The 271,657-nt window shown below is 40.1% G+C and overlaps 11 protein-coding genes and 2 non-coding genes across 19 annotated transcripts; 9 read left to right on the forward strand and 4 right to left on the reverse strand.

Annotated features, from left to right (window-relative positions):
- Window positions 1-11,140: 11,140 nt before the first annotated feature.
- On the reverse strand, window positions 11,141-18,411 carry clec3a (C-type lectin domain family 3, member A). The gene is made up of 3 exons (XM_030758547.1): window positions 18,258-18,411; window positions 18,075-18,155; window positions 11,141-11,561 (listed from the first exon to the last, which is right to left on the reverse strand). The coding sequence occupies exons 1-3, from the start codon at window positions 18,367-18,369 to the stop codon at window positions 11,164-11,166; spliced, it is 591 nt and encodes a 196-aa protein (XP_030614407.1). The 5' UTR covers window positions 18,370-18,411; the 3' UTR covers window positions 11,141-11,163.
- Window positions 18,412-20,876: 2,465 nt separating this feature from the next.
- Window positions 20,877-36,117, reverse strand: vat1l (vesicle amine transport 1-like). Its single transcript, XM_030726477.1, has 9 exons — window positions 35,400-36,117; window positions 34,720-34,849; window positions 34,260-34,475; window positions 33,911-34,053; window positions 31,610-31,713; window positions 30,842-30,897; window positions 30,513-30,707; window positions 26,359-26,442; window positions 20,877-22,841 (listed from the first exon to the last, which is right to left on the reverse strand). The coding sequence occupies exons 1-9, from the start codon at window positions 35,612-35,614 to the stop codon at window positions 22,743-22,745; spliced, it is 1,242 nt and encodes a 413-aa protein (XP_030582337.1). The 5' UTR covers window positions 35,615-36,117; the 3' UTR covers window positions 20,877-22,742.
- Window positions 36,118-37,447: 1,330 nt separating this feature from the next.
- Window positions 37,448-41,556, reverse strand: bola3 (bolA family member 3). Its single transcript, XM_030724250.1, has 4 exons — window positions 41,404-41,556; window positions 41,145-41,268; window positions 39,388-39,476; window positions 37,448-38,125 (listed from the first exon to the last, which is right to left on the reverse strand). Exons 1-4 carry the CDS (start codon window positions 41,470-41,472, stop codon window positions 38,060-38,062), a joined length of 348 nt encoding a protein of 115 aa, XP_030580110.1. The 5' UTR covers window positions 41,473-41,556; the 3' UTR covers window positions 37,448-38,059.
- A 1,936-nt stretch (window positions 41,557-43,492) lies between these two features.
- pkd1l2a (polycystic kidney disease 1 like 2a) lies at window positions 43,493-66,173 on the forward strand. The gene is made up of 41 exons (XM_030726268.1): window positions 43,493-43,850; window positions 44,414-44,572; window positions 44,664-44,852; window positions 46,043-46,153; window positions 47,501-47,648; window positions 47,734-47,963; window positions 48,056-48,466; window positions 48,560-48,687; window positions 48,847-48,994; window positions 49,372-49,573; window positions 49,823-49,934; window positions 50,012-50,153; window positions 50,274-50,501; window positions 50,930-51,072; window positions 51,176-51,355; window positions 51,495-51,632; window positions 52,003-52,149; window positions 52,241-52,365; window positions 52,441-52,561; window positions 52,715-52,843; window positions 52,923-53,148; window positions 54,131-54,321; window positions 54,428-54,658; window positions 54,858-54,959; window positions 55,097-55,275; window positions 55,367-55,513; window positions 55,604-55,803; window positions 56,091-56,317; window positions 56,405-56,621; window positions 56,715-57,187; window positions 57,936-58,032; window positions 58,138-58,278; window positions 58,368-58,553; window positions 58,837-59,167; window positions 60,144-60,277; window positions 60,369-60,496; window positions 60,587-60,747; window positions 64,933-65,143; window positions 65,273-65,374; window positions 65,461-65,592; window positions 65,745-66,173. The coding sequence occupies exons 1-41, from the start codon at window positions 43,493-43,495 to the stop codon at window positions 65,913-65,915; spliced, it is 7,536 nt and encodes a 2,511-aa protein (XP_030582128.1). The 3' UTR covers window positions 65,916-66,173.
- Window positions 66,174-67,973: 1,800 nt separating this feature from the next.
- nfat5b (nuclear factor of activated T cells 5b) lies at window positions 67,974-118,084 on the forward strand. 5 transcript variants are annotated; one of them, XM_030720912.1, is made up of 13 exons: window positions 67,974-68,270; window positions 92,546-92,671; window positions 98,426-99,029; window positions 101,187-101,373; window positions 104,347-104,537; window positions 104,692-104,864; window positions 107,310-107,444; window positions 107,533-107,585; window positions 109,169-109,301; window positions 109,950-110,024; window positions 110,166-110,269; window positions 110,493-112,236; window positions 112,949-118,084. In XM_030720912.1, the coding sequence occupies exons 1-13, from the start codon at window positions 68,198-68,200 to the stop codon at window positions 113,185-113,187; spliced, it is 3,837 nt and encodes a 1,278-aa protein (XP_030576772.1). In that variant the 5' UTR covers window positions 67,974-68,197; the 3' UTR covers window positions 113,188-118,084. The 5 variants fall into 5 exon arrangements, with proteins under 5 accessions (XP_030576772.1, XP_030576782.1, XP_030576791.1 ...); XM_030720922.1 differs by having other exon boundaries at window positions 110,496-112,236; XM_030720935.1 differs by lacking the exon at window positions 67,974-68,270 and adding an exon at window positions 89,193-89,281.
- Window positions 118,085-126,933: 8,849 nt separating this feature from the next.
- kars1 (lysyl-tRNA synthetase 1) lies at window positions 126,934-136,670 on the forward strand. 3 transcript variants are annotated; one of them, XM_030721872.1, is made up of 15 exons: window positions 126,954-127,027; window positions 127,731-127,898; window positions 128,168-128,306; window positions 128,417-128,582; window positions 128,676-128,769; window positions 129,224-129,410; window positions 131,622-131,747; window positions 131,955-132,074; window positions 133,699-133,861; window positions 134,294-134,467; window positions 134,619-134,704; window positions 134,781-134,866; window positions 134,950-135,076; window positions 135,199-135,342; window positions 136,156-136,230. In XM_030721872.1, exons 2-15 carry the CDS (start codon window positions 127,759-127,761, stop codon window positions 136,228-136,230), a joined length of 1,827 nt encoding a protein of 608 aa, XP_030577732.1. In that variant the 5' UTR covers window positions 126,954-127,027; window positions 127,731-127,758. The 3 variants fall into 3 exon arrangements, with proteins under 3 accessions (XP_030577738.1, XP_030577732.1, XP_030577724.1); XM_030721878.1 differs by lacking the exon at window positions 127,731-127,898 and having other exon boundaries at window positions 126,934-127,027; XM_030721864.1 differs by lacking the exon at window positions 126,954-127,027 and having other exon boundaries at window positions 127,759-127,898; window positions 136,156-136,670.
- A 4,615-nt stretch (window positions 136,671-141,285) lies between these two features.
- Window positions 141,286-145,558, forward strand: gcshb (glycine cleavage system protein H (aminomethyl carrier), b). The gene is made up of 5 exons (XM_030725922.1): window positions 141,286-141,509; window positions 142,383-142,462; window positions 144,650-144,713; window positions 144,803-144,934; window positions 145,124-145,558. The coding sequence occupies exons 1-5, from the start codon at window positions 141,368-141,370 to the stop codon at window positions 145,216-145,218; spliced, it is 513 nt and encodes a 170-aa protein (XP_030581782.1). The 5' UTR covers window positions 141,286-141,367; the 3' UTR covers window positions 145,219-145,558.
- Window positions 145,559-150,170: 4,612 nt separating this feature from the next.
- Window positions 150,171-155,323, forward strand: rpl13 (ribosomal protein L13). The gene is made up of 6 exons (XM_030726446.1): window positions 150,171-150,214; window positions 150,647-150,764; window positions 152,499-152,640; window positions 153,657-153,830; window positions 154,617-154,673; window positions 155,121-155,323. Exons 2-6 carry the CDS (start codon window positions 150,661-150,663, stop codon window positions 155,277-155,279), a joined length of 636 nt encoding a protein of 211 aa, XP_030582306.1. The 5' UTR covers window positions 150,171-150,214; window positions 150,647-150,660; the 3' UTR covers window positions 155,280-155,323.
- LOC115778418 (small nucleolar RNA MBII-202) lies at window positions 153,463-153,541 on the forward strand. Its single transcript, XR_004019791.1, has one exon. It is a non-coding gene; the product is annotated as a small nucleolar RNA MBII-202 (small nucleolar RNA).
- LOC115778417 (small nucleolar RNA MBII-202) lies at window positions 154,906-154,986 on the forward strand. Its single transcript, XR_004019790.1, has one exon. It is a non-coding gene; the product is annotated as a small nucleolar RNA MBII-202 (small nucleolar RNA).
- A 4,844-nt stretch (window positions 155,324-160,167) lies between the features above and the next one.
- On the forward strand, window positions 160,168-193,657 carry cpne7 (copine VII). The gene is made up of 16 exons (XM_030721268.1): window positions 160,168-160,291; window positions 161,384-161,623; window positions 166,536-166,718; window positions 166,993-167,067; window positions 171,908-171,982; window positions 176,779-176,862; window positions 176,957-177,046; window positions 177,223-177,321; window positions 177,540-177,626; window positions 177,955-178,014; window positions 178,675-178,808; window positions 185,017-185,071; window positions 188,077-188,128; window positions 188,488-188,621; window positions 189,472-189,708; window positions 190,885-193,657. Exons 2-16 carry the CDS (start codon window positions 161,450-161,452, stop codon window positions 191,035-191,037), a joined length of 1,692 nt encoding a protein of 563 aa, XP_030577128.1. The 5' UTR covers window positions 160,168-160,291; window positions 161,384-161,449; the 3' UTR covers window positions 191,038-193,657.
- A 47,418-nt stretch (window positions 193,658-241,075) lies between these two features.
- LOC115778061 (adenosine receptor A2b) lies at window positions 241,076-251,140 on the forward strand. The gene is made up of 2 exons (XM_030726077.1): window positions 241,076-241,889; window positions 250,604-251,140. Exons 1-2 carry the CDS (start codon window positions 241,094-241,096, stop codon window positions 250,897-250,899), a joined length of 1,092 nt encoding a protein of 363 aa, XP_030581937.1. The 5' UTR covers window positions 241,076-241,093; the 3' UTR covers window positions 250,900-251,140.
- Window positions 251,141-263,658: 12,518 nt separating this feature from the next.
- On the reverse strand, window positions 263,659-270,850 carry cyb5b (cytochrome b5 type B). Its single transcript, XM_030726437.1, has 5 exons — window positions 270,371-270,850; window positions 268,077-268,205; window positions 265,282-265,308; window positions 265,135-265,166; window positions 263,659-264,999 (listed from the first exon to the last, which is right to left on the reverse strand). The coding sequence occupies exons 1-5, from the start codon at window positions 270,569-270,571 to the stop codon at window positions 264,909-264,911; spliced, it is 480 nt and encodes a 159-aa protein (XP_030582297.1). The 5' UTR covers window positions 270,572-270,850; the 3' UTR covers window positions 263,659-264,908.
- Between the last annotated feature and the right edge of the window lie 807 nt (window positions 270,851-271,657).

The raw sequence follows: 271,657 nt of genomic DNA on the forward strand, positions 1-271,657 counted from the left end.
TCATGAAACTTTGCACATGCGTCACACCTGGTGAAAATTTAAGTATTTTAATGGGCTCGGGCAAGGGCGCGCCCAAATGGCTCGCTAGCGCCCCCTAAACTGGAGCCCCACCGCTGTGTTTCACGTACATGAATGAAACTTCATACACATGTATATCATGTCCAGGCGCACAAAAAATCCTCTTGGAGCCATGCCCTAAACCCAACAGGAAGTCCGCCATTTTGAATTAATTATGCAAATTTGGCGATTTGCAGCCCTCACACTTTTTCTAATAACTCAGAGGTTTTAGACGTTATCATCTTCATATTTGGTTTGTCTAACCTACACCCCCAGGGGAATCTAAATCTCGAAAATGGTGAGTTTTTGCCAAGGGGGAGGGGTCCTTATGCCCCTTTGAACTTTGATCATTCGCCATGAAATTTGATTGCCTCTCATTCATACCTACATGATCCAATGTGCATCAAACTTCTCCAGTAGGATGAGGGTGCCCCCCTGAACACATACATATGACAATATTTAATATCAGTCGCAGCGCCACCTAGTGGGAACAGGAAATGTCATATTTTACACTTGGAGGTCCAGCTCCAAGGTGGTTTAGCAGAACCATCTCAAATTTCACCTGGAAAGCCTTAAGAAGTTGGACTTACTGTGTTTTCAAAACTGTGACTTTTTGACAAAAGGGCGTGACCCTTATGGGACGGCAAAGTTCGATGATTCGCCATGAACACAAAAATGGCTGTAACTCAAAGCCAACTTGCCCAATCTGGCTCAAACTTCAGTGGTATGATAAGCATGCTGCCCTGAACACACTCATATGCATAAAGTCCATAAACGTTAGAGCGCCGCCTAGTGGCAGCTCGGAATATCTTAAAATAGCATGTTTTTTGAGTAGCCCCGGAGCTACGTTTTATCTACATGTATGAAAATGTACAGGCTCATGTAACATCCTAAGACGTACAAAAAAGTCTCTTGGACCCATACCCCAAACCCTACAGGAAGTCGGCCATCTTCAATTGAAGGTGTCAATTTTTGCGATTTCCACGCCTGCTATTTGAACGAACTCGTCCTAGGGCATTTCACCCCCTGACACCAAATTGGCTCCAGATCATCTACACAAGTAGCCCATCAAATATTGTGGAAATCTTTACAAAATATTAAACGGCCTTGTCACACCAGGCCATTAAATTTGGCCTTTGTTTTTCTCCCTCACCACCAAAATTGTTTGTGCACTTGTTCGCACATGCTTTGTCTGATCAGGCTGAAAATTTAATCACTCATGTACACACCCAGGCTGAATCCATAACTACAGATTCAAGACTGTAGGCGCAATAGCGCCCCCTACAGAAGCAAATGAAAATTTGTATGACCGTCCACAGAATTAGTTTTGCTCTGAAATACATGAAATATCTTTCACCATTCCTTACAAAATCCTCATCTATTTGATAAGCCTCCTGCCCTGAACACATTGATATGCATAAAGTCCATAAACGTTAGAGCGCCCCCTACTGGCAGCTTTAAATATCATAATATACCATGTTTTTTAGCTAGCCCCTGAGTTACATTTTATCTACAGCTCTGAAATTTTGCACACTCATGTAACATCCTAAGACATACAAAAAAGTCTCTTGGAGCCATACTCCAAACCCTACAGGAAGTCCAGCATCTTCAATTGAACGTGTCAATTTTTGCCATTTTCAGGCCTGCTATTTGAATGAACTCCTCCTAGGGCATTTCACCCAGTGAGACCAAATTGGCTCCACATCATCTAGACAAACAGCCCATCAAAAAAGTCAATCAGACCCATGCCCTATTTTGCATGCTGGAGCCGTGACCACACCCCCAAATATTCCATTGCGTCTATGCCGAGAGCAAAAGATACCTTTTCCTATAAAAGAATTCAACTTTCTAGAGACCCATCACGATCACAAAACCTCCGAGTGCGGCACGGGTCGACGAGCGCCACAGGTCGACGCGCGCGGAGTGCGAGGGCCCGATATCACCGCTTGCGGTTTTAATTATTATTATTATTATTATTATTATTCAGGCAAATGAATTGGCTTTTTGGGGGCTTTATCATATTCAAAAACTCATGAAACTTTGCACATGCGTCACACCTGGTGAAAATTTAAGTATTTTAATGGGCTCGGGCAAGGGCGCGCCCAAATGGCTCGCTAGCGCCCCCTAAACTGGAGCCCCACCGCTGTGTTTCACGTACATGAATGAAACTTCATACACATGTATATCATGTCCAGGCGCACAAAAAATCCTCTTGGAGCCATGCCCTAAACCCAACAGGAAGTCCGCCATTTTGAATTAATTATGCAAATTTGGCGATTTGCAGCCCTCACACTTTTTCTAATAACTCAGAGGTTTTAGACGTTATCATCTTCATATTTGGTTTGTCTAACCTACACCCCCAGGGGAATCTAAATCTCGAAAATGGTGAGTTTTTGCCAAGGGGGAGGGGTCCTTATGCCCCTTTGAACTTTGATCATTCGCCATGAAATTTTGATTGCCTCTCATTCATACCTACATGATCCAATGTGCATCAAACTTCTCCAGTAGGATGAGGGTGCCCCCCTGAACACATACATATGACAATATTTAATATCAGTCGCAGCGCCACCTAGTGGGAACAGGAAATGTCATATTTTACACTTGGAGGTCCAGCTCCAAGGTGGTTTAGCAGAACCATCTCAAATTTCACCTGGAAAGCCTTAAGAAGTTGGACTTACTGTGTTTTCAAAACTGTGACTTTTTGACAAAAGGGCGTGACCCTTATGGGACGGCAAAGTTCGATGATTCGCCATGAACACAAAAATGGCTGTAACTCAAAGCCAACTTGCCCAATCTGGCTCAAACTTCAGTGGTGTGATAAGCATGCTGCCCTGAACACACTCATATGCATAAAGTCCATAAACGTTAGAGCGCCGCCTAGTGGCAGCTCGGAATATCTTAAAATAGCATGTTTTTTGAGTAGCCCCGGAGCTACGTTTTATCTACATGTATGAAAATGTACAGGCTCATGTAACATCCTAAGACGTACAAAAAAGTCTCTTGGACCCATACCCCAAACCCTACAGGAAGTCGGCCATCTTCAATTGAAGGTGTCAATTTTTGCGATTTCCACGCCTGCTATTTGAACGAACTCGTCCTAGGGCATTTCACCCACTGACACCAAATTGGCTCCAGATCATCTACACAAGTAGCCCATCAAATATTGTGGAAATCTTTACAAAATATTAAACGGCCTTGTCACACCAGGCCATTAAATTTGGCCTTTGTTTTTCTCCCTCACCACCAAAATTGTTTGTGCACTTGTTCGCACATGCTTTGTCTGATCAGGCTGAAAATTTAATCACTCATGTACACACCCAGGCTGAATCCATAACTACAGATTCAAGACTGTAGGCGCAATAGCGCCCCCTACAGAAGCAAATGAAAATTTGTATGACCGTCCACAGAATTAGTTTTGCTCTGAAATACATGAAATATCTTTCACCATTCCTTACAAAATCCTCATCTATTTGATAAGCCTCCTGCCCTGAACACATTGATATGCATAAAGTCCATAAACGTTAGAGCGCCCCCTACTGGCAGCTTTAAATATCATAATATACCATGTTTTTTAGCTAGCCCCTGAGTTACATTTTATCTACAGCTCTGAAATTTTGCACACTCATGTAACATCCTAAGACATACAAAAAAGTCTCTTGGAGCCATACTCCAAACCCTACAGGAAGTCCAGCATCTTCAATTGAAAGTGTCAATTTTTGCCATTTTCAGGCCTGCTATTTGAATGAACTCCTCCTAGGGCATTTCACCCAGTGAGACCAAATTGGCTCCACATCATCTAGACAAACAGCCCATCAAAAAAGTCAATCAGACCCATGCCCTATTTTGCATGCTGGAGCCGTGACCACACCCCCAAATATTCCATTGCGTCTATGCCGAGAGCAAAAGATACCTTTTCCTATAAAAGAATTCAACTTTCTAGAGACCCATCACGATCACAAAACCTCCGAGTGCGGCACGGGTCGACGAGCGCCACAGGTCGACGCGCGCGGAGTGCGAGGGCCCGATATCACCGCTTGCGGTTTTAATTAGGGCCCGAGCACGAACTGTGCGAAGGCCCTATTGTAATTGCTTCGTTTATTATTATTATTATTATTTTTTTTTTTATTATTATTCAGGCAAATGAATTGGCTTTTTGGGGGCTTTATCATATTCAAAAACTCATGAAACTTTGCACATGCGTCACACCTGGTGAAAATTTAAGTATTTTAATGGGCTCGGGCAAGGGCGCGCCCAAATGGCTCGCTAGCGCCCCCTAAACTGGAGCCCCACCGCTGTGTTTCACGTACATGAATGAAACTTCATACACATGTATATCATGTCCAGGCGCACAAAAAATCCTCTTGGAGCCATGCCCTAAACCCAACAGGAAGTCCGCCATTTTGAATTAATTATGCAAATTTGGCGATTTGCAGCCCTCACACTTTTTCTAATAACTCAGAGGTTTTAGACGTTATCATCTTCATATTTGGTTTGTCTAACCTACACCCCCAGGGGAATCTAAATCTCGAAAATGGTGAGTTTTTGCCAAGGGGGAGGGGTCCTTATGCCCCTTTGAACTTTGATCATTCGCCATGAAATTTTGATTGCCTCTCATTCATACCTACATGATCCAATGTGCATCAAACTTCTCCAGTAGGATGAGGGTGCCCCCCTGAACACATACATATGACAATATTTAATATCAGTCGCAGCGCCACCTAGTGGGAACAGGAAATGTCATATTTTACACTTGGAGGTCCAGCTCCAAGGTGGTTTAGCAGAACCATCTCAAATTTCACCTGGAAAGCCTTAAGAAGTTGGACTTACTGTGTTTTCAAAACTGTGACTTTTTGACAAAAGGGCGTGACCCTTATGGGACGGCAAAGTTCGATGATTCGCCATGAACACAAAAATGGCTGTAACTCAAAGCCAACTTGCCCAATCTGGCTCAAACTTCAGTGGTGTGATAAGCATGCTGCCCTGAACACACTGATATGCATAAAGTCCATAAACGTTAGAGCGCCGCCTAGTGGCAGCTCGGAATATCTTAAAATAGCAAGTTTTTTGAGTAGCCCCGGAGCTACGTTTTATCTACATGTATGAAAATGTACATGCTCAGTGTAACATACTAAGACGTACAAAAAAGTCTCTTGGACCCATACCCTAAACCCTACAGGAAGTCGGCCATCTTCAATTGAAGGTGTCAATTTTTGCGATTTCCACGCCTGCTATTTGAACGAACTTGTCCTAGGGCATTTCACCCACTGACACCAAATTGGCTCCAGATCATCTACACAAGTAGCCCATCAAAAGTTATTCAGGGTTTTGTAGAATATTGAACGGTGTTGCCATGGCAACCCTCTGAATTTGGACTTTTTTCAATTTCAAATTCACAGAGATTCTAAACATCAGCCCCTGGGCTGTGCTTTCTCTATGTACCTGAAAATGTGCCTGCTGATGTAAGATGCTAACATCTACAAAAAACTCTCTTGGACCGATAGCCCAAACCCAACAGGAAGTCAGCCACGTTTACTTTAAAGTGTCATTTTTGCAGCATTTTTCGCCTTTTTCAGGCCTTTTTGCCTCAACTCCTCCTACGGCATTTGACCCAGTGAGACCAAAATGGCTCCAGATCATCCACACAAGTAGCCCATCAAAAGATATTCATGGTTTTGTAGAATATTGAACGGTGTTGCCGTAGCAACCCTCTGAATTTGGACTTTCTTTCCATTTCAGGCCCAGATAGGTTCTAAACATCAGCCCCAGGGCAGTGCTTGGTCTGTGTACCTGAAATCGTGCATGCTCAAGTAAGATCCTAAGATCTACAAAAAAGTCTCTTGGACCGATAGCCGAAATCCAACAGGAAGCCTGACATGTTCTAATTAAGGTGTCATTTTTGCAGCATTTTTCACATTTTTCAGGCCTGCTATTTGAATCATCTTCTACTACAGCTTTTCATCCAGTCACACCAAAATGGCTCCAGATCATCTACACAAGTAGCCCATCAAAAGATATTCATGGTTTTGTAGAATATTGAACGGTGTTGCCGTAGCAACCCTCTAAATGTGGGATTTTACTCATATACCACAGTGCACCAAATTGTTACATCTCTGACATACATTGTCCGATCTGCCTCAAACTTCACAGGCTTAATGGGAGGGTAAGGGAGACTGGACACACCCCTCTCTCAGCTTTGTTTCACACTCATAACGCCACCTAGTGGCAACAGGAAATCAGTAGGACACTGATACTCATCATCCTATGGTCATTACAGTTTCATTGATGGCTGCAGGCATTACATAGAGCATTGTGACATATTAATTAGTGGGCACTCACCGACGCCACCTAGTGGAAGCGGGAGACGATCGACGCGAAGTACGGCTAGCCTGCTGAGCTGTCAGCAGCCGGGTGAGCCAGCTACTCTCTCGTCTGCGAGAACCTCCGAGCGCGGTTCGGCTGGAGCGTGCCACGGGTCGACGCGCGGCTTGGCTGGAGCGCGCCAGGGGTCGACGCGCGCCGGGTGCGAGGGCCCGCTCATCGCCGCTTGCGGCTTTAATTATTATTATTATTATTATTCAGGCAAATGAATTGGCTTTTTGGGGGCTTTATCATATTCAAAAACTCATGAAACTTTGCACATGCGTCACACCTGGTGAAAATTTAAGTATTTTAATGGGCTCGGGCAAGGGCGCGCCCAAATGGCTCGCTAGCGCCCCCTAAACTGGAGCCCCACCGCTGTGTTTCACGTACATGAATGAAACTTCATACACATGTATATCATGTCCAGGCGCACAAAAAATCCTCTTGGAGCCATGCCCTAAACCCAACAGGAAGTCCGCCATTTTGAATTAATTATGCAAATTTGGCGATTTGCAGCCCTCACACTTTTTCTAATAACTCAGAGGTTTTAGACGTTATCATCTTCATATTTGGTTTGTCTAACCTACACCCCCAGGGGAATCTAAATCTCGAAAATGGTGAGTTTTTGCCAAGGGGGAGGGGTCCTTATGCCCCTTTGAACTTTGATCATTCGCCATGAAAATTTGATTGCCTCTCATTCATACCTACATGATCCAATGTGCATCAAACTTCTCCAGTAGGATGAGGGTGCCCCCCTGAACACATACATATGACAATATTTAATATCAGTCGCAGCGCCACCTAGTGGGAACAGGAAATGTCATATTTTACACTTGGAGGTCCAGCTCCAAGGTGGTTTAGCAGAACCATCTCAAATTTCACCTGGAAAGCCTTAAGAACTTGGACTTACTGTGTTTTTAAAACTGTGACTTTTTGACAAAAGGGCGTGACCCTTATGGGACGGCAAAGTTCGATGATTCGCCATGAACACAAAAATGGCTGTAACTCAAAGCCAACTTGCTCAATCTGGCTCAAACTTCAGTGGTGTGATAAGCATGCTGCCCTGAACACATTCATATGCATAAAGTCCATAAACGTTAGAGCGCCGCCTAGTGGCAGCTCGGAATATCTTAAAATAGCATGTTTTTTGAGTAGCCCCGGAGCTACGTTTTATCTACATGTATGAAAATGTACAGGCTCATGTAACATCCTAAGACGTACAAAAAAGTCTCTTGGACCCCTACCCCAAACCCTACAGGAAGTCGGCCATCTTCAATTGAAGGTGTCAATTTTTGCGATTTCCACGCCTGCTATTTGAACGAACTCGTCCTAGGGCATTTCACCCACTGACACCAAATTGGCTCCAGATCATCTACACAAGTAGCCCATCAATTATTGTGGAAATCTTTAAAAAATATTAAACGGCCTTGTCACACCAGCCCATTAAATTTGGCCTTCGTTTTTCTCCCTCACCACCAAAATTTTTTGTGCACTTGTTCGCACATGCTTTGTCTGATCAGGCTGAAAATTTAATCACTCATGTACACACCCAGGCTGAATCCATAACTACAGATTCAAGACTGTAGGCGCAATAGCGCCCCCTACAGAAGCAAATGAAAATTTGTATGACCGTCCACAGAATTAGTTTTGCTCTGAAATACATGAAATATCTTTCACCATTCCTTACAAAATCCTCATCTATTTGATAAGCCTCCTGCCCTGAACACATTGACATGCATAAAGTCCATAAACGTTAGAGCGCCCCCTACTGGCAGCTTTAAATATCATAATATACCATGTTTTTTAGCTAGCCCCTGAGTTACATTTTATCTACAGCTCTGAAATTTTGCACACTCATGTAACATCCTAAGACATACAAAAAAGTCTCTTGGAGCCATACTCCAAACCCTACAGGAAGTCCAGCATCTTCAATTGAAAGTGTCAATTTTTGCCATTTTCAGGCCTGCTATTTGAATGAACTCCTCCTAGGGCATTTCACCCAGTGAGACCAAATTGGCTCCACATCATCTAGACAAACAGCCCATCAAAAAAGTCAATCAGACCCATGCCCTATTTTGCATGCTGGAGCCGTGACCACACCCCCAAATATTCCATTGCGTCTATGCCGAGAGCAAAAGATACCTTTTCCTATAAAAGAATTCAACTTTCTAGAGACCCATCACGATCACAAAACCTCCGAGTGCAGCACGGGTCGACGAGCGCCACAGGTCGACGCGCGCGGAGTGCGAGGGCCCGATATCACCGCTTGCGGTTTTAATTTTTCGGTTTGTTTTTTGTTTGTGGGCAGAGAGGACAGATACACAGAAGCATACAGTTTGTATGTGAGAGAGATGTGTGAATATAATATGATTAGCAGTGGTTGGTTTAAATCCACCGGGCGGCTGGGGCCTTTCTGTGTGGTATTTGCATGTTCTGCATGGGTTCTCACCGGGTACTCCGGTTTCGTCAAACAGTCCAAAAACCTGCAGGGTTAGGCTATTCTAAACTGCCCATAGGTGAGAGTGTGGGCGTGAATGACTGTCTCTCTGTGTTGGCACTGTGATAGACTGGCGACTTGCGCAGGGTGTACCCCGCCTTTCACCCTAAGACAGCTGGGATAGGCTCCAGACTGAGATAAAAATTAATACTGAGCAGAACTGAGTTCAGCTTATTGGTGCGGCCCCTTCACAATAGTCCCTGTTTCTCGTGTGGCCCCTTGGGAAAATTAATTACCCATCCCTGCTGTAACTCAAACAAAAATCATATGAAGTACAAGTTTAGTATATCAGTCTACTTTTTTACCTGATCTACTATTTCTATAGACTTTTTTCATTCATGGTGATGTACTGGGCATATATGAATGTTTAATTAAGTTGTCAGCCTTTCACTTTATGATAGCTTGATAAAAAGTTAAGGAAAGGGACGTATGCCTGGATGGATGGATGAATGGATGGATCACCACATACCAGTCTGTGGTCATCACAGGATTGCTGCACTCAAAGCAGGGAGAAAGGGAGGAACAGGTGTTTAATGGGGTCCCAGCTGCTCATTTTTGCCAGGGGCTCTCTTTTGTAGTGTAATACAGCTGTGTCCATATACTGCAGATGTTAATTCATCATTTTTTTAAAAGCTATTTTGGGGAGGGCTGTAGGTGTTTATTACAGATTGAAGAGTTAGCAAGAAAAGAGGGAGTGAAACCTAAACGTCCTTGGCCAGACTGGTGGTTTGTGGTCACCATCTTAACCCCACTGCAGGGATGCACATCTGATATGTATTTTAAATTCCTTTCTGTTTATAAATTAGTTAATTATTCCATTAATGGATCTGCCACATGTTTGGGATGTCAGCTGGCTGTGATTCAAGAGCAGGTGTAGTGCACAATGACACAGTGGTGTAGGTTGTTAAACTGGTGATTTGTATTTACATGACCAATAACATTTGCCCCAAAACTGGACATCTGCACTCTGTACTGCAGTGTGGCAGAAGCAAATTAGAGCAGACAGGGGTGAATATTTCACATTGTCACCTCAAAGCAAGAAGGTTCAAGGTTTGATAACAGTTCTATTCTGTGTGTCTGCATGTTCGTGCTTGTTTGAGTTTATTTTTCATGATCCAGATTTCCTCCCACGTTCCAAAGAAAGGTCAGGTGGGAAAAATCTGTATTTTAGTGTGAATTCTGCAGCTGAGTCTGGAGACACAGATGTAGTTTCGGGGATAGACTGGTGTTTACTGCATCAAACTAGATCCCTATATATAAAAAAAGTCATTCAGAAAAAAAAAAAATCTTATAATAGAAATAGTGGACATCGGTGCCTGCATTAGCTAGGATTAGAAGAATGATACCAGGGATCATGTGATGATCTGGAGTCATATAACTGGCACCTGCGTGCCTTCATTTAATCTGCCAACAAGTTCAAGAGATACTAGCAAGTCTTTCACAATTATATTGTATCACAATACTCCATTACAATCACGTAGTGACAGTGAAAATATTAGATGTCTTAGATACAAGAAAAATCAGAAAAATTGAGCACAATTGAGCCTACATCTTCAGTTTTATCAGAGACCTACTTTACTGCTCAGCCCTCTTTGTTAGATTGTAGCCAGGTAATGTTTAAAGATTACTCAGCATTCAGGACTGCATGTGCTACGTTTTTAAGGTCAATAAATTTGATAACTGTTATGCAATGAGGGTCCCTCATACATACTGTATTTCTTCACAAAGCAAAATGTTAGCATTTTGTGGGTTTTGTTGTAGTTTCCTACTGATGCTCCGCTGGGCAACACAATTAAAAATACTTCATGCTGTGGTGTGAACTGAGGCTCTCACTTGCATTCATGTATACAGTTGTATGAATGTAAAGTGTAAAATTAAGAAATTAGTAGGCTAATACAGAAAGATAATAGTGAAATGAAAAAGTTGTAATAAAATAACACAAGTTTACATTTTTGTTTTATTTCTATGAAATTTCACTCATAATTTTCTTATCATTTGTTCTGTTCGGTCATTGCCTGAGCATTTGAGATTTGCTTAATGTGAACATAAAGTTCTTATATCACAGAGAAATCATTTAATGCCACCTAGTTACTATTTTGAATATTAAAACAGTTTTGGAACCTGATTAATAATAACCACACTCTAATGAAAAAAGTTTACTACCATAGACAACACCTTTTTGTATAGTTTAGTCAAATAAACCTGTTTAACTGATCATCAAATTGTTAACCTTTTTTCTTTTTCAGGCTTCAGGGAATTACATATTCGCATATGTACTTTTTCAGGCTGCGGCAGACCTCATCATACCACTTTCCTCGTGCAGCTACTGAAAGCGCAACACAGCTCTCCCTCTTTGTTCCTGTGGGCTCTTTCTTGGAGCCATCCCAATTAAAGAAATTGACTGGCTGGCTGTTGACATCAACATACTGGCCTTCTTTCACTATGTCTGCCACACCGATCCAGAAGTCCTTGGACCCCGAAGCACTCCTCTTTGCATAGTCTCTCAGTTCATTGTTTTCCATCATGTCTCGTGGTGTTGCAAGAGTTCCTCCTTGTGCAATGCAGTCTTCGTTTGCCTCATGGTAATGTTTGGGTTCCTCAATTGTAAGATAACACTTCCTGTGAGTTTTGATGCCGCGGAGACACACTGAAAACACAAAGTACTTTATAAGTGAAGTGCATGGTAAAGTAACATTATGGAATTGAAAGAGCTCAAAGCTATTGCAGTGTCATTATCATGCAGTGTGTGTATAAACCTGTTACTTTACATTCACTGGGTCCTCTGAGTGTTGCTGCCCTCTACTGATGAGTTAGCACCATAAAGTTCATTCTTGTCCACAGGCTGTATTTATCAGTTTTATTAAATATTCACTTCAAGCAATGATTGGTTTTATATTGAAGCACATTTCTTTTTAATTAGTACAAAAAAGTCAACAGGTTCCATCATTTATTTGGCAGAAAAAGCATACACTATACAAGAATTCTTATTTTTAATTTGTATTTTTTTTTGTGCTTTTTAGACCTATTGTCATATTTTATGTTTACATTGAGGGTTTTGATTAAAAAACATTCACTATTATCATTATTAGTGATCATAATTATCATTATTTTACAGAAATTACATGTTAAAGTATGAAAAAGAGCAGTTACATAGTAATTACAAAAGCATGTGTGTCATGCCCTGTGAGGGCGGTCCCTCCATGGAGCTGCTCCACACCTGTTCTCCATTGAGGCAATCAGCACCGCCTTCTTAAGATGACAGCAGACCTCGACTCATTGCTGGATCATTGACAGAGTTACAGTCAGTGTCGGCTCAGTATCAGGCTTATGACTTACCTGTTCCAATTGTCTTCTCTAACTCCTCGTCTCTCACCTCAGGTCAGCTGTGGATTCCTGCCCGCGCTCCATCGCCGCCACCGTCTTGCCCCCCCGCTCCTGCGGACCCTTGGGACCACCGTCACTCGTATTCCTCGTCGGAGGCAGCCTCTCCTCTCCCTCAACAACTCTCGCCCCCTGCTCACTTCCCTTCGCACATTCTATTGTAATAAACCTGTTAACGCTCACCCTCCTTGTGTCTTTTCGTTCTGTGGACGTGACAGAATGATCCAGCCACAAACTGACGCGTCGACCGCCAGCCCCCTGGATCGGGCCATGGCTCTACAGGAGGAGACTCTCCAGCGGCATGAGCACATGCTGCGGCTGGTTTCCAGCCAGCTGGGCGCCACCACGCAGCAGCTCGCGGAGCTGAAAGGTATGCTGGAGGCCACCGCATCACGAACGCCCTCCGCTCCCCTCTTTTCGGCTCCACCACAGCCCCAGCTGCCGCCGGGAGATCTCCCGGGACCAGCCGGACCGATCGAAAGAGCCCTTCCGACTCCGGAGCCTTTCCATGGGGACCTGGGAAAATGTGGGGGTTTTCTCACCCAATGCCTGTTTATTTTCCAACAGCAGCGGACCGCATTTGCCTCAGACGGCACCAAGATCGGCTTCATTCTCGGATTACTACGGGGACGGGCGCTGGACTGGGGACACGCGGTGCTGCAGAGGGACCCTGGAATTACCTACCGTGAGTTCCTATCTCAGTTCAAAGAGGTGTTTGATAAGGGCTCCTGCCCGGAGGCGGCCGCGCAAAAACTCATAAATGCACGCCAAGGAAAAAGAAGCGTTGCAGACTTTTCAGTGGACTTCCGGATCCTCGCGGCGGAGGCGGGCTGGGAAGAAAAATCGCTCAGAGGTATATTTCTTAACAGCCTAAATGAGGAAATCAAATATGAACTCGCCACCCGAGACCTGCCGCCATCCCTGGGGGCTGTGATCTCCCTTTGTATTCGCCTGGATGATCGCCTGAGCACCCGGCGCGGGCTGCGAAACTACAGTTCCCATCAGGCCTCTCGTCGCACGGCCCCGGCTGATCGGGATGACACCCCGGAAGAAGGACCAGAGGTTGCGGGGACACCTGTTGGCCTGGTGGAGCAGCCCATGCAGCTCGGTCACTCTCGGCTGTCAGCAGCGGAGCGCCGCCGGAGGATGGCGAGCGGGGAGTGTCTTTATTGTGGACTAAAAGGACATTTCGTTAATTCCTGCCCGACTCGGCCAAAAGGGGCCGCCCGTCGGTAATGGTGGGGATACTGACGGGCGCGGTCAATGCTAGTCCCTCCCAACCCAGGTTAACCATCCAGGCAAAAATTAACCTTCCTCCCGAGAGTCATCCGGCGCTCGCCTTAGTGGACTCAGGGGCTGAGCAAAATCTTTTGGACCGTGCTCTCGCTCACCAGTATGGTATTCCCTTCGTCCCGCTTCCTCAGCCGCTTCAGGTGGTTGGCCTAGATGGCGCCAAACTTTCCACAATTACCCACCGGACTGACCCCATCTCGCTCACTCTCTCAGGTAACCACTCTGAACTAATCTCATTTTACCTTTTCGAGTCTCCCCAGACACCCATCGTTCTTGGCTTTCCTTGGCTTCAACGACACAATCCACACATAAATTGGACCACTCGGAGCATCTCTGGATGGAGCGAGCAGTGTCACCTGCGATGCCTTAAGGCCGCTACTCCCTCCGTCCCGCCCGCAGCATCTCCCAAGGACAACACGCCACCCGACCTCTCCGGAGTGCCCGAGATATACCACGACCTCGCTGAAGTGTTCAGCAGAGATCACGCTGTCTCCTTGCCGCCTCATCGCCCCTACGACTGCGCCATTGACATCCGCCCGGGAGCTCCCTATCCCTCCAGCCGCCTGTACAGCCTTTCCAAACCGGAACGAGACGCTATGGAAAAGTACGTCACTGAGGCCAGGGCAGCTGGTCTCATCCGGCCCTCCACGTCTCCCTTGGGGGCCGGATTCTTTTTCGTTGCCAAGAGGGATAAGTCTCTCCGCCCATGCATCGACTACCGGGGCCTCAACGCCATCACCATCCGGAACAAGTACCCACTTCCTTTACTCACCTCCGCGTTCGAGCTACTACAAGGAGCCACCATCTTTTCGAAACTGGACCTCCGCAACGCTTACCACCTCGTTAGAATCCGCAAGGGAGACGAATGGAAAACAGCGTTTAATACACACCTCGGTCATTTTGAGTATCTGGTCATGCCATTCGGACTGACCAACGCCCCCGCAGTGTTCCAGGCCCTCATTAATGACGTACTCAGGGATTTCATTAATCATTTTGTCTTTGTGTACCTCGATGACATCCTCATATTCTCCTCCTCGTTACAGGAACATCAGACACATGTGCGGCAGGTGCTGCAGCGGTTGTTGGAGAACCGCCTGTTCGTGAAGGGGGAGAAGTGTGAGTTCCATGTTGACACCACCTCTTTCCTGGGCTATGTCATTGAGAAGGGGCGGGTGAGGGCGGATCCTGTCAAAATCAAGGCCGTGTTGGAATGGCCAACACCCGCTGATCGCAAACAGCTGCAACGTTTCCTGGGTTTTGCCAACTTTTACAGACGCTTCATCAGGGATTACAGTCGGATCACCCTGCCATTAACCTCTCTTACCTCTCCGAAAACCCCTTTCAGGTGGACGTCTGCCGCGGCTGAGGCCTTCCAGCTCCTGAAGGACCGTTTTACCACCGCCCCAGTCTTGCTCCAACCCGACCTGTCACAACCCTTCATCGTGGAGGTGGACGCCTCCGATGTGGGAGTAGGGGCCGTCCTCTCTCAACAGGCAGCAGGTAACCTTCAGCCGTGCGCCTTTTTCTCTCGTCGACTCTCCCCCGCCGAGAGCAACTATGACGTCGGGGACCGCGAGCTGTTGGCCATCAAGCTGGCACTCGAGGAGTGGAGACACTGGTTGGAGGGCGCTACACATCCATTTCTGGTGTGGACGGACCACAAAAATCTGGTTTATCTCCGATCGGCCAAGCGACTCAACCCCCGGCAAGCCAGGTGGGCCCTGTTCTTTACCCGATTCAATTTCACCATCTCTTACAGACCCGGGTCCCGGAACGTGAAACCAGACGCCCTCTCTCGTCAGTATGCCTCCCCGGACCACTTCTCCCAGACGGAGTACATACTCCCACCTTCCTGTGTCATAGGCTCTATCACCTGGGAGATCGAGTCGGCAATCCAGACGGCCCTCCGGACGGAACCGGACCCCGGTACCGGCCCTCCTAACCGCCTCTACGTGCCCTCCCAGGTTCGGGCCCAGGTTCTACAGTGGGGCCACACCGCTAGGTTTACCTGTCACCCAGGGGCTCACCGAACCGTCACCTTCCTCCAACGGTATTTCTGGTGGCCCTCGCTGATTAAGGATGTCCGGGAGTATGTGGCTGCTTGCAGTACCTGCGCTCAAAATAAGCCATCGACCTCCTCACCCGCTGGTCTCCTCCGGCCCCTGCCGACCCCCAAGCGGCCCTGGTCACATATTGCTCTGGACTTCATCACCGGCCTTCCTCCCTCTGAGGGTAAGACTGTCATCCTTACCATTGTGGACCGTTTTTCTAAAGCTGCTCATTTCATTGCACTCTCCAAGCTCCCCTCAGCCCTGGAAACATCCCAACTGCTTACTGATCATGTCTTCCGCCTGCACGGCATTCCTGAAGACATCGTATCCGATCGAGGGCCCCAATTCACGTCTCGAGTATGGAGGGAGTTTTGCAAGTCGCTCGGAGCCCAGGTGAGCCTGTCTTCAGGTTATCATCCTCAGACTAATGGTCAGACAGAGCGTACCAACCAAGAACTCGAGGCAGCGCTACGCTGTGTGGCCTCCACCCACCAGGCCACCTGGAGCTCCCATTTGGCGTGGATCGAATACGCCCACAACTCCCTCTCGTCCAGCGCCACCGGCATGTCACCTTTCGAGGCCTCCTTGGGTTTCCAACCTCCCCTCTTGCCCACCATCGAAAGGGATCTCCAGGTTCCTTCCGTCCGACACCACCTCCGCCGCTGTCGCCGTGTGTGGCGGGCGGCCCGGTTGGCCTTACAGCGCACCAAGGACCAAAACAAGCGAGTGGCAGACCGACATCGGACCCCGGCGCCAGCCTATCAACCTGGCCAGAAGGTATGGCTCTCAACCAGACACGTGCCTATTCGGGCTGAATCTAAGAAACTCGCCCCTACATTCATTGGTCCATTTGAAATACACTCCCTTGTCAATCCTGTCTCGGTCCGGCTTAACCTCCCTCGCAACATGCGTATTCATAACGTCTTTCATGTGTCCCAAGTGAAACCTGTCTCTACCAGCCCTCTGTGCCCGCCGGCAGCCTCTCCTCCTCCGGTGCGCATCATCGACGGCCATCCGGCCTACACCATCAACCGCATCCTGGATGCGCGCCGCCGCGGCCGTGGTTATCAGTATTTGGTGGACTGGGAGGGCTATGGGCCGGAGGAGCGCTCCTGGGTGTCCCAAACGAACATGCTGGACAAACGCCTAGTGCAGGAGTACCGCCGGCGGCATCCAGACAAGTTCAGGTCGCCAGGAGGCTCCCGTTGAGGAGGGGGTACTGTCATGCCCTGTGAGGGCGGTCCCTCCATGGAGCTGCTCCACACCTGTTCTCCATTGAGGCAATCAGCACCGCCTTCTTAAGATGACAGCAGACCTCGACTCATTGCTGGATCATTGACAGAGTTACAGTCAGTGTCGGCTCAGTATCAGGCTTATGACTTACCTGTTCCAATTGTCTTCTCTAACTCCTCGTCTCTCACCTCAGGTCAGCTGTGGATTCCTGCCCGCGCTCCATCGCCGCCACCGTCTTGCCCCCCCGCTCCTGCGGACCCTTGGGACCACCGTCACTCGTATTCCTCGTCGGAGGCAGCCTCTCCTCTCCCTCAACAACTCTCGCCCCCTGCTCACTTCCCTTCGCACATTCTATTGTAATAAACCTGTTAACGCTCACCCTCCTTGTGTCTTTTCGTTCTGTGGACGTGACAATGTGCTTCACATGAGACATTTAAAAGGGATTAATGTAACTGATCTAAACAATTACAGTCTAACTGGATTTCACTGTCTGATTAATGGAGCATTTGCTCTTCAGAAATATTCCTATCAGCAAAGCAGTGATTTCATAAAGTGTGGCTCATTTTGATATGATTCAGGGGTTTGAAAAGGTGGGATCCTGCTGACATTTGTGTAATGTGATCCATAACAATTAAGGTTGGAAAGCTGCAAAATGTTGGCCTGCAATAAGAGAGGGATGTCTCAAACAGGGATGTTGAATTACCCTAAATTCAATGTAATGGCGATTTATGTTCAAAAAACAGTGCTCATCCTTAATGACAGAGCACAGAAAACACAATATTGTGAAAACCACAGTAAGGCAGAAACCCTCAAACCGCTGGTGAAGAGGCTCAAGAACCTTCAAACATGTTTGTCACGTTTTCTATGACACCATCTTTGTCTGTAGCACAGTTGAAAAAATAATTAATTCAAATATTTCATAAATCATCAGTGCTTAAGCTCAGCAATGAATGGATTTTGCACACTATTGAGGTATCTTGTGGAAACATCTTGACTATTTAGCAAAAAAGAGCCTTGATTTTTTTTTTTTTTTTTTTTAACTTTTTGGTTGATATGAAATGTGCCTCTAATTATAGAATCACTTGTAAGTTTAAAATCTGGCTGTCAGGTTAATCTCTCAGCTGTGTTTCGATTCTTGCTCGTTTCATTTAAGTAAATTTTATATTGCTTTATCAAGAGTGTGGAAAAGCTCTCATTAATACCTGTCTGCAATGCCTGCATCTCTTTCAGTAAATTCACCTCCTGCCACAACCGCTCGAGCTGGGATTTCAGATCATCTTCCTCTGTAGCGGCACAAGGAGACAAAAAATAAAAAACAAACAAAACAGGTCACATAAACATACAGTATACATTTTTCATGAGCTATATAGGATGTATACAGTTACCTCCAGCCTGACGAGGTGAAACAGCCTTCCTGGTGCGAGATGGATGGCTGTAGCAGATGTGGAGCAAGGAGAAGCCGAGGACGAGGAAGACAGGGAGGGCCAGGCGTGCCATGTCTGAGGCCAGCAGATCCTACAGTACAGGACACAGTGGGCCACGTTGTTCTGCTCTGAAAGGAACCAAAAATTCTGCGGGCTGCTCAATATATACTGGACCTCTGTATGCCTTTCTGGGTTGTCTCCCTGTATTGGCTCTAAATGTGTTTGTTTTTGGCCAAACATCAGGAGGAGGAGGCGAGGGAGGTGAAAGGGTGGAGGCCAATAATGATTTCGTTGTGTTGAGTTATTTTTAGACAAATATTTACTTGGGACAAGGTGCACTAAGCAGCATTCCCTTTCATTTCACAAACAAACCAGAAATCCATTGACTGCTTCAATACTGCACTGTGTTCTTCCTCTCGTCACAGGTCAAGTTTGGACATCATCTACTTGAGACTACAAAAAGTACACCATCTATTAACTGTCAAATGATATAGCCTAGCAATACAGTGAGTTATAGTATTCATATAAACCTATCATACGTGTATTGTACAAGTTTACCCAACAGGTTCAGCAAATGAAAATAACGTTTTTTTTCTGCTCTAACAGTACAGCAAAGCACTAGGTCTGTTTTTAATGTTTCAGTCACAGAGACACTTATGTAATATCTGAACATAATGCTGAAGTACAGTGTACAGTTTACAGCTTTAATGCAGGCGAGTTATTTTTAGAGTGCAGTGTTGTATACATTTGGGAGTGGGAGCTAAATAAGAAAAACAAAAAAACAAAAACAAAAACATGGGCATATGGACTCAATATAGCCACCCAACTCTCAAAACCATTTCAAGCACATTTTCCCATTTTAGACTCCTCAAACTGTTTTTTTTAACCTAATACATCTACCCTACTGAGCAAAATACTCTCAAAAATAATGTATTCAAACCAGACACTGATCTTTTTAAAGAAACACTTTGCAGTAAGCTGCAGTATGCACACGTGTATTCTGAACGTGATGTTCTGAACATGTGACAAAAAAGTAACCTCACAAAATAAGTTTTTATAGACTTGTTGCTTAGTATTCAGTCCAAGTTCTGGCGTGAAAAAAAAAGTTGTGTAAGCACATTATTTGTATGATGTTCTAGTGCAACCTGTCAATACAGGAAAACACTTTCCCTGTCTTGAGGCATGTTTAAGATGCAGATCAAACACCAAAGTAGGCAAACAGCTACTTTAACCATTTCTGGTTTAACTAATAATTACTCAAGACTAAACATATGTGGAGCTTCAAATAACACAAAGTTTGCGGCAGTTTTGCCGAGAGTATACTCCTGATTCTGACCACACAACCTCGGAGCATCGCAGCAAAAGTCAGCGCTAAACTCAGCAATGTTAGACCCCTTTCCTTATCAGACACCAGCATATTTCCATTGTCCTCCTCTGAGATGCATATGTGGTTTTGTGACAAAGATGTGTTTCGGGTCTCTGTTTAAATAGAAATCCCTTACTTTGTTGCCATCTGGTGCCACACTGAAGACTTACAAGAATTTGCATTCACTAGTATGTCATGGTGTAGGGTTTTGTGTTTTGGATTCCTAGTTAATATATTTTAATTTTAGGTTTTGGTTGGGATTTTATTTATTTTTTTGCATATTTTTTCTGTTTTGATTAATTTATTATTTTGGTATATTATGAGTTTTAGTATTTTGAGTGTAGTTCCTACTTATATTTCACTGTCATCCCCTCATGTGTTTCTCTGTTTCCCTCTCTGCCTTGTTCCAGGATCAGTCTTTGCCCTCCTGCATTCCTTTTTCATGACTTCTTGTTTAGTGTAAGTTTTCTTGTCTCTGTTACTTTCTGTTTCTGTTTTTCTCTCCTTACTCCCACCCACCTGGATGACTCTGTGTTGCCAGGTTGTGTGTATGTGCCTTTGTTTGTTAGCCTGTTCATTCCTTTCCATCAGCCAGTAAAGGCTCACTTTTATTTCCTGTACTTCCTATTTTGTTCTTTTATCTGTGTTTGGGTCCTCATGACGTAGTATTGGGTGGCTTAGTGGTGAAGCTGGCAACCACATCCATAGGTTGTAGTGCGGGCGGTGCGGGTTTGAGTCCCAACCTGTCGCCAATTTGCCTGCGTGTTTTCCCCTGTATCTTTTCCCCATTTCCTGTCTCCCTCCACTGATGATAAAAGCTGCTGTGGCCAAAAATGCAAAAAAAAAAAAAAAATTCAAAAATTCCCACAGACCGTTACACCACTAAAACAAGTTGGATCAGTGCTTTCATGTTCTTGCCAAATTCTGACCCTACCATCTGAATGTCACAGCAGAAATCAAGACTCATCAGATCAGGCAATGTTTTTCCAATCTTCTACTGTTCAATTTTTTCTGTCTGACACCAACACCAAGTCACTTAAATCACCTTTTGTCTCCATTCTGATTCTCAGTTTGAACTTCAGCAGGTCCTCTTGACTATGTCTACATGCCTAAATGCACTGAGTTGCTGCCATGTGATTGGCTGATTAGATATTTGCGTTAACAAGCAGTTAAACAGGTGTACCTTATTAAGTCACGAGGAATGCTTTGCAGATAAATTTATTCAAGTAAACAGAGCTGTACTCAAAGAAGGTACACAACAAAAATGTGGCAAAAATATATCACAGGTAAACCATAGTTTGAGGAATTTTGTGAACATACTACAATGCTGAACAACAAATTACACTTTTTTTCACAAGGCAATATGAATACACATACTCAAAAAATCTCTCTCACACACAGACACTAACAGACACTAAAGGCATTGAAATTTAGATGTTTTTCTTCCCCTAAATTGTCTAAACATCCTAATTTTCAAGTCTAGAAATTAAATTATCTTATCACTTTAGTAAACCCATTAAACATCTCTCCACTGTTTATCACTCACATTCAAAGCATGCAGTACTCTTAGCTTTTAAGTTACACATTTACTGATTTATACTTTTTCAATGACAAAACACTAACTTCTCATATTGTTTTTGTAGATGAGCCCAAAGTGATAAAGAATTCAGACAACTAGCCAGTACAAACACACTGAATAAGCAAGGTGGTGTAATTAGAGAACTTTAAATATTCTGCAAATTTGTTCTGCTTTGAAAAATAAAAACAGATCTGTTATCAGAGTAGGTGGGTGTATTTGATGTGGAGTAAAAGCAGAGATTGCTATACTTAACTAAATTAATACACAGTGTTCCTCAAAACTAAATCAGCCTTATACACCAGCTCACTGTAAAAAATACTTCATCATTTATGTTTTATGGCACTTTTGTTGTGAGGCACCAGCAAGTAAACAACTTTGGTCAGACAAGCAAAGCAGAAACACTAAAAACCTTAGACTGTAGTCTGAGTCTGACTAACTTCTTAATGCTCAAGAAAAAAAACAAACAGGATTTTGACGCAGATATAAATTTAAATTTGTCCTGTTCTATTTGAGTGTTTACAAAACTGTCCCAAGCTATTTCTGATTGGAAACAATAAAGTTGCAGTGTTACACATGTAACATGTATGTAAGTTCTGAATATACAGTTCTGTGGGAAAAATAAGTCCAAATCCCTCTTGTTACGCAATCCAACGAGGAAGTTTTTATTTTTTTAATTACACTTCATTTTCCACTTAAAAATACCTTTTTTTTTTGTTCAATGTGAACTGCACATAAGGAATATATTTCAAGTATTTAACACTCATTTGTAGCTCAAAGGCACTAGTGATCCCATAATATAAGGTTGGCACATTAGCATAAAATGTCATGCAAATATCTACACTCAGACTTTTCTGCCTCTCCTGGCTTACATATTACTTAACACGAGAAAGGGATGCACTCTCTTGGTCAGAGCCTATTAAAACACTGGGGTCACTTTCTGAAACCTACTTCAGCTGTTTACTCGTAATTGTCACAGCTGGACACAAAAAAAGGCTTTTCGTCCTGTGTTGTGAAATATTTAGATGTGTTAGCTTGTTACTATTTGATACTTATGCGCTTTACTTAATCTACTTCATGGGCGCTAATCATAAAATGACAATAACAGGTCAGCAGGTTTAAATGCTTCTACAGTTTGCTGTTAATTTAATAAACCACTGGCAGATGCATTAAATATAAAGTGAACACAAACCTATTCATACTATTGGCTAGCATGTAATTACTTCATAGTACAGCATATAATATAGCACTGTATTCAAATGGCTCTTGCATTTGTGGCCTGGGTGAAAAACAGGTTGTTTTTCTTTATTTATCCGTTGCTTCAACTAATCAACTGACACATAATAGGAAACAGACAAGAGGCACAAAAGTATACTGCACATACATACATTCATGCATACAGCACATGCACACAAACACACACAAGTGAGGTTGTGTTCCTCTGGTGAAATTGTGCTGCCTCTCCAGTGTCTTTAGGTGTTTTGCAGTGGGTTTTTTGTTGGGTCTAATGGATAAAAGGCATCCGCTCCTTGCTGTCGTTGTCTCCCTCGGGCTCCTCTTCTTCCTCTCCTGCTTCACTGGTCTCCGTGCTGTCGCTGGCCATCTAGAGATAAAATATTTTTTACTGCCATCATTAACTTTAGTGAAAACAGAGGGGAAAATGAATGTGAGCTGACATCAAATGATACAGTGAAATCTGCTAACGGGCAGTGGATGGGTTGAGATAACTATGGAAATGAAGAGGACAAGAAGAAATCCTACTCACTGCTTTCTTATAATCCTGACAAGAGCTAAAAATGTCATCAACAAATTAAAGTGAATATATAAATATTAATTTACTACAAATACCACTTTGCAAGTCAGCAAGTAAATGCACTGTGAGAAGAGTGTCTTTTGCGTTTCTAAAAATCAATTTTATTCTAGAATTTCTCAAAAATGTGCACTTGAAATCCATATTCATCATATCTGCATCCAGGTAATCCTACATAAACTGCAGCAAGCTTGAAGCTTTAACTATAAAATCATTAACCATTAAAAAAAGGATCATCACTTTATCGTGGTGGAGGGGTTTGTGTGTCCCAGTGATCCCAGGAGCTATGTTGTCCAGGGGCTTTGCCCCCGATAGGTTCTTCCATGGCAAATTGGTCCTGGGTGAGGGGCCAGACAAAGAGCAATTCCAATGACCCCAATGGAAGATACATCAGGGGAACTGTTTACCCTGCCGGAACAGGGTTACCAGGGCCCCACCCTGGAGCCAGGACCGGGGAGGGAGCTCAAGGGAGAATGTTTGGTGGCCAGGCATTAGCCCGTGGTGCCCAGACGGGTGCAGCACAAAGAGGAGATATGCCCCCCCCCCCTCCCCCCTCCCCCCTCCTGTAGGCCCACCACCCACAGGAGGCATCATAGGGGTCAGGTGCAGTGCATGTCGGGTGGTGGCCAAGGACAGAGGCCCTGGTGGACTGATCCCTGGCCATCGAGACTGGCTATTGGGACATGGAATGTCACCTCTCTGGTGGGGAAGGACCCTGAGCTAGTGCGTGAGGTTGGGAGTAACTGGCTAGATATAGCTCACCTCAATACATGGCCTGGGCTCTGGAACCAGTCTCCTGGAGAGGGGCTGGACTCTGTTTCAGTCTGGCGTTGCCCTCGGTGAGAGGCAGTGAGCTGGGGTTGGTATTGTTGTATCCCCTCGGTTTGTTGCCTGTACATTGGAGGTTTCACCAGTGGATGAGAGGGTTGCTTCCCTGTGCCTTTGAGCTGGGGAACAGGTCCAGACTGTTGTTTGCTCTTATGTGCCAAAAGACTGTTCAGAGTATCCACCCTTCTTGGAGTCACTGGGTGGGGTGCTCGAGGGTATTCCATCCGGCGACTGCATTATCCTACTGGGAGATTTCAACGCTCACGTGGGCAATGGCAAAGAGACCTGGATGGGCGTGATTGGGAGGAACGGCCTGCCTGATCTAAACTCGAATGGTGTTTTGTTATTGGACTTGTGTGCAAACCACAGTTTGTCCATAACGAACACCATGTTCGAACATAAGGACGTCCATAAGTGCACATGGCACCAGGACATCCTAGGTGGCAGATTGATGATTGATTTTGTAATTGTATCATCAGATCTGCAACACTCGGGTGAAGAGAGGTGTGCTGTCAACTGATCACCACCTGGTGGTAAGTTGGATCAGGTTGCAGGGGAGTATGCTGGACAGACCTCGTGCTGACTTTCCAACGGCCTCGAAGTGATTCTGGCAAACTGTCAGGCAACTCAGGAGGGGAAAGCAGTGCTCTACCCACACAATTTATAGAGCGGGTGGGGCACTGCTGACTTCAACTCAGGCTATAGTCAGGCGGTGGAAGGAATACTTTGCCGACCTCCTTAACCCCACTGACATGCCTTCTGTAGTGGAAGCAGAGTCTGGAGATGAGGGGGATAACTTGCCTATCACTGGAGTTGAGGTCACTAAGGTGGTTAAGCTGGTTAAACAACTCCTTGGTGGCAGGGCCCCTGGGGTGGATGAGATTCACCCTGAGGGCCCAGAAGCTCTGGATGTTGTACAGTAGGGCTGTCTTAGTTGACATGCCTCTGCAATGTTGCATCGACATCTGGGGCGGTGCCACTGGAATGGCAGACTGGGGTGGTGGTTCCCATCTTTAACTCTTTATTTACCATGGGCCCACTGGCCTGTGAACTTCAAAAGTGACACCATTTGCGGACTTCCGGTAACAATTACCATAATAACCCTATGTTGGTTGTGAAGCACAATTTCTCAGCTTTCAGAAACCTTTTGAATTTTTCTGATAGGACACATGTTCACATAATTACAGTAATTCAAACTGCATTTGATCAGTGGTGAAACACGTTAACCAGCTGTTTACGGCAAGTAAGGGCAGGTAACAGGTGTATAGGCAGTGCGTGCCCGCTGTTTAAGGGTTAAGAAGCGGGACCGAAGGGTGTGCTCCAAATATTTGGGGATAACACCCCTCAGCCTCCCAGGTAAGGTCTATGCCTGGATGTTGGAAAGGAGGGTCCGTCTATTAGTCGAACCTCAGGAAGTTTGGGGTGTCTGGCCCGTTGTTGCAGGCCATTCAGTCCCTGTACAACCGCAGTGAGAGCTTGGTTCGTATTGCCATAAATCGGAATTGTTTCCTATGGGTGTTGGACTCCATCAGGGCTGCCCTTTATCACCGATTCTGTTCATAATTTTTTTTGACAGAATTTCTAGATATAGCCAAGTGGTGGAAGGCTTCTGCCTCTGAGTCTCATCTCTACTTTTTGCAGTAGAGATGGTCCTGTTGGCTTCATCAGGTGATGGCCTCCAGCTCGCAGTGGAACAGTTCGCAGTCGAGTGTGAAGCAGTTGGCCTGAGAATTAGCACCTCTAAGTCTTAGGGCCATGGTCCTCAGCCGGAAAAGGGTGGAGTGCCCACTCTGGCTCAGGGATGCATTGCTACCCCAAGTGGAGGAATTTAAGTATCCCAGGGTCTTGTTCACGAGTGACAGGAGCAGGAGATTAACAGACGGCTTGGGGCTGTGTGGTGTTGATGTGGACGCTGCACTGGTCTGTGGTGGTGAAGAGGGAGCTGAAAGCAAAGCTGTTGATTTACCGGTCAATCTACATCCCTACCCTCACCTATGGCCACGAGCTTGGGTAGTGGCCAAAAGAACGAGATTCCGGATACAAGCGGCAGAAATGAACTTCCTCCGAAAGGTGGCTGGCCTCTCCCTTAGAGATCGGGCAAGAAGTGCAGTCATTCGGGAGGGGCTCAGACTAGAGCTGCTGCTCCTCCACATTGAAAGGAGCTAGCTGAGGTGGCTCGGGCATCTGACTAGGATGCCTCCTGGGTACCTCTTGAGTGAAGTGTTCCAAGGAGGCCCCGGGGTATACCCCCCCCCCCCCTTGGGGTCCCCCCCCGGATGAGCTGGAGGAGGTGGCTGGGGAGAGGGAGGTCTGGGCTTCTCTGCTTAGGCTGCTGCTACAGCGACCTGGCCCGGATAAGCGGAAGAAAATGAATGGATGGATGGACAGCACTGCCTGTTTATGTATGTGTCCTGACACCTTTTTAGCAGAGAAGATGTCCATGGTTATATGGCCATTTTGGCTATAGAAAAACCCTTCTTACCAGAGGGGTGGGAGACTTCTCAACATCCAAAATGAGTTTTCCTATGTTGCCTCTGTCATGAATTCTCTGCATTGCCTCTTTTACCTGAGAATAAAACACAACATTAGCTTCTTTTAAAAAAGTTGCACTGTGTTTATCTTCAACATGTAAAAGCTGGCTTAACAGTAAAAGCTGTCCAACAGAGAGACTGCTCTAACATTTTATTAAAAAAAAAAAAACACCTGCTGATACAATTTCAAAACCACAGAAAGAGGTTCAATGATTTCCTGGAGATTGTAAATGTGGTACCCATTTTTTAGAACAGCTATATTACAGGGTTCCCATGCAGGGAAAGTTAATAGCCTTGATGTTGACAAAATTATGCTGACTCACTCTGCTGGCCGATTTTTGACATCACACTGAGCACTTCATTGATGCAAGAAGATCTATAGCAGGCGTTTCAGAGATTGGATTGAAAATCTGGCAGGGTGGAGTGGGCTCTAATAACAGCTACATTAAGAATAACCATTCATTGTCATACTGATGTAAAATCTTAGTCACATCAAAATAAACTGTTTCTTTAAAAAATCATTCCTACAAAATAAAGTCCCCAGTCAATTCCCACCTCTTAATCACCATCCTCACTTTATTATTCAATAGCTACAGCAGATACAGTCAAAAATGCTAGCCAAACCATCTAGAAATTGAACCAGGGAATCAGTACTGATGGCATTTGCACCCATGAGATGCAAACTCAATTAGGCAGCAATGTCTACAGCAGACATTATGTTGCCTTCAGAAATAAAATATGAATCTGTGAACTACACTGCAGATTAAATCATAGGTGACCCATTATGTCTGTTCTACTGATAGAGGATACTAAAAATTAGCATGATAGGGCTCTTAAATTGTCTTTATATGAAGGTCAGACTTCTGCCATTAGGCTGTCTAGGTGAACAAAAAAGTGTTAGACAGTAAGTCATAATCTTATAAGTCTATGAGATTTTTACTGCCAGCTAAAGAAAATCAGAGATAAGGTTCATATTGTCAGCTAACTGTAGAGTGGGACAAGCAGGCTGGCGCAAAGAAGTCACTGTGCACACCATGGCATTCACTCAGTGACCGTAAACAAACTCCTAGCACACTCAGAATCACATAGCGGCAAACTTGATGGCTTGCATTAGCATTGAAATAATGAATATCTAATCGTGATGCAGCAGCTGAGGCAACAGTTTGCTGTACACTGACAAGGCTTGTACAACTGCTCACTGGCTGCTCCAAATGGCCTTCCTTAAAAAAAAACACACTCTTCATATGTTATCATAAAACATCACGCTCGTTTTCACCAACACAGCCCAGGAGTAATGAGAGCCGAAACATGTACCAATGAGCCAAGCTTTGGTTGTCACGTTTTTTGTATTTTTGAGATTTCATAAGGCAAACAACAGACCACTAGCAGCTGACCACTGGATGCAATTTCGTGTCTCTGTGTCACCATCTAGCAGGCAAAAGGACAGCAGAAGCAAAGTTTATGAAAAGCTGCTGGACCATCCAAGAATGTGCACATTTAGACATGGTGCTACTGATAAAAGGCTGTTTGGCTGATGTAGACAAAAGTAAAATCAGACCCACCACAAAAGATTGCCATACCATATCTTGCTTTCTCATTACAATTTATACAGACACAGTTGCCTTTGTCTGGAATCCATTGTGTCACAGGCATTCAACTGTTAAACAAATAGCAGACATCAAGTTAAAAAAAAAAACTGGGTCAGAAACTTGTCCAACACTTTTAGGTCTAACCCTGTTAGGTAGCAACGTTCCAGAAGAGCTCGAGGGGGAATAAATTCCACTTTCATTTTGGGTGAATTAGGTCTCTGTGTCTAATGACCAGTAATCACATGGGATATTACATGGGTTCAGTTTTGTTTTTCAGAATCCTTAATTCACTGCAGAAGCTCTACAATATTTTCCTTACTAAAACTACACGTGGTCAGAAAAACTCCCATTATTCTGTCCCAGTCATGCATATTGTCCAATTTCTCATTCCAGAAAGAAAGGTTGCTATGGTCAGCATGTAAACTAACCTCTCTTTCCAAGCATATAAACAACTGAGGCAAGCTGTGCCCCTGACACTACATCCCACGCTATCCTCCCCTCTAATGAGATTCTTCATGGGCAATGGTTCCAGTGAATGGCCTGAGCAATCTGCCAAAGTAATGACAACAGTACATGGAAAGTTTCCCATGAGAAATCATTTCATAAAAATATCTCTATCTGGCTATAGATAGAGTCTAGAATAATCTGCAGTAAGCTTTTTTGTGATTATTACTTCCACTACCTCTGTTTTCATCTGAATTTCTGAAGTATTTTTCAGTGTGAAACAAAGTCTGAGCATAAATGTTCTTCTTCTTCCCATGTACAGTAACTGGAATATTAGCGACACAGTCTCAAGTCCCTGGACACCCATGCAACTTCTTTATTTATTCTGACCAATCTGACCTGTGTTTGGTCTGAATTTGTGCAGTGATAAGTTTGTCAGAGTTGCAAGGCATCGGCAAATTCATTAACCTGCAAGAATATTGAAAGCAGCTTCTCCTCCCAACAGGTGCACCAAAATGCATAAATCAACCACCGTCTGTACAACCCACACAGTCCTTGTTTGCAAATGGTTTAATTAAGCAAATAAGAGAAAACAGCTGTGTAGCTGGCCCACGGCTGTGCTCTCTTTGTCTAATATTTAGGATACCAAAAAACACGGAACTGTTTATGAACTACTCTGGTCCCATTTCTACTAAAACATCTAAAACGAGAGGTTAAAGTGAAGCTGTTCTCACAAATGAACCCAACACTGGTCAAATGCACACTGACTAAACCTGCATCATAAGCCAGGGCTTTTCTGGCTAAAAATGGGTATTAAGAGGATGAATATTCACATAAGCATGATCGCCCCGCGTACAATAAAGGCAGCGAGTCTGTGTTACCTTGTTTGAAACAAGTCAGTGCATTTTTCTGTTATTTCTGACCACTTGATTAAAAATATATATTATGCCTGAGAGAATGAATCAACCAATTAACAAAACTTGCTTCTAGAAAATGTGTTTTATTACATTACTGGTGATTTTCCTTTGGCTTGGGTTTAAACGTGTTTGAGGGTGCCAAAGGCCGGAAAAACCCTCTAAGTGCTGCAGGTAGGCTGTATTAACGTAGTACTTTTCCATTAGGCCTATGTACCACCGGGGATGTGAGCCACAAATGACCTAGTAAAAATACAAGCAGTGAATGCAAAGTAAAAAGAGGAAATCAAGTATAACTGTGCTGACATTGTCAGTGTGATGGAAACAGTCCGGCCTTCAATGCTTCCATATGTCTGACACACAACCAATTCTAATGGAGTATTTATGAGTCTCTTCCTCGTTATGAAGGAAAGTTCTGGGTCTACTAGTAGTCCGCAAACAAATCTAGGTGAAAGCTGCTCTAAACAAAATATCTTATTGACCATCTCCCTATGATGGTATCTGCTTGATGGTTTAATGATTTTGTGTGATGACTCTGATGTTTCGATGATTTATTGTGTAATTGATTGATTGATGTTTTTAATGCTTTTAATGATTTTACTGCACATTTGTTTGATGTTCTTATGATGTAAAGCACTTTGAACTGCCTTGCCGCTGAAATGTGCTATACAAATAAATTTTTTACTTACTTACATTTACAAGTGATGCTCATCTGAACACAAATCCCTGGTAAAGATTACACAGTGCAGACAGATGTTTTTTCTCCAAATGTAACTATCAGATTATTAGACGAGGTGTGCAGCTACTGTACGAAGGTTCCCCAGAAATGGAGTAACCACTGTTACAGGGAGACTTAAAGAGTAGAAATCAAGTGATTGGTGTATGGCCTGTTGGGAATTGTGTGGGTGTGAAATAATAGTTGAACAGGAAGAGTCAACCTACCCACCATCTGTGGAAGAATGTCCAAGGACAGCTGACAATGTCCCACAGATGCAGCAGTGACAAACAACAGATTATATTCTGTCCAGGGTGTTTACATGAATTCTTCTTAAATCTTTTCTGGCATCTCAGACTGTGTCGCCAGTGCGACAGGTCATTTTTAATTTGATCATTATCGATCTCAGTGTCTTAAACCCTCTGATTACTTCAGGTTCTTACCTCCTCCAGTGCCCAGAGGGAGTCGACGACAGGCTTGATCTTCTTTTGTTCATACAGACACAAGAGCTTGTCCATCACTGATTTCACGAGGCCACATCTCCCTTGTTTGAAGAGGAGGTTGAGGAGCGAAAACCCAGCTATGACTTTGTTCTCTTCGTATAGCTTAATAGGGTTCACCTTCTCCACTTGCCACCACTGGGAAAAAAACAAACAAACAAAGATGACTGATGGGTGTGTTTCATTTGCTATGACATGTAACTGACTGGGTAGTTACAGGTAGTTACAGTTTCCTTTCAAATATTGAAGATAAGACTGCATCTCTGACTCACAGATTTTGCAAAGCTGAAGAAACTCTTTGTTTCCCCAGTTACCATGTTTGACGCGCCTGAAAAAACAAAAATAAAAGGATTCCTGTATACTGGACAGAAGTGACTAGGCAATAATTGGCAGGCATGAAGCATGAAGGGAGAGTGGGGGAGGATCAGCTGGCACCTTTAGAACCTCAGATCTGTGCAAGTATGCCTTTGCATATGACTTGAATATGACTACAAATAATGAACTAATCTCTCCCTAATTATGTTACTTGATTCATGAGGCTTGACAGAAGCTAAAGTAATTAACAGAGACCAGATAAGACTGGTTGCTCTGAAGGACCATACATTTAATTTGCAGGCTTTGGAGTAGATCTTATTCAAATGAAACTCACTATTTTGCAACTAGATTGGTACCACTGTTATGGCAGTCTGTTAAAATTGAAGCTGCAGCCAGAAGACAGATAGATTAGAATAAGGAATGCAAAACACCTACTCAGGCTCTCTGCATAAGTAGCAAAATCCATCTAAAAGCACCTCCAAAGCTGCTTTAATCCACACGCAAACTAGTTTAAAAAATCTCTGCGTGTTATGTGCCAGACTATTTTTTTGGGCCAGGAAATGTGACTTGAGAGTGATATTGTATTTCCCAAAATATGAAGTAAGATTAAAAACAAAAACAATTAAATATATGAAAATGCATTTAAAATGTAGTTATTTTGACTTTGAAAACAATAACTAGAGGATACATTAACACACAAGTGAAAGTGTATGTGTGAGCCCCACCATAGAGGATGTAAGTTCCCAGAGGCTTCAGCAGACTCAGGCCTTTGCCTGTGTTCTCCCCACACAGGCAGTCAAGCACAATGTCTACTCCCTCTGGAGTAATCCTGAAACACCAAGAGCAAAGGAAAAGTTTAGAGGTGGAAAGACTATTCATCTCAACTAATGAACATGCAAAAGTGTTCACCTTACTTAGTTCATTCAACTAATGACTATTCTCAGTATGAATTAATTGGTACATTTTTAATGAATTATTTGGTCTATCAGTTGTTTAAAAAAATCCTAAAACTCATGCCCGACAGTTATCCAGAGGTCTGCTCGATGTCTCCAAATGTCATGTTTCACTGAGCCAATTAAAACCAAAAATAATGGTTTTAACAGATTTTCTTTTTAACACTGTACATTTGAACCAGCAAATTATTTGATTTTTGCCTCATAGATGAACCAGTGATTGTAACAGTTTTGACCTGAAACATTTAGTTGTGATTGGAAGAGTAACAGAAAAATGTTTTGGACACATTTTTGACAAGTTTGAATCAATTTTAAGGTAAAAACAGGCAGAAGCCCTTCTTCCAGATTGCCTTTTTAATGCAGTATTTCACTTTTGACTGTGCAAACAAGTGATTTAAGGAATGGCCCGGTATTTATACACAGCATTTCTACTCTTACTAAGCACTCAAGCCACATTCACACAGCGCTATATTTTATCTGTTGCCTACACAGTTTGGGGTTAAGCATCTCAACGCCTTGACAGGCAGACTGGAGGAGCCGAGGATCAAACTACCCACCTTTCGATCAGTAGATGACCCACTCTACCCCCTGAGCCACAGGCGCTAAGCTTTAGAAAGCTTCAAAAAGCTGACATGAGTATTTTTATAGACACATTTCTGACACTTTAAAGGTCAAAAATAACCAGGAGATGAACCTGAAATTAAAATAACATGCAAAATAGCTGCAGATTGATTTACCTCTAATCAGTTAAGTGACTAATTGTTTCAGCTTTACTGAAAAGCTGAGATAAAGTCTAGCTGAAGGCCATGGTCTTACATTTGCAGAGATAGGACTGCACTGGCTTGTTTATGTCTGCAAGCACTAAATGTATAAGTGCAAAACGTAGTCTGTGAGTCCATATGTGAGTGTGTGGTTGTGTGTATGTGTTTGTGTGTGCGCATATATATTCAGCCTGTGATTCATCTTCTGGAGCAGCTTCAGGTTTTGTCTAATCATGGATTCATATTACTCTGAGATAAAGTCGCAGCCCACGTTTTCTTATATAGGCATTATCGATGTTTTGCAGTGCCCACATAGCTCCTCATTGGTAACACATTTTACACTGTGTTACAAAAAGTTTCTTTTTCTTTCATTGCACACAGAATCAGCCAGCGAACAAAAGTTGGCCATAAGGAGACTTATTAGTGGATGATACATAAAAGAATGAAAGGCATGTTATTATCAAGGGGACATAAGTCCTTACTTTCTGCCTGGTGGCCCCAAAAACCTGCTCGGCTGAACAGCTTGGTGGTCTTGTGATTCCCATGGTTTTTGCCTTTTGTAAAAAAGGCTAATTTAATTGTACTTGGTACTTGATCCTGGGAAGAATGTGAGGGCCAGAGAGATGAAAGGCATATTAATCCATGACCACTGCCGATGTGTAGGTGGAAAGCACGAAACATCAATTCCTAATGAAGCCATTTCTGTACGTATCAATCTCACAAATACATACAGTTGTGCATCACACTACTGTGCATTCACCCTGTTTATATTTTAGCCACAAATGATTACTGCTGGAGCTCTGTGAAGCAGAGAAGGCTGTTTGGTGATGAAATAATAAAAAGCTTTGCAACACCTTTAGAATAATATTAAAACTTTACAAATTAATTGCAGCAAACCCGTGGCACACTGCATCCAATCCCACGAATGTTTGCAACAAGCGGTTTCTTTGTACCGTGAACTGGCTGACGGCGTGCTCTGAAGTCACTGTGATATGTAAGATTTCACTCCTCCGGCCTAATTGGCTCAGCTGTTGCACATTGCCGCTACAGACCTCCACCCTACACAATGCTGCTGCTCTCTGAGATGAGCTGTGAGTTGCCATGGTGACCACAGCCACACATGACCAATAAGACAAGCGGTAACATCTGCATCCTCCCGCAGGCCTCTACCCTCTGCTAAGTCCACGTTGCCACATTAGCTTACACGTGTAACCGGCAACGTCACACTCACCCGATGAGCTGTTCAGCTGAATGAGTGAATGTTGCCAAAATGCATCACAGGGAACTAAAATCACTTACACGACACACTTACTTTTTGACTTCCTGGATGTAGTCAACATTTCTGTCAAAGAGGTGAGCCACGGAGTCTCTAATGGCTGCGTGTTTGAAACACGAGGAGATCCCAAACACAGTGACATTAGGCACAGTGGAGCACAGTTGAGCCACAGCCTGACCCTGAAAATAATTACAGTTATAAGAATGTATCAGTGGCTGAAAGCACCAAGGATAAGGAAAGCAGAAGATCCAGCATAACATACATCATAGCATGGCATAAATACCAGTATTAAGTAATAGCAGGGGTTAAACAACATATTCCATATGTGTGCATCTGTTGAACCTGTTTAGAGGTTGTGCAATAGGAATATGAGAATTGGACTCACCACGCCACCTCCTGCTGAGTGGACCAACACCGACATCCCCTCTCGCAGATTGGCAACCTCAAAGAGCATCATGTAGGCAGCCACAAAGTTCAGGGAGAACGCTGCTGCCTCAGCAAACGTCATTTCATCTGGCATCTTGTAGACGAAATCCACGGGTGCACAAACCACCTCCGCCCAGGCGTTGTAATTCACAAAAGCCATAACTCTGTCGCCTATCTGAAAGATAGGCATTAGGGTAGCAGGACAACAAGCAGCAGATACTAATGTGAGCCAGTCATGTGGCAGTACATGTCAGCAGATTAGGTATTAACTGTAGTGTAATTCTCATTTCTCATTGTTACACTTACAGCACATGTTTCAGTCTGCATCCTCTCTAGTTTTTTATTGGTGCAGATTCTGTGGTTCTGCTCCAGCAGCATTTATTCATAGAACTACATCAACAAGCTGTAATGACACTAACCTCAAATCCCTTTGTGTTTTCACCCACTGACTCTACTATTCCAGAGCATTCAAATCCGGGGACAAGAGGGGGTTTGGGAGGATTATCAATAGTCCCCTGACGTACCATCAGATCCAGGAAATTCAGGCCACTGCAACAAAGAATAATTATTGTTTGTTGACACTGGAATCTGATTCGATAGTCGGATGACGGCCATGCCTCTGAACTGCCTCTGACGGCTTTTTAATATCAAATATTTAGTATGAGGTGTTAAGAGATGTAGGGATTACCCAGCATTGTTTATTGCATTATTATGAGCAGTGAGTCACAGGTTTTTTCCTCTGTGGGCACACAGTACACTTTGCTTTGATTTTCCTAATGTCACACTGCTAACACTGGCAAAAGCTCAGCTGCAACCTGGGGGAAAACGACTTGGTCAACATCTTGTAAACAGAAAATAGAAACTGTGACATAAAATGACTGGAAATGCTGGTATCAGATATGCTTGTTACGAACGGGCTTCAGCCACCCAACCTCCTGTACCAGAAAAGACCTGTGGATTCATGACTGCCAATTTCTATGTAAGCCTTGTTGATCAGCGTTTAGACTTCTCAAAAGCACCACGTACCGTGGGAGTAAAAGGCCAGATCATACTGCAATTCGCAAGTACATATAAAACATAGTGATATCCTCATATTTACCATGTTTTGACGCGGATCTTCACTTCACCATCCTGAGGTTCGGGCATTGCCTTCTTGGTCACCCTGAGTTTGTTAAGACCTCCGAAACCTGCCAACATCACCGCTCGCATTTCTTTGGCATTGCCAGACGTCTCCACGTTGTCTATTTCTTTCTTAACATTTTTGTCTATCATGTACTCGGTTTCCTCTGTCATGTCTGCTCCTTCTTTAGCCATGTCGAAGACCAGCTGCTGCTCTGCCTCGCCGTTCCTAGTGGAGAGTGATCTGGGCGTGCAGCCGGTGCAGCCTGCACACAGGCAGGGGCTGCACGGACGGCCATCCGCAGCACGGGCTGAATCCTCACCGTCTACAAGCGATATTCACTCACGCAAGTTCCGCTGTTTTAATCAGAAACGTCTCAGAGATGGTGATTAATTGAACACAAAGTTTGCCATTTTCATATCAGGAAAATATTTCATTCTTGTGAATTATCCTTGCAGCGTTATAGATTATAAAGTGCACCATCTGGCGGTGAAGTCCCCGCGAAGTCGGATAATTAAACTTCTACACATATTCTTCACGATGCAGAAATGTGTGTGCAGAAAAAAAACGATCTACGTGACGCCTTCAGTGCGGTACAACCTAGTAGGATATAAATAAGTAAATAAATAAATAAGCCCTTATCTCATAATAAGGTAGAGAAAGGAGCATATCATAAAGATTATAGGTTTTATAGTTTGGTTGTTTTCTTCTCCCTCTTTCAAGGGTTTAAAAATATTTTTTGTGTCCGAGTGCATCATTTCTGTTTAAAATAATGTATCCATCTAGCCTATAAAACTTTTTTTTTTTTTTTTTTAGCTTGAATACATTTTCCGTGTATTTAAATAATTATAATTTTATATTTCTAAACCCCACAAATCTCTGTAATAATAAACTAACAAAACTGTTAAAGAATATTGAAAACATTCAAAATAAAACACCTTCGAATTATTATTATTAATTGAAACTGTTCAAATAAATCTAATTTTATAAATAGCAACAGTTTGAAAGCCTTGTGTATGGAAGCTTGTTTCTGCCAATGGGGAAAAATATTGCACCTGGAAGTCAAAATTTTAGATATCTCAAAATTCTGGATTGAACATTTTTTGCCATCTGCAAGTCAAAATTTTGAGATCCCCAACTTGTAATTTTGAGATAATAATCCAAAATTTTGCCTGGCTTTTTTTTTTTCTCCTGAAAAAAAACAAAAACTTTTTTTTTTTTTGCCATCTGTAGCTCAGTAGGTAGAGCAGGTCACCTACTGATCGGAAGGTCAGCGGTTCGATTCCTGGCTACTCCAGGCTACATGCCAATGTATCCTTGGGCAAGATACTTAACCCCAAGTTGCTCTCTGGCCATCCTGTCGGAGTATGAATGTGTGTGAATGTTAGTTAATTAAAAAAGCACTTAGTAGAAACATGGAAGTGCTTGTATGAATGTGAGTGCATGAGTAAATGTAAAAAAAACGTGTTGTGTAAGCGCTTTGAGTGCTCTGACTGAGTAGAAAAGCGCTATATAAGAGCTAGTCCATTTACCATATAAGTCAAAATTTAATGTTCAGTTGAAATTTTGAGATACCTAACTTAAATTTTTGATATAATATCCCAAAATTCAAATAGTGAAAAGAATATTTCACCATACAGGTATTTATGGCTGGCTGAAATGTTAGCATTTCATCAGAGGGTAAATTAAGGTGCAATCAGTAATATTTATGAGGGCTCTGTTTAGATGGCTGTTGCATCTCAACTGCCACACAACAGAGCAGGAGCTTAATTTAATGATAAACACCTATACTACTCCTGAAAAAAGAAAAAAAAAAAGAGGCTCCTGTGAAAAGGACCTTTACCCCTGCATGCATGTTGAGGATCATTTGACCCAGGGTCTAAGATCAGCACCGATATTGAATTTTAGAGCGTTGTCAAATTTTTAATTCACTTTTTTGTTCAGTAATAGTGAGTAGATTTTAATATAAATGCATTTTTTAACTTAAAAAAAACAACAACAAAAAGTAGTCAGCTAATGTAGCTTCCTTTTATTGCAAGGTACATTATAAATTCATAGGTAGCATAAACACAGGAGCAAAGTACAATCCAATGCCAGGAACTAATTTAGAAATCAATCATCTTAAGCTACACAGTAACAGAGTGTGGTCAGTGTTAATGACATTGCAAAGTAATGCTCCATAAACAGATCCATCCCCACTTCAAAATAGAGTCTGTAGCTATTCTTCACCATTAGTGATTCATATTTTTATAACTTATTGGACTTCTTACTATTACGCCAGCATCACCATCAACCCTGAGGACATCCCACACTGGGAAGAGCCTACATGACTTGACACTTTGCTAACATGTTACCAAGCCATTTTGTGCGTATCACAGCTTTCATTGGTTTAATATATTATCTGAGAGTACATGATAACTCACTTGTGATAAAGACAGAGTAATCATACATGTATTACACATTTCACACTGTCAGTGTGTAATTGGCACAGATATGGTACTGTGCGTTTCTGCCACTGCTGCATTAACATCTGTCACAGAATTCATTTATTACTTAATATCCTTTATACAGGTGTACATTCATACCAGATAGAGTGAACAAAGGAGAAGTGTGTGGGTCAGAAATGCAAGGTCTTTTCTCTAATGTTTTGGGACATCCGTGAATATTCGCAGCCCGTGCATATTTTGAATCTCGTCTTTGAGTGCCTGTAGAGGATAAAACAGACCCAGTACTAGTGATTCAAATTCAAATGCGACTAATATAAACATCTACAAGTTTTTGTTAAATTAAGTCAACAGGACAGTCTTTAAAATCAACAAGCACGTGCAGGCTTCAGTACCATTACTAAATATAACATATAATTATACATATATTTTTTATACAACCCTAAATCCAAAAAAAGTTGGACACAAAATATATCAAATATTTAAAATGAGAAAATTTACCATTTTATAAAAAAAGAAAAACAAAGGGTAATTTTTATTTTGATGGTAGCAATGCGTCTTTTAATTCCATAGGCACTAATGCACCCCATACCAGACTATTGACTGAATGCTTATTAACAGCCAGATGGTCCCACGCCTCTTTAGTCTTGAGGATGCGACATCCACGCTTTCCTAAAAGAATGTCCCATTTTAACTTGCGTGATCGCAGATCAGTTTTCCACTTTGCCTCTGTCCATTTTAAATGAACTTTGGCTCAGAGAAAATGGCAGTTTTTCTGGATCGTGTCCACATGGCTTCTTCTTTGCACGATAGAGCTGCATTTATGGATGCCAAGCTGAATTGTGTTCACAGACAATGACTTCTGCAATTGTTCTGGAGCCTATGCAGTAATTTCCATGAGAGAATCATTCCTGATTTTAATTCAGGGCCATCTGAGATCCCAAAGATCACAGGCATTCAGAACCCATTTTTAGCCTTGTCCACAGCACACAGAGATTTCTCCACATTCTCTCAATCTTTTAATATTATCTACAGTAGATGATGAGGTATTTAAAGTCTTCACAATTTTACATTTTACACTGATTTATTCTGAAATTGTTCCACAATTTGTAGAGTTTATTTTTTGCAGACAGATGAACCTCTGCTTATCTTTAATTCTGAGAAACTCTGCTTCTCTAAGATGCTCCAGTCTTGTTACTGATCTGTTGCCAGTTAGCCTAATTAGCTGTGAAATGTTCCTCCAGCTGTTTCTTTAGTAACACTTGCTTTTCCAGCCTTTTGTCGCCCTATCCCTTTTTGAGATGTGTTGCCAATTCAAAATGAGCTAGTATTTTTCTTAAAATGGTAAATTTTCTGTTTAAACATTTGGTATGTGTTCTTTGTTCAATCACGAATAAAACATGAATTTACAAGATTTGCAAGTCCTTGCTTTATGTTTTTATTTACGTTATACACAGTGTCCCAACTGTTTTACAATTGGGGTTGTGCCATCACAGGTGATATAGTGGGCTAGGGGGGTTTACCTGATTGACTAACTGGTGTTGCTGAACAGTCCTTTTTCCTTTGAACTCACTGGATTCTATGTGGATCTCATACATGGCCCCACAGCCACCTAATAACAGCACAGGAACACAGAAACAGAGTATCTTATGACCATCTGCTTTGTTTATGATGAACTGGATTACATCCACAGGAATAAACACAAAGGCTGCTTTGGGACTTCTTTGCATTAGCAGAATTTGTAAACCTAAAACTCCCATTTATCATGAAGGTACTCAGTTAACCCAATTTCATAACTAAGTCACTAACTAAGAAATTTCTACCTCGGGATCTGTGCACACACACACACACATAAAAGGTGGTGTTTGATGTGCCATTTGAGTCTTTCAGTTAGACACTGTCAGAGGAATGGATGAGAAAGATATCTACTGTAACATAAAAAAATAAAATTAAAAAAAACTGCAAAAGGCAACACTATTGCTGCAAAAAACAGAGTAATAACACAGAAAGTTAATGTATTTTTTTACCAATGGCTAAAGTTATAAAACTTTAAAACTGATCCATATACAGTACAGCATTACCCTCATATTAAAATAACAGCCTATGTAATTTTTTTCTGAAAAGATGAAAAATTGAACCAAACATTGAAAATATGATGACTGGATGGGAAACTGCACCAAGCAGGACTTCATGGCCCTAAAAAGGGTGGTTCGTTCAGCTGAACGGACCATCAGAACCACCCTCCCCAACCTGCAGGACATTTACACCAATCAGTGCAGGCTGAGGGCCATGAAGATCCTAAAACAGCCCAGCCACCCCGGACACTCTCTCTTCTCCCTGCTCCCATCAGGCCGGCGTTACCGCTGCCTGAGGGCTAAGACTGAAAGGTTGAAGAAGAGTTTTTACCCACAAGCCATCCGTCTGCTCAACTCTGAGCCCTAACTGGACCATTATTGCACAATGTAAATATTATAATTTAAAAAGTGTGTATAGTGTATAGTATATAGAGTATAGTGTATAGTGTGAATTACTTTTTTTAATTTTTATTCTTCTTATTTATATGTGTGTGTATATATGGTTGCAGGTACAAAATACATTTCACTGTGCATTGTACTGTGTATAACTGTGCATGTGACAAATAAACACTATCTTATCTTATCTTATCTTATCTTGACTTAAGCTATTTTAAGAGGGTGATGACATTAAAGAGTAATCAGTGCAGCCAACTCAGGCATTGTCTCATAGCCTAATGAGGGAGGAGATACCAGCGTGCAGCCAAATCAAAGTGAAATTCATTTGATTGATTGAATATTAATGGTAATAGATGGGCCACAAATCCTCTAATCTTTGTTCTGTCAGTTACAATTCTGTCATTCCATCACAGACTTGGCATGAGGTTAGGACTAAGCAAACAAACAAAAAACAAAACACCACCTTTAAGACTGAAAACTGGTTAATCCATTAAGCTTGCCATGGAGTACATCCCCAGCTGGCTCGACATGCTTAAAATTAGAGAGGAGCAGGTCATGGAGAGCTGATCCTTACTTCTAGCAAAAAGAAACAAAGGTGCTGCAAAAGGGGGCAAGAGAGGGGTCCTAGAGGAAAACTATTAATCTTGTAAACTTGTGCGATATGGGTTTTTTTTAGCGCTGTCAGTGACTGCCATGAATTTTTTTATGTGGTAGCTACACAGTGGATCAAATTTGAAACATTAAACATGTTTCTCAAGAAGTGCATTCATGATCACTTCAGCGCATTTAATGACACCATCAGCGTTTACCTGAAATATCCACAACTTTGAGCGACGAGGCAGAAGGGAACTTCTCCCTCAGTATCTTTACGATGCGGACCTCTCCGTCAGTTTGCGTAGACAGAGGTCTCTGCAGCTGTCCTGAGCCAGCAGCCTGAGGAGGTAGAGAAGAGGAACGGTGATGAAGTTTAGGTTCAGCAGCCAGCATGGCTTCTGCAAACGAGCCGCTAGCATTAAGCTAAAGATCGACCCCCTGAAATGCAGCACAGGGACAGGTTTTGTTTTTTACCTGGTTACTGCGCACAACACGGAGCGCAGACGCCACAGTGCTGGTCAAACTGCGATTACAAGCCAACATTGTGAAAACGGAGTCGCAGTTTGATTTGGCGGAGTTTAGGAAACCTACACCGGTCACTGAACACTCATGACCCTAAACAGCGCAGTCCCTGAAATATGACGTCACACATCCGGGTCACAAAACACTTCTTTAAAAACACGTTTGAGTTCTGTTTATGTTTTTAATTGTGCTAATTTGTAAAAGTACTATTGTATGAATAAAATCATTTTATACAAAAGGAAAGAGACAACAGTAAAATCATAAGTATTTTCCCCCCCTAGAGTTATAATTTATTTGCCATTTTCACCACTAATTGCTAGAATTCTCTTTTGCACAATATCTATCTATCTATCTATCTATCTATCTATCTATCTATCTATCTATCTATCTATCTATCTATCTATCTATCTATCTATCTATCTATCGTTACATTTCCTTAAAAAACAGAAAACTATGAAACTAGGGTTGTTTGAAAACTTACATTTGTGCCTCCAATATAAGGATTATCATTAGATTAAAAAAAATAAATAAATAATGCAGCAGTATCTTTGTCACGTGCATTAAAGTATTTTAATATTATTACAGTAAAAAGTTAGAAAAATAACCCCACCCTTTAACCAAATTGTCACCTGTTGCCTGACTTCTGCCTTTACATAAATACAGGCATTTCTAGACCATACATCTGGCCAGAGTGACCCAGAACAGCGTTCCTGAAATGAGCATTTCTACCTGACAGGCAGGTTAATGCATATTACTATGGAATTCATTTTTTTTTTTATCGTGTGATACAGCCTGGTGTTGTTCCTAGTGAAAAGATGGAGATACTTTCTCAATAATAAGAAAACAACGACATCAAACGACATTGAATTGAATTGAATTTAACACATTTTTTTCTTCTATTGTACTTCAGCATTTAGCTAGCTCCAAGAGGAGAGCGGGTAAATCTTTTTTTTTTTTTTGTAATGTAATTTCAGATGCAACTTTTCAAGTAGTCAAAATTTAAATATTGTTATTAGCAATAAATTTAAAATAAGTCATTGATTCTCATCGTTACTGTACACTGTATACTCAGTATACACTGTATACTCAGTATACAGTGTGATCTAAAGGTGCTAAAACTATGTTATAGAACTTATATTATTCTATCAAGCCTTTTTTCTAATTGCTAAGTAGAGCTGTTACTAAAAACATTAATTATGGCTCTGTTTCTTTGATATTTTTTCCCTCTGGAGGTCCTGACACATACTACCTATACATAGGATGCTCACAAAAAAAAAATATTATTCACTCCTGTTATTTCCAGTGTGATAGAATTTGAGCTGAAAATGTTTATAACAAGTTCAACAACAACAGTGTTTATTGACCCATAATTCATAGTTATACTATTCTTATTCACCCTTGAATTCAAAATTGCGATTATACTGAAGCAAAAATCTAAGTGTTACTTAATTTGGTGATGATTTTTCTGGTGGAAATTAAATAAAAAGTAAAAGATAAATAAGACCTGTGAGCCATTACACTGAGCATGCACAATGAACACGAAGCATTTTTCCACAGAAATACATTTTTCCATGTCACAGCAGGTAAAAAAACTTACTGTCATGCTGTCACTATTTGCACTTGAATAGGACAGACATGGTCCATGTAATTAGTAACAAGAAAAAAGTCTGCCATGAAAAATGTTTTCTGTTTTATTGCAAAATCACTCTTTTAATTTTCCCCTCACAATCTGAAATTTAGTAATTGATTATAAAAGTATCAATAACTGTATTTTAACTTGAATGTTTCTCTGAACAAGATCAAGCTCACACTGATGAGGGTTACATCAGGTCTGAATGAGAGGCTTATCTCACCCTGCTGGTTGTGAACGTCTGTAGTAACAGAGACAGAGGAGCTGTCTGAGGCTGTTGACAATGAGCTCTTAACCCTTTTCACCCTTTTGTTTGACTCCAAAAATTACGGGCACATCACAAAGCTCTGCAGCAATCAAGGAAACCATCCCTGTCAGAGCTGCTGACGTCATAACTTTCTTAAAAACAAGATGTTGCCAGAGTCTGGACAGCGTTCAGCTTCAGAGATGAACAGAAAGACTTCAGCTAAGCTCACTTTGGTGGTTTTCTTCCTCTGGTGGGGCTGTCATGCTGAGGAAGATCCTGGAGCTCCATCCTGCCCGGAACACCAGGAAGGTTTTGACGGCTCTTGCTATGAGTTTGTGGCTCTGCAGCAATCCTTTCGAAGTGCTGAAGGATGGTGTGAGCAAGGTGGAGGACACCTCACCTTTATCCTGAATGATGAGACACAGCAGTTCCTTCAGAAGCACCTGGAGCCTGACAAGAACTGGTGGCTCGGAGTGGCACCGGCCGCTCCGAACCTCACGCTCGATTCTGCGGTCACTGAGGGTGAGAGGGGGCAATGAGGACTTCTTTTTTTGTGAATGTGCATGCATTAGAATATTATACTGGACACCTAGAAAAAAGCTTTGTCAAAAGTTCATGAAATTACTGCCATTTCATAATAGACAATAACTTCTTTGAAACGCAAGCTATAAAATTTTTGTATTTTGTTTCATGCATCTACAATAAAAAAGACACAAGTGGTCACTGATAATTTTTCAAAGTGGACTGTAAATTTCAGATGGGGAGACATTATTGCCTTGACTGCTATCTCACTGGGCAGCTTGTATGTGCAATGTAAATAACCGCGATGTGTTTGTTTACTGACATTTGCCCAGTTGGATATCTAAGCCAGCAGGTGTAATGAGAGATAATTCTCAGTCTTTTGAACTATTCAATGGGGCAGCTGTCACAAGGCCTAATTTATTTGCGTCACAGAGAATAGGTCTTTATCTTTTATTCACCTTATCTGTTCTTAATTGCAACAAAAGAAAACAAATGGAGATGTAGTAATAACATTTCTACTGTGTTTCGCTTGATTATCAAAAGTAAATATTGTGCTTTTTCAGGTGTTCTCGCGTGGCTGGACGGCTCAGATGTCAGTTACAGTAACTGGGTAAGCCTGCCGGATGATCAAGCAGCCTGTGTGTATGTTCTCAGACATTCAGGCTTCCAGTGGGAAGCTACGGAAAACTGCAGCCAGGAATTCAACTTCATTTGCCAGTTTGGTACGCACTCTAAATTAACTTCAGATATAGCAATGAAATTATGTTGTGTTTGTTCCGCTTATGGTTTTGTGGTTTGTTTGTTTTTTTTCAGATTCTGGGCAATCAGTTGCATGTGATGGCCAAAATGCTACACTGCAGTGTGGCTCTGGTCAAGTTATAGAGATTGACGACAGCTTCTACGGGCGGAAAACAATCCACTACTGCCGATCCAAACTTGCAACCTCACCCACTTCCTCCCAGGAAGAGTGCAGCTGGATAGACCTAGTAGATTCTGTAACAGGTATTGTGAATCATACTGTATACAAGTATATTTTTAATTGACATGATCTAGCTTTTGATAGCAGCTATAATACAGAAACAGAAAAAACCATAAACATCGATTGAGTTATTCCTCATTTACTTGACAAGTTATGTTGCTTGTAACCTTAAATGCTATGGATACATGCAGTATTGTCTTTATTAAAGCCACATTGCCGAGAAGGCAAGAAAAACTTACTAAAAACACCACAGATTAGGTTTTTGTTCCATGATTTGTGTCAAGCACAGAAGCCATGATTGCTCTGTGATTGCAGACAAAAGGATTATACTGCCAGAAAGCACATTAGTGTAATCCCTCCCTGTCGGAGCTGAAAGATGGGCTGGAGTGAATATACATTCATATTCACAGCTTTCTAGGATTAGTAACCAAATGGTTATTGCTTCTCCCTCTCCCGTTTACACGTTTACACGAAGCCGTTTTCACTGGAAACGGTGTCGTTTTGATGCGTTTCAGCCTTTCGTTTACACGATGGCGTTTCAGAAACGATCCGCGTTTACACGAGGACATGTGAAACGATGAAAACGATGTAGTTCTCATGCCAGGCCACAAGTTGGCGTTGGTTTTCTCTTTGCAAAGTTTGTTTATGCAAGACGCGCATGCGTGGAGTGACACAGTAGGTAGTGCGGCAAATTGTTCATTACTTACAAAACGGCCAATGTGAGAGGTTTTGTGTGGACCGATGATGAGGTTGGATCGCTGCTGCACACAACGCTGAATTACAAAACGGTAAAAACACAGGAAAAGCATAAGAAGCACTCGTGAATCCGCGAGTACTGTTTATCAGTTTGCGCGTGCGCGAAAAACTGTGGCCGTCGCAACCATAGTGCGCATGTGCGAGTCGAGCGTTTTCAAATCATCCCGGTTTCAAGTGTTTACACGAAAACGCAAGCCGGTGCGTTTCTGAAACGCTCCACTCTGGACCCCGTTTCTGAAACACATCGTTTTCACTCTGTTGTCGTGTAAACAGAAGGGCGAAACGCATCAAAACGACACCGTTTCAAAATGAAAACGGTCTCGTGTAAACGGCTGTTATACAGTCTCGTTAGAAGCTTGTAGAAACATAGCAAGGATTGTTGAAATTTGATAAGATGAATGCTTTTTGAACATAACATCATTGCCATGTGCTCCGCTTACTGTATACGTTATTCCAGCTCAGTGCCACGGACTGCAGGTTTGCCAGGCTGCCGTGGATCGGAGTACCTTTGTTGACCCGTGTCCGGTGCTGGGAAGTTACCTGTCTGTAGAATACCGCTGCAAGAATGGTCAGATGCACAAGTTTTATTTTTACTTCCACTAAACGTACGCATTTCTCCAGAAAAGCTACATAACTTCAGCCATATTATTGAACATTATTTGAAGAGTTCATTTGAAACCATTTCTAAGAGCCACTGCTAAAATGCTTACAACAGCACTAATTTGACTGATACGTTATTGACTGAATTAAAGAGTAGAGCTCAGTTTGAGAAAAGTGAAAAATGAAATAAAAAATAATAACAAAAACCCCAAACTAGTTTAAATAATATTACTTGGAGTTCATTTTTTTAAAATCTTGGTTTAGGATGAACTATTTTTGCAGATGATCTTTGTAGTTATCATTTTACTCAAAAATACAGCACTGTGCTAAAGTCTTGAGCCACCTCTCTTTCTTTTATATTTTGCTAGAAAAATGGGAAATAGGTGCAACAGTTTATTAAAACATGCAAACATTCATGAAAATATAGTATGTCAGGCAAAAACAGAGTTTGTTCAAGTCAAACAAGCTTGAAAGTCGGTATTTGGTGTGACCATGTTTATTCTTCAACACAGCCTGAACTCTCTTAGGCAGCTTTTTTCTCATTTCTTTAAGTAGGCTTCAGGACACACAGACTATATAGTTCTTCGGGCTTCATTCAAAGCTCTTCGTTGCCAGTCATTTCCCTTAACTTGCCAGTCAGTTCCTTAAGAATGGCTTCCTCAAAGTCACCCTTCCACTGAGACCATTTCTATTGAGGCTTCAATAGAATAATAGATGAATCAATTGAACAGGAAGATGCATCTCTCAAGTCCTGGGTCAGGGCTTTGCTGGACATTTTCCCCCTATTTCTTAAGGACATGACTTTCAGATTCTGTTCATCTGTTGCAGATAGATTTTCAGGCCTGCCACTTTTGTTTTCCTCTTGTCCGATTTCCTCAGTTTTTAAGGATACACTGCACAGCATGTCAAGATATGCCAAGTGTTTAGCTAATAGCTCTTTGGGAATCACCTTGTTGCTGCAAAAATGCTATTTTATGAAAATTACAAGACAGTCTGACTCCTTGGTAGCAACATAGTTGTTAAGTTGTTATTTCATGTCATGTAGATTTTGTTGATTTTGTGTGTATATATTGGTTTGTTTGTTTAATGGGTCTGAAATAAAATGTTATTATCATCATCATCAAATATAAAGAAACGAGTGACTTCTTCACAGTGCTGTATTCACAGAGTTTCACTTGTTGAATTAAACGCATCAGTCTACACTCAGTAAATCATAATGACAAGCTGGTAAAAACATATCCTTGGTGCAAATGATGAAATGATCTTTGATTGTCTGTTTCCATGATTCTAATTCAGTGATGTGATTTCCTCCCAGGACTTCAGCTGCTGATGAGTAAACTTGCAGCTGTCTTTGATAACGTCACCATCACTGTGAAGTGGCTCCTTCATCCGTTTCAGGGAAACTTAACATGCACACTGAATGCTGGAGATGGCCACACTATTGATCCGTACAGCCCAGAGGAGTGAGCAAGCATTTGCGGTTGACCAGATATGATAGATGGATCTTAGTACTTTATTCATATAACAAAAATTGTTGTTTCCTTGCAGAATGGAGAGCACAATTATACACAAATTCACACATCCTGGTGTCTTCGTGGTCGGAGTGGAGTGCTCTACCAGTGACTGGCATGTTGCAGCCCAGAAATCCATAACCGTTCAGGAGCCAGTCGGAGATTTCAGTGTAATCAAATGCAATGGCCAGAATATGTCAACAGGTGGCACTAAATGCAATGCCCTTTTTGGTAGGCCAGTTCAAATCCAGCTTACAGTGGAGGCAGGTGAGTCACTGACCCTATAGGGGGTGCAACAATACTTCTAATAAAGCATTTATCAAAAATAGATAATTTAGTTCTCTTTTTTCTGTAACCAGGTACAAATGTTTCCTACACAATTCATCATGAAGCCTATTTAGTTGCAAACTTATCAGCGGACAGAGGAATCACAGCACACAATATTACCCTGAATGCAAGTGTGGTGGAGAACCTCGGTGGTGGCTGCAACAACTTCACTTTATCAGCATCTAACAGGGTCACAACTCGCACAGTGTCTGCTAATCTGGAGCTGTGTCTGCTGCAGCCTGTTGAAGGCCTGCAGGCTTCTGTGATTGCACAGGAAGATGTATGTCCCGACTCCGGTGATCTCATCATTGGCGTTTCTTTGGAGCGAGGAGCCCCTGTGGAGCTGCTCTTCACACTCACTGGAGCTGAGGACACACTTTCAGAGAGCAGAGACTTGCTTGGTGACAGCTTACAGATGTATACATTCTCCAGCCCACTTGAAGGTACTCAAAGCTTGAGTCCTGTTAAGATAAAACAAGTACCAGTTGTATATGATATGTGCCCGGTTTGATTAAATGTGATGTTTTTTGGTAAAGGATCTCTGAAAGTGAAAGTGAAAGCCACAAATGCCCTTTCATCCTCTGATATCGATGTGGACTTAGGGAAGATACTCGAAGCTTGCCAGAATTACTCCGACTTTTCACCGGGCAAAGATGAAAACACAGTAAAATATAAAATATCATTTTAAACAGAAATAATATGGAAACTTGTGCAAATATATATATATATATATATATATATATATATATATATATATATATATATATATATATAACCTGTTGCACTAATGACTGCAGCACAATGACTTTGTTTTCATCTGCAGGCAGATAATGTGAGTGATGATGATTCGGCTGATTTGAAAATAACTGCTACTCCTGATACTTTGGTTGACTACACTCAGCAGGTTACACTCACAGTAACTGGAACTGAATCCCTGTCCAGCAAAGAACTGGCATTTGAATGGAAATGCAGTAAGTACACTAATTCACTGATCACTCCCAAGTTTTTAATGTTTTGTAATCATGGCCTATTGCAAAACAAACTTCAAAACAAGGTAGCTTAAAATATTTCCTGGTTTTAATAACACGTGTAATATGATGCATGGACCAAAGGAAAGCTGGTTATTCAGATCCCTGTTCAGATCACTCAAACTTTGTCTCTGTTTTATCATATGCAGTCAGTCTCTGTGGCGTTATACCCTAAGTCAAAAAATACTGCGCAGATATATCACATGAAAGAATACTGTATGAGACTGTAGTTGTAGCAGATGGAGTATATGTTTCACTGTGTTGTTGTTGTTGTGTTATATTAACACTCTGTTTCTGCTTTTTTTTTTTTTCCCACACAGGAGGAGATTGCAAATGCAAAAACAAAACAATGGCTAAAACTCATGTGATTGAAACAGATTGCCTTCCAGATCCATTCGAGATGTTCAGATACATTTTGAGAGTGAAGCGAAGAACTTGGTTTAGGAAGTGGACTGACCTCGCTTCAGCCTCTAAGTGTGTCTCTGTTGTTCCTTCAAAAGAACTCACAGATGTCACCATCAGGTAAAATGATTTAACTTAGAAAAACAGAAGCACAAAGCTTGTTTTGTGTCTATTTTTTAATGTTACATTTACATGCTCTTGAAAATAGAAGAGAAAATATATGTGAATTAAACAATGTCACAAGACTGGAAAAACTGGATTAGGAACCACAATCAGTATAAAACTCTGCCATACTCAATCCTCTTTTTTAGGTTATACCTTTATAATTACATAATTATTACTTAGGTTTTTTTACCTTTATTCTTGCAGTTGTGATAATTGTGCTTCAATAAATGTGAACGACCATGCAAAGCTAAGGCTGAGCTGTGTGACAACGTGCCCACTTGTAGTTTGGTATATTGAGGATCTCAAACCTTTGACAGTAAGTATGAAATAACACACAAAAATGTGGGGAAAAAAGTCTCACGTGACACGTAATAACTAATGAGTTCTCCTTAGGGTAGCCTCAGCAGATGCTATTCCAAAGCAGGAAGACAGCCACCTACGGAGAAGCAGGATGGCAACACTGAATATACGGTACACAGCCAGTACCTAAAAGTTTCAAGAGACATGCTGCGCAACATCACTGTAATTGCTTATGGTGTGTTTTCATCTCATAGTTAGGCATAAAGTTCTCATTTTAAGACATTTTAAGGGCTTGATCAAAAGCCATATTAAAAAAAAACATGTTGCACCTAATACTTATATGTTGACTTAATAGGCAAGAAGAAGCCTGGTTTTGTCAAGTACACACTTCCTATACCAGACCTCGAGCCAACTGAACCTCCTACAGCCTCAGCAGTCACAACTGATGCAGCGATGGAGCCCTCAGTCCCCTCATGTACCATCTCCCCACCATCAGGAACTGTGCTCGATGCTTTTGACATCACCTGCAAACCAACGTCTTTCTGCTCTAAAGGCTGTCTTTATTGTTTCAAGACCAACACAGGTGACAGTGTGGTGTGGGGTGTAATCAGTGATACTGCTGAAAGCAATCTAACAGTTTTTATTTTTGGTAGTTTTAGCCTTTAAACAAGCAGCTGCAAGCAAACTGTCAGTAATCACAACACAGTTTCTCAGGAAATCTCTCTGTCTAGTAAAAAAAAAAAATTACACATAGAAGAATTTAAAAAGAGCTTTTGGGATGGCTGTGGCTCAGGAAGTAGAGTGGGTCGGGAAGTCAGGGGTTCAATCCCCAGCTCCTGCTGAGTGAGTAGAAATTTCCAGTTTCTTTGAATAAGCCTCTGACATGGACACCAAATGTAAGTTTAAAAAAGTAAATTAGTTTTACTATTAATACTTCTGTATTAATCTGTGCGTAGGTTAATAATCAAGAGCCGAGTAAAACTGTGCTAAACTGCGTCTTTTGTCTTTTAGGCACACATCTACGATGCAGTGCTTCAAATGAGGTGAAATCGGTCTTCTTGCCTCTCGGCGATGCAAACAACAAGTACAGTTTGTCTGTTGTGGTGACTGTGAAAAATGAATATCAAACAGCAACTTCAACTGTCATCACTCAAGTTGGTCATCAGACAATTGATTGATTGTTTTTTTTTTAACATACAAAAGGAAGATTAGAGGAGTCCTCCTGATTAATTAAATAATGTGTTTATCTACCTTAAGGTACGTAAAAGTGACTCCAGTGCCTCCATCAGCGCTCTCCAGTCTGCAGTGGAGGACTCTGTGAGTCAGTTAGAGCAGCACGGTCTGCTCACCGGTGAGGCGCTCGGACAGATATTTGCTTCTGTTTCTGATATGCTGAATACAGTCAGTGACCAAGCTCAGAAGGATGAGAGGTCAAAGGTAACAGGATGCAGTCAATGTTATAACTGTAGAGGTTAACACTGCTTTATTATTTATGAGGTGCACAACTTGTGAGTGAGTGAGTGAGTGAGTGAGTGGAGAACTCCATGATGTTAATCAGCATTTCCTTCTTTTTCAGCTAAGAGAGCAAATGCTGACCAAAATGACTGCAGTTCTGCATGACTCCCCCAGCAACACAACTCAGGAGGTGCAAGTGACCGCCAGAGCTGTGGCGGGACTCACACAGCGCTCAGATGAGCTCAGCCCTGCTGCTCAAGTATAGTATATTAGATACGTTCAACAAAATACAGAAAATGCCTTGGTATTTTCCATTAGATGTGTAATAAAAAAGTGCAAAACAGACAGCCTGTTTTAATAGTATTTAAAATAGTATTTAATTATGTGAAAGTGGCCTTTTTAGTGAGACTCTTGAGTATGACTCTTTTTCCAGTAGGTCAAATAATTGCTGAATTATCTGTGCAATGACTACATTTTGGAGTGATATTAACAACAAGCTGAAAACAAAGGCCTATTTCAATTTGAAACGTGTGCTGCTCTCAGCGTAATCATCAGCCCTTTTGAAGGGTGGGCGCAGATCATCACTAAACCTTTTTTGTGGTTTCTGCTGTTGGATTTTCTCTTTTCAGGAGGAAGCAGGTTCACTGCTGGTAGACCTCAGCTCCTCCCTCAACACTATCCATGTCAATCAACAGAGCACAGATCATGTAGAAGTTGTGCGAGCAGCTGCACCCATAATTGAAGCAGCCAGTAATATTTTGAATGTTTCATCAAACGTGAGACCAAAATTATAATAGTTCATGCTAGATTTCATTCCTAATCTCACTGCGGTCTTTAACAAATGAGATATTATATGTTCTCCTCCAGAAAAAAGTCTCAGAGTTTCTTCTGACTGGGATAAACAATGTTCAGAGTGCTCTGCTGAACGATAAAGAGCTGAATGGAGAACCTGCCATCATTGAGTCCGGCCAAATAAGTGTGTATGTGAACAGGTAAGAGATGACTGGCACTGACTTGAATGTGTACTCAAGAATTTCTGAAGATAATTATGACACTGTCTCCTCCAGAGTATCTCCAAAAAGGATGCAAACGATGGGTATAAATGCTCAGAAGAGTAGCTCCTCAAGATTTTCCTTCCCTGCTCTACCTCCTGATACTGTGTCTCCAGAGGAGCCCGTGGACGTCAGAGTAAGTGTGTGCACACTGGAGGGGAAATGCACATAATCAGCATATTTTGTAGCATCTTTTCTGAGGGATACTAAGGCAGAAGATTGTATATGGAATAAAAAGGCTATATGTAATTAATATGAGACACTTTTTATTGTATTACCTGCTTTCTAGATGATGAGTTTTGAGAAGAATCCATATTCTTGGAAGGAGGAGAACATCACAGGAACCGTAGGATCTGTTTCCCTCACCAGAATGAACGGCACTGTCATTTCTGTTGAGAAATTACCTGAAGAGATAGAGGTAATATTGTATAAGAGACACTTTCGTTTACTTCACTTTGGGTAGCATTTGTTGCATTATCTCTTTTCTGGAGTTTCAGATTCTCCTACCTCGGCTTGACATTGGGCAGGAAAACAGCACAGTCCTGGACCTCGCCAATTTCAGCACGTTAATAATTGACATTCCATCACCGGATGTGACACTGGTGCTGAAATTTGAGCCTTCTGAAGACACTTCCTTCATGCTGTTCCTGGGATATAAAGATTATCCAAATGATAAGGATTATGTAGCCAAGACAAAGATCCCTATAGAGAATGTGAGAGAAGGTCAGTGTTGAAGAAGAGGCCAGATTTTGTTTTTAGAAAAATATTAGAATACATGGTATATTATTTAACTTCTTTTCTTTATTTTCACCTCCTGGTTCTTTAGAGATCTGTTTCTTAAAATAAGTATCATCATCACACACAAACCTCTGCTTTGAATTGACACTCTGTTACTAATTAAATTTCCTTCTAATTTTATACAACATGCAGTCACGTGAAAAAGAGTTTTCACAGGACTGCACAGAGCCCTGTGAAAAATTAAGTACACCCTTACTGGTTACATAGGAATTAAGAGGGTAAGTAGCAGCCAAATGTGCTTGATTATTTGATCATCAACAAGTGTGACCATCTTCGCAAAAGCAGAGGTTTTTTCAAACCTGACCCTAAGCCTGAAGCCTTCAGGTGTGTGTTAACATAATCCCACAATCTTCCCAGGAGTGGACATCCCAGCATTGCGTGATCACCATGATCATTGCGTGAATACAGTGATCATGCAATGCTCAGAGAAGCTGCAAAAAAACCAAGAGCCACATTTCAGACTATACAGCCCTCAGTTAGCATGTTAAATATTAAAGTTCATGACAGTACAGTTAGATAAAAACTCAACAAGAACTGGTTGTTTGGAAGGGCTGCTAGGAGAAAGACTTTTCTCTCTAAAAAAAAAAGGGTGGCTGCACCACTTAAGTTTGCAAAGTTGCATTTGAACAAACCAAAAGACTTCTGGAACAACATTCTTTGAACAGACCAAAGTGAAGACCATAATGCACAGCACCACATTTGGCTAAAATCAAACACAGCATATCAGCACAAACACCTCATACCAACTGTCCAGTATGGTGGTGAAGGGGTAATGATTTGTGACTGATCATGCATACTGAATAAATGAGAATTTGCTGCATGTGTAGATGTAAATCTGCATTAAGGTCAAAGTATTCCTCATTAAGTCAGTGTAATGTCCTCTGTCTCTCTCTCTGTTGTAACACAGAAGAAAAATTTACCTGGGTGCTGAGTCCCAAAGATAGAACAGAAGACACTGGAATTCACTACCTTGTTATAAGGCCCATTGTAGAACCAGGAACCAAATCCATCAACAGCAGTGTCACTGTCATTTCTATTGCTGCTCAGTGCAAATACTGGAATGAAACTGAATCTTTTTGGAGTGAGGATGGCTGCAGGGTGGGTTAAAAAAAAAAAAAAAAGGACACATCCACAATGATTGCATTACTGCATCCTTGAAATGTGAAGTGTGAGATTTGATCAGCTGGTTTTCGGTTTTTCACAGGTTGGGCCTCTCACCACACCTTTGGTCACTCAGTGTCTCTGTAACCACTTGACTTTCTTTGGAAGCTCTTTCTTTGTCATGCCTAACTTGGTGGATGTGTCCCGCACTGCTGAACTTTTTGCTACATTCACCAACAACCCCGTGGTGGTGTGTTTTGTTGGGGCCATTTTTGCTGCTTATCTGTTGGTGCTTGTATGGGCACGCAAGAAAGACATCCAAGATTCAGTCAAGGTAATTCGGAGTAAAGAGCTTCACCAGTTTACACTTTTTTGCTCTGATCTAGTTCAGACGTTCCTGCTAACACAACATAATATGAAGATTTCAAAGTGCTCCATTTTGGTTTGATAATTCAGTGTTTATTTCCACTCTATGTCTTTAAATTTTCCCTTTTTTAAATCCCTAAACGTTGTTTCTTCCCGTTCACTTACAGGTCAAGATAACGGTTCTTGAGGACAATGACCCCTTGGCTCAGTATCGTTACCTGCTGAGCGTCAACACAGGGCACCGACACGGGGCATCCACCTCCTCTCAAGTCAGTGATGTTGATGCAGACTTAGAGGGACAAACAGCAACAACAAAACAATCTAAAGTTTTTGTTGCATAACATATGATGCTGATATTCTGACAACTCTCATGATCCAAGCCTTGACTGACCATTTTTTGTTCCAGGTGACCGTAACTCTTCTGGGTACAGAGGGAGAAAGTGAGCCCCACCACCTGACAGATTCTGAGAAGCCTCTGTTTGAGAGAGGTGGGGTGGACATGTTTCTGCTGACCACACACTTTTCTCTTGGAGATCTGCAGAGCATAAGACTGTGGCACGACAACTCTGGAGATCATCCTGCATGGTGTGTGGGTTAGAGGGAAAAAGACTAATGTTAAGCTTGAGTTTGTATCATTACTTTGAGCACAGTAGATAATTATTTGTGCAATGTGCAGGTATGTCAGCAAAGTGGTGGTGCAGGATTTGGAGACTGGTCAAAAATGGCACTTTCTGTGTAACTCCTGGCTGGCGGTAGATATGGTAGAGTGCACTCTCGACAAGGTATTCCCAGTAGCAACAGAGATGGATCTGAAGAGATTTAGGTGAGACCTGTCATGGATACATGGAATTTGAGTTCACTTTGTTTCATATACTTAACTTTCTATAATTGCTTTTCTTAAAAAACTCTTCAGTAATCTGTTCTTCATGAAGACAGCCAAGGATTTTCGTGATGGCCATATTTGGTTCTCTGTCATTAGTCGGCCTCCCTGCAGCACGTTCACACGTGTGCAGAGAGTGTCCTGCTGCTTTTCTCTACTGCTGTGCACCATGCTGACCAGCATAATGTTCTGGGGCATCCCTACAGACCCCTCTGAGCAGACGATGGACCTGGGTATGTAGCAAAATATAAACTACTCAAAGCTTTCATAAAGCTGCAAACTACGCAGGTTAGGTAATTAAGGTGTGTCATGGTCAAAGGATTTAATGTGCTGTTTGATTCTTAGATTCTTGTTTATTGTGAGTTTTGGATTCCTGCTTTGATTTTATTATAATTCTAGTCATCCTGAGCTTCAGTTTTTCTTGTATTTTCCTGTTTTACATCCTGTTTTACTTTGAAAGGTAGCTTTCTGTGGCTTCTTGTTTCACGTTTTTTTTCAAAGTAAGACTCTTGCTTTGCAGGTCACATCGAGTTTACCTGGCAACAGGTTATGATTGGTGTTCAAAGTTCAATCATCATGTTTCCCATCAATCTCCTTATCGTGAGTATCTTCAGAAACACTCGTCCTCGAGAGAAAACCATGAAAGCAGATGTGTCGAAACAGGGGAAGAGCATTCGAGTTTCTCCTTCACAAACATCGTCCCCTCAGAAAGCGATGAAAGGCATCACACCAGATACTGTGATCAAGGTGAAAATGTCTTTTTTTTTTTTTTTTTTTACATCTTCAGATTAGCAAATATTCTGTTCTGTGTCTGAAGCATGGTTTCTTCATTAGGACATAAAAAGAATCACTCAGTCGCTCTCAAAGACCATAAAGAGCCCACTGCCACATCTGGAGCTCCACCCTGGTCAGCAGGCTGATATCAACACTCTGCTGTCCGTGGTGGAGGACATCATCAGACAGCAAAACAGAGCAGCTGGAGACTTCTACACTGATTCCTCAAAGAAGGATCCCTCTATGATCCTTAGTTTGGATACAGTGAATCTACAAGGTAAACTACACCATAACATTATAAATGCTTTTATAATCCATATCTAAAATTAAATACATCATTTATCCTCTTCCGGTGTGTTTGCATGGACAGAAACCAGTGTGTGGGGGAGCTCCAAGAAGACTTCAGATGTAGCCCGGAAGAAGAGCAATAACAGCCAGTACCTGTATAGGCAGCTGCAGCTTGTTGAGAAGGAACTTGGTATGTTGGGATCATCTCGGTTTCCAAATCCAGACAGCTACAGGCGAGCCATGCAGCAAGTTCAGGGAATGAAGGGTCTTCTGGAGTACCACCTGCCCCTCTCAAACCTGGATGGAGACGAATTTAATTGTTTCCCCAGTCGAGAGGAGAGTATCACTGAGAACACTAACAAGAAGTGCTGCCAAGGAGGACTGCCCTGGTGGTTTGTGTTTATCGGGTGGATACTCGTGGTTGCAACTAGTGGTGTGTCAGGATACTTCACTATGATGTATGGGCTGACTTACGGGAAAGACCGCTCTATAAGCTGGCTTATCTCCATGGTGGTCTCCTTCTTTGAGAGTCTATTTATCACTCAACCTTTAAAGGTGAGAAACATTATAGAATATACACGGGGAACAGGGAGATATTTTGATATTTTTAACTGATAACTGGAATTTGGAGCATTTCCAAGCACTGTTGAATCAGTTTTTATGTAAAATAATGCAATGATATGATATATTTACAAAAGACACTGGACTTTTGAGTTTTTCTTTGCAGGTCAATCTTTTCTTTCTGAACCAGTCAGTTCAGCTAATAGGTACCTTTCATTACATTCCACAGTATATTAGCAGATGTTTGCCGTAACAAGGAGCCAAATAAACCAAATTATTTATGGGCAATTTAGAATTCAGAATTAACCTAACCCCACAAACTGCATGTCTTTGGACTGTGGGAGGAAAATTGGGGAGAACATGCAAACTCCACACAGACAGGTCAAGGTGGATTTTAACTCAGGACCTTCTTGCTATGAGGCAGAGGTGTTAACCTCAAAATTAAAATTACATTTAATTCCAATAATCTGATGCAGAAACATTCAGCATATATTTATATATAAGTATATATGTATTTTTTTTTTTTAATAATGTCTTGATTCCAAAAGTCTTCATATGCTGTATGCTTTAACATTTTTATAAAAAAGAAACCCTTGAATGATTTTAATTGCTGATGCAAAGCTTACCAGGTCCTCTACTGATGTACTTCACAGTACCACAGTAGATTTTCTTATTTAGATATTTAATAAAATGATCATTATGGAGTCCTCTGGTACAAAAGTCTGAACCTCTTTTGTTGCAGGTTCTTGGTTTTGCAGCTTTCTTTGCTCTTGTTCTGAAGAAAGTTGACCAAGAGGAATACGGAGAGCCTCCTATAGACGAGAGTCTCAGAAGCCCAGGTAGTTTTCTTTTTTTTTGGTATCCTTACTTTTATTTTTTCTTTTGCACTGTTTTGCATTAAACAAAAAAAACAGTAAGCGGCCAATACAAAAATCCACCCTCAGATAATCCCGATGCAGTCCATTCAGCAAGGAGAGACAGCACCTGCAGTTTCTATAAACCACCACCTCCTACTGATATCGAGAGGATGTGGAACAACATGATTAAAGAACAGAAAGTCTTTGCTCTCATACGGGAGATTCTTGGTAGGAACACCACTTTGATCCAAAGCAACAAGAGGAACTGTTGTAACACATTTTAACATGCTAATGTAAGATATTTGTTTGTGATGCAGCCTATATGGGATTTATGTGGATGTTACTCCTGGTGGCGTACGGTCAGCGGGACCCTAATGCTTACTTTCTGACCCAACACATTCGCTACAGCTTCAGCAAAGGCATCTCAGACGTCATGAGTATTCAGGATGTGTTCAACTGGGCAAACACAACTCTGCTGAGCAACCTGTTTGGAGAGTTCCCAGGTCAAATATCTGCGATGCAATAGCTGATGCACAGTAATGCTTTGAAATTTGCAAATCTTTTCTACTTATATGGAAATGGGAATTTTTTTTTTTAAATCAGCTTATCTCAATTAAAAACAATTGTATCTAACAATGACATTAATAATTTAAATGCAATATATTAAAGGACTTCTGAAAATGTCTCAGTAACAACAACACAAACCATACAAAATCAATTATATATTTATGCAGTAAAGCATAAATATTCATGGGGATTTCTTTGTCATTTGGATATTTGCTGCAGGATTTATCACAGATGGAAACTCAAAGCTGGTGGGCAACGCTCGTCTCCGCCAGGTGAGGGTGCTGAAAAACTCTTGCCACACAGCTCTCTCCATGCAGCAGTCTGTCCCGCACTGTCACGCTCAGTACTCATGGGAGTTGGAGGACATGGGATCCTATGGCCCTGGCTGGACTCACTCTGTGGGTCATAACGCCTCAGTGAACATTCATGACCCGTGGAAGTACAAGTCTCAGAGTAAACTGAGGGCCTACCCAATCTGGGGTAGTGTGAAGTTCTACAGAGGAGGAGGGTTTGTGATGGATCTGGGGCCAGATTTACAGAACTCCAGCAGGTAGATATTTGTTCCAGCTGAAGTGGTCTCATTTAAATGATGTGAAGAGTAAAGTGAAATTATTTGTAGTAGAGGATTTATCCAACAATAGAATTACAAATGGAATGCAACTGTAGTGCTTAAGAATAACTGACAAGGGAGCTGTCAGGAAAAAATAGATCAGGTGGCAAAAATCTTTTGAAAGTGCTAATATTTTTAATAAAAACTGACATATTTGATGTAACTTGTGGGTTATCAGGTTAATCTTAACATTAAGTGAACTTAAATTCATGATGAATAGACTGAACAATCAGGAGTAATTGCTTTGGTGTGCGGGAATATGTGATGACTTCTCGCTTTAGTTTGTGACATTTTGTGACTAAATAAGGAATTATTTTATCAAAAAAGTCAATAGATTAACCAATAACAGAAATAGTTTTATCACACTGATCACATTTTTAGAAGTTTTAAAATTTGTCTGTTTAGGTTATAAATATGTTAATATATGCTTGAACTTCTTGTGCTTCTAAAATTATGCATAAAAAGTTCAGGTAGGCCACAAAGTCAGCAATAGTCCTGGAAGATCAGCTCACCTTGATGCCAGCCCAAATCAGCTGATGGTTCAGCTGGTACCCTTTCTCAATTAACATTCACTTATTAAATCACATCTGTGGTGCAGTGTGGGCTGATTTAGCCTGCCTAGAGCTGCTGCACATCTGCAATCCACTTTGCAAACAGCTCGTCCTGAGCGCTACCTTTCATGCTGCGTCTGAGATAAACAGTGTCATATTTCTTATCACTGACAGCTGCTCTGCCCTGTGCAGTCAGGAGACTGGCAAGTATAAATGACTGTATATGTAAAGAACGGTCTTATTTTGTGTCTCTGACGGGAATCACTGGTTCTGATTTGTCTTTTTATCCTTATAGGAAAGAACTCTTAGTCTTGGGTCATGTTTTAAAGTACATGTGTAAACCACATTAATCATTGCCTCATTAGAATCCTTCAGTACCTTTATGACAACACTTGGATTGATGTGTACACCCAAGCAATCTTCGTTGAGTTCACTGTGTACAATGCCAATGTAAACCTCTTCTGCATCATCACACTCATCCTAGAGACCACAGCGACAGGTAAGTAGTCCCAATTCAGATACTGTGTGAGCTGCACAACACCTTAACTGTTATGAGAACTACATAATCTGTCACGCCTCATCTCTTCTAGGAGCTTTCCAATTCCGTAGTCAACTTCAGAGTGTGCGCCTTTACCAGTCAACTGGTGGTCTTCATATCTTTGTCATGGCCTCTGAAGTCATCTACTTTCTCTTCATCTTCTATTACATGTTTGTTCAGGTGCACAACCTTTATCTTTTTTTTTGCTACCTTTACAAGTACAAGTACAAGTACGTATTAATGACAGTGCTTCTTACTATGTGTTAACAGGGAAAGCTGATGAAGAAACAGAAAAGGGCTTATTTCAAGAGTAAGTGGAACCTGCTCGAGTTGGCGATCATCATTCTCAGCTGGAGCGCCCTGTGTGTCTTCATCAAGAGAACTTTACTGGGAAATAGGGACGTGAACTTTTACCAGAACAACAAAGACCAGTAAGCAATAAGAAAAGCACAACTCATTCAAGTATATAATGATTAGTTGTAGGTTTATGAACTAATATATTGCTCTGCAGACCAGGAGCCGCATAAAGCAGTGGTTTTGTTTTTTTGTTTTTTTTTCCTGTTCCCCCAAAATACAAGGTCACAATTTAGTTGTATGACCATGCAATGATGAAGCTAACTGATTTTGACACAGTGCATACATCATGCTGTGTAACTAACACAGCATGTTAGTGTTTTGCTAAAACAAATTGTGTGCTTGTACAACCCCTTTGAGAAAAAAGCTCGGGCTTCAGGGTCTAAATGCTCCGTTTTAGACAGTTTTTTCTGCTCTTGGATGTCTGATGCCAGTTAAAAGCACATATCCTTAACATGATTATATGAGATGCAAAAGTTCCACCCATCTGCTGTTCAAGCCTTCAACTTGTGAGAGGCAGCCAGAATGCAGTTGGTTTAAAGGGACAGGAAAGGGAGCTAAATTGGCTTGTTTTAGTTGCTGGATGAACTGTGGGGCTTTGCAAAGGCCCAGTGTAAAGCCTTGATTATACTTTCACCGCCCATGAGTCCTTTAGCGTCCGCTTGGGTCAAGGTGAGGTGAATCTTGTCAGACAGTGAGCACAAGGGTCCATGCAGACATTTGCGTGCCTGTTTGTTTTTTTGTGACACGTGGACTGATCCACTGAAAATTTATATTACAGTGCACCAACTATGCATGCACCCCAAACGGTGGTCAAAGAGACTTAAAGGAACAGGGATGACTATTCAGCCATAAAGTGTAAACAACTGATGGGGATTTTTTAATCACCTTTATAGTGATCTATTGGCACTATTTTTATATCAGATAATAAAAGTATATTAGTCGCACACACACTGAATTAATGAACACTCTAGCCTTTAATGTCACTGGGGTGAAGGTAAGGCCTGTTATATCTGATGCTCACATGTGCTCAAGGCCTTGGTGGGAGGCAAGAACATCTGTTTTACATGACCTTTGTAAGAGAGGAGCTGAGCTGTCAACTGATCACCACCTGGTGGTGAGTTGGATCAGGTGGCGGGGGAAGATGCTGGACAGACCTGGCACACCTAAACGTATTGTGAGGGTGCGCTGGGAACGCCTGGCAGAAGCCCCAGTCCGGGAGATCTTCAACTCCCACCTCCGGCAGAACTTCGACAGCATTCCGAGGGAGGCTGAGGACATTGAGTCCGAATGGACCATGTTCCGCACCTCCATTGTTGAGGCTGCTGCTCAGAGCTGTGGCTGCAAGGTGGTTGGTGCCTGTCGTGGTGGTAACCCCCGAACCAGATGGTGGTCACCGGAGGTGAAGGGAGCCATCAAGCTGAAGAAAGAGTCCTATCGGGCTTGGTTAGCCTGTGGGACTCCGGAGGCAGCTGACAGGTATCGACAGGCCAAGCGGAATGCAGCTCGGGTAGTGGCCAAAGCAAAAACTCGGGTGTGGGAGGAGTTTGGTGAGGCTATGGAAAAAGACTTTCGGACGGCATCGAAGCGATTCTGGCAAACCGTCAGGCGACTCAGGAGGGGAAAGCAGTGCTTCTCTCACACTGTTTATAGTGCGGGGGGGTGCTGCTGACTTCAACTGAGGCTATAGTCGGACGGTGGAAGGAATACTTCGAGGACCTTCTGAATCCCACTGACACGCCTTCTGTAGTGGAAGCAGAGTCTGGGGATGAGGGGGATGACTTGACCATCACTGGGGGTGAGGTCACTGAGGTAGTTAAACAACTCCTTGGTGGCAGAGCCCCTGGGGTGGACGAGATTTGCCCTGAGTTCCTGAAGGCTCTGGATGTTGTAAGGCTGTCTTGGTTGACACGCCTCTGCAACATCGCGTGGAGATCTGGGGCAGTGCCATTGGATTGGCAGACCAGGGTGGTGGTCCCCATCTTTAAGAAGGGAGACCGGAGGGTGTGCTCCAACTTTCGGGGGATCACACTACTCAGCCTCCCCGGTAAGGTCTATGCCAGGGTGCTGGAAAGGAGGGTGCGTCCGTTAGTCGAACCTCGGATTCAGGAGGAACAATGCCGTTTTTGTCCTGGTCGTGGAACGCTGGACCAGCTCTTTATCCTCTCAAGGATATTCGAGTGTGCGCGGGAGTTTGCCCAACCAGTCTACATGTGCTTTGTGGACTTGGAGAAGGCATTCGACCGTGTCCCTCGGGGTGTCCTTTGGGAGGTTCTGCGGGAGTATGGGGTGTCTGGCCCATTGTTGCGGGCCATTCAGTCCTTGTACAACCACAGTGAGAGCTTGGTCCGTATAGCCGGTAATAAGTCGGATTCGTTTCCTGTGGGTGTTGGACTCCGTCAGGGCTGCCCTTTGTCACCGATTCTGTTCATAATTTTTATGGACAGAATTTCTAGGCATAGCCAGGTGGCGGAAGGCTTCTTCCTTGGTGGCCTCAGAGTCTCATCTCTGCTTTTTGCAGATGATGCGGTTCTGTTGGCTTCATCAGGGGGGGGCCTCCAGCTCACAGTGGAACGGTTCGCAGCCGAGTGTGAAGCGGCTGGCATGAGAATCAGCACCTCTAAGTCTGAGGCCATGGTCCTCAGCCGGAAAAGGGTGGAGTGCCATCTCCGGCTCAGGAACGAGTTCTTGCCTCAAGTGGAGGAGTTTAAGTATCTCGGGGTCTTGTTCACGAGTGATGGGAGAAGGGAACGGGAGATCGACAGGCGGATCGGGGCTGCACCGGTCCGTCGTGGTGAAGAGGGAGCTTAGCGTAAAAGCGAAGCTCTCGATTTACCGGTCGATCTACGTTCCAACCCTCACCTATGGTCACGAGCTTTGGGTAGTGACCGAAAGAATAAGATCGCGAATACAAGGGGCAGAAATGAGTTTCCTTCGAAGGGTGGCTGGCCTCTCCCTTAGAGATAAGGTGAGGAGTGCGGCCATCCAGGAGGGGCTCAGAGTAGAGCCGCTGCTCCTCCACATCGAAAGGAGCCAGTTGAGGTGGCTCGGGCATCTGATTAGGATGCTTCCTGGCCGCCTCCTGGGTGAGGTGTTCCGGGCATGTCCCACCGGGAAGAGGCCCCGTGGTAGACCCAGGACACGCTGGAGAGATTGTGTATCTCGGCTGGCCTGGGAACGCCTTGGGGTCCCTCCGGATGAGCTGGAGGAGGTGGCTGGGGAGAGGGAAGCCTGGGCTTCTCTGCTTAGGCTTCTTCCCCCGCGACCCGGCCCCGGATAAGCAGAAGAAAATGGATGGATGGATGGATGACCTTTGTAACCTCATGTTGTATTTCAGTAAAGTCTTATGACAGGTATGTTCCAAAAATGGTTAAATGGAATGATACTAGAGTTGTTATCTTAGCAGAGGTTTTAATAGAAGGAAGATCCTTCATTATGACACCTGCCTGAGATGTTGTGAACCATTGAGATACCCTGGTGACATTGTTTCTTTAGCCCATGTGGGATAAGAGTTGGCAGAGCCTCAACAGGTGATTGGTTGGGGTTCAAGTTTCATGGGTTATGGGCTGAGACTTGAGACTGAGCTAATATGTTTAATAAACAGCCTCCACCAGAACCTGCTCATCCCAGTGATTTGTTGAAAACTCTGGATTTAATTGGGTTTGAATTTTTGGCCAAAAGGAACATGGAGACCCCAAAAATAAGGAACTGACACAACAGCGTATAATCAAAGCTTTAAGGTGTGAAAAGATTATAAGGCTGTCTTAAAAGTCTAACACTTAGTTGTAAATGAACATTATAAGTCCACTTTAATCCGTTTAAAATTGGCCTTATTTTTTTTTTTTACAAAAAACTACAAAATAACATCTTGTTCAAGTAGGTTATTAATCTTGTGTGCACAAGATAACGCAAGCAAAATTCAAACAAGAAAAAAAACTTGTGCACAAAATCTGTTCACACAGGGGAAAAAAAAAAAAAATCACCTAACAGGACTTTACAGAGTTTCTCATAATTAGTATGAAGAAGGATGTGTGTGAAGTGCTGAAAGGTGTGTGTGTGTGTGTGTGTGTGTGTGTGTGTGTGTGTGTGTGTGTGTGTGTGTGTGTGTGTGTTATTTTAAGGCATATGCTCATTAATTGTTTGTGCCATTTAAAATCTTGATTTGTCACTGTTTGTAAAGTCATTTATTTGTATGCTACTGTGAGCTGTAAAGAAAATAAGATCTTTAAAACAAGGGTCTTTTCTGCTTCTGCTCTGTCCAGATTCACCAGTTTCCATGAAACGGCCAGAGCTGATGCGGTGCTTGGATATCTGATTGCCTTTCTGGTACTGCTGGCTACAGTCAAACTGTGGCACCTGCTGAGACTGAACCCCAAGCTGCACATAATTACAGCCACACTGCAGCGAGCTTGGACTGATATTTCAGGCTTCCTGGTGGTCATGACCATCATGTTTCTGGCCTACTCTATTGCTGTGAGGAGTTTCCCACACTTAATATCAACATGCTGCTGGAGTCCACGTTTCTCTGTTTTCTGTTTACTTTGTGAAATAGAACTCGTTTAAAAGGTGGTCATTGACACAGAGAAACTTTCTATTTTGCAGTCTAACCTGATGTACGGGTGGAAGCTGTACTCCTATCGGACTCTGCTTGATGCTGCACAGACCGTGGTCAGCTTGCAGCTTGGTATTTTTAACTATGAGGAGGTTAGTGTGAGACAATCCCAATTCTATTGCAGCACATTTTGGCAGCTCAACCTTCTTCACTGCATTTCTTCCTTCTGGTCCCTCAGGTTCTGAATTATAATCCAGTGCTCAGTGCTTTCCTCATTGGGTCTTGCATTGTGTTCATGACCTTTGTGGTGCTGAACCTCTTCATCTCTGTCATCCTGGTGGCATTCGCTCAGGAGCAGATACATCACAAGGTAACTCACACATACAGAGTCTGAAATATCTGAATGCTGTTGACACAAGTGTTTAGTTGTAATAGCAGCCACTTGCAAACACTAAAAAACAAAAACAGCTTGAGATGCCTTAATAACCCTTGAGTTGTACTTAAAGCTCATTGTTCTTGCAGCCATCAGAAGAGGAGGAGATTGTGGACCTGATGCTAATGAAAATCTGCAGTTTGTTTGGAATCAAATGTAAGAAAGGAGGAGGAGATGGCCTATCTGGGAGGCCAGATATTTCATCTGTGCCAAATAACACACTCAAAACAATTTCTTCTGGGAATATTCATGAGGGATGATAAGTCACCCTTCTGTCAGATAGACACTTTAAGACCCACAGAATGCTTTGCTTTAGTTCTTACTTGCCATGTCTAGCTTAATTTAGTTGTCATGTTGTTGCTTTGACTGAATATTTTTCTGTACTGCTACACAGCTGTCACCATTGTATGAGAAACTGAAACACTACAGATGGTAGAAACTGAGGGTAATCATGAAGTATATTAGACATTGTATGTAGAATGCAGTGTATTGTGTTTAACAAATAAATTTGTATTTCTGTCACTAAATCATGAACATAATGCATTTATTTCATAAAATAAGTACTCATGGATATTATTGGGAAATTGCTCTGGCATCCAGCTGGAAGGCTAATCAAAAAAGTCTATTTTATACAGAACTGTCCAGTAGTCAATAGTAACATACTGCACTGAACAATATGCTGAATTTAGGTATGCATTATATTTGCATGACCAACTACAAGGAGAATATCTCATAACAGATCAAATTTTTTAGAGTACTAATAGTATCTTCAAGATATATGCAAGATGCTTCACACTATGTGCAGTGGGTATTTTGTGTCTTAATAACCACACTGGTGGCTTAGCAAAATTGCCAAGACTGTGACTGCCTGCTTCAACCAAACCCTCCAGGTATCATCACCTGACCTTATCTCCTAATGTTGTATCCATTCCAGACAATTGGTGGGTTGACTCAAAAAAAAAAGGAATTTAAGACACTGCAAGCTCAGATAATTTCTGATAACACAGAATGCATACGGTCAAAAGCTATAGTTTCATGACCTGGACATCGGTGAAGCATAAATATCAGCATGCACAGTTATAAATTCTCATGTTGCTTTAATGTGTGCTGCTGTGTCTGGGATAACTGTTCTAAATTACCTGGAGATCTGAATTCTTTGCCTTATCCCTGTGATGAGTGACAGAGCCCATGGGTGGATGAAGTGTGCTTTAGCAAATTTGCAGGTCTATTATTCCTCTGTAACTGGGACATTTCCAGCCACCCCAAAACAATTAAAATGAGCCGAAGCAAAAAAAAAAAAAAAAAAAATCCATTATCAGTGTAAATTTTAAAAGTACAACTAAATTGGAAATATTACTTGTGTTTGTATTTACTGGCTTGCAGGAGTGGTAAAGCGTTAAATATGGCATAAACATCCATATTGAAGAAACACGGCAGTATGGATGGGTTTGCTGAGGCTTCTCTAGGTGTTGTGGGCTTACTGTAGCTGAGCAAGCTTGATTTGAAACTTTTATGTATAATTATAACACTGCAGGGCTGACTTCAAGCCTGGTAGCAAACATAAGAAGCTGCTGAGGACTGCTAATTTGTAGTGAGGCTAGAAGCGAACAATCTGGAGACAGTGTCAGAGAGGATGCTCAAGGATAGGATAAAACCACTCTAGATAGCCTTTGTGCCCACCATAGAACAATTTGCTTATAGGTGGGGGTGGAATTACATCAGGGATCTGCTCTGAGCCCCTTCTTCGTGATGGACAGGATGATGTCAGGCAGGAGTCTCAATGAACTATAATGTCTGCAAGTGACATTGTGATCTATTGTGAGAGAGCTTGGAGAGGTGGATGTATGCTCTGAGAGAATGAATGAAAGTCAGTAGAAGCATGACAGAATACATGTCTGAATGAGAGGGAGACTGCAATGAGTAGAAGTAGTGAAAATATGTTTAAATACTTCCGGTCAGCCATCCCAAGCAAGAGACAGTGCTATCTATCTATCTATCTATCTATCTATCTATCTATCTATCTATCTATCTATCTATGTTTTAACTGCAGTTTTTCTGTCTGTGCAATACTATAATACAATGCTATAGAATACACGACTATAATATAACCAGGCATCTTTGCAGTCTATTTTACGTCAAGTGAATACATGCACAGATTACTGAAAATATATATATATATTTTTTAAAATAGTGTCTATATGGGCACTCGCCACATAGCTCCTAACGATCTTACGTATCCCCGACGGGCTTGTTTTACGTGTTGCGTCGCTAGTGTGGGCGTGGCTACAGGCGCCAGTACGCTCGGGTAGCCTGCTGACAACAAACATGAGTCTTTGGCAGCCCGAGGGGGTACTCACCGGCCAAGTAGCACCAGAGGCAGTTAACCAGCGCTAAGGACGCTTTTAAAGCTAGTAACGACTGTCGTCTGGTCAAAAGTTTTGCGACTTTCTGTCAGTTAATAAGAAAATAATATAATATATTTTAGCGACGTGACGCTGTGTTTGACTGACGGTGTCCGGTTTCCTCACATTGAGGGATTGCGATGCCCTCTGACTTTATCTCTCTTTTCAGCGGGGACCTCGACCTGAATTCGCCCAGATCCTTGTACTCTAAAGGTAAACAATTTTTATTCCATTTTCTCTCGCTTGTCACTCTTTTTTTTTTTTTTTTTTTTTTGTTGCCACTTTCGGACTTCTTGTGTAACTTACCGCCTGCTGCGGTTAGTCCGAAGTGTTTAAACAAGTGTGTTTTTGCGGTGGTGTTGAGCCCCCTTTGCTGTCATTCATCTGTAAACCATCTTTCGCACGCCTGCTCAAAATAACATGAGGTAGGGTACTGAATCGTATATAGACTGTTTATAAATATGTACTGTGATATTCAGTCATGGGATTGCGCACTAAAGCAATGTGAAGGAGTGTTTTTTTTTTTCTTTCCTTTTTTCCCTTTCCGACTGAAGGAGCTTCATGCACATCGGTCAGACCAGTTTACTATTTGTCTGGCAGCTGAAAAACAGAGATATCTATGTTCTGTGGACCCCCCCCCCCCCGGCTCCAAGCGCTGCATATACAGGGCACTCCCCCCAGGGTGGCGCTATAATGGCAACATGAACTGTGCGAATTTGTAAAACAGCCTAATTTTATTTTATCTTGTTGTTAAGATGAAGGATGTTTATAATAGGACACTTATATGGAAGCATGCAGCTTTGCATCTTGCCAGCATTAGGAAAAGTGGAAAAATATGCCCTCAAATATTGTCAGATATAAACAGAAATAACTTTCTGCAGCAGGGTGTGAATAAAGCTAATCAATATTTAAGATGACGCAAAATCAAGTACACTACATTTTCTGACTCCACCCCACATGCCCCACCATTTTCCCATGGCAGTGGGATTCAGCAGACCAGTTGAAAGTGGGTTAAATGTGGCTTTGTTCATGCTCCTGCAGATGACCTTGCATCATTAAGAGTCTAACTGGGCTTTTTGACGCCAATGTTAAGCTGAAAGTCTGAGTTGATACTAGACAAATACAATTTAGGCTGAATAATAATAAAATCAGTAACTTTGAGTTTTTTCAATTAAAATTGAGATTCCTTTGAATCAGCAACTGTTTTCACTGACAAACAGTGCTTTTGCATTTTTCTCAGAATGCAAAACAAGTTCTTAAATAAACATGAAGCTCTTGGATAAAAGGTTAGGCTGCCGCCACTGAATGTTAGTCACTCGCTACTTGTGTAGAACTCAACACTAAATTTTACTCTGCCTTTAATGGTCATAAAAAGAAACATCCATGACTTGAGTTAACCTGCAATGATGACACATTGTGTGAAAATTTTTCTGTATTTTTTTTTTTATTCTGGTTTTTCATTCTTTTTGCATTAATTTAGAGAAAATAAAAATTTAAGTTGAATCCACTGCGCTTGCAGTCTTTGTCTACAATTATGAAATGCTTCCTCATGGTATTTCAAATCGTCATGCAGTGGGTTTGGTGTGTGTTAAACTTTAAAACTATTACTTAAATTCTCACAAATTCTATTATATCATCTTGCTGGGTCTATATTTAAGGCGCTTTATATTGTAAGGCAAAGACCCTACAGTCAAATGATCCCCTGTGAGCAAGCACTTGGTGACAGTGAGAAGGAAAAAAATTGTTTTTGGTATGTTTGTTTGTTTAACATCAATATTGCAGCAAAACTACCAGTCTAATTCATACTAAATTTGCACAAAAGATGGCCAGTGACCCCTAGATCACCTGATTAAATTTTTGCCATGATTGGGAGGAAAAAAAATCACTATCTTTAAACGTCTGGAGTCGATAGATGTGCTGGTGTGTTCAAATTATATTGTCAGTTTAAGATGATGGAAATTGTGTTGATAGAGCAAGTAAAACCGAAGTCATGAGCAATATTTTATGCCATGCTTTTTCCTTTATATTGTCCTCACGTGACACGTGAACGAAGAAACTGTAAACAGAGCAGAAAGTGCGTAGTTAATGTGTAGTGTGTTGTGCAATCATGGACGAGGCAGCTGCTCACTAAAAAGCCACCATAAGCAGACTCAAATGTAAACACAGTCTCCAGGAGTACAACCGGAGGAGTGACACACTTGGAAGTGTCAGGCCTGTGATGTGGCCCTCTGTCTTGTGGTGGACAGGAACTGTGTTTTGGAGTGGCACAAATAATTTGTGTGGCGGGTGCCTGGGTGGCTCAGTGGTGGAGCAGATGACCACATGCACATGCTGTCTTGCTATGCAGGTGGTGCAGGTTTGAGTCCCGCCCTGTCACCAATTCACCCTTGTATTTTTCCCCCATTTCCTGTCTCTCTCCACTGCCGATAAAAGCCACTGTGGCCAAAAATGCCAAAAAAATTATTATAATAATTTGTGTTGCATCTTATTGTGACAGCTGACACATGTGAGTTTGTGCTGGGGAAAAAAAGTGATAAAAGGCAAGGTAAACAGTTTTTAAGGTGAAATATAAAGGTAAACTCAAACTTAGTCAAAAACAGCCAGTTATAACCTAGACTCCACATAGGGCATCTCAAAGCCTATCGGATTCATCTGATATTCAGTGCACAGTTGTGGAGGGTTAAGAACTAGTGCCAAACTGAACGCCATCCGATCCAGATTCTGGATTTGCAAGCTATTTGAACTTAACATGGGAAACGCCATTTACCGGATATTTTCGGCCATATCTCGGCTGGGAAAAAAAAAAAAAAAAAACATCTTCATTTGTTTCGGTAAGAAACATATCAGTATTGTCCATGTACATGTAACATTTGAATGGATATGATTTGGATATGCGAATATATGACACAACTTTTTACTCTATTAATCAGAATTCCCCTATTATTGCCCACCCAACAAATCGCGTTCTCATTATATTATTTGTTGTGCCCGGCACCGCCTGTTTTTAACTTTGAATCATGTATAGCTACCCTAGAAGAGTCCAGGAATTAAAATATGGAGCTGAAAATGGTCATAGTATGTTGCTTTTAAAATACATTTAAAAAATTCACTGAAATTTAGCATTCTTTTGATGTTGCTGAAGATGAGCTACACTATCGATTTATTAAAAAGGACAGCATCCACGTACAGTTTAAGTGGAATCTTCAAATTTTGACTTGATATATGTAAAAAAAAAATTACAAAAGGACAATTTAAGTAATATTTCTTCCTGTCATATGATTTCACAAGCAAGAGGACCTTTTATTTTTACCGAGCCATTTTTTAAAATTTAAAAGTTAGGTTTTTACTCTTAACTCTTTGACACCCTTTGATACTCAGCTCTGGTTTTGTATCTTGCCTACAACACCCACTTTTCCACTTTTTTTTTCTTTTTTTTGCTTGTTTGTTTGAAAGCGACCCTCTTTCATCAATCAACTACTCAGTTCCACTCTAAGTTGTATCCCACAGAAAAAAAATTTTCTGTTTGATGTGAATTCAAGGTGATAGTAATAGGTTGTTTTAGAAAGCTACTTCGGACAGCAAAACATGATGAGAGATTAGTATGCAAGTACACCAGAGAATACAAAGGAAATCCAATAAACTGTAACAATAGCACTCAGGATAGGACTGCTTGCTATATTTTGTTGATGGATTGCAGGTTAAGGGATGTAATAAAATGTCTTCCCACCAGTTTCACATTAAAGTTGAAAAATGCTATGGCTTTTCTCTGTTCTCTCAAGTCCAGTTAACAACTGTAAGACCTCAGATCTTGACATAGTTTTGTTCTTTTTTTTTCTCCTGTTTTTTTCTTTCTTTTTTTTTTTTTATTGAGATGACCAAAGCCTGGTCAATCATTAGCTCTCTGGTTGCTCTGTGTATAAACTTGGGCTTAAATAGCACTCTATTAATATTGACTCTGCTGTGTTAAGCAAACTTAGCGGCATGCGCTTAGAAATACTTGACTGCCTTGAAAGCTTGTTGGGATCTGATGATGAAAGAAACAATATTGTAGAGGGGAAATATCTGAAAAAAGCAGTGCATTAAGAGTTTGCTCTTAATCCACTTTAAATGTTTCTATTGTAGACACGTTACATCAGTGGACTCTAAATTCATGCATTTGGAACAGCAAATGTAAATGAACAGTTAGCTCATGAGTCAGTGGGCTTGTGAACTTGACCGCATTGCGAGCACTGTGAGGCAGCTGCTATGTTTTGTAGTTATTTCAGGACATTCATTTCAGTGTCTTCATCTGCTTCCCATCAGCCCAGACCTGTTCTGTGTACTTTAAACTGTCACTCTTACTGATACATTTTCTTGTCATTTGCCAGATGTCACAGAAGAACCTACAATAAGATCATGTATAACACCATACCACCATGTATGAGATAGGGCTGCAAATAAAGATTATTTTGCTAGTCGACTGATCTGTGAATTAGTTTTTTAATTAGTTGATTAGTCAATGATATTTCAATCTTACCTCACCTGTTCAAGCTTGCCCGCCTGTTAACATCACCTTGTTCTCTCTTCTCACAATTAAAATAATAACTCATAAGAATACAAGTTTGAAACTAATCAAATGTGTTTTTTGGCCACAACACTTTTTATCCACAGTAGAAAGACAGGAAATGGGGGAATGAAACGCGGGCAAGATGGTGACAGGCCGGGACTCAAACCTGCGCAGCCCACATATGTATGTGGTCACCAGCTTCACCACTCAATTTTCTTTCATTTTCTTCACCCTCCTCTCTGTTCCACCATCGCTATGTAGATCAAGTTACTTTCTTCTTCGTTTGTATTGGCTCTAAGACTTCGTTAGTAGTGGGTCTTAGTGGCATATTGGGTCTTCCTTTCTACCAGTGTCTCTCTTAAAAGATGACTTGGCTATGCATCTGTTAGTTGCTGCATAAACTACCAAAGTATTTACAGCCGTAGCTTTTAAAATAGAAGAAATGTAATATCGTTAAGGTTTACTTCTGTTTAGTCCTTTGTAGTAGTAAGTTGTTTAAGAGTTAAGAGAGATGGAAAACTTTTAGCTTTTATAATTTCCTTTTAGTAAAATATAATTTCTTGTTGAAATATGAATCCCAAATGCTGGTGCTGGATACATTCATCTTTAGGGTTAACTGCTAATAAGCTCGTTCAGTGTTCCTTAAAAAGCTATAAAGTTATTGAGATTCCTCACATCTAAATGCAGCCCAAGTATTCTCACTTACCTTCTTTGAAATCTCTTTGATCAATCATTAACACTATCCAAACTTCAATAAGAAGTCTAATCAGGGTCAGGTCACAATATCACCTCCTCTGCTATTTACTGCACACTTGTGACTTTGATTTGTCTGCATCAGATCAGCATACAAGCTTTTAAACCCCCGAAGAGTTTTGTTTTGTGTGATTGTTGAGGTCCCGAACAACTGCATTTATTTATTTAAATAAGTTTTGAATGTAATATGGTACTTTTTGCTATGTAGAGCTCTCCATAATTCCATTTGTTGTATTGCAAACAAACACTAGTGTCAGTAATGTTGAGATACACTATATTCTCAAAACTAAGTCCTCAACTCAAACCGATAGAACACCTTGAGATATTCATCTCATATTTATCTATTTAATTTTAAATAAAACAAATATGCATGCAAGGTCCTGTCAGAACAGTCTGTATTTATATTTAAATACATAATAGGGTCAGTTTACAATAAACATCAAATAAAGTCAGTCTGTGTTGTTTATATTTAAATATATAATAGGGTCAGTTTACAATAAACATCAAATAATACAAATAAAAGAGGTTATTGGCCAATTGTTCGAATGACACCAGCCTTAAACCTGTGTTTTACATTAAGGAGTTTTTAAATGTACACTGAAATGAGAAACCAGAACAGGTACTTTGTGTAATCCAATATACCAAGCTTACAATAAACCCCTCCTTTGTGGAGCTTGTCATAATCAGTTTTTATTGAGACTCTGCCAGAGACCTGTGGATTCAATTGGCCTTTGAGGACAACTCTCCCAAGTGTTTTGATCCTTCTGCAGCAGTTCTGCACCGTTGTCCTGTCTGTATTATAGCCCACAATTACTCATGTTCACATTTTGGACAGGGAAGACAGATGGTTTGAAAGAGGAGTGAAAGAAGCCATCTATGTCCACTGTGAACAACCATCATTGAACAGAGGAGGTGGATTACGTCACCAACTTTCCCCCGCTTACAGTGCTCTCCTGAGCTCCCTTCCCAGACGTCTCAACCCCCATTCACACCTTTGTTCTAGTGACCTCAATAGGCCGCATGAAACAATGGACTGAAGTCCTAAATTGGTTTTAACTGAAACCACTGATTGAATGACCCACGCCTCCCTTCACACCTTGGCACATGTGTTTACACACATGAACAATAGAGGGTCATAACCACCTCGACACGATATCACTTTTTTATGTCAGATACCGATATTTTACATTTGGATATCGGCCGATACCGATATAAATCCGATATTTAAAATTGATTCAGGCATTTAAAAACATTAAAAAAAATTTAAAAGGACCAGGGCGGGCAGAGCTTTTTAGGCAGTGGCACCAAAGCTCTGGAACTGTTTACCACTCCAGCTCCATTTAGCTGACTCTGTGGCATCATTTAAAAAATAGTTGAAAACTTTTCTGTTTAACTAGGCTTTCTGGTTTTTGACTTTATTTTTATTCTTTTTCTTTTAATATGGTAATGTTATTATGTTTTTAACATAGTGCTTTCTGGGGGGGGGGGGGGGGGGTGATATTGTGTTTTAATTATTGTACAGCGCTTTTCTATCTGTGAAATTGCTATACAAATAAACTTTACTTACAACAATAACTATCACCTGAATCCTGTTGCTTCTGTGTGAGAAGGTGATGCTTATGGCATGTTGCAAATTTCATTAGGGCTGCAACTATCGATTATTTTAGCAATTGTGTATTCTATTTATATTGATTACCCAAGTAACTGGATAAGAAATACATTTTTTCATATTAACAGTTCATCTACATATTTTAATTTCTGTACTGCACTTTTTCCCTGTGTGAAACAAACAGGGTGGATGGAGCAGCTACAAAGTTCTCTTTTCTTCACTTACTGATCAGGTGGTTGATGAAGGATCTCCAACTGTTTCCCAGTAAATGTTTAATGGAGGTTACAGGGACGAAAAGGCTTCTTTTGGACACTAGAAAAACATTTCCTTCTGCTCCATCTGAGCCTGCCGGCTCCGCCTCTTTCCGCTTGTGCAGACAGACTGCACGTAAATCGGCTGACTGCTGCTGTTGTGTCATCAGTGTTCACTTGAAAAACTAGGGGCTGCGTGAGCGCAATCTTGTAATACTTTATTTTTACAAGCATTCTCCTAAATACGTTTCTACTGCAGGTCTATATTTAGTCACAAATCAGGGATTAAAGTATCAAAAATATTTTGATGGGGAAGGGGTTCTTCCGGTACCGGACGGTCACCAGTGCTAATAGCTGCGCTCGCTAGCAGTATGTTCGGGAGCTGAAGTAGAGAAAAAAATAACAGCTGATTCTCAGCACAGCGAGCACAACACACAAACAAGGCAGAGAGCGGTGGAGGCGTAAAAACATGTCAGCGATGATCGCTCAGTGTCAAAGGGAATCCGTCGCAGCGATGGAGGATCTGAGGGGGTTGTTTTCTAACTCCTGATCCCCCACTCCATTCCAGTAGGTGGCGGTAATGCACCTCTAAGCTGGTTTGGCCAACCGCAAACCCACAAGAAGAAGAAGACGACTGAGCCCTGTAATGCAGCTAATGTGAGCGAAACGTTATTTAATGTATCGGATTACATTTTTTTATTTCTTTCCGATATCCGATCCAGTAATTTAGGCCAGTATCGGACCGATACCGATACTGAATATCGGATCGGCGCATCCCTAGTTTAAATACCTGGGTCTCTCCACCTTTTGGTTGAGAACTGAAGAAGCCTTTCGGATGAGAGGTGAAATGTCTTCAAGAAACAAAAAGAAGTCCAGTCGCCTCTTTTCAAGCTCCAGAGAAAGCCTCTTATTGTTCCACATAATTAAACACAGAATTAAACATGTTTCACTTTTGAGTTTTTGAGTGTAAATTATAATAGTGTTTAAATGATGCCTGGGAGTAATAATCATTAGCTATGGCATTTTAAAAAAACTGTAAACTCAATTCTAAAATATCCAGAGCATGACATATGGCCTTGCGACATCTGGTCACAAGGCTGCTAATTGCATGTTTTTTAAAAACATTCAGTAACTACTGAAAGTCATTGCTTATGCCTGACTGCATTATGGTCTTTTTAACCTTGTGTTGTCCTGCCATAGTTTCTTTGTAAATCAAAGGTCAGGTTTTCCCCCACCCTCACCCCAACACACAGAGTAAAAGGATTTGCCTCGGGATACATCAAGCCATGATCTTGGGCTTGGCTTAAAACTGCAATACTATAGATACTATATGGAATGAATCCCCCTCATATGTGTTAAAAGCCATAATCATTCATCACTGTATTAATGATAAAGGATATTATTAAGTCAGTATTACTGTAAAATCTGTGCTTTCCCGGCTGCCTCTCAGTTATTTATCAGGTTAACAATGGGTTTTTTGATGAGTTAAATAATTCATTAGCAGTAATGACAGTGTTCATTTCTCACCATCTCAACAAGCCACAGCCTGCTCAATCAGCGAGCAACAGAAATATGACTCTACAACTTTTTTTTTCGCTCATCAGTCATCACCCTAATCTTATTTAGTAGTTCAGTCTGACGTAAACCATTTTGAGCACATGGGGCAGAGTAGTAAGCGCACTATTTGGAAGGAATTTTTGCCTTAGGAGTCAACAGAAATGACTTGCATAATAAGAGGTTCTGGATCAAAAGCTTATGTTGGGTATAAATCTATGCATGTCCAGGGCATAGGCTACATGCAGCTTAAAATTTTTATTTAAAATATCTAGTTTTTATGTTCCTAATATCTGTCATGATCCTGGGCCAGTGGCCCAGTGTTTTGAGCTCTTTTGGTGAAATTCTGTTTTTGTTGTATGTTGTGGTTGTGTTTTCTTATATTTCCTTACAGTTTACACACTAAGAAATTGAGGGACGAGAATGGACCTAAAAAGGTACGAAGGCTTTGTCGCTCCAGCTGTACCCTAGTGGAGTACAACATTGTACCTCTAAATCTAGGAACAATTTTGTACCTTATTGTCTGTACCTTTAGAAGAACATTTCTGTACCTCTGGTGACAAATATGTGCCTTTATGTACAGGTACAATACTGTACCCATTACAAAGGTACAAATTATGTACCCAATGAGGTACAGCTGGAGCGACATGGCTAATGGTACCTTTGAGAGACAAAAACAAACCCTTAGGTTCACAAAAATATTCTTTATTTATCAAAATGTATAATTTAACATCAGTTCATTCAGTTTAAAACAAGAAGTGAACAGAAGACAGAAGAATGTAATGTTGAAAACAAAGTACATACTGAAGGCTGTTATAAAGGCTTCACTTAGGCTCGTGCAGTGACATAACATCTACTCTACTTTCACCAGACTGGGCCCGGCACTGGTCATCACCGTCTTCCACTTATTATCCACCAGTTGAATGGTTGGATAGGGTGTAGCAGCATCTTTCTATATAAATTAAGAAAAAAATAAATAAATAACCAAGCAGCAAAAGACATTTTTCCAATTAATTTATGTAAAATAATTTAAAAACCTTAGTGTTAATTTACAAGTTTAAAATATTAAGTAATACAACTTTAAATATGTTAAATGGTGATCAAAATATCAATATAGTAAAAATAATTCCTTACTCGAGTCATTTTTCTTTCCTCTTCACTTATTTGAACAAGATCTTACTACAGTTCAGATGCCTACCTTTCCCAAAGTGATGTAGTGTTCAATCTTTTCTCTGAAGATGGATGGCAGGAGGATGAGTCCAGCCCTTAAGTCGATTCCTCAAATGCAAAAAAAGAAAAAAAAATCATACAGAGCGTAACTACAGCAGATCTACTTTCACATTTATTAGCAAGATGATTGTGACTACCTGGTAGATCTTCAGCCAGGGCATCTTTTCTTGCGTCATAGTACTGTTTTGCCAGCACAGACTTTCCCTGTGCAAGCTTAAGTACATTTGGCAAGACACCAGCAAAGCCATCTTGACAGATGGCAGATGTTGAAGGGTGAATTCTGTCAACCTCATCAATACACTGTAGAATACACAAACACATTGTCAATTATTATTGTTAAAGGCAGCTAGTAATTCAAATCTAACCAAAATAACAAAAGCTAGAAATGCAGCTTCTAGTTCAAGTAAATTTGGCTGAGTTTTTTTTTTTTAGGATAGATGGTGTAGCTGAGCTGAAGAGAGCTTTAAAAGAGACCCCACAGCTAATACAAGCCCCAAACAAAGTAGTTAAACAAAAAAAGATGGGATTACTTAGCTCTTGTGATAGTACTTCACTAAAATACTAATATTCTGAAATTGCAGAGAAGTTGGGTAACGCCCTGTGCACACAACATGCTAGGTACTGTTAGCATGTTAGTCTGAAATTTTAAATGAATGGAGACTGAGTTAGACCATGAACATGAATAGGTCAGATTACTTACCACTGAATCTTCTTGCCTCGTCTTCATTCATTTTTATTCCAGCTTTAGATATTTTTTGAATAAGTTCTTCGGTGGACAGGCAGCATAAAACCGGAGAGTCCGCCATTTTACATTTCTGGCGCCTTTTTTGTCGTCTGGGAGGAAACACCCCACCCAACACTGACTTCTACTGGTACACTTTTGTACCATTTGCTCTGACCAGTGATTTTGTACCTCTGATGGTCCAGAGTAAATCACCCCAAGGGTCCATCTCTGTACTTAGAGGGAACTTTCCTGATAAAAGTACCTTTTGGGTACAAAAATTTACCTTTATTTTTTTGTGTGTAGAGCCTCGGTTTGTTGTTGTTTGGGTGTTCTGTTATTAGTTATTTGTATGTTATTCTGGTTTCCCTTTGTTCTGGCCTTCCCCGTGTTTGTGTTTCTGTGTGTGTTTTGTCCTGGGGCCTATTCCAGGAAGCAGGTTTTGCTAACAACTCTGGGTTTGTTAACCCTAAAATGAGGGAAACTCGGGTTTTCAGTTTCAGAAAGAGACCTGACTCCAACTCTGAGTCAATTACCGGGGTAACAGACTCTGTGAACCTAACCTGCTCGCTGGCAGGTTTTATCCAACAAACGCTGAGTATCTCTCTGACTCCTCCCCTCCTGCTGCACCTGAACCACCTGTCTGACACTCCGATTCATTTCCTCATTCATAAAGACTCTGCAAAGTGATCAGAGAAGCGAATTCATCTGCAGATGTTTATGTTTCTACAAGCACTGAAATCCCAGTTAGACGTTAGTTTGTTATTTTTGTACATAACATGAAGCTTTTACAGTCATTCACTCGTCAACAGGCTGTAAGGACAGAGACAGCGATGATGTCACGGATGTATAATGAGGCAGCTGCAGCTGTCAGACTGTCAGTCAGTTCCTCTGAAACACTTACTGTAGTTACTGTAGCATCACTGTTATATCACACTGATCTGGATAAAGCTTTAGATGCAGAACACACTTTGGATGGAAAAATGTCCGGATCAGAAGATGATGTGAATGTTTGAGTGAAGATGAGGCTTGAAAACTGAACTAAACATATTTAAAGTGACTTAAATGATGTCAAAACTTTAAAGGTTATGGTGTCTGAAATTCAGAGTGAATCTCAACATATTTTCCACTGAGAATCACCTAAATCGGAGATCATCGGCTCTATAACGGATCAGCAAACCGTGTCTGAGTCCACCTTCACAGCAGGAGGATCCAAATCGATAGGGATCACGGATTCAGACCGGATAAGGCCCAGATCCAGTTCAGTCATTTTCCAGCTCATCCAGTCCGGATCCGTTAATAATGGATTCATTTTCCCAACACGATCTGCATTCTTTACTAAAAATCTCGTTACTCATTTTTATCCAGTAATAGCAGAAATATTTAAATTTTCCATTAAAAAGTGAGGTTGCTAATCCATCAATAGATTGAATAATTACAGTAAAAATGTTAAACAATTAAATGGCCATAAACTGAACTGTCATAAACTGCAGCAAAAACAGTTTTTATTAAATAAAAGCTGACCTGAGGGAAGCTCCGTCCCCACGGTCTGCTGCTGTCTTACTAACTAATACACAAGTAAACTCAGTCTAAGCTGTTTTGTCCGTCAGGCTGCAGCTGAATAATTCGATTTTATAAATCACATGTAAAATTAGGATTCAGCTTCATCTGATGAAAATTCAAGTTGTGTAAATAATGACAGCAGATATTATAAAAGAAACTATATATTTGATAAACTTTTATTCTGTCTATGATGATGACAGACTGGGTCAGGCTGATTAAAGTGACTCGTCACGCTCCACACTGAAACGCGCGATCCTCCATCCATCGGATTAAAATGGAGGCTCTGCTTGTTATTTACCTGTTGCCATGGTGAATTATGGTGTCGGCGCTCCATTGATGATGGCTTTCTTTCTTTACTCACGCACGCACTAAATCAGGGTGATCATACTCAGAGTTGATTGAACTAACTCTGATCAGCTGTTCTGGAACGGGAAACTCAGAGTTGCAGAACCTGCTTCCTGGAATAGGCCCCTGGTGTCTTGGCCCTTTTCTGTGTTTAGATCCTTTCCTGTTGTTTCCTTGTGTGTGGTGTTTAGGTTCCCTTTCCCATAGCTTTAGAGTTTGGTTTTCCCTGTGTTTTCCCTTAGTGTCCCTCCCTTGTATCGTGGTGTCTCTTGTGTCCGTTTCCCAGTATGTATGTTATTCCTCGTGTGTTATTAGTCTAATTTGTTTCACCTGTGGTTCCCCGCTGTTTCCACTTACCCTGATTACCTAGTGTCTGTATTTAAGCCTTCAGTTTTTCCTCTCTTTCTTGTTGTGTCATCATCTGTGCTCCCCTCTAGCTGTGTGTTCCCTGTTTAGTGTTTTGTCCCTCCTAGTTTCTAAAAGGCTTATTTGTGATTTTGTTTTCAGCCTTGGTTGAGATTCAGTTGTTTATTGTAACTTGAGAGCCTCCAGCAAATAGAAGCTGTTAAGAGTTAAGCTCCAGTTTCACATGTCCTGCGTTTAGGTCCTACTCATCCCACCACACAGCCTAACGTGACAATATTACCCCTTCCCCATTTTTGCTTTTTAGTCAAACAGACTAACAGTCAGAGCAAACTGTATTTTGTGATGGGAAAGTTTGCTGATTTTTAAAAAATTTTTAAATATTTATTTATTTATTTTTTGACCAAACAAATCATTCTGAATACTTATTTGGACTTTACAACCAATCTTCCTAAGAAGGCTTAGTCGCCTTAAGGCGACTGTTGTGATTTGGCGCTAAATGAAAAAAATTGAATTGAAATTTTTTGAATGTGCAACAACTTTTCAATTTCCGGATTTCTATTGGCAAGTCTTAAAGAAATAAAATATTAGATATAAGAACAAGAATGTAAAACAGTGATTATTCTGAATAACCTTGGCATGGGATACCTGGGTGGCTTAGTGGTGAAGCTGGCGACCACATACACATGCCACGGTGCAGGCAGCACGGGTTCGCATCCTGGCCTGTCGCCACCTTGCCCACGTGTCTTCCCCTGTATCTTTCCCCCATTTCCTGTCTCTCTCCACTGTCTACAAAAGCCACTGTGGCCAAAAATACAAAAAAAAAAAAAAAAAAAAAAACCTTGGCATTAGGAGCTAGTTATGTACTCTGAAATCAGAGCACCTCAAGACAGACTTCCACAGTGTAATCTAAATGTTGTCTCAATGCCAGATGTTTTTTTTGTTTGTTTATTTCATTCTTATCATTAAAGTCAACAGTGTTTATCAGAAATCAGTCCACAGAGTTTCCAAACCTTAGACCTTTGGGACACTACAAGCTATTTTTATATAATGTTCACTTACATTGTAGGTTAAATATGCTTGGTGTGCAGTGGCACTGTGCAAATGAAGATTTTTTTAGAATCTTTGAGTAGTTATCTCAGTAATCTGCTCAGATTTTGATTCTGTGTAGTGCATACGTATGCATTATATTAATCATGAAATTAGTTTTTGCATGAACATTCACAGGATAGTCTGTTAATGCATGCCAAGCACTGAAACATATGCCGGCATGGGCTTTTCTTCTTCATCAATTCTTAGCATTTTTTACCATATATTACTTTTTTAAAAAAAAAACAAAACAAAACATTATTAAGTCCAACTACTTCTACAAATTACTGTTTTTGGCTGACTGTCAGACAACTGCTTGCTAGTGCTAATAGCCATGCCTGCTTGCTAATTGTGGTAATAGCGAACAGTTCCGACAGCGATCCGGTGAAATTCTCAACCTGACGTGACATCCCGGGTGATCATCTGCTAGCTAGAATCCTGCAGATATAAAAAAGACCATCTATTGACCCATGTAACTTTAAATATGAATGACTACTTGGCCATTGGGTCTGCAGCTGTCCATGTTCGCAACTGACTATAACCCAGGCTTTATAGTATAAACTGTCATATGGTGTGAGAATGTAATCAAACTGATTATTAAAAGGCGCGTGTGTGTGTGTGTGTGGGGGTGTGTGTGGGGGTGGGGGTGGGAGGTAGTCCTTGTGAAATGTTTGTCATGACGTGGAAATAAAAAAAATGACCATGTGAACTATGAGCAGCTGATAAATTCAGCCTTGATCTAGATCCAAAGTGTGGCTAGCATTGCTGCATAGTGATGTCACACTGTCAGCGTATGCAAAGGGACTTCCTGTTGCCTCATCACTTTTCCTGTGAGCTTGGCAGAAATCCCTGTTTTGTCACATCGCACTTCCAATATAGTATAGGGTGTGTGTGTGTGTGTGTGTGGGGGGGGGGGGGGGGGGGGTCTCCTCTGTTTCGCTGGAAAGGGGTTCTTGGAAGACTTCTCATGAACAGTTAGGCATGAATTCACTGGAATTGCTATGGTTTGAACATCCAGTAACTGTATATGTCTCTTTTTTTAAGAGGGGGGGGCAACAGAGGGCTATTGTGCTCTGTTGGCCAGTATTTGCACTCTAAGAGTTTAAACAACATACACTATATGGGCAGAAGTGTTGGGCCAAAGGTGGCAACGCTCTGCTAACTCAATAACTACAGAGTGTTAAACCTCCTCTGGCATTAGCATCAGCACATGCAGCCAAGCAGCTCCTGTTGGTGTAATGTGTAGGTGGCCAGTGTTTTTGTTTATATAGTGTAAATCCTGCATTCTGTCTGTAAGAAAAGTTTCTGGGTTGCTTAGTGATTGTGCTTTGACAAAGACTTTATTGGATAAATGCAGCCGGGGGTTAGTAGTTCCACTCATACATAGTGGCCTTTCTATTGATTCTTATTTTATATATATTGACGTGCAGATTAAAATGTGTTGTGTGAGCTACCACAACATATGTGTAAAATAAATTGGTGCAGTCTCTTGTTTAGCTTTTAAAAGCATTGTCATGATACACAGATACTGATCACAAACCTTTTAGAAATACTTTTTGTTTTCCTTTAATGGATATATTTTTAACAAGGTTTGCAGAAAAATCTGATCTTCAGTGTCTTTTTGGAGAGTCTTGGGGAAAATATCTTTAAAGCTAAATACAAAACTGGAGGGCTTTTGCGATTATTAGTCCCCTTTTCCCTGCTCAAACAGTTTTTGTTTGCATGGGTTAAGCAGCAGTAACACAGGCCTGGAGACTGGTCGACAAACCACCAGTTCTTAGAGAAAAATGTCTGTTCCTTGATGCAAACCATATGGTGGATGAAAATGTGAATTTCAGTTATTTAGCCTTTATCCTTGATTGCGTGTGACATTACTGCAGTTTAGGGTTTCGGATTGCCATGGGGTTGTCAACCAGTCTGTAGGTCTCTGATTGGGGCTTTAGCAATCCCTTGATGCCTTTGGTTGAGTTTGCCGACCAATCGCAGGCTGTGTTATGATCTAATTACAGACCAGCTAGGCATGCATATGTGCACTATTGCCAGAGACATTGCACAAAATAATGAAAAATAACTTAATAATAATAATGAATATGAATGATTCTCCTTGCAAAAGGCCCAGTCTATATGTAAGACAGTGATCCACTAAGAATTCCCTGGAGATATTCATATGTCGTGTCAATTGCTGTTGACCATATAATTGATTTGGTAAAAACAAGGTTTGACCAGGTTTAGATGCAATTTGACTAAATAGTAAGAATCTTGATATTGTGGCAACCCTAGTTTCAAAACTAACCTTGGTGTATTTGTGAGCCTTTGTATGAGTCATCCATTGCAAATGCTTTGAAATCCATTGCTCTCTGAAGTCACACTTTCAGGTAAAGTTGAGTGGCTGTTTCATCTTTTGAGTCCACTGGTGAGCACAGAGCTAAAGGTAGATGGATTTATTATGTTCATTCACATAAGCACTATTTTCTTTTCCAGTAGTATCCGCTTACACTAAAACAGACTCCACTGTGCTACTGTTTAGATAATAAATATAATAAATGACTTGCATGGCTTTCCAGATGGCTTTCAAAGATGACTTATGGATGTGTGGTATGGCCCTCATTCGATCTCAGTGGGCTTATTTTGTAAAGCCAGCATAGTGGTAGGTGTCTATTGAAAACAAGCCATGTAAGATGACGCATGGAGGTCGTTCCTGGTTGCGTCAGGATTAGCTGGGATAAAAAGGCTACATGCCACAAACCTGGTGTGACACAAAAAACTTGACCTGTTCCAAGGCTTCACTGCCTTTTATTTTTTTAGATCACTGTGTGGAAAGAACAGACAGCAAGACTTTATTTCAAAAACAAGAACAAGGTGATGGTCAAAACAGAAAATGTTGTAGCATTTGTATTAAAAGTGAATACATTTTTGTTTTATTTCATATGCACCTAATTAAAAGCACACATTCTAAACTTTAGCTGTGATTGTTTTAGGATTGTTTTTCCAAATATAGGCTTCTTGCCTTATGTGTTTTGTACACTGAATTGCATTGTGATATATTGGATGTAAAGTAGCAGATTGACCTCCATGTGAAATGAAAATGAAAGTCAGGGAATGTAAATTATATTGTGAGCAAAGGTGAAGCTCACCTTTTGTAAATATTTGAGTTAATGCAGCTAAAATTGTTTGGATAGTATGGTCAGTTCAGTTCAATTGTATTTATATAGCACCATATCACAACAGTCACCTCAAAGTACTATATACTGTAAGCTAAATACCCTACAATAATTCATTACAATCAGTGTCATCTAGTTTTAAATCTAATGTAGTCCAGTCCAGCAAATTGCCAAAAGTTGTGCTTTTATCAAAGTGCTTACATTTCCCAGTGATTATTTAATCAGGGGTATTTGATTAGCAGCACCTAAATGTTACTTAAATTCATACGGAAGCAGTAACGGTGTGCTTAGTTTATCGCAGAACTGTAGCTTACTATTACAGCATAAAGACACGTCACACCCCCCCAACAACTGTAATTTCACAAATAATTTATCCTTGTTGTTTGGTAATTCTTGCAAATTTCTTCATCAGACAAACTGTCAGATACAGTGATGATAGGATTCTTCCTGAATGCAATATCTGGTTAAGTGCAATCATAACACCAACAGTCGCTGCTATTGTGCAGTAGGCTGCAAAGTAACTACAATAAGTTTTGAGTCATCATGTTTGATGCCGTCATTTGGTAAATTAATTACAGTGTACTGTCAGAATGAAAGGTATTGTATTTGTTTCACAAAGGTAATAAATAAAAATTTAACTTCACTACAAGGTACTGTATAGAAGCATGCAATAATGCTATACAAAGGGGTTTTTTTTTAGTACTAACATTTTGACTTTTCTTCCATCTGATGATAATATTCTCAGTGGTTTGAATTTATTCTGATTTATTATTTCTTGTTCTTACTTAGCCATTTGCGTTTGAATTGATATGGTGAATAAAGTCACTAATGCTTATATGCAGCCCATTAAGAACTACTGACACCTGGTAATTATGTGATCTAGAGCTTGTACTTCCAGGAGATTTGTGCCACCTAAACATTCTACTGCCCAGGAAGCTGAGGGGCAGCACTGGCACCTGACAGTATGTTTTTTGTTGATTAATGTTACTCAAAGAATGAGATCAAACTACCATATTTTGAAAAATTGACCAAATTGACAAAGTACTGCAGAATATTTCATGTGAACATAGAAAAATAGACCCACTTTATATGCCCATACATGAAATAAAATGGTATGCCCTACAATTCATGGGAAGGTAGGTTAATACCGGCTGGGCGTTGTTGCAATTAATCAGGATTACACAGTGAGCCAGGTAACTTCTCAGTATGTTTTAAATACGTGGCAGTAACCAAGACTTCTGGGAAGTCGCAACACTGAACAGTATCAGCCCACTGACACTTGCTCTACACGAGTAGGTGGTGGTGGCAGCCTGTCAAAATGCATTGCCCAGGCATGCCTTCACAACATCTTGTCATCATGACAAGAGAAAAAGGGTTGGCCCGTTAGAGAGGGTAATAATACCAGTGAAGAGGTGCTTGTTAAACATCATTCCTTACTTTCTATAGGCCACAGCTGTTTGTAGTTACAACATTTAATTTACAGAAATGACAAAATATAATTGTATTACTTGAATTGTTATTTATTTATTTTTTTATTTAAACTTTATTTAACCAGGAAGGTCCCGTTGAGATTAAGAATCTCTTTTTCAAGGGAGTCCTTGCCAAGATAGGCAGCAACAGAATATAAGTAAAACACTGTTAGAAAAATTACATAGTTAAAATACATGTTCAAAAACATAAAAGAATTAAAATTTTAAAACATTAATTAAGTGAAACAAGTACAAATTATGGAATCAGCAAATATGAGTGTAGCCAGGTACAGCAGAATTTGGTTAAACAACTGTTTTCTTTTTTGGGTGTTTACTTTCCTGTCACCCCTCTACCGTTTTTAACAAAATCATGGAGCATTGCATCTGTAGCAGTACATACAGGTCATGTACTGTATCAATAATGCTGATAGGGAAATGCTTGTTGGTACTGGTATTTTGGGTTTGTCTCATGTGGCTTTTCCCATGCAATTATGGCAGAAGGAAACCCTACTAAATGATTTTACTTAAGCATATGCACCCAACAGGCCTCTTTTCATGTTGTGCGCACACTGTTTATGCATGCATATGTTGACATGTTACATTTATATTATGCATGCTTCTGTGACAAGTTTGTTCAGCTTGTAAATCTGCTTGAACAGCACGAAGGTTGTGGAGTCAAATTTCTGGTATTTATGTTTAAGTACTGTAGTCTGTGCTGCTGTTAAACAGCTTCATTCATCAAGTTTCACACCAGTCTTGTGTAAACGCATAAATCTCAGTTTTAAATATAGTGACCTATGTGGGATAACATTTTGAAGATGGCTATTGCTGGTCTCAAGAAATATTCATCATACAGAAAATATTCTGAAAAAAATTATTAATGTATGTGTAAATTAATGTAGGATAAAATAAAGTTTTTGTTCTTTAATGCCTTAAAATCAAGAAAAAGAAGTTATCACAGTATTGCAGTAGTTAAAATTACTAATTTTAATTATGATTAAAAGCGCACTTAAAAAAGACATTTAGAATTAGGATTTATTGATTTTATTTTATTTATTTATTTTTTTAAAGCAGGACATTTAGCAGCTGAATAACAAATTCGTCTGTGGTCTAATAGAGATGTTGATGCTGTGTGTGTGTGTGTGTGTGTGTGTGTGTGCGCACACACACGCAGATACCAATTTCCTCTGCTGGTTTAGATTTCACAGATTCCAGTTTTCTATTTTAGAGCTATAACTAACAACATATACAAACAAAAATCAACTTCAATGTAATTTTTATTTCATAATATAAAAATATTAAACTTTACAAACAGCAGTAAGTTACAGGATCTTCTTTCATTGAACAACCGTTAATAAAGTGCTTTTCTAATGGAATGAGATACTAATAATTAACTGAAAATGAGCTGCCGTCCACCCACCTTTACCTCACTTATTGTACTTTACCAAACAAAAGTAGGTGCAACAGAGAGAACAAAATATATAATCTATATTTGTAACAAAACAAATGTCAGGTACTTGCATCATTTTCCAGTATGCTTATAAATTCACCAGATTACAGTATAGTGATCTTTCTGTTTCATTCAATTATTCATCAATAATTTTCTGCTTTGATCCCTTTACTGTTCATACCAAGGCTGCTGGCTTTTGGCTGACGCTAATCTCTGGGCAGCTTTAGCTTTAGCAATTTTGCCTTTGTTAGCTTCTGTAAAATATCCATGTTCAGCTGGATGAGGGTGATTGATTAGGTTTGTTGTTATTAATGGGTTTTTTTTTTTTTTTTGTGGTGATCCACCCACTGTTCAGTCTGGGTCATTACTGTTATTTTTAGTAATGACACCACCCTTTAGTATAGCGGGTGGTGACAATAACAATAGCATGTGGTTAGAGTTTATAAAGATGTTACAAATTGGACCCACAGTGTGATTTTTTTTTTTTTTTTTACTTATATACTTTCTTAACACTGTCAATGCCAAGTTACTCATTTATGCTTGGGTAATACTGTTTTATTTTCTGATTTCTCCACGTTGGCTCACAAGGGAGACAAACACTCAAAAGAGTTGTCTCCGTGTCTGTGTTGCTATGGAGTCTCTGGCAGCCTACATGTAGGTCTGGCTGTAAACATTTCAGGGTTGCTGTACATGGTTTGCTGCAGGTGCAAGTCGATTCACTGCTTGGAATAATTTTCAAATAAACTGACAAGGTGAACTTAAGCTTGTGCTCCTCATTGCATTGTGTTATGTCCTATAAGTTAAGTCAGTTTGCTTTGTGTGTGTGCAGCCTGAATTTTTCAGCAAGTAGGTTACACTACTTACTGTTTTGTTTCTGCATGACAGGATTCCACATTAGAGTGCCACTAACCTGTTGAGAAAGCTGCAGTACAGCAAAGGGTCTGGAGCACAGTAAACAAGACAGGGAGAGAGTTAGGTGGAGTGGAGGAGGGACAGAAGAGAGTTAAATCAGTCACTCAGCTAAAAAACCAGTGCCACGCCCCAGGTGCCAGGGCTAGTAAGAGCAAGCAGCAGGAATGTGAGGAAAATGAATGGGAATGTAAGTCCTAACATTCACATGGTGAGTGCTTTCTTTTTTCACTTTAAGCCTACACTGCTTACCGTATAAACATATCACAAAGCATGATGAGTGTTTGAGGAGCAAAAATACCCAAGTCTGTTAGCATGAGCAGTGCTGATCAAAACTAACCACATGGTGTCAGTTTGAATTATTTTGGTTGTTATGATTATCACAGAAAAAGAGGTTTTCCTCTGTGGCCAGTGGTCTGCACAATATTGCTGTAGTCTTAAGGTAAAAGTCAAAACATCACGTGGTATGTGTGAATCAGTATGATCTATTACCCAGCTAAAAAGGCTGATGTTTTTATTTTTTTTTTAATGTTCTCCTGTGTGAAAGGGATAGTGTTTTGTCACATGTAAATAAAGAATTGCACTCTGTGCATGAGAAAACAAACATGAAGCAAAATAAGAATTTTCATTCAGCCCTTAAAAAATCTCAAAGGGACTGTGGAAACACTTTGAACAGGCCAGCCAGTGATTCGACACTACTGCTGTGAGAGAAGAGTACATATTTTCTGTCTGTGTGGTTGGCAATCTGTTTACTGGAAGGGCTGCTCACTGAGAGCACATGTTGCTGCATGTGCAGTCAGTCAATGAGGCCCAAGAAGTTAAAAGTGTAAATGCAGGGGCAGAGAAAGTGTTTTTGTGGCGGTGGTAGGATGTGTTTTTGTGCATGCATGTGTGTCTCTGATTTTGTTTGGAGAACGTAGCAAAAAAAAAAAATGCAGCAAAACCACACTAGAATCCTCTGTGTAAGTGTGGTTCACTGGGAGTTATGAGTTTGTTGAGTCCAGTTTTAAGCCTCTTTCTGGGAACCAGCATTCCCTGCTCTTCTAAAGCGAGCTGTAAGAGGCTGGAGGGCTTTGGGAATGAAGAGGCATGGGCTGGTTTCAGTATGTCCCAGGTTTGTCTATTGTACACAGCGAGTGGTAACAATGGGAGGGTTACGTATCTGATATACACACCAAACCCTGGGACTCAGCTGCAAGTAATTAAAGCTGGCAGTTGGCAGAGAAGAGAGTCAGGCGACTGTAATGGCCGCTCTAAGTTCATACCATAATATTTGGATGATGAATCAGGCTGCTAGTAAAAGTGTTGTCATGCTGTTGACCCAAGGCTTTCTCCCTTCTCCATGTCCTGTTGGCCCAGAAGGGGGCACAGAGAGGAGAGAAAAGGGCTTTGTATGCCCCTGTTTTCTGTTTGTAATGAGATCTGCTGTTTATTTTGCATGCTACAGCTTTTGATATGACCTCAGAAGTCTTGTCAACCTGTGTGTTTGCTTTTTTCCATCTGGTTGGGTCCTCCTGAAGTTGTGCTCTGAGCCTTGAGTAACTATTTCAGGTATATGATTTTACTGACCCTCAAAATGTACAGCTTCCAGCTTTGGTTGCTATAATGTTAAAGCAATGGGCCTCGTGCACAAAATGCGCATACACGAATTTGTGCTTAAACTGTGCATGCAAACATTTCACTCACAAATCCACAATATTTTCTTACCTGAATTTGTTTGCATGCTGCAAACAAATTAAGAACTGCCTCAGACTGTGTACATGCGCAAATAATAAACACCAAGCTGTCTCAGAAAATGTAAACAAACGTCTTTAAACTGAATATTAATAATAGCTTAATATAGCTGCCACTTTTATGTAAAACATTCTTATAGACAATGAAAAAGAGTTCCAGCTAGTTCACACGCAATATTGAATATAAATGGGCATTTTTTGGTTTGTATTGACTTTGATGTAAAACATTATTTTACAGTCCATGTGTCAGGGGGATGCAACATTCTTGCTTCAGTTCTTGTAATCTGAGCCTTCCTCGGTTTACAACAGCTTTAGCCATTTCTGCTAGATATAACTTGAGATATGGTTCTTTTTATAGAGAGAAATAAGGACACGGCAGAATGTAATGTGTGCAAAGTAAAAACGTATCTGTCCACATACTGGTGAATGAGACCCATTAGAAAGTATGAATATGTTGTTTTTTCTGACTGAAGTCAATGCATTTTCTTATTTTATGACCACTTGATTAAAAATATATCATATTTAAGTTAATGATACCTCAGTTAACAAAACAAGTTTAAAATTTGTTTTTGTTAGTGCTGGTGATATTTCTTTGGCTATGGACACGTTTTTTTAAGGGCTCTCCAGAAATGCATCTGTGCACAAAAAACCTGCAGTCCATTTCCAGTGAAATAAAAGAAGAAAAGAAGAAAGCGAAAAAAACATCTCAAGGATCTCATTCCTCATTTCATTTTGGCTGTAAACAAACCTTGAATGGGAATGCCACTGTTGCTTAAAGAGGGAAAATGTTGCATAAAGCCTCTTGTGTCAACAAAGGATGCCATGTGGAATCTGCTAAATTACCCCAAATGCGGTAATTTAAACACTACAAGTTACTAGCTGAAAACTCAGCAGGTCTAAAGTTTAAAAGAAAGTGAACTTTCATGACCCTTCTAGCCACCTATCATCTCTAAGGCCAGCAGCCCAAGATGAGGTTGCTTCCTTCTGTAGTATATCAGAACACACCTGAATCTCTGGATAGACTCTGGTGGTGTCTTGCATTATAGGTAATGCAGCTGTCAGGCTTTAACAAGCAAGAAGAATATGTGACAGAAGATAATATCTTTGTTTCTGCTGCATTGACCATTTTTTTTCTGTCTGTTGTGACTTCAGCAGCATGAGATTAGTGATAAATAATAGATTTTTTAAGACAATGATGCTGCAAAATAGTTATTGTTATAACTATAATTTTCAATGATTATTTATATATTTATTTTCAATCTGTCAGTCACATTATCTGGTTTTGGATTCCTTTGGACTTTTAGTCTGTCAGCAAATTAGGTGAACAGCCAAAGGTGTGGCATTATCATTCATACTTGAGGCCTGCGGCAGGCTTTGGCTGTAGTGAAAAGGTGGAAACGTGTTTGGCACCAGAACTGGCAATGGAATATGTTCCAGTACATTGTTCCAATAGACATAGCTTTGCATCACACGTTTTTGCTTGTCATTCTGTTGAGTTCATTGCCAACACGGTCATGGTTCTTTAAATTGCGTAAAAGTGGTGATATGATGATTTTATGATAAAATTTCAGAAGGACGTGTGAGTCAAAATAAAAAGGTTTCATCACTTTCATGTTTCCCAACTACAACTTGGTCATGGAGCTGACACATTTGATTCATGGTACTCAACAAAAGCTGTTGAGATCCTGTAAATGCGTCACCTTATTATCCCTTTTATTGGTTCCCCCCTCCTTTCACAACAGAGTCAGTGTATGACCTTCTTCCCAGAGAGCTGCAGTTGCCTTCCTCCACTCAGCAAAGCCCAAAAGTCATGAGTCAAAAGAGCGGCGGAGAGGCAGGGCCTCTCCCTTCAGCTTCTCTAGCATCAGGTAGGATCCTGCTTCTCTTAACCTTATTTCTCCTCTGCAAGCAGGACTGATTGTGCCCCCCCGAAGGTTTGTTTACCTGAAGTCTGTAGCTTCAGGTAAACAAACACCTCCATGTAGCAAGAAAACCAGTCAGACAACCGTCATGCTGCTCTGATTCTCATGTGGGAGGAACAAATAAATGCTTGAGAAGGAAGTTAATGGCAGCTGAACATGCCTGCTGCCTGTACCTGCATGTTGCTGTTTACTATACATTGTGGTTTCTTGTAGCAACAGTTTGAAACTATAGTTCATGGACAGCTAGTTAGACAGCTTTTAGACATTAATATTAATGTGTAATATTAATTAAACCGTATTTGATTGTAGACCATAACAATATAGGGCCTTGGCAAAGACCTGTTATGCATTCCCCCACAGACTAAATCTACTTAGCCGCTTTTGTTTTTGTTTTTTTTTTGTTTTGTTTTTTCCCCCTTGAGAATTAAGAAGCTTTGAATGGCTGTAATCACCTTGTTGATCATTCTGCAGTTACAAGGTGGAGCTATTATTTACAGAAGAAAATTATATTAATAGACAACACAGAAGTCCAGCATAAAATAACTGCTAATGGCTATTTCTTGCACAAATAAAAGTTAGTCATTTTTTGTGGGCCGGTAGCTTGTTGAGAACGCCACACTTGAGCAAGGAATCTTTCAAGATTTAGATCCTGATCATAATGTTTGGGGGGTGGAAAAGGCTTTTTCAGTGAACCACAGGCTGTTGAATGCATGATGATAAAGCAATGGGCAACAGATTTTTTTTTTTTTTTTTTTTTTTTACTGGGCATAGGAAACATTTTGTTCAAATGAACAGTTGGATTTATGGTTTTATGGTGGTAATAAACATAGTTAAGGAATAAAACAAGATGAGTATATTGTACATACACACTGATTTAAAAATCTCACCATATCCTTCTGTCAACAAAACAAAACAAGAATGCTGTCACTGATTCTTCCATGTACCTTCAATATTTACAGTTTGTGTTATGCATTCACTTGAGACATAATGCAACAACAGAGGGTAGTTATTCAAGCAAGTTAGCCTCAGAAACTCCATTTTCATCACACTTTTGCAAGCTTTCCTACTGTAAGACTGGTGGTTTTACCAGAAACAACCTGGATTTGCAGTGATGATCGCATCTACAGTAGTCATTAAAATATAAAAATATAAGGAGATAAATAAAAGTTTTATCCCATGTTCACATTTTTATGTTTTACATGTTTTTAATGTCTCTTTCGATCCATTGAATTACCTTGTGTCTGAATACTCGTATGCAAATAAATTTTGCTGGACTAGTTAGTGACTCAGCATCTTCCATGCAAGCAGGCAACCGTGTCAATCTGACAGCAACCAAAGCAATCACAGGAAGGTTTTTGGTCCAGCATCCTTTTTGTGACTGATTTCACCTCACCAGCTGGTCGGGGAATACACATTTTTCCCTCTCAACCTGTGGCTGTCACGTCCAGTATGGCAGAGCAATGTGTGCATGATGGCATGCAAGAAATCTCCTATGGTTTTTATGTTTTTCCGGTTGTTCAGTGCAGCAACTTGTTGTATTATGTATTTAAGCTTTTTTTTCACATTTGTTTGTTTGCCAATCTGTATTTTGGTTTCTGATCATATGTGTTTTTGTCTTTATATGCTTGCTCAAAATTACACTACCTTTGTGTGTTTAATGCACCTTTTTTTTTTTTCTTTCAAACCGTGTCTTGTAAACCAGTGATTCAACGTCAGTTGTTTACAATCTGCCATTTAACCACCCTTAACCACCCACACTCTTTATCTAGTTCATTTCAACTCTTTTATATGCTTTTGAAATGACAGTGTACACCAACCAGCCACAACATTAAAACCACCTGTCAAAGACAACAGCTCTGCAAAACTACTAAAGGTGTCCTGCGGCACCAAGATGTCAGCAGCAGAGCATTCATCGTTGTGATCATTAGATCATACTTGTTTTTCATCCTGCAGGTGTTTGAAGAGATTGTGATCTGGGGAATTTTCAGGCCACACCTTGATCTAAATATGTTGCTCAAACCATTCCAGAACAGTTCTGCAGCGTCAGTTGTCCTGTTGGAAGCTGAATTGCCATGAATGCATTTGCATGGTCTGCTGCAGTGTTTAGATGGGTGATATGCATCAAAGTAACAATACTCATGAATGCCAGGAGCCAGCATTGTCTGCAGCGTCACACTGCTTCTGTCAGCTTGCCTTCTTTTCCTTGTGCATCTCGCTGCTGCCAGGTAAAAGAGGCGAACACACCCAACGATCCAAAGAACTCACAATCCAGTTCTGGTGTTTATATGAACATTATACCCAAGACATGGAACAGGATTGCTACGGTGTTGAAGGCACTCAGTTCTTTATGCTTGCCAATTCTCTTGCTTGCAACATATCGGCTTCAAGAACTTGCTAACGCGCCCCACCCCCTGACGTGCCACTGTATGCCTTTTTACGTTGGTTGTTTCAGTGTTACGGCTGATCAGTGTGTATTTAAGTGTATATAATTTTCTTTTAGCTTTCTTCTTTTTAATAAAATCTGAATACATTTTTACTGTTCAGCTTTTATTGCTTATTCGCTGTCTCATTTTTATATTCCAGGAAGTTCCCTTTGAAGCAGGGAGTGTCTGCATTTTATATGCAGAAAATGGTCTGCAGTTCTCTGCTTCCTAGGTCAGAAGCTTGTTTATTTTGTCTCTGCAGCTCCGTTCAGTCCCAAAAATGAACACTTATAGAAAGCAAACTATAAATAAACAAAAAGTTCTGATAATTGGCATGCCTTGAATTGTACATGTGACTGTTTTCAGCTTCCCTCTCTACGTTATCATCTTGGGTGATTTTTTTTTTATTTGAGCATGCACAAAATGCTAGCAATAATGATAATTAGGGCCCGAGCACGAACTGTGCGAAGGCCCTATTGTAATTGCTTCGTTTATTATTATTTTTTTTTTTTTTTTTTTTTTTTTTTTTATTATTATTAAGGCAAATGAATTGGGTTTTTGGGGGCTTTATCATATTCAAAAACTCATGAAACTTTGCACATGCGTCACACCTGGTGAAAATTTAAGTATTTTAATGGGCTCGGGCAAGGGCGCGCCCAAATGGCTCGCTAGCGCCCCCTAAACTGGAGCCCCACCGCTGTGTTTCACGTACATGAATGAAACTTCATACACATGTATATCATGTCCAGGCGCACAAAAAATCCTCTTGGAGCCATGCCCTAAACCCAACAGGAAGTCCGCCATTTTGAATTAATTATGCAAATTTGGCGATTTGCAGCCCTCACACTTTTTCTAATAACTCAGAGGTTTTAGACGTTATCATCTTCATATTTGGTTTGTCTAACCTACACCCCCAGGGGAATCTAAATCTCGAAAATGGTGAGTTTTTGCCAAGGGGGAGGGGTCCTTATGCCCCTTTGAACTTTGATCATTCGCCATGAAATTTTGATTGCCTCTCATTCATACCTACATGATCCAATGTGCATCAAACTTCTCCAGTAGGATGAGGGTGCCCCCCTGAACACATACATATGACAATATTTAATATCAGTCGCAGCGCCACCTAGTGGGAACAGGAAATGTCATATTTTACACTTGGAGGTCCAGCTCCAAGGTGGTTTAGCAGAACCATCTCAAATTTCACCTGGAAAGCCTTAAGAAGTTGGACTTACTGTGTTTTCAAAACTGTGAGTTTTTGACAAAAGGGCGTGACCCTTATGGGACGGCAAAGTTCGATGATTCGCCATGAACACAAAAATGGCTGTAACTCAAAGCCAACTTGCCCAATCTGGCTCAAACTTCAGTGGTGTGATAAGCATGCTGCCCTGAACACACTCATATGCATAAAGTCCATAAACGTTAGAGCGCCGCCTAGTGGCAGCTCGGAATATCTTAAAATAGCAAGTTTTTTGAGTAGCCCCGGAGCTACGTTTTATCTACATGTATGAAAATGTACATGCTCATGTAACATACTAAGACGTACAAAAAAGTCTCTTGGACCCATACCCTAAACCCTACAGGAAGTCGGCCATCTTCAATTGAAGGTGTCAATTTTTGCGATTTCCACGCCTGCTATTTGAACGAACTTGTCCTAGGGCATTTCACCCAGTGACACCAAATTGGCTCCAGATCATCTACACAAGTAGCCCATCAAAAGTTATTCAGGGTTTTGTAGAATATTGAACGGTGTTGCCATGGCAACCCTCTGAATTTGGACTTTTTTCAATTTCAAATTCACAGAGATTCTAAACATCAGCCCCTGGGCTGTGCTTTCTCTATGTACCTGAAAATGTGCCTGCTGATGTAAGATGCTAACATCTACAAAAAACTCTCTTGGACCGATAGCCCAAACCCAACAGGAAGTCAGCCACGTTTACTTTAAAGTGTCATTTTTGCAGCATTTTTCGCCTTTTTCAGGCCTTTTTGCCTCAACTCCTCCTAGGGCATTTGACCCAGTGAGACCAAAATGGCTCCAGATCATCCACACAAGTAGCCCATCAAAAGATATTCATGGTTTTGTAGAATATTGAACGGTGTTGCCGTAGCAACCCTCTGAATTTGGACTTTTTTTCCATTTCAGGCCCAGATAGGTTCTAAACATCAGCCCCAGGGCAGTGCTTGGTCTGTGTACCTGAAATCGTGCATGCTGAAGTAACATCCTAACACGTACAAAAAAGTCTCTTGGACCGATAGCCGAAATCCAACAGGAAGCCTGACATGTTCTAATTAAGGTGTCATTTTTGCAGCATTTTTCACATTTTTCAGGCCTGCTATTTGAATCATCTTCTACTACAGCTTTTCATCCAGTCACACCAAAACGGCTCCAGATCATCTACACAAGTAGCCCATCAAAAGATATTCATGGTTTTGTAGAATATTGAACGGTGTTGCCGTAGCAACCCTCTAAATGTGGGATTTTACTCATATACCACAGTGCACCAAATTGTTACATCTCTGACATACATTGTCCGATCTGCCTCAAACTTCACAGGCTTAATGGGAGGGTAAGGGAGACCGGACACACCCCTCTATCAGCTTTGTTTCACACTCATAACGCCACCTAGTGGCAACAGGAAATCAGTAGGACACTGATACTCATCATCCTATGGTCATTACAGTTTCATTGATGGCTGCAGGCATTACATAGAGCATTGTGACATATTAATTAGTGGGCACTCACCGACGCCACCTAGTGGAAGCGGGAGACGATCGACGCGAAGTACGGCTAGCCTGCTGAGCCGTCAGCAGCCGGGTGAGCCAGCTACTCTCTCGTCTGCGAGAACCTCCGAGCGCGGTTCGGCTGGAGCGTGCCACGGGTCGACGCGCGGCTTGGCTGGAGCGCGCCAGGGGTCGACGCGCGCCGGGTGCGAGGGCCCGCTCATCGCCGCTTGCGGCTTTAATTTTTTTTGTTTTTTGAAGTTGATTAAAATACATTTAAGTACAATATAGTCGCCTGCTCACCTTTTGTCTTTGTTTTTAGTCCCCTTGATGTAACACCTCCACTCTGCTACTGATTCTCCGCATTTACAACTTCATCAGCACCATGTACACATGTATATGTAAAATCTATTAAAAACAGGGCTTTTTTTTTTTTTTTGGATGACTAAAAATACATCTTAATAAAAAAAAAAGATAAAGAAATTTTGCTGCTTAATTGGGACTGCTAGCCAACACAAATTGATTTCCTTTATTAACTATATAATTATTTGCACTGTAGATGCTTCTCTGACCATGGAAGGCCCTCGCAGTGCTTTTTCCACCTCTTCCAGCTCCACCATGCATTCCAGTAATCTAGCCAATGACCATATACCAGTTAAAGGCAGCAATGTTGATCCAGATGAAACCAGGAGTAGCAAAGTGGTACCAGAGGCTGCTGGAGCAGAAAATGGAAATGGTAACAGCCGGGGTGGCAGCGATCTAGCAGGAGGAAAAGGCCTAACAACCCAGGAGGCTCAACTACATCACCCATTGACCCCATCAAAACGCCACACCATATTGAATATCTCTCCACCTCCAGAAGATTTGTTTGATGATAGCCGTATGTCCTGCCAGGATGATGGGGCGCTGGATACAGAGCAAAGTAACAGCATCTGGATGGATGAATCTGTCTCCAACTTCAGTGTCGTAAGCGCTGTGTCTTACAATGACAACACAGAGGTGCCACGGAAATCCCGCAAACGTACCCCTCGCCAGCGGCCTGGTCCTAAGACGGAGCCTCCAGAGGAGGGCAGCATGGATGTGTTTGATGCAGATAGTGCCAAAGGTCCACATTTTGTCCTGTCACAGCTAGGCCCTGACAGCAAGGGAGGACATAAAGGAAGGTTTGTACTTTGGATGTACAGGGGTTGGACAATGAAACTGAAACACCTGGTTTTAGATCACAATAATTTATTAGTATGGTGTAGGGTCTCCTTTTGCGGCCAATATAGTGTCAATTTGTCTTGGGAATGACATATACAAGTCTTGCACAATGGTCAGAGGGATTTTAAGCCATTCTTCTTGCAGGATAGTGGCCAGGTCACGACGTGATGCTGGTGGAGGAAAACGTCCTGACTCGCTCCTCCAAAACACCCCAAAGTGGCTCAATAATATTTAGATCTGGTGACTGTGCAGGCCATGGGAGATGTTCAACTTCACTTTCATGCTCATCAAACCAATCTTTCACCAGTCTTGCTGCGTGTATTGGTGCATTGTCATCCTGATACACGGCACCGCCTTCAGGATACAATGTTTGAACCATTGGATGCACATGGTCCTCCAGAATGGTTCAGTAGTCCTTGGCAGTGACGCGCCCATCTAGCACAAGTATTGGGCCAAGGGAATGCCATGATGTGGCAGCCCAAACCATCACTGATCCACCCTATGCTTCACTCTGGGCATGGAACAGTCTGGGTGGTACGCTTCTTTGGGGCTTCTCCACACCGTAACTCTCCCGGATGTGGGGAAAACAGTAAAGGTGGACTCATCCGAGAACAATACGTGTTTCACATTGTCCACAGCCCAAGATTTGCGCTCCTTGCACCATTGAAACCGACGTTTGGCATTGGCACAAATGACCAAAGGTTTGGCTATAGCAGCCCGGCCGTGTATATTGACCCTGTGGAGCTCCCGACGAACAGTTTTGGTGGAAACAGGAGAGTTGAGGTGCACATTTAATTCTGCCGTGATTTGGGCAGCCGTGGTTTTATGTTTTTTGGATACAATCCAAAAAACACCCGAACATCCCTTTCAGACAGCTTCCTCTTGCGTCCACAGTTAATCCTGTTGGATGTGGTTCGTCCTTCTTGGTGGTATGCTGACATTACCCTGGATACCGTGGCTCTTGATACATCACACACAAGACTTGCTGTCTTGGTCACAGATGCGCCAGCAAGACGTGCACCAACAATTTGTCCTCTTTTGGACTCTGGTATGTCACGAATAATGTTGTGTGAGTTGCAATATTTTGAGCAAAACTGTGCTCTTACCCTGCTAATTGGACCTTCACACGCTGCTCTTACTGGTGCAATGTGCAATTAATGAAGATTGGCCACCAGGCTGGTCCAATTTAGCCATGAAACCTCCCGCACTAAAATGACAGGTGTTTCAGTTTCATTGTCCAACCCCTGTACTTCAACTGTGTTGTATTATGATCACCAGAAATTTGTCACATGCCTACCTACATTTCAAGGAGTTGTCAAAAGAAATTACGTTGTGCCATCAGTGAGCAATAAACTCTTTAATTGAGGACATTGTTTGCTCAGTAGTTAAGTAACTTTTTGTTCATTTAATATTTTTCTTTGGTAGTTGTTCTTTAGTAGTTACTTAGGTTCACATTCTTCATCTGTAGCTTTAAAGACCCATCTTAACAATCTCGTTCAGTCGTCATCGTCATTGTAGGAAGAGGTAGTATCAGGAAATGACACGTTGACACACAACAACAGCTGGAAATCTTTAACAAACTGATCTGGCTGTAAATTTCCCACCACACTTCAACTGCAGGAGAGCAGTTAGATCAGAGGGGAGGGAGGGGCAGGATACTGAAGTACAAACAATGGTCAGCCACAGTGAATCACAGAGCCTCTCTCAAAGACCTAAGATAAGTAGAGCAGATTAAATAAACAGATAACGCTGAACGTTTTAGGAGCTGGGGATAGAATATGTTTGATAGATGGAGTCCCTCTTAACTCTGCACTGTTAAGAGCACCATGGCAACTTCACTGTTTCACTGTTGTGACTATGAGAGCCATGTACTGCACCAAACCCCAGGCAGTTATATACACAGATATATAATATTGAAATGGGTCATGTGTTCTGCCTTTTTTTTTTTTTAAAGAAAGGTTCCTCAAATTGGTGCATACAGTTGCATTAATTAAGTTAATCTGCTATAGTGCCAGGCAATGCCAACTAGGCTATGTACACAACAGCAGAATTGCTAGAATTGATTAAAAATGTTAGAGATTATCTGCTTGTCTCTGTCAAATCGGTCTTTGCTGCAGCTCTGATGAACCTCAGACTACTAATCAAAAAGGAGGAAGTCTTTCGATGCAGTTCCCACAAAAGAGTGAGGGGAAAGAGTTGAAGATCCTTGTCCAGCCGGAGACCCAACACAGAGCCCGCTATCTGACTGAAGGCAGCAGAGGGTCAGTGAAGGACCGTACTCAGCAGGGCTTCCCTACTGTAAAGGTACCCATAAACCCCCTCTATACTCAATTTTCAGGCTTTGTTGCTGTAGTATGCCTGTGTTCAAGGTTAGGCTGGGGTAAAATTTTTATTCTGAAGTATTTCCTCATATTGAATTTATTACTGGCAACAATTTCAAAAAAAACTTGAGGCAGGGGAACTCCTGTGCTCACATCTTCTTTTAACAATACTGTATTGAACTTGGTGCCAGTTTAGCTCTGTGGGTGACCAGGCAGCTACAAGCCACATGGCCAGAGTTCAGCTGCCCGGGTTTGAGTCCAACCTGGGGCCCTTTGCTGGTGTCTCTCTCTCTCTCTCTCTCTCTCTCTCTCTCTCTCTCTCTCTCTCTCTCTCTCTCTCCACTTTCCTGTCTAGCTTCACTGCTTCACTATCCAATAAAGGCAAAAATGGCCAATAAAGAAAATAAATAAATATAGAGTACCAGTCAAAAGTTTGGACATACCTTCTCATTCAATGTTTTTTTTTTTTTTTCCCTACATTGTAAATTAATACTGAAGTCATCCAGACTATGGAGGAACACATAAGGAATCATGTAGTAAACTTAAAAGTGTTAAACAAACTGAAATATGTTTTAGATTCTTCAAAGTAGGCACTGTTTGCTTTAATTACAGCTTTGCAGTCTTGGCATTCTCTCAATCAGCTTCATGAGGTAATCACCTGAAATGGTTTTCCAACAGTCTTGAAGGAGTTCCCAGAGGTGCTGAGCACTTGTTGGCTGCTTTGTCTTCACTCTGCAGTCCAACTCATCCCAACTCTCATTCTTGGTCAAATAGCCCTTACATAGCCTGGAGGTGTGTTTGGGTCATTGTCCTGTTGAAAAACAAATGATGGTCCCACTAATTGCAAACAAGATGGGACGGCATGTCGCTGCAGAATGCTCTGGTAGCTATGCTGGTTAAGTGTGCCTTGTATTTTGAATAAATTGCCAACAGTGTCACCAGCAAAGCACCCCCATACCATCACTTCTTCCTCCATACTTCACAGTGGGAACTACACGTGTAGGAACCATCCACTCACCTTTTCTTCTTTTTACAAAAACATGGAGTTTGGAACCAAAATCTCTAATTTGGACTCATCAGACCAAAGGACAGATTAGACTGGTCTAATGTCCATTCCTTGTGTTCCTTGGCCCAAGCTATTCTCTTCCTTTTGTTGTTCTTCCTTAGAAGTAGCTTCTTTGCAGCAATTCGACCATCAAGTCCAGATTCAGGCAGTCTTCTTTGAACAGTTGATGTTGAGATGTGTGTGCTAATTAAACTCTGTGAAGCATTTAGGTGGGCTCTTATCTGGGGTGCTGTTAACTTGCAGTTTCTGAGGCTGGTAACTCTGATGAACTGATCCTCTTGGTAACTCTTGGTCTTCCTGTCCTGGGGCGGTCCTGATGAGAGCCAGTTTCATCATAATATTTGATGGTCTTTGCGGCTGCACTTGAAGATACTTTCAAAGTTCTTGAAATTTTTTCAAATTGACTGACCTTTATTTCTTAAAGTAATGATGGACTGTCGTTTTTCTATTCTTAGTTGAGTAGTTCTAGTCCATAATATGGATTAGAACATTACTCAAATAGGGCTATTCACTGTATACAAACTCTGCCTCTTCATAACACAACTGATGGTCTCAAACACATTAAGAGGGCAAGAAATTCAACAAATTAACTCTTGACAAGATACAGCTGTTACCTGAGAGCCATTCCAGGTGACTACATCATAAAGCTGACCGAGAAAATGCCAACATGTGCATCTAAGCAAGAGGTGCCTACTTTGAAGAATCTCAAATATAAAACATATTCTGGTTTGTTCAACACTTTTGTTTTTTTGGTTTTCTAAATAATTTCATATGTATATCTTAATAGTTTGGATCACTTTAGTATTAATCTACAATGCAGACACTTTTAAATAATGAAAAACTACTGAATTAGATTGTGTGTCCAAATTTTTGACTGGTACTGTATATAATATATTAAATTTAATTACATTTATTTTTTGAAGGCAAAATAGTTTACCAATCTTGAATTGAGCTGCCTGATAGTTGTGGGGCCATTAACATGCATCAAATGTTTTTACTGAGTGACATGTCTGGACTGTGTTCCACTTATATTCAAGTGGATCTGTGTCCTTGGACAGTGTGAGAGTCTATAATACTTGATACTTGAGATTGTTGGTACTTACAACTGAGGAAGGTGGATGAGGAAATCAGCTCCTTCAAACTGTCAGTTGGTTAGCAGGAGCCCAGTTTTCACTTGAGTTCATGTGTAAAAATATGGACGTAATACAGAACTGTAGAGTGATGAACAAGGATGTTAATTTTATACAGTCACCGACTGGAGCTATAACTCTAGTCGAGTAATCTTAAAAGCAGACAAAAACCAGACATGAGCCAGAATAGAGACATTGTCTTGTGTTTGATCATTCATTTTACCAGGTTATTTTTTGTGCCACCCCCAGAAGTAATCTGGACTTGGCCCTCAAGGCAGCCAGAGCCCAGAAATAGCAGTTTCGTCCAGATGCATAAAACAATCACCAAAGCCATAAAGAAAGAAGTAAGAAACACAGGTAGGCTTTTACAAAGCTGACTGATTTCCATCTGAAGGCAAAGCCTAAGCTGGATAATAAATAGGCTATGAAGGAAAAATATGCTATTATAAATGGATAGAAAACATTAAGCCAAAGAATATACTTGAGCAAGACATTAATACAATCACCTGGTCTGGTAGTTCAGTATAATTAGTTAACATCTTCAAACAGAAAATTGGTGAAGATACACAAGTTCAGCCGAAGGCACAGACCTGACTGGCAATATATGATGGGAGAGGGTAAACTGGGAGCTCATTATTACCATATAGGTTGTAGAAATTTGTTTCTTTATCACAGTCCATAGTTTAATACAAAAATGTTCATGCACAACAAATCTATGGTTAGCTTCATCTGATTCCACATCTGTTTTTCCTTTGCACAGTTGGAGGGAGTGAAGGAGCCAGTGGTTTTGCAGGTATATATCGGCAATGATGCCGGCCGTGTGAAACCTCATGGATTTTACCAAGCCTGCAGGGTTACCGGTCGCAACACTACAGCCTGCAAGGAGGTTGATATTGAAGGCACAACTGTTATTGAAGTGTCCCTGGATCCAAGCACCAACATGACCCTAGCGTAAGTACTTTTCCTAAGATTGAAATTGGGTTGTTTTAGTGATTGGTATTACTCCAATGAAGAATTTTTCCTTTTAATTGACAAAATCCTTTTATGAGGGCAAGTGCTTCTTTTAGTCCAAGTAGGCCCAAGCTAACACTGCCCCTCATTGCAGGGTGGACTGTGTTGGGATCTTGAAGCTCCGTAATGCTGATGTCGAGGCTCGCATTGGGGTGGCCGGATCCAAGAAGAAGAGCACACGTGCTCGCCTGGTGTTTCGGGTCATCATCCCCCGTCCAGATGGATCAGCACTCACACTACAGACTCCCTCATCACCAATCCTGTGTAGTAAGTCATTCTTCTCATATTTTCACTGTTTGGAATTACTATGAACTTGGTATGTTAGTTAAACCACTAAAATTTGCGCAAATCTCTAGGCTGCAGAAAATATGCAACATGGTATAATTACCTCCGCCAAGGAGGTTGTTTTTCAGTAGTGCACGTATGCGTGTGTCATTCTGTCTGTAAACACGATAGCTCAAAGTTTTGAATAAATTCTGATAAAACTTTGTGGGGATGTAGAGTGGTGTCATTCTAATTTGCCTTACATCCACCAAGGTCTTTAAGGATGAAAATTGATTAAAAGCCTTATAACTTAAAACCTTTTATTCTTACAATTGTGGCATCACCACAGAGAAAGTACCAAATAAAGATTTAAAATATCATGTCCCATTTGACCTCTGACCTCTCTGTCAAGATGAATAGATTGATCTTAACCTTATACCTCCGAACATGTCGAATGCAACACAGTGTACTTCAAAAGTGCCGCCGTTTGCGGACTTCGGCAACAAATACTGTAATATCCCTATATGGCTGTGAAGTGCAGTTTCTGAGCTTTCAGGAGCCATTAGAATTTTTCCAATAGGACAAATGGTCTTGGAATTATGGTAAGAAGCCAGCTGATCAAGGTTCCTTTGATCAGCGGACTGATACGCTAAGTCTTAACCAACTGTTCACCACTAGTAAGGGCAAGCACCCGGCACTTCAGCGGCGATCGCCTGGCGTTATAGGGTTATGGTCAAAGTGATAATAATGCTATATAGAGCTATTTAAAACTGTGTTTCTTAATGCCATTGTTTGTATTGACAACATATAGGCATATAGGAAATTATATATGGGGATTCTAAATATCACAGTACTTTGAACCTTTGATTACTTCTTCAAGGTCAAATAAGGTTAAACCTTCATTAAATGTCTTATCTTTAAAATTATGCTTAAAATTCTCCTGCTTTTGTTTGTATTGGCAACATTTAGGCAATGATACTGATGTATGGGGATTCTAAATATCACATTATAGTCACGTTATGTGACCTCTGACCTCACTTTTATATTTCACATCTGCCTTTCTTTCAAGTTGACCCCAAAATGTGTTCTATCGTTAAAGAAAGTATTGTCAAGAGAAAGAGAATGAGCTGCCTAGTAAGTTAGAAACATACTGTAGCATAATATTATATAATAAGCTCAAGTTATTCATGCCATTATTTACAAATCAGTACCTATTATCCATTACCTACTCCTACATAATGTTTGTGTAATCAAAGTGAACATATGTCATGCTGCCCTTATTTAATTTTTACTGCACTACAAACTTAAATTACGTTTAAAAAGAACAAAGAAACAAAATTAATATATACAAAATATAATACTATTCTCTTAAAAGTAAATAATGCCCAGAGAGTGAGCTGCCTTGGAGGAGGTTTGCACCCTCTGAGTGCTTCCTATTACAAGATATTATTGACTATATTCATGAAGTTGTGACAGGATAAGTGGGTGAAAATGGGTAGTTGACCTGTAACCTGCTTGTTAATAATCATTATAATACTGCAAACTGAATTTTTCTCAGGTCCTGTTTCTCCATTTTAATAGAGCCTGAAGTCAGGAGACGATTGTCTTTTGAAGTCAGGCTGACTTGTCTAATAATGCCCACAGTATGAAGGTCTGGGTGGTTTCATAAACAGGAAAGACGCTTAAGGCCATAAGAAAATATCTGTAAGTGGATATGGGAGCACTGCCTTGAGAGTGGCAGGGGAGAAAGAGAGGGCAAGGACGAAACAATAGGTGTGTGGACTTCTATTGTTTGCTCAGAGCCAGCATGCAACCCAGGGAAATATCTTTCCGCAAAACAAGGAATAAATAGTAATTCCGCTTGGCATCTTTGTGCATGCGTGTCTGTACGTGTGGGGGGGCAGCAGATATTACTCATATGGTGGGAATGAAAATCTTTTGATGCACTCATATTGTGGAGCCTTCCTTATTGGGGCAGAAGTTACAGTTACAAGGTTGGATTAGGTCCAAGAAAGTAATCGTTAGGGTTAAGGTTGATATGGTTAATAACTGGAAATGGGAGTGTGTGTGTGTGTGTGTGTGCGCTCGCGCGCGTATGGGTGCGGTGTATCGTAGACAATGCCCAACAAAATCACTCTTGAAGGTAAAGTGTGTGTTTAGAAACATTTACAGTAACTTTCCTTATACTTAGTGGCCATTTTTTCTTATTGATGAAACAGTGTTTCAAATATTTACATTTCTTTAAATTTTAAATTGAAAACCCAAAACAAGAATGCACTACACTGAATGACCGTTTAGGTTGCAAATCTACTTTACATTTATATTTTCTTGTTAGAATTTGGATCGCATTATACGGTATGGTCTTTGTTGAGTTCGTCTTTCAGTAAAGGTGAAAAAAAATAAAAAGTTTAAAAACTAAAATGACTGAGGTGTATCTGCTGTTTACAGCCCAGCCTGCAGGGGTGCCTGAAATACTGAAGAAGTCACTGCACAGCTGTTCAGTGAGGGGTGGAGAGGAGGTCTTCATCATTGGCAAAAACTTTCTTAAAGACACCAAAGTCATATTTCATGAGAATGTCTCTGGTCAGTAGTGAGCCTTTCATGTTTGCCATGGACATTATAGGTGAGGTAATTCTCCTGGTTGATGCACTATATCTTTCCTGTGTTTCAGATGAGAAGTCATGGAAGGCAGAGGCTGAAATTGACATGGAGCTTTTTCACCAGGTGTGTTATTTTTGTACCAAACAATTACGGTAATTGCTAATGAGCTGACTAGATAGACGCAGCCATTTCAGTTTGGTAAATGGCTTTAGATGTAATCATCTTAAATGGCTGCTGTTCAAAGGTTTGAGTAGTCTCATTGTGTTCTGAACTAATTACAGTCCATCTTAGAGGCTATTGCTGAGTGTGTCTCAACAGTCCAGTTTGAACCTTTGTCCTTGTAAATTAAATGTCCAGACCATGAATCTGCAGGTGCTAAAGGTTCTTCTAATTTTGCTAAGACCTTGAAGTTTTCCCATAAACTTTCAGTTTTAGTTATCTAAAAGTTATGGTGTGTATTTTTAAGGCTTAACAAACATGATTGAATGAACCAAGTCAGCTTACTATACAGTAAATATTTTCAAATAAATTTTTGCATTACTGAGGTCAGCTAATGGTTTTCTGTAGTTCTTGATTATTGAGGCAAGTTTTACTGTTACCAGCTGTTGGTAGCTGGAAGTGCTATTCCTACTGTTGACATGACTCCAGGGGATAGCATGATGGTGCTTTGATTAGCACTGTTGCCTCACAGCAAGAATGTCCTGGGTTTAAATCCACCTTTGCCAGGGGCCCTTCTGTGTGGAATTTGCATGTGTGCGTGGGTTTTCTCTGGTTTCTCCAGTTTCCTCCCACAGTCCAAAGGTATGCAGTTAGTGGGATTAGGTTAATTAGGTTAAATCGCCCATAGGTGGTAATGTGAGTATGAATAGTTGTTTGACCTTTTAGGGTCGCTTATCCTTTTGGGGGGGGGGGGGGGCTATCCCAGCTGTCATACGGTGAAAGACCCTGGTCGGGTCACCAGCCTGTCGCAAGGCCAACACAGACAGGCAGACAGTGGTTCACCGGCAATGAATCGGTAAACTGCTTAAGAACAGGCCTGCGTTTCCACTGTGCTTTGCGAGTTGATCCTTTACGTAATTATCCTTGTCTGGAAACGGAAACCAAAGGGAACAATGTGGGAGAACACGCTCCCCTTTTGCAAACTTTATTTCATGTGCTGCGAACATATTTTATTGTCCAAACAAAACTACTGCAAAATCTGTGTGTAGCACAAGGTATACACAGACAGTGATTACGAGCAAGACGGCAAGTGCGCACTTTGCTTCCTTTTATCTGTGATATGAACTTATACAAAGCAGCAATTTCAGTCTTAGGGCCCAACCTAATTCACAGCCATGAAAATCGCATCGCTTTTCTCGTGTAATACACACCATGCAGTGGAATAGTGGTAGAAAACTTTGCATCGAGATGGCAGAGTCACGCCCTCCTGATGCTTACCTCACGCGTTCATGGTTCCAGACCTGCTAGCTTGTGGTGCTGGAGTTGAACCCATTTTTCGGCCGAGCACTGAGTATGTTTGCGGTGGAAAAAACGCTGAACGGTTCGAGCACTTGGCATCGCCACCCGGTCAGTGGAAAAAGGGCCTCAGATATATACTCAACTTTAAGCTGTATGTAATAAAAATCTTGCTAACAAAATGCATAATAATTGATATTATGTTGTATTGATCCTTGTTTGCTAATGTTTTTTTGTATACCATCCCCAAGAATCACCTTATAGTGAAGGTTCCTCCATACCAGAACCAAGTCATCACATCTAAAGTGTGTGTGGGACTCTATGTGGTGACGAATGCTGGGAGGTCCCATGATATTCAGCCATTTACTTACACCCCAGATGAAGGTTTGTTTGAATCAGTTTCAGTTAATCTACAAATTCTGTCATTTTTACAATCAGCTGATAGAAAGATGACCATGAAAATGTAATCGTTGCTCTGGTAACCTTGACTGGTAAACACGAATCACTATGTAGCCTTTAGATTACCAGGTCATTATTCACTCAGGGTTGATTAGATTTACTGACTGGCACCAAAGCAGACCAGACTAGTTAGAAAATAAGCTGCATTATATTTAACACCCCAGACACACAGGCCAAATTTTCATTCAATAGGTGGTTGGTTTTGAGAAATAATTTTTTTTTTTTTCCTCTGACGACTGATGGTTTCCAGGAGTTTATTGGCTTAAAAAAAGAGAGAAAAAAGTATTTTCTTTTGTAAAACAGTCACGAGACCGGTATCACTGCTTTGAGTTTACATATTTTTTAAACAACCGTTGTTAATTTTAGCAGTCATTGGCTTTTAAAGCTTTTTTGCTAATTTCATGTTCTTTAAAATACTCTGGCTCAAACACTGAAAGGTGTGACCGACAAAATAAAATGTAGTTGCTAGCAGTTTAATTAGCTGCTCTTTACATCATATGTAGTTTTATTTTATTAACATTGTTACTTTATTGAAAATTTGCACCTATTTTCCTGTTTTGTTGATACTTGCAGCAAAAAATGATGTTTCTGTGAAGAAAGAGCTGCCTTCTCCAGTGAAGACGTGTTCTTTTGATGAGCAAATTAAAGGTAATCTTTATTTATTTTCATTTTTTTTAGACAACTCCATTAATGTTTACTCTATTTCTGTTTATTTAAAAAATAAAAATACAGTGAAGTCTGAACAGCTGGGAAAAAGATGTAACATAATCCTTGCCATTACTCTCACAGTTGTAGATGGACCCATGATACCCTCAATGTTGCCTTTAGTAAAGAGAGAAGATGTCACTCCAATGGAGGTGACAAGTAACCTTCAATCTTCAGGAGTATTTAAGGTGAAATTTGTATCTTAAATGTTGCATCAATAACTTTTTAGTGAGAAAAACTTAAATTTAGTTATGTTTGATGGTTCAGTTCGCTTTATGTTTCTTTATCCTTGCAATTAAGCATTTAGTATGTTCTTTGTGGAAATAGGTTTTGAAAAAAGAGAATAATAATGATGCATAACTTAAAAGCAAAATGAAGCACATGTTTATGTTCTGTTTTGTGGGTTCCCAGCAGACTGGTGATCTGTGCCCAGTTCAGCAGAACTCTGATATGACGGCAGGACATCTAAATAAAAACAGAGCATTCTCCAGTAACCTGTCTCAGCCTGCAGGTGATCCTGACAAAGGCCAGGCTCCTGTTTTTACCAGCACTGAGCCCTTAAGCACCATCCAGAAGCAGGACATTGCTGCCAGCAGCTCCTTCTCTGTGCCTGCAGACTCTATGCTCCAGCAAGGATCACAGCAGTTCCTTCTGGAAACCAGAGATGGCCTCAGGCAGGAGAGGCCAGGCAGCAGTTCCGGAGCTGTCGGAAGATTGTGTGGGGAAACTGGATCTCAACCGCAGCAGCTGCCACTCTTTCCTTCAGACGAAGTAGCCCAACTGGAGGAAGCAGTGAGACAACTAAAAGCCAAAGGATTCCGTAACTTATCACTTCAGTCTGACAACCCTATAACCAAACAGCAGCAGCAACACATCCAGCATCAGCAACAGATCCAAAAACAGCAAATTCAGCAGCAACAGCAGCAAATTCAGCAGCAACAACAGCAGCAGGTTATGGAGAATTTGCAGCAGCAGCTGTTTCAATCACAGATTCAAATGCACTGTGGCATGTTTCAAGATGCATCCCAGGCCAAGAATGGAGAGCTTCAGGTCTCAGCACAAGGGGCAGTGAACAGCCAGGGATCACTTTTCCAGTCGGACCAGCGGCAGCAACAGCAGCAGCAAGCAGCTCTGTTCCAGCAGGCAAATGATCTTCTTTCTATTCAGACCAACTTCCTCCAGCAGACCCCCTCTCACTCTTCACCACCTATGTTCCACAATCCCAGTACTCTGGGAGAAACACAGGATCCACAGGGGGCTCTGTTTCAAAAAGCCTCCCAGGAACAGGTCCAGGCTGCACTCTTCCCAAACACCATGACAGTGCTACAGTCTCCAGAGCAACAAGCCTCAACTCCTGGACTTTTCCTCCCCCAGACCTCTCTGTCTACTCAGCTTCCAGCCAGTAGTTCCCAGCAGGAACAGCTGGCCTTCCTTAGTGCTTTACAGTCCTCTTCCCCTGAACCGCAATCAGTGTTTCAGACCCAGATCTCCCCCATCCAACAGAGAAGCCCCATGGAGCAGGAGCAACCCTCTCAGCCTCAGGCCCACACACAGCCAGCCCAGCAGGGTACCCTGTTTCAGACCATCTCCCCACATTCATCTACAAGTACACTTTCTCCAGGCCAGCAGCAGCAACAGCAGGGTGGCTTACTGTTCTGCAGCAATGCCCTTTCCACACCAGACCAGGGCTCTAGCATCCTTTTCAGCAACCAAGGCCAGATGCCTCCCTTGACCAGCAACAGTCTAGTTTCTCAAGAGCCTCAAAACCCCTCTCTGCTCTTTTCCCAAGCCAACATGGTGACAGTAAACCAGCAAGATCGCCCTGAACCCATGACCTTAGGCAACCCTGCTGAACCACAACAGCATACCATGTTTCAGGAGCAGCAACCTATGCAGCTGGGGAGCAGCGGCAGCAACCAGCAGGACCAGCCTGTGGGTCTCTTCATGCCTCAGTCCAGTATGGCCTCTCTGGCTGCTCAGGAGCTTGCACAATCAGCTGTGTTTGCCTCACAGAATGGTGTGGCAAACCTCCAGACAACTACATCCTCCCCTGTTCAACAGCCAGGAACTCTGTTTCAGACCGCTGTGAGTGGGAGCATCAGTCAACCCAGCCAGCCTCAACAAGCTGATCTGTTCCTTTTTGGTATTCAGAACGGTAAGGAATTTATTAGACAGGTGCACGCTCTTGAAACTATTGAAATGGCACAAAGTGAGACGCAAGATTATCACTCATCTCTCAGGTAGCATTTTTGGCTCATTGTTTTGGTTTTAGAGATCAGTTGTTTTCCAGATGCAGTAAGCAGCTGTTTGTGGCAAAAAAAGATGCCGTTAGTAAGTAGTTGGTAAATTTAGTGGAGTATTAAATAGTCAAAAAGACAAAAAAATTTCTTCATGAGTTAGCAGAGCTAAAAAGGAACTGGTGACCAGACTCGGGACTCCAAGTATTCAGCATTGCTTTGTATCTGCTCAGTGTCTTCAACTGTGTAATACTTTCACCACATCAACTTAAAATGTGATAAAATATCAGTGTTCATTGCATAGATTGTATCTCTATGGACTACTACTTGTGTCTGCTGCCCCCAAGTGGCAAAAATCAGCTATTTCAGATTATGTTTAATAAATGTGTTTGAAATACTAACACTCTTTGTAATTTTACTGTTTAATTTAGCTTAAGTTATTTAGAATTTGTCATTTTTATCACTTGTTATAGTAATAAGCAGTTTCATGCCAAGTCTGTGGTTCTTTATTTTTTCTCCACCATCACAAACAAATTTGACCTTGCTTTAATCATTACAAAATTAGATATAAAATAATTGGCTATTATGCTTCTTGTTGACTCATGATACCCTTTCTGTTCTTCCTTGTAGAATGTGGCCAGTTGATGGAAACCCCTGGAAACACACTGTCAGATCAGATAATAGCAATCAGCCAGTCTGGTCAGAACCAGAGAGAGAGTGAAGCGCACATCCAGTCCCTGCTCAGCCAGTCCTTGTCTCAGTCTGGCACTGTGCCGAGCACCATGTCTGCCTCTCAGAACATGGAGAAGATTGATGATCTGCTGGTCAGCCTGCAGGAGTCGGGCAGCAACTTAACTCGTTCCTACTAATCTTTACACAGGTTTATTTCTTTTCCTTCTTTTCTTTTCTTTTTTTTTTTTACTTTTATATCTGGAATAATTGTAAAATATAAACAAAGGTCCAAACATAGTCTCTTAGGAATTCTGTGCAGGTTAAAACTTTGAAATTAACCCTCAGTTACGTGCTTATATCTGGTCACTTAATGTTTTCTCTGAACTACATACATAGGATTTAGTCTTCTTTTAACTCAGAGGATCTGTGAAGATGAGCTAAAGATTTTAAAGTGACCATGAAGATAAACTGGACATATTAATATTAAAATTCCAATAACTAAAATAATAATTTAGATTGCAATATATGACCAAGATAAGCAAACATCTCTAACTTAATTACTGAATGACTGAAAATACTCTGATGAAATGTGTTGAATTAGGCCCTCCAGAAAGACATTAAGTTTTTAGATTTCTGTCTGTAAGTATGTTGTTACGTGTGCCCCTCCCTTCCCCCTTTATTCTTTTGTATTTTGGTTGCATGGAGCACAGGTTGTATGGCACAGTGGGAGTGTGGTATGTAGGGCTGAAGGGGTGTCAAATCTCATTTTAGTTTAAGGGCCATAAATTAGTATGATTTGATGTCACTAGGTGTTTAGTTTAAACCACTGCAAGTGAACCTTTAAAAAGTAATGATCTACTAATTACTAACAGCCTGAGATGTCCTTGGTTTAACCATCATATTTCAGTGTGGTATGGCAGGCTATGGGTAATTTCTCTAAGAGGAAGTTGGTTTAGACAGTCACTCTCATGAGTTGATCCATTTTAACTACATTTAACTACAGCTACAAAATGCAATGAAAAGGCCAAAGATTCTGCCCTTCTTTTTTCCAAGTGTTACACTTTGCAGAGACTTCTAGTGGGCTGAATTGGATCCTTTGGCAGGCCTCAGGTTTGACACCCTTGATTTGGAAGGTAGCTTCTATTGAGTCATCTTATCCAGCAGTTTAGAAAGTGTGTTAAGAGGGTAAGAGTAGAAAGGGAAAAGAAAGACAAAGGACAAGCTGTAAAAACAAACACACACTAATCTTATGTAAAGTCACGATAATGTCTGTGGGTGCTATTTTATTGTTGTAGCAGCAAGCTTGCACACATTAGTGTAAATAAATAAATTTGCTTTAGTTGTCTCCATCACAAAGTGACTTTGGTTTCATTGATGATGGAAGCTCAGATGCTCACTAGGTGTACTATGCATTTGGATTATTTACATGATTAATGTGCTATATTTTGCTACCTATGTTTGCTACAAATCAGTCTTGTGAAGGCCAGTTGAGTCAAGTAATACCTATAAACTAAAATATTTATAGTTCAGCCAAAGGCTGTCTGTGTGATGTGAGAAACACCGATCAGCCACAATATTAAAACCACTGACAGTTTAACGTCCTGCTGGAAGATCTTGGTTCCTGGCATTCATGAGGATGTTGTTGGACATGTTATTTAACCAGTGTGAATGCAGCTCAAGGAATATCACAAAGAGACTAAGACACCAGCATGACCTCTATGCTTCCCAATACAGTTGAGAACCCACAGCTGGAATGAGCTTGGTCTACGGAAGACTCAACTGACTACCCACCGGACCCAAAGGATCCTCTTCAGCAGAGATCAGAACTGGGGCTACACATTAGGCAGATGGTTTTTATGTTGTGGCTGATCAGTGTCATGAAATACTTCATATTGATCTCCACAACAGTGTGCAGACTTTGTAATGAAGGTGTGACACATTTTAATACGTTAAAAAGACAAATCTTTTAAGGAAGTGTATTGGTACAGATATAAGAAATACTAGCTGAGATTTACTTTAATGTATAATCAGCACTTTAATGATGCTGGTCCTATAGAGTACAGTAAAGCTCAGAAGAGGCAGTGAGTTTGTTTTTAAGTGCCTCTTCTGCATTGTTTACAGTGACTATGAATACAGATCATAAAAATAAGTTACCACAAGAGTTTCATTTAAGCAAGTATCACTAAATTAATCAAAATCAGTTACTGTATAACAAAAATGTTGTTTTGTCTGTATTTTGTAATTTAACAGTATGTCTTTTTGCCTTCTGTGTTACAGCTGTCAATGTTCATTCACTAAAAGCTAAAAAAATGTGGCATTTAATGACATTTTAATTCAAATGTAAATCCAGCTGACATATATCCCATGTATATACATGCATCTAAAACAGAATGTTGCATGTGTATGTATGTATATGTGTCTGCATGTATGTGTAAGGATTAGGTGTTAGGTGTCATTTTGATGGCATCATTCTGCGTCAGGCACGCATGAACAGGAGTAGTATTCTTAAACCAGGTTTAAAAAAAAAAAAGCCTTTTCCAGAAGTTCGTTACTGTGAGGGATTCAGTGAATGTTAAAAAAGCAGTCGTTCATTGGCTGCAACTGCACATCTTATCCAGGTTAGGGTATTAACATTCACAAATAGAGCCCAATACTTACATTTTCTTGTAAATGCAAACTGTACAATTTTTACAGACTTCATGCCGCCGTAAGCAGTTGGCCAGCAGCCTCCGGACCAAAGTTTGACTCAAATCTTCCGCTGAATAAATCCAGGAATGATAGATGGCCAGTTTTATGGCTCATGGGCTTTTATTTTCTTTTTACTGACTTTCTTTTTAGCTTTAACATCAGCACAGGTTGTTGCTTTCCTTACAGAATTTACAGATTTTATTGTTGGGCATTGTCCTACTCTGAGTGCTTTCCCTTCATTTGTGTCATGTTTAATTTCACTTTAAGTGTATGCACGAACAATGGGCTGGTTTCTGATAGAATTAGCTCCGTTTTATGCCTCATTGTTGTCTCGTTTTCTATGTACAGTTTGGCATATACATTAACACCGTTACATTTTATACATTTTTAAATCCAAATTAGCTGTTTAGGATGGAGATGCTGTAAACTTGACTAATATGTAATAAGTAATGTGTGGAACTACAGTGTGTCAGTTGGAAGAGTTTGGGTGGTTTTTAAAGGGACCTTACTCCTGAAGAAAACCTGTCTTTGGAGGAAAGAGCTGTCTCAGATTGGCCTTCATCAACTTGTGAAGTGGTTTAATAACTAATATTTCCAGTTTTGAGTATGTATGATTTTATTTCCTTTTATTTGTAATTTAGATAGACTTGTCTTTTTTTTTCTTTAATTGGTGTAGTACTTGTGCCTCTTTTCTGAGAAGTATATCTAATTTATTTGTGTGTTGGTTACTATCGAACTTGTAATCATAGTTGTGTTTTTGTGTGGATGACACTGATTCTGATTTGGCCACCCCCACACACCTCCTTGCTGATAAGCCACCTTGTGAGTCTGATCCCTCTAAATTTGACAATAACCTGGATATTCCTGTGCACACTTCCTTTACAGAAGAGCTACACCTTTAAGTTTATGTCACATGTTTATGGTTTGTATTTGGACCGCTGGTCCTTGATGACCAAATCATTAAAAACAGGGCAAACTGTTGGACAAATAAATGTCAGTATTTTGTACAGTGAAAAACATCCTGAATGTGATTATGCATCGTGGCTGTAAAGGTCTCATTTGGATCCAGAATGAATGGTACACATACCGGGGAGGTGATTACTTTTCTTTGTAATTACAGTTTCCTCATTTGTGTATTTAATGTTGATCAGATATGAGTATGTTTCATTCTACCGTCATGCATGGAAGAGGGAGATTGTTGATAAAAGTTCTCATGTTTTTCTCATATTTTATTTTATTGTTTGCAATAGAACAAGATGTGGTTTTCTTTTATTATTACCAATTAATAGTATATCAGCAGAATCAGACTTTTTTTTTCTTTCTTCCTAAAACACTGCTTAAGACACCAGTAAGGATTGTACATGTGCCTTAAGGATATGTTGTGGCAGCAGTCTTATTGATGTTTTACCACCGGTGCCTGTTTAACACCCCACTGGCCCCACCAGTGATGATTAGTCCTCATTAAGTAGAATGTTTCAAGCCATAACACTTTAAGTGTGCTTTAAGTGCTCGACAACAGTGAATAGATAAATGAGGTTGTGGTGGATAAATGTGTTGTGCAATTTCTGTCATATATCTGACTTGTTTGTACTGAAGTACCCATTGCATTTATGTTGTTCAACACAGATGCAGAACGATTTTCTCTGAAACTGCTATGCAGCTAATATACCTTAAATGTAGATCTATTACTTTTTGAACATATATTTTTCTATTATAGCCTCTCCCGTTTTTAGACTAAAGGAGAAACCAAAATAGATGTTCTTTGTTATTTATGATGCTTGTTAAAACACTTCTGATTCAAGTGCTGCCTGATTGTAATTCCGTTAGTCAAAATGCAAACTTTTCAGAAACAATTAAAGACCTGTTTTTTTTGTGTTTTGGTTGAAACGAGGGTCACAAATTGTATTTTCTTTGCTACAATCTTTCTTAAACGCTTTTGGAGGAGGTATGCGTTGTACCCCAGCTTATACAGTACCAGTTGTTTACTGTGCAGTGGTTCCCTTTCTTTCTGATGTCTCTCCGGGTGTCCGAGTTCCTGCTCTGACCAGTAAAAGGTGGCGTATACTAGATTGGTTCTATGATTTGGGAACAGTGTGGACAAAAAAAAATTTGCAAAGCACCTAAACTGAGTGTCATTGTTCCAAATTTGCTCTGAGTATGAGATTATTACTTTTCAAAAATTGTTTGCTTATGCCTCCCATTTGTATCATCTTTAAAGGCTCTTCTACCAAAGTGAACCACTCTTCTAGTAAACATCTGGAAGTGTAAAATTCTTCTTTAGTTTCTAACCATGTGAACAACTGTCAAATCATTCACCCTTTTGGCTTTTGTTGGGACATTTTTAATCTCTCGCAATTAATTTTCTGTAAAACCTGCTGCTATCTGTAATAAATGTATTTACTTTAAGTTGTAGTTGAGTTTTTATTTCATGTTTTTGGTGTGAGCTGTTGCTTGGCTGTGAGATGAGGACACACGATGCAATATATTTTAGTTTTAGTTGATTGTGGATGCAGAGCCTCCTTCTTCACACAAATAAAGATACTTGCAGTTTTTTTCCCCACACTGACTTTATGTAGATGATTTTCTAATAAGCCTTCTGTGTGTTATTAAATGAGCCATATCATTTATCATATCGTCTCCAACTCTTAATTTTTAAATCAAATTTATTTGAACATCAAAAGGCAGAGTAGCAATCTGCAGCTGAGGGTTAATTTAATTATTGTGGACTTTAATGGGATCAAGTCTGGCAAAATCTTTATAAAGATTTCCTTGTACGATTGATGGAGAATAAAATAGAATTACCTTAGCTTTGAATTTGTTGAAAGATAATAGTATGAACCAATATACTTTTATTGTATATAACATGAAGGCTACAATATGTTCTATTAAACCCTTCTGATATTTAAAAAAAAAAAAAGTACTTTTATTTCATTGACAGTGTAAGTCAAACTGCTTTTTAAAAATTCTAGTATGTATCTGAGAAAACAGACATGGACATAATTGTTGGTACCCTTTTGTTAAAGGAAAAAAAACACAAACGGTGCAACAGAATTGTTTTTAAAAAACAAATTAATGACCTGGCCAAAATTGGTGGTGCCCTTAATATTTTGTATTATATATGCACAACCTTTTGAGGCAATCACTGCAATCAAGTGATTTCTTTAACTCTCAATGAGACTTCTGCACCTGTTCACAGGTATTTTGGCCCATTCCTGATGAGTAAAGTGCTCCAGCTGTCTTAGGTTTGAAGGGTGCCTTCTCCACACTGCATGTTTCAGCTCCTTCCAGATGTTCAATAGGATTTAGATCAGGGCTCATTGAAGGCCACTTCAGAATAGTCCAACGTTTTGTCCTGAGCCATTCCTGGCTGTTTTTAGCTGTGTTTTTGGGTCATTATTCTGTTGGAGGACCCACAGCCTGCAACTCAGACAAAGCTCTCTGACACTGGGCAGCACATTTTGCTCCCCAATCTCTTGATAGTCTTGAAATTTCATTGTACAGTGCACAGATTCAAGACATCCTGTGCCAGATACAGCAAAGCAGCCCCCAAGCATAACCGAGCCTCCTCCCTGTTTCACAGTAGATAGTGTGAACATAGAGTTAATGCGATTTTCCAAAAGCTCCAGTTTTCTCTCATCTATCCAAAGGACAGTCTCCCGGAAGCTTTGTGGCTTGTCAATATGCATTTTGACAAATTCCAGTCTGACTTTTTTATGATCTGCTTTCAACAGTGGTGTCCTCCTCGGTCGTCTTCTATTAAGTTCACTTAGTTTCAAACAGTGACGGATGGTGTGATCTGACACTGATGTACTTTGACCTTGGAGTTCACCTCTAATCTCTTTGGAAGTTGTTCTGGGTTCTTTGGTTACCATTCGTATTATCCATCTCTTTAGTTTGTCATTAATTTCCTCTTGCAGCCACATCCTGGGAGGTTGGCTACAGTCCCACGGACCTTAAACTTCTGCATAAACAGGCTTTATCAAGGGTCGGCACTCAGCCAATAATACACGTCGACTGATAAATTAAATCATATCCCCTTATTAAAAACAATAGAGGATGATCTCACACGTTGGAATAGTTTACCTATATCATGGGGAGAGTTGCCGCCATTAAAATGATGGTTTTACCAAAAATTAATTATCTATTTTCATTGATCCCTAATAAACCTTCCCTTCCTTGGTTTAAGTCACTAGATTCAAACATCTCAAAATTTTTATGGAAAAACAAACCATCAAGAATAAGCTTAAAAACTTTGCAAAAGCCAAAACACAGTGGAGGTCTGGAATTACCAAACTTTTATTACTATTTCTTAAGCAGTAGATTGCAGTATATTTCAAAGTGGATCAAATCCAATTCATTAGACAACCCATGGCTGGATCTAGAACAGGCGTTTTGTGGAAAAATAAAAATCTACCTTTCTTTAGCCCTAGTATTAAACATCATAACTGCTATAAAAGCCTCAGTATAAATACCTCTCTGACAGCCTGGTGGGAATTTTTAAAAATAACTAAATCTTCACTTATCCCCTGTAAACTAACACCCATTTGGAACAATCCAGATATTTGTCAGAAAAAGAAAATGCTGAACTTTCCGTTATGGCGTGATAAGGGTGTAAATCATTTAGAACATATTATCCAAGATGGAAACCTTATTACATTCCAAGAACTTATATCAAAATATAGAATTGGCAACGGTAGATTTCTGGAATATCAACAACTTAAGTCCATCTTACAGGGAAGATTTAACCTTAATCAATTGAATCTAGAAATGCCTACATGGGTAACAGAATTTCTTAACCTCTGTATCCCAAAATTGTTGTCAAAATTATATAAATTATTACTAAAAACTGATGACTCAATTTCCCTCCCAATTGCAAAATGGGAGCGTGATCTTTCTGTTAACCTGGATCAAAATTTATGGACAGAAATATGTTTAAATATCTTCAAAATGACTAAAAGACCCCAAGTACAACTTATACAATATAAAATTCTCCATAGAACACACTATACTGGACAAAGGATATTCCAAATGGGCCTTACACACTCAAACATATGCACCCACTGTACAAGCAATTCAGAGGAGAATTATCTACACGCTCTGTGGTCTTGTGTACCTGTTCAGAGATTTTGGCAGAGGATATGTGAAGACCTATCCACATGGTTTAGCTGTCGTGTCCCAACTTCCCCCAGGCTATGCATCTTAGAGGACGTCAGTGAATTAGTTATGGAGTCAAATATATCACACATAGTTCTTACCACCTTGTGCATCGCTAAGAAAACTATCCTAATGAATTGGAAGTCAAAAAATAAACTATGTATTACTCAATACAGAAATGTATTAGTAGATCATGTTAGTTTAGAGAGAATGTCTGCTTCTTCTAAAGACCAGTTGGAGGAATTTGACTCTCTTTGGTTCCCACTGATCAGCTCCATTACTTATTGGGGGGTTGGCTGTGGGTTCTGCTCCTGATGTGCTTTGTAGGCGGTCAGGTGAGGACTCTGGAGGCCTGTGTAGCTGGCAGCCTCCTGAGACTGGAGTCCTGGGGTGACCTTCTGGTGATGTCTGTGTGCCTGTTCTAGTTGATGGTGGTGGGGGCTTGGATGGTGCTGGCTTACAGTCCTGGGGTGTGGGCCGGGGTGCTTGGGGTGGTGGGTGCCGGCCCTCGGTCGGTTGGCTGGTCTTCCCTGTGTGGCTCGGGGGCTGGGGTCTGGGGTCTGGGGCCCGGGGCCCGGGGCCCGGGCCCAGGGACCGTGCCAGCTCCTGGCTCCCTGGCGCTGGAGGGGTCTCTGCTGTCCCGGGCGTGCCACCAGGTGGGGTGGGTTGACCTGGCCTGCGTCGGGATGTCCGGTCTGCGCTTTTGGGGCCCTGGGGTGCCTGCATTGCGGGTGGGGTGGGGGGTGGGTGCTGCAGTGGGGTGGTTAGTGGGGACAGGGCACCGTATTTCCAACTCAGGCCAGTATGTCCTGTCGCTTGTTTGTGTCTATTGTCGAGTGAATATATATATATATATATATATATATATATATATATAACCTCTGTGCACTATGCGCCTCAGCATCCACTGACCTCACTCTGTCATTTCATGTGGCCAACCGCTTCATGGCTGAGACACTGACATTCCAAATTGCTGTGGAATATTTAGTAGTGAGTTACTTCCTCCAAACCATCAACATGTCTATTGGTTATGTACCACAGGCTTTTAAGGTGGCAGTGATTAAACCATTACTTAAAACGTCATCACTTGACCCAGCTGTCTTAGCTAATTATAGGCCAATCTTCGACCTTGCTTTTCTCTCACAAATCCCTGAAACTGATCAGTCAGGTTTCAGAATTCAGAAACAGCATTAGTGAAGGTTACAAATGATCTTCTCATGGCCTCTGACGGTGAGTAAACAGCACTGCCCCTCGAAGAAGCAGCTGGTGTAAATAATTCAGCCGTTGCACCCAAACAGGAAATGTAACACTAATCACAGGACATAAAAAAACAAGACAAGTCAAGGCAATTTTGTTTTTTGTTTTTGCCCAATTGCTTTATTAATGTTTGAATTTAAAATCTTATACATCTAATTTCTTGGTCTTTGTTTTTTGATTGCTGTTTCTTGGTCCAATTCAATTTTATTTATTTAGCCCCAAATCACATCAAGAATTATGTGTTATTGATGTGATTATTATTGTTTTGACTGCTGGTTGGTTTTCTGTGTAATTGTTGTAGGGTCTTTACCTTACAAAATTAAGCACCTTGAGGTGAGTTGCCTCAAAGTGCTTTATATTGTGAGACCCTACAATAATTACACAGAAAGCCCAGCAGTCAAAACAGCCCCCTATGAGCAAGCACTTGGTGATGGTGGGAAGGAAAAACTTCCTGTTTTACAGGAAGAAATCTCCGGCAGAACCAGGCTCAGGGAGGGGTGGTCATCTGCCGCGACCGGTTGGGGCAAGTTGTTAGCTTGTTGTTCTTTGGAGAAATTTCTAGGATTGAGGTCCGAGATTACAGCAGGGATCCTTCAGTATCTTTTAAACAGCTGAATAAATCTCTTCCACAGAGATCTCTTCTTTGATTTTTTTCTGAGCCTCCTCTTGAGCCTGCTCTAAATGATGGACTTGGCTCATTATGTCAGATATAAATTTATCTTTCTCTTCCACAGTCTCATCAATAGACTCCTTCAGGGTTTTCAGAGCTGCCTGGATGGAGGACCTTTCCTGGAGCCACTATGATCTTTCATTTTCCAGGTCTTCCTGGGCCTTCATTGCTGCTGTTTTCATTATTGATGTTGTTTTGCTGTGCTCATTCTGAAGACGTGACATCTCCTCCTCCCTGTGAAGTTTTTCCTCCTCAAGTTTCTTTTGTGCCTGGGCCAGCTCTTCCTTTAGCCTCTTAGTTTCAGCAAGCTGTTCTGCTAAGAGCTTCTCAGTTTGAATTTTTTGTTGTTTTTCTTCATTGACAGCTGCTTCCAGTTGTTCAATTTTCATTGAACCAGCTGTGTTGATCTTTTCTTTTTTGTGAACCACTTTATAAAGTAGTGCCTTTGCCTTTTCCACCTGGTCGTTCACAGTTTCAAGCACTACTTTCAACTTCTCTTTTTCTTGGTGCAAGACAGCCTTTTGTGCTTCTAGCTGTGCGCACTCTCTCCCTAAGTCAGAGGTCCCAGCAACAGAGGATTTAGATGGCAGTGGTTTTGTAGTCAAGACAGGTTGGGGTCTGGGACCCGCAGCAGCCTTGAGTTGATTCACTTTGGGAGGACTTTTCAGCTTGGGCATTACAACTGGTGGTCTGGGCACAGTAACAGGCTTCTCAGGAGTCGCTGCAGACTGGGAGCTGTTACTTGCAGCCGGCTGGATGTACATCACAGGTACCCCAAAATCGAAGTGGTGGACTGACTTGGCTTTTGATTTTATGGGTACCTTTGGTCCACAGGTCATGTCTTTCTTCTGACACTCCTTTTTTAACTTGGGCATCACAACTGGCGGTCTCGGCACAGTGACAGGCTTCCCAGGAGTCGCTGTGGGCTGGGAGCTGTTACTTGCAGCCGGCTGGAAGAACATCATAGGTACCCCAAAATCGAAGTGGTGGACTGACTTGTCTTTTGATTTTATGGGTACCTTTGGTCCAGGGGTCATGTCTTTCTTCTGACTCTTGTTTTCCAACATCTCTTGCTGGAGTGGAGGGAAGTATGAATCTAGAAGTGTGAAGGAATTCATCTCACCCACTTCCAGTGTGACTGCGTCACCTGTGTCCTGTGTCACGTTGCAGGACTCAACTGGTTTCTGGACCTCCTTTTGGCCTTTCATTATCAGGACTTTCTTTTCAGAATGATCCTTGGTCAGGGTAACAGTTCCTTTTTCTCTGTTACTGACTTTCTTGAAGGCTCGTCCAGTTGTCTCCACAAAGAAAGATTTGTGTTGTCACTTTAGCTTCACTGCTGTTGTCTGCTGACTGACTTGCTGTGTGCTAAATGCAGATACATAGATTCTGGGGTCTATTTATGCTCAATCCTTTGACCTGACAGAATCCTTTTATTTTGATCTTACAGAATCCTATGATATAACAAGGAATCTTAAGCAAACTGATGATGTCATGTTGCCAAGGCAAAGAGACCAGGAAGAAGCCCAGAGATTAGAGCGGCTGGCTAATAATCCAAAGGTTGCTAGTTTGAATCCCTCTTTAGATGCTACCCTCTTATCTCTCTGAGAAGATATTTTTGTTTATGTTCCCTGACAAAACTGAGCATAATATCAATAAAAAGAAAAATAGTTAAAACACTAATTTGTTGCAATCCAAAATCAACAGTCTGGTTTGCAGTCACTGCAGGGTTTGTTGGTAGATGATTGCCAGCATCACCTGTAGGTTGCTGCATTAAATCAACACAATCAACACAGAATTATGACTTAATCTGTCACCACTCTTTCACGTTTCAGCTTTCAATATAACCGACACACAGATGCAGCATATCTACTCAACGAAATGAAGGCAACTGTATACAAGGAACATTAAGTGTGTAGGTTTGAAGTGTGTAGGTGTTGTAGTTTTGGAGCTGGGGCGGTTCTAATGTGATCCAGATACAAAAAAGTTGCTGAAATGTGCCTTTATTGAAGTTTCACAAATCAGATAAAGGTTTCACAAATCACACACTTGGTTTAAATTATTCTACTATCAGTTTAGAATAATCTAGTCCAGGTTTGAAGTGTGTAGATATTGTAGTTTTGGAGCTGGAGCAGTTCTAGTGTGATCCAGATGGAAAAAAAGTGCTGAAATGTGCATTTATTGAAGTTTCACAAATCAGATCAAGGTTTCACAAATCACACACTTGGTTTTAAATACTCTGCTATTAGTGCAGGATAATCTAATCCAGGTTTGAAGTGTGTAGGTGTTGTAGATTTTTAACTAGAGCAGATTAAAGATGCTGAAGGTAGCGAAAAATTAAGTGGAATGACCCTTTAGCCATTTCCCGAATTGGAAGCTGCAATCGGAAACCAACTTCAGCTTCGTCAAGAAGACAAGGCCGTCCACCTAAACTTACAGGCCGAACAAGGAGAGCACTGATCAGAAATGCAGCCAAGAGGCCCATGGTGACTCTGGACGAAATGCAGAGATCCACAGCTCAGGTGGGGGAATCTGTCCACAGGACAACTATTAGTCGTGCACTTTATGGAAGAGTGGCAAGAAGAAAGCCATTGTTAAAAGAAAACCATAAAAAGTCCTGTTTGCAGTTTGCCAGAAGCCATGTTGGGGACACAGCAAACATGTGGAACAAGGTGCTTTGGTCAGATGAGACCAAAATTTAAGTTTTTGGCCAAAATGCAAAACGCCATGTGTGGCGGTGAATTAACACTGCACATCACTGAACACACCATCCCCACTGTCAAATATGGGGGTGGCAGCATCATGCTCTGGGGCTGCTTCTCTTCAGCAGGGACAGGGAAGTTGGTCAGAGTTGATGAGAAGATGGATGGACTCAAATACAGGGCAATCTTGGAAGAAAAGCTGTTGGAGTCTGCAAAAGACTTGAGACTGGGGCAGCGGTTCACCTTCCAGCAGGACAACGACCCTAAACATAAAGCCAGGGCTACAATGGAATGGTTTAAAACAAATCATATTCATGTGTTAGAATGGCCCAGTCAAAGTCCAGACCTAAACCCAATCGAGAATTTGTAGCAAGATCTGAAAACTGCTGTTCACAAACGCTCTCCATCTAATCTGACTGAGCTTGAGCTGTTTTGAAAAGAAGAATGGGCAAAAATTTCAGTCACTAGATGTGCAAAACTGGTGGAGACATACCCTAAAAGACTTGCAGCTGTAATTGCAGCAAAAGGTGGTTCCACAAAGTATTGACTCAGGGGGGCTGAATACTTTTGCACACCACACTTTTCGGTTTTTTATTTGTAAAAAAAGTTTTGGATCATATATAATTTTCGTTCCACTTCACAATTGTATACCACTTTGTGTTGGTCTTTCACATTAAATTCCAATGAAATATATTTATGTTTGTGGTTATAATGTGACAAAATATGGAAAAGTTCAAGGGGTATAAATACTTTTGCAAGCCACTGTATGTGCAACTGTAGTGACAGGAACATCAACCTCGCTGGAGATGGTATTGTAGCCTTTACTTTTAACATGCTTGTCGATAACTCTCACTCATCTCCTAAGACAGCGCTTTCCTTACCTTTCTGTGGTCCATGAGCATTGTGATATACACCATGATACCAAACAGCACAGTGACTACTTTTCACCCTTTTAAATAGGCAGACTGATTAATTACAAGTTAGCAGACACTTGTGATGCTAATTACAGGACACACTTTACTTTAACCAGTTTTAGGCTATTAATTACGGATCTTTGAATTTAGGGGCAAACTGATTTTTTTAAATTAATAAATCAATAAATAAATCATGGTTAAACTGCAGTCTAATGTTACACTGATTTTTCTGAAATCCTTTCCATTAAAGAAAGAAAAACCCACAATGGTCACTGAAATAACTTGAAACTGACAAAAGAAATAAATAAAAAAATACTGAAAATTGACAAATGAAAATCTTACATTACTTTTGAATTATGGATCAATATAATTATTAAAAAAAAAAAAACTCATGAAACTGGCATGGACAAAAATGATGGGACCACTAGAAAAGACTGGAAATAAGTTGACCACACTGACATGTTAAATTTGCTGCTACCCAGCTCATGAAAGATCCTTGAACGTTTTGGATTTCTGGTTTCCGTCAGTCCTTTAAACGCACCATCAAGTTCTCGCGTTTCTGTGGCGCGCGCAGGTCCGTTTCTCTTTCTGGGCGCTGCATCAAGAACATGGCCGACGTGACAGCGGTGGACGGAGAGAAACTCAGTAAAAAGTGAGCTTATTCATTTGTTCTTTGGCATTTTAACCGCTTCTTGCCCCTAACGCTTTGGTCTTACTTCCCAATATTGTGGCCTTTCGACAGTTATGGCAGTTTCAGTTTGGCCGTGCAAAACATGAGGTCAGAGAACGAAAACGTAGTAAAGGTCCCGTATGGAGGCGCGCTACTAGCCTACATATGCCAGAATTCAGTTCGTTTGTGTTTCTGGTAATTGTAGTCCTAAATTTAATTTAAAACCAGTCATGCTAGTGCGGTCTATTTGCGCGTAAAACTACAACATCCAGAATAGATTGTTAAAGAAACTGCTTCCGCACATATATCGTGCAATCGCATGGTCGCTTTTTAAAAAAGATATTTAAGAGAAATTATAGTTTGAGTTTTTTTTTTTTCTCATCCTTTGAATCGTTTTTTTGTTGTTGTTGTTTTTTTTTTGTTTGTTTGTTCATTCAGCAGGATGCTTTGTCGTTATAAAAATTCCTGGTATATTGCCAGTCGCGTGTTGGCTCGTTCCTCCTGATCGTCTTTACTTGCTCAGAGTAAAAGCTGTAGAAAGTGAAACCAAAATCTGGGTAAACGGCAAGAGCTCGCCTAATAGGAGTGTTATAATAACTACAGCTGGATTTAGTTTTGCCTGGAGAGCAGAGACAGCTTTTGTATATACTGTACACTGTCCTTGTAAATATGTCTATTTTCTCAGGTCTGTCTGCTGACTGTCGTAGTTCAGCATGCTGTGTCTGGGCAGGGCAGCCAGGCAGCAGCTGTGCCAAGCCTTACGGGTCAGGGGACAGTGGTTAAAATATGCACCCCCATGTACAGCTTCAGGCCCAGCTCAGATTTACGGGAACCGTTGGAGAGGTGACAAAAGGTTGGTGGCTTTTCCATTCCAGTGCGAAAAACAACCAACCTTTTGTCATTAGAACAGATGTGTTCCTCCTTACCGTTTTTGCATGAATATTTGCTGTGTGTCTGTTATTAGTAGATCATCCTGTGGCCTGTTTTGCTTTTTTGTTTTTTTATTTCAGTTATCTAAATAGGGTAAACCATACAGTGTGTATTTTTGTTCAAAGTTCAAGGAGCTATTTGATTTTTAGTTGCAGCTGATGTCTAATGATTATGCCTTTTGCTTCTAATCAGTGAGCTGAAGAGGCGAATGAAAGCAGAGAAAAAGGCGGCTGAGAAAGAAGCCAAGGTCAAAGAGCAGGTGGAGCAAAAGAAAGAATCAAATGACCAAGTAGTGCAAAATGCCTTGGATGATGAGACACTTGACCCCAATGTGAGATTTTTTTATAGTTATTTTACCTCACTACTTACTTGTTAAACCCTTTTATTTTGTAATAAAACAAACAAACAAAAATGGCAACTGTCTTTTTCCCTGTAATACAGCAATACTTTAAGATCCGCTCTCAGGCCATTCAGGAGTTGAAGGGGACGGTGGAGGACCCTTACCCACACAAGTTTCAAGTGGACCTGTCACTTACAGAGTTCATTGAGAAATACAATCATCTACAGGCTGGAGATCAGCTGACAGATGTTGTTCTCAGTGTGTCAGGTAATGGAAAGTGTTTACTATTTTATTTTTGTTTATTTGTTTAAATGTCATCCACGCAGACATCCTTTGTTAAACAGAACTTATGTTCGACAGGCCGTGTCCATGCTAAGAGGGCTTCAGGTGCTAAGCTGCTGTTCTATGACTTGCGAGGTGAAGGTGTAAAGTTGCAAGTTATGGCAAACTCCAGGTACAGAATAAAAATTTTGATTTAAAAAAAAAAAAAACAAGCAACAGATTTCACCTCTTTACTTAACACTGTGAATGATACACTCTGCATCTGGAAGTTTGTTTTGGGGTGGCATGGATTGTACTGAACTAAATTTGACAGATTTCTCATTTACAAGTTATATATATAGTTGTTCATTTTGCAATAGGTTTTTCTGTCATACACTGAGTGAGGGCTTGTTTTTGCATCTCATACTGTTACTGGAATTAATTGGCCAATAGCAACCATTCCAGTGAAAGTGAACTGATAATTCATCTCATCAAGATTACTTGACTATATTATTTATTATAAAATCTTGGGGAAACAAACTGCATTTGCACCTCCAAATACTGTTTCTCCTCATGTAGAAATGTTTTTTCTTTATTTGAGTGTAGTGAGTGATTTTCTGTGTTATGTTCTGTTTTCATTCCATCAGAAACTACAAGTCTGAGGAGGATTTTGTGACCATTAACAACAAACTTCGCCGTGGCGACATTATCGGTGTCCGTGGTAACCCAGGAAAGACCAAGAAAGGGGAGCTGAGTATCATTCCCATTGAGATGACTCTACTGTCACCATGTTTGCACATGTTACCTCACCTTCACTTTGGTCTCAAAGACAAGGTAAGGATCAGCATACTCTGTATGGGCAAAAGTATTTATTGGGTCACACCTCTCAATCTTTGAATTCACTCTTTGTCACTGCTTTAAAGCAGAGCAAAGTGCTAATGACATATATTGGAATATTTACAAAGCTTATCTGCAATTCTCTGGAGTAGAGCTCTCTCCATAGTTGATTTTATGACTTGTCAAACACAGGCGTGTCATTAGCATTATTCACTGTGGCATAATCTTTCCTTACCTGCACTGTTTTTTTGTTTAGTCTGAGCAGTCAGAGTTGCTCAGCAACTTTTTACCATCCCAGCAGAGTTCTAGTTGTTTGTCTTAGCGAGCATGTGATAACCAATGTTAACTATTGCCAGTCAATGTGGTGACTTGCAGTGACATTGCAAGTACATCTTCTAATGTTATAAGATACACTTTTGTATGAGAAAATTTTACCTCATTATAAAGTATTTAAAGGGAACATAATATTTTATTTACCAGCATTAAGTTTCCTGACATTAGTGCCATCTTTTTTCAGAATCTTGCCAAAGTAATTTTGCCATAACATTAATAAAGCTTCGTTTGTATAATGGTAACTGGTGAAGCCAACCACTTTATTTTTGCTGTAGACTTGATATGAGACAAAAGATCAGCATTTTATTTCCAGTTACTTACATCTGGATCTGATACAGTTCAGAAGATAGCAACTTTTGTCTGAACCCACCCATCTTTCTTGTGAGTGAAAGTATTGGAACACGTGACTGACAGGCATATACTGTTGTCCAGGTGTGTCCTATTACATTGATTATACCAATAAATAGTGCTGAATGTCTACGCTCAGTTTCAGATTTGGGTTTTCTCTGTGCAGACTGAATTTATAGTTAGAGGAGTAACCAATATGAAAACCAGAGAGCTGTCTATGAGTGAAAAACAAGCAACTGTGAAACTGAGAGAAGATAGAAAATCAGTCAGAGCCATTTCACAAGCATTTGCCATAACCACTACAACCATTTGGAACGTCCTGAAGAAGAAAGTTGTAGACCAAGGAAAACAGCAGCAGCTGATGACAGAAAGTGCTGTTTAAAAAAAAAAAAAAAGAAGAAGACCCTAAAACAGTAGTTAATGACATTAGCAACAACCTCCAAAGGGCAGGAGTGAAGGTATCACAATCTACTGTTCGCAGAAATCTTCATGAACAAAAGTACAGAGGCTTCACCAGAAGATGCAAGCCACTAATTAGCAAGAAGAACAGGAAGGTCGGGCTGGAATTTCCTCAGAAGTACAGAGACAAGCCTTGGCAATTCTGGGGCAGGTTTATGGACTGATGAGACAAAGATTAACCTTTACCAATGTGATGGAAAGGCAAAAGTTTGGAGAGAGAGGGTCTGCTCATGATCCCAAACATACAAGCTCATCTGCGAAACATAGTGGAGGTATTGTCATGACTTAGGCTTGTATGGCTTCTTCTGAGATGGCATCATTAATCTTCATTAATGATGTCATGCATGATGGCAGCAGTACAATGAACTCAGTCTATAGAAACATTTTGTCTGTCAATTTAAAGAAAGATGCAACCAAACTTTATCATGCAGCAAGATAATGACCCAAAACACACTGCCAAAACTACAAAGAAGTTCATCAGTGGCAGGAAGTGGAAGGTTTTAGACTGGCCTAGTCAATCTCCAGACTTAAACCCTATAGCATTTTTACCTGCTAAAGAGGAGACTAAAGGGCGAACCCCCCCCCCCCCAAAAAACACAAAAAAACAAAAAAAAAAACCCAAAACAAACGACAACTAAAACAGGCTATGGTGAAAGCCTGGGAAAGCATCACAGCAGAAAAATGGGTGAGTTCAGCAAGAAGGTTCTATCTTCTGAACTGTGTATCAGATCCAGATGTAAATATCTGGGGAGAAAAAGTATGCTGGAGTTCCAGTCACACATTTCTGAAGTATTTTCCTTTGACACAACTGCCATTTAATCCAGTGTGCATAGAATTTTTTTCTAAATGTTTTAACATTTAGAAAACATTTCAATGAAAGTTCAATATCACGTTTGTTTTCACTAACCAGCTCTGGTTAGAATGTCTAATAAGCAGAAAACTTTGAAATAGGTGCTAATATTACTGTGAATTAGGGCACAGTAGCCTCTGTTAACCTGTCTATGGTTACAACTGCAGTAACCAGTGTTGAAGCGTTTTCTTCACCAATGGGAATTCTTTCTCTCAAAGGAAACACGATTCCGCCAGCGCTATTTGGATCTGATTCTCAATGACTATGTGAGGCAGAAGTTTATCATTCGCGCCAAAATCATCACATACCTACGCAGCTTCCTAGACCAGATGGGGTTTCTAGAGGTAAGAAGTGGGATTTGTGCCATGCTTTGACATGGAAGTTGAACGTGTAACATAACTAATCTATTAAGAAATATATTCATAGTTTTTATCTGGGGTGGAAAAAATACGAATTTAAAATGTGGATGTTCTAAAATAATAATTTTCTAATAGTTTGTGTATTTGTTTAAAAAATATGAGGTGAAGTCTGCTATGTTTTTGCTGCTGTAGATTGAAACACCAATGATGAATATTATCCCTGGTGGTGCCGTGGCCCGCCCATTCGTTACTTATCACAATGAGCTGGATATGAACCTGTACATGAGGATTGCTCCTGAGCTCTACCACAAGGTAATGTGCTTTCCGAGAGGCATCCATCTGTGTCGAGGGTCAGCCTCCTCGGTAATTATTATGAAATTATTGTGAATGATTTCCTGTATCAGTCTCCTGTATCATCTGCCACAAGGACAGATGGAGGAAATCTTTCATACCTAATGAAGGATTTCCTGCATCTGTCAGATGTGTTGCAGTAACTCTGTACAGTGCAACACAGCTGACAGCAGAGATTTACAGTTTACTTCAACCCTGTTCTCTCACATCACTTAACACATACTGAGTCACTTTTTTTGCACTTTATTGCTCTTAACTACACTTCAGACCATCATATTGAACAACTTAACATCATCTGATATTTCCTTTCTTTTTTTTTTGAGCAACACTTAATAAGCCATTTTAAATTCAGTTTTTATCTTGATGATATTGAAATATTTTATGTATATTTTATTATTACCTAATAGTTGTAATTAAATATATACTCACTTTACTTTATTTTAATTTCTGATTAATTTTGACCATAAGATATTTGTTTTAGCATATAGTATTATATTTTTTTGAGTAGATATAATTCATTATTATTTAATATATTTGTTATACACTCACTGGACACTTACTTTTAATAGTGCTGGTCTGGAACCCCGTTTGCCTTCTGATCTGCCTTAATTCTTCATGGCATAGATTCAATGAGTTGCTGGAAAAATTTCTCAGAAATTTTGCTGCAGGTTAATCAGCTGTAAATCCATTATTGCTACTTTTCCACTGCCGGGGTGTCAGTGCTTGTGCCAATGCCGGTGCTGGTTTCAATGAACCGGCGAAACGCTTAAGAATGGGCCCGCGTTTCCACCACACTTTGTGAACTGCTCTTTTACAGATGAGTGTGGGCGGGTCCTCGTCAGGACACGGAAGCCGAAGGGCACAAACGTGGGAGAACATGCTCCCCTTTCCTGTGCTGCGAGCACATTTTACGGTCCAAACCAAACCACTGCAGCATCTGTGCGCAGCACAGAGGTAATCACAGACGGTGAATAGAGCAAGGACGCAAATGACGAAAAGTACGCACTTTGCGTCCTTTTATCTGTGATATGAACTGATACAAAGCAGCAAGTTCAACCTTAGGGCTCAACATAATTCACAGCTGTGAAAATTGCATTGCTTTTCTCATGTAATACACACCATGCAGTGAAACAGCAGTAGAAAGTAATGCACTTCTGCTGCTTTTGTCACGCGTTCTTGGTTTGAGACCAGCTAGCTTGCGGGGCCAGAGTTGAACCTGTTTTGAACTTCAGCAGGTCATCTTGACCATGTCTACATAGTCAAGACACATGGCCATGAGTTGCTGCCGTGTGATTGCCTGATTAGGTATTTGTGTTAATAAACACTGAACATGTGTGCCTAACAAAGTGGCCAGTTAGTGTATGTTTGTTGTGCTTAACTAAATCTTTTTTTTTATATCCCTCCATCCACTGTTGTAACAAAGAATTTCCCAATTCTGGGAAGTATTATTGAACCTTATTTTATTTTAATAAGTTTCTTCCAGATTAAATGTTTTAGTAAACAGGGTTCAGTTAAAACTCTAACTCATTATTGTTATTTTTCAACCATGTCTGAATATATATTTTCCATCATATGTTTTCCACAGATGCTTGTAGTCGGTGGCATAGACAGAGTGTACGAAGTTGGCCGTCAGTTCAGGAATGAAGGCATTGATCTTACTCATAATCCAGAGTTCACCACCTGTGAATTCTATATGGCATATGCTGATTACAATGACCTGATGGACATCACAGAGAAACTACTCTCAGGTAAGTGGAAACTACATTGCCAGCCATGTTGTTTCTTTGATCAGTGAGTTTTCGTTGTCCAGCAGTTACTGTCACATTTCATGGGATTATGGGCTGTAAGTCAGATAACCTACTGATAAGTTGAGTTAGATTTAGAATATTTCACATAAAAAATATTTAGGTACTTGATTTAAACCCAAAATGGGATTAATAATATACTACTTTGCCAGTAACAACTCTATAGAAAACTCATTACTTATCTGTGCCATTGAAGATTAGCTTAATGAAAACTAATTAATAAATTGGCCAGTGCTTTCTCCTCAGGGTCTTCTTAGTTTTTCATTTCACAGATATTGAAAAAAGTGTCCAGTTTAGAAAAATAAAATAAAATAAAATAATAATAATCAAAAAGACGATGCTCTCCTGAACTCAGAGATTCCCTGTTTGCTGCAGGAATGGTGAAGCACATCACTGGAGGATACAAGGTGACTTATCACCCTGATGGTCCAGAGGGAAAGGCCTATGAGATCGACTTCACGCCACCATTCAAAAGAGTGAGCATGACTCATGACCTGGAGAAAATTATGGGAGTGAAGTTCCCTCCTACTGACAGCTATGACAGTGATGGTAAGAAAGAAACTGCTTCAGAAAAAATATATTGGCACAGTTTTCTTTCTCATTTTTTCCTTTTTTTTTTGTTTTGAGCTCTACAGTCATTGATCATTAGATGCATTGCTTGTTTTTCTCCTATTTCTTTTTCTTTTTTTTTTCCCTCCAGAGACGCGCAAATTCTTTGATGACCTTTGTGTCCAGAAAGGAGTTGAATGTCCTCCACCAAGGACCACTGCCCGTCTCCTTGACAAGGTGGTCTATAAATTTATATCTCCACCTCTTCTTTTTTCCTTTGGTTTGAGGTGCTAATGACTTTGTATCTCCACAGCTGGTTGGAGATTTCCTAGAGGTCACTTGTATCAACCCGACATTCATCTGTGATCACCCACAAATCATGAGCCCCTTAGCAAAATGGTCAGAAATGTCATCTTTAACCTTCATATTTATTTATAAAGGTAATGCACAGGTTCTTACCAACACTTCCACACTTGTTACAGGCACAGAACCCACAAAGGGCTGACTGAGCGTTTTGAGCTCTTTGTGATGAAGAAGGAAATTTGTAATGCTTACACTGAGCTGAATGATCCAATTAGACAGAGGGAGCTGTTTGAGCAACAAGCCAAGGTGTGTATGAAGGTTTTTTTTTTTTTATCCTCCTCTGCTTCGGTACATTGTCCTGCTATCTGCTGTTCTGTGACTGTCGGTGTGGTATTGCATGCCAGTGACTTGAGGTGGATCTTTTTCAGGCCAAAGCTGAGGGTGATGATGAAGCCATGTTCATTGATGAGACCTTCTGCACAGCTCTGGAATATGGTTTACCACCAACTGCCGGATGGGGCATGGGTATCGATCGTCTCACTATGTTCCTCACTGACTCCAACAACATCAAGGTAAATTACAGTCTTCATAGTGGGGTTGCAGAATTTACTGCTGTTCTGATGTGCTCAGCAGGTATATATTTATATTCTGTACTTTCACAGTGTATATGTAGTGGGTCAAGGTTTAAACTAAGAATTTGATTTCTTCCTGGAAAAAACAGGTGACTCAATTCTGTGAATGATTTCTTCTTTAAGTTTGCAAATGAAATTCCTCTCTAGATGAAGTTCAAGATTCAACTTCTATTTTTTTTTTTTTTTTGCTTTTGCATTTAACCAGTTAAAAAGTCATTTACATGTGGTTTAGAGTCAGTATCCTCTAGCTCTCCATATTTCTCCTGTAGCAGAGTAATCGTAGGTGGAGATTTCCCATTAGCTCTGAATGTACAGTACTTAAGAAATTTGACCATCTGTTAAAAACAAGAAGTCAAAAAAATATTTTAGAAATCTGTCAAAAACTTGTGTAAAACTAAAAATATTATTTATTAATCAAATAACAAATGATTCATGTTTTTATACCCAAATTTGAGCTGACACACTGAACTTCTCTGAGAAGTCAACAGCTTATTGAGCTATGTATAACAAAGTGGTGCCTTCCTTCGGTGGACCGTCCTTCCTGTGAACTGAATGATGTCATGCCCAGACTTGAATCCCTAAAAAAAAAAAAGAGCACTGAATTAAAGAGATACAAAGAATTATGGGTTAATGAGAAGCAAGTGCATTGTATGTACACGTAACTGAGCTGCTGATCTCTGCAGTTGCGGCATCTTTATGTCAGGAAAAAAAAATCCTCTGCTAACAGTTTGTTTTGGGTTTTTTCCTTCACAGGAGGTTTTGCTGTTCCCAGCCATGAAGCCTGATGACAATAAGACAGCAGCACCATCAGAGGGCACCTCCGTCTAATAACACAACCTCTGACCTCTCCTGCTGTCACACTGCAGGAGTTGGTATGAAGAAGGGCCTTTTACCTCATTGTGGTCATCAGTGGAGTTTCTGGGTCTTGTTTTATCAATGTTAGTATGTCAAATGTTTGATCATTTCAGTCATTACGGGAAATCATCTGGCCTCAGATGCATGATTTGTTTTTCTTTTTTTTTTTAATTTCATACACTTTTGCAATCATATTTGCTGCATCCTGTCTGATTAAAATATACTTTGAGCTACTTTAAGGGGAAGCTTGATTGATATAACAAAGCTCAAGTCCCGCTAATATTTGAAGTGTTCTCAGTATATTCATCTATTTTTACCAGGTCTACTTACAATCCTTGTTGAAGTTTTTCAAGTTGTACTCCACAATAATCCTTTGCCAAGAGGTTTGAATAAACTGCAGATAAAGTAATCTATTTTCTTTATTCTCTTGTGATTTTTTTTTTTTTTTTTTTTAAATAAAATTCAAAACATTCAGAGTTGTTGGTCTAAAACACTAATTGGATTCTGAGCCAGCAGCCGGCTTCTTAAACCAGGATTTTTGGATTCTTAAGGTTATGCATGGAAAAAGGGGTCAATTTAACTGTGAGGAAAACACAAACAGCTTTACAAAGACTTATGGCAGTTTTGAGTCCCCCATTTAAATAAATTAGGTTAATTGGTGATGCTAAATTAGCTATAGGTGTGAATGCTTGACCTGTCCAGGGTGCAGCCTATCCCTTGCTCTGTAACAGTTGGCATAGGCTCCAGCTCAACTTTAACCCTGAATTGGATAAGCGCAAGAAAATGGATAAAAGAAATTTAAAAAACTTAGAAAAAGTAAAAATTTGTTATTTATGAGTGATTATTTTACATTATTAGTAAAACATGAAATGGTAACCTGATGAATCGAATCTGAAAACAACTGAGCAGATAATTTTTCTTTGTAAAGAATATTTTTGCTAACCTGGCTTATCTGCATGGAATCACAAATACTCTAAACAAAACAGGAACTAACAAGGAAAATGGTAAAATGCATTGAGGGGCCTGACTGGTGTGAATATTTCTAAAAATGTTTGTGTAAACCTAAACCCTTTGCTAGAGGAGCAGCTTAGCTTTTGCCATTAAAAGAACACTTTAAAGGTTTGTTTATGCACAAGAAAAGTGAGGGAAAAAAAAAAAAGTTTTAAGGTTTTGAAGGAAGATTAGGTATCATTCTTCTGGCTCCTTTTAAAGCATCAAACATATATATGCCCTATCTGGTTTTCAGGGTATTTTTTAGTGGTTTTTGACTTTGAATCTACCATCAGAAGGGGCTTTTTTTTTAAATCACCAGAGCTCTGTGTATGATCAGTTTCATTTTAAGAGTCACTAGGGAGAAGCTGGAGAGGAGAAAACTGTTTGTGGCTTTTCCAGGTTTAAGATGTTTACCCTCAAAGGTCTTTTTCACAAACAGCTTTGAGCTGGGAACCAATGGCTCTTGACCTCAGAGTGTGGCCAAGAGCGAGATGTTTCTGTAGTGAGGAGCTGTCAGAAGTGAAGAGCAAAGCGTGTGTGTGTGTCCACTCACACAGTAATCAAATGAGGCTTGCTGATATGTTTCTGGATGTCCTCATCTTTTATATCCTTCTGGAAGATCGTGGTCCATCTGATCCAGAATCCAAACACACTCAGAGAGAACAGCCAGGTCTTCCCATCACTAGGTCCTTTGGTCAGATGTGGCATTGCCTCAGTAGTAACTACGACAGCCCTCATGATGTGTTGAGAGATTAATTATAGTGTAGGTCCTTTTTCATTTCTTCATAAGGCTGCTCTTGAGCAGGAAGAATATTTTTATTTTATTTAGACTCAGTGCTTACATGCAAACAGAGCATCAGTAGTCGTTGCTGGATCTGTGGAGCTCCTCTGGGTTGACCCTCAGCATCAGCTTGATGAGCAGATCCTCCACCAGCCATGCATGCTGATGATGATTGAAGCAGGATGGGAGACATGGGAAATATCTTTGAGATGAGTACCATGGCCAAATACTTGTGAAGGCTTTGCTTTTTCAAGGGGCCCCAAGTGGAAATATTCAAGCACAGCTACCTAATAACTAATTAAGAACTCAAGTAAATGTACTTTAGTTTTTGCCACTGCAATCAAAGGGAAAAGGGTGACATAATGGACAGATGATGAGGCTGTAGACAGAGGCAGTGTAAACTAACAGGTTCATTTTATGAAATAAACACTGTGGAGACCCCACACATCATCCCCACTGGCCTCTCCAATGATACCAGTTATCTGTTATATATCTGTCAGACATTAATATGCTGCAGTCTTCAGAGCTGGACAGCCCAAGCAACAATTTGGATTCATTTTTAATCAAGTAGTCCAGTATATACTGTTTATACCAGTAGTCTATATTCTACCAGGGATACTGCAAAATCACCAGATTATTCTCTGTAGTCCCCTTTTCCCCCCATTGTTAAAACTACTGATTAGCAAACTTTAAGTATAAACAATGAATTATTAAATAAGATCATAAAACTGTTTTGAACATCTTGTGAGGAGGGTTTCTTTGTCAGGTAAATTAATCTTCCTCCATACCATAACAGCTGGATTTAGGACAGAGCACCGATGTTTAGCTGTTAAAATGATAATTATTAAATTATTAAATGTAAACAACAGCTCATCACAAACCCACTAAAATCCTTGATGCTGCACAAACAAGAAACAGAATCCAGTGGACTGTCTCATTGGGATTTGCACAGCTGATGTGTAGGCCCTTTTTATGGAAAACTGTGGGTCTTTCATGGAGCAGAAGGTAGTTCCATTTGCTTAATTCTATTATTCTCCAAAACACCACAAACAATCACATTTCTGTATCTCTGCATTGGATTATGTACATATTTTTTCAATGATTGCACATTTGGCATTTATTAAATACCAGGGGTGTGTCCCAGTGTCATTGGAGTAGAGTGCTGTTAATCTTACAATGCCCATTGGCTGATAGCATTGATGGGAACAGTAGAAGTGTAACCTATTACATTTACTAAAGTACAGGTTTAATGTACTTGTACTTTAAGTATTTCTAAGTTTTGCTATGTTCAGCTTCTTCTATTTTGTTTGGAAATACCATACTTTATACATCATGCTATTTATTTTACAGAATAAGTTATTTATTATTTTGCAGATAAACTGCATTAGTATAGGTCAAGGTACCCAGCAATAAGAGTAATTAAAATCAGCAGCAGCTGCAATGATCCATATAATGGATATGATTTTGAAATGTGCCATTCTGTATAATGAGTATGTTTACTTTTAGATAGTTTAAATATACACCTAGCACACAAAGTAAGGAAATTTGTGTTTGGTTAATTATTTCTTTGTTGTAATAATGCTTCTTGGCAATATATCTTATATGTATACTTGTATACATAAACTCTTATTTGTGTCATTTACTGGATTGTATGATTGAAGTCTAAAGAAACAAGACATATTGACAATTTATTCATTTAATAAACAGGGGCTTCAGTAGCATGTGGAAGAACCATACACAGCCACAACAGTCTGACACCTCATACTGGTCACCAGCTTGGTCACACACTGTTGTGGGACGGCATCCCAATCTTCAACCAGCATTTGTCGCAAGTCAGCCACTGTGGTTGTGTTGGTCACTCTGGCATGAACAGCACGCCCAAGCTGATCCCTCAAGAGTTCAGTGGGGTTGAGGTCATCTTGGAGGATAGAGTTCAGTTCCAGTTTGTGGAGTTATGGGATTTCCACTTGTTGCAGAATCTCATCTTGATATCGCTCTGTACTGAGATTACTTCCAATGATGACAAGCCTGATTGTCAGCACCTGGGGTACCAGAAGCTCAAAACAAGAGTCAGTAGCAGAAGAAGCTGTTTGGAATTGGCAGAGAAGATTTGGTTTTTTCATGGGTGCAACCCACACACTCAACTATGCTGCTCGACCCACGAATGCATTTTCTTTATATATGTGGCAGCATTTAAGGGGAAAAAACAGGCTTTTCAACACTATAAGGCTTATTGCCAAGAAGCATTGTTACAACAAAGAAATAATTGACTATACACAAATTTACTTACTTTTTGTGCTAAGGTTATATGCCATTCAGCAGTTGTCACTAGTTGTCTTTTGCAATGTAAAGTTGATGGGGTTTCTTTTGTTTTTTTATCAGTGTGTGTTCAAATATGGGACTTTGCATAATTACTTGAATTTTTTTTTCATATTTTAACTAACCAATACTCAGACATTTTTGATGTATCTGTCTCAAATTGCAGATCCTGATTCAGCAGTAAAAATGTCGAGGGGTTTGGTTTGTTTTTTTAGATTGATTTTATTTTGATTATACAACTTAGCACTATAGCTGCTTAAATAGGATTATAACTTTTTTTTAACTTGAATAATTTTTTTCATTTTTTTCCCACTTTCCTAAACAATTATATATAACAAATTTATGTTTAAATTTGTGTTTAGCACCACTTTTTATGTAACAAATCTTTAAGTCACACGGCAGCCAATAAACCTAATGTTTTCTACACCATTTTCATTTAAGGAGAAATAAACGGGCTTTCCAAGGAGAAAAAAAAAAATATTGCCAAGGCGCATTGTTACAACAAAGAAATGATCAACCAAACACAAACTGATTATATTTGTAATCAAATTTTATATGTATTATTTCCTGTGCCTCCCTCTGTCTTGTGCGTGCCCCTCTCCCAAAATCTGACACCCTTTTTTTTTTTTTTTTTTTTTTTAAATCCTGGAAACACCCTTGCTAAATACTGTCCCGACATATTAATTTTAGGTAGACACTTTAATAGGTCACTTTTTGGAAAATTATAATTATTAATATTACTCTTATCGTGATTTTTTGTTATTGTTTTTTTTTTTTTCATTAGAAACAAACGTGTCGCCTTACATTACCTAAGTAGAACATCAAAGTATTTCCTCTGATACTCTTAATTTTTAATGCTTAACAAATTAAAAAAAAAAAAAAAGAAGAAGTCTACATTCACTCATTTTTGACAGCTTTTTGGACCCGGTTCACCCCCCTCCCACACCGACACCAGTGCGGAATGGTGCGCGCTCTTGCGGTCAAGTGTACTCGCTCTCGATCAAACACTGAGTGAAGATGGCGATGAGAGCAGCGCTGCGGTGCCTATCTGCAAACTTTTCACCTAGACTGCCTCAGCTCTCGCAGGTTTCAGCGACTCGGCTGCTGTGGAGAAGCGACTCCCCGCGGACACTGAGCACGTCCTGGGTGCTATCCACAGGTAAAAAAAAAAAAAAAAAAAATGATATAAAATAACCCAAGCTGGCCAAATGAGCTGTAATGGTACTACAAGTAGGCTGCTCACACATTCCTGTCTGACTGTAGTGGGTGGAAAAAAACGACCTCACGGAGTTTGTGTCACTTTCCCACAGCGCGGCACAGAAAAGCGAGAGGAAAAGCAACTAAAGCTTTACTTTAACTTTAAATTAGTTCCATACTTTAGTGCAGGTAATTAGCCGCCACATGTTAACGCTGGCTAAAGCATTCACACGGCTGCATGCAGTCTGAGAGGAGGACAGTCAAAGCACGAGCTCTAAATTGTGATGGTGACCAATTACCCAAGTCTCGTGCACCCAGAAGCAGCTTGTTAAACAAAAGTTACCCTTGATACTGAGCATGAGCCACAGATGGCTGGGGAGGGATGACTGTCATGTAGCTTTCATTAATTCTTAATCATAGACACCAGCCTATCAAATGTTCAGGCTTTAAAAATATCTTTTTAGTCAAGTGAATTATTAGAAGGCATTGCTCAAGCAGTCTGCAGTGGGAGTTAATGTGCACTCCTTGGCCATGCATGAACATCTTACGCATTTCAGTCTGGTTTAAACTTGTATTCTTCTGCATTGGTCGGATGCCAGTACAGGAAGCTGTTGAGGCATTACAGTTTCTTCCTGCAGGGTATTGTAAAGATGACATCAGGAGCTTTGAATCAAAATGCTTCACTGTTTATCTTCATAACTGCAGTGATGGTCAGGATTGAAAATTTCACAACCTTCTCTCTGATTTAAGAGTTTAAGAATTTGATGTGTGTGGCTCCGAAGCTTCATCGCATGCTGTTATATATTTAACTCATTCTCCTTTTTCCTCTTTGTAGCCTTGAAGTTCACAGATAAGCATGAGTGGGTGCAAGTGGAGGGTGGTATTGGCACTGTAGGCATCAGCAGTTATGCCCAGGTAGGTCCTGTCTTTCTACTAATTTATGGCTCACTTGGTTCAGTGGTTTACTTATTACTGTCGAAAAGTACCAGTAGAATAGTCTGCAAAAATGTCTGCAGTGTGCAGTTTAGTACTGTTCTTTGCCCTCAGCAGCTGTGCTGTAACAGGCTAATTTACTGTTTTATGGCCATTGTTTGAAATAATTGATTGTTGGTACTCTGCAGAGGTGTGCAGACACTTGACATTGAAGGACCTGAATGTATGCTGGGGTACCTTAAAACATGAATGTAGCTTTTTAAAGAATAGTTATTACTGTTACTCCTGATGTAACAAGTGCCATGGAAAAAGTATTTGCCCCCTTCCTGATTTCTTTGCATATTTGTCACACTTGCATGTTTCAGAATATCAAATTTTAATATTAGTCAAACATAACCCGAGTAACTGCAAAATGCAGTTTTTAAATGACAGTTTCATTTATTAAGGGGGAAAAGTTATCCAAACCTACCTGGCTGTGCATGAAAAAGTAATTACCTCCTAGACCTAATAACTGGTCATGCCACCCTTGGCACTAAGAACTGCAGTCAAATGTTTGTGATAACTGGCAATGAGTCTTTCACATCCCTGTGGAGGAATTTTGGCCCTCTCTTTGCAGAATTGCATGAATGGCCTGTTTAAGGTCATGCCAAAGGACTTCCTGGTGTGTTTTGGATCATTGTCCTGCTGCATAACCCAAGTGCACTCAAGCTTCAGGGCATGAACTGATGGCCAGACATTCTCCTTCATAGGTTACATCAGTTACAAGTCAAGTCGTCCAGCCCCAGACCATCACACTACCACCACGACACTTTATGTTCTTTTTATAAAATACTTTTATAAAATACTGTTATATCTGGTTTTACACCAGATATAACAGGACTCAAAATTTCCATTAAGTTTAACTTTTGTCTTAAACTTTGGTCTTGTCAGTCAGTACACAGAATATTTTCCTTAAAGTCTTGGGGATCCTCAAGATGCTTTTTGGCAAGTGTGAGACAAGCCTTTGTGTTCTTTTTGGTCAGCAGTGGTTTCAACTTGTAACTCTCCCATGGATGACATTTTTTGCGCAGTCTCTTTCTCACTGTTGAATCATGAACTCTGACCTTAACTGAGGCAAGTGAGGCCTGCAGTTCTTTAGATGTTGCTCTGGGTTCACCACTGTTCCAAGTTTTCTCCATGTGTGGATAATGGCTCTCTCTGTGGTTCACTGGGGTTTCAAAGCCTTAGAAATGGCTTTGTGATTTTTTTGATCAAATAGGTCTGGCAGTAGTCAGGCCTGGTGTGGCTAGAGAAACTGAACTCAGCTTTCCAAATAATGTGATTGATTACAGTGAATTCATAATTTAACAAAGTGCATTGGTGGTCACTAGTCAACCTAACAAGCTTCTTTGGTCTGTGGGTGGAAAACAAAGCACCAAGGAAAGGCAGAACATGCAAACTCCACACGGAGTCCCCCCCTAACATGTTCAAAGTTGAGTTTTACATCTTGGCTTTGAAAGTACTGATAAAGCTGACTGTGGTAGGCAGCTTAGTTCATGAAGGTGTAACAAAGACATAGATTCAGAGTATAGTTCCCTGTAGCCGTACCCTCAGTAGACTGCCAACATTGCAACAGTATGAATTTCAAGACAAACAGTCACCTACTGACTGCTTTGTTGCATTTCAGTGTGACTTCTTTGTAGGCATATAAAGCATAATCTTCAAAAATGTCTGACCCAGATTTTCTTTTTTTAAATTTATCTGGTGAAATCTTAGTGTTTTGGTAACAAATCTCATGAAAAGTCTAAAAATAAAATTATCCAACAAAGTTAAAAACAACGACCGTTTTCATTACTACGACCATTGAACACAGGAGCCCTTTATTTTGAGCCATCATTCTGCTACCAGCTACTTATTCAAGCACTAAACCTATTGTAATATAGATCCCCCTAAATGTACTTTGTATTCCTGTTGGAGTAACTTTAGCTAACTTTAGATATTGAAGTACTGTATAAAGTTGTATAAATCTTAAAAAAAAAAAAAAAAATGTTATTCTTGGACAGAGAAATGTGATTTTTTTTTTTTTTGGGGTGGGGGGGGGGGGGGGGGGGGTCTGATTCTCAGTGCAGCTTTGCTTCTACTCAGGAATATATAATACTTTGTGTCAGGTCATTTGTTCTGTCATTTTAGGAAGCATTAGGTGATGTGGTATACTGCGGACTCCCTGAAGTCGGCCAAAGACTTGAACAAATGGGTAAAAGCTGTGAATACACTGCACATTTACTAAGTAATTGGTTCTAGCATTGTGATAAGAAATATCTTTCATGTGTGTGTGTGTTGCAGATGAGTTTGGTGCACTGGAAAGTGTAAAGGCTGCCAGCGAACTGTACTCACCATTAACAGGAGAGGTGACAGAAATTAACACAGAGCTGGCAGAAAATCCAGGACTTGTGAACAAAGATTGCTATGCAAAGGGTAAGCATCTCACGCTGTCACGCTTTTCCCAATACACTTACCCTTGGCATTTCTTGGAATTGCAGCAGTTTTATTGGCAGGATTGAAGACAACCTGTCAAACCGGATTTGCAAAGAAATGCAAAAATACACCTTGTTCTTTTAAAGATATACACGTGTAGGTTTTAAAATGCAAACTCTTATCTTTCAGGGTGGATAATCAAGATGACCATTGAAAAGCCTGAAGAACTTGATGGCCTTATGGATCAAGCTGCATATGATAAATTTGTCAAATCACTTGAATAAAATTATAAACTCATTTTGCTTTGTAATGTAATCACAATGAAAGATAGAGGAATACTAACATATCCTGTGTGAGACACTTATTCATCTGTGGTATTTATTCTGATTCTGGAATTGCGCTCTCAAACTAAAGTACTCAAATGCACAATAACAGCTTCCACTTACAAAGTTACGTTTTGTTAAGCAACCAGCACATCTAAAGGGCTCTTAATCGCAAGATCTGTCAGTATTATTGGGGCGTGTGTATGTGTGGTGCTTTACTCCATTGTAAACATGTTCACAGATATGGTAAACAACTGGAAACTGCTGTATCAAATCCATTTAATAAAATGTGAACATAAAGTTTGGGTTGTTTTATCCAGACTTGGAAAAAGAATCTTATTCTGGTATTCTTGGCAATTAAAATATTTATGTGGGCGTGTGTGGTGAAGGTGTTGGCACCAGTTTATACGGCAAACATGATGGCACACCTTTAGAGCTAAATATTATGGAAGTGCTTGAGACAGACATTCAAATCATGTTGCTGTACATGAGCTGACAGGGCAGACTATTTTTTTTGTGTATTACAGCTTAAAACACCTTGACCTTTGCCTTCAGGTGAAGATAGCCTGAGATAGCAGAACCTAGTTAATCAATGATTAATGCCACAGTGGTTTTAAAATCAGTGACTCTCAGGCTGATAATGAAAAATCTCTGGTTTCCATTACTAAAGGTTGTTTTCAGTTTATTCTGAGATTTAATCAAGCAAATTGTTTCATCAAGCAAATTGCAACAAATAGTTCATTTGTGATTCAGTAATACTGAGGAATTTAAAGCAGAAGATGGTGACATTTTACTTATGTCCATGAAGCTAATGAAATTTTAGTGTCATTCTGTTGGTTTCCCAGTGCGTCCAAATTGAGCCGAGTAGATGGCTGTAAAAGAGGAGAGCATGTTTTTGAGTCAATATCCAGCCAACATTGAAGGAAAACCATAACAGTGAAGCTCTACTGAAAATAAAATGCACTGCTCAAAAAATTAAAGCAGGCCAGTGATATTTTTTCTCCTCTTCATCTTTTCTGTTCTTTCACTAGTTTTGCATTTGGCTAGGGTCAGTGTCACTAGGTAGCATGAGGCAATGCCCAAACACTACAGAGGTTGCACAGGTAGTCCAACTCCTACAGGATGGCACATCAATACCTGCCGTTGCCATAAAGTTTGCTATGTCTCCCCAAAAAAGTCTCAAGAGCATGGAGGAGACAGGCAGTTACTCTAAAGTTGGACAGGCCCATAGGTGGTCCTTAACCCATCAACAAGACTGGTATCTGCTCCTTTGTGCCAGGAGGAGCACAATGAGCACTGCCAGAGTCCTACAAAATGACCTCCAGCAGGCCCCTGGTGTGAATGTCTCTGACCAAACAATCAGAAAAAAAGACTTCATTAGGGTGGTCTGAGGTGCTCACTTTGTGGACTGTGGAGCCCGACTTGCATTTGTCATAGAATACCAGAATTGGCAGGTACACCACTGGTGCCCTGTGCTTTTCACAGATGAGAGCAGTTTCACCCTGAGCACATGTGACAGATGTGAAAGGGTCTGGAGAATTCAATTCAATTCAATTTTATTTGTGTAGCGCCAAATCACAAGTCGCCTCAAGGTGCTTTATATTGTAAGGTAAAGACCCTAAAATAATTACATAGAAAACCCAACAGTCAAAACGACCCTCTTTGAGCAAACGTTTGGCGACAGTGGGAAGGAAAAACTCGCTTTTAACAGGAAGAAACCTCCAGCAGAACCAGGCTCAGGGAGGGGCGGTCATCTGCCACAACCAGTTGAGGCTGAGGGGAGAGAGACAGGACAAAAGACATGCTGTGGAAGAGAGACAGAGATTAATAATAACTAATGATTAAATGCAGAGTGGGGTATAAACAGAGTAAAAAGAGGTGAATAAAAAGAAAGTGCATCATGGGAACCCCCCCAGCAGCCTAGGCCTAAAGCAGCATAACTGAGGGCTGGTTCAGGGTCATCTGATCCAGCCCTAACTATAAGCTTGATCAAAAAGGTAAGTCTTAAGCCTAATCTTAAAAATAGAGAGGGTGTCTGTCTCCCAAATCCAAGCTGGGAGCTGGTTCCACAGAAGAGGGGCCTGAAAGCTGAAGGCTCTGCCTCCCATTCTACTCTTAAGTATTCTAGGAACCACAAGTAAGCCAGCAGTCTGAGAGTGAAGTGCTTTATTGGGGTGATACAGTACTATGAGGTCTTTGAGATAAGGTGGGGCCTGATTATTCAAGACCTTGTATGTGAGAAGAAGAATTTTAAATTCAATTCTAGATTTAACATAGAGCGAATGAAGATATGGGAGCAATCTGCTCTCTCTTTCTAGTCCCTCTCAGTACTCTAGCTGCAGCATTTTGTATCAGCTGAAGGCTTTTCAGGGAGCTTTCAGGACAGCCTGATAATAACGAATTACAATAGTCCACCCTAGAAGTAATAAATGCATGAATTAGCTTTTAAGCATCACTCTGAGAAAGGATGTTTCTAATTTTAGAAATATTGTGCAAATACAAAAAAGCAGTCCTACATATTTGTTTAATATGTGCATTGAAGGACATATCCTGGTCAAATATGACTCCGAGATTTCTCACAGTGTTCCTGGAGGCCAAAGTAATGCCATCCAGAGTAAATATGTGGTTCGAGACCATATTTCTAAGATTTGTGGGGCCAAGTACAAGTACTTCAGTTTTCTCTGAATTTAGAAGCAGGAAATTAGAGATCATCCAGGCCTTTATGTCTTTAAGACATTCCTGCAGTTTAACTAATTGATGTGTCATCTGGCTTCATGGACAGATAAAGCTGGGTATCATCTGCATAACAATGAAAATTGATGCAATGCTTTCTAATAATACTGCCTAAGTGAAGCACGTATAATGTAAATAGAATTGGTCCTAGCACAGAACCCTGTGGAACTCCATAATTAACCTTAGTGTGTGAAGAAGACTCCCCATTTACATGAACAGGCCTACAAATTCCAGAAGAACACTGATGTTTGAAATGCTCAGGGCCACTGCTGATCTTTGCTGACTGGCTGAGAGGAACTATGTGGTTTTACAACCTCATGCACAGGGAGGCCAATTTTGATGGTTGTTTAAGTTATCAGATATGGATATTCATCTAATGTTATGTGTAGTTCTTTAAACTTGTCCAGTGTGAGCTGGTGCTCAAAAGGAAGTAAGGCAGAATTGGCCCCTCAAAAGTACCAGCACTGCTAAACAACAGATATCTCTTCATTGTACATTCCCAAGTGGTGCTGGTGTGGAGCCAGCTGCCTTTTTAGAAATTGTTACACAACATTGCCAGCAGAAGTTGTTACCGAAGCCCCGCCTGTAATTGCTGACATCAGTGGTTCCAATTTTGTAGCCATGTGTCGATGCCAGATGTTTTGACAGCATCACAAATCTGTATTTGGTGAACAACGGTGACTGATGGAAACACAAGATAGGGCAGGCTGAGGCAAGGGTGGTTAGCAGCAATCAAACTTTAAAAAACTCTTACATATAGCACCTTTTACTTATTACAGACAAAACTTATTTTTCATAGTGCCATTCCAGCCCTTATATTGTGTTAGTGGACCAAGACAGGCAAAATGCACACAGATAATTTTGAGATTTGACAAGATGGAATTGGTAAGAAATTAGTGATTACTGTCAGACAAGGAAACTAATGTGACTGGTGCGTCATCGCTTGTACATGCACTTTGCAGCTCTCACGGCTGGCTTGTGAACAACTCAGCTCAGCCATTTTCATCAATCTAAGACCTGAACCACACCTTTATTTGTATTTCATAGATCATATTTCAACATATAGTGCTTTGTTCTGATTCAAAACCTATAGTTCTCACATTAACGTCCCGTGCAGCACCACTATGTGCCGTAAAGTTGCTTCAACAGCACACCCAGATGAAAGCCTTATTTTCTTATGTGGCTTTCAATATGAATGACTTTTGGGGGGAGATCCCCCAGGACACCTACATATTACCATGGGCCTGTAGGTGAAGTCATATAAAAGGCCTCTCTCACTGTCCAGAAAATAGCAACATTGCAAGGGAAAAAAGTAGGGTCACTCCTGTACTGTTAACATAACCCAGGATCTTATGCAGTTTGTTGTTTTGTCGCATAACTTGAAGTGTCTTCAGACACGTGCTTATGGTATAGCCTACTTCTTTAGAGCAATTATTAAAACAGTTCTGTTGGACTATTTTGTAGTTGAAACATACAGTGGGAAATAAAATAAGTTGTAGGTCAATAACTAAAGACCAGTGAAAAAATCTAATTTAGACAGTATCAAACTTATGAACACACAATCATAAAATAACCCCCATCATCTCTCAAGAACGTAACAGAATTCAAAGCTTTGCAACTTTATATGAAATATATTTAAAAGCTTTATAAGTAGTAGGGATGATAAAAACACATCACGTTTTGAGTTTATCGGGTTTTCACAGATTTTCATTACTTGGTATTCACAGGTTTTTGGAAAAAATTTTAAATATTAACATTTTCACATCTCCACACTAACCTTATTTAGACCACCCTAATCGCTGGGGTAATAGTAATATTTTAAGAGGTTTAAGTACAAATATTATAAGCGATGTGACGAATATATGGATGATCCGTATCTAGACAAAAATGAATAGTGCGATGCTCCTGGGAAGCCTCAAATGACCCATTTCCATCCGTGAGCTGTTTATTAAATCTCATAACTATCTGTATAGAAATGTAACTTAATCTACACAATGGCCTAATGCTGTTCATGTAAAGACGAGAGTGATCATTCTTCTCTACTGGATAGTTTGAAGTACCGCTTATGATTCGCGTTTCCGTTTCAGGATTAGTAAGGGGGGAAATGCTCCCTTATACACTCTTTGATAACAAATCTTCTTCACCATTGGCTAGTTGGTACATATCCCACAATCCACCGCCTTACAACTTCCTTTTTCCTTTCGGCCATTTTCCTCCCTTGTAGGTATGTAAAGTTATCCTCCAAATATTTTTAAATAATCCGCTTTAATCCTCGATTTTTACTCTGTGTTTGTGAGTTTCACTCACAGTCTGAAAAAGTGTGTTTTGTCACCTTTGAAATAAGGTGATTATTGTCATGAGTTTGTTCGCTGAATTGCTGAGTAGCTAATGTTTTAACGCTGATGGCCGGTGAAGCTGGCTGGCTGTTGGTAGCTCTGTTTAAACCGTAACCCTCAAAATAAAGATGAACCTACGTGGATGCCGAAATGGCGAAGACAATTAATTACTATGCGTAGCAGTTTGTAACGATAATAGCGGTGCACGAAGGCAGCCGACTGCATCGTTAACGCGCTAGCTTAGCATCTTAGCTCTGTGTAAAGCGGAGGTTAGCCGGCATGACTGTCCGCTCATGTGTGTGTGCCACGCTGTATTGCAGGGAAGCAGGCAGCCATGGCCCCCAGCCGGAATGGAATGATCCTGAACCCTCACTTCCACAAAGACTGGCAGAAAAGAGTGCGCACCTGGTTCAACCAGCCAGCCAGGAAGATCCGCAGGTGAGGAAGACTGGGACGGGCGCTAACTCGAGCTACCGTACCCTCCAGCCACTTCATAAACGAGTGCCACTCAATTCAGAGGGCTGTTCTAGACCCGTAAAGTTGAAGTAAACAGTATAATCAAACCAGAATTAACCCCATGTTTGTATCAAAATAAGATTTAGCGTGATAGACGTGTATTATACAAACTAGTTACGGTGTGTTATATGCGTCTGTGTGAGATGGTAGTTAATAGTCTCTGTCCATTGGGACGTTATCATTTATTATATTTGAAAACTGGAACAATGAGATAATTTACTGAAGCAACTGTTCCTAATTTCATTGTAGCCATCAGTGTAATTGAGCTGATTAAGCTGTTGGTCAAAGAGGGCATTTATTTTTGATAGTGATGATATTTTACTGATGTTAAATGTCATCCAGAGGTTAGTGTGTGATGCTGTGGGCTCTTAGAGATGGTTTAGACTTGTGCAGTGAGTCTTTGTAGAGCCCACATCGTAACCTACTAAGTTGCCGAAGTTGTTACCAGCAGTTATAGTGCATTATATGTTAATTACCTTGTGTGTTTTGGCATTTTACATGTAGTGCCAGCCACGATAGAAGCTTTTGGTCAGTTGTGGTCAGTTTTTATTTTTCCAAAGGCAAACATATTTATCCCTAAAGCCCACCCCCCACCACACACACTCATACTCCTTTGTACATTCCCTCATGTCCATTCTGATAGTTTTGTCAATCTCCCCCCAGGTATCTGCTGACATTTGTGATTCCTTATATTGATACTGTGATTATTTACTTATATTGGGCCAATAGTTGTCATTCTCTCACTCATAAATTTCACTCATAAATTCTTAAAACAAAAAAAAAAACTGCAGCGTAAAAGTAGCCAGAAATGCATAGGAGCAGTACCGAACAGGGCAATCACAGTAGTTGCAGGCTGCATCGATAGGTAGTTACATTTCTAGCAAGGTGCAAGTCAGGTTACAACTTAGGTTATGTCATGGGGCTTCAGAGAGGTTTGTGGTTATGACGTACTTCCCGCATTAGTTGGACAGGGTTGGTTTCATCAGGTCACCAATTGCTGTTCTTATCTTGTTCTGCATTGTTTCTGAAAATTAGTTTAGGATTTGAATCATGTTATTAAATGTCTTGTTGGCTTTAAAAATGTTGTGGTTGATAGTTTAGTAGTTAACTAATTAAATACTAACAATCATCGGATAGGTCAGCATGGTGGTTAGCACTGCTGCGTCACAGCTTGAAGGTCTGGGTTCGAATCCACCATGACCTGGGCCTTTCTGTGTGGAGTTTGCGTGTTCTCCCCTTGTTTGTGTGGGTTTTCTCCAGGTATTCCGGCTTCCTCCCACAGTCCAAAGGCATGCAATTAGTGGGGTTAGGTTAATGGGTGATTCTAAATTGCTTATATGTGTGAATGTGAGTGTCTTTTAGCTTGTGAGTACACTAGCTTTGAAAATTTTGACAAACTTTAAAAAAAAAAAAAAAAATTTTGGTCACCGTATTTTCTGACATCCTCATGATAGTCACTGACATCAGTTGTCACTGATATTGATTAGAGCAAGTTTGTGGCTGAGATATTGGTGCATCTTTTTCTGTGATCAGTGTTCTTGTCTTTGAATACAAAAATACAAATACAAAATACAGACTTACTCTTGATTTTCTTATTGTTGTGGCTTTTTTTAAGTGACTCATTGGTTGAGCAACTGTAATAACCTCTTTCCTCAGGCGAAAGGCTCGTCAGGCTAAAGCCCGCCTCATTGCTCCTCGTCCTGTCGCCGGACCCCTGAGGCCACAGGTTCGGTGTCCCACTATCAGGTACCACACCAAGGTTCGTGCCGGACGTGGCTTCACCCTCGAGGAACTGAAGGTAATACGATATAGTTATCTGTAAATGTTTCATTAGAAGGTAAAGGTCATTTATTTACGTAGTCCTAAAATTGTAATACAGCGACTTTAAAAAATTCTGTGCTTCATTGACACAAAAGTGGAAGAAGCAGCAAACCAGCTGATTGATGGTGTTTGGCAATGGTTTGGTTTGGTAGAAGTTTCTCTATATCAGAATGAACCTGTAAAAACTAGGAAGTTATCATGATCTCTACATCAGAAGTGATATTTAGAGTTATTGTGGATGGAAACTGGAACAGACTATTAAACTTTGTTATAAATCATCCTTCTCGTCCAGTCAAAGAACTCAGTGGCTGTAGAAGAACTTCATGTTCTTGCCAAGGTGTACTATGGCAAAAGCATCAATTCTGTCTGTCTGAGAAAAATAAACTTTTCATGAGAAACAGCTGAGAGCATATGTCCTTTTTTCTGAATTTTGTTTTTCTTAAGTGTGCATGCATAGCACTATAAATCAAAACATTTATGTTTAAAGCTGCTATAAAAATTATATTTGAAATCAGCTTGACAGGTCTTCAAAATTCCTGACCACTACCAAGAGACTAGGAGTAAAGTTTACTCTTGCAAGATAATCAACTAAACAATGAATGTCCATGAACTTTTTCCAGTCATAACCAGGCCCAGTACTAATGTGAGTGCTCTCATTGTTGGTCAGTGTTAGTAAACCCTGAGTTGTGATCTTGCTTTGCGAGTGGCCCTAACTAAATAATACCTCAGCAAGCAAGTTAACCACTGACGGTGGACGTGTTCAGAAATTTAACAACCATTTTTTTGTTTTGCATCCAGATGATGACAAATCTCCGGAATCGCTGTATTTGCTTGATGAATACATTGAACCCATTTTCTGATGGCTGCTATTTGTTATTTAAAAAACAAGCAATTTCATTCTGACAGTTTGACATCAGTATTTTATCATGTAGAGGGCATGCGATCAAAATCAGAATTGTAAATGATCGAGTCCTCGTGCTAATATTCCTGCAGGCGGCTGGCATCCACAAAAAGACGGCCCGCACCATTGGCATCTCAGTGGACCCTCGCCGTCGCAACAGATCCACAGAATCTCATCAGGCTAATGTGCAGCGCCTGAAGGAGTACCGCTCCAAGCTCATCCTGTTCCCCAGGAAGGCTTCTGCCCCCAAGAAGGGAGATAGCACTGTAAGTTTGTTGTTCATGTTTTCATGTGGAGTACAAAAATGTTACTTTGGTGTTGCTGGTGGCTATTAATTCTTGGTTTTGTCTCAATTCCTGGGGAAAAACAAGTGTTAAAACATTCAACAAAAGCATGTGGCCAATAGGAGTTAGCTGTGTATAAAAGCTGAAAAGGGACAGTTTTGGAGCCCTCTTTGGTGTGAAAGTGCCATTTCCTTAAAAAATCCCTTTAAATGTATTAACAGAAAAAAAAAGGGGAAAAAAAAGAGGGGTGCTGTGGCTAAAATAAGAATTGCTCATACATTTTGAGATAATGAGCCGAAGAGATTTCAGACAGACTGGGCAGCAGTCTTTTTAGTGAAGGATCATTTGCAGTCTGAATGCTTTTTCAACTGCTTCCTTTAGACTGCATGGGATTTCAGGTAACCCAGGTAACCTGGGCACATTTCTACTAATTTAGAAATTTGGTTGACCAGGCATGCTGATGAATTTCAGGGTTTCTCTGTTGGATCATCATTATAACACGCAGTTTGCACAGTAATTCCATGCTGCTTGTCGGCCGCAGCTCACTCTGACTTTTTAAGCCAAGCTCCGCTCCCACAGTCTGGCACCTTTTAAATGTACACGTGTCAGCATGATTCCCATCAGTCTGCTTAACCAGGCTGATTGGAATCAAACCAGAAGGCTTTAATGAGCAAATATTTGACTGCTTTGTGGAGGGTCTTACTGCATTGTTGTTGGAGATAGATTTTGCTTTTTGTTCCCTTGAAAAATTAACTGTCATCGTTTCAGGAGGAGGAACTCAAGATGGCCACTCAGCTCACTGGTCCAGTCATGCCCATCAGAACTGTAAGTTGCAGCTCTTGCAGCTCTTATCAATGAGGATTAAGATAGCTGGAAATGCATGTGATTGGTTTCACTTAAACATTATCTTTCAGATTGCCCATCAACTGACAAAATCCAGCCATTTTTTTTTTTTTTTTTTAATTACTGGCTGTTTTTACCTAGATCATCACGCCATCAGTGATGACTGATAAAATATGTATTAACAGTCTGATCATTTTGTATTACAGCAGTCAGATGATGACAAATCTCCGGAATCTCTGTATTTCTTTGATGAAACACTTGAACCCATTTTCTGATGACTGCTTTTTTCTTCTTTTAGAAATCAAGCTGGAAAGCTGATCTGATTTTCACAAAATGTTAAATTCTCAAAATTAGACTTAAGCTGGATTTGGAGATGTACTTATTTATCAGTCTGTAGGGTGTGTTAAAAATTTTTGTCTTCTTCTTCAGGTGTACAAGAAGGAGAAGGCCAGGGTTATCTCTGAGGATGAGAAGAACTTCAAGGCTTTCGCCAGCCTGCGTATGGCTCGCGCCAATGCTCGTCTTTTTGGCATTCGTGCCAAGAGAGCCAAAGAGGCTGCTGAGCAGGACGTGGAAAAGAAGAAGTGAAAATAGTCACTATGGAACTTTGCAAAATAAAGTGTTTAAAAAGAGCAAGGTGTGAATGTCATGATTGAGATCTCATTTAGATTGACAGATGGTGGTTTTCATGGGCTAATCATAGATAAGCTGGCAAGATTTGATTCCCTCACCAAGATGAGAGCCAAGACACGTGTTTCTTCAGCAAGATTACACAAAAACTACCAAATTGAATTTCATGAAACCTGGAGAGGTGGAGTATGAGCAAAGGAAGAACCCACTACATATGTTTGTGTTCTGATCAGTTTCTTTAAGAGCCTTGGCAGAGGATGTTTTCACTGGATGTGTTTTTTATAGATGTATAAAATCTTTTTTATACCCTTTAAAAAATAGCTGTTGTCTTAAGACTAGCATATGGTGAAGTGCGGGCTCTGAAAATACATATATATTTTTGGAATATAATGAAACAGAACCTTCAGTGAAAGTGGTTTCTTTGGGACCAGGGTTCAAGCATTTATGAAAACATCAAAGCAAAATTGGATGGGTTAATCAAAAACCTGACTGCAGGAATAAAAAAAAATAATTCAATGAAAGTTTTGATGAGGTCTTTTTCCAGCAGGTGCTTTGGATTATAGAGAAAGTAGTGGTTACTAACTAAAAATGACCCATTGTCCAACTTTTCATGATAATTTTTTTGTTTTTGTTTTTTTAATAGTCCTGGTCAGCTGCAGATTAGATTGGTGAGGTTAAAAGTTGAGAAACCAGCCCCCAGCACAACAATGGGGCACATCTGTCAGTGTAGCAGCTATGAACTTGCTCTTAATGTGGTTCTGTGTGTATAAAAGATGCATTTACAACAGTAGGGGGCACTGGAGGTACAAAATGTAGCTCATTGATGCAATAAATGGAGGAATTGTAAATGGATGTTTTGTTTTGGACCATGTCAAACCTAACAGTACTGGGCATAGTATTCATCAGTGTATTACTAAATCAACTGTCAGTAACTCAGGAGAGAGGAGTGGGAAATTTCTCCAGTTAATTTCTGTAGTTTTTCTTAGTATATTTGAAAAAAAAAAAAAGTTTAAAGCAGAGTTTAAATCCGGAAGATCCTCTTAAACATGACTGTTACAGCATTGCAGGACCTGTGCATTATCTACAGCATGCGAATTCACAGGTGAGTGAATGTCAACAACCCCCCACCCCCGAAGGAGGTCAGGAAAGGTGGACGGTATGAAAAAAAAAAAAAAAGTTGGAAAGTTTTGCATTCAGCCGCTGTAGGGAAACAAGGCTGAATATTAATTTTTATCCATAACTTTCATCTTGCAGGCATGAAACAAAACTTACATTACAGCAGAGGCTCTGCACATTTTGAATTTTGTGTACTGTAAATATACAAAATGGTGAAGCAGAACAACAAAATTTTGCTGATGGAGTGAGATCGCCTATTACTAATGCATTACTCGCTATGTAAAGATTCAGTATGCTCAGCATGTCCATGTATACAGGCTGGGAAAAAAAAGGGTGGGGGAGACTCGGTGTCCTTGTGTATGACTCCTTGAGTGTCTCTTGTGGTCCCGCGGTCTGAATATCCATAAATAATTCAGCTAATGAAGGTGAGTGGACAGTCAACTTGGTTGGACGGGGGTGAAATAAAAGCTCAAATGGATGGTCCTGTTAACCTTATGATAGGGTACTGCAAAATAACTGATAGAAAAAAAAAAGATTTTAGAAATATTACTACCTCTATTAATGGCTCATCTGTATAGTTATGTGCAGTCATTTTATCAGGATGGATACTTTCAACAAACACAGTATCTTATTAATGACTGCTGGCATGAATTTCCTCCTTTATAATACTGTTATAATAAACACATAATGATGGACAGATATTTTTATTGATTCCTGCTGGAAAACTCATCCTCTGCATCTCACCCATCCTGTGACTTAGGATACAGGGCCCAGCCGCTGGGCAGGAGAAATCTGTTAAGTCAATGTATCATATGTCATAAAAGCCTGACCCAGAGATTGGTGTTTTGTTTTGTTTTTTAGCTGATGGACAGAAAATCATTTAAGAACTTTAACAATCCATTTAATTCCTTTATCGAGCAAGAATTCATAGACTCACTACCTCAGATACACTTTTAAAGAAGGAATCTATATTAATCTATAAATGTAATGTAGAGAGCTGAATGAGCTGAATGTCTTACTTTTTTTGCTGCTTACCAAAATGTCTTTCATTGACTGTTTGCTTTCCCTATCTAAATGCGCTCAGTGAGGTTGGACATCCGGCAGTGTGAGCTTCTTCTCTGTGATGCGCCCTGTGTAAAAGGGTACTTTTTGACCACAGTGTTTAAACAAATCAAACATGACTCCTGGAGATAACAGCTTCCATCACCAGAAAGAAAACTTTAAAATCAATAACATCTTTGAAACTTTCCAAAAACCTTCCTTTGCACAAAAAAAAAAACGCTCAACTCAGTGGAGTCGCTGGTGGAAAATTTCACACAAATGCTCTGAGAGAGCTAGACTGACTAAAAATATGAGTGCACCAGACCATGTTAAGAGCTCCTCCTATTTGGGTTATTGTACATGCAATGTGGTCAGCAGCACCAAGGCAAGCTCTGAATGTGACTGGGGAGAAGCAGCAGGGGGACTCAGAATAGATAATCCATGTGTAAACGCAGGGAACGTCCTGTGAGGTGCTCAACCGACACAGCAGCAGCAGCAGCAGATGGTCGTTGTTTGGAGCTGTGGCGTAACAGGGCTCAGGTGTGTGCCCCAAAGCAGACGCTTAATACCACCTCTGAATACCCATGGAAGAAGAGGCAGTGAGGGTGAAAACTCTGGGAGAGATCTGACTCTAGGTGTTGTCAGAAAACAGCCAGTGTGCATGTTAAACGCTGGGTGCAGATCCAGGCTTCTTTTGTTTACACAACTTCACATATAATATCAACCTGAAAGCAGAGTTTGCGTAGTCTGCTTGTGTTTTTTTTTTTTGTAACATAGTGTAACAGCTCAACAGAGGAGATAATTAAAAGCAGGGGGCCAAATGTTTTGTATCTGATGCTGCTGGAATGATGTTATTGACCCGGCCGTCTGCTTTGAAAGCCTCTCAAAGTCATATCCTCTTGATATAAAGACCAGGTTGTAACGTGGCAAAACTCAAATAAAAACAAAAATGTTCCATGTATCTGAAGGACATTTTAGTATTGTGAGATTTAAAAAGCTTCTGAAATAAAATGTTAAAATGTGAAGCCTACACTTTTCTGCTGTCATTCACTTTATTGTGGTAACTAACAGCCAGCCACACAGTGTGCTTCCAGACTGCTTAAACTAAGCTTTTACTTTGAGTTTTACATGAACCCCAACTTCTCAAGTAATTTTGTCTATTTTCCTCAGCTGCTTTGTCTTTTTTGGCCTTCGGTGCTGTTTTGTTGAAACTGATGTTTTTGTCAGTACCATGTATAAATGTTATGCAATATCTGGAAATACATTCAGGAAAATAATACATTTGTGGGTGGACTGTGAAAAGGTCCAAGCATAGACGCTGTGTAGAAACAATACATTATGTAACATACACAGCTGTCAAGTGATTGAAAATCCACAGTGTGAATCAATTCATGGCCATTTTTATTGACAGCAACTTTAAACTTGACTCTGTGCATTTGTGGGTGCACGCTCTCAGCATATACAGTATAGTACATGTGGGTGCATGTGTCTATTTAGCAAAGGTAGAAGAGTCACCTGTCCTCAGCTGTCTGCATTTTCCACATGGAGATTTGATTGTGATGTGCTGCTGCTGGATGATCAGTTCTTTTGAGCTTCCTTGGCAGTTTTATGCATGCCTGTGTACAAGCTGACAATATTAGTGAAGAGCTACATCTCATTGTAGAATGACAGATTTCTGTTGAAAGGTGGTTCAGTAAATGGCAAGGACGCAGAGCAGAGTAGTTAAAGGGGAGCTATTATGCTCATTTCTGACACCACATTTTCATTTCATGTACTGTTCCTTAGTGCTGCCCATCACTTCATCCTCTATAAAACATGCCTGAGGCCACCCTCCATTTCAGTCAGCTTTCATTCTGATTGGCTGCCCCTTTCTAAACAGAAAAGCAAGACAGTGGGGCTTCTGTTCTGAGAGCCAGATCTGTGTGCCTGAGAAGACTACTTTAAGGATGCCCACTCTAAATAACATCACAGTCAAAGAGTAGGAAAAAAAGAAGAAGAAGAAAAAAAAGAGCTTTCAGGTCACAGGGATTACTTGCACTATGCCAACCACATTATTTTAAACTTTGGTCATATATGTATATATGCAGAGTTGTGTGCAGCTCTCTTTTGCGCAGAAGTGGTTTTCTTCTCTCTCTTTTGCACATATTGCAATAGTGCACTTTATCCTGTTCTTTACACCCTAATACTCTCCAGAATGCAGCTTATTCAGGCCGGTAGGCTGCTACAATACACAGTGAAAAATTTGACCATAAACAGTATTTTTATGTTGGAAAACCAACTGAATGGCACAACTATCCAAACCTAGGTATAAAAACCACTGAGGCTGCAGAGAATTTAATTGCAAATAGAAATGAACGTCAGCTTATGGGGGAGAGTAAAACATCAAACATATGACATGCCTTTCCATAAAATTTGGGTCTTATATTGGTGTATATTTATAGCTGAGAATTTAAATGTAGTCTAATAACCAAATCGCACAAGAGCTATGCACACTGCACATCTCCATCTCAGGTTTGGTGCTTTGTGTGAGCTCCCAGATCCCATCTTGTGCGGTATTTTCACACAACCTCTTTCCCCCTTCTTTTACAGACTCGGTTTCTAAATTGAACTCCAAATAATCGAGTCCCAGCCAAAAGCCCATCCCTTACATCAGCAGCTGGACTCTCTCCACTCCCCATCCCTACAAGCCGAGCCTACTCCCTCCTCACCAGTCTAACCAATGAGTTTCGGCGGAGAAAACAAAAATCAAGCAGTGTGTTATGGGAGCGGATTAAACAAGTGTGTTCAAGAAGAGAAACAGCGGCAGGTAGGAAGTGAGTTCCCCCCGTTAACTCGACTGTCAGCGCAGATTATCGCTTTGGATGAAGTGCCGTTGAGTTTTTGATCAGCTGCAAATAGTCTGGGAAGTGAGCTAATGATAAATGCTTTTGTGAAAGTAGACTATTCGTTTTAGGCTTTAATTGTTGTTAAACAAGAGTGTTGTTTTGCCAACACCAGCCTTAACCGGTGTTGGGGTTTTGAAGCTTACAGATCAGTGGTGGAGTTAATTCACTGGGATAAAGTGTGAACTGAGCATTTAAGCGCGTTTCTCGCATCGTTTCATAAGTTGTTGAGTGAATCGGCAGCCCTCGCCTCTTTAGCGTTTAGCGTGTTGCTCTACCAGTAGATAAGTAGAAGTTTGATTCATAACATGCACTTGGTCATATTTTGGAGTGTTTGATGCTGGCTGTAATTTGAGCTTTCTTGAGTTAAGTTGGAGATGGATGCTTTGAGGTAACATGTGGTTTCGCAGCTGGCGTACGGGCGCTGTCCCCGGTGCTGAAAGCCGAGCGTGGAGTCCGTTACACTTCTTCCTTTGAATCTCAAGGATCTGAAATTTACAGTGAATGATAGAGGAAAGTCTAGCCCCACCTTTAACGCCGTTAAGCGGGTTAACAGTTCTGCGAAACCGCTTTGCTCAAGTACACTTCAATAGGGCGTATGCTGCCCACATTACAGCTCAAACCCGTCCTTTCTTTGTTTCCTGCCTACTAAACCCATTGCCTTTTGGATGCCTGATTCTTTTCAGCTACTTTCACTTGTTTGCTTGTTGTTTAATAGGAGAAATGTAATAGGAGAATCTTAAATGAATCTTTGCAGGAATTTGAGCTAGACTCCTAAAGTCTCAACCTTGCCACCTTCATGTTCTGTTCGTCAGTATTACCAAGGTGAGATGATAACCCTCAGGAGGGGGACAGCTCTGACAGGCAGTAATAACAGCATGAGTTCAGTTTGGTCCCCTGGGACTCAGCAAGAATCTCTGTTTTTGTGACAGCTGTACCAAGTCAAAAGGGCCCGTCTCCTGTGAGTGTGCCAGGTCCTTACCGACATCGCTCAACCTATCACTGGATTTTTTCATCCCTCAGAGCTATACCACAACCTCACCTCGCACTGCTTCGCTGGTTGGCAGATCACTCTTGCCCTGAGCCAGGATGAATGATGTTCTGGAGGCCACCTCCCCCGCAACCAGCCTCAGCGGTCCAGCTACCTGTGTCACCAAAGTCGAGCTGCGTGTGTCTTGCAAAGCTCTGTTGGACCGAGACACTCTGAATAAGTCAGACCCCTGCGTCATACTAATGGTACAGAATGATGGACAGTGGATAGAGGTGAGGTCTCATTTAATTCTTTAATACTGACACTACTGTACAGGTGGTGCTCTGAGGGGTGTGACTAATATCCCCTCACTTAGCAGTCCACCTTTATTTATTAATCTCCCTGTTTGAGTCAATAGCCGCACTATTTCAAAGAATCATGCTTAGACTCACACATCAAGCGAGCTGAAATACTCAAATGCAGGCCCTTGAGTTGATCTAAATAATATGTTTTCTTAATGTTTAAATAATTGCACAGGGAGATACAGAGGACAGTTACTCAGTCTTCCTTCCCTGTATCATAAATCTAAGATTAAACATCGGTGATGTGTGAAATATTGTAGATCGGGGGTGATATTGCTCTCTCTGTCTCTTGCCAGTCGTCACAAAATCTGTGTAGTCATACAAGACCGACCAGGGAGATAAATCTGTTAATGGTTTGGTGAACTTGCAGCTGTTTTTTTTTTTTTTTTCTTTTTTTTTTTTTTTTGCTCTTTCAGAAAAGAGCATGGCTTACACAACAGCTGCCTGGCTCAGAACTGAAAATGCCAAATGGAGTATACATTTGCAGTCATCACTGCCTGTCTCCACAATTAAACAATTCCCAAACAAATTGTGTTGCCTGTCCTGTAGGATTCACATTAGGTGCAGTATAATTCACTTGTCTACATGGTTAAACAGTGGGCTGGTAATTTGCAGCATGATGAGATGTGTTCCAGCTGAAAATGTTTACTTTCTTGGTTTGGTCCCAAACTGATCTGAAGTGTAGGCAGCGGCTCTCTCATTTCCCTGTTAATTAAGTCATTTAGTTCATGAGGGAGAGCCAAAAGGCAGGTCTCCATTAAGTAGAGGATGTGTTAATGTGAGGCAGAGGATATCTAATTATATAGATTTTTTTTTCCCCTGCAACTCTTCATCTTACAAAAGGCCCTGTTTTTAGGGAAGTGGGAGATGATTAACCCTGACAGATTTTTGCCACATGGGTCATTTATTGGAGGTGCACACAATAATGTTTGGGCTATATGAATGTGGAAACCTCTAAATGCTATTTTTAGGCAGGAATGATTAAAAACGTGCTTTGACGTTGTCTTGGATTTTATTTGATGGGAGTTTGTTACATGAGATTACTGACCTGGGTTCAATGTAGCATGAATTAATGAGTGGCTATTTTTAGCCACACTAAATGAATCATATGCATGAAAAAAAAATCCATCCATCCATCCATCCATGCCAGTCTTGACAGTCATAACAGTATTCACCAGTTGTCCAATGCTCTGCTGTCAAATCCCTCAGTTCTGGGTGGCACCATCCCGTCTGCAAATTGTTTACTTACGTCAGCAACTGAGTAAGAAGCAGAGCCCACTCATATCACCACCATATCACGCTCTTCCTCCTCTCTAAGCTTATGCTGCATGGCCCCGGTGGCTTACTGTCTGTTAAACTGCACATATTTCCATGATTACCTTTTTTCACCACCTGCTCACAGGGCAAATTAGGAAGCAGGGTGAAGATCACAAGGCATATTCTGCTTTCACAGAACTGTCCTCTTTTTATATAAAGTGGACCCTGCACTCTTCTCTGAAAATGTGTTTATTGTGATAAAGCAGCTGAAAAAATGCACGGAAATGAATTAATATAGAAGTGAATCTCCCATGTCATGAATCTCTTTATAGTTTCTGGCCCCACACCAACAACAAACAGGCATCACACACAGACTTCAGCGCAAACTACCCTACGTAGCTTTGATTAGCCTTCCTCAACAAACAGGCTCATCATACTCATCCCAAATCTGCCCAACCAGATGGCACAACGAGGGAAAGAAGAGGCAAGAAAGGCCGATAAAGAAAAATAGGGGTAAATGTGACTATGGAGGCCAAGTCCAACCTGGTAGTTATTTTCTTTCTTTGCATTGCTTGCTGGGTATATTGGAAACAATAGAGCAACTCCTGCTTATTATTATTATTGTTACCCATACAGCTGTCCTGGCTATTTATCTGGCAGATATCTAGCACATATTAAGCGATATGTACAACCTTTTTACTAAATGACCGATCCAAAGTCAATTTACAAATATAGAGGAAAACAAAAATGAAACTGACAATTGAGCAATTAATTCTATCAACGTAAGTACATTCATGAAAAAAGCAAGTAGATCCCATCTGGTGTTCACATGAAAATTATGTCATGTCATCATGCAAAGATCTCTCAGCAAATTCAGCCCAAGAAAAGACCTTTAATTTCATGACAGGATCTACAAGTAATTCTTGCAAGTGTTGGTGTCAAAATGCCTGCATGTACAATCTGATTTGACCTGCCCAGGAGGCATGCCAGAAAAAGACAAAAAAAATAAACATGCAATAAAAAACCCTTTACTGTCCAAAAAGAACATTAAAGTAAAGTTACATTTTTTGCACTGAACAAAAAGGTAAACACCAGGCTTTCTGAAACAATATGCCCTAGACAGATATGTTTGGCAGGGACCAAAAACAGCTTTTCAGAAGAAGAACCTCAGACCAACTATGGCAGAAATGTTATGGTTTGGGGCTGCTCCAATGCCTTAGGGAAATGGACAGCTTACAGTCATTGATTCCAGTATAAATCCTGCATCATACCAAAAGTGCTTGAAGATAATGTGAGGCCTAAAGCTGAGGTTGAACCCAAAGTGAACCTTTGAGCAGGATAATGATCCTTGATGCACTAACAAATCGATAAAGGAATGGCTCAAAAAAGAAGAATTGGAAAAAGCACATGCGAGAAAACATCTTGCACCTGAAGGGATTTTGCATGGAAGAGTGAAAAACTCTGATCTCAGACACCGATTCACAATTGTGCAAAATACCTTAAGAGGTTATTTCTGCTAAAGGGGGCAATTATAGCTTCTGTGACCAAATCTGCCCTACTTAATTTTTTTTTTTTTTTTTTAGAAGAATAGCACGTCTGCGGATGTTATTGTTGAATACCAGTTTTATCTCTAGGCGCAATTACAAAAATATCTTATTTTTGTCCAAATGTCAAAAAAGCCAACAATTTCCATTAGATGCACTTATGTGTTTACATAACTGTATATAAGAAAGGCTAAATGCTTGGGAAAAAAAATCAGAATTTCAGGAGTCCAGTCAAATTATTCATGCATGGATGGGCCCATGCCCTTCTTTAGCATGTAAACTGGCACCAATAAAGATGCTTCTGTGTACGTGGGAGGCATTCTGTGGTTTGGGTCTCCTTGGAAGGAGGGCTCAGCTCAAGTTATTCTGAGTCATCCTTATTGTCCTACAATGAAACATTTCTATTCACAAATATGAGTGGGTTTCTTCCAGGTTGGTAACAACTGTGTTTTGTGACGAGTCACTGAAGAGGATGAAAAAATTTCACTCAAATTTTCTAACTTTTACAGTCAAAATCATTTATGTCCATCAAAATATCTAAGAAATGTTGCCAAGAATTACCTTAAATGTTGACGTGTGAACTTATTTGTAAAAAAGCAGGACTTGGAAGCTTTGCATGAGAAAGCAAATTCTTTTCTTCAGTGCTGACTGAAGTGTTGTAAAATAAGCGCTATTATAATGACTTCCCATAATGCTCTCCCTTGAAGAAAGTGCCATGGCTCATGCACACCTTGTCATGAGAACGACAATCCATCATTCATTTGTCTCAAACATGCTTTGATACAGCACGCAAGGGGGAAAGCTTAAGATTATCACTCCTCCAGTTATTCTTTGGCATATTATTTATAAAAAAAACCCCAAAACATTAAATGGCTTAAAAAACAAGAAAGTAACCATTTTTCAAGTGAAGTATAATTATCTATTTTCCAACAGATTTAAGAGGACTGGAATCACCCTAAAAACTGTGTTAGAAAGCTCCCTCACAAAATAAGGGAATACCTTTTTAAAGACTTGTAAAATCTATTACAGGGAGCTGTTGGCTTGTGATCTATGATACTCCCCTTGATGTCTGTGCTTTTGATTTGTAGATTAGACATATAATATTTTTGTGTAAGATGCAGGAAGCTTGCTTTTTATTCCAGATTCCAGCTCAGGGCTTCAGCTGATAGACTTTACCAAAGAGAGAGATGAGAAATGAGAGAACACTGTCACCCATTTGTAAAGTAATCAAAATAAAAGCATGGACCTGCCCCACTGACAATGAAGAAATGACTTTGGACTTTGTCTCAGACAAGCAATATTGAAGCAGCCACGTTTGGATGAGCCCTCAAACCTTTCCCGGTCCTTCATTTACTGGCAGTAGATCAGTTCTATATTGCACCTCTTGATGGGTCTCTTTTCCCTTCTGTGTCATTCACTATTTGTAGATTTAGGGTTAAGTCCCAAACATCTTTTGTATGCATACAGTACCAGTCAAAAGTTTGGACACCCACATGTCCAAACTTTTGACTGGTACTATATATCTGGTTTAATTTGGAAATTCAGGCATTCTTTTTTCTGTATATTTACTGTTCTTTTTAAATTTACCAGTACTAAAGTGCCACTGACTTCAAAAACACACTCAATGATGATTTGTCCTTGAGACAAATTGGGCAGTGTAGAAATGTTCATGGAACTGTGTGAGAGCTAAATTCTACATCATGAACAGATGGGGCCCCAGAGAGATCAGCCTTTCCTTGTCAGGCAGTCAAAGACAGGCATGGATGTTTTCTCTAAGCTGAAATTAAATGTCAGAGCCCTCCAATCATCTCTCATATCATCCTCTCGACAAATATAATAACATCTGCCCTTCTTTATAAAGAAACTAGTTTTATTTCCTTACATGCACTGTGAAGTGATATAGGATACTGTCTGCAAAATCTATGGCATTTTGTCAAAGAGGGGCTTAATTTCCTTACAAATGCACATGGTCTGTTATGATTAAGAACATAAAATGAACATGCATTTAGGTTCAAAGGTTCATTCAGTGTGTTCCCTCTCAGCTGGACAGGACAGAAGTGATCAAAAGCAACTTGCACCCAGTCTTTGGCAAGGTTTTCTCACTGGATTACTACTTCGAGGAGGTTCAGAAACTACGATTTGAGGTTTATGACATCCATGGCACTCACAGCATTGGAACTCGTGATGATGACTTTCTGGGAGGGGTGGAGTGCACTCTTGGCCAGGTAAGCAGAGGCTGCTGTCTTACTAACCCATTTTTGCCAGTTTTAGCACCAGATTTGTGCCCAAATAACCAGGATTTGTTAGTATAAAAGAACTAAAACCTGCCCAAACATTCCCCTTTTGTCTTTGATGTTGCTGGTAAATGATACTGTATATTTGTGGCAGTACAGTAAATGAGTCATACTTATTAGTGATGTTGAAGGCTAAGATCTCTATATATCGCTGTTTGCTGCTGAAGGCTCAAGGCCAACATTTTGTTTATCTCGCTCTTTGCAGATTGTGGCCCAAAAGAAGATGGTGAAGCCTCTGTTGCTAAAATATGGGAAATATGCTGGCAAATCTACCATGACAGTAGGTTTCTAATGCTGTGTGTGTAATGTTTCTGCTGTGATGAATGAAATCATCTGAACACATTACACATTAGCTTTGTGTTGTTCCTTAATATCAATGTAGTGGTAACTGACAAAAGCAGGCATTTTTTCTGTAGTAGTGTCCATTTTGGTGGCATGGAGAAGCATTCCCACTAAATACACAGGGAAACATGAAAATCCATAATAAGTGTTGCATGCATAAGAAATCATGTGTCAGAGAATAGCTCTTCATTCATTATCTGCTGTTTTACAGTGAACAAGCCAGTGGTGATAGCACATCAAACCATGGCAATTTAAATTGTGCAATGCTCCACTCTGGTCTGGAAATATACAAGAGAATCTCATCTTCTTCTTCCTCTAATGAATTCATGGCGGACACGTTGCTGCAAAGTCTGACAGCATTATTATCACTGGGTTGGACTGTCACATGCAGTACAGATGTTCCCGTGTTTGTGCCCATCTCCTGCATATTTTTGGTGTCAGCAAAAGTACAAAGTTTGATTTAAATTCAGCCCCATTTCGTACACATGAACAACCGACTTTTCCTGTTCTGTTTACTTCTATTTGGCTTCATTTACTGAATGCAGGCATGACATTTGAAGAGTAAAAATTAAAGACGAACTTATCCGTTTAAAAACACTTAATATATTGCCACATTTAGAGTTTATTTAAAGAGCAAATGCATTCAGAAGCCCTCCGGGGTGAGAATTCACACAATGGAATAATCTGGCCATTTCATCTGCACAAGCGCCGAGAATTCAGTGCACCAGCATAATGTTGAACCATTATTCACAGTGCTGTATGTGTGGCACATACATAATACCATTAAATAATGGTGTAGCTCTTCATTATATTTTACTTGCTACACATTTCTGAAAAAAAAAAAAAAAAAAAGGGAAAATGATGTTATTGTAGCACATTGTATGAGACACAATGGAGATAATGTAGGAGGTTTTTTCTTTTCTTTAAAAAATAATAAAAAAAGAAAGAAATCCTAGATTTATGCATACATATTTGTACTTCTACACCCCCATTGATATGATGCATTACCTAACCCAGGGGGCCAGGATTAGGTAACGCATCAGGTATTTGAGGTTACATAATTATTAGCTAAATGCAAAGTCCGACCATGTGGATCCCGCCTCAGACTAAGTTAAGATAAGTAAGAGAATGTACTGAGAAAGTATCAAAAACATGCACCTGTTCCTTTCTGTAAACACTGTATTGTTGCCTTAGATCTGGAGATGTATAACAGACAGTATAAACTATGTCCTTAGTCATGAGACATAAGCTGTTTTCACACATAAATTCCAGAAAATGTGCAGGAAATCAAGTTGGGACAATGCCTGAACTTGCCCTTCTCACATGGAACACACAGTGTTACCTTGTGCCGTCATGTGTCCTGCTTCCTGGAGCAGACAATCATCTCGTCTCACTCTTGCACTCTTCTCACATGCGTTCAACTGAACATATGAACAAATATACTTTTTAATGTTTATTATAGGGCAAAACAAATGGGTTTCAGCTAAAAGTCCTCATCAGCACACCTGGACATAACACAGATGAAGGCAGCAGGCTGGTAAAAGCTGCTTAAAATACGATCCGGCTGCTTCAGACATTTGCGCTATCATGTGCACCTCTTTCGCATGTGAAACATACACATACACAGCCCCCCAACTGCCCAACATCTTTTACAAAGATTTTACATGCTAGTTGTTCTTGTCAGGACAAACTGTCTGATGAAAAAAAATTCTTTCCTTGCCTGTCATCACTGTCAAGCATTGTCTAGCCCTGGGCATGCTTGCGTTACAGCCACAGTTCTGACAATTTGATGCAAGGTTTCTGCCAGTTTCATACAAAGAAGCAGAGCGCAAAGCTTTGTGTTCTGTGAGGTGGACAGACAGCACAAAGAGAGCAGCAGAAGGTGCACAATGTTCCTTAAAAATGGCATTCCTGAACTTTTTCTCCCTAAACACATATCTAAAGTGAAAAAAACAATCCGATAACTAGCATAACTTTACTGTTTTGCTGTACTGTGGTAACTTTTATGTCTATAAAAAGGGAAATCCACAAGTTGAGGCAATAACCTGTGACATGGAAGCCTTCTGGTTTCTATCTAATGAGTCTCTCGACTCTCTGTGCCAAGTAAAAGCCACTTGGAAAAAAATATAGCCATGTTAATGATTTTCAGTTATTTTTTATAATAAAAAGTCAAATGATGTGTCTTTAAATGCATATGCAAGTGCATAGAAATATTCTTGTTACAAAGAAGTGGGTAGGATTTTATAATACAAACTGTAACCTGTAATTTGCATTTACCATGTAATTTTTGTAAATATAAGGTGTCATTTATAGAGCGTAAAAAAAAAATACATAAGCACTGTTGAACAAGGTAGTAACCTTTGTAAACTATTTATAAGTAAAGAGTACGAAAGAAATTAGACATGATTTAACAAGTACAGTACTGTACAAAGTCACCTCTCATTTCTTTATATTTTGCTTCCAAATAGTCAGACTTTCTTGTAATTTTTTAGTCATCTTGAGCAGAGGTTCTCCAGGCTTTTCAGTCCAATCTGACCATTTTCAGAGGAATGTTTTTTTGTTTGTTAAGCCACCAACAAGTTGATTCCCAAGGAGCTGTTAGTCAAAAAACATGGCATATCGCAGCATGGTGTGCAGTGTGTCCTGGAAAAATCTGAGGAAACTGGACAAAAGAAGAAGGGTCAGGCCTGAAAGAACTATTTACAGCAGATGAACAGTCTCTTTTTTTCCTTAAGAAACAGAAAAAAAAAAGATGCATAGAGATGCATCTAGCCCTTCAATTGATCCATCTACCGTTCACTGAAGCCTCATTGGAAATGGTGTGAGTGGAAGGGTGGCTGTGAAGAAGCCATTCTTAAGGAAGTGAAACAGGGAGAAAAGGCTGAGTTATGCCACATTAATAAGAACTGGACTGAAAATCGGTTTCAACAGGTCATATCAGTGAAATGCTTTGGTCAAAGAATAAGTATTTCACTGATATTATTTTGAATAATTCTCACAAACCGCATGTTCTGTTTTATACAATTAACTCTTATCTTAAACCGCTCTGATACACATCCTTTAGCATTTCTTCAGCATCTTGTGAAAAATTTCTCCACTATTTTGTGGATAAGATTGCCACAATCTGCGCAAACTTCTTGCCTCCTACTTTTGACCCTTCTGTTTCTGTCACCGGCTCTGCTGTCTTTAGCAGATTTGAACCTCTGGCCCTCCCTTCTCTCAAGAAAATCACTGCTAATCTGAGGCCCTTAGTCTGCCTCACTGATATGGAAAGTTTATTTATGTGTATGCATGTGTGTATGGTGTGTTTCTAATTTTATTGTGTAACCCTTTGTTTCATGTCCAACACTATGGTCAACTTTGTTGTTTTAAATGTGCTTTATAAATAAATTTGGATTTGGGTTTGGATATGGGGTGATGGATCCAAATTTGAAATGTTTTGTTCAAATTATCATCAGTATGTTTGGAGGAGGTCAGGAGAGAGGTACGACGGTGAGCATCTGCAGCCATCTGTAAAACACGGTGGAGGCTCTGTCACGGTTTGGGACTGTATTTCAGCCAGTGCTGTTGGAGATCTTGTTAAAATTGATGGAATTATGAACAAAGAAAAGTGCCATCAGATTTTGACTGGCAGCAGCTTCATTTTTCAGCATGACAATAATCCCAAACACAATGGCAATGCAGAAGAACACATAATGGAACACTATCAGTCATGGATTGGCCTCCCCAGAGCCTCATCCTGAGAGAGGACAAAACAAAAGGCTGCCAACATCCAAAGAAGAGCTTTGAATGTTCTTCAAGAAACCTGGAGAACTATTTCTGAAGACTGCTTACAGAAATTACAAGAAAGCTGCCTGAGCGAGTTCAAACTATGTTGAAGAATAAAGGTGGTCCTACCAAATATTGAACCATTTCCTTTTATTTTTGCACGTTTCAATAAATCGCTGCACCTATTTCGCATTTTCCTTGCAAAATATAAGGAAAAGAGGGGTGACTTGCACAGTACTGTTGGAGGATTTTAGCATTTTCTTGCATTTTTATTCCCTTGTTTTACTTTACCTGCTAGTAAGTGTTTTACAGGACTTCACTCTAGATTCAGAAAAATTACATGATAAAGGTTGGGAAATTATTCAGCATAAGGTGTGGAATATACTATGAACAGCTTCCAAACAGGATCCCTGCAAACTGTAAGGACTTCATTTTTTTCACCTTCATTTGTAATAGGATGTCAGAACAGTACAAATATTCATTATATATAATTAATAATAAATATTTATTATAACAGAGGTAGGTAAGTTTTACAAGTGTGGAATTTTATTTGCTGTGTAATTTGTGTGTTTAACCTCGTATTGGTGTGCACATCTATTTTATCCTTAGGAGAGTCATTCTTTATGGATTACATTTACATAGCTTTTAAAACCTCTTTTCTAAAGAGCTTCACAATGTGTCTGCCTGTTCCCACGTTCACGCGCATTCACACAGTGATGACAGAGAGCAGTCATAAAATTAGTCATCAGGAGCATTTTGAGGTTCAGTGTCTTGCTCAAGGATGCTTTGAAATAAAAACATGTTTCATTTTAGTAGATTCTGCGATGAAAAAAGGAGCCCAGCACAATATTTTATTTTTATTGTGGCGCTTGAGTCACAAAGTTCATGTTTGTGAGCTTTAAGGTTGTGTTTCTGAAATATATATCACACTCTTAATTCACATTTCTTTTAACAGTAATAATGTAGATGCTAGCACCAAAATATTACTGCCAAATCCCTTTTCCTTCCAGGTGCATGCTGAGGAAATTTCTGGCAACAACGGATATGTGGAACTCTCCTTCTGTGCCAAGAAGCTTGATGATAAGGTGAGAGGAGTACACATTTTTGATTGAAATACCAACACAGTTGTTTTATTAGATGTGGTTTAGAAGCATTAGACAGGGAGTAATGTGATAATACTCCTGTCATGATACTGTATAGGCTAAGAAATCATCCACAGTGATTCACCGGCATTAAATTTATGCACACAAAAGAGGATTATTTTTCACTTTCAAAAAATCATGGCATATGTGAATTACATTAGTATTTACGATTATTTGCATTATTACATGTTTATCCACGTGACGGTTACACTTTAAGGCTGGATATCACTGACCTTAGCTTCTCCTGGACTCACACTGTCAAACTATGCTGAAGGCATATTTCAATCAAAAAAGCAGCAGGAGCTCACATCTAGTTGCAACTCTGATGATCTGTAGTCACACCACGTTCTCAGCAACAAGCCTCGGGATCCAAGACTCACAGGTTGCCCTTTGATTCCCAGCACTATTTGGAAAAAAATTAAAATTTTCTACAGCATGTGCATTTATTTTTGGAATTTCATCCTGAAATTTACAGCCTGCTCTGGCAGTGAAATCGAACCTGAGTCTAACACACAGGAAATAATAAAAATAAATCCTTGTTGTGAAGTCCATTTTCTCCTGCTTTTAATGGTCGCTCCACGTATCCACTTTCTGCTGAAATGCTGGAGAAGCCACTCTGATTGCCACTAAGATTTCTGCTAATCCAAATAAATCACTGTTACTTGCGGAGCAATCATGTGTAGTCATTTGCCACTCGGATGCAAAAGTGTTTATTTGCTCTGAACAAACAATACAGCATCTTATGTGATGCAGCCTACACATTTTAGTTGTGAATATTAACTATTTAAAAACAACAATGTAGACTGTGATTAGACATCGATTTTGTTTACAAGCAAATAGATTTTCATTTTATTTCAAAAATAACCCATCCTATGTCATATCATAATAAGGAGATATCATTTGGTAGTGTTGAATGTGATTTATTGAGATACAGAATTTGATTAATAACCTATTTCATGATTAGACTCAGAGGAACCATCATAGCAGAACGGAGTTCCAACAATGAAAGAAATTAGGACAGGACCTCCTGGAGTCTAGATGCTGGTGATAGTAAAGATGAAGATGGAGGCTCAGATAGGCCTCTGGAGGCAGGTTGCACAAATGAGAGTCTGAAAGGCAGAATGACAGAAGAGCACTGAGATTTAAAGCACAGAAAAGAGAGGCTGATTGGCTTGTAGAAGGCGGGCAAGAAAACGATTGGCCTAGAGTAATGATGTTGACAGCGTGGGAAAGTGGGAGTGATGTAAAGAATAGACTAGCAGGACACCCAGGAAAGTTGGCAAATGAGTGATTACATATCTTCTTTGCTGACCTTATGCATAAGCTTCATTTGATAGGATTATAGGCACAACTTGACAGAATAAAGTAGGCAAACTTGGTGTCTGGCTGTGAGAACTTCATTTTTTGTCATCTAAGCAAACAAGTCATAATCAAACATGCACGGTTGGCATCATTAACAAATTTGCATTTCTTTTGTTTCTTTTGCTGTCAGATTGGGAGGAGATACGGATGCAGACATTTGCTCTTAAAGCTGGGTTAGGCAGCGAGTTGCTGGCATGGGTGGACAGAAAAAAATCCATAGTAACCTTTCAGCATATTGTAATTCGAGTACTCAAAGAGGGAACTAGAATCCTGCACATCCCCCAGCCTCTGCCTTTGGGCATACAGCAGTGAATGTGATTGTTGAGGGTTCTTTCTATTATTCTGGGGTCTTTACCTTACAATATAAAGCTCCTTGAGGCAGCTGTTGTTGTGAATTGGTGCTAATGAATTGAATTGAATTGAATTGAGTTGAACTGAGACTTTTGTCAATCCCAGGTCTCTTCAGATAAGATCAAGTTAGTGGTATATTGTTGGATTTTGGGAATTTTAGGTGAAACATGGGTTTAAGCACATGCCCATTGGGGATGCTTAAAATAGAGCTGCAAGAGATGGGTTATCTATTTTGAAATTGTGGTATTTTTTTTCTTATGCATTTTGCATTCCTTATTAGGTAGTGCAAATAAAAGTGGTTACCCTCCCCCCCTTTTAATATATTGAGCTGTTTTCCCATTTATGTAACAGTAGATACCCCAGTCAGCACAATATACACACTTGACTGTTTTGCTCACAACTCTAAAAATTGTAAAGAAAATATTAGAAAGAAAACTCCAAGAGTCAAACGATCCACCACATTGGCTAACACTTGGTGATGGTGGGGAGGAAGAATGTCCTATTAACAGGAAGAGACAAGGCTCAGGGATGGGCAGCCATGTGCTGAGGCCAGTTGGGGGGGAAACGGGAAAGAGAAGAGCAAAGCAGCATGCAAAGAGAGACAACAGCAAAACACAAAGTCTACTTAGATATCCAACTCACAAACAGAGGGACAGTCAAGCAACTAACCACATGGTGAATGTAAGATAATTAATGTAAAAGATATTGTAGGCTATGCAGGCGCTACAAACAAATTCTGAGCTTCCACTGCAAAAGTCTCATCAATGCCATGATTTTAAAACTTCCATCACCTTATCAGAATTTATCAGTGTGAAGCACTTGAATAAATTGCATTGCTGGGAATAAAACCAGCAATCAGTGTGGGTTAAAATTGCTGTAACAAATGTGTTTATTTCAAGCTGGGTTACTACAGCTCAATGAAACCAATCCTATAAAAAAAAAAAAAGTTAGGAGTTAAGAAGTCTCAGTGTGTTGGCGTGGCACACCAATCAGCAGACCAAAACACTGGAAGTGTACTTAGCCTGAATGACCCACACTCCACTTCCAACATAAAAATACCCAAACTAATACCAGTATAAAATATTAGCAGAAAACAGTAAACTCCCACTGTAGGAGCCACAGCACTAAAAACAATTAAATGCTGTTAGAACTACACTAGAGTCTACTGAAAACAAGAACTAAAGCAATAAAAAATGACCCATGTGGAGCAACCAACACTGTATCACAAGACTGCCACTAGTCCAGGACCGTTACGACTGTTTGAAAATGAAACAAATGACTGAAGAGCCGTATATTTTTATTAAACTAAAACAAACACTTACATAAAAATCCAATACAACAAGATGCATATACATCCCTACCTCACCCCGACGTTAAAGTAGTCCTGCTGAAACAAGCTAATAAAGGTAAGCAGCAGTGATCACAGCAGCAGGAGTGAAACTAAGCCACTTCATGAGCCTCTCAAGGGGTCAGGTGTTCTCACCTTGAGTCTCTGAATTGTGTCTGGGTCCTAGTGCCCTCGTATTACAAGTGATAGAATTTCTTCTTATATTTTTTTTTTAAACAAAATTAATTAGCTGTGACAGGCAGCTTGCATATAGCAATTTGTCTAACAAGGACAACAGATGATGACTGAAGCATGACTCTTTCTAATGAGCTGCTCATCAGTTGCATCCCCCTCAACCTGCTGTAAACACTGAATGTCAGACTATACATGTTGCTGAGCAAAAGGATTAATTATGAGGTATGATAGATTGTGGTAAATGGTAATGACAATAACATTACAGTTATTGTAAACCTGAAATTGAAATTTGACATGTGTGTCTCTTGAGTCCATGCTACTGATGCCACTGGCTAGTGGTTGCCATGGCAACAAAGTGAGGATCTTACAGCTCCTTTTTTTTTTTTTTTTTTTTTTTTTTGTGCTCCTATCCCTCAGGAGATGTATCTGGCTAATGTAGCGGGAAATGCATCTTTAACTGTCTCATTCGTTGTACACAAAACTCCCCTCACCCACCCAGCCGACACAGGCACACAGAACAACACAGACACACAGACGAGCACATAGTAATTATTTGTTTTCCTCCCAGAAGAATCAATTGACCTCAATAATCAGCGTTGCCTCTGCTCTCAGACGCCTGAACTTGAGACTCAGGGGATGATTCAAGGCTACCACAAATAACCATAAAAGATGCAAAATGTTCCACATGTTTTCAGTTAATTGGGGCATTTACTGACACTGAAAATGGACATAACCGCTTCTGAGTTGATCTGAATTCATCGTGTTAATTGCAGCCTAATGCTGGGGCTATTTAACATGTGTTTCGCACAAGTTGTGAGGTGCAAGAGAAAGCTCAAATGCTCTGCACGTGAACATCTACACAAGTCTATTTAGTCAAGAAAAATGCTGAGTGAAAAATGTAATAAGTAGATAATGGCATGAGGTGGGAGCTTATAAAATAGCCACAAGTTCTGCAATAATGATGTCTTATTCAAAAATGCCACCATGCTGTGCTGTAAGTTTTCTGCCTGTGTCTTCTGACCTTTAATCACAGAGACAATTGCCTGACAATTATTCCCCCCGCAATCAGTAAAAGATGAATTAGTGTCAACAGCCATCTGTATGAATCACCTGGACAAGCCCTAAAAACGCAACATCCCAAACACCCAAGCCTGTGTGGAAATCATCACAGCTTCACTGTCGATGCTGGCAAAATGCAATCTTTCATCTTCAAGAGGCTCTAAATGAAATTAAACCAAACTCTCAGTGTTAAATGTGACATTTCACATCATTTGATCTAAATAGATCTTGACCTCAGTAAGACTCCCTGAATAAATAAAGCTAGAAAAGTAAACCAAAGAAATCTGATTTTTATACGCGTCTCCTTTTCTGATTGACAGCAATTTTAGACAGAATGTTAAAATAAATGTTTCCAGAAGAATCTTTTCTGTGAACTGGATGTTTCAGGGATCTCTCCCCTCTAGAGCCAGTGGGTCAGTTAGTTTTGTCTTCTCTGTTTCTGCAGGATCTCTTCAGCAAGTCGGACCCGTTTATGGAAATCTATCGAATCAATGACGATGAAACTGAGCAGCTTGTTTACAGAACCGAGGTAACCTCGCCGCATTCCCACCCCAGCTTCATCAACAGCTGTTAACACGTTTCTAACACTGTCCTTCTTGTGTTATGTGCTTGTGCTCTAACAGGTGATTAAAAACAACCTGAATCCAGTGTGGGAACCCTTCAAAGTGTCACTCATATCCCTGTGCAGCTGTGATGAAGAGCGGAAGCTCAAGGTAGGGAACATTTAGGAACTGTGAGTCAACAACTGCAAAAACTATATGACCAGTGTGATTCAACTGGGATCAGCTAACAGGACAGAATAATGAAAATGCATCACTTTGATTTATATATGGGAGAAATGCGATGCATGCCCAATCTAGTAAGCAGTGTGTCTGTGTGTGTGTCACAGTGCTTAGTGTGGGATCACGACTCCAGAGGGAAGCACGACTTCATTGGCGAATTCTACGCCACTTTCAGGGAAATGCAGAAAATTTCTGGTGGAAATAAGGTCAGTGAATGGAGAGGTGGAGCAGAGCAAAGGAGCGGAGAGACAGCTGTGTAACAATTTTATCTGTTTCCAATGTGCCTCTGATTTTACTCTGCTGAAATCCAGCACACTTGAAAAGGAAAAAAAAAGAGAAGAAGAAAAATGTCGGTGCTTTGATATGTTCAAAATGCCACAAGTTGTTGCTTTTGTTCTTTGTCTTTCACTTGCTTTTGTTTAAGGTGTCGTGGGATTGTGTGAATCCTAAGTACAAACAGAAGAAGAGAAACTATAAAAATTCAGGAGTTGTCATTCTCACTGACCTCAAGGTAGGAATCTTCTGCAGAAAGATGTTTCAGAAGAGGCAACACTCTAGAGAGAATCAGTCTGTGTTTTATTCTTTTACTTTACAAAGTGGCACAGACGCTGTTACTCTTACTGATTCTGGTTTATAAATGAAAAATTTTCAAGACTACCAAAACAAATTTTCAAGACTGTATCGGCTGCTTTTTCAACATACATCACAACATTTTTTTCCCTTACCTTTAACAGGCAACAGATTTGTTGTGTTAATTCCATTTTAATGACCAGATGCCTCTGAAAACATAGCTAAGCTCTTCTGAGGTTTTGCCTGAAAGACTTTTTTCTTCCTCGCAGCTTCACAGAGTCTACTCCTTCTTAGACTACATCATGGGAGGATGCCAAATTCACTTTACGGTAAATTAAACAGACTGCCTTTAATGATGCTTCACTGTCACTGAATGCTGTTAGCTGCACTGCATCTAAGTTTTATGATTTACATACATGCACTCAACACACTGATCATGTTGGCACTAGATGAAAGCTTTAGGCTCCTTCTTTGCTGGTCCATATGAGTTTTTTCTAAATGTAAATCAATAAATTAGCATTTAAAGATTTTTTTTTGCTCTTGATTTATTTTTTATTTCACTTTTTTATATACAGTTAGATTTCTTGTAGGCAACTGCATGGCATAATTCAAACATTCTTTAACTCTTGCCCTTTGGTCTGCCCTCTGTGCTGCATATTCTCACTTTCTGGCTGGATTACAGAAGCAATGAATATTAATCATGAGGTCTGCTGTGGTAGATGCAGTTCCTCCTTGTTGAAATAGCTAGCTGCTTGGATCTATGTCTATGTGGGTGTAAAAAAAAAAAAAAGTTCTTACCTCTGATCATGTAATTTATACATTAGGTTTATTTCAGGCTCTCTCACTCATAATGGCTTGGAATATAATAAGCAACCAAGCAACCAGGTAAAAGTCTTTACAGGAAGTTAAGTGCCAAAAGAAAAGCTTGATTGTCTCTGATGAACTGTTCATCTTGCACACTTTGTAATTTTTTTTTCTCCTTCCACCAGGTTGCCATTGACTTCACAGCCTCCAATGGAGACCCCAGGAACAGCTGCTCCTTGCATTACATCAACCCTTACCAGCCCAACGAGTACCTAAAGGCTCTGATAGCAGTGGGGGAGATCTGTCAAGACTATGATAGGTTTGTCAATCTTTTTTGTTTCTCAGAAAAGGCTTTTTGTGACCTACAGGGACTGTCACCGTCTCCTGTTGTGAAGTAGAGCTGCAGAGTGCTCCTCGCATGCCATTTCAGTCGAATCTCTCCCACTGAAAGGAGCCACTCCATCTGATCTGCAGCATTAGGGCTGTAATGGAAATAGTGCAGTGCTGAAACAGAAGGGCAGAGAACCCTGCAGGTCGTTATAGCTCTGCTCACCAGTTTTTGTGAAACTAATGGAACTGAGCTACTGACCACCAGCTCCTTTGCCACACATTCATTTCTTCACTGAAATTAATTTGGTACTTTTAATTTTCTCTAACAGTTGGTTTTTTTCTAACAGTTTTTTTTTTTTAACTTTAGCAAAAAAAAGCAGCGGTTACTTGCAGCTTAAACACAGTCGTTTACATCAATAAGTACATTTTTTAAAATCTTTTAAATGATGAGAAAACTGTTGTACCTGGAAAAACTAGAGCAAGTAAATTTTGCCTCTGCTGGCATTATTTATGCATGAGGCTAATCTGGGGCTGAAGATGGCTCTTGGTGGCAGCAGTCAAGGACACTGACACAATATTATGGATGCACTCCTTTATGGTCATTTTAAAATCAGGCAATTTCAAAGTAACCATTAATTTTCTTCCTTCTGTCTGTGTGTGAGATAGATGACATTTTGAACTTTATACCCTGTGAGTCACAGACATTTAAATCTAGTGCAGACATCAATTATTGATGGATTTTTGACAGATTTATTGTCCAACAGGGGATCTCTTACTAACCTGTTTAAGTAGTAGTAGCACAGTAGATTAAAAATTAAATAAATAAATAATCTGAAGCAACACGTCTCACATGTTGATTTTTTTTTTAGCAAACAGTGCATAGGAAAGAACTCTACATTCATGGTCACTTTACTAGGTAAACCTGTTCAGTTGCTCTTTAGCACAAATATATAATCAGGACATGGCAGCAGCTCAGTGCATGTAGGCATGGTCGAGACGACCCGCAATCATCAGAATGGGGAAGAAATGTTTTTTAAGTGACTTTGAGCGTGGCATGGTTGTTGTTGCCAGATGGATGGGTTTAAGTATTTAATAGACTGCTGTGATTTTTTCCACACAGCCATCTCTAGGGTTTACAGAGAATGGTCTGAAAAAGAGAAGAGTGTCAGCTCACTGGGTGAAAATGCCTTGTTGATGTGAGAGGTCAGAGGAGAATAGCCAGACAGCTTTGAGCTGATATTTGAGTTACAACACTAATTCAAATAACTGCTCTTTACAACCAAAATATGCAGAAGAGCATCTCTGAATGCACATATAGCAGATGGGCTACAGCAGCAGACGAGCAAAACACTCCTGTGAACTAAGAACAGGAAACTGAGGCTCACAGGCTCACCAAAACTTGACAATAGAAGATTAGCAAAATGTTGCCTGCTCTGATGAGTCTCAATTTCTGCTGCAACATTCAGAGGGTAGGTTCAGAATTTGGCATAAACAACATGAAAGCATGGATCCATCCCGCCTTGTATAAGCGGTTCAAGCTGGTGATGGTATAATAGGGATATTTTCTTGGCACACTTTGAGCCTCTTAGTCCCAATTCAGCACCATTTAAATTCCACAGCCTACCTGAGTATTGTTGCTGTCCATCTCTTCATGATCATGATGTACCCATTTTCTGATGGCTTCTGATGGATTTTCAGCAGGATAACACACCATGTAACAAAAGTCATATCATCCCAAACTGGTTTCTTGAACATAAAAATGAGTTCATTGTATTCAAATGGCCTCCACAGTCACCAAATCTCTGTCTGCTTGGATTGGAGGACATGTTGTACCTTTGAGATGTAGTGGAACGGGAGCCCCGCATCATGGATGTGCAGCTGACAAATCTGCGGCAACTGTGTGATGCTATCATGTCAATATAGACCAAAACTTCTGAGGAATGTTTCCAGCCCCTTGGTGAATCTATACCATAAAAAATTAAGGCATTTCTGAAGGCAAAAGGGTGTCCAACCCGGGACTAGCAAGGTGTACCTAATAAAGTCTCCAGTGAGTGTATTTTGTAGAGTGAGCTTCCCTTTGACTATCACAATAATTACTTGTTTTTTCCATACAGTGCTGCTATGTGGTTCATGTCACATTACAACGTAAACGTTCTTATGTAACTTTAATTTTTTGCCCTGTAGTCCCTAAATATTTTTTAGCCTTGTTTGTGCCAGGTAGTAGCCTAACTGTACCTGCAAGTATGTGGTGCTGCTTTTAGTCGTGCTGTTTTGCATGTCTACCATAGTTTTTTTGCTCTCAGCGGAAGCTGCATGTGGCTGTTTCTCCTGTGGATAACTGACTGATACAGTTTCTTCTCGGCATCTGTTGCAGCGACGCGTCCTCCTTCTTAGCTTGCACAGGCTCATTACCCTGATACAGACGAACACATGCAGCGATAGGGGCTGACACTAGGATAGCAGGCACTTCAAAAAGAAGTGGGAGGCATCATGGCTGGAGAAATAACAGCATGGTGTAGAATCTGATGTAAAGACAGAGGAGGTGCAGCATGAAGAATTCCTCTTACTGTAAATACTGGCTGATGTAGTTTTGAGGTTTGCCTTCAGTCTCATGTATTTTATTTTATTTTTTTTTAGCTTACTGAGTATCCAATTGAGACCAAATATTAAAGTACAAATGTGTAAAAAAATATATTTTTAGTAGAATTGCAGGTATTTGAAAATTAATGAAAAATTATTTATGATATTATCTGTCTTGGAGAAAGACCCTCTCATCTGTCAAAACTAAGCCAGATGAGGATTAACACCCCAACTCCTGATTTATGCAGATCCTTCTATTGTATATCAGGAGCACTGTCTGGCTAATTATAGCATGCAAGAGATAGGACTGGAGACACCAAAATCCTGCCTGAAAATTAGCAGTTCATCTTTGTGGCTTTATCGCATCCATGTTTACACAGATACACATCAGGATCATACATGGAAACACGTCTCTGGGCCAGCAGCGGCTGCAAGTGTAGGCAGCCCTTCCCTGTTAAGTTGGAATTGTTATTGAGGTGTAAAACGTGGGCAAGCAAACCTTTTGGCCTTTAGTGGATATAGGTGATGTGGGATTTTAGAGTCCATGCAGAGGAGTGCATTACAGAGTTGGAGTGACTAGCTTTTGTCTGTGTGGGTAGAGGCTCGTTTACCTTGCTGAGAGGGCTATTACACCGGGCACATCGCCCTGTGGCTCCTCACGTGCGCTGACGAAGAGGAGAAAACTGCGACCTCCATGGACTTCAGGCAGAATTCATATGATGAAAATCCCTTGTAGCTAGACTCCTTTGTTCTCTTGTCTGGGCTGATCCTATGTCATATCACATTTAATAAATTTCACAAAATGTATTTACTATGTTATCACAACAGTCCTGGGGGTCAGGATAATCAGTTCTCTATGTTTTTCTTGTAAACAATAACAGGAATAGAATACATGCCAAGGCAAAATTGGCTCAGCTTGAATAACTCCTTCCACATAAAAATATTTTCATTAAAGCTCTTTCTTTACACTGGCAAAGCTGGTAAAAAACAAAGCAAAAACAAAAACCAATAGAAACCCAAAACAGAATTTGTTTTTCTTATTATCTTGCACGGATACAGAATGGCTCTGTGAGCTTGACAGGTCAAAATTGTGGGAGTAAAGGCTGTATTCAGTAGATGGGAAGGATTTTTTTTTATGAAAATGGATTAAATTTCATTTGAAAACATTTAATTGTTGAAGGTAATATTAGAGCTCCTTTCATGCTGTTATCTCGGTTGCACAACCTATTGAACAAGAAGTCTATTAATTTCAGTGGAACACTGTTATTGGAGAATTTTGGTGCATTAATCAGAGCATAAAGAGAGATTGCATCAGAAAGAATTGGAATACACACATACATGACAACAATATTGTCATGTATGTGTGTTGTGGCACTGAGGATCCAAATGTAGACAAAGTTTTCAGAAGGCATCGATTTTGGCTGATGACTTAAAGTACACAAGGCGAAGCCTAAAGTACCAAAAGGAACCTACAACTTAAAATACAGACTAGGGCTGGGAAAGACTGGGGAAGGTGGGCTGATGCTCTGACACAGTACAAGAGGAGACAGTGACTATGTATACACAGAAGGGTGATTAGGGGAGTGGAGACAGCTGGGGAGAACGAGACACGGCTGAACAGAATCACAGCAGATGAGACAACTCAAGGCAACAGACAAAGCACAAAATCCCAAAACAAAACAGGAAGTTAGCTAACTGAACAAGGAAAACACAGGCACATGAATAAACTTGGCACGATACAGGAGAAAGGAACCCTGGGAGAAGAATTAAACTAAAGCAACTACTAAATAGACTAAAGAATAGATGACGTAAACATAAACATTACACAAACCAGGGATCAAGATAGAATATTTAAGCAACTGAAAAGTTTAATAAAAAACTCAGACACACTGGATAACTGGGTAACTGACCCAGGACCATGACAAAAGTTTGCTATGTGTGCAGCCAAATTTTTGCCTGTGAGCCATATTCAGGGATCTCTTAGTAACTGAGAAACTACAAGCTGCTGATAATTTATTATAGTGCCAGATTATGGCAAATTCCTGTCCTTGATAATAACAATGATAGTGAGCAAAAATGGCTACATTTCTGTGTTCTGTGTTACTACTAATTATCACAGTACAACTAAAACTTGCCAAGCTGAAGTTACTTCAATCAAGAGTCATCAGTCAGTCAAGAGTTATTGCTCCCTCTGAAAGTGTGAAAATCATCTCTCTGCCAGTATTTATGTAAGTACACACATCACAGTTAATCAAACACTTCTGATAGCTTTGAAAAGCTCCCTCAATGCCACATTAGCCACTATAAGTGGATAAACAGCTCTCCAATCAACACTTGCCAATGCACCAAATAACACAGCAACTTCCTGACACTGTTCATTTTGCTGGGCACCCTCTGAGGCACCCACACCATGTCCAGAGTAAATGAATAAAATGCATCACCTCAGAATGTTTGTTCCCCCAAACTAAGAGCTGATGTTGTTTCTGATTGCACAAAGCTGGGGGAATTTGGGGTTGTCTTGTCAGTCATGAAGGCGTGAAATCGATAAATGTTCTGATAACAGAAGAAGCCATTAGAGAAAGCTGTCTGTAGGCAAAGAGTCCCTGATATGACTGAAAACAAGTTGTGATTGCTCCAGTTTACAGGCACCGTATGAATTTTGATGCGGTATATATCAATTTTTAAAATAAATCACATGAATGGATAGTAAGTAATCTGTAAGTAGTGTCTTACAGATTGACAAACAGAGTGACCACAACAATATTCTTCAGTTTTCATAATGCAACCCAATTGTGTCTTTTGCTCCTGGCCCTGGTAAAAACCATGTCTTTCAAAAATGATCAAATCAAAAGAGCAAAAATGGAAATAGGATGAGGAGGAGGGCAAAGTTGGGTAGCAAAATATGCTGCAAAAATCTATTTGCACATTTAGTACCACAACTAAATTGCCTCTTGTGGTGCAGCTTTGAATGACAGCATATGATTGACTGAATTCTAGAGGAAGATATTTCACACAGGTATTGTATCAGTGAACCATCAAGTGAGCAACTTTACAGCATTGCTGTCCAGTGGTCTTACAGGTACTGAATCCCGTTTGTGTGCTGCACACAGTTGTGGTCAGCAGCTGAGAAGGTGTGGAGTACAGGGTTAGATTTGAGTTTAACTTCTTTTATTTTTTCATTTCATAAAACATATTCCATGCTTAGAATTCATACACACAAATAAAAATGTAGTGGGTAAATATTGTGCACAATCTGGAGTGTACTATCTTGTTGTTCATACAAACTGTGTGCGCTAACCTCTGACTAGGGGCGCTGAATCCAGCTCAACAGTCTTTTGAAGTAATATCTTCCTATCTCAATGGTACAATGAAAAATGGAGAAACTGTTAGAAGCTTTAAACAGGTGCAAATTCTGTCTGCAGGGACAGTGGGACAGATTTCAAATTGGAATTCAAGCTTTTAACACATTATAAAATGCAAACAAGCATGAGGTATGCCCTCAGAAACATAAACAGATGGATAAACCATCAATATTTTCCAGACTGCAGTGAAAAGCCACCACAGATGAAAATGCAGTGGCTCTAATTTATGACTGATTAATTTGCTTATCGTTTCAGTGACAAACGGTTTTCAGCTTTGGGGTTTGGTGCCAGAATCCCTCCGAATTATGAGGTAAGGATTTCTGTTTGTATCTCTGTTCTCCCTTTTTTATTCTTCTGTTCTAAACACTGTGCTGCTTTAAATGATGTGCTTGTATATCAGTGTGCTCTTACTGAAACCTGGTATTTTCCACTAATCTGGGTCTTTACATTAAGCGAGCCAATATTCATGACCTGTTCCAGGACACAATTTGTCACCCAAAATTTCACATTTAAAACTAATTACTGAGGATATATTTATTCATGAGCGCCTCATCTTAAAATATCAACTTGTCTCGAGAAAATATCATGTAACAATGACATAGAAACCCCAGAGTGTTGATGCTCAATTTACATAAGAATTCACGAGTGTGAGAGCATTTGTTTAAGCAAATTAGACTTTGGGAACCGAAAGCCCTCGGTGATTCTGAATAGAGCCCTGGGGAGATGTCTGTCATGTGAACAGTGAGAGGGCGCACACACACACACACACACACACACACACACACACACACACACACACACACACACACACACACACACACACACACACACAAACACAGATGAAACTCTGCGCTCCGATAGTCTATCAAACCAGAGGGGCCTGTGTTTAATGTAAGACTGTTATGTGCTATCCTTCAAAATGAAACACTCATAATTATCATTTCAATCATGCACAGCTTTGCAGCCCAATAATGCAAACTATTAATTTCTGAATTTGCCATAGCAGTGATTTCCTCACAGGAGCCAATTTTATTTTTACTCTGTCCTGTTGATCAGGTGTGGCTGGTGGTGCAGGTGAATGTAAATGAAGTCATTAGACAAATCATGAACTGCATCTCTGGACCCATAGGTTAGGGACTGCATTACACTAGGTGTTTGAAGTGCCTGGGCTCTACTGACTTGCATTTCATTTATTATGTATTATGAATACTAAATGTGACAAGAAAAGTATAAATAAGTATTAAAGATGTTAATTTTCCAGGCCAAATATCTGCCACATACAGTATTGTGGGAATGAATGGGAACCCAGGTACTGAATAAATAGATACATTTCTATATTTATTATATGTCTCATAAGACTCATATGACTCAAACTATGATTTACATAAGAACCCTTTTCCTTATACAACACAAATCTGAGAATTTGTATAAAGCAAGTAACAAGCAGTTGAGTTGTAAAATTAAAAAAAAATCATTAATGTGACCACATCATAGTGCGTGATATGTTGGTCTAATAAGTCTTGCTGTATATATGATACTTAAACATGTACTATTGGAAGGATTGTTAAGTTTTTACTTTTTCTTCACATTTCATTGCAAAATGTTTGGCCTTTTGCATTTTAATATAACTCCTTTCTCCTCTGTAACTGTAGTTACTGGTGACTAAACGTGTATTATTTTAAGCATAAATTTGGAAAAAATATCCAAAGGTTCAATCAATAATGGGATTAAGGGTGTTTTTGCACCCACTTTGCCTTGGGTTGCCTTTCAGACACCCAAGATCCTCATTTACATGTGATCTTGGTCCAGTTATTTGCTTTCAAGTGACTTCTTATGTGCTTCCTGGGAGGCCTAAAAGTATGCTTGATTTTTTAGCTTGATTGTAACTGCTATTAGAGCCACCTGCTGAATGCAAACTGCTCAGAAGTGACTGCAAATAATTTCCTGACCACAGAGGCCCATTCACAGCGAGCAAGTGCGATGTTTGATCCAATCAAATGACAAAGAAGAAATTTAAAAGAAAAATCAGTTAGTTGCACTGTGTTGTGATTGTATCCCACTTTGTATACTTTGACATGCAGAATATTTAAGATTGTAATATCAATGTCTGACTGCCATACAACAGCTGGAATAGCACAGACGAAACTAATAAAATTACCAATGCCTGAAGATCACCCTTTCCATCTAAGTGTCTCTGAAAGCAGTATGTGAGCCAGCAGGCACAATCAGAGGTGCATAAATGGACCATTTAAAAGGAAGACAGCCATTAATAGTATTTTTAGATATTATCATGTTATTAATGTCATGACACATGTGAGAAGGTCTATTGTTGAACGCTCTCCCCAGTGACTCAGTTCAGGCTGTAAATCACATCGTAGACAAAAGTGACTTTAAAAAAAAACAGAAAGAAAAAAGTAGCCAGCTGGAGAAGAGTCAGTTGTCACTGATCTGGCTGACAGTTGGTGCTCATGGAAAAAAAAAAAAAAAAAAAAAAACAGTTTCATGTGAGAGGAGGAACTGAGAGGGGGATTATATTTTTGCCAGTTTAACAGCTTTGAGATAAACAAAAATCTATCTGACATTTGGATGGCAGGAATAAACCATTTTAAAGAAGAGTGGGTGCAAGGCCTTTCTAAAAAAACATATATTAAGCATGTAATACATGCTTTATGCTCATTACTGTATCTTGTGATGAACAATTGATTCAGGATATGTATACAAACAGTATAGATAGACTGCACCACCACCAGTTCCTGATCTAATTTCCTTTCATTTAATATTAGGAAATGGTGTATTCGCCCTTTATTAGTTTAAATTAAAAAAATAATCATCTTGCTGGATAGATGTGTCATTTACACAGATTAAGTCATTACATATTTACTCTTTTTACATGCATCTTTAAACTTGTGGTCACTGTAACTACACCAAAAAGCCCCAAAATAGGTTTGTGTTAAAAAAAAAATATTTTTAATATTTATTCTAATATTAAAAATTACTACCATACTCACTTATGTATATCTTATATGACTTTGAATGGGTTTTCTAAGTCATTCCTTATTGTCAAACTGACATCAAAAAGCTGTCACATTTACTGGAATAACATGAGTACGCATTAAAAATTTTCTCCAGCTTTGTCGCTGCTCTTTTTGGGTCTGAGCTGTTTTAAACAAACATTCGTGTACATCTTACATTTTTTAACAGAATTAAAATTGGACATACTAGAATTTGAAAAAAATGAACAAAAAACAAAACAAAAAATCCCTTAGATTTCTTCCCCAAACTGGAAGTGTTTCACAGCCTTTTCTCCGCTCACAGGTGTCCCATGACTTTGCCATTAATTTCAACCCAGAGGATGATGAATGTGAAGGTAGGTAGAAGGACTTTGTTTCCTAGTTTCCCATAGAAAAGAATATCTATGCTGGTAATACTAGAAAGAGCATCTACACAGTTGGCAAATTAACATAAACTAATTAGATGTGAGCGTTTCTGCATTCATCTGTCTGTATTTTTGTACTAAAGATTCATTCATTGTTTAAATGTAACCCTGTTCATGGATTTCATGATTGACTGGTTGAAACCTAAAACTTCCCAAGGACCAATTGTTTTTTAGTATTCAGCAAGTGAGTCATCTGATTGTACCTTCAGTCTCCAGTTGCTTGTTAACAGACAAGTGGCGATAACTGTAGAGATTGTTTCTTTACTTTGCTCTGTTCTCGCTTTAATCAGGGATCCAAGGAGTGGTTGAGGCATACCAGAACTGCCTTCCTAAGATCCAGTTGTATGGCCCTACCAACGTTGCTCCGATCATTAACAGGCTAGCCAAGGTGGCAGCAGGCGACGGCAACATTAAAGATGCTTCTGTGAGTGCATGTTTTTACTCTTTTGGAAATATATGGATGTAATACAGTCTCTATTTTGAGGGGGTTCTTTCTGCCTCCCAATGACCTCCCCAAGTGAGCTAATAGCAATGATGTCCTTTGGTGCAAAAGAGGTAGGAGTCCATTATAAAATGAGCACTACTTTTTTAAATTATAGACTGAAGTCATACAGAGCTGTATTGATGGTGTTTTATTGTTGTATCACTGACTTTTTTTTGTACAGCAGTTAAAATGTGTCTAACAGAGTTACTTTGTAGCTCATGTTTCCCAATGGTGGGAGTAAAAGCATAAGATTTTGATCCACCGCCTGCACAGACATTGTGTTCTGAACTATTACACACACTGTGATTGCACTGACCTTCATTATAATTTATTCCTAAATTTCAGTCTGCCTTTTGATCAGTAACAGCAAACAAACTGCAACTCAGTGGGCCAATCTGAAGTGTTTACAGTATATTGTTCCATGTTAGTATTCTTGGTCCATGCTGCTCACATAATTACACACAGCAGACACTTGAAATTAATTTTATGCACATGAACACACATGAGATGTCTCTCGAGGAGCAGTAGCTTGTCATCTAGTTGCTATTTATCTTATGCTTCTTTTTTTCTTATTTGTTTTGGACTCTCTTGTTTTCTATGCAACATTTTAAATAACTGACAAAAACACATAATCTTTTCTACACTGTGGAGGCTGTAAAATGAGCCAGAACAGCATGAAAGGCCTCCTTCAGATGACAGCGCACACTGAGCTTAGAACCACATGTTGCGGTTGAAATGGGTTACCGTTAACATGGATTAAGTCACGCTGAAAGGTCTTATCTTCTTCCAGCGATATCACATCCTGCTCATCCTCACCGATGGCGTAGTGACTGACATGGCAGACACACGTGAAGCCATTGTACGAGCCTCCTACCAGCCTCTCTCCATAATCATTGTTGGTGTGGGCAATGCAGACTTCACAGACATGCAGATTTTGGATGGAGACGATGGAGTCCTACGCTCACCGAAGGGCGAGCCGGTCCTCAGAGACATTGTGCAGTTTGTGCCCTTCAGAGACTTCAAAACGGTCAGTTCTTTTCTCCATCTGTCAGGCTTCACTTGTTGACTTTCAGAATTCCTTTCAATCCCACTCTGTGTGACTGCTGTGCCAGGGATGCTCATGAGCATTACATTTTTTTTTTCTTATTAAGCACTTGTCATTTAAAAGAATAAACAGGCAGCTTTTGCTGGTTTTTCATCTGCTACAGATGGCCATCATGGACTGAAAGAAATCCAGAAATTTGCACACGCCAGAATGGTTTCTTAATGTTATTACATCCAATTAGTAACATTTCAAATGTATAATTATACCGTCTGTTATAGATTATATGCCTCATGTACCAGTCATTCTCCCTATTTTGTGAAAATATGCACAGAGTACACAGAACAAGGAGTAACTGCATAAACTAAATAAAATCATGTCAGGCATATTCTGAGGTCTTTATAGATTTCAGATTTTAGTGACTGCACTGATCTGCACACCATGAGATTCAGCCACAGCCATCAAACCACATAGCAGTGAATATGTTTTTAAAATAATGGTGTTCATCCCTTTACTGGAATTACAGAGACTCAGAGAGTCAATGCAAAAAGGACTGAAGCTGTTCTGGCCACTTGTGGTGAATCAGAATCATTTTAATTTACTTACTGCGTACTGTGATTTTTTTCAGTCTGTAATTCCTTACCTAATTATCACTTTATGTAAGTCACACACAGTTTTAGGGAGTAGAATTTAAATAAATGACGTGTCCAGATACACATAAATTGCACAGGAATTGTAAGATATGTAGCCACATTTCTTTTACAGGCCTGTATTAAATGTTACTATTATGCATTTTATGCTACTGAAAATGATTTTCAAACTGCACAACAGTAGATTGGCCCTGAGGGTAAAAAAAAAAAAAAATCAATGACAATACACTAAAATGCAAACACTGCAAGACATATTTATGTAACTCTTGGGGTCAAAGCAGAATAGACTTTTTCCAGAGTAATGGGCATAACAGGTACTATCTAATAAAGTGTCTTACTCTGACATACCTCTTTTAATTTCTCTGAATCCAAGAAAGTAGATCTAGTCACCAAAGTCCGTAGATTATGAGAAACCTTATAACTTTTATGGGAAAAATTTTCCTTACCTCAGATTAAAACTATATTTAACAATTGTGTTGACAACTTCAGCTGTTCTCTGTCTCTCTTGCAGGCATCACCTGCCGCCTTGGCCAAATGTGTTCTGGCAGAGGTGCCCAGCCAAGTAGTAGAGTACTTCAGCCATAAGGCCATCTCTCCTATGTGTCCTATGAGGGACTTACCAACCCCCATCCTCAGCCCAGTTGCCACTACACCAACAGAATAACTGCACACCCTGTTCCAGTGACCACGCTTTGACCACAGCATCAGTCTGGCAAACTGAGAAGGAAAGAGGACGCCTCAAAAACTGAAGAACAAAACCTTCTAAATGTGTTGTTACTCATGTATTTCATTGTTCACAACAAGCAAAGTGTTTACACAAGGATGGTACCACAAAGATCGGGGGTTTTATTTCTGTGCTTGGTGTGGATTGAGCACTCCTCCCTGGCTGTGCAAATCAACCATCCAGCTGTTTCAGCATCAGGAGTCCTGGAGGATTTTTTTTTCCCCCCATGTTTTTTATGCATGCAGACCAATCCCTTAATGATGATCTATTGATCGAATGCAGGTTTAATATTCTTTATGGCCCATGAAGTTCCTTTATGTATACAGTACATTGTGTTCAGACATTTTTGAAGAGGTACTACACAGGATGATTTAATCACAATTTGATTGTTTTAACTTAAACATGGATCTATGGATGGATTGAAAATAATATTTAATATTAAACAAAAAATTTCCCCTGCATATGAAAATCTGTCTGCAGAATTGTCCAACAACCTGAGCTGACATTGGAATGGTAGTTAGTCTATATACTTAAAGAACAAAAATCTTTTTTCCTAAGCACAGTAGCCATAATCATCAAATCAAGAGCTGCCCTGATTACAAATGCAACTGACACCACTTCTCCCTGGCAAACAAAAACAATTAGTGCCATGTGTGATTGACAGTTGGACTGTACAGGTTGCCAAATGTACGTATCCTGTGTAAAATAAGCATCTAAATAACAGTTCTGAACCAATTTCCAAGAAAACCTGATGAGAAAACAGCAGCACCGTAAATGTCTTTGTTGAGCTCTCTCATGTCAGACTCGTTCATCTTGAACATCTGTGAAACTGCGAGCAACATAATGACTTCAGCAATCTGCAATATTTGCTACAGCTTCAGCTCTTGGTATGCTTTTTCATTTGTAGCAGGGAGCCGAGAGATACAGCAAGACGGAAACAGACGATGTGTTTGGGTGGCTGTGTAGTAGCTAAAGGTTGTAAAGTGCTGCCTTTTTTGAGGGTATCTGTGAACAAAGCTCGGGTAACATGCTTCTTAAAGAGCTAATCAATGATAGCACCCTATTTTTGGTCTTTTGTCTAGTGGCTACAGTGTAAGCTGTGAAAGTCATGCTTTTTGTCAGGTGAATCCTTTCTCTCTGAATTGTCCATCTTTGTTGTCATCCCTAAGCCACGCAGGTTCTACTTTCTGCAATGACTTCATTTTATAGATATATTTCCTCTCCTTTTTTGCTACCTTTTACATAAAATAGAATTCTACTTGATGTTTTCTGATAAATTTAATGGGTGAGAAGAAAAAAAAATGAAAGCACAAAGCGAACCATTAGTGCTGTGATGCACAATGTAATATCCATTACATTTACATCAGATTGATAAATTCAAAACACAAGTATTATCAGGTGCCAAATTTCAGCTTTCTTTGATATTTCATAACAAAAAAAAAATGTGTTAAAGGTTTCTCCATGACAAACTGTTTCAGAGTGAAAATAGAGTGGAAAGTGTACGTCTGTTTATTTGACTTCCAACTAACTCTTGCCTGAAGGATCCCTATTTACTAGATGGGGACCTTTGTTTTTGCTGTTCTATTGAGCTTTACAATGTTCAGTGTATAAAAGATGTAACCTTCACTTTTATTTATCCTGCCTGGGCCTCAGATTGTCTTCAGATTCTTCAGAGTGTAGCCTGTAACCTAAGTAAGTCAAAAAAATCTGTCATGTTTTGCCCTTATTACTAATGCTACAATGCTTAAAGCACAATCTCCCACTGAAACTCTTTGCAGCCGTGAAATAAGTTGCTGTTTTTCTAATTATTATTATTGTAAATATCTGTGTGAAAATTGCAGTCTAAAAAAGAAAAGAGACACTGTGTGTTTAAGCTACCGGCAATTATTTTTTCAATGAATGCGCAAAACGTGAACAGCACCAAAAAGAAAGCGATTTTTTGCCTTCAAAAGGCCGCCTCTTGGCATTTAATTAATACTCATCAGTGTACAAATAACCTTGATGCCTCTAAAACAAAATGTTTATTTTGCCTAATCAAGTAAATAGTTCCAAAAATGGAGATTTCATCTCAAAGTTATACTGTTTATTAATAAACACTGATTCCAAAGTTTTTCAAGGTTTGAATTAAATATAAAAATATCTGTCCCTGAGCTAAAGAAATCCCATATTTTGCTTAAATGTCCTGTTTTCCCTCTGTTTTCAATTGCACATGCAAAGTTTGCTTCACTGATACTTCACAGTGTTAAAAATAACAGTTTTCAGCTCCAAAAAAAGTGTTAAACTCTCTAAACATTTGATGAACATTGCTTTAAAATTGTTGATGACACAGTAGAGTTTCACTAAAAATAAACAACATGAATGCTCCTCGAGTGTCAAGCTGTATACTGTGCAAATTATACTGTTTAGCTGTTCATTATTTGATATCTATTCCAGTAATGACTCTGTACTTTGTATATTTTATCTATTATGGTGCATTTGCACTTTGAATGGTTCTGAATGGTGACAAATGTACTTGGAGAGAAACCACGGTGTCACTGACAATAAATGTACGGGATGTATATTTAGTCTTTACAGCTACTCCCTCATACATATATCCACTCCAAACTACAAATAGTAGTCAGACTTTGATTTGTTTTGTAGAGTTTAACTATCCTTTCACAGATAAAGACTATTGACTTCTCATGAATGCACCTAAACACAGCTACCTCTGCTGTCGGCTGCTCTCTGAACGCTGAAGATCAGCTATTGAGGATTCTTCTGTCACTGTGGATCACAGGATGAGACCTATTGATTCAGCAGGTCCAGATTTGGAGCCATACTCAGTTACTCGAATGTAAATAATCCTGGAGGGAGTTATGTCTCACAACTGACGCTTAGCTCCATTTACAGCGGGGTAGGAATGAATGCAAAAATTAGGAAATACTCGGCTGGAATAAACGGCGACTGAGATTTTAGGTTATTTATTCAGAAATCTTGCCTTTGCTACATGATGAATAATTATTTTGGTGTTCATGCATCTTTAATACAGCCCCAATTCTTCTCCTGTAAACGATTTACATCACAAAAAATGTTGCCGTGTGAAATATATGGCATATAATTACTGCAACCAAAAGTAAAGCAGTTTTGAGAGGCTTTATCAATGAAACCAGCTTTGTGCTTTTCCACAAATCTTTAGTTGCCATTAAAGATGGCAGGAAGTGCAGATATCAACTAATATTTCTGTTCCTTGAGGGCAAACTAGTTCCCATATTAATATCTAAAAGGTATCCGTTTTCATTCTGTGATTCGTGCCTTACGTGGCAATACAGTTTTGTCCCGTTACCTATATCACTCTATCCAACTTTGCCTCAGGTTATGAGCTGCTCCAGCTCAAATGGTTCATTACCTTGTACGCTTAACATTTTCATGAGATTGGATTTTTACAAATGGTTGGTAATTAACCACAGAACACTTGCTAAACAAGGTTTAGCAAGGTTTGTTTCCAAAAAAACAAAAAGTGGCACAAATATACCAAAATGAGTATTTTTCAAACATCAGCGAGCCATGCAGATGTTTCATGCTGAATTACAAAGTGCATTTGATGATTGCACAACAGTCACAGATGGGTCTTTCATGCCTCACCAACTTTGCCACAAGCAAAACTTCTAAATCTTTTCTCAAATCATTCAAAAATTTCATTTAGTTTTAATTGCAATTATTCAAATATGAAATGCTGAATTTTTCAAAGAACATTGTGTGCTTGTTTGCAAGAACTTGCTGAACCCAGGTGCGTGACTTTGTGGTATCATCAAGGCTCTAAAAAAAAAAACAAAAAACATAACTAGAGTTTTAAAAAGATTCCATTCTTGTTTTATCTGTTGCGCCTTAGCGGTGCAAGCAAGAGTTAACTAAAACATAATGTTGGAGACAGTAAGACCGCAGTTCATGTGCCCATCTTGCTCTGCAGATTGAAAAAAAAAGCTGTGAGGAATTCACTGAGCTGCTTATTCTCCCTTATCTATTCTTGCACTATTGTCAGACAAAATTAACAAGTCATAGGTTTTACACCTCCTCGTTGTATCTCAAATTTCCCATGCACTTACTTTCTCTCTCGCTCTCTTACTCTCTATCATTCCCCTGCTCACTGTTCAGCCCGTTCAGCAGAATAAGGTTTACAGTCCTTGGCTGTAATATGAAACTGGTGTAACTGCCGGCCATGTGGCCAAGAAGCATCCCATCCATCATTAGTAAATATCTGATTTCTTCAAAGGGAAGAAAGGGATTTATTGCATGCATACTTTTATTGTTAAGCTGTGCTGTACAGTCATTCCTTTGGATTTTATGATATGCTAATATGCAAGCCTGCATTTGCGCAAACCTCTGTTCCTGTAGTTTACGCTCTTTGTCTTGCAGTTAGGCAAATAAATCTCACCATTTAAGTGAAACTGTCTCTGGGGTTTGTTTTAATTAACTAAATAATTCATTAGTAATTGATTCAAAGCTGAATCTGCATTCATGTGCCTGTATTTTTTTTTGTCATCTAGATTCTTCTGATCCAACTCACTTATTTCGGTGATCGTCTCACAAAACACTTCCTCGCCTCACGCGGCCACACATGATGGATGAAAAGAAAAGAAAGTGATACTGATGCTTGGCAAAATGTAGGTTGGGCTATCATCTAAACATTTGCTTTGTGTAGTTTGCCGATGCTGCGAGTACCTTGCATGGTACAAGGGACTAAGCCTACTCTTTAATTCCATCAGACAGCTCCTTTCATTTAACGGCTATTGTTGAGAGCACTGAATAACGGTTGTTTCCATGGTGACACCTACTTGTGGGGAGACGTAGACCTTCATTTTTGTCAGATTCAGGGACAAAAATGCAGGATGTGGTGAGGACTCTGGGAGGAGGTCATCTGTGCATTTTTATGAACTTAAGAAGGGGTTTGATTGTGATGAAAACTGTCTTTATCAAGGCCACTGAATGTCCATTGTGGCTTTGAGCCTTAGGTGGGCTCTGAGTTCAGTATAGAAAGCTTTTCTTTCTCTCACTCTAGGGGTTCTCCTCTGCAACCCTTTCTGTGCCTGGTTGACAGATTTATGACCACAATTAAAGAACACTCACCATTGCTTAACATTCACTGCCAATAAAATCAACAACAGGCTTGCACCCTGGGACAAGGTGCTGTTGTTTACTGAAATCAGCTCATTGCCTACATGTTATCACATTACTTTTAATGCCTTTAAACTCAGCTGGGCTTCCCTCGCACTGGTAGTACTTGGAGGTCTATCTGGAGGTGCCGCAAGAGCAAGGAGGACAGGAAGAAGACTCATTGGTTTTATTCTCTGTGGCTGGTTGCACATAATGAGGAAATGACTAATAAGAGATGGAGAATGGGAAATCTCTGTAGTAATTAGCAATCTCCCCCTCCCCCCCAAGGGAACAGTACACACCTCTGAAATGCTTCCAGCAAGCTTACCCAGTGTTAGTCCCTTAGATGTTTTCTATTCCCCTGTTACTCTGTGTGTATACTATAAACCACATACATATATATTCACACACATATTCACACTACACACAGACACATGTTGATGAATGAATGTCACATTGGAAGTCATTAATAATGCTTTTGTGAGGAGCACCTGTGCAAGTTACAAAAGGGAAAAGCAATTCCCACCATTATATTATATTATCTTCAAATGATGCCATGTTCCCAGGCACCAGCAGCGTTCTCAGCACCCTTGGTCGATCATGCATGCAGAGGGCTTGATTGAAGTGAGTCTTTTGAAACATGTCAATAGATGAGTCATCTGGAATTAGGATTCAAGCATCCTGATAAGGAAGAAGAAAAGACACAGTGCCACAAAGGGGAGTGTAGTGTGGATTTTTAGTTCAGTTAAATTTACTCTTGAGAAAATGTTGTGCAGTCACGCAAAGCCATCCCGAGGTCCTGAATTGTGACTCATTTGTTATCGTGCCCTCATGCCGTCCACCAACATTCTCTCTTTTCATTTCAATTTTCACATTTCTTGTGCAATTCAGCAGCTGTTGTTATTTCTTGAGAGAAAACAAAAAAAACCTTCCAGCAACTATCAGCATTCAGTGTAAGTTTTTCCATAACACGAGCATTTAATGTGAAAAGCCTCATCATAATACTGTAAGAACTTAGGAGGCTGCGTGCTTGAGATAAATGTTAATGTAAGGCCAACAAAATGGTCACCGTGACAATGCTAATTTACTTTTTGCAAGAAATGTTTACCAGGCTCATCATCTTTGTTTGCATTTGCATGCTAAATATGCAAATTAAGCAGAAAATACAGCTGGATTTGATGGGTAGGTATTTAATTTTGCAGGTGTGATTTCCAACAAATCAAATTAAAAATTAAAATGATGACTGCACAAGATTTAAAGTTAAGGGACCAATACAGTTATTAAACTTACATAGTTTATCAAGCTTCATCTAGCCATTCAACTTTTATTCATAATCAGAATGCAGGGCAGTACTCTTTTTGCATCTGTCAATAACAAAAGAAAAAGGAGAAGATATACAAAGAGATTTGCTAATAAAGAAGAGACATTATCACAGTTGATTAAATAAAAATAATCAAAACTTCCTGTTTACTGAAGATGGTCTGTTAGACAAGATAATTAAAATGCAAATTACTATAAGAAACTACAAAAATTGCAAATAAAGTAAATATTCCATCCATCCATGCATTTTCTTCTGCTTGTCCAGTGCTGGGGCCTTTTCCAACTGAGATGGTTGGGCACACCCTGGACAGGTTGCCAGTCTGTCGCAGGGTTCAACACACAGAGACAGGCAACCATTCGCACCCACATTGACACCCGCGGCCAATTTAGAATTAAACTAACATGCATGTCTTTGGTCTGTGGGAGGAAATAAATATTCAACTGATAAATTAGTTCATTAAAATGTAAAAGAAGATGCAGCAAAACTAGTAGATGTAGAGTTGTTTAAAAAAAAAAAAACAGCCTCTTCAAGTTCAGAGCCAACTTGTGAAACACAAAGCAAGAGCCTGTCAGAAGAGTGAGTCTGCCCGAGTCCATCTGAGTATTAGTAATAAATGCATCTGAAAGGTAACATGTTAATTTTCCAGAAGGGACTTTTTTAAAAATAGAGCCAGTGAATGTCACATCTCTCTTGAAGAGAAGACCACCTAACGTAATTATATGAAATGTGATGATATGTACTGTAGACACTGTCAGGGTTCATAAGTATAAGATGTTAAGAGGATGCATGCCCATAAATCACCTTAGTCCAGACAAATTGGCTCAACAAGGAAGCTCATTATGCAAAAGGAAACTAGTACAGATTCAGATGTGGCTCATGTCTCTGTGCCGCAGTCCCAGTTTCCTCCGTCTACACCTCTGATACCAACAGATACAGTCTTATAAATTAGACTCTTCCAAGAAATCGCAACTTTAACTGTTCTGTTTCCCACTGGCAAAAATTCTCCCCTTCCTCTAGCTCCTGTCCTTTCAGCTTTACTAAAATTAAGTGCAATAACAAAAAAAAAAAATTGGGAATCTTACCTGCAGTGGAGTGCCACAACCTTGATAACCTTGGTCAAGATGAGTTAACGTGGATGCCCATCTTATGTCAAGAATTTTTCTGCTCCACTGCAAACCAATTTTATTTCTATTTCAGAAGAAACATGTCAACGCACTATTATTCATCATATTAAGACATCAAAATATCAGAAGAATGCAGTGATTTTGTATCATTGGTTGTTTCAGTTTTGTCAGAAGTTAAAACCAAGCATGCCAGCTTACAAGCCCAGGTGTTCAAAAATTAATTGTGGGAGCAAAACACAATTATATGCTGATGCTTCCAGGCTTTCATTGTTTGGAGTAGATTCATACAGTATTTTTCCAGGAAATGTTGGAGTCAGTTTTTGTGTTTACTCATCCACCGGTTAATATTACCTTTCATCTGGACTTGTATTCACCTGGGAACACCAGCCCTCTCACAGCTGATAACAAGCCATACAAAGTAGTGTCAGTTTTTCTGGCTCTTCTCATAAAAAGAAGACAGACAGACTAGAATATTGCTTCACAGTTTTAATGGGCAAAGGCTACTTTGGATTTTGATAGATGATGTAGCTAATATACCCTAAAAGAAAAGGAGTAAAGAGTAAAAGAGGGGTTGCAAATATTCTGCTGGATGGTGATAGGGAGTCTATGCTAACTGGGTTAAATGGAGCTATGTACACATGCTCATGCCAGTTGTTCAGCAACAGGACTATCCAAAGGTACACATTTTCGTAACACTTCATAATATGGCCTGGGACTAAGGCCATAAGTACCCTGTAACTACGTGTAAGTACCGTGACTAAGGCCGTAAGTATGCGTATTTTACAGTGATATACCATGTAAATAAATTTAAGTTCTGTGTAATTTACAGGTAAAAGCTGACAAACCAACACTGTTTCCCTGAACTTACATTGTATTTACGCTGTACTTTTCAGGGCATGGGTCATATTATGTAGTGGCTTAACCTAACCTACGGGTATTTTAAATGGATGTACCCTGTAAGTGAATTTAAGTTCTGCAACATTTCTGGGACTATGGCCGTAAGTTCATGTAATTACAGGTTACTTACGGTGAGGAAATAACCCAAAACAATAGGGTGCCAGGAATAGACTAAGAACACTGAGAGAAAACACATGAAACAATATAAACATTAAATAAACCAAGATTCACAAAGGATAATGAAATAAATAAAACTTCAAGAGACCAACAAGGTCAAAACAATGGGTGAACTGACCTGGGACCAGGACATGTTGGTGCCAGAAGAGAATGGCCAGACTGCTTTGAGCTGATAGGAAAGTAGTAACTCAAATAACCACATGTTACAGTTGAGGTATGCAGAACATCTCTGAATGCACAAGTTGACCCTTATAGCAGATGGGCTGCAGCAGCAGAAGACCAGGTGGGGGGTGGGGGGTGGGGGGCACTCCTGTCAGCCACATCAGGACAATCTGTCGAGGTTTTCCAGGAAATGGATCCAAATGCAGCACACTGAGACAAGCAGAAATAAACAAAAAACCTTTTACTAGGGTTGATAGCAGAAAGCCCAAGATGCAGAAAGCACAGATACAAACAGTAAATCCAGGAAAACATGAGGATGATAAGCCATCTAAACAGACACACAGACAAAGGAAAACTGAGACTATAAATCTCAGGGCCAATCAGCGGAATGAGGCACAACTAGGGAAACAGGTAAAAATAATTAAAAACGATGAAACAAAGGAAGTAAAACTAGACACAAGACACAGGAGATAGCTGACTACCAAATTAAAACTGGAAGAGAAAAGCAATAACTAAAACAAATAAACAATGACTACACTTGACATAGAGGTGATGACACTGGAGGAGGAGACGGGAGAGACTGCTGAAAATATTATAAACTGTATTGAGAATTCAAAGCCAAACAATAGACCAAACTAAAATTTAAAAAATCCTAATACTGTCAAACAACCCACAACAAAACCCACAGAACATGACAAACCAAGGCTACAATTTGCACCAAAACTAGACAATAGAAGACCGGAAAACCCATTACCTGGTCTGATGAGTCTCAATTTCTGCTGCAGCATTCAGATGGTGAGATCAGAATTTGGTGTAAACAACATGAAAGCATGGATCCATCCTGCCTTGTATCCACGGTTCAGGCTGGTGGTGATCAGAAGGTTTTTTATTGCCATATGGGTGAACAGGTTCACAGCATTAGGAAATTGCTGCGGTACTTCGTGCTTACAGAAAAAAAAAAAAAACAAATAAGTATAAAAACTATAAGACAATATACAAGTATACAAATTGCAAATATACAGAGATATTAGAGCTTACAAAATATACAGTGCAGAGACTAATTAAAAGATAAAAGAATGTAAACTATATTCCACTAATATGTACATCAGTGCAATCAGACAGGTGCATAGACATAGGGTCATCAGCGTTTGTGGAGGGTGGTGGTAACAGTCTTAGGGTAATTGTTCATGAGTCCAACAGCAGAGGGGAAGAAACTGTTCTTATGGCGGGAGGTTCTGGTCCGTATGGACCGTAGCCTCCTGCCTGAGGGGAGAGGGTCAAAAAGTCTGTGCCCAGGGTGAGAGTGGTCGGCTGTGATCCGACCTGCACGCCCCAGTGTCCTGGAGGTGTACAGGTCCTGGAGAGATGGGAGGTGATGTAAAGGTGTGGGGAATATTTTCTTGGCACACTCATTGTTGCTGACTATGTCCATCCCTTTATGATGGACATGGTCAGCAAAAATGGTCAGACATTATAAATATTTATATCTGACCTTATGGTGAACAAAAGTTGTTTAACATTTGCTGTGAAAGTGTGTGAGTATTCTACTATTCTCTGCCTTTTTTTGAATACTGATTTATCTCATTTCATCGGATCAGTGACAGGAATGTTCATGTTCAGGGATTTCCAGCTACAAAGAAGGATGGTAAACGCAAAGTATCACCAGAATCAGGCACTGTGAAAAAAAAGAGAGAATCCCCTTTTCTCACTTTTGCACATTGGCATTTAAAAGTCAAGAAAAGTGCGAAAAATGTCAGTTGTATCACTGACAACACTCACAGTCCTCCCTGAAGCACACTGCAAGCAAAGGGGAAGTAAATAACATCACAAATTAACATTACAAAACAACTTAATATGACAGAACATGATAAATAAGAAGATATTTTTAAAAGCATAGAAGGAAGGGGAGACATTAATACTGTAATATAAGGTGCTTGGTCTGCTGTAGCTATTTTTCTTGTATTCCAGTCAAAGTCTGTCTTCAGAGATGGTTGGGGACGAGCTGGTGTTTTAAGGAAATAAAAATATGTGTGTACATTAAATAACAGCAATAAGAACATCAAAAAATACACAGAGTATGTGTATAACTGTGTATATCCTTATCAAAAAATGACATCTGTTATCAACTGAAATAGTTTTTGAAGACTTTGAGAAAAAGATAAAGAGCAGTGTGCCTCTGTGATTCACCATAAAACAGCAACAGACAAGCTAACCTTGAACATGCGTTCATTTCTTACTTATCTGAATCAATTATTTTTTATTTTATGCACATTTTTTCAACATTGAACCTAAGATGGAAGAATCTTATCATATATAATAAAGCTGTTTTCTTTGTCAGCTTCATCCCAGGTTATGCGATTCACTCTCTTTCTTCTGTTAATGAGCTGTACTGGCCAGAAAATCACATTGCAAATCAAGATCTTCCACTTTTATTGATCTCAACTTGTATTTACAAGAGTGAAAATCAGTCCTCCTCATGAGGAGAATCCCAAAATAGCACCAAGGTGTGTTTCAGTTGGGTGTGTGAAGACACCGCATTGATTGGTGATGTCACTGCACTGAAAAGAATCCCGCTCACATTTTTCCACAAGCAGATTCTTTAAATATATTTTAGTTGAGATTTGGGTTGAAATGTTTCTTCACAGGGCTTAGATGACAGTTTTCTATAATTTTGTAACACCATTTAGGAACAGAGGGTAGCTTTTTACTGATATTAAATCAACATGTACGAAAGTATATTTCCAGTCTTTCGCAGTTGCCTGTTTATCATTTGTTTGTTTTTTATAATCTTAATTGCAATCTGTTGTTTGCAATGTCAAGTTTGCACACACAGGGTCGCCTAATGAAATCATGATATATTTTGTTGAGTTAAAACAGCTTCCCTTTTATCGACTCATATTGACTGGGGATGGCCGGAAACTGCCTCTTCTCTTTCCTTATTGGTAGATTTTTAATTGCTACTATTTTTTTTAAGTTGAACAAGAAACACCCCAAAGAATTAATATTAGAATGTAAGTCTGTCTGACATCACAAATATTTTCTCAGACAGGCAGATTGCATGCCAGCAACTAGTTTTAGGGATTAAAGTCACATGTGTATCTGGAATGTCAGAAATTATCACTGTTTTCACTGCGTCTGTTTGCAGAAGAGAGGGTACAAAATAACTGTGTAATTCACTCTCGTTTTCTAGTCACATTTGTGTGGACCTTGGGCGTGACCTTGTTGTTGTTACTGCTGATTACAGTAGAAATAAAAATCTGAGCTGTTTTAAACACACAATTTTCCCACAATCCTTAAAGCTTTTGATAGAAATTAGTCAACTAGTTTTTTTGTCATCTTCACATATCTCTTTGCCCATCAGTCAGCTAATCAGTGCTTTCAGCCACGCTTGTTTTTCCATTCTGATTTCAGTTTTCTGTTTACCCACTGTCATTTCAGATAACTAAGTCTCACCTGCCCTGACCATTACATCGCCTTAAATTCCCTGATAATCAGTCTCTGCCGGAGAGCTGTGCATTCTTAGTTCTCGTTTGCTCGTTTTCTTTCATCCTTGCCTGTACCTCTACCTTTGCCTGCTCCCTGTATTTTGTAACTGTGAACTTGATTTTTGTGAGTAAAGCTCACTTTTGCTTTTATAAACTGCCTCTTAGGTCCTCTTAACTAAACTCTGATACACTTTCAGAAAAGCTTCAGTGCTTTTAGTGGATTGATGCTTTTAAATTGGACTGAGCGCTTGTTTGTGGCCATTTTAATGGTGACATTACACTTGTTTGGTTGTATTTTTCTCCCTTTAGCAATCTAACAATAACACTGAAAGGACAGATTGCATATACTTCTTTTTGCTGTTGCAAAGCCAGAGAGTGAAATTAACATACAAAAAATAAAAACCCAAACAACCCCAACCCCCCCAAAAAAACCCTAATGCCTTGCATTTTGTGGTCTTTGTTTTGAGTAAGTGAACAATTTCCAGCCTCCAGTGGCTCACCGCCTCTGTAGGAGATAAATTGGCTTAATTTTATCCATTGCCCAGCCTGCATGGCTCAATTGCACATTCCAACAAAACCATAAAACAAGCTGCTAGCACACAGGTGCCAATAACTCTTTCTATATAATGCCTACAACATAGAAGGATACCTGTAATTTTCCTTTTCATAGCTTGCCTTATTTTAACTTTCGAATGCCAGTAAAGATTTAGATTACAGTCCAGTTAATTATGGCATAATTACTGAAGTGTTATGGAGTAATCTTTTGTTCAGATGGTGTACATGCAGAAAAAGATTTGAAGTTACAAATTAAGGGGTAACAATTCAGAATTTAACAGAACGTTCATGGATTTTATGCCATTTTATGCACCTGCTCAACCACTGAGTCACCCTGGCACCCGCTGTTTTCTTTCTTGATGTTGGACTCTTCATTGGCTCCCTATTAAATCCAGACATGAATTTAAAATCCTTCTTCTCACATACAAGATCTTGACTGATCAGGGCCCATCTTCTTGTAAAGACCTCATAGTACCGTATCACCCCAACAGTCTTAGACTGCTGGCTTACTTGTGTTACTTAAGGTATTTAAAAGTAGAATGGGAGGCAGAGCCTTCAGCTTTCAGTCCTCTCTTCTGTGGAACCAGGTCCCAGCTTAGATTTGTGAGACAGACACCCTCTCTACGTTTAAGATTAAGCTTAAAACTTACCTTTTTTGATAAAGCTTATAATTAGGGCTGGATCAGGTGATCTTGAACCATATAGATAAGATATGATAAGATAAGGTTTATTTGTCACATGCACAGTTACACACAGTACAATGCGCAGTGAAATGTATTTATGTTACGTTGCAATAGGCCTAGGCTGCTGGGGGTTCCCATGATGCACTGAGTGTTTTTTTTCACTCACCTCTTTTCACTCTCTCTGTGTGTTTATATATTTGTTTGGGGTTTTCTCTGTATTATTATATGGTCTTTACCTTGCAATATAAAGCTATATAAATAAAACTGAAATGAATTGAAATAAATTTAATTTTGTTTTGTTTTGTTTTTTGCATCAGGACATAGGAAAAATAATCTGGTCATTAGCAGGCCTTAGAATTCTGTAAATGTAACCTCAGATGAACTACAATCATATTACCGCGTTGTCATCATTTGTTTACCAAAAACTAAACAAAAATGCAGAAGCACTGTGCGGAAAATTAGATACATCCATGCTGCTTCCATTAAGAATTAAGAGGGTAAGTAGCAGCCAGTGCTGCTAATCAAATGCACTTGATTAAATGATCATCACCAAATGTGAACACCTCATAAAAGCAGAAGTTTTGGCAGTTTGTTGGTCTGAAGCATTCAAGTTTGTGTTTACACAATGCCAAGGAGGAAAGACATCATCTTAGAGAAGCAGTTGTTGCTGCCCATCTATCTGGGAAGGGTTATAAGGCCAAACAATTTGAAGTTCATCATTCTACAGTAAGAAAGATTATTTAAGACAGCTGCCAATCTCCCCAGGAGTGGATGTTCTAGGAAATTTACCCCCAGGACATGCCATGCAGTGCACAGAGAAAAAAACAAAAAACACGAGCTACATCTCAGATTCTGCAGGCCTCAGTTAGCATTTTAAATGTTAACGTTCAAGACAGTACTATTAGAAAACAACTGAACTGATATGGCTTGTTTGGAAGGGATGCCAGGAGAAAACCTCTTCTCTATATAAAGAACATGGCAGCATGGACTGGGTTTACAAAGTTGTACTTCAACAAACTACAAGACTTCTGGAACAATGTCCTTTGGACAGACGAGACAAAGTAGAGATTTTTGCCATATCGCACAACACTATATCAGGTGAAAACCACACAGTCACTGATTTGACTATTAACTAGTGTTAGTCAGGCCATGTGTCTGACAGCTAAAGCTTTAGGGGTGGGACTTTAACGCGTTAATTTCGATTAATTAATTACGGGGAAATTAACGAATTAAAAATTTTAACGCATTTTAATCGCACTTTGCACCGTGGAACGTTTCTCAGTGCACGAGTTCCCGGCATACAGATTATATCGACGCACAATGTCCGAATTCAGGGGCTGTGTCCAAATTCAGGGGCCGCATCTTTCGAAGGACCCGGCCCACGTCCTTCGCAGCCCAGGAAGACCGCAAAGATTGGAAGTGAGCGGCTAGCCTTCATATCAGCGTCGCCTGTCCTCACCTCTGCGTAGCTCATGTCGCCTAGCAACGTGAGTGCGAAGCACAGCTGTGTAAAAGCAGCTGGTTAAACAGAGAGCGAACTTTTTCTCCTTTTTGTGGTTGAATTTTAAGTCTTTATTCAAAATAAGCTGTTAAAACAAGCATGACACATTTCAACATCAAGGAATACAGCTGAGCGAATGATTAATTTCCAACTATATTAAGTGAGACATTAATGTTGAATAAAACTATCCAGTTATGATGCTTAACTTTAGTTTCAGGAGTTTGCTTATCACAGGAGCACTTCCACCCTTCATTGGTCTGTGTAGTAGACTGGTGGGAAAATAAAATTTTGAAGTTTAAGCTTATGTATATTGATCCATTCATCAACCAAACTTAAATTAATATTTCCCATGTTAAATATTAAAGTGTGATTAAAATGCGATTAATTTCGATTAATTAATTACAAAGCTCCTAATTAATTAGATTAATTTTTTTAATCAAGTCCCACCCCTAATATATATATATATATATATATATATATATATATATATATATATATATATATATATATATATATATATATATCAACAGAGGATGTGTGCTCTTTTTACCGTGACTCTATCATCTACCAATGATATGAATGTTTGGGAGCAAGATAGAGGGAATTTGTACTGTAGTCATTACTTTTTCAAGTGGGTGCCATTCTAGTACCATTACAGACAAAAGCATGATGATAAAACTGGTCCAGCAGGAAAGATGGACTTCTAATCTCACTAATGATCATCAACAGGCAGATCACATTGGTTATTCTCATTGTTGGGATAATTAAAATAATTAGAGCATACAGTAATTTCATTTTGCAACAAAGGTCCAGAGGAAACACCATATTTTCATTGATATTGTCCTGCTGCTGAAAAATGCCTTAGCTTTCTTTCACTTTATAACTTAATTGCAATGTTCATGGCCTCATGGCATATTACACCCACCCCAGGTAAGACTCCCTTGTTTTTATCAGTATAACCTGCAACTATTTTTAAGCTGTTTCAGTGCTGAAAATCTTTTTTCCCTGACACTCGTGTTCAACCAGTATTAAAATTCCTGAAGGTACAAGTTTCTCTTGTTTTATCTCTATATAGTAAGATAAAACACAAGGTTTGGATGTACCAAACCTTATGGTACATCCAGACACGACCCACATGATTAATAGTGGGTCAACAAACACCTCCAAAGGGAAGAACCCCTACTAAGGTTTAAATATCTGGGATGCTCCACCTTTTGGTTTTAGAACTGAAGAACCTCTGGTATGAGGGGTGAAAACGTCTTCAAAAAAATAAAGAAGTCCAGTCAGTCTTTTTTTAAGCTCTTGAGACTTCCATGACCTGGATGGCTGAGACTCTACACAGACATATTCAATAATTCAATACTATTATGTATATAATGTATCTCTAAACTCATGTGCAGTATGTTTCTGAAAGATTATCCACTGGAATAAGACCAAGAAAGAGTGCTGTGTTGGATCTCAGTGGAATGGAAGTATCATAATACAGAGTATGCATACCCTTTGTGACAGTTTAAAGATGATTAATGATAATATAAATAACGCAAAGCCACACATATTTAATTAGCCTTTATTAATACATTTGGTGCAGATCAGTGAGTTTTGACCTAAAAACTAATGATCACTACTGAATTTGTCAGTCTTTTATTTATAAACCAAAAATATCCTGTCTTATGCAATGTGAGAAAGTAGCTAGAATCAAAGAACAGCCATAGTGGTCATGAGGAAAAAAAGTCTTGTTTTTTTTTTAACTCACAAAAGCTGACATAAACAGCCATGAACAGAAGCCTCCTGCCTGCAGAAGCTGGTTGGTTTGTGTCCTACAGAACAGTTAATGTTGTAGTTAACATTTTTTGCCTTTGTTTACAGTTAATGAGAAATGCAGAATGATATACATAATCACACATTTAATTAGTGTGTTACAATGTGTAACCTGGATTAAGACCTCAGTTCTTCATTTGTACTGCAAGCTTTTACTTTTCAGATCATCACAGCCTGTATGAAGAAAACAGGAGTTCCTAATTTGATTACTCTGCACTGAAAATTAAGATTATAATTAGAAGCTAAAACTTCAGATAACTGTGATGTAATTAAGTGGTAAAGATTATCTCAGGTCACAAAGCCTCTATCCAAGTATGTAAAAAGTCTATTATAAGAGAGCTTGGTTACAATGGACATTACGAGCACAGGCGGAGGTTTTTAATTGTTCCGCTGACCTTTTTAGATTAAAGTGATCCTGCTTTGTCTTTTACTGGCAGCTTTTTTGAAGATATAATCAACCTTTTGTCATGCATAGCACTACATATATATATATATATATATATATATATATATATATATATATATATATATATATATATATATATATATATATATATATAAACAAGAAAATCACAGGAAATAAAAAAACCATAAACACTCAAGATTTTAGCTGCTGAAATAAGGACACAGATAAATTATTTCAATTTAATACTTTAAAGAAAACAGGAAAGTAAATAAGTCTGATACTGTAACATAATGCCACCTTTTCAGTAAGTTAGTTTGTGAAATTTTCCCCTTCTTGATATTCCACAATCAGCTTTAAGTGGAATTATTGTTACATGGAAGCATTTAAGAACCACAGCAACTCTGCAATGAAGTGACAAGCCAAGGATAGTTACAGAGTACAGAGGGGCATAGGGCATAAAAGTTGCCAACACTGAGTGCAGAGCTCCTGGTAGCTCAGGTCCACACAATATACAATGTATAAATTGGGTTTTGGTTTAGAATTACTATATCACAGAAAGCAACATAAGGTATTATAGTGTTAAATTCCCTCTGCTGCTCCTCCGGTGGTCAAATATTTCATAATGCATATTTAATTCATGTTGCCAGAGTAATAATGAGCAGGTCAGGGGTAAGTATTTGTAGTTACTGTTATATTTAACCTTGAGATGGTCCACAGCAAAACATGTAATAGTGCCATTTGGCCTGCCAGAAAGAACTTTAGATGATGTTGGAAATGACAGTGATATAAACAGGCTTTTACTATTTGCTTCATGTGGATTTACTCCTATATATTTTATAGTTGGATTCAATTGCTTGTCTCTATCATCTGATGAATGGTGGACATGAGCTGTGAGTGCTGCACTTTTTTAAAACTAACAAATGTTTCCCAACAGAAGGCTAATAATATTTATTTTTGTTTTGTCCATAAGACAGAGCAGTCTGTCGTCTTCAAACACATTCATTGTCAGCGTAATGCAGTGCCAACATTTCTCCCTTAATGTCCCTGGGCAATATGGGGGGGGGCTCAAAAGAAGACATTTTGTTTTAATGGCCACTGATGGTAAGTCCAAATGGTGACAAAGGTGCAATCCATCAGAACTGACAAAGTGCATAAACACATCTGTCACCATTTTTCATGAACGTGTCTCTATTAATCACATTTCCTCGCTGTACTGTTGAAGATGTAATCAATTATTGCTGCTATATATTATCATTAATGGACACTTTGCAAAAAGTAGTATGAAATTATTCTCATTCAGGAAGGAGAGATTTAAATGGGAGAATGGCTTGAAGAATAACTAAATTAATTTGACATGGTGTACACGATAAGTCTTGAAAAAATGTGATAAAACTTCACTTTGAAGTGTTCATTAGAAATATGTACATGATGTAGTTTAGACACGGATAAAGGAGAAGAGGTGAAGAACAATATCCAACAACAAGCCTGCATGTCACATGGGGTGTATCCAATGATGACCTTGGTAGAAGGACCACTGGCCAGTAGTTCTCAAAAAAAGCTGAAGCTAAATGCATGAAAAGATGGTATCGTATCACACAGTCTTCATCAGGGAACATCCTTAGTAGATGTTCAAATGTATTTTCCCTCTCACTCTACAGATGTTTTCATGTCATATGGTAACTTAAAAATTTAGTTTCAAAATTAATTCTCTGACACAAGACAATACTGCTTCAGGCCATCTCAGTATTTGGAGCTTGAGCTACTTCAAAAGATTTTTTTTCCAAATTCATCTATTCATTCATATAAGCTATGCATGCAAAGTTCATTTCTACAAGTATAAATATTTCACAGTATATGTTTAACCAAATTTAGAAAATATGAGTCAGAGCCTGAGATATCAAATCTGGTATTTCAAAACAAAATAATCATTGTCAAGATCAGTTTCACAGCTGGTAGCCAAAAAGTGCAAATTTAAACTGAAAGTACAGTCTTATCAACCTAAATTAACCACTAATTTAATAATTATTGGTCATTGTTACAGTGAGTTTTTAGTGGAGTCAAAGAATGTAAATTGATTTTTAAAAAGCTCTTTGCTTATAATCATAATCCATAATCACACCCTTGTGAGTGGGGTTGTGTTACTGTTGTTTGGGGAAACTGGTATGTACAGATGCTGATGATGCATATTATATGATATCATTGACTGAAACCATAGAGGCATCTTCTCGTATGCAGTGTGCACTGTATGGCTCGTGCCTTTTCGATTTTTTTTTTTTGAAAGACACCAGGCAAGTGCAGGAAATGTGCATTCCTAATAAAAAAAACAAAACAAAAATGAACCAAAACAAAAACTAATATGGTGACATACTTTAATTAAAGTACAAAAAGATGCAATGCTAAATTTGACTGAAAAAATGCCACTGTAGATAACACCAGATGCTGAAACTTTCCTGAACTTCACAAAAAATATTCTAATTTTGAATTTGATCTCATTTATATTCTAGACTTAATCTCACTTTGGTCATGTAAACTAACTTGTAAAACTGGAAGCTTGTGAGATCCCTGGTAAAGATTTGCTTAATTAATCCCTACAGCATGTTTTTAATTAAACTGTGCCACCTCGCCCTCTGTTGAGGCATGAATGCCAATATACTATAAAACATAAACTACCAAGGGAAACTGTGGGGTGATACACAGAAACAATTTAGGCCATTAAGTGCTTGATAATGTTTTTGTTAGTCCATTATAGGTTTGCCCATGTGTATCTGTAGAAAAACTCAAAGCTTCATGGGGGACCAAAATCAGTTTTGATTTAATGCCACTGCTTCTTGTACCATCCCACATCAGCACTCATATACTTGCTGTCAACGCTTCACTGTTTGTCCTTGCAGAAGTGCAAGAGTCCACGTTCCTGTTTTAATTATAGATTAATGTGGGGGCCAGGAGGAGTACACCTTTTTTTTCTATCAGTAAACAAGACTCTGTTTCTCTTTACCCACGGTGGTTTGTATGCTATAAATGTTAATGTGCTGTTAGTGCCTCTGCACAAACACTGAGTTGTGATGATACAAAAAACTTTAATGGAAGTGTAAGACTTTGTTCCATTTAGACAAAAATACACACACACATACAATCCTAGCTAGGGTTTAAGAAGAGTTTAGAAGCGGGGGGGGGGGGACAAACAACAGTAGAATGAAAATGTGTAACCAGGGTTGTTGGCAGGTGTAAATCTCTACAAATCTGTTTTTGTACACCTGGCAGAAGCTGATAATGATTGGACTCTTTAGAGCATTTTAATCTGTGTCCCTGAGAAATTACTATACTCGCCACTCATCAGTACACTGTATACTTAGGCCACCTGTGTGGTTATCAAAATGTTTCAAAGAGAAAGTTTAAACTAAACTTTTTTATATGCATAGGCATAGGTCCAAGGATGGTAATGTTGGTCTTCTGAAATATGTGAAATATCTTTGGAACTCTGAATGCCATGAAAATTTCCAAACACATCCACTGTTCAGAGGTAATGAATTCTAATGTCTTTCTCCTCACTATGTCACTGTGGAATAAGATTAAAGTTTCTTAGTTGGTCATAAACCTTGCTTTATGACTAACTAAAAATGTCAGCATTGTCACTGTGATCTTTTGAGCGTGCTAGTGTCATTTGATGAAACCTGAGCACCGGAGCCTCAAACAACCCCTGAGTCTTGTTAAAAGCAATTCTTTATGTGCAACATCTGTGATCAGAGCCAACTGATACTGCAAAAATGCAACAAAAGAAAAGACGTTACTTGGGTCAAAATGTGATCTGAAAAAAGTCACTGCAGATTTTCCCATTTGTTTTGTCACTGGTGCACCCTTTTATCAGCCTCCGGAAACACTTTGGCTGACGCTTTCATGCCAGCCTCTGCCGCCTGCTGCATTTCACCAGGGACAAGTTATAGATCAAATTTCTGCTTACTCTGGACAATCAATCTGCAGCAGTAAGGAGGGATCCTTTCTTATCTCACTAAGCTTAGTAATGAAGAAAAGAGTAGTCAGTGCTGATAGAGTATGTAAAATTTCTGCAGACCAGACTTTTCTGGGTTAAGATGTGCGCTGTGGTGTTTCCCTTATGTCTGACTGCCTTTGCAAGCTTCTGCCTTCCCCCTTTTCCCTGCAGTTGTTTCAATTTGGATTCCAGTGGTGACTTTCCTTTCATGGAATCAGGTTCTTTTCTAATAAGGTTAAAACACGCTCTCAGTGACGCCACAAATACTTGATATTAAAGGTATCCTACCAATCTGCAATAAAATATTGTGTGATAGTGAAAAACAACTTTGCAAATGCTCAGAAACTTTTTACAAACAAAAGAAAATGTGACTGCTTTCTTTAAGTTGTAAAACACACCAACAAACCCACACAAAAGCTTTATTATGTGCACAATTGAATTAGCATGGTAATGAGGCTGCTTCCTCCACCCTCTGTTTTTGCAAAAGCTGTTTTGTGTCGGGGTCCAGTTGTTAAATCCATCTCTGCTGTGATCGATATCACTGACTCTACAAAGGTGCTTTTCCTGTCTGTCTCTGCTTACTCGTTCCCTATTTCCAAACATAATTGCTGGATTTGCAAGTATGACTGTGTAAAGCCACATTTATACTGTGCTGTCTAAACAGTCTGCCTGATACAGCTACACATATTTGTTCCTGTTGTTTGCATTGAGCTGTTTGCCAGGACACGAGCATACTGAATCTGAGTAAACAGCAGAACTCCAGCTCAAAAATGGTGATGAAAATAGACCGTGACTGCCGAAACTGCACTGCAATCGAAGTGTCTGTGTAACAGAGGAAATAATCAACGTGGTAAAGTGCAGCAGCTAATGTCAAACAGCTTCAAAATGTTAAAAAGGCTGTAAATTTAGTGTGTCTGAGTCCGTAAATTCTCCTGCAGAGCAGGCATCTTTATTGGTCTAGTGGTCTTAGTACTCAATGCCCTCTACAGCTCCCTGTCTGAAAAAAATAACCTCTGCCAGATAATATTAAGCATGCACATAAGGCTGCTGAAATTACTATCTGCTTTCACTTGACTTACTGTGCTGCAGTGAGTTCAGTTGAATCATAAAGCCATATGAATATGGTGGTTTTAGTCCTAATATGCTGGACAAAGTTTGCAAAACCTATATAAAACTATCTGTATATAAAATATTAAATAACTTCTTTGACAGCAAAAATCTTCTGTGATGTGACATTGTCTGGCAGAAGACCTATAATTTTTATGTCATTAAAATATCTAATCAAAACATGTCATTTGTGTTTTGTTAGGTATCACACTGGTGCCGGTTAAATTCTTTTGACATCTGACAAAAATAATCTTCCACACAGTTTTAAGGTGTAACACACAGTGAATATGTGTATGGAAGTAAAGTGAAGATGCTTTATAAGAATACATTTTTATTAAAATTCTCATTCAGTTGTCATTTAAGAGCCCAGGAGCTGCTATGGAGAAAAGAAAAATATAGGGACATATATCAAGGACACGGTTTGCTCTATTGAACGTATGCAATAGTAATTTGTGTGCTCAATGTAGAAAAGCACGGCAATGTTAATGCCAGTAAATGGCAAAATAAGAAAATGATTCATAGCTTTCACTTCACAGATATATCTAGTCAGCCAGTCACAAGGCAGCAAGTCGGTGCATTTAGGCAGGTAGACGTGATCAAGACGACCTGCTGAAGTTCAAACCGAGCATCAAAATGGGGAAGAAATGTGATTTAAATGACTTTGCAGTATGGTTGATGGTGTCAGACTGCCTGTTCTGATCTATGGGGGTTTTCCCACACAACCATCTCTAGGTTTTACAGAGAATTTTCTTCCCCTTGTCCAATTCAGGGTCACAGGGAGAATGGAGCCTATTCCAGCTGTCATAGCAGGAATAGGTTGCCAATTTAGAGACAGATAACCAGCCGCACTATAACCAATTTAGAATCACCAGTCAACTTACAGTGACCTTATGAATGTTTTTGGACTGTGAGAGGAAGTTGGAGCACCCAGAGATAATCATGCTAAGTCCATGCAGAAAGGCACCCCGAGTGGATTTGAACCCAGAACCTTCTTGCTGTGAGGTGAGGTTGCTAACCACTGCAGCACTGTGCCACCCCAGAATGGGCCAGAAAGAGAAAATATCCAGTGGGCAGCAGTTCTCTGGGTGAAACTATCTTGTTGATGTCGGTGGAGGAGACTCGCCAGACTGCTTCAAGTTACAAAGAAAGCAACATTAATTCAAATAACCATGTTACCAGGAGATATAACCAGGAAAGCATTTCCGAATGCACAGCACGTCAAACCTTGAAACAGATGGGCTACAGAAGCAGAAGACCACTCCAGGTACCACTCCTGTCAGTAAGAACAGGAAACTGAGACCGCAAATCACACAGGTTGAAGATTGGGATCTCCTGTTGGGTACATTACTATGCTTGATCTGTAAAATATATTTATACATTTGTATCTGCTTGATTTTAAGTTTTAACCTGAATCTCTTCAGCAATTAAACCACAGTTAACAAATATTCGCTTGTTACAAATCACAACATCGATTTATTCTTCTTTCATGAGTTACATGCAGACTCAATCACAAGTGAATTACTCTACTGATTCAACTGAAAGAGGTTAAAATCTACTCTAGGAGCCCTTCCCAGTGGTCAGTAATCAAAAAAGGGTAACATTATACTAAATTGTATGAATATATTTGTGAACATGCTATGTAATAGAACAGGAGGCCCCACTTTGGTGTGCGATATGACTGGATTTTGGTGACACCACATTGTGAAGTTCTTGTATATTTTCAGTATTGCACTTTGTAGACTTTGTAGTCCTGCACACCTGTCTAAAAGCTCGGTGAAGATTTACTGTTGCAACAACTTTTATTTATCAAGCTCACAGAATGGCTCATCCTGATAAAAATTAGGTTGTTGCCTGTGGTTTGAAGGAGGTGTTGTGTTCAAATAATGTTTTCCTTATGAGTTATTGATCTGGAAAGTTCAAATGTATGAGTGTGTTTCCCGTAGGTGCAGTGTGTTGCAGGCTTCAAGGAAAACGACTGGTTTATTGTGCTGCTTCTCTGTTTTTACACTTACTGGCTCAAATGAACCAGAACGTGGGAACAAGATTTTTTTTCTCGTGCAGGATTTAATGTTGTAGAGTCATGTTAACATCAGATTTAGGGCTTCTCAACAGTAAATATTCTTCTGTTTTCACTCAGTAGTTGGCAGACTAAGTTATTCAACTGTGATGTAGAGTATTTATTTATTTATTTAATAAGAATATATAATTTAATACAATTTGACAGGCAGGTTGTTTAAGGTCAGAAAGTCACAGTGACAAAGCAGAAGCCACCTGGGAAAGGACTGACCCTCAGTCAGAAAGATCACGAGCATAAACACTCAGAAACCTGTGGTGAATAATAAAACTTCAGAGTAGAAACTTTTTCATGATAAGCTCTGTATTCACTTGTTTGACTGAAAGTACTTTAGGCACACACACTTTAGGGAAAACTCCTCTGAAGAATTGTTTAGCTATGGCATACAGGGACATATGAAGAGAAAAAAAAAAAAAAAAAAATATATATATATATATATATATATATATATATATATATATATATATATATATATAAACCTTCCAATCATGTTACATCCTACCATCCAACTCTATTACCCACAAAGTAAAACTTCACAGATTATAGCAATACCTAAATCCAACAAAATGCACTTTCTGTAAGTGAAGGAGAAGGTTCCCTGAAATGAACACCTTTGATCTTCACTGAGTTGCAGTGACGTTTACCATCCTGTCATTTTAGAGCATTGCAGGTAAAAATCTTTCAATCTTTCTTGGTGTTTCATTGGAAAGAAAAACCTATTCACACAGTAATATTTCATTTTCTTGTCTAATGAATACAGAGGTGCCAGAAAGATCTTACTCTAAGAAAAACAAACACAATGAGAGATCTATGATAGAGGATGGATTAGACATCATGACATTTTGAGAAATAAGCTTGGTTGGTGCACCTGAGAGCAACTGTGGATATGCAACACCGGTTGAGTGTTTCAATCTTTTTACACCAGTTTGGGAACTAAATTGTTTCATTTATCAATGCTTGCAGTTTAAAATTTATAAATGACATAGATGTCACTAGCTTCGCATCTTTCCCACAGTAAAAAAAAGTACTTTGTGTGTATATCTATCTATCTATCTATCTATCTATCTCTCTCTCTCTCGCTCTCTCTCTCTCTCTCTCTCTCTCTCTCTCTCTCTATATATATATATATATATATATATATATATAATTACGGGGAAAATAACGAATTAAAAATTTTAACGCATTTTAATCGCACTTTGCACCGTTGAACGTTTGTCAGTGCACAAGTTCCAGGTATACAGATTATATCAACGTGCAATATCAAAAATTCAGGGGCCGCATCCTGCGAAGGACCCGGCCCACGTAGAAGACCGCAAAGGCCGGAAGTGAGCGGCTAGCCTTCATATCAGCATCGCCTGTCCTCACCTCTGCGTAGCTCATGTCGCCTAGCAACCGTGAGTGCGAAGCACAGCTGTGTAAACGCAGCTGGTTAAACGGAGAACGAACTTTTTCTCCTTTTTGTGATTTGATTTTAAATTTTTTTTTTTTTTTGATTTTAAGTCTTTAATTCAAAATAAGCTGTTAAAACAAGCATGACACATTTCAACATCAAGGAATACAGCTGAGAGAATGATTAATTTCCAACTATATTAAGTGAGACATTAATGTTGACTAAAACTATCCAGTTATGATGCTTAACTTTAATTTCAGGAGTTTGCTTATCACAGGAGCACTTCCAACCTTCATTGGTCTGTGTAGTAGACTGGTGGGAAAATAAACAAAATTTTGAAGTTTAAGCTATATTGATTCATTCATCAACCAAACTTAAATTAATATTTCTCATATATTTAAATGTGCTTAAAATGCGATTAATTTCGATTAATTATTACAAAGCTCCTAATTAATTAGATTAATTTTTTTATTTGAGTCCCATCCCTATATATATATATATATATATATATATATATATATATATATATATATATATATTCATATATATATATATATATATATATATGTGTGTGTGTGTGTGTGAGCGAGAGAGAGAGAGAGAGAGGGAGAGGCAGATAAATACATGCAGAAAGGTAGAAAATTGATGGTTAAACATATCTGCTTCTTTGTGCAAGGAGGAACAGGATGAGCACTGACAGAGTTCTACAAAATGACCTCCAGCAGGCCACTGGTGTGAATGTCTGACCAAACTATCAGAAACAGACTTCATGAGGGTGGCCTGAGGGCCCAACAGCCACTAGTGGGCCCTCTACTCACTGTCCGGCACCGTGGAGCCTGATTGGCATTTGCCCTAGAGTAGCAGAATTGGCAGGTCCACCACTGGTGCCCTGTGCTTTTCACAGACAAGAGCAGGTTCACCCGGAGCACATGTCATCATCATCGTCATTATCTTTCCCTCTAGGCACATTTCATTTGGCCTTGGGGCACTCCTGACTGAATATAAAATCCTGCAGTTCCATAAACTTTATTCTGTCCATCATATTCCTTCTTGCCTGCTGTGCATCGATGTTCAGCAGCCTTTTCATTCTGTTCCATATCTTTCTCGGGTAACATATATCAAATAACACCTGCTTCTGGGGTTCGCTATTTTTCAGTTGGCATACATGATCTATATATTTCAGATGTTGCAAATAACAGAAGTCACAAATTGGGAGTGTTTTGGTCATATCCCATAGTTGTTTACTGGATATCTTAAAGCTCCAGTTAACATCACCCTCTGCTTGTATACTCAGATCCTGATCCTTTCCATGATCATCCTGACTCGGAGCATTCTTGCATTCAAAACCTCTGCGGACCATTTTTGTAAGAAAACCATGCCAGATCACTTCCACTTTATCGAGCTTGTACTCTGACATTTCCCATGATTGGACACTATTGAGCAGTCGTGATTGTACACAGGTGGTCAAGAATTTAACTCTAGTCAGCAGACGTATGCGCTTGTCAATCAAGACATGCTTTAATTCATTAAATTTCTGGAATGATGCTCCAATTCTTTGTAGATGGAGGATACTTGTAATGAAGTACCCAAGATACTTGAAGCTTCTGGCATTCTTTAACTTGTTTTATCCCAGATTTACAAAAGTCTCCTATTGCATCAGTTCTTCGCCTAAGTTAAGTACCATCTTCTTGGTGTTATCACAGGACAGCTCATTTGAAGGTCTTGTCATACAACAAAAGAACACCCAAAAGATTTTCTGTTGAGTTCGCAAATATGGACAGGTCATCAGCATGAAGTAACTCAGTGATTTGATTGTGACCTGATGATGGTGCTTTTTGATTCTTTGATTCTTGTGGTGATACTTAATTTGGAATGCAGTGCTCCAGTCTAAAGCCAGTCTCAGGGAATATTTTCAGTATTTCATTGCCAGTTACTCTCACACAAATATTTTTATTTAAAAAGCAGGGGGAACTCTAGGGCACCTTGTTGACAGCCTACTAAATTTTCAGACCCCATGCTGGTGCAGTGGGTCTTGGGTTCCTCGATGACAATGCCCGGCCTCATGTGGCGAGACTATGCAGGCAGTTTCGGGAGAATGAAGGAATTGATATCATTAACTAGCCCCCACACTTGCCTGACCTAAACCCAATAGAAAACCTCTGGGACATTATGTTTCAGTCCATCTGACATTGCCAAGTTGCACCTCAGACTGTCCAGGAGCTCAGTGATGCCCTGGTCCAAATCTGGGAGCAGATCCCTCAGGACACCATCTGTCGTTGTCATGTCCTGGGCCGTCTGCTCAGCATTTTGTGTTAAGTTTGTATTTTCCTGAGTTGCAGTCCCCAGTTTGTTTTGATGTCTTGTTCCCTTTGTCCCTGTCTCCCCTGTATCTATGGTCTTGTGTCTGTTTTGTCATCTTGTTCCGTATGTTTTCCTGGTGTCAGGTCTGCGTCTTTGTCTCCCTCTTCTGTCTTCCTGTTTTACTTTGATAGTTGTCTGTTCCACGTCTGTTATCTTCAGTTTTGCTTCCCCCAGTTAAGGTAATCAGCGTCACCTGTGTTCCCACCTGTTTCCTCTTCCCTCATCAGCCCCTCTGTGTATTTAAGTCCTGTGTTTTCGCTGCCTGTTGTTGTGTCGTTGATGTTGCTGTGTCAGTATTCCTGTGCTGTGTGTGTGTCCCTGTGTCCTGGTTTTTGTATTAGTTCTGGCACTTATCCACCTGCCGTACAGCTGAGTTTTGGTTCTTTCTGTTTTGACAATAAATCCACCTTTTATTTCGAACCTTCATCCGAGTCTGCTTCCTGGGGTCCTATCCTACCTGCCACACACACCCTAGTCATGACAGACGTCTCATTAGAACCATGCCCCGATGTTGTCAGGCATGCATACAAGCACATGGGGGCCATATGAACTACTGCAATGACATTTTGACAAACTAGAACAGCCTGCTGCATAATTTTTTCACTGTGATTTTCAGGGTGTCTTGGAATTCAGCCCTGTGTAGGTTGATAATTTTAATTTCCATCAAACGACGTGGCATCCTCTCATTCCTGACACATTACCCAGAAAATATCAGTATAGATATCCAGCATGATTTTTTCCCCACTGAGATCTGATATATTTTCAAAATGTTACATTTTTTTTTTGAGAAGTGCATATTCAGCATTGTACAAAGAATTTAAGCACAGTAACATTAGGGTGGTCTGATCTGTCTGAAATTCATTCTGACCCAAACATATACGGCCAGAATCATGAAGAACTATCTTCAGACGCCTGCAACAGATGGTAGGCCCCCTCTGGGATTACATGAAGAGCCAGAGGACACTGAGGCAGCCTAAATCCACAGACAAACTGTGGAAGGTCCTCCTGCTCAGAACAACCTACCTGTGACATAGATGTAAAATTCTGTGTAAGTGAACCTGAGAACCTGAGAATTGGTGACATTTTAGAAACAAAAGTGTGGTCACATAAAATAGTCACTGGATATTGTTTCTTTAGTTTCTGTTAACTGCACTTTATATAGTGGATAAATAAAATCAAAGAGTGGCATTATTTTTCAAAAGCTTACTGTTAGTGCCTAAAACATCATTTTGAATAAATGAAGTAAATGTAGTCTGGAGTGTATTTATATTAATTACAGACTGTAGTTAACAGAAGGAAAGGTGAAATAAGGCAAAGATATCGAGGTTTTGGTTTTTTTTTTGTATCAACTTACCATGCTACTTCTTTCCTTTGCTTCTTTTGTTGTTTCAGATATTGTTGCCAAAGCTTAGAGTTAAAAGGCTGTGTGATGTGTCTCCAGCAGTTGAAAAATCCATCCCTAAAGTTCGGTCTATTATACTCCCTCTGGCACAAACAGACCTCCACCTACGCTTTGCTTCATATCAACGTGCCTGACATTTTGCAACGTTTGACTGACGCGTTATCGCTACCACAGACTTTGTCTGAAGGGATGGCGTCAAGATTATGCCAATTTCCCATCTTATGTCAGGACACTGAGATGTGGAATAAATTTTAACTAACAGACTAAATAAGTGAAAACAAAGTCTGTTGTTTGTGCACATTTCTTGGCAGCGATTTTCTTTTCTTTTCTTTAAATAATCTTTAAATAGACGCACCTTTTCAAACAACGGACTTTTTAGATGTCTGCACTTTACCTTAAGTAGAAGCCTTTTCCCCACTGAAAAAATTAATAAAATAATGATACAGGAGTGAATGTTTTCGGAGTTTAATGTGATCTGAGGGTCTATATTACTATTTTCTGTTTTTCTTTTTTTTTTTTTGTTCTGCTATGTTACACTACAAATATTTTTATAGGAGATAAATATAATTTTAGAAATACTACTAATAAAGAAATCGCAGTTTAGCAGCTGCAATGTAAAACCTTCCACAGGTACATTAAACGTATTGGTGTATAAGACTGTATTAAGATTTAAGCAGTACCTTTGATCATCTGGTCACATATGAATACAAAATAATAGCAGAGCCAGTTATTAATCTTATGATGCCATAAACCCTTTGATAGAAGAAATACAGCATTCATTTATGTTTTGTTTTGTTTTTTTCTGTTTATCACTGCCAGTGTTACAACCATATTTCTGAAATTAGCATAATGGAATTGCCTTGGGCTCAAACTCTGGTATAAATAGACAGTGGGGTGTGTGGATTTAGGCTGTGGCTCAGGAGGTAGAACTGGTCATCTACTAATCAGAGGGTTGGTGGTTTGATCCTTGGCTCATCTAGTCTGCATGTATCCTTGGACAAGATATTGAACCTTGAGTTGCATCCATGTGTAAGTGTGTGTGTATGAATGTGAGGAACAGCCTACTTCTTAAATGTATCCAAAACATGCATGAACATACAGATATAAAGAGAAATTAATATCTCAGTGCCTTTTCTTTTTGCTTATTCTATACCAGTTAAAGATGTGGTACGCATTTCAATTTCACACGTTCCATACATTTTCAAAGAAGCAAACATTTTTTAGTCATTTAAATTCATATGATATATATTACATAGATTTTTTTTCTAAAAGTTTGAGATTATTAACCCTTAAACACCAAGTGTATCGTATTTGATACATAAGTTTTTGTGAGTTTTTGAGACTTCTACATCATCAGTTTAATTTTCCGACTAGAAAAATGTAAATAAATTGCACAAGAAATTTTAAGCAATAAATTGCAAACAAATAAATAAATGCCAGATCTAGCAAATATGATGCAAGTTCATATTTAATTTCTTTTTTTCAATTTATCAGAAGGTTCAATAAACACTCCATTTTCAAAAAAATTTAATTTTCTGGCAGTTAATTCATGGTTCTGGCTTTACAGGGTTAAAATGACCATGAAATTATTTATTATTTGGCAAGATTTCCTAATTTTGAAATCCCCCAGAGGGCTTTTTTTTTTTTCAAATGTAATGTCACTGTAACTGGAAAAGTATTATGTTTGATATGCAGGTTTAAAGAACCCCTAGCACTCGGACAGCAATAGGTAATTTTGCCCAGTTATTGGTTTGAATACGGTATGCCTGAATTAGATATCCAATGCAGCAGAGACATATCAAATAAATTAGAAATGGGAATGGTATGTAACAAAGTGTCCCTGTTAGACATGAAATGGGGAATGTTGATATTCATGAGCCTACAGTATGTGAAATCCCATCTGCACTATATCTCCCATCTCCACTTGGAGTGGATGTAAAAATTATTTGATTGCAGTTTTTTTAACAGAGCTAAATGTGTTTTTCATGTTGCTTTCTCTTGTACTTAAGATGTTATAAGGGCTCAGAATGTTGGGAACAAACAAAAACATTAAAAAGTGCCAAATTCGTGTACTTCTCGGGCAGAGGTCTGCTACTGTTACTAACAGAGACATTTCTAATCAAAAATATCTTCATGGAGCCACAAAACATATTTGACCTTTATAATTAAAGTGACACAGCCTGTTAAGTGTTTTTTAGCCATTCAACATTACTAACAAGTGTAAATATTTAATATTTACCACATTACCATTCTGCAATGGGCTATTTATGATTATTTGCAACTATAACATTGCATTTTTATTATAATAATGCCCTGTGTTGTTGCATTTATGAAATTATAGGACCAAAATATTTTAAATTGTTTGCTAACTATTTAGCTATTTTATAACCAGTAAAAGAAGTAGCTTTGAAGTTATTCAGCCCACTTTGTTTTTGTAAAAATGGATCAAGTAAAACATATGGTAGCTTAACAGTTTTATAAATAATAAAACAAACAACAACAAAAAGGCAAGTTTTAATTTAATTTTGATTAAAAGTCCAGCTACAGATAAAACATACCAGCAAGCCAGCCACACTGGCAATGAAAGCAAAACAATCTGCTAATTTAGGGGGGACTGAAAACTAGACATTTATGTAAATACATCCACATTACTGCTGTTGAGTTTCACCAAAATTAAAGCAAAATTTGGTGCATCCATCCATCCATCCATCCATCCATCCATCCATCCATCCATCCATCCATCCATCCATCCATCCATCCATCCATCCATCTTCTTCCACTTATCCAAGGCCACGTTGTGGGAGCAGCAGCCTAAGCAGAGAAGCCCAGACCTCCCTCTCCCCAGCCTCCTCCTCCTGCTCACCCGGGAGGACACTCAGGCATTCCCTGGCCAGCCGAGAGATATAATCTCTCCAGTGTGTCCTGGGTCTGCCCTGGGGCCCCCTCTGTTTAGCCTATACACAAAATGTGGTGTACAGGCCAAACATTTTCACAACTGGGGAATGTAAAAACTTATAATAATGCTAAACTTATTTTTTTTATTGTTTATTTCCATGCTCATCTAGTTTTCTGACATCCATCTAGAGATGGGCATAAGATCTGCATGCAGATCCTTAGCACAGGATCAAGAGTCTTGCTCTAGGGCCTGTAATTGATTGTGTTCACAGAATGAAGGTAAAATTTCTTCATTTCTTCAGTAAATATACTCAAGTTAGATTTGGAAGAGGTCAGGTGGGAGGCACTGACTGAATTTTCATGTAAGGACCCAAAACCCAGCCGTGGACACAGAGCCATCATCTGTTTTTTGCAAACTCATATCCTAAAACTCTCTTCCAAGCTGGCAAAGAGGAATGGATGCCATAGTGTTTGGAAAGATGCGCTTCAGCTGGTAGTTTTTGCAAAAGGTATTTTGGCAGCCATGATTTTAATGATATTAATCCCAGAATGCACTACAGCAGCAGCAGGTGGAGGAGGCATTCAGCTCTGTAGTAATGTGCTCAATGTTCCTTGAAAAACACAAAAGTCTCCTGAACAATTATAATTTCTCTACATTTGTGTCATGATCATTAGAATTATTTCAAATATATATCAATTTCTGAATGTTTTTATACTGTAAATCAAGCTCTGTTCATGTCACACTTGTTTAGATTTGTTTCACATATACATGACCAAACATCACCAGTATATTGTTGCAAACCCTCTGGTATACCAGAATCTCCGATCAAAGGGTAAATGCTATGATACTGTAGGAGATGTTTTTCTGTGATATTTAATTTTAACCTTTCTGAATTAGCTTTGAGATCACTGTCATATCATATGACAATCATGGGTTCATATATTTATCTCATCTGTTATGTGTTGCTTTTTAGAAACACCAAAATGCCAAAAGTATTGGCTTGTCCGCCTTCACATGCATATGAACTTGGGTGACATGCCATTCTTAATCCATAGGGTTTAATAGAATGGTGGCCCACCCTCTGCAGCTTGAACTCTTCTGGGAAGGCTTTCCACAAGGTTTAGGAGTGTGCTTATGGGAATTTTTGACCATTTTTGACCAAATTGTCCAAAATGTCTTGCTATGTTGAAGCATTAAGCGTTCCTTTCACTGGAACTAAGGGACTGAGCCAACTCCTGAAGAACAACCCCACACCATAATCCCCTCTCCACCAAACTTTACACTTGGCACAATGCAGTCACACAAATACAGTTCTCCTGGCAACTGCCAAACCCAGACTCATCCATTAAATTGTCAGATGGAGAAGTGTGATTCATCACTTCAGAGAACACATCTCCACTTCTCTGGAGTCTAGTGCCAGCTTGCTTTACACTACTACATCCAACACTTTGCATTGTGCTTGGTGATGTAAGGCTTGGATGCAGCTGCTCAGACATAGAAACCCATTCCATGAAGCTCTCTACACACTGTTCTTGAGCTAATCTGAAGGCCACATGAAGTTTGGAGGTCTGTAGCGGTTGACTCTGCAGAAAGTTGGAGATGCCTGCGCACTGTGCACCTCAATGTTTGCTGGCCATGTTCTGTCATTTTATGTGGCCTACCACTTCATGGCTGAGTTGTTGTTTCCGTTCTTCCCGTTCCGATTCTTGTTTGTAGAAGCAGTCTGGATGCCTACATGCTTGGTTTTTCACACCTGTGTCCATTAAATCAATTGGAACACCTGAATTCAATGACTTGGATGGGTGAGGGAATACATTGGGCAAATTTTACTGTCAAGTAACTAATTCAACCTAGCAAAGTAAGGTTTTGCAGGTGATATTAATTCATTAAGTGGGTTTCAGAATATTTGTGTGAAAGTTAGATGGTAAGGTGAAAATGAAACACTGACGTGTGAACACATTATGGTCTATGGAGGTCGCATATTTGATTGATAAATATCAAGACATCTGGATGTTTTTAATTAAAAAAAAAATGCAATTATAAAAAAGACAAAAAAGAAGTATCTGAAGTAGTGTGTGTGTGTGTGTGTGTGTGTGGGGGGGGGGGGGGGGGGGGTTCACCATGGATACAGTGGATATTTTTCCAGTGCCTGTGAATCATTCTGTCAGACTAAATGAGCTGTCGGATAATTAGGGTTACTACATCAGCATGCAGTCATTGTTCAGACAGCTCCATCTCTCAGCTTTCTGTCTCTTTTCCATTCCAGTCTCCTTCCACATTCACACAAGTCGTTAATTAAATTTCTTTATTTAGGTTGCCCATTGTTTCACTAATACAAATTTCAGGATTTGATACAGTGTCGTGACATTAGAATATGATTTATTTTCTATATACTCAATTGATCAGTCATTTAGAAGTGTATAACAGAAAAAATAATGCCATTTGTTTTATTCTTACTTCAATATGCTGAAGTTGTAGCACTGATTGCATCATAAATAATAACAAATATAATAGAAATGCATCAGTCTCTTGTTTAAAAGTGTCATTCAAATAGAACATTTATTAAAAACAAATGCTGCTAGCCAGCTAATCACAAAGATATAAAAATTAGAGACTAGCTAGTCACCAATGAGTTCTCAGACTGCACTTATTGATGACCAAAATATTGGATCTCTTGGTCCCGTTCTGAGGCTCTTTACTTAACGCTCTGTGATGAGCGCACACTCTGGTTTAAACTTCAAAGTTTGATCAAAATTTTACACCTGCAAGTTTCGTGACAGACAGATGGGAAGGCAAACTTACAAAGTACTTAACAGCACCTCACCATACACAAACACACACAAGCACAGACACACAAGGTTAAAAAAATATCAACCTTGCTGTCGTGCCTGGGAGTGCTTGGGTAAGTGGGGGCATATAATTTGATTTGTTGGTTATGAAATTGTTGCATAGTAATTGACTGAAATTGCATCTGAAGTGGATGTTCTGCTAGGAGCAACATCTTAGTCTTCATATATTACAAACAACTCATGTCTCACTTGTCCTTCCACAAGCAAGAAGAATTAAGTTAATCCCTTTTCAAAACACTCAAATAGCAAGGAAAAAAACATCTTCATAAAATCTTAAGAGTCACAGAAAAAGCAATAAAAGCTGGAAGCAAAATGGTCTGTATGTATTTTTTTTCTAAAAGCATTTAATGCTCACATCACTGGGTTTTCTGTTAAGAGTTGAAGAGAATGACAAACACAAAGAAAAAGGGTAGCGACATGACTGTGGAAGAAAACCAGAGAGCATCTACACGAGCACAGAGAGAATATGCAAAACCCACACAGAAAGGACCAAGCCAACCACCAGGTGATAATGCTAATAGCTCCACCAGTGTGCCTCCCTCCAGCAAGTGCCATTAGGAGTGAATTGCATTGATGTTATATTTACATTATCTGTTATCTGGTCTAGTGGTCTAAGAAACAAGAGGCCTTCATTCAAGTGTTTTATCCTTGTCTCCTTCACTTTGCTCGGCTGCTGCTTTGCTCAGTAGCTTAATTTCCCTTTCAAACTAATCAGCAGCTGAATGTAAACCAGCATATTTATTTGTTTAATCTCATATTCATTTTCCCTGCCACTGCTATGATAAATCCCAGGTGCTGGGTGAGTGGAAATGACAGTAAATGGAGGGGATGAAAGAGAGTTGTCAAGTCTGTGACACATGGGATGCTGCAGTCAGAAACACATTTCTCTCTGTGTGCCAGCATGTCCATATTGAAGCCTCCACTTGACAGAAGTGATGCTGCAAACATCCATATTTATCAGCACCACCGCTGCCATGTCAGTGATTCATAGATGGAGTCACTGTTAGAATATCAGCCCATATCAGAGCTGTACATTTGCGTGAACTCTTTGAGTGCTCAAAGCGCTATATAAGTACCAGTTCACGTGCATTTTTTAAGTTTTGTTTTTAACTATTATTTTTCCAGTTGACTTAGTGACTTAGCCATGTATGATTGGAAGCCTTAATTACAAATATTTTAATTCTCAAAAATGATCTGATCCGAAAAACTTTGGTCATGAAGATTTTTTTGTGCTGTTCGTTTCTTTTGGTTCCTTCATGTTTTACTTTGAAGGTTAGTTTTCTTCAAGGCCTTTGATAGTTTTGCTTCCTGTCTGTCCTCCCCTGATTTGCTGATTGTTTTCACCTGTTGTTGCTTGTGTGCCCCTATGTCTCAGTTCCCTCTATTCGATCATTAATCCGCCCTTATGGTGTACATATAGCCCTGTCTTCCCTTTGTTGTGTCCAAGCTCTGTTTCTCTGTGTTCTCTTGTTTCTTTATTCCCTGTGTTTATGGACTTTACCCTTTTGGGATCATGCACCTTTTGGATGAGGAAATCGGCTATTAAAGAGCTTGCCTTTTGTTTCCACTACTTAACTCTCCACACAGTTACACTGTGAATGTCTGCCACCCATTTATGAGACCACAAACTTTTATTAAAAAGAGTTGTATTTGATAAATGATGTGTATTATACGTAAGATATATTGAGAACAAGTGAAAATTAAAGGCCCCAACCAATTCAAACCCAGGACCTTTTTGTCGTGAGGCAACAGTGCTAACCAGTGGACCATCATGCTTTATACTGCTCAATAAATCTAGGGGAACTCTGATCTTTCCAAACAAAACACTGAAGTTGAACATCTTTACTGACATATCTTATGTAATCTGTTGCAAATAAGCTGATGTAACAACAGCCAGTTGAATCCAAACTCATCAAACCTTTGAGGACTGGATTCAAAATCCCAGAAGTTTATTTAAATTCCTTCAATTTTGTACACCACAATAAAGTCACGCAGCTGAACATCTGATTGAGGAAATCAGTCTGTCTGAATCCTGAGGGCTTAATATGGCTGTGAAATTTTCATTATTTCACACATTGTTACAGTAATGAAGGAGCACTGCCTCTGTATCTGTCCTCCATCTTGATCTGATTATTAATTCATTAATCAAATCATTAATTAAATCATTAATTCTCCTTATGTTCTCCAGGAAAAGTTTGTCATTGCTTCTTTGTATTTATTTATTTTACTGAAACCTGACTAAAATCTTTAAAATTTTGAGTTAAACTTTGCAACATGTTAGATACATGTTCTTCGCATGTGGATTTTAGGGCCACTTTACATTTGCCAGTTTACTGGAGCAGGGCAGATAATGACAAAGACCCCTAAAAAAGACAAAGACAGGAAGTAAAAATAAAATAAAATCTGAAATAAACTCAACATAAAATTGGAAAGGCTATAGCAGGAACACATACAGTTTGTCTGTGTAACAGTACATAAGCAAACAGATGAAGACATAGACACAAGTAAAAGACCCCCCCCCCAAATAATTAAAAACTAAAAATAGAAATCACATTAATCATTGACGTCACATTTACTTCTAAAACCTTCTTTATTCTGTATATGTCTTAGATGTGGATTTAAAATGAAAATGACTAAGTCTGTCTATTCAAAGGTGATATGACTGTACAACTCCCCATGAGGTAGAGCTATGTATTCACAAAACAGTGAGATGTTGGAGAATATTAACATCTGTATTCAAGCGAAGATTATACCAGTCTATGAGTCTTTGAAAAGGAAAAAGGATAAATGCTTCATACATTTTTTTTCATGATTATGCTAAATGTTTTGGCCAAACCTTCTCATATTTCTACTTAAATTTATCACAATAACAACATATTCATTCTGAAAGGTTTTCTCATCAGTACACCTCTATTTAGGCATATTTTAAAAGGAGAAAAACAGTCCACTGTGAAGATAGTATACACTTTGCATATCAACCTATGCAACCACTGAGATTAGGAATTAAGACCATCGGTGTACATGGTAATCATTTTGTTACCACTGGTGCTTTCAGATAAAACATGTCTGTGATTCACTAACAAACACTGGACATCTCATAAGGTCAGACACAGACATCTTGTACCTGTGGTTTTGTGCAGCCTGGCAGTCAAAGATAGCGGTAATATAGTGGTTATGAAATAACGGCAGAAAGAGGAAGCATGGCAGTGAAAGAAATGAATAAATAAAACTGAAAACCATTTATCAAGCAACAAGGTAGATTATAGTACCGCACTGACAAGCTGTAGTGTACTATTTGTGTTGTGCTAGTGTTCCTTTATTCTGTCTTCAGTGATAAAATATGCTGTGTTCGTGATGTTTGGATAATAGATACCCATCTTTTCCTATTTTTCCAGTTAGTTACAGAGAGAGAGAGAGTGTGAACACAGGGCACCAAGATGTGGATGGTAAACAAGCTTCATATGAAGATAAAATCCTGGGGGATTCTGTTGCAAGTAACCGGCCCTACTTAGATAAACAGCAGTGAATCCAGAACAGGAGGGGATGTAGACAGAAGGGGAGGGAAGCAGGGATGGGGAGAGATGTAAGCTCTCAAAGTCCAGTGCTCTATTGTTCAGCAATGATAGTTGTCAGATGTAAAATAACCAGTTAAAGAACTAAACATCAGATCGTTGATTATTTTCAATGTGCAAAAATTGGCTGCTATGATGAGCCAGTGAGCTGGCTGTTGTCTCAGTTACAACTTTTTTTTCAAGATCTTATTTTTTTATTCAATAAAGCTGCATTGTCAGACGACACCATTTATTAGTCTTGACAACAGCCGGGATCAGAATAAAGCAAAAAAAAAAAAAAAAAAAAACATTTGTGCACTTGAGTCTGACGATGGCTGTCTGGTGCTGAAGACTAGTGTGGCAGATGAGCATTCTTTAAATGCACTCTTGTTTTCCCCACTGAGATTTCATCTGTGGTACCTTTAATCAGATTTTCTGTTATCATGGAAAATAAAGTGACTTTCATTAAACTATCATTAAACTAGATAGCTATCAGGCTACAAGTTATGGTTTGTACATTACCTCTGCTTGCTTCTTCTTTCAGCTGCCCCCTTTAGAGGTCGCCGCAGTAGATCATTTGTCCTGTCCTGCCCCTCCCTGAGCCTGGTTCTCCTGGAGGTTCCTTCCTGCTAAAAGGGAGTCTTCTTTCTTCCCAATGTTGCCAAGTGCTTGTTAATGGGGGGGGGCTTTCTCTGTGATTATTGTGTGGTCTTTACTTTACGATATAAAACACCATGAGATGACTGTTCATTGTGATTTGGTGCTATATAAATGAATTGAATTGTATCATCTACCTCCATCGCACTTAGCATCCTCCACTGTCACACCAACCTTCTGCATGCCCTACATCCATGAACTTCTTCTGTGTTCTTCCTCTTTTGCTTCTGCCTGGCAGCTCCAGATTCATTATCCTTTGGCCACATATCCAAACCTTGCCTCTCTTACTTCGTTTCAAAATTGCTCAGCCTGAGCTGTCCCTCTGATGTACTCATTTCTAATCATGTCTCCTGGTCACTCCCAACATGAATCTTACCATCTTCAACTCTGCCACCCCCAGCTCCACCTCTGCTCTTTTTATTTGGTTCAGATTATAAGAGGAACAATTCTGTGTCTGGTGCAGTATGTGTGAGGGTCTGCTTTCTGTATAACGAGAGCACAAACAATGCCACAAAACATGAATAGCATTAGTATAATAATTAGTACATGCAGTTATATACATGCTGTATTTGCATGACGACAAATACATAATGAGCTTTTCACATAAATTTTATGGTGTTGATTTTATTGCATTAATTTTAATGCATAATTGTTGGAATGGACAGGCTGTAACTGGATTTTATGATCTACTAAATGTGTTACACTGTCACTGTAGCCAGACCTGCTGCATCGCTCCAGAAATGGCAGAGCCAAGCAGTTTAATGATCCACCAACACCACTGTGATTCAGACTGAATAGTCTCTTCTGGACAGAAACATTTGTGCAAACAATAACTGTGGAGAGGGGTGGCAGTGGCACAGTGGGCAGGTGCTCACCTTGCAACTGGTGGGTTGCTGGTTTGAGTCCCTGTATGGGTGCATGCTGTCGTTGTGTCCCTGGGCAAGACACTTAACCCAAATTGCCTAAGTGTGAATGTATTTGGCAGCCACACATCCGTCAGACTGCCCCAGGGCAGCTGTGGCTACATTAGTAGCTTACCACCACCAGGTATGATTGAAGTGTGAATGAATAGTGCATGAAATTGTGAAGCGTCTTTGAGTGTCTAGAAAAGCACTATATAAGACTAATGCATTATTATTATTAAAGATATATCCAACATTATATATCCTAAATTCTACCCCCAATTTTTCCACTAGCACCACCATGAGGTTGTGGTTTTAATTTGTCCACCACTTTGGTATGTAACCAAAATTTTACAAAATAATAACTAGGCCAAGCAGCACAGTGGTGCGGTGGTTAGCACTGTTGCCTCATGGCAAGAAGGTCCTGGGTTTGAATCCACAACCAGGACTTTTTTGTGTGGAGTTTGCATGTTCTCCCTATGTTTGTGTGGGTTTTCTTTGGGTACTCCCATAGTCCAGTTACTTTACTTTACTTTATACTTTCAGTTAGTTAGTTTCAGTCAGTTAGTGGGGTTAGGTTAGTTGGCGATTCTATGTTGCTCATAGGTATCAATGGCTGTTTGTCTCCCTGTGTTAGCCCTGCCACAGGCTGGTGCTCTGTCCAGGGGGTACCCTTCCTCTACCCTTTATGACAGCTGACTCCAGGACTGGCTCCAGCCCCCCTGCAACCCTAAAAGGGATATGTGGAAGAAAATGGATGGATGGAACAAATAGGCCTCCTCAGCCTCCAATTTAGAATCCAGCTCAAAGCAATTCTTTGTCAAAATACATGCTCAGAGAGACAGTTTTTTTTTTTTCGTTTTTTTTTTTATTATTCCTTCAGCTAAAGTTTCTTTAATTTAATTTATTCAAGTACTATTTTATTTTTCATTGGCATTCTTGTCCTGTCAGAGGACTTGGTTTGGGTGGAAAACATGGACTTCACAAAAAACAGAACTGTATATATGAAACCACTGATGTTTCTATTAAGACCTGAATTCTGCTGTGAACTATACAATCAAGCTCTGCTGTACATGAGTAAACGCTTGACTACTTCATTTCTCCATAGACTGTAATTCGTAACTAACTTCATCAAACAAAACAAAGCAAAACAAAACAGCACTTTGAAAACAAGAGTGCCTGGTGCTGGCTGCCTGATGGCCCCCAAACTTTTTTTTCTTAAAACCACTTGTGTGATCAGTGCTGAATGTTGGCATATTTGGCTGCTAATAAGCTGGATTTTCTGAGGTAGGTACAGCTGCAGGAGGAGGAGAAAAATGCTGCCATAACTGTAATTGCCAGGCTTTTCAGGCACAGTTTTCCCTCCAGTTGCCTCATTGTTATTCACTCCATGTTACTCAGCATCAAAGGTTTGACGCAAAAATGGATGACGTCACATAATAAACATTTCTCTGCACAATCAACAGGAACCAACTGATAAGAGAAAGTCAGCTATGCTTGCAGACACACAAGCCAAGGAGACTTTGATTAAAACTGGTCAGCGCTGTCATGTGGCCAGTTTTAATCAAAATGCGTGTTGTGGGCTGAATTGTGGACTTGACACACAAGAACTAAATAATGTTCATGTCCTGTATTATATTATTTATTGTTTGGAGGATGCCTTAGTTTTTATTGCTACACTAGTGCTTTAAACTGTGATTTTCTCTCTTATCTGCCTGACTGCTTGCCCACATCTTAATAAAATAGCCGAGGTCCAGTGGATGTCTAGAGTAACAAATATTGGGAAATACAATAAAAACATAAATAGTTTATCCTGGGTTTTCCCATTTGTATGCTTTTAACAAGATTGCTACACGCTTCATTTATAACTGGCTTACTGGCCCTCATAAATAATTTTGTCACCCTGCCAAACTTTACCATGGTGAATAATTTTATGATGTTTAGATCTTTTGTGTCGAGATGGCCAAGGATGTACTGTACTGGGAAGATAAAAGCACTATAATTCTAAGCCCTTATTATCTACAGCTCTTTCAGTTTTTGCAATTACTCACACACAAGGGTAGTTATTGCAGTCATATACCTGTAATTCTGTCAGATTTTTGTCTGGAGTAGAATGAACTAAGCTTTAGAGGATTTAAAGAGAGAACAGGTGACCTCATCCAACACAAAGACATCAATTATTTCAATTTCTCACACTCTTGGGCTCAAGTATACAAATGTTTTAATTTCAGTGACTAAATAACACTGTTCCTAAGCAGATTTCACAAACGCTCTGGAGTAAAAACACAATAAAGCACTGTGCAAAAGTCTTGAGCCACCCCTAATTTCTTTATGTTTTGTTTCCCAGGACTTTGTTGTCATTTTTAAAGTGGTCCTGAGGAATAGTTCTCCAGAAGAAGAAGAATTTTATTTATAGGTGCCTTTCAAAACTCTTAAGGTTGAAAGGTGCTTATAAATAAAATGTAGTTCACCTCACAGAAGTCATCTGTAATCATCTGTATCTTTAATCACTTTGTTACTAACAACGTGTTTAAAAAAAATATTACTTGTTCCCATTTCTTTAGTTGGATCTACAAGAAAAATGGTAATGATCACACAGTCTGACAGGCATAAAATTTTATTTTTGGACCAGCAAGGTGGTTCCCAAACAGCTACTGGTGTAAAACTTAAGCATATCTCAGCATGGTGTGCACTGTGTCCTGTTTCTGGTTCAAATCATTGTCAACATGTACAGAGGTCAGGAGAGAGAGAGTCTACAAGCCTCTGTAAAACACAGTGCAGGCTCTGCCATAGTTTGGGGCTACATTTTAGCCAGTGGTGTTGAAGATCTAATGAATTATGAACACAGAAAAGTATCTTCAGATTTTGATCTACCATGCAAACTTGAAGCAGTATCAAATATGGACTGGCCTCCCCAGAACCCAGACATCAGCAGTATTGAAGCAGTGTGGGAGCATCTTGACAGAAAATGAAACAAAAGGCAGCTTTGCATGTCCTTCAAGACACCTGGAGAACTATTCCTAAAAACTACTTAGAGAAATCAGAAGAAAGCTTGTTCAGGAAAGAGAGTTCAGACTGTGTCAAAGTATAAAGGTGATCATATCAAATATATCAAATATTGACTTTCAAGATTGTCAGAATTGTTTAAACTCTGTTTTTGTCTTATATACTGTATTTCAATGTATGTTTGCACATGTTTCAAACAATTGCTGCACCCATTTCCCATTTTCCTAGCAAAATATAAAGAAATGAGGGTTGACTCGGGCTTTTGTTTGAATATATATATATATAGTGCTGTATGTATTCCTGATGGATCTATGCCACTGAGTTTTGTATTGTTTGCCATTGTTTTATAGTTTCCAGGAAGGAATGACTTCTAGGAGAAAAAGATGTACTGGTTTTCTAACCAAAACTGGTAGTAAGAAAAAAGTATGGAATGCCGATCCTGTGTGCTGATGTACTACAGTTTCAAACAGCATGGCTGAAATATCTTCCAGATAGCTCTTAATGGAATTCTTAAACATCATATCAAAACAGAGAAAAAAACAACCAAATAAACAAAACAACTCTTGTAATTCAGTGAGATGTAAGTCATAAAAAAGTACAATGCAGTAATTCAATTCAATTCAATTCAATTCTATTTATATAGCGCCAAATCACAACAAACTGTCGCCTCAAGGCGCTTTGTATTGTGGGTAAAGACCCTACAATAATACAGAGAAAACCCAACAGTCAAAACGACCCCCTATGAGCAAGCACTTGGCAACAGTGGAAAGGAAAAACTCCCTTTTAACAGGAAGAAACCTCCAGCAGAACCAGGCTCAGGGAGGGGCAGTCATCTGCCGCGACCGGTTGGGCTGAGGGGAGAGAAAGACATGCTGTGGAAGAGAGCCAGAGATTAATATCAATTAATGTAGGTTTCATGTGTTCACTGCAAGGACTTTGAGCATTTTTTAAAGGATGAAATTATTTATCCAGCAACAGTATCTAATTTGGTGCCTTATCTTGGAGCCAAGGAAAGGAAATGACAGCCCAGATAAGCTGCAGAGAAAGGTTTGCATTTTGGTCCCCAATAAATATGATTAATAGGTTAAAAATTTTCTCTGATTTCTATGTTTTTCTTTTTTTTTTCTTTGACCAAACAGGACGCATTGATTAAGGGGAAAAAAATTACTATAAATGAGCTAAAGTTAGTTGGATAGCTTAATTTTAATTTGCTATCCCTGGCCAGTTCTGAAACTAACTAATAAATAGAGACTACAGTATGGTTACAGTATCAGAATCAGAATCAGAATCAGAATCAGAAGGTTTTTATTGCCATATGGGTGAACAGGTTCACAGCATTAGGAAATTGCTGCGGTACTTCGTGCTTACAGAAAAAAAAAAACAAATAAGTATAAAAACTATAAGACAATATACAAGTATACAAATTGCAAATATACAGAGATATTAGAGCTATAACTATAGCACAATATTACAAAATTACAAAATATACAGTGCAGAGACTAATTAAAGGATATGGTGTACAGTTCCTAAAAGGTTGCTGTGTAAAAATCAGCCTTAAATACCTGGAAATCTGGTCAGGTCAGTGGGAAGCAGCTGGATTCAAAATAAAGCTCCTGTAAGCAACAAGGCTACCAAGGGATTGTGTGGTTGCTCTGCTTGTGTGGTTCTTACACAGAACCACACAAGCAACCACTGGTGAAAAATTAAAGGTCAGTACCAAAGCATAATATGCCCTCCTTAGTTATTCATTTTTTTTCAATGTCTCACAGACCTTTTTCGAAAAGAGAATGAGACCCCTGTTGTGTAAGACTGGCTACAGAGGCACCACAGTTGAATTCAGCAGTGATTCTCGGAAAGCAACTGAAAGTAAAAAGAGCTTCAATGATATTCAATACCGAGGCTTTTTAAATGGGAGGAGAAAGGCTCTTATGCGAGGCTGAAATTCTAGCCTCACTGTAGGTATTTTTGTACATGGGAGTGAAGCAGAGGCACTATGACATACAAACATTGCATAACAGGGTCAAAATGTGCTGCTTAAATTACAAAGGATTGGGGTTTTTTGTTTGTTTGTTTTCAGAATATGGAGCACCAGATTTCTATCTTCCACTTTACACACAATAAAAGATATTTCTCAAATCCTTATTCTTTTGTTAATAAGTCAGACTTGATTAACAGACTCGCTGCTCTCTTTTTTTAGTGTCTAAATACAGTTCTAATTTAGTAACGTGTTTAAGTCACTTTTTATTTTAAAGCATTCTGTCTATAAATGGGAAGAGGATGAAGAAGCCGAGCCATATAAATATTTTTATTGGATCATTTAATTCACAATATGATTCATCTATACATTTTGTCTTTGATAAGCTCCTCTTCCAGCACTCTCTCTATTCAGTTTCAGCACTTATTTCTGGACCCAGCATGGTATGGTTTTCTTCATTTGGGTCTAAAGGGAGTACACATTGATGTGTAGGCACAACAAGGATATACTGTATGTCTGACACCACTTTAATAACTTCCAACCTGCCAGGTTGGTTTTGTCAGTGCTGGCAAAGCCTTGTTATCAGTTAGACACAGTCAAGACAGACATCAAGTTTTCACACAATCACCTATCAAACCTCCCCGCTATACTATCTCCCCTAAACACCATCCTTGCTGGTAGAATTAGGTGGTTTTACTGCCCACACACACACGTGCATGCACGCACGCACGCACAGACACAGACACTGAATCAATGGCTACTTTCCCCTACATCAGGAAGTACTGTACAGTAGGTGGCCAACGGAGGAGTCCGCCCACTCACAGGATATTCAATTGCACACATGTAGAAATTCATCCTCTCTCTATCTCAGTCATGTTCGCCTGGGATCAACTACATTTACACATGCACCTTTGAGCAAGAACTGCTTGACTATGCACACCCACACATGCAGACCCAACATAGAAACACGCACACAAACATTCCCTCTCTGTCACATAAAAACACCTTGGGATTTAAGCCACGCAGAAATACTCCAAAGATAGAGATAGATTTATGAATGAACTGTGAGGATATGTACACTTCCGTTTTCTCTCAAAATGTGCACTGAATAGTTTACAGCTAACTCAGCAAAAGATTTTACATAAGAAATAAATGGATCTGGTACTGGCACATATGGCAAATAGATAAAGTACATTTAATTGAGTACTGCACTTAATTGACTTGAGTAATTCAATTTTAAGCTACTTCGCACTACTTCACACAAATTTCAACATATAATTTAACAACTGATATGATGTTAAAATTAACAAATAAATTATGATGCTTTATTTTTATGCCTTTGGGCCATTCCATCTGCTTGACCATCTCTGGTTGGCTGAAAAAAATTATGGTCCAAATTTTGGACATATATAATGATTGCTGTGAAATTTTAATGTCATATATCAAATACTTTTCTAGATAAATTTTATTTTATTTTGAAAAATGGTCCTTCGCCCCACTTACAGCATGTTTCTTTGCACTTCTTTGTAATGTTTGATCATGAGTATCCCAAAAATGATTAAAGATAAAAGCCTGAAATTTTCACTGGCCTCTCTTACCATCAAAATGAATCAAGATCTGTAATTTATGGTTCTTCCACAAGGCAAGACTCCTATACCTGGGGTCTTGCCTTGTGTGGTAGACCCCAGCCTCTATCGATCTTGTGCTTAGACCTTGTTCCTGTGCTGCCGTGATTAGTGCCTCTGTGCTGTCCTTCAGCCCAGCTTTTTCCAGCCATTGGTAGGATTTTTCGATATCAGCCACTTCTTCTAGCTGCCGGTGATACATGCTGTGCAGGGGCCTGTCCTTCCATGATGGTTTCTGTTTTTTCTCGGGTTTCAGGACTTGCCTTACTGACCAGTAGCTGAATGGGACCGGTCCCTTCTGGGGTTCCTTGGGAATCAGAACCGTCCCGCCTTCAGTCAGCCATTCTGGGTGTGTCTTAGGCTCTAGCAACTGGTTCATTTGTGCTGCCAGGCGCTCAAGGAGCGCAGTTATCTTACCCGTAGCAGGTAGGCCAATTGGAGATGGTAATAAAATAAAATAAATAAAGATTATCTAAAAACAAAATAAAAACAAGAGAAACCTTTGCAAAGAGCCTCTTGGCAAAGTAAAGGTGTCTGGCTCAACACAACATGCAGATGATAGTTTTGCTTGTTTACATGGCGGAACAGGACAGGTTAATAGAACAAAAAATTGGAGATGGCTAAGCAGAAGGCCCATGTTGATTTGAGATGGAACGACCCCTTTATCAAATACAGCTATAAAATAATGCCACTTTCATCAATAATGATTTTTTTTTTTTAGGTACTTTATTTTGATACTTGTATTCTTTTATTTTAAAATTTTAAACAAATGGCTTTTACCCATGACAGAATACTTCTAAAAAAGAAGTGGTATTTCTACCTTTAAAGATCTGAGTGCTTCCACCTATTACTACTGGAATTTTACAGCCTTCCAAACTAAGACAGAATCAGGTAAGAGGCATGCAGCTGAGTGTCCAAAGAATATGAAGGAGTGAAATTGGGGGAAAGGGAGAGAGAATATTAGTTACGGGCCCTGAGTCCATCTCCTCCTCCAGGCTTTGTGTAGAGAAATATGTTCATTAGGACAATGAGAAACACATATATGAAAAATAGCTGTTCTTGTGTGGGATCTGGCCAAGGTGTGTGTCTTAGATTCATACACTGTGTTATATGTAAATACATATTTACAGTTCATCTTGTAAATGTGCTCTATAGCCTTCGCTGAACAGACTTCTCCCATGTGCAGCAACTCGTTAAAATTAATAACATGTAATGGATTCTGGAGAGGACAGGAAGAAGATTGATGATTTTGAAGCCAAGTGTAAGAAAATTCATCATGGAGTTCAAAGCAAAAGAAGAGTATTTTTAGAAGTCTACATTACAAATATTGCATCTTACTTTTGCTGATCCCAGTTGGGATTAGTGTTCCTGTTGAAAGAGCATATTGATATGTGCAGTTTAATGAAGAACACTGCCACACAGAAAAATGCCTCTGAAACAGATGGTTACCTGAGTGGGAAAGGTCCAGTCCTTTTTTTTTTTTTTTCTTGTGTCTTGTAGCTGTTTATTTATTTATTTGAAAGACAGACAATGGCATCTACCAGTCAGTAGTGCAGATTTGAGCTTGAAAAGGAGGTGGAGGAATGCTTGGCACTCATGATGTGTTATCATGGAAATTGAACCGTGATAGGTAGTGAGATGTCAGGCTGACAGAGGGTACATCTTCTGTGGCACCTTTGAGGTTATGATGAATTATTGCCTGACTCATTGTTATTGCAGGTGATGAAACCTGCCAAGATGGGGTGGCCTAGAAGCTAGATGGAATAGGCTAATGGAATAGAATCAGAAGTGATATTTTTCCTTTCTTCCACATTAATGTGCAACAAATAGAGGCATTTAAAATAGTAATGTGATGGAAACATGCATATCTCTGTTTTACAAGATATTTTGTACTACAGTGTTTCTGCCATATGAATTCAGTTCCATTCAATTAATTCAACTGTATTTATATAGTGCAATACACAACAGTCACCTCATGGTGCTTTATATTGTAGGGAAAGACCCTACAATATCAGAGCGAAAACCCCAACACTAGCAAACACTTGTTGACAGCAGGAAGGAAAAACTCCCTTTAAACAGGAAGAAACCTCAGGCAGAAGCAGACTCAGAGAGGGGCAGCCATCGACCGTGACCAGGAGGGGAAAGAGAAGAAAGCAGAGGGAGGCGGAGGGACAATAGGTACACTGTGGGAGACAATTATAGGACTAACTTAAAGGAGTTTTGCATAGAAAGGTGGGGCTGCTTTTGACTCCTATTTCTCAGAAACAAGTCACACTATGAAGAGATTAGGCAGCTGCTTATAAGAACCTATTAAATAATACAAAGACAAATAATTGTATTAACATAATTGTGGTATGTAAGTTGCAAGAGAAACATCTCAACATATAACGCTCAATATTTACACACAATAATAGATATAAAAAAAAACTACTATACTTAAAGAGAATATAATGTTCTTGAATAATTCTCAGAGATGGTTTTTCATGCCTGTGTGATTTATATTCCTCAAGTGCAACTCACTGAGTGAAAAAAATTTATTTTTAGATCGTTTAGATCATTAGTATAGAGATAATGTGGGCAATGCCTTATCATATTGCAGAAACACAATAAATTAACCAAAATACCTAAAATAGCATAGAATGTACAAAATAATTATGATAATAAAATAGAGTTAGTTAATGAATACTTTAAAAAAAAAACAGTTATCAGCCCACTGCTGTAATGAATAAAGCACTTTTGGGACATTGTTGCAGTATATGTTACCACCCAGCACTAATTGCCTCAGGTGTGTTGCTGATTGTAGAGGCAGCCTAGTAGTGACAGGCCACATATTTTGCTCATACTTTTGATTTCTTTACAAAAGTTTCTTCAACTTTTTTCCCTTTTTGTGTGTGTGTGTGTTTGTGTTTCACTTGACTTATGATTCGTTTCCACTTATATCACTGTGTAGAACAATGTATACAACACTTAACCTCTCGACTTCTAGCGACTCCAACTTGTCAGATTTGGACTCACAGAAACTGCAGGAGCTGTCCCACCGCTCCGTCAAAGTAAGCGCAATAATCGTTTTGGGCGTCATGGTCACTTTGGGAAATATTGCAGTTCTCCTGGCCATTACTTCCTCGGTGGCTGGCTGGTCAAGAAACTCTCGGTACTTTCTCCTCTCTCTCACTGCTGCAGACTCTGCCTTCGGACTGCTGGTCATGCCCTTGAATCTCTGGGTGAGTCTGCTAAAGGACTACACTGAAGGGCCAGATGCTCTTTGTCATGTTGTGGCCTTTTGCAATGCCACCGTCTACTCCACCTATACACTGGCCACAATAAGCCTGGAGAGGTATATTGCGGTGTTTTACCCGCTGCAATACTCATCCCTGCTGACAAGGAAAAGGACGCTGTTTCTGATTGCCTTCGCCTGGTGCTTCCCTCCTATTTTACTGTCGCCAATATCAGTACCAGACGGCATTATCGAAGTTCAATTTTCCACCGCATCGCTGGTCTGCAACCCATCTTACTCTACAAATGTTGGATACTCCCTAAGCTTGACATGTTTAATATTTTTCCCTTGCTCTATCATTATGACATTTGCAAACTTTAAAGTCTGGTGCGCGGCCAAGAGACAGAGACTGAAACTGCGCAAATATGACCGTGCGCGGCGCAGCAGACTCAACGTGCCTTCCAGAGTGCTTTTGCCTGTGATGGCAGCCTACTACACCTGTTGGACTCCCTGCATGGCAGCTATAATCTACAATGGTAAGCAAAACATCGGAATATTTAAAGTGGAGCTCAAAAAAGAAACAGTTAATGACTACTGTGATGAGTGAATTCTGTAATTCTGCTTATAACTCTGCCATTGAAAGCGTTCTTCTAATACGCAATAGTCTATTGATAAAGGCTTTCCTGCACACCACAAGTTATAAGTTAAAATTTACCTATATAGATCCTAATGATCATTTCCGCATTTGACTGCCCTCTGTGAATTTAATCACATGACTAAACTGGCTAAAGGGGACACTGTGACACAACCCCTACAACTGAACATTTATATTTACACACACACTGCAAAAGCTGATGTATGGTGAGATTTCTCTTGCATCAGTGTAAACAGAAAGTGTATCCTGACTATGTTTATGTCTAGACTAGGTGGCATTTACTGAGAGCTCCTCGTGCCCTTATTTAATAGTAAGGATGTATCACAGCATGATTTTTAAAGCTGCTTTTATGATAACTGGTGGCTCCTTGGGTGCACAAAGGAAATTAAACATTTCTGTATCCATTTTTTTTAAAGGTTTAAGCAGTTCTTTATAATGTAAATCTGTTTGGAAGAGGTAAACTTCAAAGGTACTTGTTGATCTTGGTGTATTTCTGTGTTTTCAAAGACAACAGAATTCCAAAGTAGGTATTTGATTAGTATTGTTTATTCAAAATTTTATTAAATGGCTATTGCTAGCTCCATTTCCCCTTTTACAGATATTTCTTTTTTTTTTAACGCAGGGCAGTGCTGAGAGGAATAGTTCTGAGTTATTTATGTAATTCTGGGCATGAACAGCTGATTCAAGGCCAGTTTTCTGACTCAGACCTTTTTTGACTTTTCTCATTTACCCCAGCCATGTGCTGTCTTGGAGTAGTCAAAACTGAAAAGTTATAGCTGATATTTTTAGAAGTGTAGACCTTTTCTAAAGAGTGCTGTAAATTATCTGATATTGGATGAAAATCCTGCAAAATGAAGCTGATGGTTTTTAATCTTCAGTGTGCTGTTGTCTAAATGCTCGTTTTACTGTAGTTTCTTCCTTTGCACCTGACCTGTCACTTAACCTATAAATAGGTTGTTTGCTTATCATTGCTTTCAGGGAAAAGATACGCACCTCAAAAGGTGACCCCCCCCCCTCCCCTTTTTTTTTTTTTAAATATTTTTTATTTTTTTATTTATTTATTTTTATATATATATATATATATATATATATATATATATATATATATATATATATAATATATGTTCTGCCCTCGTTAAAGAGTCCCCCTTCTTCACTAGGCAGACAGACAACTCCTTCCACACACTGTAGTCTCTGTATGATGGATTTATTAAGCACCACCATTTAGGTTAACAGCATGAGAATGGGGTAAAACTGAAATGAAAGAAGCAAATAATGACAATAATGAACACATTGAACCCCCTTTAACATACATGCTCCATATGTATTACCAGTATCTTAAAGCCTATTTCACATACATGGCTACTAGCTTGGCTAGCTGAAAGCTATCAACATAACACATTACATACGAAACACCAGATGAAACAAAAACACAACTTAACCTGGTTAACTGTACAAAATATCCATGTCAAACAAACATAGGCATCTTATTACAACCATACTCACAGACTATGCTCCCTATAGTGATTCCCAGATGAGGATGATAGCAGATACTTTGGCTACCTGAATCCACAATGTGCTCTCTATCAAAGTGCAAGGGAAAAACAAATATGGCTGCCAACGGGTTACAGAGGATAAGCAGAAATGGCGATAATCCCCAAACAGAAAAAGCACCACCTAGTGGCCACAGAAAGAAACATCCCTCCAATCCCTCAGGACAGCACACTCCCCGCCTGGTATCTGAAAGGATGCCACCACTAATGATACACAGCGTGAAGAAAGTAAACTTTAATCGGTCTCTGGGGAGAAGAGTAGGACAGTCTCTGAGACAGGCCGTAGGAAGGTCTTGCATGAACCCTCTCTCATTGTCTTAACCTCAACCTTCCTAACTCTCCCATCTGCTCCTGGAAACGTTTTGATGATCATGCCCATAGGCCATTCGTTTCTTCTAACTTGACTTTCTTTCAGTATGACGACGTCGCCCTCGCGAAGATTACGTTCTTCCCTTTGCCATTTCTTGCGTCTCTGCAGGGTAGGAAGATACTCTGTCCTCCAGCGATGCCAAAAGATATTGGCGAGACTCTGTACCTGCCTCCACTGCTTGTGGTAGAGATCTTTTTCTTCAAATTCCCCTATGGGTGGAGGAAGTGCACTGACCTGTGTCAGAAGTGTCGCTGGTGTTAGGCTAAGTGGGGAGTCTGGGTCCGTGGATACAGGAACCAACGGGCGAGCATTCAATATTGCCGAAACTTCTGCCATGAATGTGGTCAAAACTTCATGGGTAAGCTTTGATGGACCGATCTTCATCAGCATGGAATCAAGGATGCGCCTTGTCAGACCTATCAGACGCTCCCAGCTGCCTCCCATATGGGATGAATGCGGGGGATTGAAGACCCATTTGCAACCACTGCTGCTCAGATATCCCTGCACTTCCTTATCGCTTGTCAGAGACTCTAGCCGCAACTCTCTACAGGCTCCCACAAAATTTGTGCCACAGTCAGACCTTATTTGTTTGGCTGGTCCTCGGATAGAGAAGAATCGCCGCAGAGCATTTATGAAGCTCGAAGAGTCCATTGATTCAATGATTTCAATATGAATGGCCCTGGTGCTCATACATGTAAAGAGCACCGCCCACCGTTTGCTGTTTGCTACTGCTCCTCTAGTCCGACGAGTCATGACCATCCATGGTCCAAAGACGTCCAACCCTACAAAGGAGAAAGGTGGGTCTGTACTGAGGCGGTCAACAGGTAGGTCAGCCATCTTCTGAGTCTCCATTGTTCTGCGTAGTCTTCGGCATTTAACGCAGTGGTGGATGATGCTGCTAACTCGCCGTTTTCCACCAACAATCCACAGGCCAGCTGCTCTCAAAGCACCCTCCGTGATATGGCGCCCCTGATGCTGTACCTGTTCGTGGTAATGGCGGATGAGTAGAGTTGTGATGTGGCTCCTCCCAGGGAGGATTAGGGGATTAATTTCGTCTCTGCCTAGGCTCGCTTGGAACAGGCGTCCTCCGATCCTTAGAAGACCAAGAGTGTCGATGTAAGGACATAATCTGTAGAGCTGGCTATGTTTCAGAATGTCCTTTCCCTTTCTAATACATTCCAATTCCTCAGCGAAGGCATCTTGTTGCAGACTACAGACCAAAATGTTCCTTGCTTGGTCCAAGTCCTCCTTAAGATTGTATTTTTCATGGATATGCCAGCCCTTGCAGGCGCTGCCTTTCTTGAAGGTGCGGGCAACGTGTACAAGCCTTGCTACAGCACGGGTCAGTGATCGCCAACTTGAGAACCTCTCAAACCGTTTAGGGTCTAATCTATCACTGCTGAAACCGGTGGCATGACAAGCAACCTGTGGACGGATGTCAACATCAGCCTCTGGGTCAACCAAGTCAAAGGCAGCAGAGGCTGTTGTATGCCCGGCTGACTTCAAGAGGAACGCTGGTCCTGACAACCATATTGAGCTTGTCAGGGTACCTGCTGGGACTGACCTCGAGCCCAGGTCAGCAGGGTTATCATTAGTAGAGACGTATTTCCACTGTTCTGGGCTGGTTGATCTCCTTATGCGTTGCACTCTGTTGTGTACATACACATAAAACCGTCTAGATTCATTGTGAATGTATCCTAAGACCACTCTGCTATCAGAATAGAATGTCACGGTGTCGAATCTGGTGTCCATCTCATCCTCAATCGCTTCTGCTATTTCCACAGCCAAGACAGCTGCGCACAGTTCAAGCCGTGGAACCGTCGTCTCAGGGCGTGGAGCAAGCTTGGCCTTACCAAACACAAAGCCAACATCTGTGTTATTGCTCACGTCAGTTGTCCGCACATAGGCAACAGCGGCTATGGCAATCGTGGATGCGTCACAGAAAACACATAGCTCTTTATGTAGTGCCTGGCTGAATGAGATAGAGGTATACTGGCGTGGAATTTTGACTTGTTCCAGCTCTTTCAGAGCATCTCTCCACAGCTTCCATTCTTTATACTTCTCTTCTGGGAGAGGGGCATCCCAGTCACTAACCCCTGTGGAAAGCTCCCTGAGTAGACTTCTCCCCTGAATGCTTACAGGGGCCGCGAATCCTAGTGGGTCAAAAAGGCTGTTAATAGAAGACAAGACCCCACGCCTCGTATAGGGCTTCTCTGCGACCGACACTTGGAAGGTGAACAAGTCTTCAGAGACATCCCAACTGACTCCTAGAGATCTCTGCACAGGTGGAAAGTCCACGTTGAGATCCAAGTCTTTCAGCCCTTTAGCCAGGTCTTCTGCGGGGAAGGCTCTCATAACAGCAACTCTGTTGGATGATATTTTATGCAGCCGCAAGTTGGAGAGAGCTAACATGTCTTGCGTGTTCTGAAGAAGAGTGATGGCTTCCTCTTCTGTTGGGAGCGAGATCAGACCATCATCAACATAAAAGTTCCTCTCAACGAACTGCCTTGCTTCCATTCCATACTCTCCCTCTCCCTCTTTAGCCACTCTCCTGAGCCCAAATGTGGCCACAGATGGCGATGGGCTATTTCCAAAGATGTGGACCCGCATCCGGTACTCCACAACATCATCGTCAAGGTCACTGTTGCGGTACCAGAGGAAGCGCAGAAAGTTCCGATGGTCCTCACGCACCACAAAGCAGTGGAACATCTGTTGTATGTCAGTTGTCACAGCCACTGGCTCTTTCCTAAACCGCAGCAATACCCCGAGCAGGCTGTTGTTCATGTTAGGGCCAGTGAGGAGGACGTCATTGAGGGACACCCCGTGGTGTTGGGCACTGGAGTCGAATACCACCCTTATTTGTCCCGGCTTCTGGGGATGATAAACTCCGAAGTGTGGTAAGTACCAGCACTCTTCATCTGGTTGTAGGGGTGGAGCTACTTCGGCATGCCCATTCTCAAGAAGTTTATTCATGTACTCGACAAAATGGTTCTTCCTCTCTGGGTGTTTCCTGAGCATACGGGTCAGTGCAGTGAGACGATTCTTTACTTGTTCACGGTTATTAGGGAGGCGTTGCCGTGGGCTACGAAAAGGGAGTGGAGCTACCCAGCTATTCGAGTCGTCCTGACAAAATTCCTTCTCCATGATCCTCAGGAAGGCAAGATCTTCCATAGAAGGAGCTGTTCTGTCATCGTCCTTCGTGTAGCAGAAAACCGACTCTCCCATGAGACCTGTTCTGTCAGCTGGCGCGGTTTGCCATAGATGGTCTAAAGTAGGAGAATTCTGTGACTGGTCACTGGAGCTGAAGCTCTCCTTGATATTGAATTTGTTGGGGCATGGACTAAGGAGGCTGGGTCGTCCATTCTCCAGAATGTTGGTTCGGAAGGTGTTCACATGGGAGGATTTGTGAGCACCATCAAGGCAGACTTCTCCAACTATTACCCAGCCAAGAGCTGTTCGTTGTGCAAAGGGAGCTTGTGGGGGTCCATTGCGTTGCTCTAGGACTTTGTGTGCCTGGATGATGTCTCTTCCTAACAGGAGCAAAATCTCGGCCTTGGTGTCGAGTGGGGGTATCTTGGTAGCTAGAGACCTGAGGTGAGGATGGTGTCTTGCAGCTGCTGGCGTGGGGATCTCCGCCCTATTATCAGGTAGCTGGTCACACTCGATAAGTGTAGGTAGGGCCATACTGGTTTTCTCGTCGGCGGATTCCACAACAAACCCCCTTGCTCTTCGGCCAGCAGTCTCATGTACCCCTGCACATGTTTTCAGTGTATAAGGGGAGGTGCCATTGGTGATGCCAAACATCTTGAAGAAGGCTGATCTGGCCAAAGACCTATTGCTTTGATCGTCCAAGATAACATATGTTCTCACCTTCCTCTCCGGCTGACCTTCAGGATACACATAAACAAGGCAGATTTTGGCACACGATTTCCCGGTAGTGCCATCCCCACAGACTTCTGTGCAAGTCGAGGTGGTGACTGAAGGAGAGGGAAACTCCTCTTCCTCCCCGCCATGCTCTTCAGAAGAGCTGATAGTTTGTTTTACTGACCAAGGTGCTGGACCAGCATGAAGGGCTGCGATGTGCCTATCGCTATTACATTCTGAGCACTGAATGATGGCCCTGCAGTCTTTTGCTTGGTGAGAGGTTGCAGAACAACAGCGAAAACATATGCCGTTTTCTCTAAGGAAGGCCTTTCTACTCTCCAGGGGCTTCTCTCTGAAAGCTCTACATTTATGCAATGGGTGTGGCTTTTTATGAATAGGACACTGCTTTTTAGGGCTGTCCAACCCTTGAGCTTCATCCTTTAATTGAGTATTGTTCACCTCTGTTCTGTGTACCGTTATTGGAGTCCTTGACATCTTCACCGTGAATCTCTCTCCCTTAGGTGGCGCAATGCTGGAGGTTGTAGTAGTGAAGCTCGGGTCGTTCCTCATCCTTGCCTCCTCCCGAATGAAGCTGGAGAAAACAAAGAAGGGTGGGAAGCTGACATTGTGCTGTCGTTTGTATCTCGTTCCATGCACCATCCATTTCTCCTGAAGAGTAAAGGGCAATTTCTCCAAAATAGGACTAATGCCGCGTGCAGTGTCCAAGTAGGAGAGCCCGGGTAAGTAACCTTCCTCCTGGGCACACTGCAGCTCAAGGAGCAGGTCGCCTAGCTCCTGCAAACGCTGTGGGTCTCTATAAGAGACTTTGGGGAAACGTTCCAGCTTCTTAAAGAGCGCAGTCTCCATTGCCTCCACTGATCCGTAGCTCTCCTCTAGTCTTCCCCAGACCATACTAAGGGCTTCAGCGGGGTGTCTGATGTGAACTGACCTCACTCTTTTCACATACTCGGCAGACTCTGGCCCAAGCCATTTAATTAGCAGGTCAAGTTCCTCACTGGGTCTCAAATCTAGATCTTCAATGGCACTGGAGAAATTAGACTTCCAGGCCCAGTAACTTTCAGGCTTATCATTGAATTTTGTGAGTCCAGCTGTCAGTAGGTCACGGCGAGCTAAGAATTTTGCTAAATCTGAGACCTCGGAGCGGGATTCCTGGAATGCATGGTATGGTCCTCTAAGTGACTGGTCGTTATCCCTTGTATTATCCCTGGGTGACGATGAGTTCTTAGAATTGAACTGTGGGATGTTCTGCCCCATTCCCTTTTTAGGTGTGAAATGAACCACTGAGTGGCGCTGGCTTGAAGTAGCTTCAGTGTGAATAGGGACGTGTGGAAATAACTGCTGCATCCCCTCTAGATGGACAGGTTTATGCGCTGGGGAAGAATCGGTCGGTGGCTTAGTGTTAGGGCCTGCTGGAGGAGTTTCTACCTCAGCTGGGGGAACCTTGACCTCAGTCTCAGGCTGTGAATTGTCAATGATGGCTCTTGTGTAGGCATACCGATCCTGAACACACTTCTCAGTTCTTTCTGCAGATGTGCGAGCTGAGTCTTGGTCAGTGTCGTGAGGTCTGGACGGCGTCTGGCTGTCTGCCACCTCCATGGCTGCTTCAAGGACAGTAGCTTCAGCTAAAGCTGCATCTGCCTCCTTCTCCTGCTGGATGGCCTCCAGCGTAGCTTCAAGGAATGTTTCTTCTACCTTTAGCTGAGCCTTCTTTACCTTAACATCAATTTCCTTTTGTGCATAAGAAGCTCTGGCGCGTGCTGCTTCAGCCTTGGCGCGTGCTTCTATTGCAGCCAAGCTAGTTGCTGATCTATTCGAGCGTGTCGACAACCTTGACGATTTTGATGCGCGTGAGCACACTGATCTAGTGTCATGAGTTTTCCCTTCTGCGTCGGACATCGTGGTTGAAAGGTTGAGCTAGTCTGATAGCTATCCAACAAAGCTGAAATCACCGTCGAGTCAGTCTTTTTACTGTTCTGCCCTCGTTAAAGAGTCCCCCTTCTTCACTAGGCAGACAGACAACTCCTTCCACACACTGTAGTCTCTGTATGATGGATTTATTAAGCACCACCATTTAGGTTAACAGCATGAGAATGGGGTAAAACTGAAATGAAAGAAGCAAATAATGACAATAATGAACACATTGAACCCCCTTTAACATACATGCTCCATATGTATTACCAGTATCTTAAAGCCTATTTCACATACATGGCTACTAGCTTGGCTAGCTGAAAGCTATCAACATAACACATTACATACGAAACACCAGATGAAACAAAAACACAACTTAACCTGGTTAACTGTACAAAATATCCATGTCAAACAAACATAGGCATCTTATTACAACCATACTCACAGACTATGCTCCCTATAGTGATTCCCAGATGAGGATGATAGCAGATACTTTGGCTACCTGAATCCACAATGTGCTCTCTATCAAAGTGCAAGGGAAAAACAAATATGGCTGCCAACGGGTTACAGAGGATAAGCAGAAATGGCGATAATCCCCAAACAGAAAAAGCACCACCTAGTGGCCACAGAAAGAAACATCCCTCCAATCCCTCAGGACAGCACAATATAAAAGCAATAAGTGGCTCCATAGTATAGTGGTTCACACATTCACCTAACAAGTGAAAGATCCCTGGTTTGATCTCTAGAGGAGACACAATATGCACCTGCTGTGGTGACCTCTTGTGACTAAGGGAGCAGCAGAAAGTATCTGCTGTCTTATGCTAACTATGTTGATTTTTCACTTTGTTGATAGTTGCCTTATTGTTTTCTGTCCTACAGCAGTCACAGGTAGTAGCGTACCAGAGTGGGTTGAGTTTGTGGTGGTATGGCTACCAACCTCCAATGGTTTCCTCAACTGCATCTTCTATTTCTGGATAAGCCGAAGCTTCCGCAAGAAATTCTATCTAGTCCTTCAAAAACTAGCTCTGGCCCTCTGCCCTGAATTGGCCGGCACCATTGGGTGTTGCACCACTTCAAAGACACAGTTTGTATCAGGAGTTCTGGATAACAACAACAGTGTCCATGGACGTTCTTCCAGTGTCTCATCCACCTGCACCCTGCTGTCCTTAGCTTAGGACCTCTAGACCTAAAAGCACCACTGGCATGGCAACAAACACAGGCAGTGACCTCTGTACTATGTTGTGTTGTCTGGCTGAGCCAGACAGTGAACCCATGTTGTTGACATAGTCCCGTGTAAGGTATCAAGGGTGAGAACTAAGGGTCATGAGGATTGCTGTGTAAATGATTTGGCTGTGATGGAAACCATTTAAAATTTCCTCTCTAGTTTAAATCAAAAGTTATGAAAATTTGATTGTAATATATTTTTATTTTTTAATTAAATTTCAAAGACAGCATTCAGTTGATTGGAGCACAGGCTCAATTTAGAACTGATTTGGATTTTTTTTTTTCTTTTACTTTTTCACAATGCTGCAGGGACTAGATTGACTGTTAGAGACAGCTTCTTAAAAGCCATCTTTTAGTTGTTTTATAGTCAGCCATCAAACTTGTCTGTGCTCCAAAGATGTTTACCATTCCATGCAGTGATATAATCAGCCTTTCAATTTTTTTTCAAAATTTTCAAATGTTTAAGCATAGTGAATTAGTTCATTTTAACTTCTTTTCATATGAAATATCTGTTAACGTCACTATCTGATAAGAAGCACTTTGAGGGACTGAGACCATCTTCCATTTCTTCAAGTTAAACTGTGCGTCAAAGACCTTGGCATATAACAGCTTGGAGAAGCTAACCTTTAAGTCACAGCATTTCAGTGGGTGCAAGGAGGAAAGTAATTAAGCATCTGTACTGTAGAAAGGTCACCACATTTGTGCTGGGAAGAGATAACGTGGATAAGTTCTGAGGCTATGGTTGTTTACTTTGAGATATTAAGTCTAAGATATTCCTCACACTATCGGACTGAAGTTTTTGTCAAGCTAACGGTTTCTGTAAATTTACAATGACTCAAGATTAGAATTCAGATATTCTGTAACATTTAATGCAGTTAATTTTAGCCTTTAGGTTTCTGCTTGGGTTGCATTATTGAAGTCTGTGCAAATGGTGTTTAAGGATCAAAAGGGTCACAAAATTATAAGTAAAAAAAAACGTTTTGTATGCATACTGTTTGATTCATAAATTCCTTATTATAAAAGAATGAATGATGTATTGATACATGGATAATCTATTAAATAAAGCATGATGCCTTTGAGTTGTTTCAGTTTGACTCTTTAGTTTGAGTTTGATACTTGCAGATGTATCGTTGCAGAACAGAAATAAAGTTGAAGTGCCAAGTATCCGCTCATCCTTCTGTATCATATTTTTCTACTAACTAAGCATGGTCTGCTGCACCACATACCACAAAAGAACAAAACGGACCTATTAAAGTAGCAGTGTAACTTAACTCATGGTTCTCAAAGGTTGTTCACTCCTATGACAGCATGTTACTGCATGAGCTACTCTGCTTTGTCAGTGTGGTTAGCTTCCAGTTAACATCTCTGCTTCTGTATGCTGTGGTATATAATAAGAAATGCCACACTGCTATGCTATAAGCTGCTGCAGTTTTACTTAATACATTTTTGTTTCAACTGATCAAAGTATAGACTAGCATTTTGTGAATGCTATCTTTCCTCTATAAGAGAACTAACTTATGAAGACATGAGTTTGTAGCCAGATTATTATTTAATTTTTTTTTTTTATGTAACAGGCTCTCTGTCTGTTGAGTGGTTAAAAACAGCAATTTAATGAGAACATACTGCCTATTGTTGTAGTGCAAATTCATTGTTTTAAAGCCAGATGGTAAACTTAGGTGACCAATAAACTCAAAATGAAGTTTTTTGTCTGTGTTGTTTATGATTATTAGATAAACATTTTTTTCAACAAGTCGCATATATTTGGAGTCCTGTAAATAAAACAATTCAGTAACAAAGCAATTTCATTCCATTTTGGTAATATTTGCACTCTGTTTTAAACTGCTGGGCAAATTTTTTGAATAATTTGATTTGGATTATGCTAATTGCTACCTACCAGTGTCATGTTAGATAACAGGTTGAGGCACGGATATGGAGCTAAAAAAAAACATGATCAAAAATAAGCAGAAAAGGATCCTTTGGCTTATGCATAATAGATGGGTACAAGTTTGATATTGTGCCCAGTAAGGTTCATGAAAAAGGGCACAATAATAAAACAATAATAATACAATAATAAAACAACAGCTCGATATATGCATAATGAAGGAAGCAAAGTGTTCGTGAGGCAGCTGCGAGTACTCCCCTAAGTAGTTTTCCAAAGTGAAACAGACATGACCTGAATATATTTCAAGTCATCTGATGACTATATACATATATACCACTGATATAGTTTGAATTTTAGCAATGACCTCTAAACATGAAGGAAGTGTTATCAAATGATCTACATGTATACAAGTTCTTATTCTCAGGTTAATCTGTTTTGTAGCTTTTCATGTTGCTGCATCTAGCATATTCACTCATACTGCTGTCATCTTCATCATAGGGAGATGAAGCAGATGATCACATTATCTGCATCCATCTCACCCTGTCCCGAGCATCCTCCTCTGTCACACCAATCCTCTGCACGTCCTCCTTCACTACATCCATGAAGCTTCCCTGTGGTCCTCCTCTTTTCCTCCTGCTTGGCAGCTCCATCTTCAACATCCTTTGTCCAATGTATCCACTGTCCCTCCTCTCCACATGTCCAAACCAGCTCAACGTTGCCTCTCTGACTTTGTCTCCAGACCACCCAACCTGAGCTGTCCCCCTGATATACTCATTTCTAATCTTGTCTATTCTGGTCACTCCCAATGAAAATCTTAACATCTTCAACTCTGCCACCCCCAGCTTGGCTTCCTGTCCTTTTGTTTGTCCCTTCGGTCACCCCGTACACAATTGTGTACATCTCTTTCTATTCATTTTCTGTCACCTCCTACCTAAAAAGATTATATAGGCAGAAGATTTTTTTTTCCCACCAACATTCCTGTATCATGACCAAAGGGGTTAAATTGCTGTATGATCCATAAACCCAGGTTTGGGTAAATTTAGTGTTTTCATCATACCATGTCCTTCACAAAAAGGTTAAGCTTTCTTTGGCTTGAGTTGAGTGTTTTTGGTGAACCCTTTAGAAAATTTTCAAATTTTCAAAACTGTGAAGTCCATGTGGGATTCCTTCTGACATCAAATTTGACATTGGTTCCCTGCATGTCTCTGTCATTAGTGTCTCTATGCATAAGAAAAATATGCTAATGCCCTCTTTTGTTAAACAAATCACACTAACAAAGCACTCCCTGAATATTTGACCTTTTCAACAAACTCAAACCTTGTCAGAGATCATGTGCATTCCTGCAGCATTCATTGTCTGAGGTGTCTGGCAAGAAGGTCTCTCAAGACACTGCAGCGTTGTGCATTAGCACCCTCAGTTCTTCTTAAGCCTTGCTGCTGCTAGAAATGGCAGGTTTGGTTGGGGGAAATGGTGATTGTCTGAGGGATTCACAGACAGTATATTCATACAGACACCATATGTCATCTTGGAAGAGCTTATGTCACAACAACAAGTGGCCTGACTGGTCTTTGATGAAAAGCTGATAAAATATCTGTAACTGCAAGACAGAACTCAGATCCCAATAAAGTCCAGTGCTCCTATGGCTTTATAAATAGTGTTGCAGCCACTACAGTCAAAAGTTATTTATTGTAAAAATTTATTATTTTAATCTGTTGTTCATCTACATTACCTTCGGTGTACTTATGTCAGTATATTATTTTTAAATTTTACTTTAAACCTTTTGCATTGCAAAGTCTTTAAGGGTATTAGAACATGCCAGACATATTCAAACATTGTATAATGTCATTGTTTATTCCTGTTTCTTTGCCTATAAACACTATGAGATGTACACTGCTGAATTCTGTTTATGAAACTGAGTGCACAAAGCAGATTAGAGACTTTAATATATACTGTGTAATGGTGTATGTGTAATATTAAAACCCCATGCCTAATATTATGTAGGTATCTAGTGTGCTGTCAAAACAACCCTGACTAGCCAAGGCATAGACACGTGACTCTGAGGATGTCCTTATCTGGTAATGAGACATTAGCAGCATCCTATGGGTTGCTGGAGGAAGCCTCCATGGATTGGGAGATGGGGAGGTTTGGACAGAGGTCATCCACCTTGGATCCTCAAGCTGTTCCTGTGCTTTTGTGGTGTTGCTCCAGGTACTGTCCTGCTCTGAGTGGAGTACGCTGCCATAGGAGAGTATGATTGCCATGGTTTGTTGGTCTGCAATGGCACCACAAGCTTATATAATGTTTAGCTGTGTAGTACATGTGAAGAGATTTCCACATCAATATTTCCCAGCAAAACACTGCACGGTCACAGAATCATCACTGATCTATATTGTACCTGTAACTGGTTTTAATGTTGTGGCTGAATGGTGTATATTTTCACTGTTTCTGGCAAATGCTTAATTCAAAACCTGGCATATTATTATTTTGAGGCTGTAGTGCCATCTTGTGTTTCTACTAAGTAACATGGCAAAACGAAAAAAAAAAAGAAAGAAGCCCTTGAAAACAGCAATGAGTCTATGATAGCTTCCAGCTTGTGGTGGAGGAGCACAAGATGAATTGCTGTAATTTTTTACTATTGCAAGGTTTGTTTACTGTTTCAGAATTTAACGTTTCCATACTACTAGTATTGAGTTTCATAAAGTCCAATACAAGTAGTATGTGTAGTATTGTTGTACTTTTCAAAATAAACCACACCATTCTGGCTTTTTTAAAAAAAATACATTTATTGAATTAAGGAATCTGGTTCTTGATATGTCCCACCTGAGTAAAAACCTGATTTAAAAGGATAAATCTCCAGAAGTTGATTTTTGCCTTCCGTAGCGTGCTGGCCATGGGCACTCTGAAGGTCCTTGTGAAGGTTGCAGATGGAAAAAAAACTTTCCAGTCACTCCTTCCTGCTCCTCTCCACTCTACACCTCTAGTTTTTCAGGGAAATGGAGCCAAGGGCTGCCAGCATAGGCAGGATTCATGCTGGTATTATGCTGTTAACTGCCTAAGCATAAGAAAATCAAATCAGAATATCCACCTGGAGTTTTAAATTAAATCACAATGGGGCCATGATTACATTTCTAAGAGATACTATAACATTTGCTCTCACCTCCCTATAAAAAATGAAATGACTTCTTTTTATAAATCTGTTGCTTATCACCACATTGTGTTGCAGTTTTAAATTAAAAGGGTTTTAATGCTATCTTTTCAAGGTAATGATAATAATAATAAAGTTTGTAATCTTTGGTCCTAATTTGAACCATGAAAGAGTACTCCGAGCTACTGTAGCCAAACAGCAGACATTCAATTAGCATAATACTGCTATAATATCATGTTTGTTATTGAGTTCATAAATATTTATTGAAAAAAGCCAATTATAATAGTAAATATTTACCAATACAAAGAGTTTGAAATTTTTCCTTAACTGTCTTAAGACCATATTTAAACAGCATTAGTCAGAGATATGAGGAATGATGTGCTTATATAATAGTGGTAAACACAAAGTATACAAAACTGCAGTAAAGCTGCTTTATCTAATTACAAAGTGACAAGCATATAAGTGGAGTTCTACTCTGGGTGGCTGCCATTTAAGGTGATAGTTGAAATAGAAGTACACCTCCACACTACATGATGCCCAACTACCCGGTACTTGTGTTTGGGCTGTTTCCATGTTCCTAGCATCCCCTTGGCACTCAGCAATAACTGAGGTCCAGCTTTTGGCTTGAAAGAACCAATTACGGCCATGTGAAAGGTAGAACTTTCCAAGAATAAAACTGCTTCAAACCCTTCATCAGAAAACATGCCTCATCATGACAGTGTCCATTGGCTGAAATTGCTTTTCTTTCAGCACACTCCAGTATCTCAACTGCAAAAGCTAATTTATATAAAATATGTTTCACTATTGGCCCCAATGTAACACTGAAACATATGTGGAGGAAATATCTATCAGGAGAGGAAAGTATATCACATTCACGTATTCAAATTATTGATGTTTTAGGTCCTTTACTGCAATGATTTCATGTTTTCCTTGTTTGCTTTGGGGTATTTTCTTTCAGTTTTGTGCATGAACTTGAGTGACACTCCATCAGTCCCGTCGCCAGATCTCAGTCTTAAGGGGGGCTTATGAAATCCAACAGGGGGGCACCACTATTATTAGCTTGATTAGTGATCTGGCTTGGGTGAGCGGGCCAGGGCAGGCCCAAGCGTATCAGTGGGCGGGTACGGCCCCCTAGGGCCCGCCCATAGCGACGGGTCTGCACTCCATTCTTAATCGATAGGGTTTAATAAGTCGGCCCACCCTTTACAGCTATAGCAGCTTTTCTGAGAAGGCTTTCCACAAGGTTTAGGAGTATGTTTATGGAAATTTTTGACCATTCTTTCAGAAGCACATTTGTGAGGTCAGACACTGATGTTGGATGAAAAGGCCTGGCTCACAGTGTCCACTCCAATTCATCCCAAAGGTTTTCTACTGGGTTGAGGTCAGGATTCTGAGCAGTGAAAAAGGAGGAGGTCCGCACACCAATGCAAATGGATTCTGAGCAGGCCAGTTCTTCCATACCAAACTCGTTCATCCATGTCTTTATTGCTTTGAGCACTGGTGCACAGTCATGTTGGAACAGGAAGGGGCCTTTCACTGGAACTAAGGGGATGATGTAAGGCTTGGATGCACCTGCTCAGCCATGGAAACCCATTCCATGAAGCTCTCTACACACTGTTCTTGAGTTAATCTGAAGCCCAAATGAAGTTTGGAGGTCTGCAGCGACTGACTCTGCAGAAAGTTGGCAACCTCTGCACACTATGCACCTCAGCATTCACTGACCCCATTCTGTGATTTTATGTAGCCTATCATTTCATGGCTGAGTTGTGGTCTTTCCCATTTGCTTCCACTTTGTTATAATAGCACTAACAGTTGACTGTGGAATATTTAGTAGCATATCACGGTACCACATTGGAATTCACTGAGGTCCTCAGTGACCCATTATTTCACAAATGTTTGTAGAAGCAGTCTGCATGCCTAGATGCTTGGTTTTATACACTTGTAGCCATGGAGGTGATTGGAACACCTGAATTCAATGATTTGGATATCCATCCAATACTTTTGGCAACAGTGTATGTATGCTTATATTTGTCAGTGGTGAGGTGTGCTGTAGGAGTGACAGATGGGTTCAAGGCAGGGGTGGGATTACATCAGGGATCAACTCTGAGCCACTTCTTGTTTGCAGTGGTGATGGACAGGCTGAGAGATGTGGTCAGGCAGGAGTCTCTGTGGACTATGATGTTCACAAATGACATTATGATCTGTAAGTGTAGGGAGCAGGTGGAAGAGCACCTAGACAGGTGGATGTATGTTCTGGAAAGAAGAGGAATGAAAGTCAGTAGAAGCAAGACAATACATGTGTGAATGAGAGGGAGACAGGTGTTGTGAAGCTGCAAGAAGTAGAGGTCATGAAGATGGACAAGTTTAAATACCTGGGGTCAACCATCCAAATCAACACAGTTGAGAGGTAGTGAAGAGAGTGCAGGCAGGGTGGGGTGGGTAGAGATGAGTGTGGTGTTCATGAATAATGAATGTTAAACATTTGGGATCTTGAATGTGATCCCGGAAGGCCAGGTGACTTGTGGGAAGTCAGCAGGGGGCGGGGTGTGTTTTGTTTGGGGTTTTCATGTAATAAAGGACGTGATCGTCAGCACACGGAGGTCTATGGTTATTTGTTCAAATTAAGAACACGACATGGTGTCAGAAGTGGCTCGTGTTGCTGGGGAGACACTTCCATGGTCCATCGGGAGTGGATAAGGAGGGAAAAGGGTGAGCAATAGCATGGAGATGTCTAATAACGGAGAGGACGAGCAGCCGAGGGCAGGAGTTAGCACTGTGGCTAATACTCCCAGCGCTACGTTCAGCATCCAGCCGCCGGAGCCCTTTGATTTTTCTAAACCACAGGAATGGACAAAATGGATTCGTCGCTTCGAGAGGTTCCGCCAGGCCAGTAACTTGTCATTGAGTTCGGATGAGAACCAGGTAAACACCCTGATATACTGTATGGGAGACGAAGCAGATGATGTCCTGAGAGGACTAAAGCTAAACGACGCAGACCAGCGCCAGTACGATAAAGTGAAAGAAGGCTTCCAAAATTTTTTTGTAGTGCAGAAAAATGTTGTTTACGAACGCGCAAGATTTAACATGCGCAAACAGGAGCCAAATGAAACAGTGGATGCGTTCGTTACAGCCCTGCATGCATTAGCGGAGCACTGCAGTTACGGACCGCTCCATGACGAATTAATTAGGGACAGAATTGTAGTGGGCTTAGCAGACATCAGACTGTCAGAGCGTATGCAAATGGAGAAAAATTTGGACTTGGAGAAAGCTGTAAACATGGCAAGACAATCAGAAGAGATTAAAAGGCAACAAAGTGCTCTGAGAGGTGAAGCCAGTGCAACGCAGTCAAGTGTCAGCTCTGTTGACAGAGTTGTTAAGAGCAGACAACAGTTTGAGAAAATCAAATACAACAAGTTCCAAGATAAATGTGCTAAAACACATCCACAGGTCGACAGTAAAAGCAGAAGCACATCGAGTACAAAGTGCTTCAGGTGTGGAGGCTCCCCTCACCCTAAACACGAATGTCCTGCTAAGGATGCAAAATGTCATTTCTGTGGAAAGAAAGGACATTACCAACGCGCGTGCAGGCACAACAAAAAAGTGCAAAGCGTCGAAGAGGGGGAAGAGGAGGAAAGTTTCTTCCTTGGCGCTGTGACCACAGAAAATCAGGCATGGACAGCGGACATACAAATAAATGACACCACACTAAAATTTAAGCTTGATACAGGTGCGGATGTCACAGCCATGGCTCAAACAGATTGGAATAGACTGTTCCCAAGCATTGCAAAGCCTGTTCTTCACAAACCTGTAAAACCCCTGTTAGGCCCTGGCCGGACGCCACTGGTGGTTGCAGGTTACACGAAACTACAGCTTATTTATGGAGACAAGCGTACAATGGAGAAGGTCTACGTTGTCAAAAACCTCACTACACCGCTGCTTGGATTGCCTGCCATCACAGCTCTTGGCCTTCTGGTGCGCGTGAACTCTATATCAATGGACACTCTAAAAACGGTATATCCCAGACTCTGCAATGGACTAGGTGAGGTGCAACACACATACCACATCAAACTCAAACCTGAGGCGGTGCCATACTCACTCAAAGCCCCCAGGAGAATTCCCCTGCCTTTGGTAGGAAAGGTAAAAGAGGAACTTCACAGAATGGAGGAGCTGGGCGTCATTAGCCGGGTGGAGGAACCTACAGATTGGTGTGCCGGCCTGGTGGTAGTCCCAAAAACAAACAGTCCCAGGCTGAGACTGTGTGTGGACTTCACAGGACTGAACAAGTACGTTTGCAGAGAAAAGTACGTACTGCCATCAGTTGATCAAAGTCTGGGAATGCTGGTGGGAGCAAAAGTGTTCAGTAAACTGGATGCCAATATGGGGTTTTGGCAAATTCCCTTAGCAAAGGACTCAGCCCAGCTCACAACATTCATAACACCGTTTGGGCGATTTCACTTTAATCGCCTTCCCTTCGGCATCAGTTCTGCACCTGAGCACTTCCAGTGCACGATGGCGGAGGTTATAGAAGGACTGGAGGGAGTGATTTGCCACATTGATGATCTGCTGGTGTGGGGCTGCAACCAGGAGGAACATGATGCCCGTCTACATGCTACGCTGAAACGGCTGGAAAAAGCAGGTTTGACGCTGAATGTAGAAAAGTGTGATCTCTCACAGAGGAAAGTTTCCTTCTTGGGCCATATCATCACAGATTCAGGCATCAGCCCTGATCCAAAAAAAACGGAGTCAATTACCGACATGACAGAACCAAGTAATGTGGCAGAACTGAGGAGCTTTCTGGGTATGGTGAACCAAGTGGGCAAGTTCATTCCCCACTTGGCTGAAAAGGACAAGGCCCTGCGTGAGCTGTTGTCGAAAAGGAACAGCTGGTACTGGGGCACAGACCAGGACAAAGCATTCAAAACTTTAAAAGAGGCACTGACCTCACCCCCAGTACTGGCCATGTATGACCCGAACAGAGACACTAAAGTTTCTGCAGATGCTTCATCATATGGACTGGGGGGGGTTCTTCTCCAGCGGTGGGAGGAAGGCTGGAGACCGGTTGCGTATGCTTCGCGGTCACTTTCTCCAACGGAGCAACGCTATGCACAGGTGGAAAAAGAGGCTTTAGCCCTTACTTGGGCATGTGAGCGTTTTCGAGATTTCCTCATAGGAAAACACTTCTGCTTAGAAACAGATCACAAGCCCCTCATTTCCCTGCTGGGAGGACAAGCTTTGGATCTTCTCCCACCAAGGATCCAGCGTTTCAGGATGAGACTCATGCGCTACTCGTACGAGATACAGTACGCCCCAGGTAAATCACTCTGGACAGCAGACACATTGTCCCGTTCACCTGTTAAGAGACAGATGTCACATTCTGATAAAGAACTAATGGAAGACACAGACATCTATGTGGACAATATCGTTGCACATCTGCCGGTTAGTTCCTCATACCTGGACACACTTAAAGGAGAGTTACAGCGTGATAACATTTGTGCTCGTGTCATGCAGAGGTGCACACAAGGATGGCCAAATCTGGAAAAACAGGAACCGCTGCTGAAACATTACTGGCCAGAACGTGCCGCTCTGACTGTGAAAGATGGCTTGTTGCTAAAAGGCTCACGGCTAGTTATTCCTTCAGCGATGCGCAACGATGTGTTAGAAAAGCTTCATGAGGGACATCAAGGAGTTGTTAAGTGCAGAGCCCGTGCTCGCCAGTCAGTGTGGTGGCCTGGACTCAGTCAGCAAATAAGCGAAATGGTGTTAAAATGTAGAACTTGTATACAGGAAAGAGACAATCACAGTGAACCACTCATACCTTCCCAGCACCCAGCCCGCCCATGGCAAAAAATAGGCACAGATCTTTTTGAGTTGGGAGGGAAAAGTTACCTTCTTGTTGTGGACTATTTTTCTAGATATGTGGAGATAGCCCTCCTAGAGGGGACAAAAACGAGTGAGATCATAGTTCATCTTAAGTCAATTTTTGCCCGACATGGTATCCCAGAGGTTCTAATGTCAGATAATGGACCACAGTATTCTGGGCGAGTTTTTGAGTCTTTTGCTGCCTCATATGGGTTTGAACACATCACCAGCAGCCCAAGATTTCCACAAAGTAATGGGGAAGCGGAGCGCTCAGTACAAACTGTGAAAAACCTGTTAAAGGAAGCGGCAGACCCTTATTTAGCTCTTCTTGCTTATAGAGCTACACCGCTGCAGAACGGATATAGCCCTGCTGAGCTCTTAATGGGCCGACGGTTGCGCACAACGCTGCCGGCACTTCCCTCTACTTTGGATCCTGTTCTGCCAGGCGGCGACAGCTTGGCTCAAAAAGAAGGCAAGAGGGGATGATGGACATTGCTAACTTCAACAGGCGTCATCGTGCCAGACCGTTGAGTAACCTATCTCCAGGAGAACAAGTTTGGATCACAGATGCAAAAACACCAGGAACTGTGATCAAAAATTATGGCACGCCACGATCCTACACAGTGGGTTTGCCCCAGGGATCAGTGAGGCGAAATCGCAAGCACTTGATTCCCTTACATTCTACTTTGCAAGATAAGACTGTGGAAAAGGGGTTGACAGGAGTGTCTGCAGAGCAGCCTTCATCAGCTGTTTCGTCATCTGCTACTCCTGCGAAAGCTGATGGTGTGAGGACAAGATCAGGGAGAATAGTGAGGAAGCCTACTAAACTAGATCTGTAAAAAAAAAAAAAAAGAGAGAAAAAAAAAAGAAAAGGAAAATAAAAGATTTGAGTTATGTTGGACTTAATTAACAAAAGGGTACAAGGTTGGACATTTCAGAGTTATGTTATATTTGTGTCCCTAGCGGGTGAATGTAAGGAAGTAAAGAAAATGTTTCTCATGTGTTAGAGAAAATGTGTTTCTTATTTGTTAAAAGGGGAGATGTGGTGTTCATGAATAATGAATGTTAAACATTTGGGATCTTGAATGTGATCCCGGAAGGCCAGGTGACTTGTGGGAAGTCAGCAGGGGGCAGGGTGTGTTTTGTTTGGGGTTTTCATGTAATAAAGGACGTGATCGTCAGCACACGGAGGTCTATGGTTATTTGTTCAAATTAAGAACACGACAATGAGTATCAGGGGTGATTTCTGACAGAAGCAAGAGTGAAAGGGAAGGTTTACAAGGATGTAGTGAGACCTGCTATGATGTATGGTTTCAAGATGGTGGCACTGACAAAAAGGAAGCTGAACTGGAGATGGCAGAGCTGAAGATGCTCAGATTTTCATTGGGAGTGACCAGGATGGACAAAATTAGAAATGAGTACATCAGAGGAACAGCTCAGGTCGAACAGTTTGGAGACAAAGTTAGAGAGGCCAGGCTGAGATGATCTGGACGGGTACAGAGGAGGGATAGTAGATAGATTAACAAATGTTGACTATGGAGCTGCCGGGCAAGAGGAAAAGAGGGAAACCACAGATAAGGTTCATGGATGTAGTGGAGGAGGACATGCAGAGGATTGAAGTGACAGAGGAGGATGCTAAGGATAGGGTGAGATGGAGGTAGATGATCCACTGTGGCGACCCTTAAAAGGAGCAACCGAAAGACAATGCTTTCACAAACACCTTCAAAAAGGTATTTGATAACTGTTAAAATACCACAATGTCAGTCACCACATATAGTTTAATACTTCTTTAAAAAATAAAAACACCACCTATATACACAGACTTGGATTTACATTTAATTCTTTTCAGGAAGCAGTGACTGGCTGACTGTTTGTCAAGACCCATTTTATTGATAGAGATTCAAAGACAGGAAATGGCAAGTAAAATGCATAAAGATGGCATATATTTATCTTAACTTTTACAATCAACAAACTTTTTTGACATCTGCAGTTTTTTAGTCACATGTAAAAATAGCAGCAATTTCTATTCAGAAACCTTTAAATTACAGCTGACATGAATTTGTCTTTTTATTTGGAAAAGTCTATTTTTATTAACATGAAACAACATTTATATTTTAGAATATTTAAATAGGTTTTAAAATGATGAACAAAGCTTACCAAAACACAATTAACAAGACCAAATTAGCAACCTAGACCATTTCAAAAAGGTTTAGTCAATCAAATAATAAATATAGGCCATGAATAATCTGCAAACATGTATGATAACCAAATGTGGACTGAAAGATACCCATCTATGGGTCAACTGCCAAGCCTCCTGATTTTACCCACAGCGGCCAAACAAGAAACACATACCAGACTTCAAACTCTTGAGTCAGTTGCCTGTACCATTCACCCAAAACAGAGAATTCAGATGCAACAAAATGAACCAAAGTTATGAAAAAGCAGCGATTTTCAAAACGAACCAATGCAAAGACTTGAAAATGCATTTATAGAAGTGGAAAGATTATGAGTTTGCAACTAAGTGATAAATGCAATCGAGCATTGCTTAACAGCTAAACTGTGCATTAAGGAGTGAATAAAATAAAAGTTGTGATTTTTACTGAGTTCGCTGGCTATTCTGACTTTCTTAAACCCATGACAGTGCACCGGAAGTTATGCAAGTTATAATCCAATAAAAAAAATAGAGGGAGAGATTGAAGGTTGTCATCTATGAACCTCATTTCATCACCATTCTGCATAACATCTCCTTTAGTCTATTGATTTCATCTAATAATGGTGCAATAAACAAATTGTGGAACGTGCATATGAAATTTTAGGGTAAAAACAACACATAACATTTATGACAACTGGCATGGTGACCACAACAAATAAAGAAAGCAAAGGCCAACAGTTTCATAAAGTCTCAACTATCTATTTGGTGCACTGAGTTGATGGATAAGGACTAAACACTATCAAACTGCTCCCTCCCCTCTTCTTGCTGCTGAGGATTCCTAAACACTTGTGTGCTCAATGTGAGGAGGTTTTGGTCAAACATTTCAAGGCCTCCAAGATGAAAAGAAACAGGATGCCAGCACTCAAGAGGACTTGTGTTCAAACATGTAGTAGCGATACACAATACCAACAACAGCAGCGACAACAGCAGGTAACAACCACATGGTCCAGGAGCTGCAGAAAGATATTAACAAGCGTTAATTTTAAAACATGCTCATTCGTACACATACTGTACAGGGCGTCATTTGCACTCTCCCCACTGAAACAAACAAACAAAGAGTCTGACACACATTCATGATTATGACTAACCTGCTCTCTCCAGACTTTGTGACTTCTACCTCCTGCAGCACATAAAAAAAAAAAAAAAGCACAAATGCAAAATGGGATAAGGTAGAAAAATCAGAATGTATTGTATTGTAATGTCTCATGGTGTATGGAACAGGCAATGACACTCACCTTTACATTGTCCTTTTTTCTGTCATCCTACAATGAAAAAATAAAGTGTTTTTGTCCTGTGATGCCTTGTAGAATTTCATATAAATCAAGTGGGACTGGTTAATGAAGCAGAAGAATAATTATTCCTCAACCACTTATTGATTAGTTGTAGGTTAAATCCCACATTAAAATCCGCCAATTAAAAATGATGATTTGAGTACAGTTTGTGTTGTGTGCTGCCACTTTCTATTAAAAGCCAGAGAAACCAACTCGCAGTTTTAATTAAGTGGGAAAAACCTAAGCAAAAGTCGGCTAAACAGGAATAGAGCAAGAAAAGTTTTTTTTTTTTTTTTTTTAAATTTGCAACTTCCTCTGCTGCACTGGAATGTTGATCTGGAGATAAGCTGGATCAATTTGCAGCAATCTAAATGAATCGCATGAACTGAATAGCTTCCAAATTATAGCCTTTTCAGAGGCAGACCATAATCTTTATGTCCACAGCCACTTCCTTGCTGAGTGAAGGGATCGCAACTCACACAAACAATTTTGTACTAAGATGACACTGTGTGTGAAAATACACAATTGATTTGTCTAAATGAAAGTGCTGGAGACTCATTGGCGCTCAGTGGAAACACAATGCAAACGGATTTATTTTTAAGCAACAATATGAACAGAAAAAGCAAGTAAACCTCGTCTTGCAATGTTTACAACAGGTATGTGACTACTGCCTTAAGACTACTAGAATTCTTGTTAATCTATCATCTAATGTTATAATTATGGTAATTAGTCAATTTAACCACAATGTAAAGTATATTATAAATATTCTAAAAACTGTTTCAGTGTCTAGACATTTTTTAAAAAGCACTTGCCATGTGTGCATAGTAGACTGATGAGCTACACTAAATTTCCAACAGGCATAACATTTTGCTTTTAAATGGGATAAGTTCAGTTGGTGCCTTAGGTTCCTCCCTGTTTCAGAAGTCTGGCATACAGTGCTTTTTGTCCTCAAGAAAGGGGTCTTCTTCCTCTTCCATGCAGCAGATTTATCGTGTCTGCTGTCCTAATGCTGTGATCTCCCCAATTTCAATATTTCTTTTTGCTCAAATTAATGATTTTCATATTCATTCAATACCACGGCACTGCCAGGTAGATGAAAACCAGGAAAGATAAAAGGTGAACATTAGACTGAATGTGATAACATCTGATAACATGTGACAACAATTTCTGAAGTGGTAGAGGATTCATCATCTTATGCATGACGCCATCTTGAGGTGACTCCAAGCAGCTTAGTTGCAAATGACTCAATCTTGTGACATTTACAGGTGCCGGTCATAAAATTAGAATATCATGAAAAAGTTGATTTATTTCAGTAATTCCATTCAAAAAGTAAAACTTGTGTATTATATTCATTCATTACACACAGACTGATATATTTCAAATGTTTGCTTCTTTTAATTTTGATCATTATAACTGACAACTAATGAAAACCCCAGATTCAGTATCTCAGAAAATTAGAATATTGTGAAAAGGTTCAATATTGAAGACACCTGGTGCCACACTCTAATCAGCTAATTAAATCAAAACACCTGCAAAGGCCTTTAAATGGTCTCTCAGTCTAGTTCTGTAGGCTACACAATCATGGGGAAGACTGCTGACTTGACAGTTGTTCAAAAGATAACCATTGACACCTTGTACAAGGAGGGCAAAACACAAAGGTCATTGCTAAAGAGGCTGGCTGTTCACAGAGTTCTGTGTCCAAGGACATTAATAGAGAGGTGAAGGGAAGGAAAAGATGTGGTAGAAAAAAGTGTAAAAGCAATAGGGATAACTGCACCCTGGAGAGGATTGTGAAACAAAACCCACTGAAAAATGTGGGGGAGATTCACAAAGAGTGGACTGCAGCTTGAGTCTGTGCTTCAAGAACCACCACGCACAGACGTATGCAGACATGGGTTTCAGCTGTCGCAGTCTTTGTGTCAAGCCATTCTGAACAAGAGACAGCTTCAGAAGCATCTCGCCTGGGCTAAAAGACAAAAAGGACTGGCCTGCTGCTGAGTGCTCCAAAGTTATGTTCACTGATCAAAGTCAATTTTGCATTTCCTTTGGAAAACAAGGTCCCAGAGTCTGGAGGAAGAGAGGAGAGGCACAGAATCCATGTTGCTTGAGGTCCAGTGTAAAGTTTCCACTGTCAGTGATGGTTTGGGGTGCCATGTCATCTGCTGGTGTTGGTCCACTGTGTTTCCTGAGGTCCAAGATCAACGCAGCCATCTACCAGGAAGTTTTAGAGCACTTCATGATTCCTGCTGCTGACCAACTTTATGAAGATGCAGATTTTATTTTCCAACAGGACTTGGCACCTGCACACAGTGCCAAAGCTACCAGTACCTGCTTTAAGGACCATGGTATCCCTGTTCTTAACTGGCCAGCAAACTCGAAGAGGAAGATGCGATAGGGTTTCTAAAAACCTTTTTTGTATTGGTCTTAAGTAATCTAATTTTCTGAGATACTGAATTTGGGGTTTTCATTAGTTGTCAGTTATAATCATCAAAAGTAAAAGAAATGAACATTTGAAATATATCAGTCTGTGTAACGAATGACTATAATATAAAAGTTTCTCTTTTTGAATGGAATTACTGAAATAAATCAACTTTTTTCAAGATCTTCTAATTTTATGACCAGCACCTGTACTTACTCTGCTTCATAGGTAGGGTTTAAACAACAATATTCATGTTTAAGATATTTAACTTCAGTATTTGAAAGAGTTCTTTAGACATGTAATAGAAATACTACAGGCAGAAAAAGTATTTTCTTCTTACCACATGAAGCTCCCCAATGTAGTACTGCTGGAGCATCTCCCTGGCATCTGTGGAATGACCCACATCCTCAAAGCTCTCTGTGGCATCTGCACCTGCCTGCTCCAGTAAAACCTCCTCACCTCCTGGATGCTGAAATCATAATTGGTTGAGCTGGTTACTTTTACTTGCTTGACACACACAACCACTTTAGTATACTTGTTGAAGTTATGAAAAATGATAGGACAGCTAAAACCACAGGCAAAACAATGAAATACATCAAGATGGTCTTTTGGTGTTGGAATACAGGATTTAAAACAACAGCAAACCCTTTTGTAAACAATAGGCAAAAATACCCAACTGCAACGCAAACTAAAGAGGTTAATCACAATTTATTTGCATTATTCTTTTTTTTTTTTTTTTTTTTTAAATAATCACAAGATTATCTGCAATTCATCATAATTACTTATGTGGTATTGAAAGAGACAAGATTGGACTTAATTGTATATTTTTTCCTCATTTAAGCATTTTTTTAAAGTTCCCACTTATCCACATGACACTAATTCAAAACTACACTGAGTCCTATAATAAAATAATGAAAATAATGAAGTCTAAAGATTCCAGCTAAATCACCTAACTCAGATATGGCAGAAACCTTAGCAAAAAACCCAATTTAAATTGTATCTTTATGCACTTTGTTACTAGCAACCTTTTCACATCTGTCACATGCTCAGGCTGAACCTGCTCTCATCTGTGAAAAGCACAGGGCTCCCGTGGGGAACCTGCCATTTCTGGTATTCTGTGGCAAATGCCAATCGGGCACTACGGTGCTAGGCAGTGAGCAAGGGCACACCCATGTCGGGCCCTTGGGGCACCCTTATGAAGTCTGTTTCTGATTGTCTGGTCAGAGGCATTCACACAGGTGCCCTGCTGGTGGTCATTTTGTAGGGCTCTGGCAGCACTCATCCTGTTCCTCCTTGCACAAAGGAGCAGATCCCAGTCCTGCTGATGAGTTAAGGACCTTCTAGAGCCCTGTCCAGCTCTCCTAAAGTAACTGCCTGACTCCTGGAATCTCCACCATGCTCTTGAGACTGTGCTGGGAGGCACAGCAAACCTTCTGGCAATGGCACATATTGCTGTGCCGTCCTGGAGGAGTTGAACTACCTGTGCAAACTCTGCACGGTCAGGTATTGCCTCATACTACCAGTAGTGACAATGACCCTAGCCAAATGCAAAACTAGTGAAAACACAGTAAGTTGAGGAGGGAAAAATGTCAGTGGCCTCCACCTGTAAAACCAATCCTTTTTGGGCTATTTTCTCATTGTTGCCCCTCTACTGCACCTATTGTTAATTTAATTAACAAGCAGCTGAAACTGATTAATAACCCCTTGTGCTACTTAAGTGACCAGATCAATATCCCATAAGTTTTATTGACTTTTCATTTTTTTTTTGTACCAACATGGTGATTCACAAAGAACTATTAGCCAAAAAAACCTGTGCTATTGTGCTGCAGGTCCTTAAAAATTAATTATTGAATGTTTCAATAATGTTTCAATAAAATGCTGCACATATTCCCAATTTTGCTAGCAAAATGGGCGTGCTGGCACAGTACAACGACTTGCCACTCCGGGAGGGGCCGTTTAGCATGCACGTAATAGGAATACTTGAGTGAAAAGTTGCATTTTTTTTTATTTTTATTTTTTTATTACTTACTTTTGATACGTGGCATTACAATTTTCAGCCATGCAAACTGAATTGAATGATACTTTATTGATCCCACAATGGGGAAATTACAGTTAACAGTTACAGTTAATAAATGATCTCATCACCATCAGGAAATAGACCCCCTTTTTGATCACCAGTCCATTATGAGCTATGTTTTCAGTCACACAGTGACTATAGATCAAGATGTATACGTTCAGATTGCGATCGAACAAGCTCTCAGTCCCAAGAGTCGAGTCACGGGACGTAGCTAGCGGTTACGTGTTAGCCAACGTGAGCGAACCTATCCTAAAAACACGTGGACAAACTTGCAGAATAAATAAAACCTTAACCAGGTCCCTTAAAGTAACCCAGTGGTCATTTGATATCGAATCTTTATACCGGCGGGTTCTGAGTGTCGGGCTGGATTGTTAACAGCAACTTAACCGAAGACAATTAGCAAAGCTTACAGGTCAACAACGCAACGATAACAATCGTCCTGTACTTCCAGGAAGTCCGGACGACTGACAAAAACCGAGGGGTTCATGGCGAAACCTGAATAATGGCTACTTTTGTGTCCAAGTATGAGCTACAAGTCAACAGAAAGTCTTCCTTACCTCTTCGAGGAAACTTGATATGTCATATACTTTATCGTGGATGATGAGCCATGTGTCGTTGCTCATGTTGTGTACTCTTATCTCTTCAAACGTGTAACATTTTACATCATCATCTACCGTTTCGCAGGTTTGCTCAACGTTGTCGTTATTAGCAGCTCCACTACCCGATTTAGTGAGGTTTTCTTTATTTTCCTCACCCATTCTAATGGCAGTGCGACTCAGCAGCTAGCTACCGTTAGCTTCTCTTATCTAACTACGGGCGTAAAGATAGCTGTAGCTACGTGTACTATCTGATTACGGCCAGCTCGGTGCTCGGGAAGCTCCTAATAACACCGCAGGAAGAAAAAGGACAACAGAAGCACAATTCCGATGCTGAATAATTATGCGTTACGAAAGCCCCACACCGGTATCGGCAGGCATGTGAAACGCACCAATGACACTGTGTGTTGTTTCACCGCGGGGACAGTAACCAAAGAAACTGTCACTTTCTCAGCAGCGACCAATTAGATTGCCCGGCTAATGATCACGAGACCATGAAATACGCGAAGGGGGTCAAGTGTGCGTTGTTATTGTGCATCTGAGTTATTTGTTTGTTTTGGAGTTTCTGGTAGCATAATGTAGTTTACACGTCTTATCCGCGTAACATTTTCTCTTTCCTGGCAGTGATTAATTGCAGACATTTTCTTTTCTCTCAAGTTAGCAGTAATGTGGGATTGGATGTTTTATTTTTTTTCCAGGTTTGAAAAAAAAACCTGTTTTGCTTCCAATAAATTACAGAAGCGTAGAGTCATTTAAAACAGTCTATAAACCAACAATATAAATATATTGCCTGTAACTACCATATACCATAACTAACTACCATATTGGATTCACAAGTGAAGAAGCTCAACTCTGAAATCTAAAAAACATTTGTGTCATTTACACACAGACAAAGACGTAGAAAGTAATATAGAAATGCTTGTTGCTCACTGTGACAGCACTGAGCAGCTCCTTCAGTGACAGGCTGCTGCACCCACACTGTGAAGGAGAGATATCAGAGATCTTTCCTTACAGCTGCTCTCAGACCCTGCAATAAACAACAGTAGGAGACCACATGTACACACACATGTGAATAGACACATGCACACTCTACGGACTGATAAATCACAATTTGCAATGTTTTTTTATCCGACTGTGCAATGCTCAACACTCCATCTCTGCTGCTATTAACATCAAACCCCTGCACTATTGAATATCATGTAGGCATGAATTCCAGAGTGGTACCGTGATAGGATACCACCTGTGCAA

The sequence above is a fragment of the Archocentrus centrarchus genome, chromosome 3 (assembly GCF_007364275.1).
Source record: "Archocentrus centrarchus isolate MPI-CPG fArcCen1 chromosome 3, fArcCen1, whole genome shotgun sequence".
Lineage (NCBI taxonomy): Eukaryota > Metazoa > Chordata > Actinopteri > Cichliformes > Cichlidae > Archocentrus > Archocentrus centrarchus.

Coding starts and splice junctions, on each gene's coding strand:
- clec3a (XM_030758547.1), bottom strand. CDS start 18,369: ATGGCACGCCTGGCCCTCCCTGTCTTCCTCGTCCTCGGCTTCTCCTTG. Junction 18,156..18,257: donor TTCACCTCGTCAGGCTGGAG/GTAACTGTATAC, acceptor GTGCCGCTACAG/AGGAAGATGATCTGAAATCC. Junction 11,562..18,074: donor GATGCAGGCATTGCAGACAG/GTATTAATGAGA, acceptor TTGTGTTTTCAG/TGTGTCTCCGCGGCATCAAA.
- vat1l (XM_030726477.1), bottom strand. CDS start 35,614: ATGGCTAAAGAAGGAGCAGACATGACAGAGGAAACCGAGTACATGATA. Junction 31,714..33,910: donor TACATCCAGGAAGTCAAAAA/GTAAGTGTGTCG, acceptor TTGGTGTTTCAG/GATTACTCCAGAGGGAGTAG. Junction 22,842..26,358: donor AGAAGTCTCCCACCCCTCTG/GTAAGAAGGGTT, acceptor TTTTATCTCTAG/ATGGCCAGCGACAGCACGGA.
- bola3 (XM_030724250.1), bottom strand. CDS start 41,472: ATGTTGGCTTGTAATCGCAGTTTGACCAGCACTGTGGCGTCTGCGCTC. Junction 39,477..41,144: donor CAAAGTTGTGGATATTTCAG/GTAAACGCTGAT, acceptor TGCTGTTATTAG/GTGGCTGTGGGGCCATGTAT. Junction 38,126..39,387: donor AACACCAGTTAGTCAATCAG/GTAAACCCCCCT, acceptor TATCCTCTACAG/GCACTCAAAGACGAGATTCA.
- pkd1l2a (XM_030726268.1), top strand. CDS start 43,493: ATGTTGCCAGAGTCTGGACAGCGTTCAGCTTCAGAGATGAACAGAAAG. Junction 53,149..54,130: donor TATAGAGAATGTGAGAGAAG/GTCAGTGTTGAA, acceptor GTTGTAACACAG/AAGAAAAATTTACCTGGGTG. Junction 58,554..58,836: donor CCTGTTTGGAGAGTTCCCAG/GTCAAATATCTG, acceptor TATTTGCTGCAG/GATTTATCACAGATGGAAAC.
- nfat5b (XM_030720912.1), top strand. CDS start 68,198: ATGCCCTCTGACTTTATCTCTCTTTTCAGCGGGGACCTCGACCTGAAT. Junction 104,865..107,309: donor CTCATCACCAATCCTGTGTA/GTAAGTCATTCT, acceptor TGCTGTTTACAG/CCCAGCCTGCAGGGGTGCCT. Junction 112,237..112,948: donor CCTTTTTGGTATTCAGAACG/GTAAGGAATTTA, acceptor TCTTCCTTGTAG/AATGTGGCCAGTTGATGGAA.
- kars1 (XM_030721872.1), top strand. CDS start 127,759: ATGCTGTGTCTGGGCAGGGCAGCCAGGCAGCAGCTGTGCCAAGCCTTA. Junction 129,411..131,621: donor ACTTTGGTCTCAAAGACAAG/GTAAGGATCAGC, acceptor TTTCTCTCAAAG/GAAACACGATTCCGCCAGCG. Junction 135,077..135,198: donor TGTTTGAGCAACAAGCCAAG/GTGTGTATGAAG, acceptor GATCTTTTTCAG/GCCAAAGCTGAGGGTGATGA.
- gcshb (XM_030725922.1), top strand. CDS start 141,368: ATGGCGATGAGAGCAGCGCTGCGGTGCCTATCTGCAAACTTTTCACCT. Junction 141,510..142,382: donor GTCCTGGGTGCTATCCACAG/GTAAAAAAAAAA, acceptor TCCTCTTTGTAG/CCTTGAAGTTCACAGATAAG. Junction 144,935..145,123: donor CAAAGATTGCTATGCAAAGG/GTAAGCATCTCA, acceptor CTTATCTTTCAG/GGTGGATAATCAAGATGACC.
- rpl13 (XM_030726446.1), top strand. CDS start 150,661: ATGGCCCCCAGCCGGAATGGAATGATCCTGAACCCTCACTTCCACAAA. Junction 150,765..152,498: donor CCAGCCAGGAAGATCCGCAG/GTGAGGAAGACT, acceptor CTCTTTCCTCAG/GCGAAAGGCTCGTCAGGCTA. Junction 154,674..155,120: donor CAGTCATGCCCATCAGAACT/GTAAGTTGCAGC, acceptor CTTCTTCTTCAG/GTGTACAAGAAGGAGAAGGC.
- cpne7 (XM_030721268.1), top strand. CDS start 161,450: ATGAATGATGTTCTGGAGGCCACCTCCCCCGCAACCAGCCTCAGCGGT. Junction 178,809..185,016: donor ATCTGTCAAGACTATGATAG/GTTTGTCAATCT, acceptor TTATCGTTTCAG/TGACAAACGGTTTTCAGCTT. Junction 188,129..188,487: donor AGAGGATGATGAATGTGAAG/GTAGGTAGAAGG, acceptor CGCTTTAATCAG/GGATCCAAGGAGTGGTTGAG.
- LOC115778061 (XM_030726077.1), top strand. CDS start 241,094: ATGTATACAACACTTAACCTCTCGACTTCTAGCGACTCCAACTTGTCA. Junction 241,890..250,603: donor GGCAGCTATAATCTACAATG/GTAAGCAAAACA, acceptor TCTGTCCTACAG/CAGTCACAGGTAGTAGCGTA.
- cyb5b (XM_030726437.1), bottom strand. CDS start 270,571: ATGGGTGAGGAAAATAAAGAAAACCTCACTAAATCGGGTAGTGGAGCT. Junction 268,206..270,370: donor TATCAAGTTTCCTCGAAGAG/GTAAGGAAGACT, acceptor TTATGATTTCAG/CATCCAGGAGGTGAGGAGGT. Junction 265,167..265,281: donor GAAAAAAGGACAATGTAAAG/GTGAGTGTCATT, acceptor TATGTGCTGCAG/GAGGTAGAAGTCACAAAGTC.